At 45.4% G+C, this 276,093-nt stretch overlaps 76 protein-coding genes and 1 non-coding gene across 77 annotated transcripts in view; 37 read left to right on the top strand and 40 right to left on the bottom strand.

The window, feature by feature from the left end:
- The window catches only part of INS49_006249 (uncharacterized protein), a gene marked incomplete at both ends in the record, with an annotated part of 2,298 nt that extends 1,712 nt beyond the window's left edge, over nt 1-586 (bottom strand). Inside the window, one exon of the mRNA XM_043167022.1 lies at nt 1-586. This exon is cut by the window's left edge and continues 56 nt beyond it. Within this exon, the coding sequence (XP_043028166.1) occupies nt 1-586 (586 nt within the window).
- Nucleotides 587-1,927: 1,341 nt separating this feature from the next.
- Nucleotides 1,928-2,781, bottom strand: INS49_006248 (uncharacterized protein; the record flags this gene model as incomplete). Its single annotated transcript, XM_043167021.1, has 3 exons — nt 1,928-2,379; nt 2,477-2,513; nt 2,578-2,781. The coding sequence occupies 3 exons, from the start codon at nt 2,779-2,781 to the stop codon at nt 1,928-1,930; spliced, it is 693 nt and encodes a 230-aa protein (XP_043028165.1).
- Nucleotides 2,782-4,409: 1,628 nt separating this feature from the next.
- Nucleotides 4,410-6,038, top strand: INS49_006247 (uncharacterized protein; the record flags this gene model as incomplete). The annotated part of the gene is made up of 4 exons (XM_043167020.1): nt 4,410-4,536; nt 4,683-4,879; nt 4,928-5,932; nt 5,994-6,038. 4 exons carry the CDS (start codon nt 4,410-4,412, stop codon nt 6,036-6,038), a joined length of 1,374 nt encoding a protein of 457 aa, XP_043028164.1.
- A 1,591-nt stretch (nt 6,039-7,629) lies between these two features.
- INS49_006246 (uncharacterized protein) lies at nt 7,630-9,579 on the top strand (the record flags this gene model as incomplete). Its single annotated transcript, XM_043167019.1, has 5 exons — nt 7,630-7,781; nt 7,833-8,169; nt 8,222-8,449; nt 8,501-8,538; nt 8,592-9,579. The coding sequence occupies 5 exons, from the start codon at nt 7,630-7,632 to the stop codon at nt 9,577-9,579; spliced, it is 1,743 nt and encodes a 580-aa protein (XP_043028163.1).
- A 240-nt stretch (nt 9,580-9,819) lies between these two features.
- On the bottom strand, nt 9,820-10,466 carry INS49_006245 (uncharacterized protein; the record flags this gene model as incomplete). Its single annotated transcript, XM_043167018.1, has 3 exons — nt 9,820-9,970; nt 10,031-10,106; nt 10,172-10,466. 3 exons carry the CDS (start codon nt 10,464-10,466, stop codon nt 9,820-9,822), a joined length of 522 nt encoding a protein of 173 aa, XP_043028162.1.
- A 2,878-nt stretch (nt 10,467-13,344) lies between these two features.
- On the top strand, nt 13,345-14,904 carry INS49_006244 (uncharacterized protein; the record flags this gene model as incomplete). The annotated part of the gene is made up of 1 exon (XM_043167017.1): nt 13,345-14,904. One exon carries the CDS (start codon nt 13,345-13,347, stop codon nt 14,902-14,904), a length of 1,560 nt encoding a protein of 519 aa, XP_043028161.1.
- Nucleotides 14,905-15,432: 528 nt separating this feature from the next.
- INS49_006243 (uncharacterized protein) lies at nt 15,433-16,916 on the bottom strand (the record flags this gene model as incomplete). The annotated part of the gene is made up of 3 exons (XM_043167016.1): nt 15,433-16,138; nt 16,209-16,516; nt 16,902-16,916. The coding sequence occupies 3 exons, from the start codon at nt 16,914-16,916 to the stop codon at nt 15,433-15,435; spliced, it is 1,029 nt and encodes a 342-aa protein (XP_043028160.1).
- Nucleotides 16,917-19,960: 3,044 nt separating this feature from the next.
- Nucleotides 19,961-22,039, top strand: INS49_006242 (uncharacterized protein; the record flags this gene model as incomplete). Its single annotated transcript, XM_043167015.1, has 4 exons — nt 19,961-20,035; nt 20,115-20,686; nt 20,869-21,524; nt 22,008-22,039. 4 exons carry the CDS (start codon nt 19,961-19,963, stop codon nt 22,037-22,039), a joined length of 1,335 nt encoding a protein of 444 aa, XP_043028159.1.
- An 852-nt stretch (nt 22,040-22,891) lies between these two features.
- INS49_006241 (uncharacterized protein) lies at nt 22,892-23,926 on the top strand (the record flags this gene model as incomplete). The annotated part of the gene is made up of 1 exon (XM_043167014.1): nt 22,892-23,926. The coding sequence occupies one exon, from the start codon at nt 22,892-22,894 to the stop codon at nt 23,924-23,926; it is 1,035 nt and encodes a 344-aa protein (XP_043028158.1).
- A 776-nt stretch (nt 23,927-24,702) lies between these two features.
- Nucleotides 24,703-25,767, top strand: INS49_006240 (uncharacterized protein; the record flags this gene model as incomplete). Its single annotated transcript, XM_043167013.1, has 1 exon — nt 24,703-25,767. One exon carries the CDS (start codon nt 24,703-24,705, stop codon nt 25,765-25,767), a length of 1,065 nt encoding a protein of 354 aa, XP_043028157.1.
- Nucleotides 25,768-26,155: 388 nt separating this feature from the next.
- Nucleotides 26,156-27,649, bottom strand: INS49_006239 (uncharacterized protein; the record flags this gene model as incomplete). The annotated part of the gene is made up of 3 exons (XM_043167012.1): nt 26,156-26,385; nt 26,441-27,414; nt 27,483-27,649. 3 exons carry the CDS (start codon nt 27,647-27,649, stop codon nt 26,156-26,158), a joined length of 1,371 nt encoding a protein of 456 aa, XP_043028156.1.
- Nucleotides 27,650-30,382: 2,733 nt separating this feature from the next.
- On the top strand, nt 30,383-32,035 carry INS49_006238 (uncharacterized protein; the record flags this gene model as incomplete). Its single annotated transcript, XM_043167011.1, has 1 exon — nt 30,383-32,035. The coding sequence occupies one exon, from the start codon at nt 30,383-30,385 to the stop codon at nt 32,033-32,035; it is 1,653 nt and encodes a 550-aa protein (XP_043028155.1).
- Nucleotides 32,036-32,241: 206 nt separating this feature from the next.
- On the bottom strand, nt 32,242-34,394 carry INS49_006237 (uncharacterized protein; the record flags this gene model as incomplete). The annotated part of the gene is made up of 5 exons (XM_043167010.1): nt 32,242-32,449; nt 32,554-32,837; nt 33,046-33,494; nt 33,563-34,208; nt 34,281-34,394. The coding sequence occupies 5 exons, from the start codon at nt 34,392-34,394 to the stop codon at nt 32,242-32,244; spliced, it is 1,701 nt and encodes a 566-aa protein (XP_043028154.1).
- A 1,745-nt stretch (nt 34,395-36,139) lies between these two features.
- INS49_006236 (uncharacterized protein) lies at nt 36,140-36,925 on the bottom strand (the record flags this gene model as incomplete). Its single annotated transcript, XM_043167009.1, has 1 exon — nt 36,140-36,925. One exon carries the CDS (start codon nt 36,923-36,925, stop codon nt 36,140-36,142), a length of 786 nt encoding a protein of 261 aa, XP_043028153.1.
- Nucleotides 36,926-38,520: 1,595 nt separating this feature from the next.
- Nucleotides 38,521-38,892, top strand: INS49_006235 (uncharacterized protein; the record flags this gene model as incomplete). Its single annotated transcript, XM_043167008.1, has 1 exon — nt 38,521-38,892. The coding sequence occupies one exon, from the start codon at nt 38,521-38,523 to the stop codon at nt 38,890-38,892; it is 372 nt and encodes a 123-aa protein (XP_043028152.1).
- Nucleotides 38,893-55,148: 16,256 nt separating this feature from the next.
- Nucleotides 55,149-56,305, top strand: INS49_006234 (uncharacterized protein; the record flags this gene model as incomplete). The annotated part of the gene is made up of 5 exons (XM_043167007.1): nt 55,149-55,267; nt 55,342-55,448; nt 55,523-55,689; nt 55,817-55,846; nt 55,928-56,305. 5 exons carry the CDS (start codon nt 55,149-55,151, stop codon nt 56,303-56,305), a joined length of 801 nt encoding a protein of 266 aa, XP_043028151.1.
- Nucleotides 56,306-61,357: 5,052 nt separating this feature from the next.
- On the top strand, nt 61,358-62,900 carry INS49_006233 (uncharacterized protein; the record flags this gene model as incomplete). The annotated part of the gene is made up of 2 exons (XM_043167006.1): nt 61,358-61,469; nt 61,519-62,900. The coding sequence occupies 2 exons, from the start codon at nt 61,358-61,360 to the stop codon at nt 62,898-62,900; spliced, it is 1,494 nt and encodes a 497-aa protein (XP_043028150.1).
- A 4,866-nt stretch (nt 62,901-67,766) lies between these two features.
- INS49_006232 (uncharacterized protein) lies at nt 67,767-69,164 on the bottom strand (the record flags this gene model as incomplete). Its single annotated transcript, XM_043167005.1, has 3 exons — nt 67,767-68,895; nt 68,950-69,085; nt 69,143-69,164. The coding sequence occupies 3 exons, from the start codon at nt 69,162-69,164 to the stop codon at nt 67,767-67,769; spliced, it is 1,287 nt and encodes a 428-aa protein (XP_043028149.1).
- Nucleotides 69,165-70,458: 1,294 nt separating this feature from the next.
- Nucleotides 70,459-71,286, bottom strand: INS49_006231 (uncharacterized protein; the record flags this gene model as incomplete). Its single annotated transcript, XM_043167004.1, has 2 exons — nt 70,459-70,828; nt 70,943-71,286. The coding sequence occupies 2 exons, from the start codon at nt 71,284-71,286 to the stop codon at nt 70,459-70,461; spliced, it is 714 nt and encodes a 237-aa protein (XP_043028148.1).
- Nucleotides 71,287-72,876: 1,590 nt separating this feature from the next.
- INS49_006230 (uncharacterized protein) lies at nt 72,877-75,030 on the bottom strand (the record flags this gene model as incomplete). The annotated part of the gene is made up of 4 exons (XM_043167003.1): nt 72,877-73,773; nt 73,802-74,327; nt 74,386-74,632; nt 74,799-75,030. 4 exons carry the CDS (start codon nt 75,028-75,030, stop codon nt 72,877-72,879), a joined length of 1,902 nt encoding a protein of 633 aa, XP_043028147.1.
- Nucleotides 75,031-79,026: 3,996 nt separating this feature from the next.
- INS49_006229 (uncharacterized protein) lies at nt 79,027-80,756 on the top strand (the record flags this gene model as incomplete). The annotated part of the gene is made up of 2 exons (XM_043167002.1): nt 79,027-79,205; nt 79,286-80,756. The coding sequence occupies 2 exons, from the start codon at nt 79,027-79,029 to the stop codon at nt 80,754-80,756; spliced, it is 1,650 nt and encodes a 549-aa protein (XP_043028146.1).
- A 326-nt stretch (nt 80,757-81,082) lies between these two features.
- Nucleotides 81,083-81,961, top strand: INS49_006228 (uncharacterized protein; the record flags this gene model as incomplete). The annotated part of the gene is made up of 3 exons (XM_043167001.1): nt 81,083-81,399; nt 81,563-81,806; nt 81,854-81,961. The coding sequence occupies 3 exons, from the start codon at nt 81,083-81,085 to the stop codon at nt 81,959-81,961; spliced, it is 669 nt and encodes a 222-aa protein (XP_043028145.1).
- Nucleotides 81,962-82,112: 151 nt separating this feature from the next.
- Nucleotides 82,113-83,842, bottom strand: INS49_006227 (uncharacterized protein; the record flags this gene model as incomplete). Its single annotated transcript, XM_043167000.1, has 3 exons — nt 82,113-82,901; nt 82,954-83,599; nt 83,694-83,842. 3 exons carry the CDS (start codon nt 83,840-83,842, stop codon nt 82,113-82,115), a joined length of 1,584 nt encoding a protein of 527 aa, XP_043028144.1.
- Nucleotides 83,843-85,911: 2,069 nt separating this feature from the next.
- On the bottom strand, nt 85,912-87,879 carry INS49_006226 (uncharacterized protein; the record flags this gene model as incomplete). The annotated part of the gene is made up of 3 exons (XM_043166999.1): nt 85,912-87,352; nt 87,410-87,591; nt 87,661-87,879. 3 exons carry the CDS (start codon nt 87,877-87,879, stop codon nt 85,912-85,914), a joined length of 1,842 nt encoding a protein of 613 aa, XP_043028143.1.
- Nucleotides 87,880-89,204: 1,325 nt separating this feature from the next.
- Nucleotides 89,205-90,509, top strand: INS49_006225 (uncharacterized protein; the record flags this gene model as incomplete). The annotated part of the gene is made up of 1 exon (XM_043166998.1): nt 89,205-90,509. The coding sequence occupies one exon, from the start codon at nt 89,205-89,207 to the stop codon at nt 90,507-90,509; it is 1,305 nt and encodes a 434-aa protein (XP_043028142.1).
- Nucleotides 90,510-92,261: 1,752 nt separating this feature from the next.
- On the top strand, nt 92,262-94,288 carry INS49_006224 (uncharacterized protein; the record flags this gene model as incomplete). Its single annotated transcript, XM_043166997.1, has 5 exons — nt 92,262-92,276; nt 92,617-93,417; nt 93,497-93,811; nt 93,877-94,043; nt 94,126-94,288. The coding sequence occupies 5 exons, from the start codon at nt 92,262-92,264 to the stop codon at nt 94,286-94,288; spliced, it is 1,461 nt and encodes a 486-aa protein (XP_043028141.1).
- A 2,908-nt stretch (nt 94,289-97,196) lies between these two features.
- INS49_006223 (uncharacterized protein) lies at nt 97,197-98,432 on the top strand (the record flags this gene model as incomplete). Its single annotated transcript, XM_043166996.1, has 1 exon — nt 97,197-98,432. The coding sequence occupies one exon, from the start codon at nt 97,197-97,199 to the stop codon at nt 98,430-98,432; it is 1,236 nt and encodes a 411-aa protein (XP_043028140.1).
- Nucleotides 98,433-99,183: 751 nt separating this feature from the next.
- INS49_006222 (uncharacterized protein) lies at nt 99,184-100,806 on the bottom strand (the record flags this gene model as incomplete). Its single annotated transcript, XM_043166995.1, has 3 exons — nt 99,184-99,466; nt 99,585-100,291; nt 100,366-100,806. 3 exons carry the CDS (start codon nt 100,804-100,806, stop codon nt 99,184-99,186), a joined length of 1,431 nt encoding a protein of 476 aa, XP_043028139.1.
- A 1,400-nt stretch (nt 100,807-102,206) lies between these two features.
- Nucleotides 102,207-102,918, bottom strand: INS49_006221 (uncharacterized protein; the record flags this gene model as incomplete). Its single annotated transcript, XM_043166994.1, has 4 exons — nt 102,207-102,306; nt 102,372-102,380; nt 102,438-102,506; nt 102,578-102,918. 4 exons carry the CDS (start codon nt 102,916-102,918, stop codon nt 102,207-102,209), a joined length of 519 nt encoding a protein of 172 aa, XP_043028138.1.
- Nucleotides 102,919-140,328: 37,410 nt separating this feature from the next.
- Nucleotides 140,329-140,641, bottom strand: INS49_006220 (uncharacterized protein; the record flags this gene model as incomplete). Its single annotated transcript, XM_043166993.1, has 2 exons — nt 140,329-140,431; nt 140,496-140,641. The coding sequence occupies 2 exons, from the start codon at nt 140,639-140,641 to the stop codon at nt 140,329-140,331; spliced, it is 249 nt and encodes an 82-aa protein (XP_043028137.1).
- An 853-nt stretch (nt 140,642-141,494) lies between these two features.
- INS49_006219 (uncharacterized protein) lies at nt 141,495-142,232 on the bottom strand (the record flags this gene model as incomplete). The annotated part of the gene is made up of 1 exon (XM_043166992.1): nt 141,495-142,232. The coding sequence occupies one exon, from the start codon at nt 142,230-142,232 to the stop codon at nt 141,495-141,497; it is 738 nt and encodes a 245-aa protein (XP_043028136.1).
- A 927-nt stretch (nt 142,233-143,159) lies between these two features.
- INS49_006218 (uncharacterized protein) lies at nt 143,160-145,583 on the bottom strand (the record flags this gene model as incomplete). The annotated part of the gene is made up of 6 exons (XM_043166991.1): nt 143,160-143,205; nt 143,268-143,374; nt 143,446-143,762; nt 143,852-144,868; nt 144,951-145,095; nt 145,161-145,583. 6 exons carry the CDS (start codon nt 145,581-145,583, stop codon nt 143,160-143,162), a joined length of 2,055 nt encoding a protein of 684 aa, XP_043028135.1.
- A 2,332-nt stretch (nt 145,584-147,915) lies between these two features.
- INS49_006217 lies at nt 147,916-148,004 on the top strand. Its single transcript has one exon. It is a non-coding gene; the product is annotated as a tRNA-Pro (tRNA).
- A 442-nt stretch (nt 148,005-148,446) lies between these two features.
- On the bottom strand, nt 148,447-149,833 carry INS49_006216 (uncharacterized protein; the record flags this gene model as incomplete). The annotated part of the gene is made up of 3 exons (XM_043166990.1): nt 148,447-148,894; nt 148,947-149,073; nt 149,146-149,833. 3 exons carry the CDS (start codon nt 149,831-149,833, stop codon nt 148,447-148,449), a joined length of 1,263 nt encoding a protein of 420 aa, XP_043028134.1.
- Nucleotides 149,834-150,643: 810 nt separating this feature from the next.
- Nucleotides 150,644-150,930, top strand: INS49_006215 (uncharacterized protein; the record flags this gene model as incomplete). The annotated part of the gene is made up of 2 exons (XM_043166989.1): nt 150,644-150,718; nt 150,790-150,930. 2 exons carry the CDS (start codon nt 150,644-150,646, stop codon nt 150,928-150,930), a joined length of 216 nt encoding a protein of 71 aa, XP_043028133.1.
- A 1,729-nt stretch (nt 150,931-152,659) lies between these two features.
- On the top strand, nt 152,660-154,317 carry INS49_006214 (uncharacterized protein; the record flags this gene model as incomplete). The annotated part of the gene is made up of 3 exons (XM_043166988.1): nt 152,660-153,526; nt 153,585-154,139; nt 154,204-154,317. 3 exons carry the CDS (start codon nt 152,660-152,662, stop codon nt 154,315-154,317), a joined length of 1,536 nt encoding a protein of 511 aa, XP_043028132.1.
- Nucleotides 154,318-156,232: 1,915 nt separating this feature from the next.
- INS49_006213 (uncharacterized protein) lies at nt 156,233-157,891 on the top strand (the record flags this gene model as incomplete). Its single annotated transcript, XM_043166987.1, has 7 exons — nt 156,233-156,429; nt 156,486-156,648; nt 156,723-156,809; nt 156,887-157,062; nt 157,146-157,237; nt 157,384-157,568; nt 157,634-157,891. The coding sequence occupies 7 exons, from the start codon at nt 156,233-156,235 to the stop codon at nt 157,889-157,891; spliced, it is 1,158 nt and encodes a 385-aa protein (XP_043028131.1).
- A 6,624-nt stretch (nt 157,892-164,515) lies between these two features.
- Nucleotides 164,516-165,571, top strand: INS49_006212 (uncharacterized protein; the record flags this gene model as incomplete). Its single annotated transcript, XM_043166986.1, has 1 exon — nt 164,516-165,571. One exon carries the CDS (start codon nt 164,516-164,518, stop codon nt 165,569-165,571), a length of 1,056 nt encoding a protein of 351 aa, XP_043028130.1.
- A 278-nt stretch (nt 165,572-165,849) lies between these two features.
- On the bottom strand, nt 165,850-167,013 carry INS49_006211 (uncharacterized protein; the record flags this gene model as incomplete). Its single annotated transcript, XM_043166985.1, has 1 exon — nt 165,850-167,013. One exon carries the CDS (start codon nt 167,011-167,013, stop codon nt 165,850-165,852), a length of 1,164 nt encoding a protein of 387 aa, XP_043028129.1.
- Nucleotides 167,014-167,750: 737 nt separating this feature from the next.
- On the bottom strand, nt 167,751-169,441 carry INS49_006210 (uncharacterized protein; the record flags this gene model as incomplete). The annotated part of the gene is made up of 2 exons (XM_043166984.1): nt 167,751-168,950; nt 169,007-169,441. 2 exons carry the CDS (start codon nt 169,439-169,441, stop codon nt 167,751-167,753), a joined length of 1,635 nt encoding a protein of 544 aa, XP_043028128.1.
- Nucleotides 169,442-172,110: 2,669 nt separating this feature from the next.
- On the top strand, nt 172,111-172,685 carry INS49_006209 (uncharacterized protein; the record flags this gene model as incomplete). The annotated part of the gene is made up of 2 exons (XM_043166983.1): nt 172,111-172,144; nt 172,195-172,685. The coding sequence occupies 2 exons, from the start codon at nt 172,111-172,113 to the stop codon at nt 172,683-172,685; spliced, it is 525 nt and encodes a 174-aa protein (XP_043028127.1).
- A 799-nt stretch (nt 172,686-173,484) lies between these two features.
- Nucleotides 173,485-174,558, bottom strand: INS49_006208 (uncharacterized protein; the record flags this gene model as incomplete). Its single annotated transcript, XM_043166982.1, has 4 exons — nt 173,485-173,586; nt 173,656-173,678; nt 173,745-173,901; nt 174,001-174,558. 4 exons carry the CDS (start codon nt 174,556-174,558, stop codon nt 173,485-173,487), a joined length of 840 nt encoding a protein of 279 aa, XP_043028126.1.
- A 1,979-nt stretch (nt 174,559-176,537) lies between these two features.
- Nucleotides 176,538-178,616, top strand: INS49_006207 (uncharacterized protein; the record flags this gene model as incomplete). The annotated part of the gene is made up of 4 exons (XM_043166981.1): nt 176,538-176,634; nt 176,703-177,970; nt 178,118-178,242; nt 178,418-178,616. The coding sequence occupies 4 exons, from the start codon at nt 176,538-176,540 to the stop codon at nt 178,614-178,616; spliced, it is 1,689 nt and encodes a 562-aa protein (XP_043028125.1).
- A 2,718-nt stretch (nt 178,617-181,334) lies between these two features.
- On the top strand, nt 181,335-183,185 carry INS49_006206 (uncharacterized protein; the record flags this gene model as incomplete). Its single annotated transcript, XM_043166980.1, has 3 exons — nt 181,335-182,726; nt 182,803-182,976; nt 183,048-183,185. 3 exons carry the CDS (start codon nt 181,335-181,337, stop codon nt 183,183-183,185), a joined length of 1,704 nt encoding a protein of 567 aa, XP_043028124.1.
- Nucleotides 183,186-184,222: 1,037 nt separating this feature from the next.
- Nucleotides 184,223-185,768, top strand: INS49_006205 (uncharacterized protein; the record flags this gene model as incomplete). The annotated part of the gene is made up of 3 exons (XM_043166979.1): nt 184,223-184,793; nt 184,853-185,097; nt 185,163-185,768. 3 exons carry the CDS (start codon nt 184,223-184,225, stop codon nt 185,766-185,768), a joined length of 1,422 nt encoding a protein of 473 aa, XP_043028123.1.
- A 1,670-nt stretch (nt 185,769-187,438) lies between these two features.
- INS49_006204 (uncharacterized protein) lies at nt 187,439-189,679 on the top strand (the record flags this gene model as incomplete). Its single annotated transcript, XM_043166978.1, has 2 exons — nt 187,439-187,618; nt 187,685-189,679. 2 exons carry the CDS (start codon nt 187,439-187,441, stop codon nt 189,677-189,679), a joined length of 2,175 nt encoding a protein of 724 aa, XP_043028122.1.
- Nucleotides 189,680-189,945: 266 nt separating this feature from the next.
- On the bottom strand, nt 189,946-190,392 carry INS49_006203 (uncharacterized protein; the record flags this gene model as incomplete). The annotated part of the gene is made up of 1 exon (XM_043166977.1): nt 189,946-190,392. One exon carries the CDS (start codon nt 190,390-190,392, stop codon nt 189,946-189,948), a length of 447 nt encoding a protein of 148 aa, XP_043028121.1.
- A 497-nt stretch (nt 190,393-190,889) lies between these two features.
- On the bottom strand, nt 190,890-191,181 carry INS49_006202 (uncharacterized protein; the record flags this gene model as incomplete). Its single annotated transcript, XM_043166976.1, has 2 exons — nt 190,890-190,924; nt 190,998-191,181. The coding sequence occupies 2 exons, from the start codon at nt 191,179-191,181 to the stop codon at nt 190,890-190,892; spliced, it is 219 nt and encodes a 72-aa protein (XP_043028120.1).
- A 1,043-nt stretch (nt 191,182-192,224) lies between these two features.
- Nucleotides 192,225-193,275, bottom strand: INS49_006201 (uncharacterized protein; the record flags this gene model as incomplete). Its single annotated transcript, XM_043166975.1, has 3 exons — nt 192,225-192,890; nt 192,958-193,015; nt 193,073-193,275. 3 exons carry the CDS (start codon nt 193,273-193,275, stop codon nt 192,225-192,227), a joined length of 927 nt encoding a protein of 308 aa, XP_043028119.1.
- An 847-nt stretch (nt 193,276-194,122) lies between these two features.
- INS49_006200 (uncharacterized protein) lies at nt 194,123-194,947 on the bottom strand (the record flags this gene model as incomplete). The annotated part of the gene is made up of 1 exon (XM_043166974.1): nt 194,123-194,947. One exon carries the CDS (start codon nt 194,945-194,947, stop codon nt 194,123-194,125), a length of 825 nt encoding a protein of 274 aa, XP_043028118.1.
- A 2,850-nt stretch (nt 194,948-197,797) lies between these two features.
- On the top strand, nt 197,798-202,028 carry INS49_006199 (uncharacterized protein; the record flags this gene model as incomplete). Its single annotated transcript, XM_043166973.1, has 5 exons — nt 197,798-200,249; nt 200,354-200,450; nt 200,506-200,587; nt 200,681-201,063; nt 201,155-202,028. The coding sequence occupies 5 exons, from the start codon at nt 197,798-197,800 to the stop codon at nt 202,026-202,028; spliced, it is 3,888 nt and encodes a 1,295-aa protein (XP_043028117.1).
- Nucleotides 202,029-204,459: 2,431 nt separating this feature from the next.
- On the top strand, nt 204,460-205,693 carry INS49_006198 (uncharacterized protein; the record flags this gene model as incomplete). Its single annotated transcript, XM_043166972.1, has 2 exons — nt 204,460-205,055; nt 205,093-205,693. The coding sequence occupies 2 exons, from the start codon at nt 204,460-204,462 to the stop codon at nt 205,691-205,693; spliced, it is 1,197 nt and encodes a 398-aa protein (XP_043028116.1).
- A 1,068-nt stretch (nt 205,694-206,761) lies between these two features.
- INS49_006197 (uncharacterized protein) lies at nt 206,762-208,522 on the bottom strand (the record flags this gene model as incomplete). Its single annotated transcript, XM_043166971.1, has 1 exon — nt 206,762-208,522. One exon carries the CDS (start codon nt 208,520-208,522, stop codon nt 206,762-206,764), a length of 1,761 nt encoding a protein of 586 aa, XP_043028115.1.
- A 1,157-nt stretch (nt 208,523-209,679) lies between these two features.
- INS49_006196 (uncharacterized protein) lies at nt 209,680-211,087 on the top strand (the record flags this gene model as incomplete). Its single annotated transcript, XM_043166970.1, has 2 exons — nt 209,680-210,609; nt 210,668-211,087. The coding sequence occupies 2 exons, from the start codon at nt 209,680-209,682 to the stop codon at nt 211,085-211,087; spliced, it is 1,350 nt and encodes a 449-aa protein (XP_043028114.1).
- A 50-nt stretch (nt 211,088-211,137) lies between these two features.
- INS49_006195 (uncharacterized protein) lies at nt 211,138-212,018 on the bottom strand (the record flags this gene model as incomplete). Its single annotated transcript, XM_043166969.1, has 2 exons — nt 211,138-211,756; nt 211,843-212,018. The coding sequence occupies 2 exons, from the start codon at nt 212,016-212,018 to the stop codon at nt 211,138-211,140; spliced, it is 795 nt and encodes a 264-aa protein (XP_043028113.1).
- Nucleotides 212,019-212,913: 895 nt separating this feature from the next.
- INS49_006194 (uncharacterized protein) lies at nt 212,914-214,068 on the bottom strand (the record flags this gene model as incomplete). Its single annotated transcript, XM_043166968.1, has 3 exons — nt 212,914-213,503; nt 213,580-213,658; nt 214,048-214,068. 3 exons carry the CDS (start codon nt 214,066-214,068, stop codon nt 212,914-212,916), a joined length of 690 nt encoding a protein of 229 aa, XP_043028112.1.
- A 1,828-nt stretch (nt 214,069-215,896) lies between these two features.
- Nucleotides 215,897-216,733, top strand: INS49_006193 (uncharacterized protein; the record flags this gene model as incomplete). Its single annotated transcript, XM_043166967.1, has 1 exon — nt 215,897-216,733. One exon carries the CDS (start codon nt 215,897-215,899, stop codon nt 216,731-216,733), a length of 837 nt encoding a protein of 278 aa, XP_043028111.1.
- Nucleotides 216,734-216,776: 43 nt separating this feature from the next.
- On the bottom strand, nt 216,777-218,279 carry INS49_006192 (uncharacterized protein; the record flags this gene model as incomplete). Its single annotated transcript, XM_043166966.1, has 1 exon — nt 216,777-218,279. One exon carries the CDS (start codon nt 218,277-218,279, stop codon nt 216,777-216,779), a length of 1,503 nt encoding a protein of 500 aa, XP_043028110.1.
- Nucleotides 218,280-219,553: 1,274 nt separating this feature from the next.
- INS49_006191 (uncharacterized protein) lies at nt 219,554-220,817 on the bottom strand (the record flags this gene model as incomplete). Its single annotated transcript, XM_043166965.1, has 2 exons — nt 219,554-219,601; nt 219,675-220,817. The coding sequence occupies 2 exons, from the start codon at nt 220,815-220,817 to the stop codon at nt 219,554-219,556; spliced, it is 1,191 nt and encodes a 396-aa protein (XP_043028109.1).
- Nucleotides 220,818-223,429: 2,612 nt separating this feature from the next.
- On the bottom strand, nt 223,430-223,832 carry INS49_006190 (uncharacterized protein; the record flags this gene model as incomplete). Its single annotated transcript, XM_043166964.1, has 3 exons — nt 223,430-223,505; nt 223,567-223,624; nt 223,721-223,832. 3 exons carry the CDS (start codon nt 223,830-223,832, stop codon nt 223,430-223,432), a joined length of 246 nt encoding a protein of 81 aa, XP_043028108.1.
- Nucleotides 223,833-224,788: 956 nt separating this feature from the next.
- INS49_006189 (uncharacterized protein) lies at nt 224,789-226,528 on the bottom strand (the record flags this gene model as incomplete). The annotated part of the gene is made up of 3 exons (XM_043166963.1): nt 224,789-225,487; nt 225,559-225,614; nt 225,907-226,528. 3 exons carry the CDS (start codon nt 226,526-226,528, stop codon nt 224,789-224,791), a joined length of 1,377 nt encoding a protein of 458 aa, XP_043028107.1.
- A 1,251-nt stretch (nt 226,529-227,779) lies between these two features.
- On the bottom strand, nt 227,780-228,754 carry INS49_006188 (uncharacterized protein; the record flags this gene model as incomplete). The annotated part of the gene is made up of 1 exon (XM_043166962.1): nt 227,780-228,754. One exon carries the CDS (start codon nt 228,752-228,754, stop codon nt 227,780-227,782), a length of 975 nt encoding a protein of 324 aa, XP_043028106.1.
- Nucleotides 228,755-229,364: 610 nt separating this feature from the next.
- INS49_006187 (uncharacterized protein) lies at nt 229,365-230,681 on the top strand (the record flags this gene model as incomplete). Its single annotated transcript, XM_043166961.1, has 1 exon — nt 229,365-230,681. One exon carries the CDS (start codon nt 229,365-229,367, stop codon nt 230,679-230,681), a length of 1,317 nt encoding a protein of 438 aa, XP_043028105.1.
- A 228-nt stretch (nt 230,682-230,909) lies between these two features.
- Nucleotides 230,910-231,957, bottom strand: INS49_006186 (uncharacterized protein; the record flags this gene model as incomplete). Its single annotated transcript, XM_043166960.1, has 3 exons — nt 230,910-230,951; nt 231,009-231,493; nt 231,567-231,957. The coding sequence occupies 3 exons, from the start codon at nt 231,955-231,957 to the stop codon at nt 230,910-230,912; spliced, it is 918 nt and encodes a 305-aa protein (XP_043028104.1).
- Nucleotides 231,958-232,908: 951 nt separating this feature from the next.
- Nucleotides 232,909-234,596, top strand: INS49_006185 (uncharacterized protein; the record flags this gene model as incomplete). The annotated part of the gene is made up of 4 exons (XM_043166959.1): nt 232,909-233,285; nt 233,348-233,476; nt 233,530-233,764; nt 233,838-234,596. 4 exons carry the CDS (start codon nt 232,909-232,911, stop codon nt 234,594-234,596), a joined length of 1,500 nt encoding a protein of 499 aa, XP_043028103.1.
- A 292-nt stretch (nt 234,597-234,888) lies between these two features.
- INS49_006184 (uncharacterized protein) lies at nt 234,889-236,388 on the bottom strand (the record flags this gene model as incomplete). Its single annotated transcript, XM_043166958.1, has 6 exons — nt 234,889-235,249; nt 235,387-235,411; nt 235,472-235,548; nt 235,615-235,732; nt 235,787-236,138; nt 236,206-236,388. 6 exons carry the CDS (start codon nt 236,386-236,388, stop codon nt 234,889-234,891), a joined length of 1,116 nt encoding a protein of 371 aa, XP_043028102.1.
- Nucleotides 236,389-243,614: 7,226 nt separating this feature from the next.
- On the top strand, nt 243,615-243,992 carry INS49_006183 (uncharacterized protein; the record flags this gene model as incomplete). The annotated part of the gene is made up of 1 exon (XM_043166957.1): nt 243,615-243,992. The coding sequence occupies one exon, from the start codon at nt 243,615-243,617 to the stop codon at nt 243,990-243,992; it is 378 nt and encodes a 125-aa protein (XP_043028101.1).
- Nucleotides 243,993-244,746: 754 nt separating this feature from the next.
- On the bottom strand, nt 244,747-245,525 carry INS49_006182 (uncharacterized protein; the record flags this gene model as incomplete). Its single annotated transcript, XM_043166956.1, has 2 exons — nt 244,747-244,855; nt 244,924-245,525. 2 exons carry the CDS (start codon nt 245,523-245,525, stop codon nt 244,747-244,749), a joined length of 711 nt encoding a protein of 236 aa, XP_043028100.1.
- A 668-nt stretch (nt 245,526-246,193) lies between these two features.
- INS49_006181 (uncharacterized protein) lies at nt 246,194-247,356 on the top strand (the record flags this gene model as incomplete). Its single annotated transcript, XM_043166955.1, has 2 exons — nt 246,194-246,380; nt 246,452-247,356. The coding sequence occupies 2 exons, from the start codon at nt 246,194-246,196 to the stop codon at nt 247,354-247,356; spliced, it is 1,092 nt and encodes a 363-aa protein (XP_043028099.1).
- Nucleotides 247,357-248,515: 1,159 nt separating this feature from the next.
- Nucleotides 248,516-250,017, top strand: INS49_006180 (uncharacterized protein; the record flags this gene model as incomplete). The annotated part of the gene is made up of 2 exons (XM_043166954.1): nt 248,516-249,347; nt 249,404-250,017. 2 exons carry the CDS (start codon nt 248,516-248,518, stop codon nt 250,015-250,017), a joined length of 1,446 nt encoding a protein of 481 aa, XP_043028098.1.
- Nucleotides 250,018-250,314: 297 nt separating this feature from the next.
- INS49_006179 (uncharacterized protein) lies at nt 250,315-252,390 on the bottom strand (the record flags this gene model as incomplete). The annotated part of the gene is made up of 5 exons (XM_043166953.1): nt 250,315-250,674; nt 250,707-250,746; nt 250,823-251,438; nt 251,549-252,308; nt 252,388-252,390. 5 exons carry the CDS (start codon nt 252,388-252,390, stop codon nt 250,315-250,317), a joined length of 1,779 nt encoding a protein of 592 aa, XP_043028097.1.
- Nucleotides 252,391-254,511: 2,121 nt separating this feature from the next.
- Nucleotides 254,512-255,579, top strand: INS49_006178 (uncharacterized protein; the record flags this gene model as incomplete). Its single annotated transcript, XM_043166952.1, has 2 exons — nt 254,512-254,892; nt 255,025-255,579. The coding sequence occupies 2 exons, from the start codon at nt 254,512-254,514 to the stop codon at nt 255,577-255,579; spliced, it is 936 nt and encodes a 311-aa protein (XP_043028096.1).
- Nucleotides 255,580-258,712: 3,133 nt separating this feature from the next.
- On the top strand, nt 258,713-259,518 carry INS49_006177 (uncharacterized protein; the record flags this gene model as incomplete). The annotated part of the gene is made up of 2 exons (XM_043166951.1): nt 258,713-259,456; nt 259,513-259,518. 2 exons carry the CDS (start codon nt 258,713-258,715, stop codon nt 259,516-259,518), a joined length of 750 nt encoding a protein of 249 aa, XP_043028095.1.
- Nucleotides 259,519-260,939: 1,421 nt separating this feature from the next.
- Nucleotides 260,940-261,700, bottom strand: INS49_006176 (uncharacterized protein; the record flags this gene model as incomplete). Its single annotated transcript, XM_043166950.1, has 4 exons — nt 260,940-260,956; nt 261,066-261,172; nt 261,244-261,418; nt 261,481-261,700. The coding sequence occupies 4 exons, from the start codon at nt 261,698-261,700 to the stop codon at nt 260,940-260,942; spliced, it is 519 nt and encodes a 172-aa protein (XP_043028094.1).
- Nucleotides 261,701-267,508: 5,808 nt separating this feature from the next.
- INS49_006175 (uncharacterized protein) lies at nt 267,509-268,945 on the top strand (the record flags this gene model as incomplete). The annotated part of the gene is made up of 1 exon (XM_043166949.1): nt 267,509-268,945. One exon carries the CDS (start codon nt 267,509-267,511, stop codon nt 268,943-268,945), a length of 1,437 nt encoding a protein of 478 aa, XP_043028093.1.
- Nucleotides 268,946-270,087: 1,142 nt separating this feature from the next.
- Nucleotides 270,088-270,753, bottom strand: INS49_006174 (uncharacterized protein; the record flags this gene model as incomplete). The annotated part of the gene is made up of 1 exon (XM_043166948.1): nt 270,088-270,753. The coding sequence occupies one exon, from the start codon at nt 270,751-270,753 to the stop codon at nt 270,088-270,090; it is 666 nt and encodes a 221-aa protein (XP_043028092.1).
- An 866-nt stretch (nt 270,754-271,619) lies between these two features.
- INS49_006173 (uncharacterized protein) lies at nt 271,620-274,421 on the bottom strand (the record flags this gene model as incomplete). The annotated part of the gene is made up of 2 exons (XM_043166947.1): nt 271,620-273,941; nt 274,002-274,421. 2 exons carry the CDS (start codon nt 274,419-274,421, stop codon nt 271,620-271,622), a joined length of 2,742 nt encoding a protein of 913 aa, XP_043028091.1.
- Nucleotides 274,422-276,093: the final 1,672 nt, after the last annotated feature.

Raw genomic sequence — 276,093 nt, 5'->3', positions numbered from 1 at the left:
ATGCCACCAAAGCATTGTTCGAAGCCGGCGAGCGCCCCGAAGACACCGTCTCCTCACCCATGCCAAACGCCTCAAATGAAGTCGCAACAGATACGGCCGAACCGTTCGATGAGCCCGACGCAAACGCTGCAGCGAGATAGGCTGGGTTGTATGGGTTCTCTGCGCGGCCGTAGATGCCGCGCTGCATCCCGCCGTCTGCCATGGGCGGCATGTTTGTGCGGCCGAGGAGGACGCCACCTGCATCACGGATTGCGGCGACGGTAAAGGCGTCTTCGGAAGCTTTCGGGTTTCGAAAGGCCGGGGAGCCGGCGGCCGCGCTCATGGACTTGACTTTGTAGCTGTCTTTGACTGTATATGGAATACCTTCAAGGGGCCGTACATGCTGTCCTTGAGCGCGGCTGTCATCGCTAGCTGCCGCGTCTTCGAAGACGGTATGGTTCAGGATGGGGATAGAGTTGAGGGCTGGCCCGCGGCAGTCGTGTGCGCTGATGCGGTGCAGATACTTGGCGACGAGCTCGACGCTGGTTATAGCGCCGGATGAAAGTCCCTTCTGTAGGCCGTCGATGGACGCTTCGAATATGCTCATTTGTGATATGGTAGCTAGGCGTGCGTCTCCCATGGCTGCGGCTTTTCTTTTCCAATTTCTGCGCGGGAGTGGGAGGATCGGCGGGGGCGGGATGGAGCTGGGATGAACACTGCGTCTCAGACCGCTGGTTCAAGTCCGAGGACAATGTACGTAGAAAGGTTTCACTGGAATAATTCTGGAGTATTGGTACTCGTCTTCTAAGAAGATAATATGACCAGATGTGCTCTGTTCAACGCGACCGTGTTCGTCGTGTGGGATAGGGAGACCTGGTCCCCTTTAAATAACCGAATTAGCCACAAGCTATAGATAATTGTGTTCCAAACCTACTGTTATCGATATTGTATTGTTTTTTTTTTTTTTTTAAACGCTGGGTGTTTAAGCGTTTGTCACTGTATGAAGGGACTGGATGCATATTGCTTAAGAAGTATATGTGTACAGATTGAAAACGAGACCACTTAAATGACCGAAAACTGACATTGTCTGGTGCCGCCCCACTATCTATGGGCAAACAGTTGGCTAAGAAAATTTGCCTGTCTTGGCTTTGGTGGTGATGGTTTACAGGGTGTTTTCCCCTAAGTACAGGATGAGGCTATTCCTGCGCTTAAGGGAAAACATCCCTTGTGCATCCGGCCGAGGTCGGCGTGAGGCTTCCCAACGGACTCCTTAGTCTTCAGTCTATCTATTAAAAAACAAGATGACTTCTAGCATAAACGGGCCGGGATATCTTTCAGCCTCACATTTCTTCAAATACCATAAGATTTATACTACAAAATACAAGTATACTACCTATATACGCCAGGTAAGGATGTATTTCTAGGCTGCTTAATCAGCGTCGGGTTCAGTTAACCTCTCTGCGGGAATCCAGAATGGGCTTGGTTGTAATTTTCAAATCCTGCGTAGATTCGTCTGTCCCGTCCGAATGAATTCCATTTTCGGTGTCATCTTTCTTGCTGCTTTTTATCTTTGAGGACAGTTTGATGGTGTACCCAGTCATTGAAGGTACAATCTTTCTCTCAATGAGCTGCTTCACTGCCGGCAGGCATGATATGATGAAGCAGCTGACGAGCTCGGCACGGTAGGAGTAGTAGATGGCCCAAGCAATACTTTGGCTGGTGTAATTAGAGACATCTAGTGGATGAATTAGAATATTATATGCGTCAAGTGTGTGGCCTCATCATTTCAACTTTCGAGGGGGACATAGCCACTTGCCTGGGCTTGAAAGCTGATCTTCAAGACGCCGGATGACAAAGCGGAAGATTGCAGCGCAGCAAGTTCTAAACATGAGAATATTAGAATACGAAACGCGCCTGTTTGGTATTTTCGCTGCCGATTGAAAATGACTCACAGAAACCCGGTAGCAAATACAGAAATAACACTCAATTTTCTCGTGATCTTCATCTGAAGTCTCCACACTACAAATGCCGGTACGAGGATCAACCAGATATCAAACGCAGCGTTGATAGCCGAAGAAGCCCCGGATCCATCCCAGGCATCGTTTACAACGCAGCTACTGTCCATATCAACCTGCCAGTTACAGGACAGCGGCTGGAAGACAAAGAAAGTTGTGATGAAGAAGGTGAGAGAAAGGAGGATGTTGAAGACTTGTGTTCCCCTGAGGACCCATTGGATACGAGGTCCCTCGAAAATGCGTTGGTACAAAAAGATGATGGACATCTTGCAAGCACCCAAAGCCAAAGGATAGATCTCGGCTCGCGCGAAGTTGGCCTTTAGGAACTTTACCAACCTCTCGAAATCGAGATCCCAGGAATGAATGTAGAATCCATAATATCCACCTGCAGTTGGAGTCAATATCCCAATATGGGTTGGCCGGGAGGGGAAAGGCGCGGTGGAGGTTGTTGGGGAGAGGAAGGGGGGAGGGTTGAAGCTTACCCAACAGAGAAACAGCGGATTCGCCCAATAACAAGGTCTATCAGCTCATGTCAGCCACGACTTTTTTCCGTCTCTATCGACTAGATTAGAGTACCACCAACATATGCAATGACACAGGAGGTATCATCCCAACCCCATTTACTCAGCCCGCTCAGTCTTGACACAAGCCGTAGTATGAAAAACAGAGTCTCTATGATAATGACAATAATAGAAGTCGTGGTGAATTCCGGATCGTATGTATCGATTGGTCGTTTGAACCCACATTCGTCGAATAATAGGCGTCGACTGACTGTCGGATTCAACATAATGATTAGCCGGTGAGCCATCACTTTGTACACACATGTGCTCAAATATTAGGCCTCATGTGAATCCATGGAAACCAATGATCTGACGTACTTTGAAACTCTGAGAACGAGCAATAGTCAACGTAGCAATACAAGAGGTCATTTGAGCTTGCATTACCGCAACCGCATGGGAACTGCTCTGTGGTAGTGTTGCATAAGTCACGATAGCAGTTAGCCTGGATGCATTTGATCATCAGTAAAACGTACAGAAATAGTACACGTGGACGTGACTCAGCCGCACTTCACAACCAGGGCGAGTTACTTCGATAGTATTTTGAGAAAGAACACGCGAAACGAGCAGTAACAGAGCTGCTAGATGTGTGAAGTTGTTTGGCATCGCCACGTCTGGAATCGCGACCATTCTTGAATGACACAATTTTGCGTTGAGTTAATCTGGCGACCGGAGCGCATAATTTGACCGGAAGGGGAGGGGGAGCTTGGGCTTCACCTGAATGACTAGTGACATCAAGAATATATATGAAGCGCGGTTGAATACAAGGACATGGATATTGAGAACTATTTTCGCACAAGCTTAGCAAGCATTAACAGGAAGCCGTTGTGAGCAATGAGGTCCCCCGAGCTCATGCTCGACAATTTTAGCACCCGAAAAAGACCGAATGTGGGCTTTCCTGTAAGCGGCCATGTGTGTTTACCGCTTTCACAAAGAAACACAAAGCAGCAACTGCCGCCACGGGAGAGAAGTCGAGATAGGTGCGGATCTCCCTTCTAAAATGCATGGCCAACAGGTTCCAACCGAAGGGAGAGTTCTTTTATATGCCCGTTCTTCTAGTCGTCAAGCGCTCGAAGTCAGGACACGACTTTTCATGTTACTGGTGCAGCTACTGGGAGGTCCTTGCTGTTTAAATACTGTAAAGTACACAGATATGATATATCTGGCACCTTATGTGATATGCTACGTTGCACTATGTCAAAAAGAGACAAATACAGCCATAACGGATATATAATATGTTAAAAGCTCGACCGATTCGGAGGGAGGGAGGGGCGAGCCAAGATAGACCACAGGCAAGGCGAAGGAGCAGAGCAAACAAAGGAGTAACCAGGCAGACTTTTATTATTCCTCCCTCGTCATTTAATTTTATCTCACATCAGGCAGGCTGGACTATATGGCTAGCATTATCGCATGTGAGGTGTACATGTAGCCGTCGTAATTGGTGACGCAACGCAAATCAAAGCAGCGACGGCGCAACCCAAGCTGCTCGACACATAACTTGGACTGACATTTATTATTTGGGCGGGAGCAGGCCGAGCTCGAGTGGTTACCATAGGTAGACTATGTTTGGAGTCTTCACCAGCTACATGCAAAGCGTAAAACGCACGTCCGCTTATTTGGTGGGGTATTCACGTATTGTGGTTCGGGAGAGGGGAATATGTACATCCGGCTTATGAGTGCTTGGCTCTTCTTTTCTTTTTGCCATCCCCCTTCCACGTCGAATGCATCTGCATGTCATCTTATCTGACTCCACTGCCGATGTATCGATCCCCTCATCCCCGTGAACCTTCAAACTCCTTCGCTTGACAGGCTCGCGCTGAATTCAAAACAACTTGAAGCTCTGAAGGTGCAGACAGCAATGGGATTGAATCTGCCGGACTGCAGCTCGCCATGGCTGATTGGCCTCGTCTTTCTGATCATCCTAATTGGGCAGAAGACGTTGGCATACCGCCGCCTTCGACATTTCAGAGGGCCTCCTGGAACAGGTCTGACTGATTTCTTCCACTCCAAGGAGATGATAGGCCCCAGACTGCACGATTGGTATGAAAGCGTTAATGAAAAATATGGCAAGTCACCCCCAAAGATCACATCCTAGCTTACTATTCCTCCCTGTAACCTGACATTCGCAAAGGACCCATCGCTCGGGTCGCGCCGAATGTTCTCGTTACCTCTTCTCCTGAGCTCTGGACTCGTGTGAACAGAAAGGCCGGGTATACAAGGTCAGACTGGTATTATCAGGCCCTACGTTTTGAGCACCGTCGAGACAACGTCTTCACACAGACCGACGACGCCAAACATGAAAAGAGGAGGAAGCAAATGGCGCCAGGAGTAAGAGACCCCTTTGTCGTACATGGGCGCTGGCTGACCATCAAACAGTACTCGGGGCGAGAGAACCATGACCTCGAAGCCGCGGTCGATGCGCGAGTTCAAGAATTCGTGCAACTTATTAAATCCAAGTACCTATCCACAGAGCAGCGGGTTGTTCCAATGGAGTGCGCAAAGAAGGTGCAATACTTCACGCTGGACGTCATCAGCTCTGTGGGATTAGGTAGGTCGTTTGGCATGCTGGTGAGCGACAGAGACGTCTCAGACTATATCAAATCAAGCGAGGAAGGGCTCTACCTGGCCACTGTTTTCATGGCCCTGGGAATAAGTTGGCTTGCCCACGTGCCATGGTTTGGGAGAATTCTTGCCCCGTCCCCAAAGGACCCGACGGGGTTTGGGAAGATGATCGCGACATGCTTTCGTTACGTCGACCAGCGAGCTGCCGATCCCACCGATGAGCGATCAGACATGCTTGCATCGTTCATCCGCCACGGGCTGGTCGACGACGAATTGCGAACTGAGGCCGCTGAACAGGTGGTAGCCGGCTCTGACACAACGTCCTCTGCCATCAACGGAGTGTTCCTACACCTTATGGCCAACCCTCGTGTCCAACGGAAATTGCAAGAGGAGATCGACGAGGCGGTCCAATCCGGGCACTCCTCCCATTCATCAGCCTCGGGCATTATCCCCCACGAGCGGGCGAGACAACTCCCTTACCTGCAGGCCGTGATACGGGAAGCAATGAGGGTCAGGCCGCCCGTGGTCAACATCTTCAGCAAAAACGTTCCACCAGGAGGAGACACGGTAACGGTTGATGGAAAATCCGTCTTCATTCCCGGTGGTACCTGCATAGGCTACTCAGCCGGTGCAATGCATCACGACAAGGCACTATATGGGGATGATGCTCAGGGCTTCCGACCTGAACGGTGGTTCGAGAAAGATACCGAAAAGCTGACGGCAATGACCAGGACGAACGACTTGATATTTGGAGATGGGAAGTGGCAGTGCTTGGGTAAGCCGGTAGCCATGATAGAGCTTGGTAAAATCACATTTGAGGTGAGACGAGGAAGAGCCCACTCTGAAAGCAATGTTTCATTGACCTGCCTTGACCTCGCAGACTTTTCGTAACTTTGATATGGCCCTGTTGAAGCCAGAGAGGTGAGCGGATGATTTCCTCTGCTTCATATCATGCCACATATGGTTCCGTCCTCAGGACCTTTCCTGGTACATCCTTGCGGCCACGCTCCTCACCCTCAGCATTATTGACTTTTGGATGATTTACAGGCCATGGACAGCAAGATTGTACGGGCTATTTTCAATCTCCGACTTTTGGGTCCAAGTTACGGAAAGAACAAATGAAAAGAATTGAAGAAGTCGCCGCGAGCATGGAACACATACCCAAGATTCAGACCTTATTCAACATATGGACTGAATGGTAGCCAATTCATTCTAGGAACTTGCTTGTCTGTTAACAGCGCCCGCCGAAAGGGGGGGAGGGGGCAGACAGAATTTCAGTTTTTGTCATTTGGAATCGCGTTTCTATGTTTTGTGATTCTTTGCTAGCTGGCAATGATACCTCATAGTGAAGTACTTTAACGATACTGTTTGAGATAATTCTCACGGAAAACACTTCCGTTACTATATGTCTTTGTAAGATGTCTTCAAAGATCCTAGCTTTGCTGGTCCTATTATCTCTCACCCAATCATGGCAATGCTGCCAGGCTTGGTCCACATCTCGCTCTTATCCAAACGGCTTCTCTCCTTTTACCTAGGTTGGACGTCCATTTTAGGAAATGTCGGTCGATTTGAAATGTTCTCCTAATGACAGCATTCCTAGGCATTGACCTTGTTGTGGGGACCTACGCTCTAGCTTTCCACCTTGATACGCACATGTTGTATAGCCCCCTGGCCCAGAAACTTATTCTTTTCTGAATATGTTTCTTCACATAAGAAATCCTCCTTTTCTCACACAAGACTATGGATTCTCAAATGGGGCTAGATTCAAATGTAAGTTGTGTATTGTTCGAATGCGGAAACAAGATTACAATAAGCATCACACTCTTTGGGACTTAGCTCCCACGTGCCTGTCAATGCCCATGCCTTTTGTGTATCATCAGATGACGACTGCGTCATGTGACACGGCCTCCCCGTGGATGGATGCAATGAATAAATCCTTCTTCTCGTCATCCGACGTACCTCACGGCTTGCGGACCAGGCACACATCGGAATCCAACGGGACAAGCACAGCCATATGCTCCCACGAGGATAAAACGTGGCTTGCTGACGTGAACCTGAATTTTTGCATGTATGGGTTAAGCTGAGTACCGATACCACACGACTCTTGTTTCCTTGCTGTGAGTTAAGGTGCAGATTTCTAATCCCTCACCGTCATGACAGAACACCTTCCCGAAACCGCAGCGTTTTTCGAGTCTTCTGACAGAAGAATTGACGGCCAGGGCTTGCTTAGCCACAGAAGTGAGTCCTTTCAAAGGGTAATTCGTGGGCAGGTAGTTCTTTTGTCTCAGTCATCTGATATCAATCTTATTTTCGCCCCATTCCTACCCAGGTTCTGGGCGTCCACGTGTACAGCAAACTGATCGAATGCGCCTCGCTGAGTCAGTCTTGTGTCACACAATAAGAACTTGAATTTATCGCTCATTTTAGTGGAATATAAGATCACTGAAGATCCGGCTCAATGGAATATCAGATAGTTGAAGAATTTACAGCAGTTTACTCACCCAGGACAGCCCAACATGACAGCTCGTAATATGCGCATCGAAGCAGTTCTGGTAGCAGGTTTCGCCTTGCTCAGCCACGCCCATCCCAGACACCTCACCGTTGACCTCGGATACGAGAGATACACAGGTGTTTACGATAACAGCACGGATTTGAACACATGGAAAGGGTGGGTTTCGTTGATTCAGGTACATCTGGCTAGCTGCTAACCTCGGCGTAGCATTCGTTATGCTGCTCCTCCGATTGGAGACCTTCGCTTCAGCGCCCCTACTGAGCCAGAGTACACTGGCCAGACCGTGCTAGGGGACACCTTTGGGTCCGCCTGCCTTCAAACCTTGGCCGCTGGAGGCAACATTCCTGCATGGCCGCCCCTCGGAGCAGAAGAAGACCAGGACTGCCTGTTCCTGAACGTCTATGCTCCGAGCGGGGCCAGAAAGCTCCCTGTCTATGTCTGGATTCATGGCGGAGGCTACGGCCAGGCAGACGGGAGTTATGACCTTACGGAATTTATCAACGCCAACGGAAACGAGTTTGTTGCTGTCTCCATGAACTACAGAGTAAGTAAAACACTCAGGTGGTACGATATCCAAGATATCTAAAGCCTTGCAGCTCGGCGCTTTCGGGTTCTTGTCATCTGAAGATGTGAAGACGGATGGGGCTTTGAATGCTGGTTTACTGGATCAGAGGTTCTCTCTAGAATGGATACAAAAGAACATTCATCTATTTGGCGGAGACAAGTCACGGGTGACTATCCACGGCGTGTCTGCAGGTGGTGGATCAGTCATGATGCATTCTATCGCGAATGGTGGTACTGACGGGGACAAGCTTTTCGATAAGGTGAGGCCGTTCATATGTCTGTACAGCTGGCGTCGTCTAACCACTCTTTAGGGTATGGCTTCCTCGCCATATCTTCCTAGACATTACAAGTAAGTTAGATACTGAGACTCTTCTACTGCTCTTCGACTGATCAAAATCTCAGCTATGATGACGATTTCCCAACCTCCCTGTATGACCAGTTTGTCACATTGAGCGGGTGCGAAGGCGATCCCGACAAACTGTCTTGCCTTCGCAGCAAAGATGTCGAAGTTCTCCAGGAAGCGAATATCAATGTTACCAATGCTGCAGCATACGGCACGTGGGCATTCGCCCCCGTTACGGATGGATCTTTCATCCAGAAAGCCCCGTCTACCCAACTGCTGGACGACAGGGCAGTGAACGGAAACCACATGTGGGCCAGCCATAACGCAGACGAAGGCCCTATCTTCGTACCCAGAAATATCACCACTGAGAAGGCACTGGTCGAATTTCTGCGCGTCAGTTTTCCACGATTCGACGACAACGACATCGCATCTGTGCTCAAGACGTACCCTCTTTCCGAATATGGTATGGACACCACCAACCCTCGTTTCGCAACGGCAGGCGACAGCGGTCCGACGGCGGTCGACGTGTCACCCTTCGCCATTGGCAACCAACAGCGCGCCGACGCCATCTACGCTGAAGCCACATTCCAGTGCCCCTCCTACTGGGTAGCAACCGGCTACACTGGCGACTCAGCCAAGTCGTCATACCTCTTCACATACACCAGCCCGCCTGCTCCCCATGGAGCTGACATCTCGGGCTATCTTGGCCCGTCGACACCAAATCAAGGGGCTGCGTTTGTCCGGGCATGGCAGAGCATGTGGGGTGCTTACATCGCTACTGGATCGCCAAATATACCAAGCGATGTTGCCAATAACTCTGACTCTGACGTTTTGTCGAACTGGCCGAGATGGGGAAACAACTTGATGGTTAATTTCAACCAGACTGGCGGCACGCCGACAACAGCAGACGCCGGGCTCGGTCTTGGGGAGATTGCTGTCAATGTTGAGCCTGGACTGGAGAATGCATTCAGGGAAGTTGATGCCAGGACGTGGGAGGGAGGTAGAGGAAAGAGGTGTGATTTCTGGAGGCAGATGGCTCCCAAGTAATCTGGCTTTATCGGACAGACTTCACGTCACCTCCCTCCTGGAAAAGATTGCGGCGGCTGCATTCTGAACAGTGTCAAGTACATATGGTGGTACTACTGTCTCATCTTGATCAACAACACAAATTGCATGCGTTGATGGGCTATCTGCTTGTATAAGCTCTTCTTCACCGCTAATCAACAATCTCCGCACCACTGTTGAGTCCCTTTCCCACTGACCCACCACCGTTATAAGCATCTAGTATTACTTGGATGTGGCTGTGACTGTCGTTGTGACTGTGATATATGTAATCCCTGGGGAGGTCGGCGTGACGGTGACGGTCGTAATGATAGTGCTGGTGATGATGGGGTCAGGTGTCTTGGTGCTGCTTGCAACACACTGAGAATAGAACGGACTGTGGGACAAGATTAGCTGCCTGTTAACTTCTCTTAAATGTGACCAAGCCCGGGCTCACTTGTCATCCAGCAACCCATCCCGACAGTATGCTCCCTTTGGGCAATTCGTGGGACCACAGTAGTTCAGGCCACCACCTGCAGCGACCTCATTGTATCAGTAACGGACGGAACTGCCAGAAGTATAATCAGTTTATACTGACATTGGCCGTAGAGGCTCTGTGTCCCGGCCGGCGCTGTAGGGGCACACGAGGATTTCGTTGTGCTTAAAGTTGTGGTTGTAAGGGTTGTTTTGGTCCAGGATGTGGTCTTGCTAGTCTTAGTTTTTGAGGTTGTGGTCTTCGAAGTCGTGGTCTTGGTGCTTGTGGTCTTGCTAGGAGATGCAGTAGCAGTAACAGTCACTGTGACTGTCGTGGTTGTTGGATTTCTAGCTTTGATATCCACTCCATAGGATACCGCGAGCAGAAATGCAAAGGCATAATAGAGCGAAAGCTTCATCTTGGGAGCGTGTCTTCGGTTCTCTGGAGTTTTGGCATACAGGATGTGATCTGGGTGTCCCCACCTCTTCCTTATATATCAATACCCGGGCTTGTGCCTGATATGACAGTTCCCACGAGCTGTTACGAGGCGAATGCCAGCCTCAAACTCCATTGTCAAACACGCAAGCCGCATAAGGAACCCGGTCTAGGAAGGAAGCCTATGGTGCGCCATTCTGTGCACGATGTAATGCTCTAGCCCTCAATAGTCTGTTTCGTCAGCATGGTACCGCCATTCAGCCTATGCATGAGACGTGCACTCTTCGGCCTTGTCAGCCGGTCAAGCGGACCAACACCCCATCGGCCCCGAAACCATGGAGCGAAAGTTGGAGCGAACGATATTATCCAGTTGTTATGCATGGAAAGATCATGTGGTGCTGGCTCTAAATTTCTAGCCGTTGCATCCTTCGACGAACTATTGATGGTGGTGGGTTGTACGCATGCAGGACGAATCTTGTCGGTCCCTGAGCCTCGGTGGCCGGACGCACTCCGAACGCAGGTTCGAACACTTTGGATTTTACCAAGCCATGGACGTGTTCTCAGAAAATGCTACTCTGAAACGCACAATGACAGAGGCACTCAACTTCTCGCTTTCCAGTACCTAAATCTCTCAATGAGGGGCGAATGACAAGGAGACTTTTGGATTCTCCTTTCCAGCATTGCTAGCACAGAAATTGAACCTGGCCTAGTATTCCCATGGTGAAAACAGACTGAACTACTGGCCAAAACAGTGTCTACCACCCTCAGAAACCTGAGAGTGTGAGTGATCTACAGGTAGAGGAGGAGCACCACAGTTCGTAAGTAGTCGATAGGTAGGGCCGCTTACCTGCATTTGAGCCGACACCTGGAGCTCATCACGGATAATTCCCCCGAAGGGTTGAATATTTCCTATCACGCTACTGGAGGAGACTACGCTGGAATTCTTTCACTAGCCCAGCGTAGCTTGTGAGTCCATAGATTTGAATACCTCGTGCCGGGGCATCGCCGGAACCGGTAGAACAATGACCTATACCAACAATTGAATTAGCAAGCCTTTCAATGCCGTCTGTCGTGTTGGCGTTTGTGCTATTCGCTTTCCACTTAATCCACAAATCAATACTCCAAAATTTCTTCCGTGCAGTCTAAGCGATACACCGGGACCAAAAGCCCTCAATTACCGTATCAAGCGACAATCTCTCAGCATGGGTGGCTGTTTGTCTCTCGAGTGGAGGAAAAGAGTGGTTGAAGAAACAAGAGCTTTGTGCACCGGTCTTTTTGTCACAGCCGTGCTCGCAAGAGTGATTGCAAACTTGGGCTTCGACACAAGGCCAACCCCGGTTCTGTCAACCTCGTTCAATTCGGAAGTTCTGCCTTTCGTCTGTTTTGTGGTGCGTTCACAGAATCGAGTTCCGATTTGAATTTCTCTGAACATAGTTATGCAGTTCTCACTCCGTGTTATTCACATCTTGTCTACTCCTTTGAGAAGCAAAACCTGGGACTGGCTTGTGAACATGGATCGAAGGCTACGGAGCTTGTCATAATCAAGCGACATACGCAGCGACCGAAACAAATAGTAGAACGATATACAACTCGCCAAAGGCGCATAAAAAGCACCAGAATCCAATCCGCTATCTGCAAGGTAGCTTTGAGGATGCGGTTCGGGTATGGACGTCGTGGCCGTGCCCGCTGGAGTATTGCGAGCGTGAACGTCATGTCGTCACCAACGGAGTAAACAAAATGCGGACCAGATCATCTCGCCGGCTAGACCTGGACGAATCGGAGTGCTAAATCCGTAATGTGCGTGCTCAGGTAGGATCGGACCGTGGGAGGGCGTCATTGGGGTCCACCCAAGCCGCCGGGCGTCTGAGCGCAGGAAAGGTACGAAGGAGAAGGGAGCCTGAACGCTGAGTATCTGGCAGTTCTGGGCATGATTTTTCAGTTGCGCACAGGTGACAGGTGTGGAGTGAAGGTTTTGGGCGTGATTCCGCGCTCAAAGGGGCTAGTTGACGCAATGAAAATCCTATCGAGACCAATCGGTTTATGATCCTGCGAAACATACGAAAGTTTGAGGCGGAAATCAAGATGCCAACCTGACCGTGCGCCACCTCTACCCTGCAATGGTCAAACAAGAAACAGACGCGCAAGGAACCAATGCGGCCAAAGATATTTTTCTGCGACGCGATCGCGCATGGCGCAGTTGATACCTGACATTCATCAGTCGACCTGCCCCCTCCGGATCCAATGGGATAACCAGATCCACTTTCGTAATTGTCGTTGCCGACTTGGGCTCTTGTTGCCTCAAATCGTGCAGGGGGAGCCTCACCAGGACCGCTCGCTATCATCTCGACATTAATGCCTCCTTCTTCAGCTCGCACGGAAGGATTTTGAGTCAAAGCCAATAGAAAGACCAGGTAAGTGGTGCTGGATTGCGAGAGCAAGTTTTCTTCCAGTCTATTTGCGACCAGTTGTCGCGTAGCTGCCAATACTGTTTATTACTCGTGTTGTCCGGACGATCCGGGGAGGGAAGTCCTTCCCCCGCGGCGTCGATGTGAATCAAACGCCGCATCTCTTGCTCCAGAAACCTTGTCAGAAGCTCACCAAAGACTGGTCAAAATAAGCGACGGACAAGAGCTATTTGGAGCCCAACGGCGAAGGCTGCCTTCGTGACAAGACCTCCGAGGGCCCAACATCTTCATTTACATAGTACCTTGATACGCGGCATTGTTTCTTATCTTCGCGCGTTGGAACCTTGGAACGTCTGTTTTGCACACCTATTGCTTCCTGGTGGCTAATATGCGCGACTAGGTCAATGTCTATGTGTATTTTCTTTGGACAGCATGTTTCTCTTGGTCGGGCCAGAAATGGCTCTAGGGAAACCTAAGGATGTCAAAGGCGATGTTTTGTCCAACACTACACCACCACAGTTGCGAAGAACCATGGAAACCGACACACAACCCACCCAGAAGACACTAAGGTCATCCATGTCGACATTTTCACTCAAAGTGAAGGCGGCCAAGTCAGCAATCAGGCGCCCAACCAGCCTCCGTGGATCGAAACCAGCATTCCAGAGCGGTCCTATGATTGTGGACGGCGCTCCGTCTCTCGCGCCCATCCGCATCCACACTCCGATCAATCTCGACAAACCTTTGCCTGACCTGCCGGACGACGGCAGCTCAAGGTCCGGCGGTCGACATGGAGGCGTAAGCGCTGATATCGATACTAATGTCTCAGTATCTGATTTTGAGGGTTATCTTGACATGCTGGCCTACGTCAACAGACAATTGCCGATTGTTCCTAGCCCATCTCAACCAGCATTACGGGACGTGTCGTCCTCGCCATCACTGTCGATTGGCAGCCCGCCGAAAGAGGATGAGTGGATATCCTCTCGGCCTCCAAGCCGGACAAGCACAATATTCTCTCACAATGACGAGGTCCGCCGAGTGCGGACCCACAGTGGCCTACTGTCCCGGAACAGTCCTGCTGGCAGGACAGTCACGCCTATGTCGTCGCTTGGCTCAGAATCAGGGCTGCGGATCAGCACAAGGGCTTCTCTCCACACATCTGTGGTTACTTCCAGGATCGATGAGCTCAGCGAGCCTGAGACAACACCATGCCTGACACCAAAGAATGACGCTCCGCCGTCGCCGCCAAAGCAGTGCTGCCATTGTGGCCGGGATCCCGACAAACAAGATGCTACAGACGTCGACTCTGGTCCTCTGGCTGCCGTCAAGGCCCAAGACGTAGCGAACGTCAACTCCAGCCCCCTCACGGTTATCAACATGATGAAACACGAAAAGGACTGGGAGAACAAAACAACCGGCCCGACCATCACAGCTCAAGACACCCTCGGTCGACGTTTTGTGTTGTACCCAGAGACGTCTTACTTCGTCGCCCTCGATGGTTCCTGCAAAGTCCCCTCAGAGTCTTCCGCAGGACAGACGCCGCCGAGCGCCGAAATCTCGCCGTCAAGCCCGCATACGCCTTCCCCATACGCGCGACCACTGAATCCGGATCCATACGCCGACGAAAACTCGCCTTCGAAAAGAGTCATCTCCCCTTTCCAGCGGCCCTCGAACCCCGAGCCGTCCACAACCACAAGTTCCCCCTCGGACCAGACTGCCCGAGACGGAGACACGGACGGCGGCCAGGATGACTCCGAAAAGGGAGAGGAGCCCAGCTTCTGGAAGGACCCTGCCGGAACGATTGTGGTTTACGAAGGCATAGCCCGTGACGGGGACGAGGTCTTCTACGGCAATGATATCAACTACCTGGGTTCCTTCTATGACGCCGAAGAAGGGTCTTCCGGACTGGGGAGCGCAGTTGACCTCGTGGGTCTCTCCTCTGGCCTCCACGTGATCCATGAGGATCGCAGTTCAGAGGACCTGGCTATGTGGGATAATGATGTTCTCACCTTCTGTTAAGGTGGGACTGCAGGCATGGGCTGCAGAACTTATCAAGTGTGCTTGTTCTTTTGTGGTCTGGTTGAGGACAAGACTGCTTCTGCTTGGTTACTAATTTCGATGATTTGCTGAGGGGAGGGAAAAGTAAATGAGTGGGATCAGAAGAATTGTTTTTCCCATGAGTTACGATCTGATGTTCACGAAGGCAGATGCACCTAACACGATTATGCCCGACTCACTGGCTGTGAGACCAGGAATGGAGCCGTATATACCACAATACCCCTTCTCTAGGACAGCATCTATGCATTCCATATGTTCTACTCATCCAGATGTCGCGTCGTACTATGTATGATCTCTAAAGCGCTGGACATAATCATCACCCTGTGGGCTCGTGCCCTACTAATTTCGAAAGTGAGCAAGCTCGACCAAGGTTGGAAAATGTTCGAAGTATACAAATCCGCGAGGCTAATTTCCTATCGCCCAATTCTCAGCTGTGTGCAATGCACACTGGGGCGTAGAAGTACCTTAGGAACCAGGGTTATCATCGATTCAAGGCTTCACAACAACCATCTCGCCAGGCCCGTTATGTTCTGCAGCGGTTTCCAGTGCAGCCTGAAAGCTATCCAGCCCAAACTTGCCGACTATGTTTGGCCCAGCCTTTGGCCCCAGAGGTAGCACGCCCGCCTCAGCCATCTTGACCACCTGCAACGCCTCATCACGGGAGCACATCATCGTCCCCTTGACAGTCGCCGCCCGGTAGGTGATGTCAGAGATATCCAGCGATACACCCGCCACGGCGCACATCAGGCTGATGCGCCCACCAAACCTGAGCGCCTGGATGCAGCTCTTGAAGTGCGACGACCCGCTCGCCTCGGGCGGCGACAGGTCCATCCACACGTCCACCAGGCCCCCTGCCTTGTCCTTGATCGCGGCGGCGTCCGCGTCCGCGTCGCCCGTGATCCGAACCGTCGAGACCCGGCCGCCGCCCAGCTTGGCCAGCTTCGCGAGGCTCTTCTCCCTGCGCCCCATGGCCGCCACCCTCGCCCCGAGCGCCAGCGCGACGTGCACGGCGGCGCCTCCGTACTTGCCCGTCGCGGGCGAGACCAGGACCGTCTCGCCGGCCAGCAGGCCGAGGTCGCGCAGGCCGCCGTAGGGGACCATCGGCGGGATCAGGTGCGCCAGGTCGTCGATTGTGTACCCCAGGCCCCGGACGAGGCGGTCCTCGTCCAGCGGGAGGCAGCTCTCCAGGGGGATCCTCGCGTACTCCGCGTACGTCGAGTCGCGGAACTCGCCCTGCGCGAACTTGTGGGACGCCTCGATTATACCCGCGAGGGCCCCCGGACAGGTAGAACTCGTGGGGGATGTCGCGGGCGCGGATCATCGTGTCGAAGAGGACGAGCTGGCCCGGGGCGACGGATGTTGCGTCCGGGCCGACCTCCTCGACCCGGCAGATGGCGCCGGAGCCCGGGACGAACGGGGTGGGCAGGCCGTGAGGGCGTTTGAGCCCGTATATCTCGTTCGCGTAGGATATGACATATGCGGAGAGCACGCGGACGACGGCGCTGCCGGGGCCGGCCCGGGGCGTCTCTCTTGTGAACAGGGCCGTTCGGTTCTCCCTTTGCAGGGAGAAAGACTGCTTGGTGGGTTGGGGGCAATTTTGACGGCATTCTTAATGTCAGGGAGATACGGAAGAAATGATGATTAGAATTCGATAGTCTTTCTGGGCAGGAACTCAATTTCTATCGTCCTCGGGTGCCTGTTTAAATGCTTCCAACATATATACACGTGCATGAGGCCCCTCCAGATGTCGCCGACAAAGGTGGAACTGCCATGTCAAAGGACGTTGATTGACCCGCGACCTACGTGTCCGTGAAGCTGCATTTATCATGTACGGCCCAAGGATGGTCCGTCTCGTGCGTATTGCTTCCAGAATGTGTAAGAAGTCTCCGAACTGGAGCACAGCCTGAGTGCGGCCGTGGACAAGGACATGGACGGAAGCGAGAAATGGGGGGGCTTACCAAGCTGCGAAGCATGGTGGCCGAAAAGATCCCTCCTGAGGAGAGTGGGATGGAAAGCAACGCAGGCGTCAAAGTTGATAGATAGTCTGTCCGAGTCCTGAATAGAGAATTGCTGCTGTGGTCAAGGCCGGCATCTGCGGTCCGGTGATGCTCGGGAGTCGTCCTTGCTGAAGCAGAGGCACCGGCCGGGTGTAGATGTCAGCTTCGGCCAGCACACCGGATGACGTGCAGGCCTCCGGAGGTCATTCCCGAAAGATTCTTGGGTAATACTCGCGGTCGTGCTGTCATGATATTACAAGTTCTGTATGCTGATAGACACAAGATGCATGAGGATGCAGATACTGTACTGGATGGCGGTGCCTCAATCCTTCAGAATCCCTCCCCACACTGTGCCCAAGTGCCCGAGAACCCGACTGGGCGAATGAGAGAGGGTTTGCACCTGGGAGTTGGTGGTGCGCCGGATGCGTGCAGATCTTACTTTCCTGCGCAGGCGGACCAAGCGGATGGGCATGCTACCACTAGCACGATCGCGCATGGGCGCCTGCGTGTGCCTTGCGAGATTAGATTGGATGCTAACAGGGCTGCTTATCTGCATGGTATGAATTGAATTGAATGACAATCGCTGGATATCGAAGACAAAGCGTTCTGTTGCTGCTTGCCTCTCGACATTCGCCCACGCCTTTTCTACACGCTTGCATGGTCAGGGCCACAGGATTCAACTGCCGGGATGACGGGGTGGCGCTGGGAGTGTTGGTACCATCAGGACGGGCTTGTGTCTGGGTTGTTCCTACTGCGCTGTACGGAGTAGGCGCACCGGATTGTGTGCTGGGGGCGACGTATTCGGATAAATCGTATTGCCAAGATCGTCAGTGGCCCCCCACCATTCCCCCCCAGGCTGCCACTCTTCAGGCCTCTCAGCCTGTTCCCTCCTAGCGCTGCCGAGGTGACCCCAACTCCCAAGTGGTCGCGTGCCCGCTTTTATCCCTTGACCTTGGACGGACTCGACTCGACTCGGGTTTGCGTGATCGCGGCTCATCTCCGCCAAAGGAATTGTTGCCATGCAGCCATGGACCTGGGGGGAGCGGCCTCAACATCGGGACTGTGAAAATTTCTGTTGCCAAGGCGAACAACACAATATGGCCATAACTCGTTGACAGGCTTCTTCGAGACTACCAATGCCCATGATCGTCCGGGCGGGCACCTCCGACGATGTGCAACAATTAGACATGCCGTGGCAAATGAGCTTGATGAACCCTTGCGCAACCTTTTTCAGTGGGCATCTTTTGATTCTCGCTGTTGCACCCCGAATTGTTGAACACAGTGCCATGATCAACGCCCGACTGAAAGTGGACTGGATACCCACACCGAGCGTTCTCGAAACTCCCCCCTTCGATGGCTTCATCATCTAACGCATACAGCGCACGTGCTCTCGGTCTGCGAGCAGTCAAATCAGACAGATAGTAGACTGCACGGCAGTTCGGATCATACGTATACGTATACGTGTGGCACTCATTTTTGACAGCATTGTTGTCGACCGAGTCGTCGTGCCAGAGCCCTGGTCCGTTGTCTTGGCAGACAATGCCTTGGCTGGACTTGGGATGACGCCTGCGTCGTTGTGTTGTGTCGGCCCCCAACGCGGCCGGCAAAAATATTCGTACGAGGCATATACGTGTGTAGAATCTATGCTGCGGCCCTTGACTATAATCAATGGCCCTCATCTGAAAAGCTGCTTTGCAGTTCCTCGTTTAGCAGTCGCGAATGACAACAAATCTTCCGCTGTTCACGCCAGAACCAAGAGCATCCATTCATGGTCGCAGCTTGGGGCTGAACATCAAGAGGTATGCCAGGCTGTCAGGCTGGCGAGGAGGATCAACATGAAGCTGATGCCAATGCTGATGCCAACGATAATAATAGGGCTGGCTGCTGTGCACACACACAGAGCAGTGCAATTGCAGCTACGGCCCAGGGGCGGAGGGAATCCGTCAGCGCTTGTTGGCACGGCTGAGGTTGGGATGCCAAGGCACCCGGGCAATCTGGTTGGCTTCTCAAGTCGCGCTGGGCAGCTGGGCAGCTGGGCAATTCTGCTTATCACGGTGCCCTGTTGGGAGTCTGCTTGCTATCTAGGCACTTGGACATGACTGTTCCGTGCTGTCTAGTCATATCTGAAAGCAATCATCCAAACCTCCAGGTTTGGGTTACCATACTAGTACCCAGCAAAGTGCAGCCCCAACTCATCAGTCCTCCACACGTTGAACTGGACTGGACGGCGTAAGATGATTTGCACTGTCTGGCCTACGGAATCCGCGTCTTGGCAACGCCTAGTCGCCCAGAACGGCACGCTAACCAGCACATCACAGGGGGTTGCGCTTGCCCATGATTAGATCCGGCATGGGTGCTGGGGTCCTGGGGTCGGTCGAGGACGGAGAGAAGTACCTCTGTGTTTTCCGCACTGCACGGCACTGTCCCCAGCGTCCAGCGTTCCGTGCTCGCTCGTGTGCCCGCCCATGCCAATTTGTCTTGTCGTGCTTCCTTCCTCCTGTCTCGCCCTACACAACTTCTTCACTTCTTCACCCTCACCGACTTCCGCCTGGGACTCTCCGTTCCCACCTCTTCGCTTCAACCGCCCCCTCCCACGGCGTTGAGGAGCACTAATATTACCTCCTTTTGAGCATCCATCCACTGTCGAGGAACGGAGAAACGATCGGCATCAGGGACCCTCCGAAACTTCGTGGGATCTGCTGTGCTGTGCTGCGCCGGCATCTTCTGTCTCCCAAGTCGCAATCCTCACCAGTGATACCGGGTTTCTCCGTCCACTTCCACTTGGATTACATTGTATACTATTTTGGCAGTGTGTTGTACTTTGTGACGGCTATACAACGCCGGCTCCCAGCCGCGTCTTCGTCTTCGTCTCCGTCTCTACCTACGGACATCCGACCTCACTCGCCAGTCCCGGCCTGTTTCTGTACATGCCTGCGTCTCGGCCAGCTCAGTTTTGAATATCAGCCTCCCCCAGCTTGGATACCTTTACACGAGGCTTCGGCCGAATCGATCTTGCCAAAATGTCCACCACTGGAACCCCCGATGATGACTGGCATCCCCATGTCTTTCGCATGCCCGACTGGGTCGAGGCTTTCGTACGTGCCCGCTGTCAACACCCTACCCTCCTCCCTGTCCGATTCCTATGCATGTGCTGACCTGTCTCTTCCTCTACAGCTGATTGTGACTATCCTGTTCACCTCCATGTTCCTCACCCGAACAAAGAACTACTCCATCTTCGGGAGCAACCAGAGTTACAGCCCAATAATAGCCTCTCCAGCGTCCGGCTCCCCCAGGACCTCCATCGACAGCGACCCGATCGCTACATATCGAACAGACCATCCGACCAAGACCCGCCGTGTCTTTGGGATATGGACCGTTCGTACGCCCAACTCGTCGCGCTTCGCTCGACACTTCCACTCGCGCATCTTGCAAAAGTTCCCCTTTCTCGTCGAGATGTTCTACTGGGTCCTACAGTTCTTCTTCTACCGTATGACTGCACACCTGGCGTCGGTTTACTATGGTGGCAAGGACAACATGTGGGAAACCGCCCAGAATCACGGCATAGCATTGTTGGAGTTGGAATCTGCCATGTTCGGGAGGAGTTCCTTGACAGGGACCGCCAGGTGGATTGAGTGGAATGTTCAGCAATGGTTCCTCACCGGCGCAAGGGCCGGCGACTTCCGTGGCATATTCCTCACTATTCTGAACCGGTCGTACTCCCTTATCCATATCCCCGGGACTGTTGGGTAGGTTTCCATTCCGCATTTCTTTGGTTCTGTCTTTTTTCTCCGGATGAGCGCGTTTGCATGCATTACCGCGTTCAAAACTTTCGGGGAGTTACGATGCATTGACGCGCGGCCTCGAAGACCCCTCGGGCGCCGTTCCTTGTCGCAAACCAGCGCAAACCAGCGCTAACCATTGGCTCTAGTTTCATCGCATTCTACTACTACGTGTCGCCGACCTTCACCCGCTTCGCGACCGTGCGTCGAACCATGACCCTGCTGAACCTGTTCGCCTTCACCATCTTTATCCTCTACCCGTGCATGCCGCCGCGTCTGCTGCCGCCAGAGTACGGCTTCATCGACACGGTCAACGGCGAGGATGCCACGTCGGTGTGGCAGAGTGGAAACTTTGTCAACCGCCTGGCCGCCATGCCCAGTATGCACTTTGGCTATGCCTTCTGCATCGGACTCGTTTTCATCTATGAGAGTGCCGCGGTCAGCGGGGTCAAGGAGATATATAGGCGCTATGGCAAGACTCGCAACCCTAGCCAGACATGGCTTCCCGTTCCGGGATCGGATGAGGAGAGTCAGAGCAGCACGTCTGAGGTCGAGGTTGAACAGCAGTCCACCAGCGAGCGTTCCACCAAGTCACGTATCGCCTTCTTCGCGTTCGGTGTGTGGTATCCCTCATGGGTCTTGTTGACCATCGTCGCGACAGCGAACCACTACCTGTTGGACGCCATGGTTGCCACACTGGTCGTGCTGATGGGCTTCATGTGCAACCGGGTCTTGCTGAACTTCTTGGTGCTGGAAGATCTGCTGCTCTGGGCATGGAGACTGGAGAAGCCAGTTCCGACCACAGGTATGAGGAGGAGGAGGCGTTTGCGGGTGGATCCCACAGTATATTAGGAAGGACTGCAAGGCGATGAGATCGGCGTCGAGTTGGAATCACGCCTAGCTGAGTAATTATGGGACCAAACAAGGGTTTCTTGCATACAACAACAAGCTCATGGATAGCAATACCAATTTACACGATGTTGAATAGACCAAATTCTTGGGTGCCACGGGGTTGCTTGAGGCGCAAACAGAGACTACTAATAACTCGAAGTCAGGTAAATTCTCGTGATCCACTGGACTCCTGAACGGTATTATCTAACATGCATCTATGAGCGTCCAGATGTCCTATTCGTCTGCGCGCTTTGTCGCCATGAGTTCAAGCTGGGTAAGTTCATGTGCCTCCAGACGGGGTTCATGCGTCTTATGCGGGCGAGCTCAATGCTCCTTGGACGTTGCGTAAGTCTTGCGCACGCCCCTCGTGCCGTTGACACCACGTCTACAAATTCAGGGTCCGCGATGAGCCGTTGCGACGACGACTAGTTCCGTCCGCTGCCGGACCAAACATCAGCCTGAATGGTGCGCGGCTCGGCGCTTGTTGCCGAGTCGGCCTCGAGAACCGAAGCCATTATGTTTCGTTTCACTCTGCGGACCCGTCGTCGGGGGCGTCGGGCTTTCGGTCCTACCCATCCAGCCTGCCCAACCCGCGGAGCTGGGCGCCACAGCCACGGCCTCGTCAATGCGACAAGCTCGCCGGGCCAGGGGTTCACCTGGCTTTGTGCCCAATCAACCGTTTCACGCAGAGTTCGACTAGAAGGGATATTTCCTCCTGATAATGGTCCTCGGCGGGTCGCAGATGTCCCTGCGCATGAATCTGACGTAGACATCGTCAAGGACAGTCGTGCGCAAGCCACCTGCGCAGCAAAGAGGACACTGATGCTAATCCGGGAGGGCCACTCCACCCTGGAGTCGATCCACGTCTCAATGTCGCCGTCGGCACCTGGGCTGAGTCGATATGTCAACCGGTCGTCCATCAGTGGAGATCTTATATCCAATATCAACTCCTTCATCAAGGTTCGGTTAGCTTCCTGGGCGCACGCAGTTCCCGTATTCCTACTCGAATTCATGCTACTAGCCACTTAACATTGCCACCGCAAGATGACGTCCAAAGGTCGGGGAGAGGATTTGGAAGCCACGTTAAATCAAGGGCTGCATCGTCATTTCAGGCACAAGAACGCAAACCACTTTCCTCCTCCCAGGCAGTCTGAAGCATCGCCGACCTCGTCCCAGCCTCAGCCATCACCAGGCAGCAGCCCTGACTCAGACGACGACTGCATGCCTATACTCGACGGATTCATGGATGGAAGCACAGCAGCCTCGAGACATCGACGGCAAATGTCAGCAGCGTATCGAGGTGTGGAATATGCGCTCTCACCAGCACTGAAGAGCCCACCTATTATCTTCCCGCGGAACCCAAGCCCTCTCTCGCCTCAGTACTACCAACGACCACCATACCAACCGCAAACGCCGATACATGATGCGGTGCAGCTGCAGTCACCGTCTCCACTCTACAGCAGAACGCAGGCTTTCCGTCACTCGCAACAGAAACGCAAGCCCGCCCCGCTGCACCTCCAGGCCGACTCGCCAACCCTGGGCCACTGGACACACCTGCAACGGCCGCCCAGCCCCATCCCGACGCCTTATCTCCTCGACGGGAGCGACGACGGCGATGATGGCGACGACGAGTTCCCGATCAGGCCGTCGGCGGCGCTGCTGCCACACAAGACGCAGGACAGAGGCACGGCAGCAACGCCGCCGCGGCGCCGACTGCCAGACCTCCTGCAGGACGTCCTCGAGATCATGAACTCGATAACGAGCCAGCAGAGCCAGCTCGAGGAGGAGAGCCTCGCGCTGCAGGACATGGTCGAGCTCGTGGTGACGATGCAGGAGCAGGCCGACTCGCTGATCGAGTACTCGGACCTGGTGGAGGAGTACGTGGACGTGGTTAATGACGAGGTCGGCTTCGCTGCCAGCCCGTCGTCGACTTATTCCATCGACACTGCTGACATGCAGGAGGAGATGGACGATGAGGAGCATGAGGCTAGGGTGCATGCCGAGGCACGGGAGCTGGCGTCCAGGGCCGACTCTGGCGTGAGTGTTGGGGATGACTTCGTGACCGATGGCGAGGATGCTCGAGTGACGGATAGTCGACGACCTCAGGCCAGTGCGGGCGCCAGAACAAACGCGCCAGGGCAGGCAAAGCCAACGCCCAGGGAGCAACCGTTCAGGGACTCAGGACTGGGGTTGATGAGTCCAGATATGGCGGAGAAGCCGGGGAACATGGGCCGAGGGAAGCGAGTGTCTTCGAGGGGCCGGAGTAGTCGCTCCTCGGGGACAAGGGGAGTTGCTTCCAGGATGCGTGGCCGATGATGAGATGTTAAAAATGATCAACGTGTAATGAGTAAATGATTGGGATGAGTGGTTCGCCCCCAGGGGCATGTAATTCAGGTAGCTGGGTCAAGATCCCTAACATAATCAATCACCCGTATGATTCTTGAGCCACTTTTCCAACTCTACCACATTGAACAATAGCATATCCAAGAACACAAAAAAAATAATCAAGACAACGCACAACATGGCCAGGCATTGCATTTGCGGTCGGTGATGCTCCGACCCGGAGCAGAAGTGCATTTACGGAATCCACGCCCCTCACAAAGCTGAGAGTGCTTGAGTTCATTGGGAGGTGCTATCATGTCGGTGGTCAGAGATGACATGGAGATGGGATTCCTATTCTGGTGACTTGTTCCAATTGTGACCTCGTGATCAATTCACATTGCCGAACTTCAGGAGGTACGAGAAAGAACCACTGGGAGTTCCTCATGGGCTGGAGCTGCCCTAAAACGTGCATCGTCCAGTATTCATGCTGACAACCTGTCAGTGTCATCCCAACCTTAGAACAGCATCTATTGGGACGGAAACCTCGCGTGTGTCGCTATTCCGTAGCCGAGCCGGTGACTCCAGCCGGCGGTCGACTTCAGCCGAGCCCCGTTTACGTCATGACCCATGTCTCATTTGGCAACCCATCGAGGCCCAAACTCAATTTTGACGACGTTCTCGCCCATTTTCCCTGCATGAGTTTCCTGGCGGTAGCCAAAACATCAACATCCGCGAACACATAGAACAACCTCCTGCACCAACCAGACAGGATGGCAGCATCCACAGGAGACGCTTGGCCGCAAACCATGCGCGCCTGGACATACAGCAGCGCCAGCGGCGGCCTCGAAAAAGCCCTACAGCTGCAGACCGACACGACCCCGCCGCCCAAGGCCCTGCTGGGCAAGGACTCGGTCCTGGTGCGCGTCAGCCACATGACCCTCAACCCAGCTGACTACAAGCTGCCCGAGCTGGGCCTCCTGTCCAGGCTCGTGATCCCCGTGCCCGCCAGCCCGGGGATGGACTTCAGCGGGACCGTCGCGGCCGTGGGCAGCGACGTCAAGGCGTACCGGCCGGGGCAGAAGGTCTTCGGCAGGGTCGAGCCCATCAAGAACCGGTACGGCGCGCTGGCCGAGTACGTCGTCGCCAAGGACGGCGAGGCCGTCGCGGCGGCGCCCGAGGGGTGGGCGGACAGGACGGACCAGCTCGCGTGCGTCGGGACGTGCGGCCTCACGGCGCTGCAGAGCATCCAGCCCTACGCCGCGGAGGGCGACAAGGTCTTCATCAACGGCGGCAGCGGCGGCACCGGCACCTTTGGCATCCAGATCGCCAAGGCGCTGGGGCTGCACGTCACGGCCAGCTGCTCCGGGGCGAACGCGGAGCTGTGTCGGGGTCTGGGGGCCGACGAGGTCATTGACTACAAGGAGCAGAACGTGAGCGAGGTGCTCAAGGCCAAGGGGAAGGTGTTCAAGCTCGTGGTCGACAACGTCGGCTTCACGCCGCCGGGGCAGGAGGACCTGTATACCGCTGCGAACGCGTTCCTGGTGGACGACGGGCAGTTTGTTCAGGTTGGTGGAGGGGCCAGCGCTTCGCAGATCAAGTCTGTGGTGACGAGGTCATTTGTTCCTGGCTTCCTTGGAGGGGGGAAGAGCAAGTTCGCCATGGTCGTGACGAAGCAGAGCCACGAGGGGCTGGCGAGGATAGGGGAGTGGATGAAGGAGGGCAGGATCAAGGGTGTGATTGACGAGGTCTTCCAGTACGAGGACGCGCCCAAGGCTTATGCAAAACTGAAGACGGGTAGGGCGAAGGGGAAGATTGTGGTGGTGGTTGCGAAGTAGTGTTCACAGGGGTCGCGAGAAGGAGTGTGAGCAGAGGAAATTGGCTGGTCGTATAACTAAAATTGCTAATTGGAACGGTCAAAATCAAAGGGTTTAAGTCGCATCGCAGGTTGCAACATTAGTGTAATACATAGTTCTTGAGTCGTATCTGAAAACTGTCTTCTCATCCCACTCCTTCGACTATATCAGTCGGCACTGACAGGTCTGCATTCATATAGAAGAGGACCTGGTATGGGATCTTGGGGGCATAGCTTCACAAACAGTGCCAACAGTCTACCTACCGGCAAGTCATATCAACTTGGTTTACAATGCCACATGCTGATCTCACTCCGAAGCAGCCCGGCAATATCATATCGCGAACCATTTCATTGTTTCTCGAAACTCTAGACTAGATGGAGCTTTCTTTTCGCAGTCGTTCTTCTGTGGTCTCAAACAATCTGGGTACTTTCACCCCAGACTGGTCGAAAGGCACGTTGTCCAGTGTCATCTTGGCAACTGCCTTCGCAGAAAGAAACGACAAAGCCATTCCACCCCCATTGAAACCCGCCAGAATCCACTGAGACTGCTGTCCCGGGATCTTTCCGATATGAGGCAGGCCGTCCGGAGTAGCTCCTTGAACTGCAGACGAGCCCTGTCAGTATCAGTCTTTAAAAAAAATGGTAAACAAACTTACTCCCGGTCCAAATGCTCTCCACGCCTGTGCCACTGTCCTTCCAGCCCATAAAGTTTCTCTGCATGTAACCTCCGAAATAATTTGACTTGACAATGGGCTCAATCAGAGTTGAGTCGTCGACTGTGTCGTACCACAGCTCTCGCTGCTCCCGGAAAATCCAGTTCCCGCCGCCCACCACGATCCCACCGTCTGGCCTAGGGTTAAGATAGTCTACCGTCTCAGACCCAGGTACGAGGCCAAATTCTATGTTGTAGGTGTTGCTCAGATGTGGAAATACCGGCTCCCAGCCATCCTCCGCGGCCAGGTGCGTCGCCGTACCCTTGTAAGGCGTGATGACAGCACGATATTCTGGAAGCAAGGCCGCTGAGTACGCATTAGTAGCAAAGACGACTTTCTCGGCTCTGACGGACCCTCTAGGAGTTTGGATGACGGTCGATCCACCCTCTTGGGTCTCCACACTCAGGACTGGTGTTTCGGTCTGTAGATTTAGACCAGGGTTCTTCCCCATCGCCCTCTCGAGCAAGGCAGTGACGAACTTATACGGCCAAAGGGAACAAGCAGGTACACTGAAAGCCCCCCTGGCGCCCTTGATGCTCGTAAGTCTCTCTGCAAACTCGCTCCCTGTCCAATGCACGTTGCTAGTCCACTCGCATCCCTTGGAAAGGTATTCCTTCCACTTCGCCTCCAGTTTTGCCGCTTCGTTCTCCGACTTGAACACATCGTAGCTTCGGCGAAGTTCAAACTCGCAGTCGATTTCCTCTTTCTCAATCACCTCTTTGAGTGCTGGCCTTTGAGCCCACACAAATTGAGCGAACTCATCCGCAGCTGCCGCACCGAACTTGTCCGTATGTTTCATCAGAGTTGTGGTCTTGGATTTGATATGGCCTCCATTGCGGCCTGTAGCCCCTGAGCAGGTCTGACGGGCTTCGAGTACGAGAATAGACGGTGGATTTGGCGCGGTAGAAAGGTGGTAGCTAGGACGCGAGGTCGGTCAGGTCAGACGAAAGGACATTTTCACCGTCACTAAGAATTTGTGCCATACGCAACAGAAACACCGGCAATGCCAGCTCCAATGATAACAATCTGCCTTTCCTTAGGGAGGTCGGGCGTCGACCGATACGAGTCAAGATGATGAAGCTCGCTGCGCCAGTATGAGGATGTTGGATTTGCAACCGGAAGCAATTTGCGAGAATCCTGGTTGGCCGCCATCTTTTCAGTAGATCAATCGACGGTGGTGGAAGCGGAAGTGGAAATAATCTGATTCGATGGCTCCAGACCCTATGACTGTTTATAGACATTTGAAGCCCTCAAACAGTTTGTCGAGACATTTCTAGGACGATGTGTATTGCCGGAGAACTATTGAATATGGGCACGCGATACTCGCCTCTCGAATTGCGTGTGCCCTCCAATCGCTCAAGGAAATGCAGCTTACCATTCATGTCAGGGATTTCCCGAAAATGATGACGGCGTGCTAGAATCCATCGCACGCGCAAGCGCCCGAGAGGGGGATAGTGGCCACACAAGCGATGGCTCAACATTGGACCGTCTCACGCGTGACGTGGAGATGACCTGCGTTGGCAAGTTTTTGGTAATGTCGTAATCACTGCCTTCTGTCTTCACCAGATAGACGCTGAATGTCCCGCCCAACCACCTTGATAAATAAAGGTGGCACATTCGTTCCTGACTTTTCTCCGCCAATCGAATGCGGTGCCAGAAGCAACGCTCAATGTCCATGAGTACCTACCTCGTCCATAACTATGCTGTCCACTGGGCACAACTTCACTGTAGAGTCTTCGCACTTACATTACACATAATAATTGTATCAAATAGGTTTGACCCGACCCAAGAAAATACACCTAGAAACATGGAGTCATGCCTGACTGTCCTGGCCTAGTACTAGAGGCAAATTTGTCCGTCATTGATCAGCCAGGGACGGGCTGCAGTTGAAAGATCGAGTGTGCGAAACGTCGGGCAGAGAACCTGCAGCAGTGAAATACGTTTAGTAGATCGGTGTTCTCGCCCGAACATTAGTCAGTGTGGCCACCACGCATCGTGGTGTGTATTGAAGCTCCCATATCTGTCGTTGTCTACTTGGCCGTAGATATTTACGTCCTAAGAGTTTCAGAGTCTTGTCTTGGTGAGTATAATACAGCTCAGCCGTCCAGCTTCATCAGTGGGCCGTTGCTTAAGCATTTGGCCGCTCGCGCGTTCACTTCTAGTGCTAATCACGAAGCTACAGATGGAAAATTTCTGAATAACTGGGCATGGACATGGCAGATTTACCGCGGTTCGATTAGTAGCCCAACAAACTGTTTGAATTCTGCCCAACACTCCTCAGATGAGAGGATGACTCACAATTGAGGGTTTGGGCCTGTCTAAACCTTAAGATTTTCGGAAGCTCAGTGGTAGCGCGAATGATGACCATGTGAGGCCTCGATGCTGATTGCAGCCTTTGACAGGACGAAAGCAATGTGAATCGCGGGGGACAAGTCATACGAGCACGGAAGCGTTCCCGGGAATGACGTGGACTGGAAAACCAAGCCCTTGTTTTATTTGGCGAGACTGGGTTCGAAGTACTGTAGTTTTGTTGGGGCGACCTGAAGCTTCACCACGGCCAAGGTTAATGCTAGCTCGTCGTGGTGAACGCCGCGGCGCTTCAGAATCATAGGCTGCTTGGCAGCATGGCTCATCTGGACTGGCAAGGCTTAGCAGGCCATGATGATCCAAGCCGAGCCCTAGCAATACCGAGCAGAATACTAGTGGTTCAGGACCATGACGAATGTTTCCCTCTAAGCCTTGATATTGATGCCCGATAAATCGAGCCCGGTAGCATTAAGTCTACAGTATATAATGCAGCCGGAGACGCCAATCTCATATACCGTCTTCGATTCATCCACACTGCCAACTATCTACAGCCAAGTATCTGATTCTCGGCAAAGAGAAAATCACAACATTACTTGCCAAATCTGCATCGCGGCAATCTTTTTCTTGACTCCTTAGAGTCACAACCAAGGCAGGTTCACTTTCCCTGGTGCGAGTCTGACTGGCACGCTGCTGGAAAAGGGCCTTGGGAAGCTGATGGAACTGACAGGCCTGAAGTTCAGACGCGATTCGAGTAAGCACGACCACGCGGACAAGGTCCAGATCAACCCGATGTGTTTCGGTTTCAGGCACCATTTGCACTCCGACAGACACCATTGCCACCGGAACTGTGCATATTGCGCGCCTCCGGCTCGCCCAGTCCAACATGTGGTAGTGGAGAAGAGGCGGTACCAAAGTTCCGGATGTAGGCCATATTATGGAGGTGTCTACGGTGGAGGTATGAACGGGCGGAAGTGGTAGGGGTCGTTGGGGTCAGATGTGATGAGGGCGGACCTGCTTGTACATAGACATTTCCCGGACAGTTGGATCAACGTTGCTCCACCACATGCGAGACAATATTATGTTCCTTCTAGAAGCGGCGCTGCTGCAGTCGACATGACATACGTGTGTCTGGTTATATTCGTTGATAGCTGTGGCGGTTGTTTGTTCTCGAAGCTCAATTCTCACCCGTTCTTACTCACCCTCCTACCCTCAAATTCTCCAGAAAGAGAGTGAATACGTGCGAAATCTCAACTCCGGACAGGACAAGTCAGTGGCAATCTTATCTGGCCCAATGAAAGGATGAGCTGGTCAGAGATACTGTGGTACGGTGTGACTGCGGACGAAAACAAGTATTTGGGTTAGGGTGTGCTTGATCTACACTTTTAGATACCACCTCGCGCGGCCAGCCCTTGAACATTACCCCCGCATACCCAGGCCTAGAACAAGCCCGCGGCTTCCCGATCCCCGATGATTGACATGTGCTAGTAACAGTATGCAACGTTGGTCTGTTAACATCGACGCCAACTATCACCAAACAAGTCATTGTTCCTGTTCATATTCTCTGGGTTGGCATCGAATATGTCTCGGTCGCTACTCAACCGCTTCGACCGGCTGGCCTCAAATGTGTCGTCAGCCGCCGCCCAAGCCCTCGACAAGCGGCAACAAACACCATCGACCTCAGCGTCAACACACGGCACGATGGTACACCCATATTATGCCATTCGAGTGGTCGATGCTGTCACTAATCGGGGGATACCCCTGGCTTATCTCCGAACAACGTACAAGGCTGTTTATATGACTGACAGCGCGGGCTATGTTGCATTCCACGAACCCGGCTTGATGACTGGAGATCCAATCTGGGTCACCGTCAGCAGCTACGGCTTCGAGTCACCGACCGGTTTCCTTGGAATACCCGGAATGCAGATTCATCCCAAGGCCGCGGAATCCATAGAAATCAAGCTCAGCAGGACACAAGTCGCCGAGCGGCTCTATCGGCTCACAGGGTATGGTATCTACCGGGACAGTGTTCTGTTAGGAAAGCCGGTGCCGGTTGAGCATCCGGTCCTAAACGCAAAGGTCGCCGGGAGTGACACCATCCAGTGTGCGAAGTTCAAGGACAAACTCCTCTGGATGTGGCAGGACACAGACCAGATGGCATTTCAGCTTGGCAACTTCGCAATGACGGGCGCGTGGACTGACTTACCGCATGAGCTGGACGCCGACAGAGGCCTCAACTTCGACTATTTCACCAAGGACAACAAGCCAAACGAGTTTGCAAGGGGCATGGTGGACATACCTCTGCAGACCCCGGGAAGCTTCCCTCTGTGGATCGATGGTCTGACGGCAGTACGAGACGTCACGGGTCACGAGCGCCTTCTCGGCACTTACTGCGCCTCCGGGCAGGGGCTGACCTGTGTGGAGCGAGGCATGGTCATATGGAACAACAAAAAGCAGATGCTGGAGAGACTGGTCAAGTTCGATGGCGCCAACAACGGCATGGACGTGCTCGCTCCAGGAGGCCACACAATCTTCGTGAATGAGAACGGCACTCGTTACGCATTTTACGGCAAGAACATACGCGTCAAAGCGGACTTCGAGAGCGCCTCCCAGCAGTCAGAGTACGAGGCCTTCACCTGTCTGACTGCAGACGGGCAGCGAGCAAACAGGGGACCTAACGGTACCTTGATCTGGAGCTGGGTCAAAGGCGGGACGCCGGTCAACTACGAGAACGCAGATGCCCTGGTGCAGTCTGGCGTGATAAGCCAGGAGGAGTCGCCTTACAGGCTCAAGGACGTGGACACAGGACAAGCTATTACTGCGCACACAGCTGGAATCGCGTGGAACCCTTACCTCAAGCTTTGGGTTAATGTCTTTCAGCAGGCAGGAGGCGATACTACTGCTGGAGAAATATGGTTCTCCACGGCCCAGGCGCCAGAGGGCCCCTGGACGGCCTGTCGCAAGGTTGCCACGCACCACATGGACCGTGACGGGTTCAACAGCAACAGCAACGACTTGTACAACCCTGTTCAACACTATGAGTTGATGCGTCATGGCGGAAGATATATCTACTTCTCTGGAACACTTACGAATACCTTCTCCGGGAACACGTTTCCCACGCCTTACTACAACTACAACAATATCATGTATAGACTAGATCTGAACGACCCGAGGTTGAAACTGCCTCACCCGCCGGCGGGATACTGGGGCACGAGACCCGACGAAAGCTGCTGAGCGGCGATGGATTGATGGACTTCGTTTGGACTACGTCGTTACACTTTCTGGCAGGTTTGGCTCATAATACTTTTAAACAAGATGGTATACGGGTTCAGAGCTGACTACTGTCTTTAATCTCTTCCTTCGTTGCCATATGTAACCCTATGGATCGAACACATGTTCCTCAATGCTGAGATTCCGTTCTGGTGGTTCCCAACAGTAGCTTACATGACAACAGCAACCTTATCTGTCATGTACGCACTGATATCGCCCAAGAAAGCTGCGGCGAGGATCGAGATGGCCCCAAACGCGATGCTCGCGTAGTAAACGTAAGCATATGACTCGGCATAGGCTATTTGGCCAGCCTTGACGATGGCGTTGTACAAGACATCGTTGCCGGCAATGCCCGGGATCATCTTGATTTCTTCGAGCCTGCCATGTGTTAATTACCTGCCACGGGTCCCAAGGTGATACATTCTGAAACATTCTGAAGCACAACAATAGGGGAATCATAAAAGGAGAAGGATGGTGCTTACAAGGCCGCTCCGGTCAGAACGATAACTTCCCCAATGGTTTGCTTGTCTGTGATCCCTCCCAGATACATGGTCCCGCCGATGTAGTGGATAGCTGCGGGGGTGAACTTGTTGATGAAGATGTTGTAGTATATGCAGTAACCGATGCTGCCCCCGATGACACGAATACTGAGTGTTAATGCTGCGACGGTAGCGATGAGGTCGTCTGGACAGATGATCATGGTGATGATGGAGGCTGGCACCACGATCCCTCCGATACCGAGGCCTGCCAAGACGAGGATCCCCCACTGCAGCAAAAGGAGTCAGCTATCAAAAAACTAAGGAAGAAGTGTCATCTGGATCTAGGGAGGACCAGGCCACAGTATGGCCACGGCTTGTTTCGAAACCTGCAGCCTAAGAATACCTTTAAGAATACCTTTAAGGTACAGGCTACAGATAGGAAATTGATTTTCCAGAGAGGGTAAAGGAAAGAAATTGTATCCGGAAGCTGCTTACCAGCTGGTACATGTTGTCGACACGGCCCACAGCCATAGCGCCACATCCGGCTGTCATCAGCACCGATGAGATAACCATCAGCATCCTGTTGGCACCCCTGAAAACCGATAGCAGCACCAGGACAACGACGGCGCCGGTCATGATAGCGAAGCCAACGGGAATACCGCGGATACCGACATCAACTGGGTCGTGGCCGTAGACGTTGAATGACTGGGTTGGCCAGAACATGAGGATCGAGAAGAAGTTCGCGCCCGAGATAAAGGTGATGATTAACGTGAGCGTGAGGATCCTTGGGGCCTGGTTGATCCGTCTTGGGAACATAGGATATTTGGCGAACCAGCCCTCCCAGACAACAAAGGCGATGAGTAGAACCGCGCCAAGCAGAAGAGGGACGAGTACGTGGACGGACGTCCAAGGGTAGATATAACCGCCCCATTGCAGCCCAGCCACTGAAGAGAGTTCAGGTTAGAGACTCAAAGCCCTGCAATGGTGAATTGTGATTTGAGGCAGCACTTACTGAATAGGATCATTCCAGATATGCTCAAAAAGCCTCCAACGAGATCGGTCCGCTTCAAGATTTCTCGGCGAGTGATGGTGTTCAAGTTGGCAGGGGGAGGTGGGAAGTAGAAGACAACAGTCAGGACCAAGCCGATAAATGCCCACACGGCACAGAGCAGCCCGATATACCTCCACGACGAGTAGTAGGCGATAAGCTGGCCATACAAGACCGAAGGGCAGAACGGCACGATGGTGAAGACCAGGATGCCGACGTATTTGCCGCGCTTGGCCGTGGGCGCCAGCTCGGAGGTGGCAGCCAGGGCAGTGAGCTCGTTGATGCCAGCGCCAACCCCGGCAAAGACCATACCCGCGATGACGATATTCATCGTCTGGGCCGTGGATACGATGATCATCCCAAGCACGATGAACGCGGCTCCTGAGATTGCGACATACCGGCGGCCAAAGAGATCTGAGAGAGACCCGACGAAGGGGCACACGGCAGCTAGCGAGAGCAGGTTGGCGAGAACAAGCCAGATCCACCGGTCATGGCCGCCAATGTCTCGGTAAATGTAAGGCGGAACAGCACCGAGCAGGTAAACGGGGATCTGTGAGCCAGTCCAGAGGAAGGCTTGCGCGACGAGGGCCATGAGCTTCCTCTTGGTCATCTTGGTGCTCAGGGGCGTCAGCCAAAGTGATTTTTAAAAGAAATTATCGCGATGTCTTCAGGTCTGGCTTACGGGGAGCTCCTGATGGGATTCCTCATCGGTAGACGTTTGCCTGGCAAATTCGACATTTTCTTGAACGCGCTTGCTATCGACCTCGTCGACGCTCTTCTCGCTGGAAGGAGCCATGTTGAACAGCCGGGGTTCGAGGAAAGCCAAGGACGGGTAGCAAAGATGGAGTGGAACCCGGATGGCTCTGGAAAGCTTGGAGCGACGTCCGCGTTTATCTATACCAAATGGCTCTGAGAGCATTTCTCAAGCTCTACGAGTCCACAGGCCAGTCTGAGTTGCAGCACTAGGGAGAAAGCCGCGGCCCGTCCGGCCACGAAAGCTTGTCTGGGTAACCCTTGTCTGCGTCTAGTCCCCTTGGATAGCCAGTGACCCGAATTAATACCCGACCGACTCGCGATCGCTGCGAACGCGATAGTAATGGGGGTACACATGCACAGGACTAGAATGGATCCTTTGGTCGTGACTTCCAATGGAAATGCATAGGTGACAGACATGCAGAGCTGAGGCAGAGCTGAGGCAGAGCTGAGCCTCGGTCTGCAAGGCCTGGACAAGGAGGAATGAACGACCGGCGCGTCACTAAAACACAATAGAGGAACCATCCACGGGCCATCCATCGCTTGTGAATCCCACTGGAGTAGACTACCCCGCAAAGGGACCAGTCTCAAAGGAGGAAATACCGCGAATTCTGCACGCCGCTCCATGTCCTTGATAGGCTCGACATCAACAAGCGGTGCAACCTTGTTGCGTGGGACGTCAGGGTTCCCCGCGCCGTGGGGAGGTCTGGTGGTTCCTTCCCCTGGCGCCTTCCTTCCCGGCCGTCCGCCTGTATCCCAGCGGGGAGGAACATCACGAGCACTCAAACTTGGTAACTTTCGCCGGTCCCGGGACATCCGCTGCACTCTGATAGAACTCGCGTCCGGAGAGGAGAGCTTCTGGAAGTACGACCGAGGCATCTTTAGCTTCCACCGCCTTCTCAAATCTAGATTGGTCTCAAGGGATGTCTCTAGCTCAAGCTAGACTGGCGCCATCCCGAGCATCTCCCCAAGTCCTTGTGTTCGGATGGAGAGCTAGAGCTGCAACACCTGCCCGCCACTTCCCGCCTAATAGCAACGCATCTGCCATGGTGGAGGCGAACGCTTTCCTTCAACGGTCTACTGTGTATGCAGGAGAAGCTGGACGAGGAAGTACATCCATCATTGGAGGGCAAATTTACGGATCAGGAAGGCAGTGTGGCAATCTCCTGTCTACAGCCTATCCTCGATGCGTGAGCGAGTAAAGTCTATCATAATTGCCAGACTTTCCGAGGACCGATAAGCTTGCTCTTGCCAGAACACTCTTGAAAATTTAATTCATGGAGACCAGGACAGAACTCGTGGCCACGAAGGTGGGCGCGCCTATGGACTAAAGTTACTCCTATGTCACGGTCATGCCTGGCTTGGTTGTACTTACGAGCGCCTCCAGGGCTGGCGTATGTCGTCCATCCCAGCACTCATTTTATGCTTCTGCGAAAGTTCCTTCAATATTGCTACCAGGTGTTTAAAGAGATTGCTAGATAGACATTTATTACGCTTTTTTCAATCTGCCGAATGAGGGTAAAATTATGAAATCCATGGTTGAGTCACAATCTGCGCCACGACTGTGCAGTTTACTGCCTGAGAACTGTGATTCGCACGCGCTGCGCCGCAGTAACCCAAAACACCGTTCTGGTACACATGCAGTCGTCCTCCTCCTTGTTCCTTGGGATCCAAGTGTTGGCTTATTTCTGCCTGCATTGATACGCACAACGATGTGGAAGTGCGATCCTTCCCCATGACCACATCTCCCTACTGGTGGGACATTGTTAAGCTTGACGTTGATCAGCCTCAAGATGACGATTGTGTTGTCTGTTTTTCTAACGGTCTCGGACGGTCACCCTCTAGCGGTCCCTTTGACGAAATCATAAGGTTCGATCGTCCGAAGAGGTTGGAAATCGCGTGTTCGCCCCGCCGCAGTAATTCTGAAGCGGCTGATGTTGACATATGGACAAGGCTTTTTGTCCTCAATCTTTTTCTAGACGCGGTCCTGCGAGCCTCCTGACGAAACTGTTCTCTCGCCAGTGAGATGTCTTGTGAGAGCGAGGAATTGTACCATTCGACGTAGAAGGTCAGCTTTTCGAGTCCCATATCGGTGGCCCTTTCGAAGAGTTCAATGACTTTTCCAGCTTCGAGGATCTGCTTGCCATCCCAAATGGTTGCATCATCCATCAAAACCAAGATCTCGGCATTCTGAACGTCGACCGCGCGCTTGTTCAGAACCTCATCATTCCAGACCGATTCGTAAAGACCCATGTTTTCAGTAAATATCAAGAGCTTCTGCACTTCGGTGAAGAATGACTGCGTTCGCAACTCAGGCAATCCCACGGAAATATCATTGTTGATGAGCTCCCGGGCTTGGAATGTTCGAGTGACAGAGTGACCCAGCGGAGATGCAGCGCACGCTACTAGGTCAACTATCAGCCATCCCGTTTCGGGGCTGTAGGATGGGCACTCGAATAGCGGAATAGGAAATTCGAGGTCATATTCCTGGCTCATCTCATTCACCCTCATTCCAAGAGGACCGTCTAGTTCCTCTCTCTCCGTCTGGGAAGTCGGCGTTGGTTGCGTGGACATTGTGGATGTATGGCGGGTATCTCGTCTTGAGTTTAGTGGGAAACACTTCAAGACAAGTTTAACACAAGAGCGACTTCTCAGTGGCATATGATTATGAAGTCGATTGACCTGTCGGTGGTAAAACTCGGGTCTACCAGTTAAGCTAAATTTATCTTCTATGTGACAATAGCATTGTTGATGAGGTTGCGGAACAATGATCGAGCCAGCCGCTCAGCCACAAGCGTCCGTGTCCTTTGTTTAGCACCGACAAGCCATTCATCGCAAAAGCGGCGAGACTCAATCATTCATTCAACCACCCATCTCTTTCCCCCGTGCACCCCGGCGAATGGGCCGTTCTGCAAGTGAAGGACTCGTGCGGTCGCCCACAACATCTTATTCAAACCTTGCTTCATACTGTGCATACAAGGGGCCTGAAAAGATCTGACATGGTACCTGTTCTAGCCAGATGGCCACAACTCTTGAGGATTTGTTGGCCCGGTTCTCCGAACCACGTTGATTACGTGTTGAACCTGTTATCAATTGTCGGTGCGCAGAAACGGCAGTAGAAGGTCTCCACGTAAAGACTGAGGAGGACATGAAATTGATCATCTTCACGAGGCCGCAACTCACGATGGTTTCAAAGACGATGGGCTGTTGGGGTAAACTGTTGCTTTGAGTGACCACATCACAGCAGCTTCCACACCCAGGAGCATAATTCGACGACCTCGGCACAATGTCGTCCCGCAGATTTCTTTTGATCCGTGCATATCCCAAGTGATGTAGACTACAACTGTGAGGCTGTTTCCTCGGTCACCTCTGGCTGCAGATGAAGGCATCTATGCTTTATTTTGCAAAGTTTCTAAACTTTCAGCGAGCCAAGGGCCTTTTCCAGTCATGCGTTGTATTGACAAGGCGGTTTGGTTGGATAATTGAGCCAGTGCTTGCCACTTTGAACTATAATCGAGTATTTGAGGTGACGAAAGTGAATTGTGGGATTCTGTTCTTGTCGAGGTGCTGGAGGGTTGGAATGGTGTGACAAGGTAATGCACAGCTTCCACGCCGCCAAAGTTGTTATCACAATGACAATCTCATGGGACTTTTTACTCGACATGCTGAAAGCTACTAAGGTATTATGGCGAGCTTCTTGGCTGTTTTGAAAATTAGGACAGTGTGAGCTTTCTTGTGACATCTGGTCATGGGCATGCGTAACAGACTCAGACTCAATCTTGAATTTTCAGGCCAAAGCTCGTGAAAAGATGGGAGTATCTCAAGTCACAAACCCATGACGCCCGTCTGACCACCATCCCAACGCCAAGTCATCCTGGGGTCTTGGTCGAAGGCATTGAGCCTACTTGGGTTTGTGAGCTAGGTAAGTGCTCACACAACTTGGCACTAGTGGGTAACTAGCAATGTCGCTTTACGGCGCAGGGTGTGTATCCTGGCACTGCACGTTGGTGAAGAGAAGCATGTCCATTTACAGCACTTAGCTCCGAATTAATGTTGGTCACGTCCTCAGGATGCTTATCCTTGCTTGCATCACCGGAAATGCAGATTTCTTCCTCATTGGTGAAATTCCCACCTCAACAGCCAGAACTGTACAGATCCTGTAAGCTATCATGGCCGTCACAATCACCACGGCGCACCCGGACGACCTGCCGGCCCTAGCAGAAATCAACAGGCTGGCATACTGCCGTGAGACAACAGCGCAGTTTGCCTTCAAGGACTGGCCCGACGACGCGAGCATGCTCGAGTTCTTCAAGGCGCGACTTGCTGAGCGCTTTGAAAATTCGGGTACGCAGGTTTTCAAGGCCGTTGACCCAGCCACAAGCACGATTCTGGGATTTGTCTGCTTGACGCTTGAGCAGGACAAGGAGGCTGGAATCGAATCACAGGAACCAGCATTGAAAATCACGCCTACTGCCAAGATCATGCAGCAGCTACCACCATATCTGAACCACGAGTTCGTCCTGAGAGCGGGGCGGAAGTAGAAGAGATGAAAGGCCTTTTGGGAGGCAAAGAACATTATTGTAAGTGCTTACCTTACTGACTTTTAGATGGGTATTCTGACCCCTTTGCAGACGTGTCTGCCTTTGCGGTCGAGCCTCGTCGTCAAGGCAAGGGCATAGGTAGTCAGCTATTGAGGACCTGTCTGGACATTGCCGACCAGACATCTCTTCAAACTTGGCTTATCTCATTCCCTGGCTCACACAGCCTGTATCTACGCTTCGGATTCAAAGACGTCGATTACCGGGATACAGACCTAGGTGCATGGGACAAGGGCAAGCTGCGTGGATACGGCGTTTATCGTCAATACGCGATGGTGCGAGACTGATATTGGCTAGAAATGCAGACCCTTATGTCAACATTCTGTGGTCGAGCTGTTGTATCAGCCTGCATCCAAACAGTTCTTGCACTCTTGAATGTTCACAGAATAGAACTGGGAGTCAATGAGTGCGAAGTCACAATGTTGTGTAGAAAGTTAGCAGACCCTCTGAAACGTTGGAAATAGAACTCGGCTTTTTATGATTTCTTTTCCAAAGCAGTGACATGGATCAGATGGGGATTCGAACCTGCCACAAGACAACACTTCGCAATCATGTACGCTGAGTACGTGTACCTCAAAAGACGTCAAAATATTCGCCGAACCACTAATATTATTGGCTGGGTCACGTATTGCAATACGATGTTTAGTTGATGTAGTGGTTAATCGTTGTTAACTATAGAAGGAAGGAAGGTAAAAGGCTTAACTATGCTAGCTATTTTGTATGCAGCGCTAAGGCTACTACCTGCCAGGCATCCTAACGGGTTAAAGCTGCTTAATTCTAAATAATCCTCCATATAAATAATACCCATTATTCCTATATTAGCAGTCTTTATTTTATAAGTGCATACCTCTTTTAAAAAGTATAAAAGAAAGAAAGGTATTAAGTTAAATTAAATTTAAGGTTAAAAAGCAATTAATTAATTGCATATATAAGTTAAATTGCAAGTATAATGTTATTTTGCTATGTTATATTATTATAAAAGGCAAGCATATAAAAATGCCTAAGTTGTTATTAAGAGGTTAAAAGTTAGTTAATTTATTAAAGTATGCAATTAATAAGAAGAGGTTAATTAAGTATATATATATATTAAAATATTTTAATTATATAAAGTTAAAAAGCTTAAAAGGTTGCAATTATTATATAAATATTTTATTTATAATGCATTTTATAAACTTATGCTTTTATTGCTTATAGCGCTTAAATTAAACAAGGATTAAACTAAACCCTTAAACTATTAATATAATTATTTAATCTTTAAATAATTAAAATTTCTTGATTTAACTTAACTTAAGCTTCGCCATGCTTAATGCCGCTTATTAAATAAAGAAATTAAGAAGTATAATTAAAGGATAAATTAATAAAATAAAGATTAATAAGTTATAAGGATTAGCGAATAAGGTATTTAAATAAAGAAAAAGTAAGGTATAAAATAAAGAATATTAATTAAGTTAATAAATAATAATACTTTTAATTTTAATATGCAAGTATTAAACTATAAAATTTAACTAAGAATGCTTATTAAATATAAGCTAGCAACTTAAGTGCTTATAAGATAATAATAATCCTTATTACCTAAACCCTTAATATATAAGCACCATTATAAAAATCTTAAATATAAAGTTTGCCCTTAGGAGGGATGTAATTTAAAATTAGCCAACTGCATTACACTATAAGGTAATTCGCAAGTAATTAATAAATATAAACTAAACTTTTATACTTTTGCTATGCATTGCCTTTAATTAAAGAAATCATCTTATTATTCCTTATCTTATTATTCCTTATTAAAAACCTTTAGCAATCTTTTTATCTTTGCAATTATATAATATGCATACTTAAGTTAATTGCATTAATATTAACACAACAACCTTATAACATATAATATAATAATAACATTTAGGGTTATATTGGCATGGTTTGCTAATAAGTTATTAAACCATGCTTTAGTGATTTAGGTTTAAGCCTTAATGCATTATAATTTTCCTAACTTTTTATTATATTTAAATAATTGCCTTATCTTCTTAACCATAATCTATATAACCCTATATTATAATTATAATATTATTTATATTTACAAAGCGCTAAAGAGTGCTATTAAGAGTACTCTTTATAAAGGCGTTAGCTAAGTTGTAATTTCTAATAATTTAATAAATCTTAAAGATTTTATATTTCTTATATAACTATTGAAAAGCTATAATATTAATTATAAGGCGCTTTTTTTTTATTATGCTAAGCTTAACTAAGTACTTATATAAGGAGTATAAGTTAATATATATTATAAGAAGAATTATTGCAATATTTAAATATATAGTGATTTAGCGTAAAGTAGCCGTTAGCATTATAATTATATTAAAGCTATTAACCATGCTATAAATCTTTAAAGCCAAAATGCTTTAAATTACTTTTTAGTACTTTATTAAGGATTAATAAATAATATTACCTTTAATATTCTACTTAAAAGCCTATAAAGTTTATATTTTATTTATAAGTATAATAATAAAGCTAATTTATAAGCTAAAGTTCTTATTATTAATAAATAAGTTATTAATAAAGATTATTAATTTAGCTTAAGATAAATTTAAGGATATATATTAAAGTTTATATTTTAAATTATTAGCTTGCCATTATAACTAGCGATTTAGCTTATTATAATTTCTATAAAAAGGCTCTTAAATTTAAGCTATTACTAATAAATTAAACGCTACCTTAAGTTAATAAATAAAAGCAAGGTATGCTTCTTATATATATTGCTTTATATATTATTAAGCATAATTATTAGCCTTGCTATTAATAAGTATAATCTTTTTACCTTAGCCCTTTTAATAAAAATATAAAGTACCTTTATTAAAGATACTTATAGTTATGCCATTAAAGATAAGTAACTTATTAAGAGTAAGTATTTTTTTTAACTTATATTAAATATTTACCTTTTTAATCTTTTATTCTTTTAGCTTTAAAAATATTAAAGTATTAAGGAATAAGGTATTATTAATTTACATAATAATAATAGCAAAAATATCCTTTCCTTAATTCGTAATTAAAAGGCATAGGTTATATATTAAAATAATTATACTTAAATTATTATAATAAAACTTATAATAAATTGCTTATTAATATATATTAAATTTAATAATGCTATAAAGCGATTTAATAACTTATATAATAATCTTAAAAGGGTATTTATTTTAAATCTTAAGGGGTAAGTAATATAAAATAAGTTGCTTAAGCTTAAACTTTAACTAAGGGTATACTTAAGTAATATCTTAAAGCTTTAACTAAAAGCTTTATATTAAAAAGAATAAGGCTAAAGTAATTAAAAGCCTTTAGCTAGCTCTTTAAATAATTAAAAATTATATAAGGATATTATGCTTATTTTTATTATTATATTTAGCAATAATAAGCCATGATTTCTTATATAGCTTCTTAATCTTACCCTTAATTTTATAAATAATACATAACTTAAAAAGCTAAATACCTTTATATATCTTAAAATTAAAGCATTTAAAATAAAAAACGTTATTATTAATTAATTTTATAATTTCCTTATAATTAAACTCTTTAAACGGGTTATTTAAGGTATTAATTATATTATTATATTAAAGCTTTAAAGAGAAATTATAATTCTTAACCTTTTGCTAAGTAAAATATATTTCTTTTGGCTTATTTTTTAATTCCTTAGGTTGTTTATATTATTAAGGTTATAATGGTTTTAATATTATTAGAATTAAATTTAGTTTAAATTAAATGGGCTTATTAAGAGCATTATTTAGGTTAAAAACTAACTAAATATTATCTTTACCATTTTTATCTTAATAATATAGCTAAATTAATATTAATTAAAAGATTATTAAGCTATTTAAAAGGTTTAATATAAGGTTATATTTATTAATGCTAAGCAACTTATATAATCCTTATTAATTATGCTTTTCTTGCTATACTTATATATTACTTTATAATAAAAAACTTAATACTTTTATAATATTTAGGCTATTATAAATATTTAAAGCTATATTAACTTATTATTTAGCATAAACCTTGCATAGCTCCCTTATAGCTTTTTAAATAGCTATTGCTCTTTTAAGCATTAAGGGAGTTAATATAAAGTCTTTTATAAGTTTTAAATATATGCTAAAAATGAAAAGTATTAAAATAATGCCGTTAAGGCTAATTATATTATTTATTATCTTAATAACTATTTATAAAATAACTTCCTTAATATAAGTTCTTAAAAGTTTAGCATAAAGAATATTAAAAGCTTATTAAAGCAAAGCATAATATCTTTTAACCTTGCTAATAAATTAATATACCTTTATTAGCACTTATTTATAAGTAATGTTTATAATTTATATAATGCTTTAAAATTTTACTAAGGCAAAGTTAATTTTAGTATTATAAATAATATAGTTAAGAAGTCCTAAATAAGTATTTATTTAGCATTGCTAAATAACCTTTTATATATCCTTTATAAAAAGAGAAATTAAAAAACGTTTAGCTTAAAAAAAGGTTGTTAAATTAATAACTTATAAAATAAGTAAAGTAAGTAAATATATAATATTTATAATAATCTTATAATTAAAGTTAACGTTATTTTAAAGGTTAAATTTAAAACATTATAATACCGCAAAATAAAGTTAATAATAATAATAAAACTTAAAAATTACTTTTAAAATAAAAGAATTAATATTATTATAATTAGTATTAATAAAAAGGCATGAAAAATAATTAACTAAAGGGTATTTAAACTTATAATAAAGTCGCTAAAGCTTTATTTTTATTAGGAATATTATTAGCATATTATTATTTTCTATATTAAAGAAAATTTATAAGTATTTTTACTTTTAAATAATTAAAAAGGTTTTTTTTAGGTAATTATCTTTTTATTAAATTACCTTATTAATAATATTTTAAAGAAAAAAAGAGTTTTTATTTATATCTTAAATATAAAGAAGGAAAGGAATAGGCTTATTTATAATATAAAATATTAATAGCCTTACTAAAGTATTAACTTATATTATATTAAGTAACTTAATAAGTAAGCCTAAGCTAAATTATACTTATACTTTGCTAGTTTATATAATATTTAAGTATATAAAAGATACTTAATATTATAAAGCTTAAAATTGCTTATATTTAATTATTAAAAACATTGCTATACTTATATTTAGCATAATATCTTAATATTATTAATAAAAGTATTAATCTTAAATAATAAATATTTTTGCTATTAAGCAGTTTTTAAAATTAATGTAAATATTAAAGCCGCTTATATTATTAAAGAAGTTATAAAGAAAGGCTTTATTTATTAAAAAGGTATGATAAGTATACCCCTTTTTATCATTATTAATAGCTAAAGTTATTATAATATTAGCAGCTTTAAAGTTAAAACCTTTAAAGTTAATAAGAAATGTATTAAACTTATTATTATTAACTTATTATTTAATATCCTTATATATATAAATATATATAGCTTTAGCATATTATTAATCTTTAAGTAAATAATTTATTAATTAATATTCTTTTTTATAATATATAAAATACTTCTTCTTTCTATATTATATATTGCTATTATTACCTTTATTAAGCTAATATTCGCTATTATAGCTATCTTTATAAGGTCCTTTATTATAGCCGCCGCCGTTAAATTAATAAGGCTGGCTTAGGCGGAAGTTAAATTAAAAGCTATTACCCTTAAAAGAAGGTTAAAAATATTTTAAGCATTAATTATTATTATTATACCGCTTATTAAGATAATATTGCTTTTTAATGCTTATAATAGCTAAATCGTTATTATCTTAATTATTATAATTATTAATATAGCTTTATTTATAAGCTTATTAATTATTTTTTATAACTATATATTATAATATAAAGTTTTAAGCCTTTAATGCCTTAATATATTATTATAAAATAAAGTAAAGTTGCTTAATATTTATTAACGCTATTAAGATAGCATAATAAAATTTAAGAATACCCTATATTGCTTATAAAATTATATTTTATAAAGAGCTATTTTTATAAATAATATATTTAAGTACTTTATAGCAAAACTATATTTTATTAATAAGTATTTAAAGAATATTTATATAATTCTTATTTAAGTTCTTTTATTAAAGAGTAAAGAAAGTTAAAGTATTTTAATTTATAAAATAATTATGGTAATTATTATTTATATTAAAGTAATTTTTAAGTTTTTTATATGTTTAAGTAAATAAATCTTTTTAATTAATAACTTAAGTATAGTATATTTTTATTAATTCCTTAAGCATATATAAAAAAGTTGCCTTAAATTATTAAGGCTAAATTTATAAGTTATTGCAAGCTTTATAAAAAAGAAGGATTTTATTATTAAGAATATTATATAATTCTTTAGTAAATATTTTATCTTTATAATAATGTTTACTTAAGTTAGCTGCTATATTTAGGTTAAATAGGAAGTTTTCTATCTTTATTAAAGGTAAGAAGGCGTAATTATTATATGCTATATAAAAGTTATTAATTAAAGAAAGGTTGCTGCCTTTTTTTAATAAATTAGGAGGTCTTAAAGGGCCATTACTGCCTTCGCTGCCATCGCTAAATGGGCTGAGCAATTTAAGTAATCCAGGATTAGGAGAATTATCATTAATAAATAGTTCTTTATTATAATGGGCTTGGGCTATTGCTTAAGCTGTAATGCATGCCCATGTCGGGCTCATATTGCACCTAACCCTTTTATATAACGGGGTATATACTTAAAAGATAGATTTAAAGTTGGGCTCTTTTAAGGCCTAACTTACTTTTTAAATATTGCAATTTATAACTCCTTTTAAGTACTTTTTAGCAAACATTTAAGGCCAACTTATAATATTAAATTGCAATCTTTAAATTATATTAAAAAAAATACTTATATTATAAAGGCAAATAACTTTATATTTAAGATATTAACCTTTTTATAAAATATATAATTAAAAATTTCTTAATTTACTTTAATATTAAGCTATAAAAACGCTTAAAAAGCGCCTTAGCCCTTTTAACTATTTATGGTAGTGCCTATTAATATTAATAGTAATGCCGCTATATTTCTTTTTATAATAGTACTTTATTAATTTGCAGAGCTTAAAGTACATATAAACCTTTTTAACTTACCCTTAATTTAATATAAGCCGCTTTTAATTAAGCCCTTATTTAATAATAGCTAGGATAGCTTCTTAGCTTAAAAGATTATAATGCAGCATAAGTTATAAATTAATATAAATTTTATTAAGAGTTTTTAAAAGTATTAAATTTTTTTATAAAGTTAGCTATTTATTAAGGTATAATTATATATTATAATATTTTATAAGCAGGGCGGGCCTTAAAATGGCTTTAACATAAATAAGTTCTTTAAATACTTAAAATGTTATTATGGAAATTTATATTAATAAGTAGCTGCTTTAGCTAAGCTTAAGATATTTTAAATATAAAATTATAATGGCTTTATTTAATTTTATATTTAGTTTAAATAGCTAATAATATAAGTTAAGGGCCTTAAGTAATTAAGTAAAATAAAGCTAAATTACTTTTATAATTAGCTTTTTCTATAGCTTTATAATAAGGCTATTAGGGTATTAATTTTATATATAAATTATAATAAGGTAGTAAATATATATTATTAAATTGCTTATAAGCTAAAGGCATGGAACCTTAAGCATTAATAATATATAGGCTTAACTTTATGCTCCTTAAAGCCTTTAGCTTAAGGGCAATAGGTAATGAGTTGGGATATAGCAATAATAAATATAGCCATAATAAGTATAATAAGGGGCTAGGGCGTTAAGAATAAGGGGCTGTAAGGGCATTAAGGCGCCTTTTCCTTTTAATTAGTTAGCAGCTAGGCTAAGGCACCCTAAATTTCTAAATTTAAAAGGGAGGCTTAATAGGGGCGCAGAGCATATTTACATTATAGCTAATAAGGATACTTTATAGTGGATTGCAAATTCTTTCTTATAGCTATGTTAACTTAGGTTTAGGTTATAAAGTTAATTATACCTTATAAAAAGGATTTTATTAGCCTTAAAGAAAAAAATTAGCTTTTAAGTAAAGTTTTACTTAAAAACATAAGCCTTTTTTATAAGCCTAATTTATATAAAAATAATATTAATAAATATAAAATAAATTAAATAAGCTTTCTTTTTTAATTCTTATTATTATAAATTATAAGTATATTATTATTGCTTAAGTAAATAATAAGTATAGCTATTATATTGCTATAAATAAGTAATAAATGTAAAAGGTAAAATTAAAGCTAATAGCTTTGCTTATCTTAAGAAACTTAAGGATAGTTATTAACTTATTATAAAGTTAATATATTATATATATAGTATGGCTTTCTTTAAATATTAATATATAGCAAGCCTTTATTTTGGCCTATATAGTTTTAAGTATAGCTCATTCCTTTTTACTAAGCTTGTTTTAATTATGCTATTATAATATCTTGCTAAACTTAGCTTATAGCTATATAATAATTAGTATGGCTTAAGAAATAGTTATAAAGAAGGAAAGCTGGTAAGATGTAAGTAATTTAGCTTAATTAATCTTTAAAGTGGCTATAAAGGTATAAATAAATTGCTTATTTCGCAATAAAATAGCGGATATTACCTTAATAAGAATAAGCTTAAGTAAGGTTATATAAATTCTTTAAGCTATAGCTCTTTAAGAAAGAGATAATAATAATATAGAATGATGTAAAGCTAAGCCCCTATTAAAGAAAGTATAGAACTTTATTAGCCTCTTTAATAAGGAATAAGCTTTTGCCTTTTTATTGTATTAAAGTTAATTTAATTACTATATTTATTTATTATTAGCGGAGAATAGGTTTATATTAATATTGCTATAAGGCTTATTATATAATATGCCTTAAGATTAATTACTTAAGTTATGAAAATAAGTTATGGAATTTTGCAATAAGGGTTAAGTAAGGGTTAGCTTTTTGCTTATAGCAGCCTTAGTTCTCTTAGTATATAAGGTAAATAAGGGGTAGCGGTTTTATATGGATTATTATGCCCTTAATAAGATAACTTAATAGGATTATTACCCCCTTTTCCTTATTAAGAAAATATTATGTTTTCTTTTTAATACTTAATGGTTTATAAAGCTGGATATTTATGCAGCCTTTTATTAAATATGGATAGCAAAGGGGTAGGAGCACTTAATGGCATTTTGAATTTAATTTAAGTTGTTTAAATGGCTAGTTTGCTTCTTTAATTTATTTAGTGCGCTTATTATGTTTTAGCAATATATTAACTTAATCTTGGCTAATATCTTAAAAGACTATATAATAGTATATTTAAATAATATATTAATATTCTCTTTAAGTTTAAGGAGGGATTATATAAGAAAGGTGCAAAAGGTTTTGCATTATTTGCAAAATGCTGGGTTAAATTTAAATTAGGATAAGTATAAATTTATAATAAAAAAGGTAAAGTACCTAAGCTTTATTATTATAGCTAAAGTAGGCGTTTAAGTAAACTTAGAAAAGGTTAAGGCAATTTAAGAGTAAAAGGCATTATAAATGGTTTGCAGTATTTAAAGCTTTATAGGGTTTATAAACTTTTATTATAACTTTATTAAAAACTTTTTTAAAATTATTAATTCCCTTCTTTATCTTACTATTAAGGGGACTTTTTTTTAATAAGGGAGCAAAGAGGATATGGTTTTTCACTACTTTAAGGCAGCATTTATAAAGGTATTAATTTTAATTAAATGGGATTTGGATTTAGGTATGATAGTAAAAGCGGATTGCTTAAAGATAGCTTTTGGTATATACTTATTAGTTTAAAAAAGAGGGCCCTTTACTTAATTGCTTATTACTTTATAAAGCTTTTTTTAATGCAATAAAATTATACTATTTATAATAAGGAGCTATTAATGATAATTAAGGCTTTAAAGGTATAGTTACTTATGCTTTAAAGTATATTCCGCTTATTTATAATACTTATAAATTATAAGGGCTTTAAGTACTTTATTAGCCTTTAACTTCTTTTAAAAAGGTAAGCTTAATAAACTAAAACTTTATCTCTTTTTTACTATAATCTTTAATATTGCTTAGGAATATAAATATAGCATCTTAATGCATTATTATAATGAAAATAAAATAGGATAACCTTAAAGAAGGATTATATAATTAAGATGCTTTAATTAATCTTAATAATAATCTTTAATACCTATGCTATTATACTTATAAGGCTATAGCTATTTAATAAATCAGCATTAATTATGCTTTAAGATAAGAAAGTTTAATAAAACCTATGGTATAGAATTTGCTATAAGGCAATTGCATTTAGCTAGCGGTAATTCTTTAAAAAGGCTAAAATAACAACTTAAATTATTAATTATACTCTTAGCGCATATAGCGCGCTTTAATTTTAGGGTTGGCTATAACTTTTAAGTTAGGAATTACTTATTATATTAATATTGTAATAAGCTTATAACTTTCTTATAATAAGGCATTTAAAACAAAAAGGGACCTTTTAAGTCCTCTTATATAACTTTTATTAATAATATATTGCAAGCAATTTAACATTTCATTTAAAATTACAATATATGCCGCTAAACCCAACCTAATTAATAGCTGCGGCAAGGCCTGCTTTACCCTATTCTTCCTTTAAATTACTATTAATCCTAAATATTTATTAACTTTATAATAAATTTGCTAACTTATAAGGGCGACTTGCATTATTTAATAGTTATTATAAACCACCTTTTAAAATAAGTTCTTTTAAAAGCAATATACTTTATAATTATAAAGGATTATATATAATGCTTTATTACTTTATAATGGCATTATTATAAGTTCCCTATATTTATTATTAGCAATTAGGGCTTTAATTAAACAAAGGCGTTTTAAGCTTTTTTATGCACCTAGGTAGGCATAAAACGCCTTTTATTTATAATATATTATTTTAAAATGAATGGTAATATGAAGTGGATGAATTAAGAAGTATAAAAGTATTTACGCAATATTATTACCTTCTTATAAAATGATTAAGCTAATTACCTCTCAACTTACTAAATAGCACTAAATAATAAGGATTTAATAATAACTGGCTAAAGCTTAAATTAGCTGGTAAATAGGTTTAATATATAGGCGGTTTTAGGCCCCTTAAATATAATAGCATTTGCAGTTAGTCCTAAGGGCTAAGCGGCTGCGTTTTTAGATTATCTTTAAATTAAAATAGATATTACTTAGGCCATTATTATTTTTACTTAGCAATAATAGGAGTGAATAGTTAATAAACATTATTAAATGGCGGAAAGGTTTTATATTAGTAATTAAGTATAGCTATCCTTAAGGTACTTTTAAACTACTTAATTAATAAAGAAGCTTAATTAGCTATATTAAAAATATATTATAGTAAATATTTTTATGCCTTAAACAATTATTTTAAACATACTAGGCTGGGTTTATTCTACCTTTAATGTTAATTAAATTAAGCACATTGCAAAGAATTTACTACTTACTTAAATATTTATAAATACTTAGCTAAATGCTATGTTAATTTTAAATAAAGTAAATAAGGGTTAAGATAAGGAGTACCTTATAGAGGAAATCCTGGCGGTTAAAAACGCGCTAAGGTATTTATAAAATAGTTTCTTTAAAAGGTAGGTTTACATTAAATAAAAAGGCTAGGATATATTAATATAAGAACTCTTTAGGAACTTATAGGGATTAATAGCCCTTAATTTATTTAAGGCATGGTAGGGGGATGCTATTACTTATAAGGGATTGCTTATTTAAGGTAGTTGCGGGGTAAGCCTGTATTAGGCTTAATAGGCTTAATAAGGTGTAATGCGAGGCAATGAGGATTATAAATAGGGATAGGATGGAGATAAGTGGAATCCTATTATGCTATTATGAGCTATTTAAACGGGGCTGCAAGGTAAGCCCTAAGTATTTATTATGCCTAGGTAAGGCGCGGTGATGGTGGGATTTGAACCCATGACTTTATTTATATATAGATGCTCTTGATTAATTAAAACTTATTATGCACCTGCTTGGCAGATAAACTAAATCCTTTTTTTATAAAAAAATTGGGTGGTATATTGGCTAGAAGAAAACCAAGCTATATAATTAATCTTTCGCGAGGCAGAATTATACTAGGCATACTACCCTTTTAAAATTCCTTTATTATTATTTATTTAAGCAGGCATATTAAAAATATTTAATTATAAAATTAAAACTATAGGGGTTAGCAATAAGGCTATGGTAACTTAGTAATAGTAGGAGTTAAACTTATGAACTTTTTATTTAAAGATAAAGCTTTTAACTACTTAAACTTATTATGGCTATAATAATAGGTTAGGTTAGTTAGTGCTTGCAATAAGGGGCATTGCAATTAAAAGAGGGCAAGTCCTTAAAGTCTTCCTCCTTATCTTTTTGCTTTTCTTTCTTAAACTTATCGTAAATATAATGGCAACTTAAATTATAATTGCGCTGCTTGGTATTAAAAACTTAGCTGGCAAGGGCATTTAGGGCGTTAATTATTGCATTAAACTCCTTGCAATAGCGATCTTTAAATATATTAAAGCATGCTTAAGGTTGGGTTAATATAAATATAGGAAAAAAATGGGGGGGGGTACTTATATTAAGAGCGCATATATTATTAGCATAATGATTAGCTTTAGCTCTTTAATTATTATTAAGGGTTATAAAGGCGTTTATTACTTCTTAAGTAAAGCGGGTTAGCTGGTGGTTGCTAGTATTAATATTATTAATGTAATGCATAATTATATTAGCATTAGCAGGGGATGAAAATATATTAGCGAGCTGCGATAGGGTTAAGGGTATACCTTTAATAGGGTTGATAGGGGCATTAATTAGGATTATATTGCAAGAATAAGCATGGCTACTTAAGTAAATGGCAAGGGTAGTAGGGGGTAGCTTTGCTAGCGTAATGTTTATAGCCTTATGGAAATTAGTAATAATATGGTTAAAGGCTAGGGTAAATATAGCTGCATTATTATAAGTAAAGGTAGCAAACTTAACTTACTTAGGGATAAGAATATAATTATTATTAGTAGTAATTGCTTTTTTTAAATAATGCTATGCATTTTATAGCAGCGGTAAATTAATAAATGCATATATATGCTAAATGCATTTATATTTGCAATGGTAATAGCTAATATAAAATGTATTATAACCTTTAGGGATATAAATAGGCAGCTTATTAATTTTATAAAAAGTTATAATATATGGTTTGTAAGAAAAGGGTAATTGCTTAGTAGGCTGTTAATCTTTATTATTAAAATTGTTAAGCACTTAATATAATCTTATAACGCAATATCTTTATACTTAGTTAGTAATTATAGTAAATTTATGCTAAGGGAAAGATAGGGTAACCTTAGGGGTTATATTATTAAGGCAATAAGGCAGCTTATTATTGCTATTATTATTAGTAGTAGTTGTATTAAAGCTATTATGCTAATTATTAAAACTTATAATAAAAGCTATTTCTTATTTTTCTTTTTATATAGCGGAAAGAAAGCGGGTATTAAGGAGGATATTAAGGGATTAAGAGGGTATTAATGGGTTAAGAGAAGAGCGCTTAATGAATAGGATATAAATAAAGGGGGATATATTAAGGAATTGTTAAGGGATTAAAAGGGTATTAATGCATTAAGATAATGGCTTTTTAATGAAAAAAAGCGGCCATAGGGAGAGCATAATAAGCGTGAGGATAAATGGCTGGAGGATTAAATTGCAAGGAGGCTAAGGGATTATATAAATATTAATTAAGCTAGGAAAGGCTTTTTAATTAAGAGCAAGATAAAGCCAAGGGGTAATTAATATAAATAAAGAAATAATTATAAAGATAATGGGAAGATTATATAAAGGTAATAAAACAGCGCGCATAATGGATATATTATGGTAATGATATAGTATTAAAAAGAAGGAATTGCAAAGGGGAGTGTAATTATGGGGAAGTTGTTTTAAATAGTGATAATAAATATAGTATAGGGGTAATGGTTGCGGTAAGCAATGCTAATATATTAATAAGGGCGCGCTATGGCTTAAGGCTAATAATATATATAGCTTATGTATAATCATAATGTATTAATAAAGAATTATATATATAGCAGCAATATTATTATATTATAATAGTACTATATTATGCTAAGCATAACATATGAATATAGCTAATGCAAAAATAAAATAAATGATTATTGCTCTTAAGGTAGATAGATATGGCCTTGAAATAAGTATATAATAAGGTAAATATATAATTGGCATAAGATTGTAAGAGCCTTAGGTTTAATCCTTATTGTGCATAATATAAAAGTGGAAAGGGGGTTATATAATAGGCTTAGGTTATTGCCTAAGCTATAATGCATGCTTATGCTGGGCTTATATTGCATTTAACCCTTTTATATAATGAAGTATATATTTAAAAGATAGATTTAAAGTTAGGCCCTTTTAGGGCTTAACTTACTTTTTAAATATTGCAATTTATAACTTTTTTTGGGTATCTTTTAGCAAATGCTTAAGGCTAACTTATAATATTTATCTTTTATTAAGGCATAATTAAAATTAAGAATAATATAAGTACTTAAATTATAATTCTAAATTTAATTAATTTTAAATATAATGTAATATTTTTGCTTTTAATTTATTAGCTATTTAGGATAATTTAATGCTTTAAAAATATATATAAGTCCCCTTAAAGTATTTGCTTTTTAAGTATAAATGCCCTTAACTTAAAGAGTTTTCTTAATAATGCATAATAAGTCTTTATTAACTTATATAAATATTGGCTTAATTTAACTATAAAAGTTCTTAATAAATACTTTATATACCTTATTATTTAATATATATGCTATAGCTTAAATTTAGTCCTAAACATAAATATCTAAGTATTGTTTACTGTTAAAAGATTTTAAGGGATTTATTTATACCAAGGGATTAAGTATCTTAATAATACTTTTAAATATAAAAGTACGGTTTATTATAATTAATATTAATGGATTATTTTAATTAATAGTATTGCTTATTATGTTTGCTATCTTATTATTTTAATAAAGTAATAATAGGGGTATATTTAATTTAAGAAAAAAAGTAGTAAGAAGAGAAAATAAGTAGTATTAAGGGAAAATAAAAAAGTTAAGGGTTACTTTTATAATTTAGCCATTAAAAGGCAAATTAATTCCTTTCTTTATGTTTATTTATATAATAAGATATAAGTAAATATATTATTAATGAAAATAAATATTAATTTAGTTCTTTTAATTATGGCTATTAAATTTAAAAGTTGTTATTAAGGTTATTTAAGGTATAATAAATGCATATATATTAAGGGTAGGGGAGTTTGCTATAATTTCTTATTATAATAACTACCTTTTTATATATTAGGTATTATTATTATTATAAACTATATTATGTAAATTTATAATATTAATAATGCTAATTAGTATAACTAAAAGGTTATTTTTTTAAGCCTTGCTAATTTATGGTTGCCCTTGCAATTATTAATTAGTATTAGCTAAGTTATATATTGCAATATAATGTTTAGTTAATATAATAATTAATCGTTATTAATTATAAAAGGAAGAAAGGCAAAAGGCTTAATTATGCTAGCTATTTTATATATAGTGCCAAGGCTGCTGCCTATTAGGCATCCTAATGGATTAAAGCTGCCTAGTCCCAAATAGTCCTCCATATAAACAACACCCATTATTCCCACAAATATAAAAATAATAAGATATCAAACCGTTGCAAGAGGTTGAATCGGTACGTTGAAATATGAACACGTTCATAAAATAAAATATGATAACTTAATGGTGATTGCATGTTGGGTTTGTCCGGTCGAATCTCTACGTTAACACATCACGATGGCTTCTAGCCCCACAATTGGCGAGGTGTGCGGTGGCAAGTTGACCTTCGGTTCGGGATGGGCACCGGTTGGAAGGAGCCGAGGCACGCAGGAGGCCGAGCTGGCAAGGAGAGAGCGTTGCGACTTCCCCATCCCGAGACCGGCTGCCACGGCAGGTAGCTTCGTATCAGACATTAGATTCCCGCTTGCCGGGCTGGTCAGCAGCTTTCCCCGCAATGTGGGAGGCGGAGATCTTCCCGGCTCGGTGGGTCTAATATCTAACTTCCCAAGTCCGCGACACCCGGTACTGCTCCTGTACTTCTCCATCATCCCGATAACATTATTGTAAAACTTTTGTTAGAACAGAACTCAGTCGTCAACATGGCTCCTCACGCAGAGACTGGAAGCAGTGATGCTGGTGACAAGCCATCAACACTGGCACCCCTCGAGCCCGGCATTCCTGAAGTCGAGGCCAAAGTAAAGATGCCCGCTTTCCCAAAGTGAGTCCCTTCCTGAGTGAACACCTGGCCCCCCTCCTCGCCTAGATATGGGATGCTAAGGAATCTTGCACAAGGCCTCCTGCTTTCGATGACAAGTACAAGGAACGTGCGTACTGGAAAGGCCGTCTCGCAGCGGCGTTCCGCATATTTGGGAAGTATGGCTACGATGAAGGCGTTGCCGGTGAGTTTTGTCCTCGAGGACCAAGCGCACCAGTGTGTTCCCTGCACAGCTCAGGAGGCTGACTGATTCTGGAGGCCACATAACGTACCGCGACCCCGTTGAACCTGATACGTTCTGGGTGAACCCATTCGGAACTGCTTTTAGTCTCATCAAAGCCTCCGACCTCATCCGCGTTAGTGAGGAGGGCAAGGTTATTGAGGGTGGTGAGAATCGGCTGCTCAATGCCGCTGCGTTTGCAATTGTACGTGTCCCTTTCATCGATAAAACTGCTCCAGATTCTTGTATGAAACATACGGGTCATCGTCGAGCATATTTACCCGAGACCCTCGACTACCTGGCTCGAAATTTACTAACGCCGAACACTACAGCACTCCGCCATTCACCAGGCCCGCCCCGATGTGAATGCAGCATGTCATTCTCACACCATATATGGGCGAGCCTTCTGCTCTCTCGGCCGCAAGCTGGATACAATCACACAGGACGCCTGCGCCTTTCACAATGACCACGCCGTCTACGAGTCCTTCAACGGAATTGTGCTCGCTGCCGAGGAGGGCCGCAACATTGCGCGCTGTGTTGGAAACAAGAAGGCAGCACTACTCCAGAACCATGGACTCCTGACCGTAGGGAATACCATCGATGAGGCGGTCTTTTGGTTTGTGAGCATGGACAAGTGCTGCCAGGCGCAACTGCTGGCGGAGGCTGCCGCGGGGCCTCGGGGCGAGAAGCCTATCGTCATAGACGATGAGGATGCCGCCTTCACGTACAAGACGGTGGGAACTACATACGCGGGATACTTCAGTGCCAAGCCGCTTTTTGATGTGATTCACAAGGAGACTGGAGGTGACTACCTAGAATGAGGAAAAGTCTTGTAGCTGGGGGCGGGATGATGGAACATAACCATAGCCGTCGATTGGACTTTTGATCGAAGCCGACTGAAGTGTGTTTTCTTGACCCTAATACAGACTGCCCAAAGGTACCTTTCATGTTACGCTGCATCCAACGTTTGTTTCATAGTCGTATTTCTTTTGAACGTCTTAAATCGGGCATGTCTTTATGACCCCTGGCCTCTCCACTGATCTTACGAAAGGCCTAGGTACTATCCAGTGCGGGTCAGAGCCAGGAAGTCTCTCCATTACGTTTCAAGATGAGTTGTGCCCAAGACTCTGATGCATTATGATGTTATCGTGGAACGACAACATGGGCTTGCGAGTAGCCGACTCCATACCGATTCGGCAGGAATAGCCTACACGAAGTCAACGCACAGCATGCCATCTGTTGTGCTAGCCCAGGTGTTGTGCTTCTGTAGGCCTGACGGCAACTCTAAGCTTGACGGCGATGTACCAATAGGGCGAAGAGCCTCAAACCCAGTCGTGTGGCAATTTACGTCGCAATATCTCATTCAGATCTCATCGTGGCCTACCCCGGCGCTAACGAAGAGCTGCTGGTCACGGTGTATCAACTTAATGCTACGCCTTGACACAGCGTCTCTTAGGCGAGGTCCGGCGGGCACCTCGAGGCAACGTGAAACTACGTTCCGGTAGGCAAGGCCGGGCTTGCCCTTCCCAAGGAACCTTTCTGGGCTGTCCAAATTCGGTCTCGCTCGCCTTGAGGGACCATCGCACACCTCATCCCCAAGCCGCTTTGACTACAGGAGGCCTCGGCTTGGCTATCACTCTCCTGGATCCGTTCACATGATCTAGGCCATAATCTCTCAGGACCAGGTCTCTCTACGAGGTTGTCTCAGGGTGTCGGACGGTGTGTGCCAAGGCCATCAGACTCTAGTGCCTGATCTTGTGGCGAGAATGCTTATGCTTTCGTGGGCAGCTGTGTTTATGCCCTGTCGACTTCTCTGTCGACTACGCTTCCAAGTTGGACTGCCACTTGCATGTGAGATGTAGAGAAACGTTACTGGGTGACAACGTGGGCAATTCTCAGCCACATCAATAGAATCTACAGAGGATTAGGGTGTATATTTGACATGTGAAGGACATCTGGACTCAGCCAACAGAATAAATGACGGAGAAAATGAGCCCCAATCATAACACCCGGGCAGCGAAACAATAGGCTTGGATTGCCTGGAAAATTCCCTCCGTCGTTCAAAGGCTGCTTAGAAGACCCTCAAATCTTCGACTACGGCCGGAATCCACGGCTCTGCAAAGCCATGAAAGGCCATGTCATCTATTTTGCTCAAGCCCTTGCTGACGCTAAGCAGCATGTCCCAGTTTTGGCGGTCAATTGAGCACATCAACTGCCACCGGTGATACAACCCAGAATGGCTACACTCAGGTTCGATCGATCGCGTCGACGCCTTTCCCTGTCCTTCTCCTTCCTCTCGAAACCTTGATGCTTTGGACTCCGCCCTGACCTCGCTGGCCGAGGGGCCTCTGTTTCCTTTTCGTCGTGCTTGGACTAGGTTGAAGGTCAGCCCGAGGCAGCGATATGACTGTGGCGAAGGTCGAAAGAGACTCACTTTGAAACACATGATAGCCTGTCTTGGTGTGAGAGTGGGATGATTGCCCGGTATGACTTGGACGTGGATCGATACAAATGAGCCAACGAAACATCAGCTGAGATGTGTAATTAGAGGATTTTAGGCAGCGCCGTGGCCGGGAATACGAACGTCGGAGCATATACGTAAGCAGCGACAAATCCATCAGAAAGCTTCTGATGACGTACCCAACAGTGTGGTCGGTGGGCGCATTGCATCCTGCAGGCCTTTCGTGGCCGACAGGCTGACATGCCCCAGCCACGTGGCTTAGGTCTGAGACCTGTGCTGCAGGAGCAGTCCGAACGAGGTGCGGGTACCCACCCAGGTTTTACTCGGCCTAAAGTTCGACATGATATGACAATTCAAGTTCATTGGCATGGAGAGTCCATCACTTTCATAGTAAGTCCAAACATGCCTGGAATTCGGAAGGCGAGAAGTTTGAGTCCCAAGGTTCGAGGGCCCACCAAGGGAATTGTATTGCTCCAGACGACTTGAAGCTCCTCCCAAATCGCTTGTACGTAACATCATTGTGATACAGCAACGGTGCATGTCTTTGACATTGTGAACCGAATCAACAACCGCCTCCGCCGCCGCCGTCGCCGCCACCCCCTCCGCCTCCTCCGCCTCCACCGCCCCCGTCATTTCCCCCAGAACTCGTCGCGCCGCCGTCGTAATGGTGATGAGTTGTCCCACTATAACCGTGGTGTTGATGATGCCCTCCGTAGCTAAAAATCTCGGCACCAGCTTGCAAGCCATTCGCGGCGACTTCGGCGTTATTATTTACTCGACGCCGGTTGTTGTTTGCACCGGAGTTGGGTGCAGTGCCATAATTATATTTTGGTGGCTGCTTGGCAGGCCGAGCAGCCAACTTCTCTGACTCGGCGTGCCCTGACTACTCTGGATGTAAATTTCTGTACTTTCCGACGAACCTTGTGTACAGAGGGAAACACTTACCTTTCCGAAGCACATATTTGTGACAGGTTTGTTGTATGAGGTGATGCTGTGAGTAGTTTGGAAGTTTAAGGATGATGACGGCCCGGCGTCGAACCTCTTAAATAAAAGTCGAAGGGGCTGTAAAGCGCCGCATGTCTCATGCTTACTTCATACTGTAAAAACAGCTTGGTGAATCAAGCGTCAGCGCTGGAACAAGACGAGGCAGAATCCTTCGATTCACTAGAAGCATGATACAACAGTCGGGGTCTGCCGAATGGTTGGGCAGCCGAACCAAGTCAGTGCTTGGCTCAGCCCCCAAGCCAGATCGAGCATGTGATCAGATGCTGGTAGCACAGCCGTCTTAGGCTTACCCAAGTCCGCGTATCCCCGGCTCAGGGATCGACGACTGTGACGGCTGGAATGCTACTTCAATCGAGCCATTCAACCTGGGCGGTTGAAAGGCGGAACTACAGCTGGAGAGATGTTAAAGTTTCCGGATCGAGGACATCTAAGCCTCCACACAGGGCTGTCCAACCGATAGGCATAGCCGCTTCACGGACAAATGAAGTGTGTCACAGTCATTCTCAACTACCACATGAGTTGGTTTCGTCAAATTTCACCATATGAGCAAACAAGTGTCAGTTTCGCATCTGGTGTGCCTGATGCTTTGTATCACCACGACCAGTGTTTGGGCGCCTTACCTTCCCATAGACCATGCAGACTTTAGAATCGTTTGGAGGCTGCAGGAGGGTGGAGAGTGATGCGTGCAAGATAGAATATCCACCCTGCAAATTTCCCAATTAATTCGCTGTTGCTGCTCAGAACGAGCAGCTGGTAGTTGTGATGGCACTGCTTTATAAGACTGCACTGTATTGTCCAGGCGCTCTGGACAATTCTGACGTTTTGGTCTTTTTCTGTTGCCATGGTGTAGCGGCGTACGGCACTGTCTCAGGACTGTCCTTCATGATGACGTCCATTCAGCCGGACTGAATTCCGTGGGAGTACGTCATTTGAAAGGCGTGTTACGATGGTAGATGCCATTGGACTGTGCCGGTGTTGGCTCATCTTCATATCTTTTGCCGTGGCTAGTACGTATGCTTTCTCTGACTTTCTACCATGCATGTAATTACTGCGTCGTTTATTTGATGTCCTGTACATACGATACAAATCCGCCAATCTTGGTGTCATCCTAAGCGGTCTCACCAAACCGTTTGCTCTCACCGGTAGAAAGTGGCATCACAGTGCTGGACGTTACCACTATTTGAGTATAAGATATTTGAGACACAGCTTTCACTATACAAAAGTTTGGTGCGCTTTTTCCCCAGTAGGGAAACTGAATCCGAGAGGCAATGTCAGCCACAACTGCCGAAGATTGCTTCTTACAAATGCGATTCTGGTCCTGCCGAAGAGAAAGAGCATGCACCTTGAATTTATTGAACAGTGTACAATAGCATCTCCGCACAGCAGCCAGCCCCTTGTGCCCCTGTATCTGGTCCTTTTTTTTTCCGAGCTCAGCTCCGTTGTGGCCGCCCAGTTTCGGGGCCCGGCATCCCGCAAAGCTGCTCCGGCTACACTTTATTCTTGTTAGCTTGGTTTACAACACATTAAGAGTGGGTCATGGCGACTACGTGCCGCGGGTCGGCATGGCGTATAAATCATCCCACGATCCTAAAAGAACGTGGCCTGACAATATCAAGCCGAACAAGAAGCAGATTGAAATCGATCTCTTGAAAGAGAGTAAGTATGCATACGATTCAACGATAGTCTTGGAGTATCGACATGGAAATACCATCCCATGAATGCTGAAAAGTTTTTATCCGTCCCTGAGATCATGTGAGGTCTGTAAATGCTATGTTCCGCCAAAATCTGGGGCTTTGATCAATCGAAAACTGGAGACTCTGTATAATGCCAAGTGCGCGTGTGGGCGATTTTAGGTTTACTGCTTCATGCATGTCACCCAACTTAGATTCCCACCCGCTGCTAATAGATTATAGGTGTTCGTTCCATGACTTGCCGGGTGCCGATCAGATGGAGCAGGAAACACTTTCTCCTCGGAGAACAATGCCCAAACTACTATGTTTAGGTAACGTTACTAACGGAGATTTTCTTCATAGCCTCCTTATCCTAGAGACTAGTCTCCTGTATCCATCCTCAGCATTGACAGTTAAACTGGAGCTTATGTATAATGCCAACCCCAAGAGCGGATCTCAACTTGCAGTAGATCTGGAAGATTATGCCAGGAACGAGGCTTGACTTGATCGATGCCAAGGTAATTCTGAATTCTAATAAGGAGTAATGTCGATGTGCAGTAAAGAGGTCTCACCGACAATGGAGTGCGTTAGGCTGCACATCCTCGCGATCCAATGAATGAGGTAGCTCACCAATCAGCTATAAAGTCTTGCCTGCTGCTGTTCAAGCCTAGCAGTTTAACAGTGAAAGCATCTCTTTGCAATTTTTGAGGTTGATGTGAATTGGTCCTGCTCTCGACATGGTCTCCTTCCGCACCTATGGCATGGCCTTCTTGGCCTCTTTAGCCGAGGTCCTGTTACACAACACTTCTTCCTCGGATATCACGGGTCCTGGCATCCTCTCGCGCAGTTGTGGGTGGAATTCTGGCCGAGGCAACGCTTGTAGTAAATACAACCACAGGCAAGATTGTGTCGGTGTATGACTCTGTGCGGCCATCGTCTGAGTTCCCGCCCGGTACGACTTATACCGACTACTCGCCCAAGCTGCTCCTTCCCGGTCTTTTGGACGCTCACGTGCATATGAACGAGCCGGGACGTACCGAGTGGGAAGGGTTCTGGACTGGCACGAGAGCGGCTGCTTCTGGTGGCGTCACGACGCTGATCGATATGCCCCTGAATTCGCTTCCTCCCACGACGACGGTCGAGAATCTCATGACCAAAGTGAGGGCGGCTGACGGCCAATGCTGGGTCGATGTCGGTTTCCACGGAGGCCTCATCCCCAACAACACGGCGCATCTGAAACATCTGGTTGATGCTGGTGTGCGATCATTCAAGGGTTTCCTTATTGAGAGCGGCGTCGATGAGTTCCCAGCTATCGGCCCAGAGCATATCGAAGTGGCTCTGCTCGCTCTAGCCGACTCGCCAACGACAGTTATGTTCCACGCCGAGATGGTTCCGCCCAATTTCACTCTTGTCGGCTCCGGGGCGCCGCATACCGGACCTCTGACAAGCTACCAGACGTACCTGGACTCCCGGCCTCCAACGCTGGAGGCATACGCCATCAGCCAGATCCTGTCCAAGGCCCACCTCGCGCCCGACCTGGACGTGCACATCGTGCACCTCTCGGCCGCAGACGGCATCCCGATGCTGTGCGAAGCCCGCGACCAGGGCGTCCGCATCACCGCCGAGACGTGCTTCCATTACCTGAGCCTCGCGGCCGAGGAGGTGCCTGAGGGCGACACCCGGTACAAGTCGGCCCCTCCGTCCCGCGGCCAAGCCAACCAGGCCCTGCTGTGGGATGAGCTCTCGAACGTCGACGGCGAGGGTGTCATCAAGACGGTCGTCTCGGACCACTCGCCCTGCACGCCCGATCTGAAGCTGATCCCCGACTCGTTCCCCATCGCCCCACACAGCCACGCTGGCGAGGACGGCGACTTCTTCAAGGCATGGGGCGGTGTCAGCAGTCTTGGCCTGGGTCTGTCTATCCTGTGGACTGAGGCGGCGGACCACGGCGCGAGCATTGAGGACATTGTGCGCTGGACGAGCACCAACACTGCGCGTCAGGTCGGGCTGGAGCAGGAAAAGGGCGACATTGATGTCGGATTTGATGGCGACGTGGTTGTGTTCGACGACGAGGCTGAGTTCGATGTTAACAAGGAGACCATGTTCTTTCGCAATGAGGTTTCTCCGTTTGATGGCAAGACGCTCAAGGGCGTGGTCGAGGAGACGTGGATCCGGGGGCAGAAGATCTTCGATCGCAAGGTGGGATTCGACGAGGAGCAAGGACCGATCGGCAGGACTATTCTTCAGCCACGAAGAAGACAAGCTGTTAGAATGATTTAGAGTCAGATGTAAATGTACATTTACTTCAGTAGAACGTTGCAAATCCGAGTTGAATGCTATCATAATCGCCTCCTTTGCCACCCTCAAACATCACCATACAGAGCTTTTCCCGAATTGGAATCGTCTTTCCCACTTGCTACTTTTACTGGTCTGCCTTTGTCTCCATCATCTGAACTGTTAGCCTGGCTGCCTTTCTCAGTGTCGCCTGGTACCTTCGCAGCCCCAGTAACCTCTAGTGGCCAGATGTCTTCACGGTTGACTTCGGATGGAGACGCCGCGAACTGATGATCCAAAGCAGCCACGTTTTCTGGATGCTCTGCGGTCTGGATAGCTGATCAGCTATCTGCATGGAAGAATCGAGGTGCAACTTACGGCGATGCCTGTGACAGACATCCTATGGGAATAGATCGTCGACCTTGCGGTTTAGAGATTTAGGTGATTCTCGCCTCTTGCCTTCTGATCCGCTAGTTTTCTCGATTCTGGGATTCCTTGAAGATTGAAATTGGCATGAGAGAATCGTGTATTCGCGCATCAGCCTTTTTGATTCATGTTTGTGAACAACCAATGCTTAAAGTATCGTATGCTGACCGAGTGAGCTAGGAAAACCGCAATGCGACGAGGTACATGCGTGACGTATGTCGGCTTATCACCTGCATCTGCGATATGACGCTGTCTGTCCTAAACGAAACGCAGCCCCCCCCTGTCTCTTTAGTCAGCTATCCCCCCCCGCACCAAAAGTTTGCTATAAATGCGGAATACGCACCAAGATTACTAAGAATAACCTCCTTGCCATCACCACGCACTTAATTTGGCAAAAAAAAGGCCGTAATAATGTGGCTAACCTTTATATAATTATAAATATTATAATTCTATTTATGCTTAAACTTATTGCTATTAAATAAATAACTATAAGCTAAGTTTAATTATAATAAATTAATAATTTAGCAATATTAAAAGAAAATTAAAATAATAAATATTATAGCGTTAAGCATACCCTTATTATTATTATTAAATACCATTAAATTAAAGTAATAAGCTTTAAAGGTATATAATATTCTTTAATATAACAAGCCTTTTAAGCATTATTAATGCTTAATTATCGCTATATAAAAACTTAAAGATTTTTTTCTTAATAAGTTAAATATATACCTTAATAAAATATAATACTTTTTTATTAAAAAGTGCTAAATTAATTACTTAATAAAGATTATTTTAAGGGCCCTTAAGGAATATAATTAAATTAATAAGTAAGTATATATATTAGCTTAATAGCATAATAAGGATCTTTAAAGCTATTACTTTTTTAAAATTTTAAAGCCATAATATATTATTAAAATATTTATCTTTTATAATAAATTAAAACTTAATAAGTATAATAATATAAAAAAAATAAGCTAAGCATTATTAAGATATACTCCTTAAGTTAAAAGTTTTCTTAAGTAAGGTAATTATTTTTATATATTATTAATAATTATAATTAGCAATCTTCTTAATATTAAGATATATAAGGGGTATATAATAAAGGAGTTCTTTTTAATATAGCTTTTTAAAAGGGTTCTTCCTTAAATAAATACTTATTTAAGCCCTTAATTAATCCTTATAATAAATAATGCTTTATAATATTATAATTAAGCTATTTATAAGGTTATTTAAGCAAGGGGCATTAAGCTAATATATTTATTATTATATTCCCTTAATTTTAATTTAATTAAAGCATATTTTGAAGATTTAAAAAAATATATTTATTATTAATATTAATATAAGATAAATAACTATAATAATAATAATAAATTTATAAAGTTTTTATGCTTAAGCATTAAAGAAATTAGCTAGCATATAAAGGCAATTAAGGGATATTTTTATTATACGTATATATTAAAAAAAAGGTTTAAAGGTAATAATTATAATAAAAATTAATAAAAATGCTATATAATTAAAATAAAGATAAAAGAAGTAATATTAATAAAAAGAAAAGAGTATAGCAATAAAGTTATTTATAATAAGTTTTTTAATAATAAGTAAGTTAATAAAAAAGAGCGTTATTTAAATAATTAAGAAAAATAAATAATAATTTATTATAAAAAATATACTTAATTTTCTTAATTAACTTTTTAATTACTTAAATAAAGCCTCTTTTTTTATATATAATTACTTTAATTATCTTTTTATTAACTATACTATCCTTTTTTTATAAATAATAATAATTAAGCTCTTAAAACTTATTAAAAAATGCCTTAAACTTATTTTTTATTATTAATATATTATTAGCTAACGCTAAAAGGCTTTTCACTTGCTTAAAATTATAATTATTATTCTACGCCGATATTAATAGCAATAGCAGCTTCTCCTCCTTATTATCGCTTTTAAAAAACTTAAAGAAATCCTTCCTTTCTTTTAAGTATAGCTTTATAAGCCTTTTAATCAATTTAATACTATTTAAGCCCTTTTTATTAAACTAAATATCTTCCTTTAAATATAAGGCTTAGAAATTAATGCCCTTACGCTTTATTACCTTTTACAACTTTATTAATTACCTTTTTTTCATTAATATATAAAAATACTTTTATAAAGCCTTAAATATAAAGTCTTTATTAAGGGCTTTTTAATTACTAAGCACTTATAATAATAATAATAAAAGCATAAGTAATTAATAATAATATATAAGGCTGCTTAAATAAAAAGCTTTTATTATTAATAATGCTAATAATCCTTTAAAGCTTATTAATAAGTATATTAATAAAGGTATTAATAGCGGCGGCAACGGCATTATTAAATACTTATATATAAAGCTAGAGGCGTAAAGATTAATTAATAAGTTAATCATTATATTAATGCTACTCTCCCTTTACTTATTATCTTTCTTAAGCTTTTTTTACTTATATATAAGGTTAATACCATTTTTACTAAGTTCTTTATTACTTTTATTAGCTTTAGTAATATTTATTTACTTAATAAAAAGCTTTTTTAAAGGCGCTTAAATAATAGCCTTATTATTAATTATTATTTATGCTTATATTATTAAATTAATATTAATAATATTTATATATATGCTGTTTTTTTTAATATAATATTATTATTAAAAAAAGTTTCCCTTATTATAATAATAATAATTAATTTTATAATAAATACCCTTAAAGCATTACTATATTTATATTAGCTTTTTATAAGCCTTAAAGCTAAATAATTAATTATTATTTCTTGCCGTTATTATATAAATAATAATTAATCTTTTTTAAGAGCCTTTAAGTAATAATAACCCTTTTATTAAAGGAATACTTATTAAGCATTTAGCTATTAGCAAACTATTTATTAAGCTAAATATTAACCTTGTTAATAAGGGAGGCTTAAAACCCTTAATACTTAGTTATTACCTTAGCATTATAATGCTTTAAAGCATTATTTATATTATTAAGAGTATTACCTTATAGGTATATATAATTATAAAGTAATAAAAATCTTTGCTTAAAGAAAGCATTTTTATAATTTAATTATTAAGGAGTTTTTTCTTTAAATGCCTTTTAATTTTCATTGCCATACTTAACTAAATTAAGAATATTCTTATTTATAATTAATAACTTACCTTAAATAAAATTTATAATAGCTTAATTATTATATTTTTTATATTAATAAGCTTAATTTTAACTTAATTCTTTATTTTTAAGAAAAAAATATTTAGTAAAAAATTAATATTAAAAGCTTTATACTTATTATTATTAAACTTAAAGCTATATTACTTTATTAATAATATAAAAGTAGGCTATATGTTAATAACTTTTATATATAATATAAGAAATGGTTTTTTAACTTTTTAATATTATTATCTTTAATATTATTAATTAATAATAATAATTTAAATATACTTAATATTTCTTAGCTAGCATTATTGCTTTTAGTTTTATTTAAGTTAATTAAAGCATTATTTTTATTAAAAATAGTTTTAAGGATAACCTTCTTAATATTCTTAGTAATATGTTAAGTAATATATTAAATAGCTATTTATTTATTTTAAAAAGTTTTTAATTAAGTTATTAGCTTTTTTTTTATAATAATAATAGCCTTTATCTTTATTATTAGCTTTTTTATATATAATAATGCTATTAATTAATTAATATAGTGCTTATTAGTAAAGTAAATAATTTAATATTATAAATAAATATATAATTATAATAATTAAGCTTTTACTTTTTAAGGATTATTAAAATAAATTTATTGCTAATTTAAGTATGCTATAATTATCTTAAGCTAAGGTTAATAAAGCATATGCTTCTTTATATAATAAGCTTAAATTAATTACGCTACTTTTAATTATTTTAAAGATATATGTAAAATAAGGTTTTAATAACCTTTCTTTTATTAAATTAGGTATATAATAATGGTGAGAAGGTTATTCTTAAGAATATTAATGCATATTCTATGTTTATAGCAAACTTTTGGTGCGGGGGGGGATAGTTGACCAAAGAGACAGGGGGGGGGGCTGCGTTTCGTTTGGGACAGACAGCGGCACTGCGTCTCAAGATCGACCACTGTGAACATTGATGACCAGTCAGTTGCATGTGCCTAATTTGGATACTGTCTTACTGATCCGGCACATGCCGGCTCTTTGCAGATCGCCAAGCATGCCCGCATACAACACAACGTCCCATGTTTGGTGTTCGCCTTTGTTGTCAGACATGACGAGCGCTTCTTGAAACCTGAGAGGTTCTTTGTTTGTGAAATTATCCAACGGCTTCGTGAGACCAACGCTTGTGCAATGACATAGAGTCACTTATCCTAGAGATGCTCGAGGAGGCAGCTTCATATCTTGTCACACAGCACTGGCACGAACGAGTTGTTGTGATCTTGTTTAAAGTAGAATCCGGTTCACCATCAAGTTTCATCCACTTTCTGGCACTCCCAGCTTTCAGGATCTTTCGAATCACCACCCAGATAAGTGTTTCTCAATGGCCATCTGCAGTGCCTCCGCTGAAAGTCCACTCCTAATACAGCGGAATCATTCACGAACTTGGTGCCCGTCATGGTTTCTGGTGCAATCCCCTGCTCCACCCAGTCTACAAGCGCAGCCAAGACGTTGCTTTCCCTGTCGTACGATCCTTGCGCCGCAGAACCACCTTGCTGGCCTACGACCCAGGCCCCTGGGCCACTGTTGCAATGGAACATCCCGGAGATCCTGAAGAAGCGGATGAACTCATCCATCTGCTCCGGTGTGTAGCTCATGCCCTCAGCTAGGTGGTTGTAGAAGCGTGGGCTATTGAGACTCGTGATCTGGTTGTCCTGCAATCCATGAAACATGACAACCTTACCGCCCCGGTCTTGAAACTCGGACAGGCTGCTTGGCCACGTGCGAATGTTCCCCGGGTTGACGTTTTCAGCAAACTCAGCGTCCGCCAGTGTGTAGGCGGCAGGATCCCAATCCGGATCGTTATACACCGCATAGCGAAACCAGCTCTGAGATAATGCCCATGGTTGGCCGTTATATAGACCATCTGCAGACATTATCTCACCGCCGGGATTCATTCGTGGGTACAACAGTGTGCCATTCTCCCATGAATATGGCTCAAATACCTTGCGAACAATATCAACCTGTGAGGGAGACAGACAGGCGGAACTGTTGGACGACTCGCTACAGAGCAAAGGTGCAGGGTCGAAATGGCATAGCGTTGGGTCCTCGATTATTCCGTCCGAAACACCGTCGAGTGTGTCGCACTGGCGGAGCACTTCTTCGTGAATCGTCGTTTTCCAAAAGGCTGGAGTGATGAAATTGGGCGAGCCAACGGGCCCTGTTATCGGGTAGAAACGTGCTCTCCACGAGTAGAGATTATCAAAGTCCACAGCGGGTGACCCTGCAACCACGCCATCAAAGTCGTCGGGGAACATCTCAGCTGCTTTGATAGCTTGGCGACCGCCCAAGGAGCAGCCGAGAAAGTACGACTTGTTTGCAGTCTCCCCATAGAATGGCTGCATGAGGGTTTTGCCGGCTTCCACTCCGGTATGTACGCTTGGCAAGACATCAGTTACGTGTCGCATAACGCGTGGACAAAGGGGCACTCACGCTCTCCACGCGAAGTCAACCACGACCTCGGTGTTGTTCAGGAATTGAATACCAGACGTGCCATTATGCCCATTGTTCGTACCTACGCTTGCGAAGCCATTCTTGGCCGTGTACGCGATGCCGCTGTAGTCAATGCCTGTAAGTGTCACAAAGTCAGCCACGCCTGCTCACTTGACCAGCGAACAGGGCAGACCCACAACCGCCCAGCCCCCCATTTCCGGTTGTGACAAGACGTCCGTTCCAGCTCTCCGGCAGCCAAATCTCCGCCACAACGCCAGACCTTTCTGATGTTGCTATTTGGAGAGCCACGCGGCAGAGATCGACCGGCACGACCTGACTCTTTCCGCTGCAGGACGGGTCGTTGTCTGGGAGGCTGAGATTGGTTCCGGAGTTGATGAAGGCATGTTCCGTGACTGTCGCATTTGTAATGCCGACACTCGTAGGATCAAATGATTTGCATTGTTCCTGGAAGGTGGCCGGCGCCGGAGCGCAACCTGCGCCCAAGCTAAAAGTTGCCAGAACAAGCAGCGCGAAGAGGGCCATGACGGGGGCAACTGCGGTCTCCAAGCAATGGCACCCCAGGGGGGGTTGTCTCCCAAGGGGGACATGAGCCCTTTGATATAGTCCCCACCCCATTCGCGCCCGTCCATCTAGCCAGGGTCAACGATGACATGGTCTATTTCGTTGACAACCCTTTGTGAGAAATTCCCCAACGGCCCCCCTTTCGGGATTGACGGCCCCCCCTGGTAAGATTGGTGGCAGGGATGGGGGGAGGTGCTAAGGTTTAACTAGCAGGGCCTTGAAATGTTGCAGATCCGATAGGCCGGCGACGAAAGGCATTGATACCGACGAACTTGAAGTTTGGAGTAGCTGACTATTAGGAAGAAAATAGAAGCATCCTAGTGGTGGGATCAAGCAACTCGTGGCCATGGGGTTAGACGGGACTAAAGAGACAAAGCGGAGAACATACATAGACTATAGAAACCCCAAGGTGCCGGATGCCGAGATATCAAGCCACGATTTGTATACACTGGTGGCTGGCCTGGTTATCAACGACATAGGAGGGTAGACAAGGGTGGCGTCTGGGAACATTCTACGCCAAATCGCTGGTTAGATTTTCGCCCGAGCTGCCAGGGGGAGAGGGGATACAGTAAATTATTTAGGCTCGTTAGGGACAGAGGCAATGGCGCAAAGGCTGATCTTGATTGCTTCGTCGGAGCTTCCCCGTTCTCAAACGTGTGCTTGTGATCGATACCATGGCGCGCCTGTTCTGTATGTACCCTCAAAATGAGGTAAATGCAAGCCCTGACCTTGGTAGAACCACGTCTAGTTGAATATGACCTCTAGGACTTCGTGTCTTTCACGAATTGTACCGCATTTGGGGTTGCACAAGGCGAGCAAGCTACGTGTGAATTATCCTCGGACTGGATGGAACACAACAAGATCAAGAAGAATCTATCTATGTATTTTTTTTTCTAGAGCGGAAAGGGAGGCACGAACTCTTCTATCTTAAGCCTTGAAAGCATTATCGGCCATGTTACGGTACACGTTCGCCGGGTCCGCCAGCTCCTCCTCCACAGTCGGAAGCTTCTTGACAACGCGCGCGGGAATCCCAACCGCCACCGAGTAAGTGGGCACGTCTCGACTGACGATAGCTCCGGCGCCGATGGTGCTGCCCCTTCCGATGGTCACCCCCGGGAGGATGACCGCGTTGGCGCCGATCCAGCAGTCGTCCTCGATGCGGATCGGTTTCCCCCATTCCACGAACTTTATCCTCGAGAGCACGCTTGTCTCGTGGCCCGCGGTGATTATGCTGACGCCGGTGCCGATCTGGACACGGTCGCCGATGATTACCAGGCTGGTGTCGAGTATGGTGAGTCTTGAGAAGGCGGCATGTCAGTGGACCTTTTCGCCCAAACTGGGTACTCTTGCGGGCGGATGAAGTGTATCACGCGCTTCCGGGGAGCACATCACAGACACAGGGAGGACTCACCCCCAGTTTATGAAGCAATCATTCCCCATCACAATATTACATCCGTAATCCGGGCGGAAGGGTGGCTCAATGACACAGCCAGTCCCTACTCGGCCGAGAAGATCCGAGAGCAGCTTCGAGCGCAGGCTGGCCGCCTCCTGCTGTCTGAACTGGTTCGGGTCGACGTTGTTGTACTTGTATGCCTTGCAACGGGCCTGATGCCTAGCCTCGAGGAGCCGTGGGACGTTGGGGTTGTATAGCATTCCTGACACCATGTCCTGGAAGTCATCGCACCATGGCGCGTCGTGGAGAGTCTTGGCTATGGCCAGGATTTCTGGATCCCGTTCTGTCCTTGCTTGCGCCATGATGTAGATGCGACTGTGTCAGGAGCTCCGGTTCGTGTTACGCACGCGAGAGAACAAAAGAAAACAATAATGTCAAAGGGAGTCAATCCTGAGCGACTTGGCAGCTCTTGGAAGGTGTGACGTGGTGCTGATCAAGTAAAGTCAATACACAGTATCTACAAGCGAGCCAAACCGGCCAGTGTTGCATCCGATGGGCAGGTGGGGTGGGTGGGTACATAGCTCATGACAAGACGCATGCTTGGTAGCCGCACTATGCCCGAAACAGCAAAAGGTCCAACTGCCTCTTTAGGAGATTTGCGTGCTGAGACTGGCGGGAACAGGTGCGAAAATTACAGCAGGTACTGATGGGAGTCTGGATGAATATCCCTAATTCGGATGCCTGTAGACCCACTTCTGGGCATCTTTGAAGTGTCAGCAAAGTTACCGACGCTGTTCTGATGGCCATGACCATTACTTGATGTGCGCTATGAGACACCCCGGGGCAAAGTAGTGGATAAATATTCCACATCAAGTAGTGTCCAGCTCGACAGAATATGTAATAATTTCTGTATACGGACACATCATTTGCGTTACTGACGAGACCTCCAGTAGTTCCTGTGCATGGACGGAACAAAAATGGTGCCCATGCCCTGAAAAACAACTGCTACACGGGGGGAGGGGCGTGAACCCGCGGGAAGGGTGGCGTGGCTTTTGACAAATCGCAGGGAGCATGGTCCACACTTCGAACTTCAAACGAAAAGTACTTGCCTGTGTAGAGCCATTAGAATCCGTACTTTAGAGACTGGCCGAGTCAGATCCAATTTTCGAACAAATTTCGCATGGCTGCAAGGACTGGTTTTAGCAGCGGTTGCTTGTATGATATTGGGATGCAGAAGAGGAAAGTGAAGCCGCGCTGCAAATAACTGCGTTTATAAGTGACTAAGTCTACAAAGCGCACTCAAGCCCGACTCTAACCAACACACTGACTATTTGGAAACGGTAACTAAACCAAACTTACTTTTTTAAGTCTATAAATCTATCAATTCAAGCTTGAAAAAGTATGCGCTGATCACCTAATTAGTCACAGGCCGCGGCTGGCTACTTCTTCCATGGCGGCACGACGCATCTCATCAGAAGCCCATTTCTGCTTCTCACGCGTAAACATGAGTTTTCCAGCAAAATGTATTATTCAAGACTACTTCTTCGGCCTCGCACTATTAGCAAGGCCAGGGGCTCCCGAAGTTACCTATGGAGCTCATTCCATATTGAAGCAATCATCCTCAAGAATATCTGGAGCCATTGATCGCAGCTGACCAAGACCGAGTCAACGTGAAGCTTTAAATTAGGCAAATCAGTCATAGGAAAAGATATGTAACTAGACTGGGTTACTCTTGTGACAAAGAGAAACCCATGTAGTGAGCAACTACAACAATATCAAGAGCATCACTCAGTATCACGAACTTCGGCATAAAATGATGGCTCAACCTTATCAGTGGGTAATGACGTTCAAAGGTAGGCCCGCCTGGCCACTTATCTTTGCATGGAAGATGATAAGAGAGGATCACTTGTCGTGTAAAATGTATATTCATGAAATCAATTAAACCTAAAACATCACTTTCCACCTAGGATAGCCTCAGAAGCCTTCTCACTAAGAATAAACGTCGCAATGACCGGGAAAGCACCAGGGATCCTAGGGAAAGCACTAGCATCAACCACGCGGAGGCTGTCAACGCCTCGAACTTGGAAGTTCGAGTTCAGTACCGCAAGTTTGTGATCGTCAGGGCCGATCGGGCAGGTGCTTGTAACATGGTGCCCGAAAGTGTTATCCCGGATAAACTGCTCATCAGCCTGTGCGTCCGAGCAGGTTCCATCGGCGACATATCCAGTCGGGCATGGCGGGCTGGTAATATTGACGGGTCCGGTGGGCTCAGCAACGCGCTGCAGGACCCGGCGGCCCCATGCGACAAAATCTTTGATGCCTCCGATGTCCGTCTCAGCTCCCGTGGTGAAGTACCTGAAGTTGATCTCCGGCATCTCTGTCGGGTCTGACGAGCGGAGCTTGACGTAGCCGGCGCGGTTCTGCGGGTGCATGCGGACAGAGTGTATCCCCCAGGTGTTAGGCGGCTCGGTCCAGGTCTGGCCTGGTGTAGCTGGCCAGAATCCGCGGAAGGCAAATGATCCAGAGAATGCAATCTCATCGCGCTCCCCATCGGGTGAGTGTGGCGTCTTCAACACAGCAATGTTCGAGTTTGGACCGGCGTTCGTGTATGGGCCCTTCCCTTGGAGCCAGGCGTCGTAGCAAGGGTCCGGGAAAACCGCGCCGAAAGTACAGTTTGCACTGGTCAGGCCATCCCTAGGTGCGTAGGTGAAGTTCTCAGCAGCAAGCCCCGTGACTGCCATCTCCAGGTTGTCTTGCATGTTGGTACCAACGCCCGGAAGGTCCGCGACAACTGAGATGTTGTGCTCGGCGAGATGCGTCGCGTTTCCAATACCGCTCAGAAGCAGGAGCTGTGGCGTGTTGAACGAGCCAGCTGACAATGACCTCTTTTCGCGCGTAGACACTCTTGGGCGTGCCTTGGTTGGAAGCTGTCCATCTCGGGTCACCCTTATACACACTCTTCCCTTCAAGGAACTCGACACCAACAGCCTTAGGAGTGCCGGTGCTGTTCGACTTGTCAAAGAGGATGCGAGTAGCGTACGAATTCAGCTGAAGATGGAGAGGGAAGTTCTCGTTGACGGTCGCAACAATCCTGTCCCTGGCACTGGAACGACCGAATGTCTTGTTGGCGTGGAAAGGCAGAGCCCATAGGCCTTCAGTCGTGTCTCGGCTCGGATCCTCGTAGTTGGCGTCGGCCGTCACAAGTTCTTGCAGCTGAGCAGGATCTTTTCCAAGCTCCGAAATCGTGGCATTGAGAACAGCCACGGCCTGCTCGCCACTGGTGTACTGCGTTCCATCGCCGATAGCAGTCTGGAGATATCCATCAAACCCATGACCTTTCGTCCCCCGAGGCAGGTATGTGTTGTTCTCCAGCTTGACGAACAACTCACGCGTGTGTGTCGCGCTATAACCAGTAGTATTAGCTCTGTAGCATCTCTGGACAACAATCGGGGGTTTCTTACTTCCAAGTAGTATCGTTGGTGATCTCCGCGATGTAATTCCAATCACTGTCACTTGGAAGGAAGACCGCACCGGCGTTGATGATAGACGAGCCTCCAAGAACAGCTCCACGGGGATAGTTGACCCCCAAGACCACAGAACCGTTGGGCTCGCTGCCTCCGGGTCCTACCCAGAGGTCACCGTTTGGCTTCTTCCACACAAGATGCTCATATCTCAGGTCTTGCTGCAGGTCGTCGTAGTGCTTGACATCTGCCACCTGTTAGTCACCTGCTACGGATCCTGAAGCGATATATTCTGGATCATTCCAAAACATGACAGACGGGGATGCGTGAAAGGACAAGAGAATGGGGCTTACAAAAGTCCCAGTGAAGGTTATCGTGGATTCCAGTCGAAACAAAGTAATTGATGACATGACTTGAGGGATCGGCGAACTCATCATCGCCAGCCTCGATCAGCAATGTCTCAAAACCGGCGCGGGCGAGATTGCTCGCTAACGGACCGCCTCCTGGACCGCTGCCGATGACGATGTAATCGAACTCGGTTGTGTTAGTCTGGCGATACTGGAGTGCGTGGCCGCCGGTAACAAGCAAGGGTGCCAGCGCAAGAAGACGGCATACTGCCGGACAAAGTGAAGACACCGTGCGCATCTTGGGCCAATGCGTGCTGTGCAATTGTCACAGAATCGGGCGTGCCATGCTACGGGAAAGACTAAGCAAATTGCATTGGGTCCGTCATCATTTATCTACGAGGAAGAGACATCGGAGTCCGCCATTCAGCCAGGATTCATGTAAGCCCGATAATTGAAGGCTAGTTCTGTACGAGTAGGTAGTATGTCAGCCGAGCGAATACGTGCCTTGTTATTGACCAGGGACGAGGTCGAGACTATGTAACCTAAACAGGAGTAGGCTTCTGTATCCGGCGACGACTCCAAGATGGTGGGAGGGGCGACGATAGCTGACTGCTCCGGACTGCAATTTGGATTTGGGGAAAGATGCGTAGGCGACATCTGCCGCTGGCACTAATTCCCCAATGTCCGTTAATGTGCGACAGGCCTACACAGTAGTGTGTATTATAAATAGATTGCAAAGAAAACTAAGAGCGGAAGCAATGCGAGACCGTTATGTTTAGTCACCAATTGGGTAAACCTACCGCGTCTAATGCGAAGCTCAGGAGTCCGTCGGGGATGAAAGTCCCCGTGGTGTGGCACAGCCTGTTCTTAACATCATAAGCAGGGCTGCGACGCGCTGTGCCGGCGGCCCTCGGCTATGACGAAATATGACCGCGTATCCATTCGTAGTGTCTGCTCGCGAGGCTCAGTGTCGCATTCAGTTGTTGGTTGAAAGCCAGGAGAAGCTCTATTCCGAAGCACTATGACCAATAGTAGGACTCTACATTCTATACTGAACGGTTCTTGTAACTCAAATGTGATATTTGCAGAATTGCCCAACTTATGGACGCGCAGCAGGGAGCGCCCCTCACAGAGCTCGGGTTCCTCCCAGTTTCGCTAAATCAATCACTCGCGACGTGCAAGATGTCTGAATAGCTCGACAGACTCGCGCTCAGAGGAGTTGAGACAAGGAGGAAGCCGTATCAAGCAAGGCCGACCGCCGGAGTTGGGCATATAGGTGGGCAGAAATAGGTCTGGGACCAAATCAGCGTGGTAAGAGACCAAGTGCCCTGTAAATTTGCTATGAAATCGGCAGGCCACTGTGTTAATCCGCATTTTCCTAAAGGACTTTTTTCGTTGCTAGATCCTACCCACAGCGCTGGGCCAGCAATGTGCCAGGCACGGGTTGTTTGGGGCCATTCGAAGATTCTTGAAACATTTGGTCTCTTTCTTCAGAGGGCTCCGCTGCCCAAGGTCAGTTCAATGATTCCATCGGCACGTACGCCACAATGTCAAGAACGCAGGTCGAGAATGATTTATAAGTCTGGGAGAATAACCTCGAAGCGATCGAAATTGGCTATCTTGGTGTGCCAGAACTCTCATCACAGCTCATAGATGAGCAATGATGCTTCCCAATACGTGTTTTCTGCCCGAGCACCTCATCGTATTGGGTCTCTCGGGATGTACCGCGTAGTGGCCTAGCCGTGGACGACGCACGGCGACGGAGAAAACCCATGGGGCCCTGGAGTCCATCGCTCCATCCTTTCGTCTCATCGGAACATTCTGACGTGGCCCAGCAGAACACGGCTGGCTGGCCATCTAACAAGGTTTGAGCAGGAACGGCGAGGGTGATGAAAGGAGACGGAGTGTTGGAAGCCGGGTAGTTGTGGGCCACTGTGGGCCACGTCGATCGACAGAGGAAGCTCGCCCCGCCGAAGGTAACAGCAACAACGGGGAGCTCGGAACAGGATATGCTCATGGCCCATCCACTATCCGCGCCGACTGTGGAGACAGCTGCTGATCGAGTGAGTGGCCGACTTCCGGCCGAGGAGGACGCAGGAGACAGCCCGTTCTCGTCCTGGTGGCTTATCTCCTGCCTGCCTGCTCATCGGACGGAACTGGGCACTCGAAGCATCAATCGCTCCAGGAGTCGAGCGAGCTGTCAACTTGTGGAATTGACGGGTAAATGGCACTGACTCGTCGCATTTTGATTAATCAAATCCGAATATAGACACTCTGTTATCCCTGAGCGGATGCAAGTGACCGAAAGGAAGGTGTTTATGAGCTTCGTTACTTCCAACCATAGAAGCTTGTTTTTTGTTCTTCAGCATCCAGCCTTATTAGCTCCTGCAATTACAGTCTTTCTCTGAAGAGCATCTCTAGCCTCTCAACTTCATCCACATAAATATCAAATTGAAGGTTTTCACCGCCATTGTCAACTTGGCCCTTGCCTCCAGTGCCATTGCTGTTGCTGTCGACAGCCGTGCGACTCTCACAGGCTTTGCTGAGCGCGCTGGCGGCACTACTGCAGTAAGTTCACAACAGCTGCAGTTTCATCAATACGATTAATACGGAAGCCGCAAGCGAGACAGAGTTGCTGACCATATACTCTTTTCAACAATAGCTCCTTGCACTAGCGGTGACGACTGCTGCACCTACTGCGACCCTTACTCCGGATGGACTTGCACCGACCAGACCAGCGCGTGTGTTGAGACCGGCAGTAAGTTTGAAATTGTTTCATGATCTACATTCAGTTGGTTTGCTAGCAGTACTCTATGCTAATATAATTTCTTCGCAGCTGTCCCGACTTGGGCCAGAACGACTGCTGTAGCAAGGCTGTTGACTCGGCTGGCAAGTGCACTCAAAACACTTGCAAAGGTCATTCAATTTGTACATATTTAGGGCTAGGACAGATTTTAATTTGAGATTTCCTAAGCCTTTGAAAGCAGCAATCGACTCTGTGGTGCCTTTCCCTTAGCCTATGTCATTACAATTATCAGTTTAGGGTGACATGATCCTCTCGCCCGCAGGCATATGATGTGCTCAGCCAAAGTGTCTAAAATGAAAGCAATCCTTGCCACTGGATCTGAATCGGACTCTAGGGTAAGCCGCCGAGCTAGGGGCTTAAGAAGAAATTTCTTGGACCTGGTCATTCCGTCGTGGAGAAGAAGGCATTGCGTAAGCAAATACCAGTGGTTGCTAGGTTTCAAGGGGAGGGCTAGTTCCTTCGATACTAAGCAATGTATATGCTAAAAGGATATTCATGAACGCCAGTAATCATTACACAAAACGTGATATGCTCCATGTTGGCCGTCAACAACTCTGGTCGTCTACAGCACGTTAATTAGTGCATTTGAGTGCAGATATCGATTTGGAACTTAGCCACGGTACTGTAAAGTCGTGTACCAGCATTATAAATCAGAAACGAATCGCAAATTAGTCAAGAAAACATCTATACCGAGCAAAGAAAGCAGAGCATACATGCACTGCCCTGAAAGTTGATACTTAGGTAATGCACCCTTGGAAATTAGCGTGCGCTTGGCCGGCCAGCCTTGTGACACTCAAGAAGCCACTTCATTGCACGATATTTATGATGTTGACATCTTCAAAGGCGTACGCATCGCTGCTGTCTGCGGGCGCAGTCGTCCTTGGAAATGCTGACCGCATCAGAGGAATGGCGCGTCCAGACCCAGCCAAGAGAATCCCACGCGCACTTTGAACCAGGTTGCGGCTCCTGGGCTATTATAGACTCACATCAGCGGCCCAGGGCACTCGCCCCATTGGTGGATGCAACCGAGCGGTCCACACTGGGGGCCGCAGCCCTCTGCGGTCAGCATCGATCCCAGGATGGGACGAAAACTATCGCCTTGGCAAGCATGGCCACGATGGAGGATTTCACGTGCCTGGATATGTGGAAAGTAGAATGCAGTCAAATATCAGCTGATGTCTGTCCGTAGGCGCCGGCCCCTTCATTCATCCTCAAATCGCATTCTTGATATTGTCTGGCGCTTGTGTTTACACTCGCCAATATCGTCGTTCGTTTCCAAGAGCCACGGTTTTAAAGGCCTGCTGTCACAAGATGGCGTTGTCACGGTGGCCTACGAGGCTATCTGCCCTCGTTATATATCTGGCAGCAACACAGACGGCTTATGCTGCATTTATAAATTCATCCTCCACAGTAACGTCGAGGGCATCTTTGCCCACTGGAGAGTCTGGAGATCATGACAAACCCTGCCAGTTCGCGGCCGGATCTGTGATGATCTGGGACTGGAGTGCGGCGCACACGGCGGCCACCGTCACCCACACGATTGTTCCGCACATTACAGCATACCCTGATGGAAGCTCTGTCACGAACAACGAGACAGTCCTTGCAACAGCTACACTACCTAATAATGTCACCGCGAGCAGCACGATCGTAGTCAGCGGCTTCACCATGTACGATCAATACCTGATGCGCTGGTCCTGTTGATGAAGAAACATGCCCGATCCTATGCTAATATCAATCGGTTTTATAGGACTTACCCGTCGATATGGGCCCAGTACTCCAGCTTCTACTCTGGCGACTGCGCAGTGAGCACAAGCACAGACGTCATCCCGGAATTCACACAAACATTAACCCAGATCGGCGACGAACCATCCTGGACCAGCACCGAAGTATACCCTGAACGAACACAGTTATACACCATCCAGACCGGAAAGCATGTCACGATGCCAGCTACTGCTGACCCCGCACGGTTCTTCTACCGTGCCGAGGGCTGGAACTACGACGGCAACAGCCCTGCGACGGTCACGCCGCCGATGCTGGAGTACCTAGCAGGCCTGCAGACAGTGTGGGAACAGATGAGCGGACAGGACGTGAGGACGTGTATCTTCCCGACGTGTGCGCCGACGGCCGTCGGGCACAAGATGGTCTCGGCTACTGTGCTGGTGGAGTCAACCCAAGTCGCATCGGCCGTATACTACAATGCTCCCACCACCAGCGACGGAATTCCAGCACTGCCGAGTAGCACGCCGGAGACGACCTCGCCTACCACGCCGCCCCCACCGCCGCCGGTTTCGACACCCGAGAATACGCCGCCTACAGGGCAGCAGCCACCCTCGCAGGTGCCTGACACCCCCGAGGCGCCGGCTCCGACTCAGAGCTCGGTAGAGGTTGTGATTATCTCCACAGGTGGTTCTGACGAGGCAATCGCAACCATCACAACTGCAGTGGCAGGTGGGAATCAGGCAGTACCGGAGACGACATTTGTCCGTACGACGACTATCGACGGACAAGCGCAGGAACAGACTGTGGTCTCTCCAGTGCCAGTCGCCACTCCTCCGGGAGAAGTGACCTTGATACGGGAGGTCACCTCAAACGGGCAGGCACTTACAGAGACCATCGTCTCCGTGTCTGCAGCTCAGACCTCAAAGGCGTCAGAAGAGACCATTGTGACCACAATCACGGGATCCGACGGCGCCCTGGCAACCCAAAGCATCATCTCCATCCGCCCTGGCGTTGGTCCTCAACCGTCCGAGGCGACACTCGTCAGGACGGCAACACTAGACGGCACTCCGGTGGCCCAAACCATCGTCTCCATCTCCGCCGCAAACCAAGGCGGCAACGACTCAGGAGACAGGATCACAGGCGCGCCGGGTACCCCGGCCCAAGAGACAGTCACCAGGACGATCGTCTCCGACGGGCAGACATATGTGCAGACCCTTATCTCGCCGGTGGAGACCGGAAGCTTGCCTGGCGAGACTACTTCCGTCAGGACGACTACCTCGGATGGCACGACACTCGTGCAGACTGTCGTGTCGCAACTTCCTAGCGGCGGTGCAGGTGGCAACGCGGGTGGGCAGGGCTCGACGACATCGGCCACAAGTGGTTCGGCATATTCTGGACCCGCTGTTGTCAGCGAGGGACCTGCGCTGAATGCTTTTGCTGGGAAAGGTTTGGCAGTCATGGCTGTGGTCGTCGCGGCTGGGCTTCTTTTTGGATTGTAGATATGTCGGAAGGGTTATACCACACTGTACATGTACAGGCCGTGCATTTGGCGGTTGAAAAGACATAATTATAATTGCATCACTAAATTCTGAAAATAATCGCACGGATTCTCAGGAGACTTAAAAGGCTGTCCTGAATGGGTCAGGTCGGTGTTGTCGTGTAAGAAACGGGAAGCAATTCGGAGGACTGGTCATCGAAGTAAACAAAGGCAGGAGGGGTGGCCGGCTTAGGTAAGTCGGGCAAATCAGTCAACTGCACCGCATGCACAGTGCTTGTGTCCACCACCCTCCGAGTCTACACCTCTCAGCGAGCACAAACCGCAAACATGGCCTGTAATGAGCTGTATCAGTACTCCCTTGCCCTTGGTCTCATGGATGGCGTTGCCGACAAGGGCTTACCTATCTCGGACTATCTCCAGCATGGCGATCACGGACTGGGCACCTTCCGCTTCATGAACGGCGAGATGATTGTGGTTGATGGCACCGCATACCAGATGCTTGCTGATGGTTCAATAAAACGGCTTGACCCGAAAGGCGATGCCATTCATCCTTTCGCTCAGATCACGCGCTTCAAACCCGAGATTTCCGCAAGAGCTGCGGTGCCGAGCAAGGAGGAGTTGAATGGCATCGTCAGCGGCTTTGTGTAGGTAACTTCCTGCCTCTGTTTCTGCCAAAGCCCCTGTAGTCCCGCGCAACCTGGTCCAGCTCGATACAGTTGATGGACTCCGGAAGTACTTGTGGCATTAGCCCACTGCTGGAAAGGCGTGACGGTCTACGTGGATAACGGCTGACACCACACTCCTCAGGCCGGGCTCCAAGAACCATCACCTGGCCATGCGTCTCGATGGGCTCTTCAAGTCCATCACGGTCCGCACAGCAGCAGGTCAGACAGAGCCACGGCAACCTATGATGGAAGTTGGAAAGAACCAAGTGGCGTTCAGCTTCGAAAATGTACGCGGCACGCTCGTCGGGTTCAGGCAGCCTCACTACGTCCAGGGCATAGGAATTGCCGGCGATCACCTGCACTTCATCACAGAGGACCGGCACGTGGTGGGCATGTCCTTGCGCTCGAGAGCGATGGCGAGCTTGAGGTGAAGGCGGCGCAGATGTTCAAGATGACGCTGGAACTGCCCAAGGGTGACGAAGAGTTCAACGAGGCGCCTCTGTTGGGCAATCACAAGGACTTGGAGTTGGTGGAGGGTTGAAACGGTGTGGAACAAGGGTTGAGTCAGTCAAGCGGAATCATTGTGCATTATGAGCGCCATTCTAAAGATATTGGCCGGTCGATGGGCCAAATGCTGTCTTCTAAGGCTGAGGGCACCACCACGCCTTTCTTCCTCTGGCGGGTTGCGCAGTCTATTGTCTGATCAGATGGGCGAAGAAGTCCTTGACGAAATAAGCTGATCGCTTAGCATAGCGCGTCTTCTCCGGTGCCTCGAAATCCACCCACGTGACCCCAAAACGGTCGGAGAACCCAGCTGTCCATTCCCAGTTGTCCGTAAAGGTCCAGCCAAAGTAAGACTTGGTGATCACTCCCTCTTGGGACGCCTTGGTAGTGGCAGTCAGATACTTGTTGAAGAAGTCTATGCGGTGCGGGTCCTCGAGAATGTCATCAGGCCCCTTGGGGGCCCAGTCATGCTCGCCCTTGGCCGTGGTGCCGTTCTCAGTGATGTAGATTGGCGTCTGGTAGCGGCTCCATATCCAGCGTAGCAGCTTTGCCCACCCCCATTCGGCTGTCCTAAGCCAGGGAGTATCGCTTTCTATTCCGCGACTTTTGCCCGCCTTGTTGGTGTCATGGACTTCCACATTGCCCTTGTGGTCGTTGGTGTCAGGCGGCTGGTCGCCTCGGTTCTTGATGTAGAACGCACTGTATGAGTTCATGCCGTAGAACTGTGAGCTGCCCCGGATGAGCTTCTTCTCTTCCTCCGTGAACCTCGGCAGCCTCTCTCCCAGCTGCGCACGCATACACGCTGGGTAGTCCACCTCGCCCTTGCCGTAAAGAGGATCAGCGTACCAGCCGATCTCGAACTCGTTCTTGCGCTGCGCAGCTGCGACGTCCCTGGGGTCGTTCTCGTCCCATGGCTCGGACCAGTTGCCGTGCAGAGTGATCATGATCGTGCCCTTTTGAGCAGGCTGGAACTCCCTCTTGTACAGGTCGCACACGTATCCATGAGGAAACCAGTTCCGTGTGGCCAACGATGAAGGCTTCCGTGCTGCTGTCTCCCTCTGCATTTCTGTCACGGTAGCTAGAGCGCCCGGGCGCGTGGACGCCCGCTGCATAGCCCGCGAGCGTGTACACGCCCGGCTCATTATATGTGATCCAATTCTTGACGCGATCACCGAATCTTTCGAAGCAGACGCGCGCATACCGCACGAAGTCCGGCGTGTACTTGTCTTTGTCGAGCATGCCCCCGTAGCGGGTCTGAAGTTCCTGCGGTATATCCCAGTGGAACAGGGTAACGAAAGGCGTGATGCCGTTGGACAGTAGCCCGTCAATCAGGTTGTTGTAGTACTGGATGCCCTGTTCGTCTATGGGATCGTCTTTGCCGCCGAGAGGAACGATACGACTCCATGCCAGCGAGAATCTGTAGGCTGTGACTCCGTATTCTTTCATACGGGCCACGTCCTCTTTGTAGAAGTCGTAGGACCGAACAGCATCCTCATTGGTACTGGCGTCTTTGATACGCGAAGGTTTATCGTGGCACCAGATGTCCCAGATCGACAGCCCTTTGCCGTCCTTATTCCAAGCACCTTCCACTTGTGCTGCGGCGGTCGCGTAGCCCCATTGGAAGTCGGCGGGGAGGGCGCCCTTGAGGGAGGGGTCGAAGTCGGAGACTGAGTAGCTCGTCATGGTCAGTCGCTTGTCACACCGCGTCGTCGTCTCGCTCCAAACCAGGAAGGACAATGTCACCTTTTTAAACAAGGAACGGGGCTTACCGGAGGGGCTCCTGGACCATGGACATCACATTGCAGCCGTCGTCATGGCCTGACGAGCTGCACGAGAAGCTGGGAAACCGTCGGATCAGCGTCTCGTGAGCGGAAGCAGCAGCTGTCTGAAGGTCGCGCGCTGCGCAGGCTGCGTTCATTCGTGGAACAGGTCCATCGGTGAAGCTTTGTCCGAATGTCGTTGGGCCCCATGCCGTTATCCGTCGGGTCAATTGGGAAGAGGTCCGGCACCTAGGGCCGCTGTTGCCGACTGCTCACCTAGCTGCGACAAGCAGTGCAGAAGATCGTCGAAGAGGGTTAGGATTATTTGTGCTGTAACAACCTCCCCCCCCCCCAAACACACTCACCCTGGGCGGTTGGCGCATCAAACTTTACTGGGTATTTGGCAGATAATTTGTGATCATCTGTTGAATATGATGTTGTTTCAATTTTTTCTGTTGCTGAGCAGTAGTAAATCGGTCTAATGGAATCAACGTTGTGAGGAAAGCTTAAGTAACTTCTCTGACATCAAGGAGCATGCATGGTGTTGACTTTTTATGTCTTCCAAGTCAAACCAGCTGCGAACCTATCGTTGCAGTTGTCGACATTATAAAGAGTCCGGATCTCAAAATACACATTCATTTGCCGCCTGTGTTGTTCGATTCCTTAATGACACGAATATATTCACGTCACCCGATGCATCGTGCATTCTTGCTTGAGATTCCTCATTACTGTTGTAGCCAGGACAGTAAACGCGATAAACATCGATTGCCAAATATAATGTCGCAATACAAGAAAAGCGAATGAACATTTGTTGTCTTCCAAGGTTTGCCAAGCAATTGCCATTCTGTTTACAAGGCGTCGTGTTGGTCAAACTGTGGTTGTGCCGTCCTGGGCCTTCGGCTGGCCGGCCTGCGGGGTGGTCTGTTTGGGTTGAGCAGCCCAGGACCGGGCGGCCCAGACGCAGTCAAGAAATGTCCATCGCTATCTTGCTAATGCTGTGAGACATGAAACAAATGGACACGCACGGTGGCCACGGTCTTTTTCTGTTACAACGTTTGAGTGCAGCAGACTGCACAAGACCCTTGAGCCGAGACCACAGAAAACACCTTCTCTGTAAGAGAGGCTGAAGTGGGCGGTCCTCTGTCAGATTCAACTAAAAGCAGAGATTGAGGACAATTTCAAGGCCACTTGCAACCAGTAAAGCAACAATCGGGATCTTAAAAGCCGACTGTAGGGACTCAAAATTCGACGTGAGCTTCTTCCACTGGTCACCAGAGCTCCCCGTCCTGCACATGCGTCCTAACTCTAGGTTGAATTCATTTGTCCTTTCCATTTCGCAAGCCAGTTCTAAATAACATTTACAAGGAATAGGCACGGATAGAAAACATGGTATCATACGAGGAATTTGCAGGTCTGTAACACCTGTCGCTTGTCCCCCAGAGGCCCTCATCGTGTTCATTAGGCATCATACTGACCTTTATGTAACTACAGCTTTCAACGAGTAAGTTTCATTGCAACGTACCACAAGCAACTGGACGATATTGAGCATACATTGCCACAGATTTACACTCCAGTGTCCTGGGTACATCATCAAGGCGGCATTGGGCAGAATACGTAGCAGTCGTGTCGAGTTGCTGGAGACTTATGGAGCAAATGTAAGTATCTACGTGCGTCGCCTTTAACAAAATTTGCTCATGAAACTGTCTTCCAGGCCCGCAAAGAATCCTGGCTCGCGACTTTGAGCTCCTTTACGCATGAATTTTCCAGTCTCGATAGAACAAGGTCGGTCCCGCAACCTTGGATAGATGGCGAGGCATATCGCGTTATGGCAGCCGAAGCAGTAGGCAGAGTGGGGTACTCACTGACCCTATGGTCCTCTGAGGTACGTGCGTTCCTCCGCCTGATCTAATGAGCCACCGAGCACACTCTGCTCGTTTTGCGATTGGACTGACGACTGCGAACAGGAGCCACTCCAGGTTGTGTCTGTTTGTAGTACGGCAAATGGCTATATCATCTTTGGATTCGCAAACGGTCTTCAATCTCACGCGCCTGAATTCACGAAGAAGGCTGTACAGAGTTTGGCTACCAACCTGACCTCTGGAGCAACCGATACAGGGTTGGCATTATTGGAGCATGGTGGAAAGATGCGTGAACATCAGATACGATTCGCCTGACGCCGTTGTCATAAATCTTATAGTAGAAATCACAAGCATTTTTGTTTACTCGTCTAACTCGCCCCAGCCTCCATCTGCTCCCATGTGCCAGTCGCGTGCCAGGTTCCAGCTTTCGTATAATCGCCACTCTGTAAGCCATATGCAGCAGACAAGGCGTAGTAGGCGAATCTGAAATACTCTGGCAATGACTCGTCTCCACTAGATCTCTGCCAGGTCAGAGACTGCTCCCCTTGTGCGGACCGATAACGCTCCACATCGTTGACCAGAACACTTGCCCCAGTGTAGCCCTCGGGAACGCTAGGCCAGCTGAACGTGATACTTGACGCCGTTACATTGGAGGCCGTGATAGTAGGCAACACCGTCCCCATGATGGCATCACCCTGAAGCGCAGCAGCCGTCTGCAAGATCGAGTCAAAACCCCACTTGGCCACGCCATTGATGAAGAGGCCGACGAGTATTCCTTGGTACACGAGACTTGGTCTTGTTTGGATTGATGTCCCTGGAATCAAAAGGAGGCCAAGGATGTAGTGGTGTATACGGAGTGACTCGTTGGGTATTGCGGCCAACAGGCCAATGCATATACCGAGACAAACATACAGCCCGAGGTAGCGGAGGAGGCGGCCCTCCCTCCGAAACGCCCAGGCCTGACCGACAAACACCACAAATAAGACCACTACAATGATAACCAGGGAGGCGATTGCACCTGGTTGCTGGTTAATGTCGTGGCTTGTGAGTCTCGACAGAGGAATGAGCTCAAAGGTGTAATCTGCGAGAGCAGCGACCCAACATGGGCCAAGCCACAGGATGGTTTTCTCAACCTGAGCCGTTAGGCCCAGCAGAGTCCGGCGGATGTAGAGCGTGAACATGACCTGCGCGATGAATAACGCTGGGAGAAGATCGCCAAGAGCGATCGAAACCAGGGTGTATATGTCGGCGTACTGGGGGGTAGATGTGGCCAGGGCCGACTGAAGATAACACCCAACGAGGACGGAGTAGAAGAATATCGACGGAGACTTGGTGAACAAAGACAAGATTGTCGTGTAGACAACAGAGACAGCGAGCAGCTGCCATCTGAGATCCTTGCAGGCCACACCACTACCTTGCACGAAGGTGAAAGATGATGGGAAAGTCGAGTCAAATCCCACACTGCGAATTCCGCTGCGAGTCACACTAGGGTAGTTACTCTGCTGGCCGATGAGGGACACCAGCCCACAGCCACCTTGGGAGTTTGATATCACGCCAGCGTGGATGGCGGCAGAGCAAATAAAGGAGTCTGCCCTGTAAACAAAGCCAGATGCATCATCAGACCCAGCATTGGCATCTGAGGTTGGGCCGCCGACCACCAAGGTCTCATATATGACTTCTTGAGCGCCAACGTAGCGAGGGTTGAGTACTTGTTGGGTGCTGCAGCTTGCAGGGCACCGGAATGCGAACGAGCTGTTCGCGAATGGCTGGCAATCGATGCCATCTAGACCACACCCGTTGTTCTGCGACCTGTTCAGGAGTTAGCACAACTGAACACACGCGAGGGGCCTCGTCGGCGAGCCGTACCAGAAGGAAGCGCCGCATCCGACCAAGAACGGTGACCCTTGACCATCGACCTCATCCACAGCAGATGACTTGTGCATGACGGCACCGAACGTCGCGATCCAGCAGACGTAGAATACCAGGAGTGCGATTGCACGTTGCCACAGCCGCGGGAGAAGCTTATCGACCAGACGCAGAGGCAGGTGCTGCACACGAGGGAGCAGTGGCCGTATTTTCCATGTTCGCGTCGGCTCGGGTCCTCTAAGCCATCTCACAGTTGCCCCAGACCTGCGTCGAACTCCATTGGGAACGCGCTGCTTCAGTGCCTCGGCGAACGCGCGGCCCCGTGCCGGCAGGTGCTCGTCGCGTGGTCCAGCCGCGCCGTCGTCTGCCGGCGTCGCGCGGGCGTCGGCGCTTTTCCTGCCGCCGGGTTGGGCAGAGTCGGCCCTCTTGACGGCGCTCTCGAGATCCTGCGACGCGTCCGAGGAAGCCATCGTGGCCGGTGCTGGCGAGCTTCATTGAGAAGGGAGAGGAAAAGGAACGAGGCGCGTCCCAAACGTCATCGGAAACGCTCCTGCCGTTTGATATCGGCTTGTGAAGTGGACCTGAGTGGCGCCGATCCAACGCCGGACATAACGCGGCGCTAGAGCATTCCCAACGGGCGGCAGGTGCTGTGGCTAGCGTAACCCACAGACTCGGGACGAAACACCGTCTGTGATCACTGTCCACTGCGCCAAAAGCTTGGGAGCCCGGAGTGCCATTTCAACCAATTACTCGGCACAACACTTTCGAATTGACAGTGTTCAAACATCCAGGGTTGTAGCTATGGTGACTTATCTTATTGAGCGCCTCCCACATGTGCACATGTAGTACAATGTGCACTACACTGATGGGGAATGGCATGGAATGGTGTCGTCATTTTGGTCAGTGTGCCGCCGGGTCAACGTGCAGAGGGATTCGAAGGTTGGTTGGCAGGTTGGCACACTCCCGGGAACGATAACAAGACGTCGCTCACACACAATGCACAGGCTACAGAATGACCAATGTGGAGATAAGGTTCAAGAGTGAATCTCGACATGCAGCGGGAGGCTAATTATTCTCCGGCACGATGTGATGTCGCCGTGGAGCGGGCGTGCCTGTCTAGCATTGCCAAGAACAAACACACTCCAGAACTAAAAATCCGCAAGCTTCGAACACATCCTCGGCTCTCGATCCCGTCCGGCCACTCCCACCGCTAGACACTTGCCGAAGGGAGATCCGAGCCTAGTAACTCGTATTACAAATAGGGAGCCCCTTTTCGAACATTCTCTGGCGCTTTCCATTGGTGATGTCACGCCAGAAACCACATAATTCGTCCGCCGTTCGGCCGAATTTCCGTCTCCATCATTGGGGCAAGCGATCGCGAAAGAATTTCTCCCCACTCACGGCATTAACACCGACACGCTATATCAAGCACGGTATCTGTTAGTGCTTATAAACCTCGACTCTCCTTTTGGGAAACAGTGGTCAACGTCTCTTGGCTGCCGCCCGCATGTCGCCAAGTCTTCCTCGCCGGTGGAGGTTTTCTCCAATCATTACGAACGTCAACAATTACAAACAGGGGCCAAGGTTGGTAAGCGTCAGCCGTGATTTTGTTGATATAACTTCTGCGATAGACACGCCGGGTATTCGTTAGAAAAGTGGTGACGGATTCATCTAAGCCATAACCTCTAGCATCGATCCTGCTACAGTTTCACACGGAAGACCGACTTTCACCTGTCCGTCATCCACTTGGTCGGCGGTTCATCTTCGAGGCTAGTCTGATACCCTCGTTTCCAACATGTCAGGATACTACCCAATCACCAAGCCGGTTGTTCCTCCCAGCCAGGCCCCGAGCAAGCCATCACTCTACAACAAGCCAGCAGAGGGCGTTCCCTTTTTCACCCCGGAGCAGTCACCCATCTCAGGAACGGCTTTCGACCCCCAGCCCAACGGCAAGGCTATCCCGAAGGTCTTCACCCCCATCAAAATTCGAGGCGTAACCTTCCAGAACCGCATTTTCCTCTCCCCTCTCTGCCAATACTCTGCCCTCGACGGTTTCCAGCAGCCATGGCACACCGCTCACCTCGGCGGCATCATCTCCCGGGGGCCAGGCCTATCTATCGTTGAGGCCAGCGGGGTCCAGGCCAGGGGCCGGATCACCCCCGATGATCTGGGTATCTGGACCGACGCGCACATCCCAGGGCTGGCACAGATCGTCCAGTTCGCCCACTCCCAGGGCCAGAAGGTCGGCATCCAGCTCGCACACGCCGGCCGCAAAGCCAGCACCGTGCCCCCCTGGCTCAGCTTCGGGGCCGTGGCCGACAAGGACGTCAACGGCTGGCCGGACGACTGCGTCGCGCCGAGCGCCCTGGCCTACAACGACGACCACTGCCAGCCGCGGGAGATGTCGCTCAAGGAGATCGAGGAGCTCAGGGCCGACTTCGTCCGCGCCGCGGTGCGGGCCGTCGCCGCCGGCTTCGACGTGGTTGAGCTGCACAACGCGCACGGGTACCTGCTCCACCAGTTCCTGTCCCCGGTCTCCAACAAGCGGGCGGACAAGTACGGCGGCAGCTTCGAGAACCGGGTGCGGCTGACGCTGGAGATCGTGGAGGGGATCAGGGCCGCCATCCCCAAGGATATGCCTCTCTTCGTCCGCATTTCTGCCACCGACTGGCTCGAGGAGGTCCCCGAGTTCCCCGAGAGCTGGACGGTCAAGGATAGTGCCAAGCTGGCCGCTCTGCTGGCTGAGCGTGGCGTGGACCTTCTTGACGTTTCTTCTGGCGGTCTGCACCCAGCTGCCAAGGTCAAGGGTGGACCAGGATATCAGGTTCCGTTCAGTAAGGAGATCAAGGAGGCCGTTGGTGATAAGTTGCTGGTTTCCGCGGTCGGGAGTATCAGAGAGGGCAAGCAGGCAGAGCAGATCCTGACAGCGGACACTCCTCTAGACGTTGTATTTGTTGGAAGAATGTTCCAAAAGGACCCCGGGCTGGTCTGGACCTGGGCCGATGAGTTGGAGATCTCGATCAGCGTGGCCAACCAGATCGCCTGGGGCTTCGGTGGAAGGGCCTCACGGCCTTCGAGAAAGTTAGAAAACCTCCCATGATCCGGCCTGCGAGGATTTAGGGAGACCAGGGACTAACTTTCTTGCCTAGAACCAAACTGTAAATACAGAAGGGAGTAAAGACTGGAGATAGAAAGGGTTCCATGCTTTGGATCTTAGAAAGAACGGGCAGAAAGCTCACAATTACAATGGTCATTGCGGAAGCTTTTGGAAGCAGATGATGGGACAGTCTTTTTTGAAAAGGTTTCCCGGCCGTAAATCGTCATCGAGGACCCTACGTGATCAGATGATGCTGACGGCGAAAACGAAGGACTTGCGCGTCGAGGTCGACAACCTGCACTCCTTCTCTCTGTGGAGGAAACGGGAGTGGAAGTAGACGAATGGCAAGTCTGATTGAAGTCATTCTGATTCGCCTGTCAAGAAATCATGTTGGTTGCTCTACATACAAGAGCGCGGCACCTCGGGCTGTCCAGGGTCCAGGCAGCCAGGAACCTGGATGGATGGTCACCTCAACTAATCCTCCAAGGTCGGGGAAAGGGGTTCATTTCAAGATCACTGAGCTGCGAATATGATTTGCCAAAGGCCGACTGAAAAACGTTGACTTCTAAATTGGGCAGCCTTCAAGACGTGACCCAGTCATGTCTTCAAATATAATCAAATGGCACAGTGAGACAGGGGGATACTGTGGATCATTCCCGCCAAGAATCGGTGGGATTGCGGGTGACGTTGAGTACCGACACGACGAATTTCCACCATTTGCCACAAAAACCCGAGCAGCGTGTACTCCATTATGAGTGTATGTAGCTGCCACTTTGAAATTAAGTCGATGTACCCACTCGAGCACCACCCCCCTCCCGCACAGCCGTTTCCCACCAAAAAGCCCGATTTCAGCCTATTTATAAATAAATCTAGGAAAATGTAGAATAAATATAAATTATATGTAAATTTAAAGGATTTTATACTTATTATAAATATATTTTTAAAAGATTTATTATATATTTATAATAATATTAAATAAATAAAAGTATACTTAAAATTAAGAAGTTAAAAGTTTTATAATGGTTAAAATTTACATTGCAAAAGTGCTTAAGTTAAAGGTCTTGGCAGTAAAAATGGCAACTTTTTTTAAATAAAATTTTTATTTCTAATTATCTCTCCATATTAATTTTATATAAAAAATTTTATTAAACTTTATTTTTAATAAATAAAAAATTTACTAAATATATATATATATATATTATTTAATTTTCATATTTATATAGATTTAGTTATTAATAGGCTGAAATCGGGCTTTTTGGTGGGAAACGGCTGTGCGGGAGGGGGGTGGTGCTCGAGTGGGTACATCGAGATTTTACTAACGGCCCGCCCCGGTGTTAAGGTCGGCCTATTCGACCGTCACGTAGTCCACATTGCTCCGAACCTGCGGGGTCCCGGAACCAAGACAGCCCCGACAGGCCATCAGGCATGACACAGTGTACCGGCATCTCATGCCCAAGTAACAATATTGAACCAGTAGGATGGATTCTGATCCAGGTGATTCATGGCCATGTCTCATGTCTTTTCTTGAATCCTCTCCCTAATTGGCTTGATTCGGAGCCCTCCTGGCCTGCTACTGCACAATGTATGATTCGTTATGTCATGGTGAGGCCCGTCCGCTACTACCTCCATAGTTGCAGGAGAGATGTATGATGGACTAAGGCGAGTTATCCTTGGTGAAGAGACCACTCGGGATCCACTCGAGCTGGATGTGATACGCCTCCCACATGGTTGGACGTTGCTCTTCTCGGGCCACAAATGCTGTCCGTTACGGTGAGGGGTGTTTTGCTTCAAGAACTCATATAAGGCACAACACTTCCTCACACGAAGATATTGTGTTACACCTCGACCTCGATATCTGGGCTGCAGAATCTTAGCCTTCACCCAATCGAAAAACGACACGCGCCTTCGATCCTCTATCAGTGTATCCGGCTTCGAGAGCTCTCGCCGCTATTGCCAGGCCTATCAAAATGGCGGCCCTTGTTGAAAACATAACCGATCACCAAGCCTCGAAACTGTCCTGGTTACTCACAGTGATCTGTGTTTCGGTATGAAATCCAACCCAAGTAACAAAGACTATGATGGGATCACAGAAGGACTGACTGCCTTGCAGCTTGTCGGATATCCTGCCGCGAAGATCATCTACAACCTCTTCTTCCACCCACTACGTCGATACCCGGGTCCCAAGCTATGGGCAGCAACCTCTATCCCCCAAGGCCTGAACATATGGATGGGAAGACCGCACAAGAAGTTGCTCGCGATGCACAAGCGATACGGTAATATCGTCCGCATCGCGCCGGGCGAGCTCTCATTGACGCACCCGGACTCCTGGAAGGAAATCCAGGGGCACGTAAAGCAAGGCCAGCCCGAGAATGGAAAAGACCCGAAGCTCTTAAACCCCGCTTTTGACTCAAGCCTTGTCTCTGCCCCGCGACACAGACACGGGCCCATGCGCCGGACGCTGGCTGCGGCTTTCTCGGTGCGTGCTTTGGCTGCGCAACAGCCGTTGATCAATGGCTTCATCGACTTGCTCATACAGAGGCTTCGCGAGAAAGGCGAAAATGGCGCAAAATCACTCAACATGACCAAGTGGTACGAGTGGGCTACTTTTGACATCATTGGGAATTTGGCTTTGGGAGAATCTTTCCAGTGTCTGGAGAGATCCGGCTCTCATCCATACGTGGACAATATCTTGAACAGTCTCAAGGTCCTTCCTCTCAACCAGGCGTTGCATTACTTCCCGATCCCGGCCTTTCTAAGGGGCCCGTTGTTTGTTTTGCTCGCGCCGAAAGAGGTACTCAATGGCGACTCGTTGATCATCAACTACAGCCGGGAGACACTGAACAAACGAAGGTCGCTTGGTTCAGAACGACCAGACTTTGTGGACGCAATGCTGAAAAAGGGGGGCGAATACGTGAGTCACACTTCGACAATCCCACCATCTCGCGAGCTTCTGTATTTCCTTTTGGATAGTATTGTTGACAGTCATTCAGAAAATGACAGAGACTGAGTTGATCGACAACACGCGACTGCTCACCTCGGCGGGTGCGGAAACAACCGGAACTACCCTCGTGACAGCAACATACCTTCTGTGCACACATCCAGACGTCCTGACGAAGCTGAAAGCTGAGGTTCGCTCGACTTTCAAGAGCGACGCCGAGATCGACTTCAACAACGTGCAGAATCTGCCGTTCCTCGGCGCCGTCATCTCGGAGACGATGCGTGTACATCCGGCAGCTCCAGCGGCGTTCCAGCGCATAACGCCGCCGGGCGGATCGATGGTTTTTGGCGATCACTTGAGCGCGGGAGTAAGTCGAGCATGTGGGCAACAACCACGCACCTTGATCATCTCAGGCTGACGTCTTACTCGCAGACCACTCTCGGGATCTGGCAGTGGGTCGCCTACCACGACCCTTCCAACTTCCTCTACCCAGACGCCTTCATCCCTGACCGCTGGGTGAACGACCGTCGCTTCGACAACGATAACAAGGACATCTTCCAACCCTTCTCATACGGACCGCGGAACTGCATTGGAATGAAGTAAGTATTCCTTCCATTATGTTTCTGTTTCAGATAAAAACCCTGCCTGAGATCTAGATGTGGTGCTGACCTACCGGTTTAGTCTTGCATTCGTCGAGTTGCGCCTCATACTTGCCCGCATCGTCTTCAACTACGATATGGAGCTTGCCCCAGAGTCCCGAGGCTGGGCCGACGACCAAGAGCTTTTCAGCTTTTGGAATAAGCCTACATTGAACGTGCATTTCAAATCGCGCAAGGCGGAGTAGCAATGTAGTTCCTTTGCTTGATTGTTTTGGTATTCTTGATTTTGGTATTCTTGATTTTGGTATTCTTGATTTTGGTATTCTTGATTTTGGTATTCTTGATTCTTTTCAAAGAATGTGTGCTAAAGGATTGCGAGGAAGGGGAGATGAGTCACGAGCAGTTGTGCTTCTTGATAGCATCAACTACCAACTTGGCATTGGCAATGGTGGTGGTTCAATGAGGATACAAAATCATACAATGAAAGCCTGGCTGTCTGGTAGGTCCACCTCCGATGTAAGACTGGCAAACTTTGGTGGACATGCGGTCTGCAAAGCACGTCATTGTTGTACTTGCATCTGTCCCGGTCCCGTTATTCTGTCTCTGCACTAGACCAAAGCGAATTCTTACATGGCTGATGAATGATTCGTGAATTTTTACCTGTGAGAAATTTGCTGAATGATTTTCCAACACTCTCTTGCAAACGCTTGGTTGGCATACTACCAGATGTTGAGCTGTGATGGCGGACGATTATATTTTGATGTGTCAGGCGGAGTCCTTGGATTTCCAAAGAATCCAGGAGGATACTGGATTGGTGTTTGACCACGAGTCCTTTGTCCTGCTATAGCAGCTTGTGGTTGAGATGGTGCTTGGTCCCTTTGCCGTTCTGGAGGTTGAGGCGGAGCCATGCTGTGATAGTTCGCCTGATGTGTCCCAGCGTGGTACGCAAAGGTCGATTGGGCAGGACGAGAGGGCTCCCCGGGAATACTTCCCATGAGCTCGAAGCGCTGAGTAGTCCTCCGCGGTTGATCTTGTTGCATGGGCCTCTGCCGTGACTCCATGTTGGAGTTGAACTGCTGCGCACTGCGGGCTTCACAGACGGTCGGGTGGCGTGCTTGTTGGAAGAGGTCGCATCAAGCTCGACACGGTACTCGGGTCGAATAGACACCCCCCACCCGTGCTGAGCAGCTGATCTGTCTTGTTGCACTGGCAATACCCGAGGACCCGGTTGAAGTGGCCGCAGTCCCTCCCCTCCACCGTTGGTAGGCACAAGGAGGCTGAGAGCTCTTCCTTCCCTTTCTCGCTGGTCCCTCAATTGTCTCTCAAGATCGTCTCGTTTCTTCCGCTTCTTCCTTTCCGCAAACCACTTGTCCCAATACTCATTATCCTGCTGTATTATTTTCAGCCTCTCATTTTCTCTGGCCCGCCAGCCAGGTGCTCTATCTGCAAGCCTCGGTTCAGCCGCCAAATGAACTTCGCCATTCTTTTCGGCTTCTAAGAGGTGTGGATAAGCGGGCTTTCCTATGCGGCGCCACATGGCCCGATGAGACTTGGACTGCGATAGAATTTTGATACAGGTGTGTCGATGGAAATGAGGACGAGATTCTTGAGTTGCTAAATCAGTTTCTATAATCGTTCATTGCAACAAGCAAGCCTGAGGAAAGTAGGATTTTTATTCTGAGAGCGGGTCTGGACATATGTCTTTCCTAGGATGGCAGGATTTCTCACCCACCTAGATACTGGACGAAAGCCGCTGTTGTGATTGCTGCACAGAGTCTGCCTTGTCTTTTGATTGCCTCACACAGCTGTGACGACCAGTTTGACAGTTTGACCGACCCGCCAACTCATTCTCCGGCTCAGATGCTTCCACTACTCGCCACAAGGCAGCATTCGTTGACAGGATGTAACAGCAAGTCACTTGAGCAGCCCAGCACCCACTCATTTTTCAGTACCCACGCCGTGTACCTAACCAAGTGAGCACACATCGGAAGGGTTTTGACGGGGAGCCACGTGGACTGATACATGTTTCTGGAATGAGCATTGTGCCAGTGTACTACAGGTATGTATAACACTACCACAGGTTAGATCCGCCTGTCTAGCGTCCTCTTCTCCCGGTGGCTCGCGTGTGGTTGGATATCTCGGAGTTATGTAGCAACGGGGAGGTTTATCCGGCTGGCAATCATTCAACATTGTCACAATTTTAAACCCGATAACTTTTCAGGCCTGCTCAATGATCAGTCTTATAAGTTTGAGTCCGGACAAGCAGATATACCCCTGTTCCAGCCGAGTGCTCGAAGACACGAGCAACTGTCAAGTGCCGATTGGTACCCGAAGAGCCATACCGTATCGTTGATACTGTCGTTTCCAATGAGATCATTCTGCGGACCGTGAGCTACAGATCAGTCCATCGCTTTGCTACTTCTAACAGGTATTAAGCGTGATAAACATTCTCTGATGCGTGCTCCATGTCGCTCAGCGGAGACCGGAGGTGGATAACGATCTGGATCTGGATAAAACGGCAAGCCGGCCCTAGCTCTTCCCGCAAACATTGACTTTGGGCCGCTGCAAACTCTGACGGGAGCCCAGGTACCACAAATGATATCCGCTCAATGGGGCACCGCTGCGTCGTGGGGCAAAATGCAGGGGCCCATGGCTGCGCCACTATTTTGGTGGCCAGACGGCCATACGACCGCAGCTCGAGCGCAGGACGTGGCCATGTGTTACCACACCGTTCGTCCATAGCTACCAGAGGTCTGAGAATTTGTTAGTGCAGATCCCCCCAACAGACTCACCTCTGCAGGACGAGAGCGGCTCTCCCCTCGACCAACGTCCATCCTTCTGCCCTGCGTGCTGTCCTTTTTGAATAGTCAGGGTTAGGGCTCACGACATCCGGGGGGCCCCTCTGCGGATCAGAGGCGGTGGGACTGACCAGGGTTTGTTGACATCTCCACGAATGCGAGACTGACGCGACTCAAAATGGAGCTCGACGCCCTGGTCAAAGAGCTCGAGCCAGGCGGTGAGAAGAATTCTTAAATATTCGAGCGTCGACGTGGTGGAGTGAGGAGGGAGCAAATGTGAGAGCTGGGACATCTTTCTCCTCCTTCACCACCACCTTCTCCAGCTCTGTCTGCGCTTGTGGCCCCTCCCGCAAAGATGGCAGACCTTGATACCTTCTTCAACATCGCAGCCTTCCTCGCAGGCCTGTCGCTGCTTGAGCGCGGCGCCAAGCTCTTCGTGGGGAGCACCACCGAGTTGGCGAAGCGCCTGCGACTGCCCGAGGTCCTCGTGGCGATCCTCATCGCCGGAGCCGAGTGGGAAGAACTGGCCGTTGTGACCCTCAGCATTGCACAGGAACGTCCCGCTCTGGCTGTTGGAAACGTCATCGGCAGCTCTGTGGCCAACATCCTGGGCGCCTTTGCCCTGGGCCTTGTCTTCTCGACGGGATCATGGAGTGGCTTTGACAGGACCTCGAAGATTGCGACCCGGGGGCTTCTGGGCTTCACGACTTTCGTGTGGCTGTTTGCACTGGCACACCTCATGTGGAACCGTGTCGTGGCGTCTTTGCTCCTTGTTGCCTTCGTGGGATACCTCTTCGTTGTTCTGTGGACGATCTGGCAGGCAATGTTTTACACCGAGGACCACGAGAGAGACGACGTCGAGTCCCACGCTGCTGCCCATGACGATGCTGCCTCATCAAGCTCGTCCTCTTCTTCAGACTCCTCCAATGACGGCCACCGTCACCACTTCCTGGATCGTCACCGTCACTTCGTGGATCGCCACTTTCTGCGCCGGCGTTCCGACGAGCCCAGTGAGACCACCACTCTCCTTGGCATATCCCCGCCGGAGGGATACAACCCCAAGATGTTCCACCACACTCTTGCCCCAGCGCTTCAGGTCCTGGGTGGGTTCGCCGCTCTCACTCTCAGCGGTTTCATTCTGTCCCGCACGTCGATTCAGCTCGCGTCGGCCCTGAACATGTCCGACAGCGCATTCGGCGCCACTTTCCTCTCCCTGGCCACAACGCTCCCAGAGAAGTTCCTGGCGGTCATGAGCAGCTCCAAGGGCCACACAGGGCTCATGGTGGCAGACGCAGTCGGGAGCAACATGTTCCTGCTGACGCTGTGCCTCGGCATCACGGCGTGGACCATCGCCGCCCACGACTGGCACGACCACGACAGCGAGGAGGACGGGGGTTTCGCCTACGTGGGCATTGCCCGCATCGAGGCCTGGTGGCTCTGGACGGCCACTATCGCGCTGACCGTCATCGTCAACTTCGGCGGCAGGCTCTTCTGCAAGTTCGCCCCCGTGAGGCACGTGGTCGGCATCTTGATGCTGATGGGCTACGGGGGGTTTCTGGCGATCGAGTTCACCATCCTGCGGGAGGAGTAAGGCCGAGGGCTTAGGTTTCAAGGCATACGCATCGTCACGACCGTTCATGTCAGGGTAACGTGATCAGGTATGCGATCTAAGGATTCTGGCGTTAGCCGAAGGCGGCAGTGGCTCGTGGCGGTACAATGGTTTATCTTGACTAGCTAAGTCACGAGACACAGTGCAGGGTATAAGTCTCAGTGGCCGTGTGGGAACTCTGGTGCTGTCAGGGAGTAGACGGACTGGGAATCGCTATGTACTGCTTGTGTAAGCTTCAGGTGAGAGCACATTGCTCGGTTACACTGCGTTTTAACAGTAGTTGCTCGTAAGGGAAATTGGGGGTTATTTGGTCCAAGTGATTAAGAAAGTGCCCAATACCAAGGTTATCATTGCTTTCGTGAGACTGCATCTACCCTGCACCCTTAAATACTCCGGCCCATCCTCTTCCTGACTGTATTCATAACAATAACTGGGCCCCAACGATAAAAAGTAGCTGCTGGAGGCCACCTCCCTGTCTTCCAAAAAGGAGATGGATATTTTCTGCACCTAGCAAGTTCTGCCACTGAAACGAAAAGTTCAGTGAAAAATCGAAGGAAGCCTTAATCGTAATAGACCGCCTCGTCCAAAAATTAAGCCTTATTAGGCTGCCAAAAGTGAATAATTTCGTCGTTATCAGGCCGTGACCTAATAACGCATGGTTTGACCAAAACCTTGGGTCTGTCGGGTTTGCCTCATTGGGTGAAGATTATTACTTTGTCAGCAACGGACGCTTTCAACCAGATGATGCGGTCTTCAAGGCGGTTTCTAAGAGACCCAACGCGTCCTCCACCAAGAATGCGTCCTGTCCTTCACGAGCCTCGAATATCAAACACTCTATCTTTGATGTCCTGTCCTCTCGAAGGACCATCTGGTTGCTGTCTGGGATCGATTGCTCCATAGTGACTTTGATCGAAGTCTGCTTTAACAGTCCCTGTCCCGGTGGGAAGTCTTTGAACACCAGGCTGAAGGCGGCCAGAAATGCTGTGAGATCTGCCATGACTGCCTTGTAGCCCTTACTATTCGGAGTAGAGTACTGAGGATCACTCGCCCACTCCGCGCGCCAGGCAAGGAATTCCTGGGTGGTGTGTGGTCCCGTTGAGCTCCTTCGACGATATCATCTCCCAAGGATCATACCTCCCGTGGAAAGCTAGAGACCGAACACCGACAGCGGGGGACAGTTTAGCCAATCCCTGAACCGTCCACTCAAGCTTCTTTGTAGTATCTGTGGGGATCAGGGTAAACCTCCCGAGCTTGTCTTGATGCCGAAAGACGTACTCTGCCGCCTTAGTGTTAAGTGCAAAATTGTACGGATTTCCAAGGATATTGAGCTTCGAGTTGAAAGTTCCACCTTGCTGGAAGTACTGGACTTTCTTGCCCAGCGAAGGCTCCTTCTCGAGCAGTTCTTGTAGTACAGTCAGAGACGCACCTCCGAAGAATGTGGTCTTGTCGTGTTTCCGAATCTCACTGAAGAGGTGGCCGTAGTCGAGGGCTGAGAGAGGAGACTTGCCACCGAACTCCTCTACCTTCCTATCGAGTGCTTTAGTGTACCACTGTCGCAGGCTGGTTCTGCGGTCCTCGATCTGCGGCCCCTCGGACGTAGGCATTTCCATGATGGCACGGAATTCCTTGAGCTCCTCCGCAGAGCGAGCTACAAGCTCATCGTGATAATGAGTCTTCAGATTGATGGGACTTTCCAGCTTATCCAAACAGGGCACGTCGATGTACGCTTCAAAACGACTGCATCGCGTCCTCATGGTAGTCATATAGTCCAGTGCGACAAGCTCTGCGTGTTTGATGGAGTCTTCCCTACTTCCATTCGCTGGCTTGATACATCGCATGAGCTGGCTATATTGTTAGACACCTTCTTCGCTGATAAATGCCAGGCTTAACAAGCGCCTGATAAGATTTTGCTTACCAAGTCCCGCTCGTCGTCGTTCAGCGGCCTGCCGTCGACCTGTCTCCTCTTGATCATCTCCTCCGTCAAGCGACCAGCGAGTACGGTCGTCAGAGGGGGGTCACCGCCTTCCAGAGGAGGCTGCAGCTTGCTGACGAGTCCGATACATCGTCCAAAGTCCCTGCTTGTCATGTAGTAGCCGAGATTGACCCAGCGCGGCTCTGCGATGTAAATACCTTTGACTCCCGGGTTGAGCTTCAGGACCCACGCCCAGAGCTCAGCCGAGGCCTCATTATCGGAATCTGTGAAGTCGTTGAGAAATATGAACAGCTCGGACTCGCCGGGCTGCCCGTCAGGTGATTGAGTGGTCATTGCGCTCTCCAGAATGGCCTCTTTCTGCCTCTTGGACCTGGACCTCGTCTGTCGCGTCGAGCGCCAGTTGCGAAGCTTCTTCAGCGGCATGAGCGAGACCAGAGCCCGTTTTGGAGGCGGTGCTGCTATTTATGGGACACGTTTGTGGGGGGGGGGCCACCAGTTGGTCGACCAGGCTCCGTGACTGGGAGAAGAGGAAGAATGGGAAGCAAGGAGTGAGGTCAATCACAGGTTCAGCCCGCGGATGCGCCCAGCTGACGGCAGAGTGTTGGCCCCGCTTCAAATGGGCTTAAGGCAGCACCACCTGAATCCGCCAGACGCGCTAAACCTCTTCCGGGAACTAGTGGTATGCGGCGAGGGGCTGTGGCACAAGACTTAACCTGATTGCGACGATATAAATACACTTATCACCCAGTGATACTCATATGCATCTTTTCTGCCCTTTCGAAGACGCAGCCTGATTGCACGTAGTTTTTACCAGAGAATTCCCTTTGTCACAAGACAAAAAAAAAACACCTTTTCGAGCTGCAAACGTTTGAGCGTCAGAGGGTGCTCAGGATGATCACATTTGGCAGCACATTTGACATCCACCACCGAAGACGAGTCACTTAGAATCAGTATTGACTGCGAAAACGCCAATCTGATTGCACCGTAACGAATCTACCTATTTAGCGACACCACCGGTTGCATCATACGTGATCATATCAGCTGATGAACCTCTGTGCCCGAAAATAAGCACGGCGCAAAATCCATCCTGAGTGGAACTACGCTTGACCTTATAAAGGATTCAGACGCAGTAGTTGGGATATGAGTGGGCTGCCGAGAGAGGCAGTAGACATATTACTCATGGTTATGAAGATACAAATAGGGACTAATCCTACCTTCATGGCATGACTACTACCCATATCAAAGTATTGTTTCTCTAAACCGAAGGCCCCGTCTCGAAACATAATGAGGGCTTTGCTAGGAATATTTAAATCCACGCTCCGACCATTATCCCATGGGGTTTGAATGAAGTAAAACGAAGATTGCTGAATTGGTAATTAACTCCATTCAATGACTTGTGCTTTCTTTGAATTATGATTGGAAAAATTTCGTGTTCCCATGGCTATTCCAGGTCTCTTCATATACGGGTCTGTGTACAGTCTTGCGCTCTGCATCACCCTCTTGTGTTAAATGTTACATGCTTTTCTTCCTACTCGGCGTCCAAAAGTGCTCAGTTTCTACAAATCCATAGCCATACAATTCACTGAGAAAGTCTGAGCGGGGGCGCAGCCAAACATTACGAGCTTTGGTCGACCGTATTGGAGGAGGTTGGTAGGTCATGGTCGTAGAACGGATAGAAAAACATATCCACATTCCAATATCTTTTTTTAAAATTTGAGTATCGGATGCGGGGTGCCTCGGGTCAGGAGCACAGTATGTACAGTTTTCACTTTCCAAAGACCAGACCACCAAGCAATGAAGCACTTTGCGCCAGTTGGAATGGTCTAGATCGGCACAACGTAGACCCAGTACCGAACATCGTTCGTGAGGCCATTGGGCCGGGTAGTAAGCTGAGTCTGGATGTAATTGACGCGTTGCGGTAGTCTGATTTGCTGTCAGCTTCTTCCCGTCACTGTCACTGTAATCATTGTTGTGGTAGTACGACTTACTCTGGATGTCTTCAGTGTTGGGGTTAACAAGACCCGGTGGCACCATTGCGATGGCCAGCCACCCACCTGTCAAGGCCGTAGTAGTTCTGGCACTCAGGCTCTGTCAGGCATTGAACATCGGCATTAAGGTTAGAGCTATATCAGAAGTAAGCACTTGGCTCAGCGGGCCAGGAGATGAACAGAGCACGGAGGGGGGGCAAACGCACTTCAGAACGGCGCCGTTGTTCCAGTTGCTCTGCGGCTGGCCCTTGAAGCGCGGGCAACACTCGCGCAGCAGGCCCCAGTTCTGCTTGAAGATGCCGAAGTTGGCGCTGTCCTGCTGCTTGTTGTCGCCGTAGGCGTAGTCCGCTGTCATGTGCTCGCTCTCGAGCATGGCAATCGCAAGATCGAAAGTGTTGGCGCCGGCCGCGGTGATCTGCTTCTTGCGCGCTCCGAGTCCGGCGATAGTGTAGGAGCCGCTGTTCTGACGAGCTTCGAGCTCGGCGGTTGGTAATGCCAGGGCGGTGCCGCCGAGAGCCAGGGCGACGAGGGAAAAAGAGAATTTCATTGCGTTGGGCGGGGGGGAGGGGGTTTGCTCCTTTTGAAATTCGCTTGGGTTCAAGAAACGGGGTGGAATGAACTTTGTTGCTGTGTTCTGGCAATATGGTCTACTGGAAAATTGTGATAAACATGAACGGATCTTTTATACTTCGAAAATGCAGTCATGAAGGGCTATCAAGCAATGAGACCATTCCGGATCAAGGGGGCACGGAGCATGCCTGTACGTATTGCCAGTCATTTATTATTCTACACTGACGCCGCGACGCCTCGCCGGCATATCCACGTCGATGGGTGCTGTCAGATTCTACACATGTCTTATAGTGGAATCCTTGTAAATGTAATTAATTTTAATGGTTAACATAATAATTGCTTAATTATTGTTTTATTTTTAAGCTAATGAATAATAAGGGCTGGTTTTTATTTATGAATCTTGTTGCCTTAGGTATTTACCGTAAATTTATGGTAAATTACCAATGAATTACCATTTTCTAGTAAATTTACGGTAAATTTATTATAAGATCGTTTAATTATAATATATTTATTATTAATTAAATTTAATATACTCCCTTAAATTAATAAGAATTAATAGGTTAAATTCTTACTTATTTTTTATTACTAGCTGCTATTAAATTATTATATTTTTTATTAAAGTTTTTTTATATAAGCTGTTTTTAATGCTTTTTAATTTAAATTAATATAAAAACTTATTTTATTTTTTAGCGGGTAATGCTTTTATTAATTTATTTATTATTATTTATGCTAATAATATATATTTTATTATAATTTTATTATTTTAAACCTTTTATTTTAATTAATAATTATAAATATTTATATATTATAATTTAGTTTTAAGTATAATAATTTTAAAGGTTATTAAGTTAATTATTTAAATATTATTATATTTAATTTTAATGATTTTATTATTTAATTTTATAAATAGCTTAATAAAAAGTTAGTTTATAAAAAGTATTTTTTTTATGGCTTAAGTTAAAATTAATAGCTTTGCTTTTATAATAAAAGTTATAATTATATTTTATTTATTTACTTTTTATTTAATAAGTTTATTAAATAACTTTATAATAAATATTTATAAGCTTTTTTAATTTAAAGAGTTATTAATAAAAGATATATTATTAGTAATTATAAATCTTTTTAAATTTTAAAAGTATAAGGTAAAATGCTTAATATAAAGAAAATATAATAATACTTTATTAGCTATATTATAATGTTTTTAGCTTAAATTAATTAAGATTTAAGCAAGTTATAATATAATAAAGGCAATATTTAATTATATAAAGATTATAATAAATAAAAGTAACTTAATTTTTTTTTAATAAAAATAAACTTTAGCTTTTATAATAATAATAATATATAGTAATAATTCTTTAAAAGTTATAAAAACTTTATGGAAAATATTTATTTTATTAGCTAATTTAATAATTTTCTTAATATATATAATTTAAGTTAATTAAATTTATTAATTTATATAGTTTTAAATAATTTTTATTTTAAAGAATTATTAAATAAAGTATTTTTTAATAATTTTATACTATTTTTAAAGTTACTTTATTAGCTTATTTATTTAATTTTAATAATATTTTTAATATATAATAATAATATTATTTATATAAAAAAAGATTAAAATATTATTTTTAATATAATAGCATAGCTTATATAATATTTAGCTGTATTTATATTAAGCTAATATCTTTATAAATTCTTTTTATTATAATAATAATAAGATTTAAAAGCTATAAAGCGCTTTATTTAATAATAAAATAATTTCTTTTTATTAATATTTATATAGTATTTATATAAATATATTTTAATTAATAAAAGCATATATAAAGGCATTTATAATATTATATTATATAAGCTTTAAGTTAAACTTTATTATAATTATTATAAATATATAAAAGGATTATTTTATTAAAGTAATTATATAAATATTTTATATTTACTTTTTTATTTATTAATTTTTTTAAATAATTAATTAAGTTTTATATTTTTTAAATTATTTATATTTATTAAACTTATAAATATAAATTTATATATAATTAAGAATTTATTTTTTAATTACTTAAAAGTTTTTTTTTTTAATTTTAATTTATAATTTTATTTCTTTATAACTTTATAAGTAATTAGCTTTTGCTTATTTAAATAAATATTTAAAAGAATAGTTTTTAAAGTTTTTATATTATTATAATAATTTTAAAAGGTTGCTTTTTTATAATTTTACCTTTTAATATAAGTATTTTTTAATTTATACTTTATTTAACATTTTTTTATTAAATATTATTATTAAGGTAGCTTTAATATTAATTATAAATATAGCTTATTATAATAAATTTATAATAAATTTATTATAAAATAAGATTTTTTTTATTAATTTTAATTAAATAATATAAATTAAAAGCATTAATAAGGGAGTTTATAAAGGTATAAAGAGTAATTTAAATTTTATATTTATATAAGCGTTATTTTATTAATTTATTATAAATTGCCTTTTTTAAGCGTTTTTTATATTTTTTTTAAGGCCTTTATTTTTTTATTAATATATTTTTTATAATTTAATATAAATTAATTCTTTTTTAAAATATTTTTTAAGAAGTTATTTTTAAAAAAATCCTTTCCTTTAAGGTTTAATATTTTATTTTATTTATAAAGGACATAGTTTTTTATATATTTTATAAAATATTTAATATTTATAATAAAGAGTTTATTTTTAAATTTTTTTTTAATTTTTATTAAATTATTTATATTTATTAAAGATTATATTTCTTATATTAATAATTTTTTTAATAAAGGAAATTTATATTTAATAAATATTTAATAAGAAATAATTAATTAAGTAGCTTATTTATATTTATAATTTTAATTATTAATATTTATTCTTTTTTAGCTAAATATTAAATATTATAATATAAGCTTTATATTTAAAGATATATAAATAAGCTTAATTTAATTTTAAATTTAATTATAAAATCTTTATATAAGTTATAATTACTTTATAAAATTTAAAGTAAAGTATTTTTTATTATAAATTATATATTAATATTTAATAATTAAGATATATTATTACTTTTTTAATTTTTAATTATAATAAGTATAATAATCTTAAACTTATTTATATTATATATATTTTTTTTTAATTATATTCTTTAAATGCTTAATATTATTATTTTATATTTAAGTATTTAATGCTAAGGGTTTTAATTTAATATACTTAAATTTAAAAAAGTTTTTAATAGCTTATTTATAATTAAAAATTTCCTTATTTTATTTAATAATTTTAATTTTAATTTTATATTATTATTTTATTATTTTATAAAAAAACTTAAAAATATAAAATAATAATTTTATATATAATTAAAGACTTTATATATAAGCAAAAGTTATAATATATAGCTATAAATTTCTTTTTTATAATTATAAAAATTTAATATAATCTTTTTATTTTTTTATTTATAAATTTTCCTTAATTTTTAATAAATTTATTAAGTATTTAAGTACTTTTAATTTTAAATAATTAAGTTTTTTATATTAAAAAATAGCTTTACTTATAAATAATTTTCTTTAAATATAAGTTATATATTTTTTTCTTTATATATTAAAAGAGCTTAAAATTTTATTAAGATAATATTTAATAATATATTAATTATAAATATTTATAAATTAATAAAGAATTATTTTATTATATTATTAAAGGGTAGTTAATTTATGCTTATTATTTTAAAATATATTTTTTTAAAGTTATTTTAAAAAGATAAAAGTAATTAAAATTTATAAATATAAGGGAATATTTTTAAAATATAAAATAAAATTATTAATTTTTATTAATATTATTTTATATATAATAATTAATAATTAATAATTACTTATAAAAATATAATTATTATAAATAATTAATTATAAATTTATTAATTATTATTTATTATTAATAATTAAAATTATATTTATTAAGTTTAATATTATTAAATACTTTAAAAGATATTTTCTTATAATATTTATAATAAAAGCTTTCTTAATTTTAATATTAATTATATAATACTTTAATAATTAATTATTAACCTTTTATATTAGCTTTTTTTTAATTAACTTTAAAATTTAAAATTTAAATTTAAATTTTAATTTATAAAAAGCTTAAATTTTAGCTTAAAAATTAACTTTATTATTAAATATATATTATATTATTTATTATATTTTTTTATTTAACTTTTAATCTTTATAAACCTTTTTAAGAAATATATAAAAGCATTTAATAAAAGTATAAAGGTATTTATATATAATATATTATTTTATTTTTAAGGATTTTCTTTTCTAAAAAAGCTTATTTATACTTTTTTTTATAAAATTTATTTATATTTTACTATAAAGCTTTTAAATTTTTAATAATATAAATATTTTTATTTTTATTATTATAATTATTTAAATTATTATAAATAATTATAAAAGCTTTTTTTATAATTTTACCCTTTTATAAATTATAATAACTTTTTAACTTTTAATAAAAGTTTTATTTTATTTTATAATATTTAAAGCTTTTATTTATTTTTATTTATTTTTATGCTTATTTATAAGAAATTGCTTATATAAATATAATTTTTTTAATTATTTATAAGAAGTTTAAAAATTATATTATAATATCTTAAGTTTTTAAAAGGTTTTTTTTAATTCCTTTAAATATTATTTTTTTTTTATTAATTAATTTATATATAAATATTTTTAGCTAATTTTAATAAATAAAGAATTTTTTTATTTATTTAATAAAATTATTTTATTTTATTTTTTATAATTTAAATATATTATTTTTAAAGTTATTTATGCTATTTTTATAATAAATTCTTAAATTAATAATATATTATCTTATAAATTTTTAATATTATTTAAAATATTTATTAAATAAACTTATTTATTTTTTTTATTATTTTTTTTTAAATTATTTTAAATTATTTAAATTAAGCTAAGTTTTAATTAAAAAGTTTAACTTTATTTTTAATTAAATTGCTTATTATTTAAGCATTTTATTTTTTCTTTTAAATAATTTTTTTATTTTCTTTTTTATTTTATATTATTTATAATTAAATATTTTATTATATATATAATTTCTTTATATATTTCTTATAATATATATTTAATATTTTAAATATAAGAAAAAGCAATATTTTTTTATAAATATATAATTTAAGTTAATATATAATAATTTATAATTTAAATTTATAATTTTAATTATTTTAATTAATTATTTTTATTAAAAAAAATATAAAAGTTTTAATATTAAAATTATTAATTATAATTTTTAATTAATAAAAATAATAAAACTTTTAATTATTAAATTTTATATATATTTTACAATAAAATCCTTATAAATATAATTAACTTTAATAATTAATATAATAATCGCTTAATTATTATTTTATCTTTAAGCTAATGAATAATGGGGGCTGGTTTTTATTTATAAATCTTAATGCCTTAGGCATTTATTATAAATTTATAGTGAATTATTAATGAATTATCGTTCCCTGGTAAATTCACGGTGAATTCACCATGGGACCGTTCAACCACGGTACATTCACCGTTGGTTGGATCTGACAGGTGCAATTAACGGTGGCTGCACCTCCTAGCTCCCGCCTAGACGCTAAGCGCGGCTGGCCCCAGCATCATAAGCAGCATCGCACTGTAGTGTGATTGGCGCAGAAGCAACTGATGTAAATTGCAATGTTGTGCAAACAATGAGACCGGTTACAGATCATAAGGCTTTGTTGATAAGATATTGAAAACGAGCTACCTAAATAAATAGGGGATAGGTTCTGCTAAACCCTCTTAAGGATAACTTAAGGAGGAGCTTTAATGCAATAAAGAGGGAAGATAGGAATAAAAGGAAGCTAAAAAAGGGAAAAGGTAAATATTTTTAAAAGTTCTTAAAAATAAGAAAAGCTTAATTAAAACATTAAATATATAAGAAAAGAAAAGAATTAATTTCTTAAAAGAATATTTAAAATAAGAATAAAAGCTAGCTTTTTATAATTAGCTAAAATTTAACGCAATATTATTTCTTTATTATGGTTTAAGCTTATATCCATAGTAATTAGTTAGCGGGCTTTATCCTTATAAGAATAAGCTTTAATATAAATATAAACGAAGAGCAAATTTTCTCCTTTATACTTTAAATATAAATTTTATTTAAGCACTTTATAATAAATAACTTAAGGTTAGTTTATAATATATATTTAAAGTCTTTTTATATTATAAACTTATAATGCAATTATATAAAACTTAATATAATAAAACTTAAAAAGAATAATAATAACTTGCTAAGCCTTTTTTTATTTTAAAAAACTTTTATCTTAAGAATACTTAACAATTTAATTAATAAAGATAAGGGCTAAGTTTATAATAAATAAAAAGGTAATTAATATTAAAGGGGCTTAATTTTTTATATATTTAATTAATTAAGAACTTTTTATAATTAATTTTTATTTTATATTAATTTTATAAAGATAATTAAAAAATAATTAAAAAGCTTTTTAAAAAAGGTTTGCCTTGCATTTAAAAACCCTTTTAAGTAAAAATATATTAAGCTTAGCTTAATTATATTAGAATAATATTATAAAAAGAAAATAATAAAATTTCTTGCTTAATTTAATTAATTAATTTATATAGCAAAGGCTTAAAGTTAATTAAATAAATATAAAATATTATTAATAATTAATAACTTAATTTTTATAATAAAAGCTTAGCTTAATTATAAGGAGTAATTAAATATATTTAAGGCCTTTTATTTTATCTTATAATAATATAAAGGCGTTTTTAGCGTTATAATAAAGGAAAATAATACTTAACCTTAAAATAGCAAAGTAATAAATATTAATATTATAGCAATCTTAATAAGTAAAGTTAAGTATTTTATATATAGCTAGCTTAGCTATTATAAGCGTAATTACCTTAATTATTATAAAAAAATAAGGATGCAGCTTTTATTAATTAAGGCTGGTAAAAGGAAAGAGTTTATTTAAAGGAGCGTAAAAGTTTTTTTATAAGGTAAGGCTTAAAAATATTGCTAGCTTAATGCTAGCCCAGGCTTAAAGCAAGATAGCTATATATTAATTAATTTAATATTATAAAAATGCTTAAAATTTAGGAAATTCCCGCTAATAAAGCAAATTACTTATAATTAAGCATTAATTAATTATAAATTATATAATAAATTTATAATCTTAAAGTTTTAAGTAAAAAAGCTTATATAAAAGGCTTATATTAAAGGATTATAAGAATGCTATTAATTTAGCTATTAGCTTATACTTAAATAATTATTTCTTATTAACTTGCTTTAATTAATATATTAAATTATAAAGTATAAAAAAGATAAAATTATAAAAATATAAGCTAGCTTAATAATATAATTAAAGTATTATGGGATAATTAAATAGCTAGGTAAAAAGTAATGTTTAATTTATAATTAAAGCAATGCTTTCTTTATTTTTTATTATATAATTAATTCCTTAGGAAGCCCCCTTTGCGGCCTTAACTTAGGAAAAGGGGATATATTATGGTTTAGGCTTATGCTTATAGTGTTACGAGAGGGAATATAGAGACAAGGCAGCTGTCCTCAATACGTCAATTCAGATTAAGACGGCGCTACCTTTTATATAAGGAAGAAGTCTTACGGAAATTGCAAGGCAAGGGTTTTATGCCTAAGGGGTGTGGGGCCCAAAGCCTCAGTGAATGCCTGCAGTCAATGGGGTCCTTCACCCATACACCCACTCACATATAATAATTAATTAGCAAGCTTTATCTTTATAAAAATAAGCTTTAATATAAATATAAATAAGGAGCGAACCTTTTCCTTTGCACTTTAAATATAAACCTTATTTAAGCACCTTATAGCAAATAACCCAAGGCTAGCCCATAACATTCCTATATATTTCTTTACCTTTATTAATATATTTCTTTTTAAATACTTTATAATAAATATTATAAAAACCATTAAAATAAAATCTTGCTATTTTTAATTAAGCCTTTAAGTTTTAAAATTTATTTTATTATAATTTTAATTATTATTATTATCTTTAATTCTTTATTTATTTATCTTATTATAACTTTTATTTTTTTATAAAAGCTTTAAATATTTTTAAAACTTACTTAATAATATATTTATTAATTATATTTTCTTAGCTATTAAAATTTAATTTAATAATTAGCATTAATATAATTATTTAAAATTTAAATACCTTTATAAAATAAAAATTAAATTTATTTTTCCTTTTAATTATTATATTAAATATAATATATTAACTTTATTAACTTTTATTTTTATTTTTTATAAAGCTTTTATTTTTAAATTTTAAATTTTATATTTAATTATTTAGCTAGCTTATTTATAAGCTTTATAAATTATTTTTAAATAAACTTAATTATTATTTTTATTACTTAAAATTAATTAATATACTTTAAATTTTATTTATATTTATTATTAAAAAAGGTAAATAAAAAGAATCCCTATATATATTAAAATAAGCATTTTGTATTAATTTTAAAATATTTTATAATATAATATTTAAGTTAAAGGTTTATTTAATTAAAGTTTAATTTAATTAATTTTAAGTTATATAAAAGTTTATATTTTATTATATATTAAATATTTAAAATTAAATTATTAAATTAATTTATATTAAAAGTATTATTTTCTTTATGCCTTTTTTATAATTAATAATAATTTTAATATATTATAATTTAAATAATTATTATTAAATAATTTATCTTTATAATAAAAGCTTATTTTTTATTTTAATTACTTTTATATTATTAATCTTAATTAGGAAAATTAATATAAATATTTAAATAGCTTTATTAATTTTATTAAGTTTTAATTAAATAATAAATATTTAAATAATAATATTAATAATAACTTAAGGTATTTTAAGGTTTATAATTTTAATTAAAGCAGCCTTAGCTTAATTTTATATTTTTTAATTATTTTTTTCTTAATCTTCTTTAAAATAATTTTTAATAAACTTAATAATATATTATTTATAAAATATTTTATTAATTTACTTTAATTTTAATATAAACTTTTTATTAAATTTATATATTTTATTCTTTAAAGTAATTATTAAATATTTATAAATAAGCACTTTAATATTTTTATTTATCTTATTATTTTTATTTCTTAATATAAAATTATTTTATAATAAATAATAATTATTAATTTTATTAAAAATGATTATTATTTAATAATTAAATATATAAATAAATATAATAATAAATTTATAATCTTTTATTAATTTATATTATTAATATTTTATAAATAAAGTATAATTATAATATAAAAATTCTTTAAATAAAAATATAATATCTTAAAAGTTAAGAAGCTATTAAGTTATAAGAGTTATAATATATTAAACTTTTAATTTTTTATATTTATAAAGCATTTTTTTTATATTAAAGAAATTAAGAATAAGAAAGGCTTAATATTATTTTATTAAATTTATTAACTTAGCTAATTTTCTTAGCTTAAAATAAAAATTAATACTTAAAAAATATTCTTATATTATTTTTATAAGCTTATTATTAAATATTATTTATTTTATATTAAAGAATAATAAATAATTAAGAGTTTAAATTTATTAAATATTATTTAAATAAATTTTATTTATAATAATTCTTATTTTAAAAGAATTTTTAAAAAAGTTAATATTTATTTTTTAAATAAAGTTTTATTAATTTTATATATTTATAATATTTAAAAATTATAATATTTTATTAAGTAAATTTTTAAAATTATTAAAATAAGAAAGTTTTATAATTATTAATATAAGATTATTATTTTTTTAAAGTAATAAGCTTAATTATTAAAATTAAGGTATTAAAGTTTTAAGATACTTTATAATATAAGGATAATTAAAATTATTTTTTTGCTTTATCTTTTTAATTAAAAGATATATTAACTTTTAATTATAAAGAAAGAAAGTAAAAAAAATAAATAATAAAGTAAAGTGTGGGAATAGTATGTATGGGCATTACATGCAGCGTGCCCATGCAATAAGTGCGCTGCAAGCAATGCATAAATTTAAAGATGCAAGGTTTAGACTAGTCTTATTAATAGTAGCTGCTAGCTAGTGCTAGCCGGCTGCCAGCTAATGGTTATATACCCCATGCATAAACTACTATAGCTAGCCTATAATTAAACGGGGAAAGGCTGTAGCTTTGCTGCAACCTACCCTTTACATTATAGCCAAATTAATTATACACTTTATTTATTTATTATTAACTATATAAAAGCTAAATTAATATTAATTAATAATTGCTTATAGCAATTATAAATAGTTAGGTTTTTTAAAAATTATTTATAGGCATTTATAAGTAGCGTAACTTATAATCTTAAGAAAGCCATTTATAAGCATTTATAAATGCAAAAACCCTTACGGGAAAGCCATTTATAAGCATTTATAAATATAAAAGAATAACCTTTAATCCCTTTAATAAGCATGCTTAAAAACAATATATTAAAAAAGCCTTCCTTATAATATTCTTAATTCCTTATAACCTTTCTAAGTAAATATAACTATATATTATTAAAAACCTTCTTTCTAAGCTATTTATAAGCATTTATAAAACCTTAAGTTAATTAATAAAGCTATTTATAGGCATTTATAAGCACATAATAAAAAAAAATCGTTTGCAATTAATATATAGCCTTAAGAAACTTAAAAAGCCCTCCTTGCAATACCCTTAATTATTAATACCTTTATTTGCAATTAATATATTAAAAAGCCTTCCTTATAATACCCTTAAAAGCCCTTTATAAGGCATTTTTAAAAAGCCCTTGCTTATAATTATTATAAAAAGCTTTTAATTAGCATTTTTAAAAAGCCCTTGCTTAATACTTATAAGAAGCCCTTAAGTAGCAACCCTAAGAAGCCTTTACTTAATACTCTTAAGAAGCCCTTAAGTAGCAACCCTAAGAAGCCTTTACTTAATACTCTTAAGCCCTTTAACCCTTTAAAAAATCCTTAAATACTTAATAAAGCATAAGGCATTTAAATACTTTAAAGTATTAATAAATAATATTTCTTTTAAGCAATTTATATACTTAATTAATATGCTTAATTAAATACTTTAAAGTATTAATTAGCAAAAATAAGCAATTAATGCAATTATTTTATTTACTTAATTAACTTAAAATTATTAAGAGGAATAATTAAGATTTATTGCAAGTTTAATTATATAAATAACTTAATTAAACCTTTAAGATATTTACCTTTTAATAATAATTAATATTTAATTAATAAGCATAATCTTCCTTTTTTTTAATGCCTTTCTTATTAATGCCCTTTAATAAAATTTTAAATATAAATTGCCTTAAAATTAATATAAGTTAATTTATTAAGCAGTAATAACATTTAAGCATTACTACCTATAGGTAAATAATTTAAAAGCTAGTTATTAACCCATAAACATAGCAAAAGAATATTTTCTTTCCCCTTCCCTTTCTTTGCCTTATAATTAACCTTTATAAGATTTGCCCTAATAATGATGATAAACGCCTGCTATTAATTGCAAGAAAGCCTTTGCCTCTTAGCTATTTAACTCCTCTTTAAAACCCTTTAAAAGCAACTACCTTTAAACGCTATTTATAGGCATTTATAAATCCTTAAGTTATTATAATAATAAAGTTATCTATAGAAGCCATAGGCATGCAATATGAGAACGCTGTTTGCCAATAGTATGACTTAATATTTAAGTTAAAATGCAAGCTAAAGGCATATATTTTTAATGCTTATTGTAATAAGTTGGCAAGCAATGTTAATAATGCCAATAATCCTAACACTCCTTCTTAATTAATTTTTCCTTAATAGCCTTAAAGGTAATTATAGCCTTCTTTATAGCTGGCTTATTCTTAGCAAGTTACTTTTTATTAACCTTCTCCTTAGCCAACTCCTCCTTAATAGCCTCCTCCTTCATAAGGCCATTAAGCATATTAATGGGAATACCTCTTTATATTATTTAATTAGTTGCATTATGCATATAAAATATTAAAATTGCTAAAGCTTTAATGATATTAGCAGCTATTATTATTGCTATAACCTTAATTTATCCCTTAAGCACCTTAATTAACTTAGTAATAAAAAGAAAAAAGCTGCTAAAGTAATAATTAACTAATTAAAGCATGGTATTTAAATACTTTAAAGCTTTAAAATGTTGGTAATTAAATAATTTAATTAAGCAATTTAAGCACTTAAAATATTTAAGCATACTTATACTTAAACACTTATATTTAAATACTTGCACTTAACTTATTAAAGTGATGGCCATAGGGTATTTAGCTTTTTATAGCCCCTTAAAGGATAAAATATTTACATTAATTAAGCAATTTAATTAGCTAAGCAATAATTTAAAGGAAAAGTATAATTTTAAAGTGTTTATATGCATATATATAAAAGATTATTAATATGGGAATAGTATATATAGGCATTATATATAGCATGCTTATATAATAAGTGCGCTATAGGCAATATATAAATTTAAAAGTGCAAGGTTTAAACTAATTTTATTAATAATAGCTGCTAATTAGTGCTAACTGGCTGCTAGCTGGCAGTTATATGCCCCGTGCATAGATTATTATAGCTAGCTTATAGCCAGACAGGGGAAGGCTGCAGCTTTATTATAACTTACCCTTTATACCATAGCTAAATTAATTATATACTTTATTTGTTTATTACCAACCGTATGGAAGCCAAACCAACATAAAGAGTAAATAATAAAAATTAAGTAATAAAAAAAAGAGATATAATAATAAAAAAAGCCTTATACCTTTAAGAATTGCTATATAAATAATTAAGATAAAAAGGATTAAAAATAAAGAAGAAATATAATTAATATTTAATTATAGCTTAAGATAGCTTTTATAAATAATTATTATTTATTTTTAAATAAGAATTAAATAAGGGAAAAAATTAATATATTAAAAGTATACTTTTATTAAAATAATTAAGTAATAATTAACCTTTAATCTTTAATTAATAATTATATAAAGATAAAAAAAAAAAAAAAAGACTTAATTATAAATAAATAAATATAATAATATATATAAGTTTAAAGTAATAAAAGCTAATAACTTATTATCCTTAAGTTAAATAATTATATTAATTAAAAAAAGGAATAATAAGGAGGCTTATAAATTATTATTAAAAGTTATTAATTTATTAATTTATTAATAATTAAAGTAAAAAGGGTATATAATTTCTTATTTTTTTTAAATAATAATTAATTATAAAGTACTTTTCTTTTAATTTATAAATTTATTAAGTATAAATTAAAATAAATTACTTAATTAAAATTTCTTTATAATAAAAAAATAAATAACTTTTTTATAAGTAAGGAATTAAAAGTAAGTAATTCTTTTTAAGCAATAAATTAACCTTAATTAAAAGCAAGGTAATAAATTACTTTTTTTAATAATAAAATAGCTTATTATTAATATTGCTTGCCTTTTCTTATTATAATAACTTTATATATATAAATTTCCATTTCTTCCTTAAGTTTCGTTTTCTTTTTTTTTAAATTTATTTTAATTTTAATTAGCCTTTAAATTAAGTTAAAATTAAAATAAAATATTATAATTCTTTTATCTTTAAATATTTTTTTATAATAATATATCTTTATTAATAAATTTTTTTTAATTAAAATTAAAAAGTTTAATATAAAAGAATTTCCTTTTTTTTCCTTTTTAAGCTATTTATTATAACTTATAAGCTAAGTAAGTTTTAATTAAAAGCATTTATATCTTTTTTATATTAAAAGGTATTTATATATATAAAATTATTAATATAAAATAAAATTAATACTTTATTTAATAATTTATTAATTTTACTTTTTAAAAAAAATAATTAAGGAATTATTTAATAAATTTCTTAATAAGCTATAAAAAAAGTAATTTTTAAAAAACTTTAAAAATTTAATTAAAAGCTATATAAATATTATTATTATTAAAAAGAATAATAAAGCTTTTTATAAAAAATATATAATAATAATATATAATTACTTTAATTATTATTATTAAATAACTTTGCTTATAACCTTTTATAATTATTAAAATACTTTTCCTTATAAATATTACTTAAAATATATAAATTATAACTTTTTTTTAATTATAAATAAAAACGTTTTAATTATAATTCCCTTTTTTAATTATTATTTTTTATATAATTTTTATAATAATGCTTATATTAATTATATTTATTATATTAAAGGATTTAATTATATTTTTAATAAATATAATAATATAAAAAAGTATAAAAAGTAATAATAATTAAGTAAATAAAGTTTAAAAATATACTTAACTTAATAATTATTATTAATAAAATAGCATAGCTTAAAGAAATAATTAGCTTTAATATTAAAATAATACTAGAGCTAACCGCATAGAAATATGCCAGCGAGTAGGGATAATTAATCCTACCTTAGGGTATTATGCAATACTTCCTTGCATAGCACCTATTTACTCCCTTATTTCATAACTTAAATAAAATAATAAAAACAAAACCTAATTAAATAAATATTATATATATATATATATAAATATAGTTATATAGCAAAGGCTATTTAATATTAATTAATAATTACTTAATGTAATTATAAATTAGCAAAAGTAAAAAAATAAATGCTTATATAAATCCTTAAAGGCCTTACTTAATAAAGATTAAATAGCAAAGGCAATTAAATTTATATGCTTATATTAAAAGCCTAAAGGTCCTTTTTCCTAAGCCACAACATAATAAAAAATAAAGGATTATTTAAAAGATAAAGTTTATTTTATTTATATAAACTAAATTTATATTACTTAATAAAGATTAAAGAATAATTATAAATAAAGGCATATATAGTTAGAATAAATAAAGTATATATTATTATATAATAATTAATAATTAGCATAAAATAATATAAAGATTTTAAAAAATATTATTTAATATAAACCCCCTTAAAATACTTATTAAATAATAATAAGTTATAGTTATATATAAAGAAATAATATAAAGAAATATAATCTTAATAATTAAATAATAATAATTTATTAATTTTAAGTTTTAAGATAAAGAAAAAATTAATTTTATAATATTATTATTACTTATATAACTTATAATATACTTTATATAAATAATTATTAAGATAATTTAATTTTAATTTTAAAATAATACATTATTAATATTATTAATATTAAACTTTAATAAATAAATTATATATTAGCTAAAGTAAATTCCATATCCTTTTAAAAATAAATTATTAAATATAGTTAAGATTAAAGGGATATTAATTAAGAAAATAAGAATTAATAAATAAATATTCTTAATTTTAAAGTATATATAAATAATACTTATATAATTTACCCTTTAATAATTATAATAATAATCCTTAAATCCTTATATATAAAAAGAATAATAAGATATATAATAATTATAAGTTAAAGAAATAATTAAAGAGCCTTAAAAGTATTATTAAAGCTTAATATAAAAATATATATAATAATTTTAAGCATAAATAGCTAATTTTATTTTTATATAATAAGTATTATTAAAAATAAAATATATATAAAAAGTAAGTAGCTTTTTATAATAGCTAAATGCTATGCTTATAATATATTTAATTTATATAAATAGCGCTTTATATAACTTACCTTTAATATAAATAATTTATAATAAGTTAATTAATTTATAGTTAATTTTAAGCTTTTAAAAGGAATAAAGAAAGAATTAAAATTATATAAAGAAACTATATAATTTATTATATAATAAGGCATAAATATTTATTAATTATTACTAAAGGCTAAGAATTATAAAAGATTAATATTATATTATATTTTTAAATATTTTCTTAAGTTATATAAAAAACTTTTATTTATATTATATTAGCTTAAATAAGTATTAAAAGGAATTATATAACTTATTAAATATATATTTTAATATTAATATTAATTATAGTTAATATTAAGTAAATTAAATAATAATTTTATTTATATAAGTTAAAAAAGAGAATTTAAATAAGATATTGCTAAAGACCTTAAAAATACTTTTAAATAAGATATAACTTATATAATATATATTAAGAAAAAGATATTAAGGAGAAATTACCCTTTATATAATTATTTCTTAAGTTTATTAAGTTATATTAAAGCTAAAATACGTTTTAATAAATTAAAAATTAACTTATAAAGCATTATTTATAAATCTTTATATAATAATTTAAATTATTATAAAAAGGAATTTAACTTATTAATTCCTTATATATAATAAAGTAAATATTAACTTTATAAATAAATAATATATATTAAATTTAAATAATTATTAAAAAGGGATATATAGCTATCCTAAGCCTTATTAAACATTATATAATTATTTTTATTTTAATAAAAAAAATCTATATAATAAGAATTTATATAATTTATATTATTTATAAACTAAACTTTTAAATAATTATTTAAGTTATATTATATAAGTAATTAACTTAAGAAATGCTTTATATATAAAAAAAGGAATGTTAATTAACAAATTACTTTAAAAAAGAAAGAAATAATGTAAAATATTAATATTTATAAATATATAAAAACTTTTATTAAAAACTTATTTAAAATAAAAAGGGCTTTTACTTTTTTATATTAAAATATAAAGAAAAAAAGCTAAAAGATATTTATATAAAAAAATAAGTACAAAACTTATAATTATTAAATAATAAAAACATTTTATATTAAAATCTTATTAACTTTATATTTACTTATTATATAATAAAAAAAGAATATCTTTTTTACCTTAAAAATAGTTTTAATAAAAAGTTTTATATTATATAATTTATATAATATAATATATTAAGGAAAGCTTTAAAATATAAAAGTAATAAAAGTATTTATAGTTAAAAAGCTTTAAATTATAGTATATATTTATAAAAACCCTTATATAAAAATATTATAAAAAAAGATATAATAAAAATTAAGTTTAATGTTAGTTTGGCTTCCGTACGGTTGGTAATAAACAAATAGAGTGTGTAATCGATTCGGCTATATAGAAGGAAGGAGGGTTGCGGCCGTAGGCTGCAGAACCTCCTTCTGGCTATAGACTATCTAGGGGTGGTCACGTGCTGCCGCACGTAACCCTTGCCTGCTGGTGCTCTAGTGCCAATTGCCTATAGTGCCTATCGCCCATAGTGCTGCTATCCCCCTATGGCACGTCTATAACTACATTTAAATTAAATAAGGTAATTTCCTTTATAAAAATAATAAAAATAATTAATTAATTTAAAAAAACTATTTATTATATCTTAAAAATATTAATATTATTCCTTTTTTATTATATAATATTAATAAACTTAAGGTATATTTTAATAATATAATAAATATAATTATATAAAGTAAAATAAAAATCCTTATTATATAAAAATAAAGATATATATTTTTTAACTTAAGTTATATAAAAAATAAAATCTTTCTTATAAAGTTAAAGCTTAAGAAATTATATAAATGCTTTAGCCATTTTTATATAAAGAAATTTTATAAGCTTTTTAAAAATGCTAAATATAATAATATAAAAAAATTAATTTTAAAGAAGATTTAAAGATTTTATTATTATTATTAATTATATAACTTTACCTTAAGAAATTTTAAATTCTTAATTAAGAATAATAGCTACTTTAATTATAAAATAATAATTAATATTATATAATTAAGTAAAAAAAATGCCTTATATATAATTAACTTAAATATTAGCTTTTAAGTAGCTATATTTCTAACCTCTTTATTTATAAAAGATATTTAAATTATATTATATAAATACTAAATTTATATATATATTAATTCCTTAAATTATATTATATATAATTTAAATATAAACTTTATATTTAAAGAATTTAAAAATAATATAAGAATTATAAGCATTTTATATAAAGTAATGCTTATTAAAGCTTATTAAGCTATTAATAAGATTAAATAATTATATAAATCCTTAATATTCTTAAGGTTAAAATTAAATATTATATAAATAATAAAACTATCCTTTAAATAATTATTAAGGCTTTAAATAATATAATTAAATTAAATAATTTTATACTTATCTTTTTAATATTTAGCATAACGTAGTTTACCAAGAAGTAGCGGATATTAGGAAGTGGCGGATTTTTATAACTTTAGCCAACTTTAGCCAGCCGTAACACCCACTTAGTGTAAATAATTTAATTAAATTTAGTATTAATTAATGCTAATTATTTTAATAACCTTATTTTTAATTAATTTAATTAATTTAAAGGAATTAGTATAGTTGCATTTAAGTTTAAAATAATTAACTTTTAATAAGGGGAACTTATTTTAATGCAAATTACATCTTAGTTTTTCGCGTTAATCTTGCTCTAATCCGCTTAGTTAAATATTTAATATATTAGAAATTAATAATTATTAATATATCCTTTATTTAAAGAAAATAAAATCCTTTTAGCTATATAAGCAATTAAAAACTTAAAGAAAAACAATATGAAATTTATGCTTATAACTTAAGCTATTAATATCTTTAATATCCCTAAAATCATACTACGCTATAAAATAAACTAATAATGCTTATATAAAGAATTATGCATTAATAAGCATAAACTTAATTAAATTAAAAAGCAAATACTTATTTAATATATTATTAATTAAGATATTTAAGGATTTCCCTTATAACTTTTTAATATAAAGAATATAGCTAACCTTTTATTAGCATTGCAAAATGCTAAACTTATTAATAAGTATTAAGCTTAATGCTTTATAAATTAATAACTTAGCCTTAAAATTAAGTTTAATTATCTTTATAATTATTAAAGGGCCCTTTATAAAAATTTAAAAATTATTAGGAATTAATTTAAATTACTTTATAATATAATGGCTAAGTATTAAATTATTAATAATAATCTTTATAATTTTAATAAAATTAGCTTTATAATAAGCATAATTGCTATATTAATAGTTATTATATATATTAATAAATATAAAAAGGCTAAATTAATTTAATTTAGTAATTAAAAATAAGCAATTATTATTAAATGCATTAATATAAGTAGGTTATAAATTTTATTATTTATAATTATTTAAGGCGCTTATTACCTTATTAGCTAAGTAATAAAGTTAAGTTTTTTAAATAATTAAGTTATTAAGCCTACTTTTAATAAATAAATAAATAATAAGATTAATTTAAAATAAATTTAATACTTTAATAAGCATATTAAATTAAAGAAAGATATTAATTACTAAATATTAATTATAAATAATTATAAAAGCTATATATTAGTTAAGTTTAATTAATATTATAAGGATAATAAAATTATTATTATTAGCATATTGCTATATTTATCTTACTTACTTTAATTATTAAATATTGCATTATATTTATCTTTAAAGTATATATATAATAATTAAATTAACCTTTTTATTTAAGCCTTTATTAACTATATTATTAAGTTTAAGTTCTTTTTTATATTTAAGGCAGCTTATAATAAGACTTTTATAGCAAAAAACATTAAGTTTATATTTAAAGGAGCTGGAATTTCCCTTTAAAACCTTAATTTTATAATTTTTAAGCTTAATATTTACTTATAAACTCTTATATAATCCCTCCCTATTTCCCCTTAAAAATGAAAATTTTAAATATTATTAAATGCTTAATAAACTATTTAGTAATTAAGTTTTATTAAAAGCAGAATTTCTACCTATTAAGAAAACTTTCTTATATTAATTATAAACGCTATTAATTAATTAGCAAAGAATGCATAAGTAATAATATACTTATTTATTATAATAAGTAAGCAAATTTATATATTTTAAAAGGCTAATATAATGCTTATAAAATGCTAAAGGGCTAAAAGAACTTAAGTATAGCTTAAAGAAGCATTTATTATTAAGGAATCCTATGCTTTTATTTAAGAAAAATAAAAAGAGAAGTAGCTAGCTAATAAAATTAATAATAGTATTAAGGAGTTAATTTATAATAAATTAATTAAAAGATAATATAATAATTATAATAAAATTAAGCATAATATAAGAATTTATAAGAAAAATAAAGAAGGGTTTATTTAATTAAATTCTAACTATATTATAGTAAATCCAGCTTAATTAGCATTAATTAATATAAATATATAGGTATTAATAATTTGCAATAAATTAACTTTTTAAGAGTATAATTAGCATTAAATAATATTAAATGCATATTTCTTACCAAAAGTTAACTAATTTAAATTAGCATTGCAATTATGTTAACGCCTTTAAATTAATAAAATTAATTAAAAATAAGGGTTTAATTATAATTAGCATTAATTAATGCTAAATCTTATAAATCTTTTTGCATTAAGTAGATGCTATAGCTAGCTAAAGTTAGCTAAAGTTGCAAAAATCCGCCACTTCCTAATATCCGCCACTTCTTGGTAAACCACGTTATACCTTTAAATCTTATATAACTTATTATTATTATTAAAAATTATATAAAGAGCATTAATAATTTAAAAAGCAATAAAAATGCTTTATATAATTAAAGTAAAGATAAAAGTTAATTATGCATTAAATATAAGAAATAAGCTAAATATTAAAACCATATTATCCTTATCTTTTTAAAGCAAAGTTCTTATATAAAAAGAAAATAAGAAATAAAAAGAGTTATATAAGGTTAAGGCTATTAAGGGCTATATAATAATAATTAAGATAATAAATAAATTAACTTAATTTAAAGCAATTTATATTAAATTATACTTTTATATAATAAATTTAATGCTATGCAATAACTTAAATACCTTTATATTTAAAGCTATATAATAATAAAAATTACTTAAAAAATAAGGTAAACTAAGAAAAGCTATTATATAAGTATTACTTAAAAGATATAAATAATTATAAAAGGCAGCTATATAATATACTCCCTTTATTATTATTTAATATAGCATAAGCATTTTTTTAATATAAAAAGAAAAAAATATATATAACTTAATAATTAAGTTAAGGAAAAGTAATATAATTATAGCTTTTAAAAAATCATTTAAGGAATTTAATGCTCTTAAATTTAATATACTTATAATTAAAAAAGTATTTAAATATATATTATATAATAAAAACTTTTATAAATATCTTTATATTTTTAAAATAAAAATAATATAAAAAATAAAAAATAAGTTAATAAAGTTAATTAAGAAATTTAAAATAATAATTTAAGATTTTAATAATAAGGAAAAGTATATAATATAAATATAAACTTTAATAATTTAAAGAATAAGTTAATAAATCTTGCTTATATTAAAATTAATACTTATTTATTATTTTAAATGCTATATAAAATTATAAAATATTATTTAAGCTTATATTTAAATAAAAAATAAGCTTACTTATATAATTATTATATATTTATTGCTAAAGCTTAAAAATAAGTTTCTTTTAAATATAATTTTAATTATTTATAAGCTATTATATAAATTTATAAAATTAAGATTATATTAATATAAAATATATTATATATATTATATAAAGGTATTAAAAATAAAAATATTAATATATAATTTATGTTTTTTATATATAATAAGTAAATTATATAACTTTAAAATTATAAAAATATAAGTAAATAATACCTTCTTAATTATTATTAAAGCATTTTAAAAAAAAAAGCAAAAGCAATTATATAAAAAAAAGTTTTATATAAAATTAAAGTAAATTTTAAAAAAGGGCAAGCTATTAAAGTTTAATAAAGAAAAAATTAATTTCTTAAAGAAAAACTTTTTATTTATATAAAAGAAATAAGTAAGTAATTTTAATTTAATTAATAGCTATATAAAAAATGCATTATAATAATATATTTCTTAATAAGTATAAAAAGCATATATTATAGTTATTTATTAATTAAAAGTAATATATAACTTTTTATTTATTATATAAAGTTAAAACTTTAATATAAAAAATATTAATATACTTAATATATAAATTAAATAGTAAAAAGAAAACTTAAATAAAGGGATTATATTTATTTTATTAAAACTAAAATATATAAAGTTATATATTTTTATAAATAAATTATTTACTAATAATAAAAACCTTACCTTTTAGCTAGAATTTATTATTATATTAATAATTAAAATTAATTATATAAAGAATAATTTTTAAATTATTAAAAATATAATTTATTAAAGTTTTATTAAGTATAAGCCTATAACTTAAAGCATATTAACTAATAAGCTATATAAAATAGTAACTAGCTTTAATAATAATATAATACTTAATATAACTTTAAATTAAATTATAAATTACTTAAAAACATTAAAGATTTAAATAATAATATATATAAACTTAAATTTATTATATAAATACCTTATATAACTTAAAATAATTAATAAAAAGCAATTAATAATTAATATTATATCCCTATAAAAAATATATATAAAAAAGGAAATCTTAAAAATATAATAAATTAATAAAAAAATAACTTAATTAATACTTATATAAAAAAAGCTTTAAATAAAGCGCTAAAAAATCTAATTTCAATTAATATATTAAAAATTAAAATTAAGGCATATATAAAACGCTTAAAAAAAGCAAATATATACAAAATATAAAAGAAATAAAAGGATAAAATTAAGAAAAGGGCTAAGAAAAATAATAATAAATTTATATAAATTAAAAAGAATATAAATAAAGCTTAAATAAAGCTAAAATATATAATAATAAACTTAAAATAAAGTTTAAATATAGCTAAAATATATAATAATAAACTTAAGATAAAGCTTAAATATAAATAAAATATATAATAATAAACTTAAGATAAAATTTAAATATAATTAAAATATATAATAATAAACTTAAGATAAAGCTTAAATATAATTAAAATGCATAAAGAATATAGCTAAAACTAAGTTAAGATATTTAATAAATAAGCTAAGATATATAATAAGCTATTATAAAATAATATAAAGAATTTATTATATGGAAATTATTAAAATACTTAAAAAAAAAAGGAAAGTTAATTCTTAAATAATATATAAAAAATATAATATATAACTTAATCCTTAAAAAGATTAATATATAAAATTTAACTATATAAAATTCCACCCTTTTAAAAAAATATTATATAAATTTAAAATTATAATATAATTACTTTAAAACCTTATAAGCAAAAGCATATAAATTAATTATTAAGCTACCCTTTTCCTTCTCTTTAATTTCCTGCTTAATATTAGCAATAAACGCTGGATTATGCAAAGAGCCTATATCATCATTATCCAAATCATTACCACCATTATATCTTTTATAACTATTATAAGCATTGCATTAATAGGGCTAATAATTCTTATAATAAGGGTATTAATAACCTTATAACTATTAAACATAAGTTATATAAGCACCTTTTTAAAATCCAAGGATTTAATAATAGCCTTAAAATTAATAAGCCTTAAGCATGCTTTATAAGCATTATATATATAAATTGCTATTATTATTATATAATTAAATTAAAGTAATATAAAAATAACTTAAATGCTAAAGAATTTAAGTAATATAATTAGCTAAAGAAAGATTAATATTAATTAATATATAAATATTACTTAATAATAAAGTAATAATTATATGCTTAGCATTTTATATTATATATAAGGTTAAAAAATAAAAAGTATAAAAAGAAAAGGTTATATAAATATTAATGCAAAGAAAGGTAAAAAAGGCATAGTTTAAAAAGTAATTAATAAAAAGGGTTATAATTTAACTACTTAAAGTTAGGCTAGTTATTAATTAAAGAAAGTTAAAAATTAAACTTAAAGGGTTTTAATTAATAATAATGAAAGCTATTAACATAAGCGGCGGAGAAGTATAAATTATAAAGGCAGGAAATTTAAAAGCAAGCGTAATAAAAAAGCTATAAGAGCTAATTAAAAGAAAAAGGGAGTTATAAGGCCTAAATAAAGAAAAAGGAAAGCCATAAGGGCTAAATAAAGAAATATAATGGCTAAAAATGCTAAATAAAGAAAAGCTATAATTAAATATTATGCAATTAATTAATTAATTAATTAATTATATATTTTATAAAAAAGGGATTATATAATATAAGGAAGAATATTAAGTAAGAAGGAAAAGAAAATATTATATAATAAAGAGGAAAGAAAGAAAAAGAGGAAGCGAAATAAAGAAAGGGATGATTTAAGTATTAACGCTAAAAGGCGCTATATATAACTCTCTTCTTAAATAGCTAGTTAATTATAAAAGCTAATAACTTATTAAAAATAACTTTTTTTTATTCTTTCCTTATATTTATATAATTAAGTTTATAATTAAAAAGGACAGCAAAAGAATTAAATAAAAAAGTATGGTAAAATTTTAAGCATATAATATTAATTATTATTTAAAAAGTACTAGCTAAATAATTAGCTTTACTTATATTATATAAATAAAAAATAGTAATATAACTTATAAAGATAAAGGAAATACTTTCCTTAATAAGTAAAAGAAAATATATAAATAGCATAACTTACTTAATACTATTAAGGCATTATATAATTTAAAAATAAAAAACCCTTAATAGTAAAATAATAATAAAGCTAATTATATAAAAATATACTAACGAGTAGGGATAACTAATCTTACTTTAAGGTATTATGCAATACTTCCTTGTATAGCACCTATTTACATTCTTATTTTATAACTTAAATAAAATAATAAAAACAAAACCTAATTAAATAAATATTATATATACATATAAACATAGCTATATAGCAAAGGCTATTTAATATTTAATATTATTTAAAATAAAAAGATTAATATTATTTAAGGTTAATAATTATAACCTTATAATATAAAATTATTTTTATATTAATTATAAAAATAAGCTTTTAATAAAATATAAATAATAATTAAAATAAAAGGAAAAAAAAGGAAAAGATAAATTAAGTTATTAAAAAGAAAAAGAAAGTTTTTAATTTTAATAAAAGAATAATAAATAAATATATAATAAATTTTATAATGCATTTTTTAAAAATATAATATTTTTTATTTAAACTTAAGGCTAAATTTAATTAAGTAAATAAATATATATAAAAGAAATTTTATATTATAATAAATAATACATATATATATATATATAAAAGAAATAACTTCTTTCTTTAAATAAATATTTAAATTAAAATTTAAAAGTATTATTAAGTTAATTATATTAAGAATATTAAGGGTTATTTAATTAAAGCAAAGGAATATTAATAAATTATAAAGGCTTATTTTTTAAATTTCTTTATTTTATATATAAATATATTATAAATTTAATATTTTAAATCTTAAAATTTAAAGAATTTAATAGATTTAAGCTTATAAATAATTAATATATTTAAATAATAAATAAAGATATATTTAATTAATTTTAATAATAATTAAAATTAAGCTTATTTAAAATAAAATTAAATAAATTAAAATTTATTAAAATATTTAAAAAAAGGTTATTATTATTTATAATATTTATAAAGTTAATTTTTTAAAGTAAATAAGGTTTAAATCTTTATATTTTAAAATAATTAATAAATCTTTTTAATGATTTTAATAAAAATATACTTAAAAGGTAAATATTATTAAGTATTTAAAGTTTATATATATTATTATAATATATTTTATAAATAATAAAAAAATTAAATTAATAATAAATTAGTTTTTAAAATAAGAAATAATTAATCTTTTTTTATTTATTAATAAATAAAATTAAGTTATCCTTTTTTAAAAGAATAAGTTAAGGGAAATTATAATATATATCTTATTATATAATTTTTTTTTTATAATTAAAGATTAATTTAATTATTATTTTTATATTTTATAAAAAATTAAGAAATAATTAAAGCTAAGAATTAAAAGTATTTTAAATAAATATATTTAAAGTTTAAGCTTAAATATATTATATAAAAATAATAATTTTAATTAAAATAAATTAATTTAAAGTTATAAAAAAAATAAAAAAAACTTTTTTTATAAACTTTTTTAAATAAAGTTTAATTAATAAAAAAAGTATAAATTAAGATTTATATTTAGTTTTTAATACCTTTATTAAATATTTTCTTAATAATAATTATAATAATAAAGTAATTATATTTAATAATATTATTAATATAAAAGTTATATATTAAAATTATAATTTTTTTAACTTTAATTATTAAAAAATATTAAATAAATTAGCTTATATTTTTATATTTATTATTTATTATTATTTTTATTAAAAGCCTTTATTTAAAAATAATTTTTTAAATAAAGAATTTCTTAATGCCTTTTAAATTAATTACTTTAATAAATATAGCTTTAACTTATTATATTAAGTTATATTTATTTTTAAATTAATTTATTATGTTTTTAATTAAAAGGTAAATATTAAATATTAATATAAATTTTAATAAATAATTAATTTAATATAATTAAAATAATTTTATTATTATAAATTTAAATATCTTATTTATTATAATAAATATATTTAATAATAGTCTTTTTAATATTAATATATATTTCTTTTTAATAATATATTGCTTAAATTTAAAAATAAATAGCATTTTTTTTATTATACTTTAAAAAAGTATAATAATTTTAAATAATTTTATATTTTTAATTAAGATTATTTATAACTTATTATTATAATAAATTTTTTTAAGTTATTTTTAAAAAGCTTTTTTATAAATAAAAAAAATAATAAACCTTTTTATAAAAAGAATTATTATTATAATACTAAGTTTTTAAAATAAATTTTATAATAAAGATATTAAATAATTTTAAGTAATTTTTTTAATTAAAAATAATTATTAAGTAATAATAATTCTTAATTAAATAATTAAAATTAAAATAATTAATTAAAAAAAGCATTATATTAATTTTTAATATTATTTTTAAAATTTAAGATTTATTTTATTTAATAGCTTTTATAGCTTTTTAAAAAATATATTTATAATTATAATTTTAAAGCCTTTAATATAATAAATTATAAAATTATATATTTTAATTATTATTAACTATTTTATAATATAAATACTTAATATATTTAAGGTAAATCTCTTAAGTTATTAAATTAAAATATTTAAATTTATTTTTAAAGTAAAGTAAATATTATAAATATAAAAGTATAAATACTTAATTATATATAAAATAGCTTTATATTTTTATTTTATTATATTATATAGCTTTTTAATATTTATTTAAGTATTATTATTATATTAAATTAAGTATTATATTTTATTTTTTAAAACTTATATTTATTATAAAAATAATTTTATTATTTAAATAATTAATATTAATTAAATATAACTTTTTAATAATTTATAATTTATTAATAAAATATATTTATTTTTTATAAAAATTTATTAAATTTAAAAAGAATTTAAGCTTAATTATATTTTTATAAATAATTTATTTATTAATTTTAATAATTTCTTTATTTAATAAAACTTAATTAAGTATTTTATAAATATAATTAATAATATTAGCTTATTATTTATATTATTTTAATTTAATAATATTAATTATTCTTTTAATTAACTTAAAATTATAAAAAATATTATTAAAATTCTTAATATATTTAATTATATATTTTTAAATCCTTAATAAAATAAGTATTTCTTTATTTTTATAATTTATTTTTAAGCTTTTAATTATAATATTATTAAAAAAGGAATTATATATTATAAAAATTAAATAATAAAATTTATAGCTTTTATAAATAAGCTATATTATTAAAATAATTTAATTAAAATAAAAAAGATTATAATATTTTAACTTTTTTATTTAATTTAATTTAATTATATTTTAAAAAGAAATTAAAAAGAAATAATATTTTATATATTATAAATTCTTTAATAAACTTATTTATTAATAATAAAAGAAAGATATTTTTAATTATAACTTTATTAGCTTTTAAAATATTATTAATAAGTTAATAATTAAAATTCTTTTTTTTATAAGAAATTATTAATTTTTATAAGTAATATAAAATTCTTTAATAATTTTATTAATTTATTAATTTTTAAATATTTTAATAATTATCTTTTTTAAAGCTTTTAAAAGCTTAATTATTTTTACTTAATATATTTTATAAGAAATTATTTAAATAAATTATAATAATATTATATTAATATTAATTTAAGTAATATAAAATTAATTTTATATTAAAGATTTCTTTTAATTAAGAAATAAATAAATAAATATTTCTTTTTTTTGCTATAAAAACAAATTATAGTTTTTTTATAAAAAAGCATTTAATTAATTAAGTATTAATCTTAATTCCTTATTAATTAAAGAAAACTTAAAATAAATTTAAATATTATATTTATTTTTATAATTCTTATTTATAATTAATTTTAACGTAGTTTACTACTAAGTAGCGGATATTACTAAGTAACGTATTTTTTATAACTTAGCTAAGTTTAAATATTAATTATATTTTAATTAAATTTAAATATTAAAATAAAAATTATATTATTAAATAGCACCTCTTTTAAAAAAGGTTTTTATATAGTTTTAAGGTTAAGGTTATAGGGTTACAGCTATTTTAAATTAAATTAAAAACTAGGATTTAAGGTATAGCCATAGTAAAGCAAAAAAAATAAGCAAAATTAGCCCATGCACCTTACTTAATAATAACTTAAAAAGGATGTAAATTTTACTATATATACCTTATTATATATTTTAAAATATATATTATATTTTAAGTTAAAATTAAATCTTTTATAAAGATAATTATACTTAAAATTTAATAATAAATAGCTTAGATTTATTAGCATTTTTTAATAACTCTTTAAGTACCTTTTCCCCGCATTCCCCGTAAAAAGCTATAAAAATCTACTACTTAGTAATATCCGCTACTTAGTGGTAAACCACGTTATTCTTTTTTTATAAATAAGTTTTTAATTAATTATGCTTTTAAAAATAGTTTTATTAAAAAAATAATTATTTATAAAATAAATTTTAATACTTATTTATTTATAAAGAGTTTTAATTAAAGATTAAATTATTTTATTAATTAATTTAATAATAATTAAAGTAAAAAAAATCTTATTAATTTATTTTTTAATATATATAATTTATTTTTATAAATAAATATTATAAATATAAATTAATATTTATTAACTTCTTTTTTTATTTTAATAAAGTCTTTAAATTTTAACTTAAAAGTTTTTTATAAATATAAAAATTAAATCTTTTATATTTTTATTAAAAAAAATATTTAAAACCTTTTTATCTTTTTTTATAATTATATTAAAATATATTAATATAATTAATATATTAATTAATATTATACTTTAATTAAAATTTAAAGAAAATAAAAAAATATTTTTAAAAGTTAATAAGTATTTTTAAAAAACTTAAGCTTTTTTAAATAAATTTATTTTAAAAGGCTTTTAATTTTTTTATTTTAAATTATATATTATTTTAATATTATTAAAAGTAAAATAAGTATAAAAGTATTTTTTTAATTATTTAAATATTAAGTTTATATTTAAAAAAAATATAATATAAAGTATTAAAGGCTTTATTATTAATAATAAAAAATATAACTTTAATTTTATTTAAATTAATATAAATTTATTTTTTTATAACTTTAATTAAAAATAAAAAATTCTTATTATATATTATTAAGTTTATATTATTAAATAAAATATATAATAATTTATTATATTTATAATATAATAAAGGTAAAAAATTTATTTTAACTTTAATATTTAAAAAAAATAAATTATAAAAAGTAATTATTTATTTTTATATAAATTATTAAGTAAATTAAATTAAAATAATTTTAATTAATTATATTTATAATAAATATAATAATAAAGTTAATTTAATATTAAATAATTTATAATAAATTAATTAAAATATTAATCTTAATATTATTTATTAAAAATATAATTATATTAATTTTAAAAAATTAATTTATAATATAATTCTTAAAATATATTAATTTAAAAAGTATTTTTAATAAAATATATACTTTAAATTATATTATTAATAAATATTTAATTAAAATTAAATTAATATTATTAAGTATTATAATATTTATAATATTTATTTTAATAATTATAATTAAAATTACTTAATTTCTTTTTTAAAATATTAAGGATTATTAAGTATATTCTTTTAATTTTAAATTATTATATTAATTAAGCTTGCTTTTATTATAAGAAACTTAATATTTTCTTTTTAAGTTTAATTTAAATTAATAAATATACTTTTCTTTTTTTTTATTTTTATTTTATTTCTTAATTATAACTTATTATTAATAATTTAAAATTAATTATTTTTTATCTTTTTAAAATCTTTAAATTAAACTTAATTAATCTTTATAATTTTTATAACTTTATTTTAATTTTTAATATTCTTAATTATATACTTTTTTTTAATATAAATTATATAATTTATAAAATTTATAAATGTTAAGATTAAATTAACTTTTTTTTAATTATTAAGTTTTTATATTATTTTTAAAGCTTTTAATAAAGCTTTTTCTTAAAATATAGAATTTATTTTAATAAGCTTATAATATTTAATTATATAAAATAAATTAAACTTTTCTTTTTAAATAAAATCTTTAATTAATTATAAATATATTTTTTTAAATTATAATTACTTTTATTATAATATAATTAAATATAAATAAGATTTAAATATTTTAAAAAGCTAATTCAAATATTTTTAAATAAATTAAAAAATATTAATAATTTCTTTTATTTAAAAATTATTAATAAATCATTTTAAAAAAGTTATTTAAGCTTATTATATTAATATATATTATAATCTTAAAAAGTATAATTATAATAAACTTTAAATAATTTCTTTTTTTAAAAAGAAAAGTATAAAAATTATAATTTATACCTTATTATTATTAAAATTACTTTAATTAAATTTTATTAAAAAGTATTAAATAAAATTTATAATTCTTAACTTAAGTATTTTAAAATTATTTTATTATTTATTATAAAAAAGGCTTTAATATTTTATTAAAATAATTTAAATTTATTTTTAAACTTAATTAAATTAAGTTTTAATTTTATAAACTTTTTAATAAATTTATTTATATTTTATAAATATTAATTATATTTTTTAATAATATTAATATAATTAAATTTAAATAAAAATTATTAAGCTTATAAGTTTTTATTTTAAAAAATAATTTAAAATATTAAAATTATTTTAGCTTTTTTAAAGATAATTTATTTTTTTTAAATTAAGTTAATTTTAATTAAAATTATTTTATATAACTAAATATTTATTTTATTTAAAATATTTAAATTTTTAATTAATAAGTTTTAATAAAATATATTTAAAGTTTAATTAAAAAATATTTTTTATTAATTTATAAATAATTTCTTTTTTTATTAATTATTTTTTTTAAATATAATAAAAGTATTTTATAAAAAAGTTAAATTATAAAAAAAGAAATATTATTTATATTATTAAGTTTTTAATTATATTTTATAATTTTTTTTTTATTTTTTTAAGTTATTATAAGAATTATTATAAATAATATTTTTAATAATTATAATTAAATTTATATAATAAGTTTAATTATTAAATTTATAAAAAGTAAAAAGCTTTTTCTTTTAATTTTTTAAAATATATTATTTAATAATAATACTTTTAATTATTTTTATTAAGTTTACAATAATATAATATTATTTTTAAATAATTTTAAAATTTAATTATTTAAATAAAAAAATTAATAAATAATAATTTTAAATTTATTTAAAACCTTAATAATATTAATTTTATTAAATTTTAAAATATTTAAATTATAAATTATAAATAAAGCTATTTATAATAAAATTATTATATTAATAAAAAATAAAACTTTTTAAAATATTAATTTAAGTTTTTAAATTATTATTAATAATAAATTATAAAGTTTAATTAAAATAAAATTAATACTTTCATTAATAATAAATAAAATTAAGTTTTCTTTTTTTTTTTATAAATTTTTTAGATTTTTTTTTTAATTTTAAGAAAAGAAAAATAAATAGTTTTTTTAAAATTTAAAAATATTTTTAAAATAAAAATAAATTTAAAAAAACTTTAAGCTTAAAAATATAATATATATATTATAATAATTTTTAATAAAATAATAATAAAATAAAGAAATTTAAAAATAATAATATTTTTAATTAAAATAATTACTTTTAAGGAATTTATTTTTAATATTATTATAAAATATTTAAATTAAAGCTTAAAAAATAAAGATATTAATAAATATAATAAATAAAATAAATTTAATAAAAAAATATTTTATTAAAAAAATAAATATTATTAAATTATAATAAAAAAAGCTTTTTAAAGTTATATTTAATACCTTATTTATTAACATTATATTAAATTCTTTATAAATTAAACTTAAGTTTAATTAAAGCTTAAATAAAATTATATTTTAAATTTAAGCTTTTTATATAATTTAATTAATATAAAAATATATAATATAATGCTATTTATTAAACTTATAAATAAATAAAATAAATACTTTAATTTTATATTATAATTTTTTTTATTTTAAATTTAAGATTATAATAATAATAATAAATATTAATTAAAAATTTAAAGTATTTTTAATTAATATTAAATAATATTTATAAAGTTTAAATTTATTATTTTAATTTTAAATTTATATTATTATTATATTTAAATATAATTTTTAATAAAAAATATAAAATAAATTTAAAGCTTAATAATATATAAATATAAAATTAAAGTAATATTTTATTTAAATATTAAAAATATAAAATATATTTTAAAATTAAAAAATAATCTTAAATTATTTATAATATTATTATATGTTTAATTATATTTAATTCTTTTTTATAATAAAATAAAGATAAATATAAGCTTTAATTAAAACTTTAAATTAAAATATAAAATAATTTAATAATATTTAATATAAAAATAAAAAAAGAAATAAAATTAATAAATAATTAACTTATAATTAACTTTTTTTTTATTATTAATTAAAAATATATAAAATTAAAATTATATTTAAGTTAAATTATTAATAAAAATAAACTATTTAAATAAATAAAGAATAAGTTTTGCTAAATCCTTTTAAGAATAACTTAAGGAAGAGCTTTAATATAATAAAAAAGGAAGATAAAAATAAAAAGAAGCTAAAAAAGAAAAAAGGTAAATAGTTTTAAAAAATTTTAAAAAATAAGAAAAGCTTAATTAAAGCATTAAATATATAAGAAAAGAAAAAAGTTAATTTCTTAAAAGAATATTTAAAATAAGCATAAAAGCTAACTTTTTATAATTAATTAAAATTTAATATAATATTATTTTTTATATATTTTCTTGCCTTTATTAATAATATATAAATAATAAGCATTTATTATAAGTTAGCCTTATATTGCTTTAACTTAAGGTATTTAAAAAAAGTTAATATTTAAAGTATAAAGAAAAAGGTTCCCTTTTTTTATGCTTATATTAAAGTTTATTCTTATAAGGTTAAAGCTTATTAATTAATTATAATAAGCATAAGCTTAAATTATAATATATTTCTTTTTTTTAAGTTAAAACCGTTAAGGGCTTTTTTAAGGGGTTAATTATTAATTAAAATAAATAAATTAATGCTTTAATTATAAATTAAATATTGCTTTTTACTTAATTATTTAATTATTTATATATATTTTAATTATATTATAAAAATAATTTATTTTTATAAGTTTATTTTTTATATATATTATAATTTAATATATTAATTAAAGTAAATTAATAAAAAATAATTATTTAAATATAAGTTAATAATTAAATTTATAATACTTTTATAATCTTTTAACTTATATTTTTATTATAAGCTAGCCTTAGGTTATTTACTATAAAGTGCTTAAATAAAGTTTATATTTAAAGTATAAAGAAAGAGGTTTACTTTTTATTTATATTTACATTAAAGTTTATTTTTATAAGCTTAAAGCCTGCTAATTAATTATAATAAGTAAAGCTTAAATTATAATATATTCTTTTTAAGTTTTTTTAATAAGCCTTAAAAGGTAATTATATAATAAAAAGTAAAGGATATTATAATTTAATTATAAATTAAATATTACTTTTTACTTAATTATTTAATTATATCTTAATGCTTTTTAAGTATATTAAAGGCTTAGCTTATTTTTTATAATTAATACGCCTTTAACTCTTATAATTTAATATATTAATTAAAGTAAGCTAATAAAAAATAATTATTTAAGCATAAGTTAATGGCTAAATTAATAGCATTTTTATAATTTTTTAATTTAAGCTTTTTATATAAGCTTTTTTATTTAAAACCTTAAGGTTATAAACTTATTATATAATTTATAATTAATTTAATATTTAATTATAAATAATTTACTTTATTAATAAATATTCCTTAAGTTTTAAAAGTTTTATAATATTAAATTAATTAATATTAATTAGCTTATTTTAAACTTAAATTAACATTAAGCTAGCATTACTTTTAAGCCTTACCTTATAAATAAAATTTATATATTAAAAATAAACTTAATTAAATACCTTTTTCTTATTAATGATAAAGGATAAAAGCTGTATTTAAGTTTTTTTATAATAATTTAAATAGTTATTCTTATAATAATTAAGCTAGCTATAAGCATAATACTTAACTTTACTTATTAAAATTATTATAATATTAATATTTATAGCTTTTACTTTTTAAATATAAGTATTATTTTCCCTTATTATAATATTAAAAATGCCTTTATATTATTACAAGATAAAGTAAAAAGCCTTAAATATATTTAATTATTCCTTATAATTAAGTTAAGCTTTTATTATAAAGATTAAGTTAATAATTATTAATAATATTTTATATTTATTTAATTAATTTTAAGCTTTTATTATATAAATTAATTAATTAAATTAAGTAAGAAATTTCATTATTCCATTTTTATAATATTATTATAATGTAATTAAGTTAAGCTTAATATATCTTTATTTAAAAGAGTCCTTAAATATAAGGCAAAACTTTTATAAAAAGCTTTTTAATTATTTTTTAAAATTCTTTATAAAATTAATATAAAATAAAAATTAATTATAAAAAGTTCTTAATTAATTAAATATATAAAAAAATTAAGCTCTTTTAATATTAATTATTTTTTATTTATTATATACTTAATCCTTATTTTAATTAATTAAATTATTAAGTATTTTTAAAATAAAAGTTTCTTAAGATAAAAAAAAGCTTAATAAGTTATTATTATTTTTTTTAAGTTTTATTATATTAAATTTTATATAATTATATTATAAGTTTATAATATAAAAAGACTTTAAATATATATTATAAACTAGCTTTAAATTATTTATTATAAGGTATTTAAGTAAGGTTTATATTTAAAATATAAAGAAAAAAGTTTATTTTTTATTTATATTAATATTAAAGGTTATTTTTATAAGGCGAAAGCTTATTAATTAATTATAATAAGCAAAGCTTAAATTATAATACCTTTTTATATAAGCTTTTATTTAAAGCTTTAAGGTTATAAACTTATTACATAACTTATAATTAATTAATATTTAATTATAAATAATTTACTTTATTAATGGAAATATTTTAAGTTTTAAGTATTTTATAATATTAAATTAATTAATATATAATTAGCTTGCTTTACGCTTAAATTAATATTAAATTAATAATGCTTTAAGCTTTATTTTATAAAAAAGTTTATAAATTAAAAATAAGCTTAATTAAATGCTTTTTTCTTATTAATAATAAGTAATAAAAGTTATATTTAAGTTTTCTTATAATAATTTAAATAATTATGCATATAAGCTAACCTTATGCTACCTTAATTAAAGGTATTTAAAAAAAGTTAAGATTTTAAGTATAAAAAAAGAGGTTTGCCCTTTTATTTTGCTTGCGCTAAAGCTTATTTTTATAGGGTTAAAGCCCGCTAATTAATCATAATAAGCATGAAAGAATATGTAATTACTGCTTGCAAATTACACCTCCCGGCCAAAAGACCATAATAACCAATCTAAGATTGGTTATTCCCAGCAATATATAAAGCCATACCGTTATAAAGCACAAGCTTAAACCATAATAACACCATTAATATAAAAAGAGTATTTTTATTAAAAATATAAAAAGTATTATTTAAAATTATATTTTTTATATAAATTAAATTATGGTCCCGTGATGCATTTAGTTTATGCATTAAGCTTTTAATCTGTAGAAATGCAAAGGGCATAGGTTTAACTCTTGCCAGGACCTTTAAATTAACTATTTCCCTTATTATTTCTTTACAAGCCCTTAAGGGCAGCAATTTCTTACTTATATATATTGCGTAAAGTTTAAAGTTTATAATTATTTATATGCTTATTTCATAAGTTATTAATTATAAAATATTAATTAAATACTTTATTTATATATAAATATTTCTTTATACTTATTATTTTTTTAATTCTTATAATTAAAGGTTATAAGTTTAACCTTAAGATTAATAGTTTTATATTAAATAACTTAATAAAGCCCGTATAACGTAATTTATTTTTAAATAATTAAATATTTAAATTAAGTAAGAAAAAAAGTAATTAATAATTAAAAACTTTTTTTATTTTTTATATTAAGTTTAATTAAATTAAAGTTGTATTAAAATAATTATAATTAAAAGTATATTAATTTTCATTTTATTATTACTTAAAGTTATATTTTTAATATATATTACTTTATAATTAAATCTTTAAAATTAATATAAAAAGCATTAAATATTTAAAAATATTTTTTATTATTTAATATTAACTTTAATTAAATTAAAGAAGTATTTATTAAGAAATATATATATATATATATATTATTAAAATAATAATATATATGTAACTTTAGTTTATATTAATATAACGGCGTTAAAAACGTGGTTTTAACGGTGTGGAATGTAAATAAGTGTATTTAGTGGCACAACTAAAACCAAGAAATATATACAGATTTATTACCTTTGTATGATCAACAGCCCCTCCCTTAGTTTGGGTATCATCAACCGAATTTCATCGTCCAATCACGTGGAATGTGCAACAACTCCTTGCATGTTAGAAAAGTCTAGGGTAAGTTGTCTTGTATAGCGGCGGCGGCGTTTGACTTGGGCGCCAGTGAAGTGCTTACACGAGTATCTACCCAGTTAGCCCCATTTCTAAATCCACCCACCCTTGCTCACAGCAAGATGGATTGATTCCTTGCCTAGCCTTTGGTAATACGCTCCTCTTTGGATATAATAGATGGCTACTAGAAAGTCGCAAATTCGGACAGGTTCACATCTCAGGTTATTGTCATCACTCTACAATTCACTCAAGAGCTCAATGCAGATGTATTGGTTCTGTCTTGGTTTTATGCCCTCTTTCCCTCACCAGATTCATGCCGCCCACCAGCAATGAAAACCAAGACTCAACCCCTGACTCTCTTTGCACCACTCGTGGTGAGACTTAAACGGCCTTCAGATACTTCCCTTCAACATTGTCCTTCTGCTCCTTGGGACTCAGGGACTTCCACTCTGCCTTCTTCTGAAGACCAGACTTGATGGTATTGCTGCCAGGAATGAGTGCCTCTCCAAATACTTTTGCACATGTAAGCGCTTTGGTAGAAAACTTACATTGTAACTGTCTCGAGCTTCTGATCCAAGGTGATTGCGTACAGGTATTCGCCCTTGCCAAGATCGTGGACAAAGTCCACTTTGCCCTTCCTATCCCAGTCATGCCCGTAGAAAATCCCGTCCCCCTCCTTGAACTGGGGTGCCATGTTGTTGGTGTATGGGGTAGTGATTCGCTTATGTTTCTTGTGTGCAAGGTCGCTTGGTGATTTGTGTGTATCTTTGAAATTTGTTGCGATGAGGTAGCTCTTCCAGGTGCTTCGCTTCTGTTGATGGTTTTGGTATGAACTGTCCGGAGGTTAAACTGCTGGAAAAGACGGCTTATATATGATTTCTAAAAATAGTCACTCGACAGTCTACTGAAGAGTCGTCCTTGTGACGCCGCACATCGAAGTGATGAGCATTTTTTCCATGCACAGGCCGTTGTATGTCAGACTGTATCAGCAGTACAGTTCAACCGTCTTTCACAGACTCTCAGGCTCCAAGACCGAACTACACAGTCGTTACCGTAAAATATGGATGACGATGAGTTAACCCTGATTGTTGCTTGCTGTTTGTGATTCACCGTCCTATTCTGGTATAGCAATCACAGGTGGCTGACCACGCAATTGGGCATTGAAACTTTCTAAGTACAAGCTGGCACCGTTCTAATAGTTATGGTAGCTACCCGCGAGGTATGAACCGCTGCCGAGGCATGGGTAGGCTCTATTTTCTCGCCGTCGTCATTTAATTATCTGCAACCAACTGGGCTACCTTCGTCAACATCTGCCCTGCACACTCTGACAATAGGTCAAGAATAAATTGTAAAGGACCAGCGGGTATGGCTTGCTTGAGTTGTTGGATTTGCCGAGCTAGAGTTCTGTGACATCAAGTTTGATGGATACTCGAAGCTCAGATATTCGATGCAGTGGGAGGATCTCCATTCAACGGACTCATGTACATATAACTTCGATGTAACTTCATGGTACTGCTGCTGATTCCTTATCTAAGTCTCATTCTGCATTAGACCATGGCCGGAATATCGATCTCAGCAATAGTCCAGACCTGTCCTCCGTTGCTCGACGTCAAACCCTTATACGTCCCTCCCGCAGCAGTAGCGATAGTATTGCCGAAGGTGGTGTCCGCGCCGGCCAGCGTGATAACAGTGTTGAGGTACTTCTGCGCCGCAGTAGTGCCAGAGCAACCCCCGTCACACTCCGTGCCTGTGCCATACCCCCTCATATAAGGACCGGACGCGTGACTATAAGTACTCAGGGCCGCCCCGGTATCGGCGTTGGTCACAGTCTGCTTCCACGTCTGGCCATCGCTCTGGAGCTCATAGACGATCTTGACCTTGTCGGTGCCCGAGACGGCGGACGCCGGCCCATCGAGCTGGCCGAACGAGCCAAAGACCGACGCACGCACGCACCATTGCCCCTTTGAGGCCCCGCACCATGAATTATCCGGCCAGGACTCGAGTGTTGTCTGGACGAGGTCGCCTGTGCCGTTCGACATACCGGGCCAAAGGAACAGCTCGCCGTTTTGGGTCGAGGGTGCGGTACCAGGCACGATTGTCGTCACTGCCTTGGTGATTGTGCTCTTCGTGGGGCCCAATGATACCGATCCGCCCCAAGTGTCTACCCGGCGATCCTTGGTGCCTGTAGGGGCCATGGGTCCGAAGGTTGACGGTGCGAGGGGGCCGAAAGGCGAGGCGAGCGCACCAGCCGCAAGGGCGGCAACCGTGGTCAGGTAGAAGCGCATTTTGGGGCGGTGAAGGGCAAAGTAATAGCTCGAGGATTGAGTGAAGGTAAGCCGAGGCAGAGAATTGCTCAGCTTCGGACTATTTCACAAAGGTTGAGCTGACATTTGATCAACACGACGAGGAATCACATTGGTCGTACAGGGAACTTATATAGCATTAAGGCTGTTGGCCGTGCGCGTGGCCGGTTTCTCTCCCATGGTGGAAGAAAATATGTTTGGCGGAATTGTTTAGACAGCCTATGATTCTTCCGGCCACTTGAGCGGATCAAGTCCCTGAATTGGATTTCCATTCCTGCTCAAGTGACGAATGTCAATTAAAAGCTGTCTTCGAATTAGGTAAGTCCTGGGAGACTTCCGAGCTGGCTGCTATTCCGCGTTCAATGTGAATGGCAATCCGCCACGGAGCAGGGCAAGCCGGTCGTATTGGAAGTCACATTGGCATTATTTTCCACCTCTAGTTTACGTGCTGCGTGCCTGAACGGGCAGCCTGTCCTGTTTGGTCTTGGCGCCCGTGGTATATGATGGTATTGGGTGTCATCCGGTGCGGAGATTCTCATGTCTACGAACTGGGGTAACAGTCGAGGCTCAGTGGCCATACCTGTTCCTGAAATGAATGACCTTTCTGAACTACCCATCTCCAAGATCTTGCTCGAGATAAATCCATGACATGAACTGTTCTTTGTTGTTTCCTCAAGTCTGATCTACCAACTGTTAAGTTCCGCAACTGCCTGCCCATGCTGACTTCCCCTTCTTGCCTCTTTGTTATAGATCTTTCTACACTGTTTCCGGATTTCTTCCCTTGCTCTGATACAAGATCCACTTTAGCCGTATAGTTTATGTTGGCACACAAAAGTTACATGTCGAATCAGGAGCAACGGTCGTACAGCCGAAGTTTTAATGCTTCTACGAGCACAACAGTGCTTCAGCCTAGACGTTCAAGAGAAGGTCCAACAGCTTGGAGTAAACAGGCGAACTGCATTCAATACGTATCAGCACACGATGGTCAATGATTCAGGGAATCAGAACTTCACTCACCCTAGTCCGGTCACGGGATCCCAGCCGGGAGCAGCCAAAAAGCCCGTGGAAAAGCAGTTGGGGTTGGACCCATTAGTGACATCTGTAAAGACCTCGGGATGGGCATACTGCAAGTTGTTAGTCAACAGTCTACCGGGTGTTGACGTGCTGTACGGCAGTCTTTGGTACATAAACTCACCAGGGTTGGGTTCACGAAGCCAAGGGTGCTCTTCCCAGCCGCAATTCTTTCCTCGTTGACTCTGGTCAAGACGGCAGCCCAGATTGGTGCAGACAAAGACGTGCCGCCGATACGGCCCCAAGAGCCTTGCGCGCGGACAACAAAAGAGTCACCGATGGCAGACACATCGGGATATCCACGGCCACCTATCTTGTAGACGCCGTCGCCGACGGCCGAGAAGTTGGTGCCTGGGTCCGTGTAGCCAGTGAAGTTCAACGTGACTGAGTCGAAGTAAGTCGCGACTTGGTCTTTCTGGTAATCTGGAGCATCAAAGTAGTCTGTGCATAATCCCGTCAGTATAAAAAACGAATTCTGGTTGACGTGGCCCTTCAAGGATGAGGGTTTTCAAAAATAAAGGTAAACGTACTGCTGAAGCCGCCACCTGAAGGAAACCTGGCGGTGGCACTCTCGACATACTCTGGTGTTGACGAATTGCCAGACACCTTGTCCAACTGCGTCGATCCAACAGCTAGGACATACGGGCAGGTCGCATCACTATCTGGGTAGAAGACTTTTCCTTCGGGCCCGGCACAGCCATTCGCGCCCCCGTCGCCCTCGAAGGAGCCCACACCATCGTCACCGGAGCTGATCACAACGGTCGTCCCCTGCAGACCCAGCTTCATGATCTCGTCGCATTGCCTCTTGGTGTAGTAGCTTGGGACGTCAGACTCGCCGCCACCGTACGAAATGCTGATCACGTTCGTGGGCTCATAGACTCCGCATTGGAGCTGTCCTGTGTAGCCACCTGGGTTGGGGTCCGGGTACGCTGGGTCCAGACACTCGGGAAGAACGCAGTTGCCGGTCTCGCCATATGCGCTGTACGTGCAGTAGCTCCCGTCCAGGGCATCATAGAAAGTATTCCAGAAACCTTTGAAGGGAGTGTCAGAAGCAGTCTCGTTTAGCTGGTAGTACTCGTCGTCGGTCTGGAAGAGGATCGTCTTTTGGGGCCAGATGAGAGGCTGAGCAGCCTCGAAGTCTAGGTCTGACTCAACACCAGCCGCCGCCAGTGACTTGGCAGCACCATAAGCACCGTCGATGCCCTTTTCGATGGGATAAGTGCCGTTTGGAATTTCCGGATATAAAGTGGACCAGTATACATCAAGATCATCCTGAGCGTAGTGATCGCCCAGAGACTCGAAGACGCCGAGCTCGTTACCTTCGGCAGCCTTGTCGCCTTTGGGGATGCTGTACTGCGTTCGGATGCACTCCTGTGTGACGTACGAGTCGCATATGGAGCTGTTCAGGGGCGGGAGGCTAGAGGCGTCTGGGCCGATGACATCGACTCCGGTATTCATGGCCTTTACTGCGCGCTTGCCGAGTTGATCGACCTCAGCGCGACGCTTAAGACGGCGAACGCGACCTGGATCGGCACGAAGTCGGATACCTGGAGTAATGTCTGGAAGAACTAGTTAGTTCCCGAACACTTGCTTATTTTGGAAGTGGGCGGGGGTGACTCTGTCACTCACAGTCGATGTGGGTTTGCACGTGGGAGGGAATATGATACTCCTCAGCGGCGATGTTTTCGCTGCCAGTCGAGCTGTGCTCCCAGTAGAAGTAATCCGTGAACAGAATATCCTCGACCTCCGCAACCGTGGCGTCAAATTGAATCCACTAAAAAGTGTGAGTTTTCATTTGCCAAGCATGTGAGATAGTGAGTGTGCTCTTGGGTGTCATACCTGCTTGTTGGCTGATTGTGAAATCCGAGTTACATCGATCCCGCCGGCAACGAGCCAGTCTCTAACAACCTCTACACTCTCCTTCGGAGGCGCAAAGAAGTCAATGACCTCACGAGCAGTCATGCTCTGACCGTAATATGGGGACAAAGGGTTTGACCTTTCTGCCAGAAGGTCGCGGCCTTCCTGTAGCTTATCCTCAGGCTGTCGCAGTCCGATTCTCATTGGAAGGACGGTGGACTTCTTGACCTTCTGCTTCTTCTCCCAAGTCCAGGACCAGTGAGGCATCTGCCTCTCGTGACGGACATGCGTGCTAGGCACGTCCCTCCTGCTGAGGAGTCGTCCACCATCAAAAGGACTGGCCAGCGCCGAGTCAATGGCTGCCGCACCACAGAGGGCGGCAGCGACAAACTGCTTGTACAGCATCGTGGGACGCGTCGACTTGGCAAGCTGGACCAGCGACAGATAGCCAATTGGTGTGGGGCGAATGCACTGGTGGAGATGGGGACGGAGGAGGATGTGGCCAAGAGAGACCACCGCCTTCCAAGAGATAGCACCCGCCCCTTGGCAAAGCTTTTATATGTCTACCGTTACCATCGTCCCCACGGGATGGGACCCTGTCATGATGGCGAGATAGCATCGCGTAACTGGCAGGGGGGACTCAACTCTGAACCGACCATGAGGGGAAGGTGTTCGACCGTTCATTCCAACAGGGGTCGTCTTCCCCGAGTGGGGATCGCCTGTTATCTTCATGGAAGCTCGATGATGATTGAGCCGGGGGTTTGGAGCGGTGGGACAGGACCCGAGCGGAGCCAAAGGCCGGAGACAGACATCCTGACATCTGGACCACGGCGCCTGGTTACAGCTCTCAAGCCCGCACAGCCGATCGCCACTGCAGTGCAACGCGTCTCGCTTTCGCCTCTCCGCTCCGCGTTTGGGCCATTCTGCAGTGCAGTGTTGTGGATTGCATGACTTGGAACAAGCTCCGGAAGGCGGCAAAAGTCCATGGGTGTTCGTGTTAGCGGGTAAAGCCAGAGAAGCTGGAGCTTCCGGTCTGGGGCTAGAGGCAGGGAGCCGCTACATGCAAGGTGCGCGAATCATCTGCACTTGAAGTCTAGGGTGGGGACCAACAAAGCTTAAGACTTTATTGGGTTTGCTGCCCTGGCCCGCATGAATTCGAGAGAACGTATTTGACCCCGGTTTAATTTATTACTTGCACGGACCCCGACCATAAAGTGGCTTCGGCTCATGCTGCCTTGGTAAGTGGCTGGGTTGGGACCTTGGGTAGGGAGTGGTGGTCAGAGTTGTCCTGACCCCTCACTTCGCGGTTCACAGACTGCGATCGGCACGGTGCGAGAGGGAGGGGGTGAGAAAACACAACGGCGTAAGCCACATGCGGCGCCGGCGCGGGACAACCAGGGCATCTGATGGAGTTCGGTCGCCCATTTTTGAAGTGGCGCCGCCTCAATTCTTATTATCAGGCGGAATTACAGTCATGCTCCCCGTCTTGTCTTCCTAATCCAGCGGGTCACAGCCGGTTCGCAAGTGGGTAGGGGTACGGTTTGGCCAGCACAGACTGCACACCTTGTCGGATAATATTATATGGGATAATCTCATATGGGAGAACCTCACTGGCATATGGGATAATCTCGCACGTGATAACCTTACATGAGATAACGTTTCACAGTAACATTGAATAGGAGAGCCTCACCCCTATATGGGATAATCTGCTATGGGACACCCTCCTGTAGGATACCCTCCTGTGGGATAATCTGCTGTGGGATAATCTGTTGTGGAAGATCAAACGGTATCAAATCCAGCTATTGTAGGTGGCCTGGACGTGGTCCCGTGCCATATACACTTCCAGCAGTCAGAGACAGTCATCATCGCAAGCCCACGTCTGCAACTTCAAGATGACTGTTGCACTGTTGGGTCAAACTTTGGCAAGGCTACCCGGTAGAGCATTGTATGATCCCTGCAAGCCGTATTCGGTAGCTTGAGATAGTGGCGCTGTGCTCCTCAGATAGGAAGGTCGGAGACAGGGGGCGAACGACATAGTTCAATGGTATCACAACATAATCTATTGAAGTATATAGGTACCGCAATTGCCGTGCAACTGCGGCGTCGCTTTTGTTCCACAGTTATGAGCCCGGTTCGCACGGAACTATCTTTCCTTTCTACGAGCTGCAAATAAGCCGTGCAAAGCGCGTCTCAATCACATTCATTTTATACTATTCATTTCCTTCTGCTGTTGAACAAAAGCAACGCCGCTATTGCACGGCAAATGCGGTACCTATATACTTCAACATAATCCTTACTAGCAGAGGATGATTCCATCACCCAAACTCCCCTGATAATCAGCTAGCACATGACCCTGACCAAGATAAGAATGGAGTTGTAGACCCAGCAGCTTATGGTCAAAAAGATTCCAGCTTGACCTTGACAGGGTGTGCCCATTTCTCACGAGTCCCAAACATTTGCCTGTCACAAACTCGTGATCTGCTATTTCTATTCTCTCGTCTTTCCCAAAAGAAATTCAATCTTGGAAGAGAGTGACATGGTGACATCTGTCTCTAGAATCCAGACTTACAGGTTGACCTTTCACCAAGTGCAGAACCATCACATCCTTTTCCAAAGGGTAAATGTCCACTGACAAGGAAGTCTCCAAGAACACCCTGTGAGCTGTGGAGTCATGATAATATAAATTACCTTTCAGAACAAACTGTCATCCAATCAGGTGTCAGCTTGCCTTTAAACAGGTCTTGTGGTCTAGTGGTATGATTCGCGCTTAGGGAACACCCTAAACAAAAATGCGCGAGGCCCCGTGTTCAATCCACGGCAAGACCCTGTTGTTTTACATTTTTTTCTAGAATTTTTGAGTCTTGTTTTGGCTATCCTGAGCTCGGTGAAGTCGTTTGTCTTTGAGTGAGTAGACTATGTCGGCGTGGTGGCGTTGTGGTGCAGCCCGGTGGCTTATGTAAGCTGCTTAGCTAAGCCAGCACCACTCACACAGCCATTGACACCTCTACCTACAAACCCTTTAATTAATTACTTGTGATGGAATGCAGCCTTGAATTGAAATGGATTGATATATTTAAGAAACTTGATATATTTAAGAAACTGAATAGTGATGTTATTGGGTCTTTTTTGGGACAATTGCAGACTCCAACATGTATTTCATGACATGTTCCAGGGCCAATCCGGCAAACACATCACCAAATACCCCAGTCTGCTTCCCAGTCCTCTCAGTCCAAACGCTCCTGAGGCTCGCTCAACTCACAAATGGCCATTAATTATGGCCGTGGACGTTTGGTAAGCGAAATCTCCAGCTCCAGTGCTTTTGTGGATCCTGTAGCAAATCCCTCATGTTCCTCGCGAAGGGTGCCTCGGGCCCTCTCATCAGCTCTCCTCTATCCAGACACCGTCTCGCTGCCTCAAGCGCCAATACCGGATTCCCGGCACCATTCCACTCGATAGCGGCGCGGTAGTGTGCTTCGTGCATTCGAGTGTCCAGGTGCTCGAGCTGGTATAGTTCAACGAGTTGCTCCGCTTTATCGGTCGAGCCACTTGAAGCCGGAGAGTAATCATCAAGATCTCTCCATAGGGTGTGTATCTGCTCGATTCTGCTGTCTGAATCTGCGATCAAGCCTGGATCAGAAGTGCAGTGCTTGCAGGTGCATTCAAATCCCCAATGGGACTGTAATTGATTCTGTCGCATGGCGCGGGCTTGGACTGGACTGCCCAGAATCGTCAGCATGTGTGGCAAAGGTGGCATTCGTTGGACCGTACTCATAGTAGGCGATGCTGAGCTCTTCCCCATTATGTATATCTCGAGCTGCATAGACCTTTTGTGACAGCGTCGACGCGTCGAAATGGTACCCACTGTTGGGGCGACAGTCATGGTTTAGACGTGATACTGCGAGTGAGGGTGTAAGTAGCTCAAAACGCACAAACGAGGACTCGCAAATGTAAAAGGGGGAACCCGAACCTTCAGTAAATGTAGAATGAAAATCTTTCCCATTTTTGAATTTCGTCCTGAAGTTGTTTTTTGCGAAGATTTTATAAACTCTCTCTTCTTGGGTCGTAGCGTCGTCATGGGTTGACAGCTGGAGATACTCGTGCTGATGTTGCTGTGGCAGGGACTTGATGGCATGAGCGAGTGCTTGTGTGAGATGATTCGTGCTCAAGTTGTTGAACGCTGTACCGTCTACCACAACAGCTGGAGTTCGTGCCATAATCAGCTCTCCCTGGCTGATCTCTCGGGTGGCAATCAGACCGACTCCTTTTCCTGGTATCTCTTTGGCCTCGTAAGGCGGCACGGCAGCACGACTCCCAACTTCAGAATCCGGTGCCTGCGACGTAAACAAAGGTAAGACGTCTTCGAGTATTGCATCCGTGGTGATGAGTGCTATACCGAGGCCGCGGCTGAACTTCGGGTGCGTGAAAGTGCAGAACTGGTTCGGTCCCAGGCCATGGCAGGCATCTCCCTTGACCCAGCCGCTACCCAATGAATTTGATTCCCAGATCGGGGCAGTTGCATCGATGGGGCACACAGCATGGTCTTGCGAGTCAAAGTGTGGGAAAGGTGTGCACAATGACACTGCATCGGGTAAACACAAGCAGCCAATGATTGATAGCAGCCAGAGTGGTAACGTCGCTTTTTGCCAGCAGATCATGGTCGGCAACCTGATTGCATCGCATGCTCTTGCTCTTGTGAGGCTTGATAAGTAACTCGGAGGTCAGCACGGGACGTTGCTGGAATTTGACTTCGCGGTTATCAAGCCACGGTGACCGTGTTTCAGATGCTGCAGTGCTCCTGAAACCTTCCGTCAACTCCTTCTAATTAATTAGACGGGCCGCCGTGGGCCGAGCGGCGACCCAAGCGCTTGGAGCTCCACTAAGTTGGTTGTTCAGTATCCAAGCGACGCGACGAATGGACGACACCGCGCCCGCAATTGAGCATAATTTCTGCGTTCATGTCACGCGGTCACGCGGTCAACAATTGTCGGGCAGGCAAAGTATCAAATTGCTGACATCAACCGCCGGCTCATAGTACGACTGGAGCTTGGCCATTTTGTTGTTCGACGCCACCTCCTCTGGCGATGCAACACACAGATGCGGGCCTCACAAACATCATTGGACGTTGCACTCGTGCTCTCGCAACGGTCGATGCGGGGACGTTAGGCGATTTCTGTGGTGGTTGACAGCTGCGACCTCTTTGGTCGAGAACCCCTCCGTCTCACACAGGATGACGTTCGGATGGTCATCTTCCCCCGAACCAGACAGAGCATGACGACTGATGGTAACCTCGATGGCCTTTGCCAATGCTCGCAGTCTATTGACCCTGATATATATATTCAGGAGGTGAGCCCCTCACTGCCCTGGACTGGACACCGAACACATCCAAGACGATTGATCCTGCGCATTCCAAGACTTTCAGCACCAGACCAAATCACATTCTAATAATAACATAATCACAAGCGGCCATGAGCGGAATCACCGACACTGCAGCCACCCAAGCCCACGACGTCGTGGAGCAGGCCGAAGCCGAGGAGCAGAAGGTGAGTCGCTGCCCAATGTTTGCGCCACGCGTGCCGCCTGCGTCACACTATTGACACATCAACACGAAAAGGTGCAGGGAGACAAAGCCATTACTGGCGAGGGTGTGGGCGTCGAGGGTAGCAACACGGCTGGCACCGGTGACCAACATGCAGAGGGCGAGACCAAGTCCAAGCTAGACAAGGTCAAGGAGGCGCTGCACTTGAAGAAGTGATCGCGCTTCAATTTCCTATTTGAGTGTGGGCGCTTAGGTGGACGGCTGGTTCGGGATGGGTTGAGGTCCAAATTGTACCATGCAAGGTGGATGTCGCTATCGCAAACTGCAGCAAAAAAACAAACAGAGGGTTGTCTGTGCAGCCACCGCTACCGGAATGCCGGTAATAAGTCATCAGACTGAATGCTCCAGAAGATGCTACGCTGTGCGCTGTGCTGCCCAATTCGCAGGGGAAACGTGGCGCCGGTGCATGCAATAAGTAGTCTAAATCCTGTCGAGGAACCCCCCGGGAATTGATTCAGCCCTATCAGTCTTACGTCTTACTCGCAGGCAGCCACGGGCTTTTCTTCCTCTTGCTCGAAATAGGAACCCTCGTGATCACTCAAATCCATGGCTTCGCCGGAGCTTCCTTCTCTGATGTCAGCTCGCGGAGCGCAGTCGACCTCAGGATTCAGCCCTAAAGCCGCCAAGTCAGGCACCCATCCCCCGTTCGAGTCACTCGGGCCGTAAGACGACGTAGCTCGCGTGTATTTCGGCCTGTCGAATGGGAGCGGATACCCACCCACTCAGCCCGTAAGCCGCCCACCCTAGAGCCGAAACGGTGTACCGGGACTATTATTGAGACTGCGAGGCGCATTCCTTGAGTCGGGTGCGCCCGATCAATCTTTGCGCCCGCCCTAGTAAGCAAAGGAGTGGCGGCTGAGAAGGCAGGCCAAAAGCGGGAATAGAATTGTTCTTTTGCGGACGCCCTCCCATTTTTTCGACTTCCTCCCCCTCCACCCAGGCTGCCCTCCGCCGAGTTCGTGTTCTCCTGTCTTGGCTATTTAGAGATCAAGTCACACGGCCATCGACGTCGATGCCTCGGCTATCGACGTTCTACACCGAGCCAGCATTTCGGGGCTTGCAGGTCGACGGCGCACCCTCCTTCGTATATCAATCACACCGCAGACCGTGCCGAATGGGCCGTGGGCGTCCATCGGCTGCACGGAGGCGCACCCAACGCACCATACTTCTTATCTACGCCTCGGTGACGGGCGGGCTCATCGCCAATACAACTTAGCCATGTGCCCGGTGGAGCACCCGTGGGGCCGTTTGGGGGCGGCTTGTGCGCATAGATCCTGGGGAGGATCATGGAACCCTGCATCGTCGGACCACTCATCACCACGACACCGCGAGGTGTTGGCTGCAAGTGCACATCGTGGTGTCCTGAGGGAGGGCTCCGTGAAGTTATCGGGGGGTCGCACGTGGACGCCGTCCCACATCCGACTCGAGTATCATCTTCGGACCGCGCCCCAGCAAGGAGCGGCCGTCCTACCCGGCGGATACCTCGACCTACCCAGACCCAGGGGGGGGGGGGGTGATGACTGTTCGTGGGGCACTGCTGCTCAGGCACACCATCTTTCGATTTCCTGCCTGATTACACGGTCAGGAATGAGGCGATGCGATGAGGCAGCCTCGGAAGCATGACTCCTTTGTGAGGCTCACGTTGGCGATGGTGTGGGTGTATCGTCCATCCCAACGGTCACGGGCTCGTTCTTTAAATACGGGAGGGTGTTCATGGTCATGCCCAGCTTCCAGTGAAGTCAAACAGATCCCTCATCAGCAGTTTAAATCATATTGATAGTCTCAATATTGTTGTTCTTCGCGGCGAAGTAAACAATTATTTGTTAGTCAAGTGGCAACCTTCACCTCTATCTATATCGGGACTTAACTAGTCGTCTGTGTTACAATGGCGAACCTTCTAGTGCTCACTCGAAAGGTCGAGGCTCTTGATTTGCAATCGAGGCCTGCCGCCATAGGTGTCATTCTATCGCTCCTTATTGTTTTATACCTATCGATCACAAGGTTCATGACATGGCGTCGACTGTCAGCCTTCCCCGGCCCGTTCCTGGCCTCCATATCATATCTTCCCATGCTACGGATCCGTCGCTCCGGGAAATCTCACCTCGACTACTTTGCGCTTTCTAAACAATACGGCTCCCTGGTCAGAATTGGTCCCAATGACCTCCTCGCATCAAGCCCAGACCACCTTCGCCGGATGTCGGCAGCACGGTCGACCTACCAGCGAAGCAGCTGGTACAAGGCCACCAGACTCGACCCATACCATGACATGATGGGCAGCATCATGGACAAGCATGCCCACATGTCCCTCCGGGGCAAATTGGCTGCTGGGTACATGGGCAAAGACAACCCAGGCCTCGAGTCTGACATCGACTCTCAGGTCCAATCTTTGGTCGGTTTGATCAAGCGGGAGTATTTGTCTGACGAGTCAGCTAAGCCAGTCGACTTCGGAAGACTGGCAGACTTCTATGCTCATGACTCCAAGTCCAAGCTCGCGTTCGGCAAGCCACTGGGCCTCCTTGAGACAAACACGGACGTTCGTGGCATCATTGCCATCGTCAAGCTGGCTCTGGAATGGATCCAGGTGTTCACAGATATCCCGCCTCTCCAGAAGATCTTCCTCTCGAACACAATGCTCAAGCTTCTCGGCCCCAAGCCAACAGACAGCTGGGGTGTTGGATACCTTATGGGAATGGCCCGGGAATTGGTCTCCAGTCGTCTCGAGCCAGATGCCAAGGACCAACAAGACCTCCTGGTAAGTCGCCACTATGCACACCCCACTAATGAACCAAAAATACTGATTCTGCGTGCAGGGATCGTTCCTGAAGCATGGATTGGACCGGCGCTCGGCAGAATCCGAGGTCATGTTCCCGATCATCGCAGGCTCAGACACAACGGCCAACGCGATCAAGATGACGGTATCACACATCGCTTCCAACCCTAGGGTTGCCTCCAAGCTCAAGAACGAGATCGACCAGGCGATTGCCGACGGTACAATTTCCAAGCCCTCAACAAACGAGGAAGCGAAAAAGCTCCCATACCTTGAAGCTGTCATCTACGAGGGGCTCAGGGTCCACCCTCCCTTTGGCGGCCTCATCATGAAGCAGGTCGGCCCTGAAGGCGACACATTCAACGGCCAGTTCATCCCTCCGGGGACAAGGATCGGACACAGCACCTGGGCCGTGGCGCACGAGGTGTCCGTCTTCGGCGCCGACTCCAACGTCTTCAGGCCGGAGCGCTGGATCGAGGCCGACGAGAAGACCAGGGGCATTATGAAGAAGCAGACGGACCTCGTATTCGGCAGTGGAAGATGGGGTTGCCCCGGAAAGCATGTCGCCTTCATTGAGTTGAACAAAGTCCTTGTTGAGGTAAGCTTGAAACCAGTTATGGTGCATTGATGCATGAGCTTCAAGATGCTAACTTTGGTTGCAGCTGTTCCGAAACTTTGATTTCCAATTCACCAACGACCCTACCTCGATGAAGAACTACCAAAAGCTCTTCATGGGTGGCTCGCTACCAATGAGTGTAACGACTCGAACTGCTTAAAGATTTCCATTTCCATCTTATGTATAAAGAAGAGGTCGTGGACATTCATTTGGATATATTTCCTTTGCTTTTCGGCCACTAGTGTTTTCTTGTATTGTCCTGGCCACGTGAGGAGGCAGGACTGGGTTCATCATTTCATAGCATAGGCGTTTGGGCAGGCTTCTATTTTTGTGCCTTCGATACCCTTGAGGCTGGACCTTTACCAGAATGAAAAACAAATTGAGTCAATTCCAGAACCATTTGATCATCCCTGATTTTTGTTGTGTCTATTCTCCTGGTGTAACATACAGCATGACAATCCTCATTAGCACGATGTGATGTGCAAGAGGCACAGGTTTGCAAGCCTACAGACTCGCTGCATTGGAGACAAATTAAATATATCCCTGCGATCCCGTCACAAAAGTCTAAGAGGCGTGGAAGCAACTGGGCATTTTCAAGATGCTTGCCACAGGGGTAGCTCGCTTTCTCGGTGCAGTGACTGCCATTGGTCAAGGGCACCACCTTGTTATCAGCACAGTACCGAATTTGTAGGTGGTTTGGTTCCAGCCAAGATGCAAGTGGCCCTTTTCATTTAACCACGACACCACTTCTCACTAGAATATTTATATTGAAGTTCCGCTCTATATAACTTCCAGAGATCCTGGAGTTTTCTTTACAAATGGGAATGCCAATGCCTCCGAGGCTGCGGTGCCATCTCCAGCTGAACCTCATCATTTAGGTCTGTCACAACACGATCACTTGGGAATCCAGGAATCCAGTTGATGTCGTGTGCCAGTCCGACCCGTATCCGATCATTTCGCCAGTCCAACACCATGTCGCTTGTATCAAGTGCATTATTCAGCAGGACCCTGCTCAACGGGGACTCCCTTCTTTCGGCCTGCCAAAGGGAATTGGAGCCCTAGCTCATCTGGTACTTCCATTGACCGAGAGAAAATCGAGACAAGGCTCGCTGGGCCGTGCTTAGGCATAATAACGTCGACGAGACATTATGCCTCAGAAGGGGGAACTAACGCGACGATCCATCTGGGGTGCATATTACCATAACCCGTCTTCGCTGTCACATTGAGGATCAACAACTCCCATCCGAGTCTTAGGTGGGGAATCAGACACGTTACTGGCAGTGGCCTCCTCAAAGGTGGCCTGGGCGGCACGTTGCAGGCGCGAAAGCGACAAGGACACTCGGTTTACACGGTGCTAAGCTGCATGTCACGCAGCATTTGCGAGAGATCCGACCGATCAGGGCAGGAACTGAGAAGTGAGCGCGGGTGAGACGTCGGGATCGGCCATGCAGGGCACATATTTACCCGGCCTGTGATTGCCAGCACTCATAGTGCAGGCTCCGGTAGTCGAGATGACCTTTTAGTCAAGTTAAAACTCCAAAGACCAACCAGTGTCTTGCTGGATAGCACTTTGGAGCGAATTAATATGCAAGTGTAAAAACTGGCTCTTGATCTCCGAGTCGCACTGAGACCCTAAGCACGACACCACGGATCTACGTTATGCCGGTGTGTACATAATAATGGTGAATGTGCATCCAGCCGTGTTTGGTGTCTAATCTGGATGGCTTGGAATGTGCTCCTGACTTGAAACATAGTGAGCGAACCAGAATAAGACAGAAACCTTCCAGTTTAGGTACACACGCACCTGCCGGAAAGAATCACGATTGCCAAGACCTCCAAAGCTGTAATATGGGAACTCCCACTAGACTGCGAGAAGGCAGGCAATGTAATATGAAGATGGTAGGCCTGCAGGCTCTGTTGGAAGTCATTTTCGATGAGGGAATATAGTTCAGCCTGGCCAAGAAGCGAGCGTTCCTGCTGTGCTTGCAGTATAAAAAGCAGCCGTGAACATATCGGTCAAGACAATCGTTCCTCTGCTCGGTACGCTCAATCTCTCATTACGAAACAAGGTCAGAATGTATGTTCGAGGCTTCTTCCTGAGCGTCACATGGTCCCTGCTGTGGCTGGCTGCTCCTGTCTCGGCTGGGTTGTACCCTGAAGATGCTGTTGACCGTCTCGCCGCGATAGGCCTGGACAATCTTGAACATTATGTCAACAACCAATCATCCACCAGAAAGTGCACCCTCGAGACAGCTGTGAAGCGTCGTGAATGGTATACCGCATCACGAGATCGCCGTGATCATCCAGCCACTAATTCATCCTGTGCAGGAGCGATCTCAGCGTCCCCGAGCGAGAAGATTACACCAAGGCTGTCCTCTGCCTGCAGTCACTGCCATCCAGACATGACAGTGCTAAAGTCCCAGGAGCTAAGAGCAGGTTTGATGACTTTGTCGCAGTGCACATCGCATTGACCCCTTCGGTCCACGGAACTGTGCGTTCAAGTCCTTTCCTTTGTCCCAAATTCTTACAAGTGCAGCTGGTGTGTTTATGTGCTAAGACTTTTAGGCGAACTTCCTGGGGTGGCACCGGGTCTATATGTGGTTGTACGAGAATGCTTTACGAGACGAGTGTGGGTACAAGGGCTACCAACCTGTGAGTAATCATGACCACAACAAACCGTGGCTTGATCCCTGGCATGGCCCATCTTCCGACTTATGACTCCTTGCCAGTACAACAACTGGGCCCGGTACGCGGCCGACCCCGCTCACTCTCCCATATTCAATGGCAACGCATCGAGCATGTCTGGAAACGGGCTCAAATTTACATACGATGGTGTCTTTGCTGGCGCCGGCCGCATACCCCCAGATGAGGGTGGTGGCTGTGTGACTGAAGGGCCGTTTCGGAAGTGAGTACCGCAGCCACATCTCTATGATCTGGAATCATTATGATCCCTAGCTTAAACATTTGACTTACTTGCAATGTCAACAGTATGTCCGTGAATCTAGGACCTATTGCTCCTGGCTCACCTTCACTTAAAGTACCAGCCAATCCCCAACGTGACGGCCTCGGTCACAACCCCAGTGAGTTTCCTTCCCGCAGTCCACTGAAGCTAAATTATTCATTTTCTTTTTAAAAAAAAAGAGACTCAACATGCGTCTCATTCTACAAACCGTCTCTCCTTGTGCTAGCAAATACCATGGGCAGCCCAACTAACAGACTGTCCCAGGATGTCTCCGACGCGATATCAACAGATATAGTGCCGCACACACCTCGGCCAACTATACTGAAGCACTCATAACAAACAGCAGCGACGTAGGAACGTTTCAAGACAGAATGCAGGGCGCCGGCCTGAGGGATACATTGGGTATACACATAGGAGGTCACTACACTATTGGCGGAGACCCTGGAGGTGTACGTCTTCCCATCTATTCAGCCCGTGCATTCAAAACATCAACAAGCTGATGGTAGAGCAACAGGACTTCTTTGTGTCTCCTGGAGACCCAGCCTTCTACTTGCATCACAGCATGATCGATCGCGTCTGGTGGATCTGGCAGAACCAGAAACTACCATCGAGGCTGAGCGAAATCACGGGCGGCACTACAATGGGCGGCTTCCCACCTAGCAAGAACGGGACTCTGGAGGACGACATAGAGTACGGTGTGCTGGGTGACAAGCTTAAGCTTAAGGATGCACTCGATACCATGGCAGGACCTTTTTGTTATATCTATGTCTAGCGCTGCCCGCATTTAACAAGGTACCTATCAGTAACTCGGTTGAAGAAGGGGCGCGCTGGGGTGTTTTCCTCTCCTTTGTATATCTGATTCGTGAGCACAACGGAAGATTCAATTAATGGCGAGAAGTTGTGCGGAAATACTCGCTTAGGAATACATCGCGTATCAATTGTCGCCTTTTAGTACCCTAGATCCATACTGCGGAGCGATGCAAGACCTGAGTGTCTCAAGCCTAGAACTTTCATTGTGAAAACCTGATCAGCTCTTCTGTTTTACCCTTGCTGCATGTGGTATCTATGCTCATCACGCCGGAAGAGCCGGAACGAAGCACCGGGCCAGCAGAATTGGATCTTTTCCGACTGTTTGAGCTTTTTGCCTGACTATCTCGAGATATTCGCCCCCTCGACATTATTTCCGCGGGCGGCACTGTAGATAAGCGGTCATAGTGCTGATTCAGGTCGTCGAGCATTTCTGTCGACTGCTTCCGCGCGAAGCCCTGCGCGTTCCGTAGAACTCGGTAGCCTTGTTTGAAGCCTTGATAGTTATCCAAAGTCCCTGAAGCCACTAGGAACTGCTGGTAGACACTTTCTTTGTTTTTCTCATTTCCATCTTCGTAATGAACGTATGTGTGCCATGTAATGCCATCCGTAGCAACCGTCGCTACAGCAGCATGTCGAGGTGAGTCCGCCTTTCCTATGGATTTCATCTCAATGCTGCGGCCATGGACCACTACGAAGCCAAGTTAGAATATGGGGAAAATACCTCAAAGATGTGTCTTACGAAGAGCTAATACGGATTGTTTAGTTACTTACTAGCTGCCCCATCATATCCTGCCTGGACTCTGGCCAAATCCATGCTTGCGTTTCGTCCTTTGTATTCAGCAGCAAAGTGCGGTAAGGCAACGAACTCCCGAGCTTTGCTATCCCGTGTTACAGCACCTCCTAAATCATTAATACTTGGAGGAAACTTGGATCGTTTGTATCCTTCGATGTAGTCTGGCTTCGGGTTGGACAGACCATTGTTGAGGCCTTGATTCCTTGGGTAATCAAGCCACAGGCTGTCAAGCTTTGGTCTGTAGCCTTGGGCTATCATCTCAGCGTCCATGAATGTGTCTTTTAGCAGACACCTTTCCACAGCCCCGTTCATTGGATGCCTCCGCGGCGAACTGAGCAAATCTGCGAAACTTTCCTATAGAGGGCGCCGGCGAATCGACCCTCAGTCAATAAAATTCGTCTGTCAGATCGTCAAAATTCGACGGCGCGACCCAGTTCGACTGTTCCTGATGCAGAAGGCCATTCCGGCGGAGCCTATCTTCGAACCCAACAGCTGTTATGCACAGCGTCTCGGTGCTGTGCGTAGTGCTCGAGGTCTGGCCGGATCCCCTGGTCTTGGAACTGCTTTGACTTGCAGCTTGCTTTGAAATTTTTGAAAATTTTGAGCCATTAATCCTTTCTAGGTGATTCAGGTTCTCTCTGGTCAGGGGGGCTAAAGGGGGGCTACTGGAGTGTGAGTCGGGCTTCTCCTGTGTTATTTCGACAATACTGGCATATTTTAGCTGGTTTGGTCGCTGTGTAGCTCATGGTATGGCTTACTCAAATCTCTTTGTCTCGTTGATAAACTGTGGTTGGCCTGCTGCGATAGTATTGAAACTGCGTTGCCGCGTTGGATGTTCTGTTCCGTGTGCACCCGGCACAATTTCCACCCCGGGCCCCGTTGATTGTTTTGTTTGCTTGTGGTCTCCATTGTGGACTTCCGACAGCAGTGAAGAAGACATGACTTATAATCTCTATATTCTGTGATTGTATGCGCTCAGAAGGCTACCTGGGCATGTAAAACGGTGCATTCGATGTTGAGAGGCACGTCCAAGCAACTGAAGCAGTGCGGCCCCTCAGGACGACACAAGCGCTGTAAGCCAAAAGTCCACGGACAACCACGAACCATAGCTTCAAACAATGGTGTATAATTGCCATAAGGAAGGCCAATTTAATATTTGACTGAACGGAAATTTGCTTTTGTTGAGAGTGATGGCCAGAAATTGTGCCGGCACGTCTTAGGTTGCAGTGCGGTCGACTGGAGTGAAGCTGCCGCAGGTGGCCTTGTTGATTGGGACGGGGGCCTGGCCAGACACCCAAGCCTGAAATTAGTGTTAATCGAGTGCACTACGAAGTAGTAGTCTTCTAAAATGGAAGGGATGGGCGCTTTTCTGGCTAACAGAGGCTGTGCTTGTCGAGGTAGCATCGGGCGGGGGCGCAGCGTCGATGTTGGCTCATGCTAGCTTGGAAGCTTCGTGCATGTTGGCGTAGGCAGCGGAAAGAAGAAACCAAAGGTCTAGCAACCCGGACCCTGCATTCGTCCCCAGCCGTCAATCGCTAACATTAATGTCACCAGAAGCACTCGAGCATGGCACTCTACCTGCTGTCCATAAATTGTCCATGATACTAAATTGGATCTCTGCGATGTCATCCACTTCTAATAAACCCCTCCTGGTGCCAACCAACTGAAGCCAGATGTGACTTTCTGCCTGATTCAAGTCGACCTTTTTCGGTTGGCACTGATCGAGAACTGGAAATGTCAGGCAGAGGAGGACGGATTGTAGTAGCTGTTCATTGCGGTATCATATCTGAACTTTTGAGCAACATGATTCATAGAGTACCTGTTCCAACTGCAGACAGGACAGATTTCGTCTCGCTTGCCTTCTCCTGGTGGACAAAAAGGAAACAAGTCGAATAAAATTATGTCTACAGCAGCCTCGGCTGAGAAGGAAAGGCGGAAGGAAAATCAATAAATTTATAAGGGCAACTTTAAATTCTAAATGTCCATATGACCGCTTCTCCATATCTGCATTGAAAGTGATTAAAGTGAAACTGAGAAATCCAAATATAGTAAATGAGAGAGCCAGGGATAAGAAAGAAATGGAGGGGGGCTTGCTCGAACATGCACAGATGTTCTCCATCATAAAGCAGCATGTCCCCTCACACCATGGGTATCGGATGCAAGACGAGGGAAAAAGAAAAGTAAACTATGGTGAGAAAAGGATGGGGAACGCGGGAGGGCCAAGGAGAAGACAGCAAGAGAACAACGGCGCGGTCTAGAGAACATGAGTGGAAACGGAGTGAAATAGTTAAGGCACATACGGTCTTCAATACTGGAAAGCCTCTAGCCCTGCACTTCAGCACGATATCTCCCGTCCACAACCTCATGACCTGGTAATTCTTGTGCTGAATCAGTCGCCAGCAGCTCAAAAGGTTGCTGAGTCTCTTGCTGGGACTTAAGCGGTTGTGAGTGTTGTTGGCCTGGTGTAAGCTCTTGGTTTTGACCGTTCACGTCATTGCGCCGTGTCCTCTTTCTTCTTATGAACCAAAAGATCCCAAAAGCTATAGCAGAAAGCCCAACAATGGTGCCTATAACGATACCAGCGATGGCACCACTGGAGATACTCCCTCCCTGGTCGACATTTGTTGGGGTTGGTGTTGAGCTGCTGCTAGTTGGCGTTGGAGTAGCACTGGACAGGTCTTCAACACGCCAGTTGATTTGTATTCTGTGGCTTCATGGTGAGACATTCATTCGTAATGACAAAAGTTGGACATCCGTTTAGACAATAACGGGGTTACATCGAGAGTATTTTGTGGAGTCACGTACAAGGGAGCCAAGGCTTCTAAAGATTCGACAGTAGAGGTAGATGCCACCGATCCCGAAGTGATGGTTGTCGTATATGGTAACACTGCCGAGAATGACTGAGAGGCAACTCCGTCCGTGGTTATCGTACAGGGAGCTACGTCTATTGTTGTTGAGGTCGCCACCAGAAGACATGTCTGCGCAGGCCCGTATGTATTGCTCTCTCCGGCATTCGGATGCGAGTAGTGGCAGGTGTATCCGCCGCTGTGACAGAAAAATTGTCAGAAGGCTCATTATTTTTCCACTCATTTCACATCTCATGAAAACATTACCTCGGACAACATCCGGCAGCTGTTTCGCCTGTGGTCAATGGGAATTGTAATAGCCAGCCGGATACGGGCTGTCCGTATGTAGCAATACAAGCAGTTGTAAATCCAGAGGGACATAGTGTCCCGGGCGAATAGAAGCCCCAGCCGCTTAGAAAACCCGCACCCGTGGGATTGGGCGCATTGGCGGTTCTTGGAGGCCAACAGTCAGTCGCGTCGTAAAAGCCACCCGAAGCAGTACAGGTCACTCCTTGGTATCCGGTATTCCATGGTGGCGTCGTCGAATAAACCTCTACCGACAAGCAGCTGGCTGGCGGAGTCCATAATTCCGTGAGATAGCCAAGAACAGGGCGTGTTGACTGAGACATGCTGTGTTCTGAAAAAGTAGAGCCTCATAACATAACCCCTGAGACACGAGGAACGTAGAGGACTGGATCTTGGCTGAAAAGAACTGCTTCCGGGAGCGGGGCTTTTTGATCAGCAGTGGCAAGTCGCAGAAGGATTGCCGGCTGGGGTGACATGGCTTACACACCACAGATGAGCCAGCCAATGCCATTTGGAGAAGTGGTACTACAACCCACACCAGCATGCAAATGAGAACACACAGCCTGGGTCGGTCCAGAATTTGGGGGTCCAACGCGAGAAGCCCCTGAGATATCATTCAGATGCTGAGCTGACATTCTCAAGGCTGCCTGGTCACAGTGGTCTACAGATGCCGACCTGGACCCTGCACAAGTAGCCGCCTTGTCAGGCAGCCAACCATCCACCACCAACATCGACATCACCAGAGGCATTCGATTATGATCCACTCTTCCGGCCATTCATACATTGTCTGTTGATTCTTCATCGAATTGCTAGGAAAGGTTTAGATCTTGGCTTGCTTGCCTTCTCCTAGTGGAGGAAAGGAAACACATGGGGACTGGTCACAGGCAGCCTTGGCTTAGCAGGACAAGAGATGCAAGATAAAAGAAAAATTTGAATTAAACCGTTGAGAAATTTGAATTTCAGCTACCCTGAATTCCATAAAAGGGTTCGGAAAGGTATGGGTGGGAGCGAGAAAGGCGCTTCTGAGCACTCAGTTGACGAGTGATTCAGACATCAATCTTTCAGCCAGCGGTTAAATCAATCCTTTTCCGGGTATAAGGAACGATACGCCCCTCCACTGTTCAGTTGTGCATATTTTCTAGAGCCATAGTACCTGGACGGTGCATGGGTCCACCGTCTGCGAAGCTTTGATCCTGAGGTCTTCTTCGGAGTTGTGGATAGTATGGGTCGGGTGGCCTCTTTTGGATGAAGTAGACAAAGGTGTCTCATGATGCTACAAATCCAAGTGTGTTATATGGGTCCAGGCAAGCGAAAGTCATCCAAGTACGACTTTCGTGTCATACCATTCTTCCTTTCAGCCTGGCTTGTCACTTGGCACACAGTCATCAGCTGGACATAGTCTTTTCTACCTTGACTTTGTGAGGCCTGACGCCTGAAGTGGAGTGATTCATTTGGCTCACTTATTCACGGTCCAGCCGTTAAATTTTCAAAATAAATAGCCCCTCCCAAACTCCCATGAACCCTTTGCTTCTCTCCTACTCTACTGAGCCTCCTTTCAGAGACAAGCAACAGCCATCGTTGTTTATCGGACCGAAAAACTCAACATACTGATCAGAAAGATTCCACACATTAACAGGGGTGACTGTGTAATAGACGGCTTCTCTTCAACCACGAGAAATCCCATGTTGCATCCTGCGATGGATGTCGGTGATCGAGAGCTGCGGATGGCAGCATGGAACGTTATCATTGTCGATCACTTTCGGGTACCTTTTGCAGGGTTCTACCAAAACCCAAAGAAGCCCAGTATCCTCTTTCGAGATGCATTGGAACATCTGCTACGATCCACGACTCTGACCATGGACAATTGTATTGGCTCACCACACAAATCATCGGCCGGTCTCTCGTGGGGTTTGTGGCCGCTCGGTACTACGTGTTCTGAAGGAGTCACAGTAGAATCCTTAGATCAGTTTCACAGTAACATGATGAAGCCGATTTCTCCGGGTCGCTACTACCTTGTACGCCACTGCAACATCTGTTGCAACATCAAGGAACTTCTTAACAACCCGATGGAGACATTGTCCTGTGGCCATATCAAGAGTAAGTTATCCCTCCTGTTGATGCTTAAAATACAGTGCAAAAGCCTGTTGCATCACATTGTATCAAGTGTGCCATTCATATGATCGTGCGCTAGCTGACAACTTTGGGGTTCTCAGGATTATGTATCCACAGTCTGTATGGGTCCCAGCCTACTTCCTTTGCCGAATTTCGAGCCGATCCTTTGCTCCGTCCACCACAATTTTCCCCTGGTGTCTCAAAAGCCATGATCAAGCTAAATGCACGGAAATCCGAGTCAGCCCAATCAGTGCACGACAACATCTCCGTTGACACAAGACTAGTTGTTCCCTTATCACGTCCCGCTGACAGTGGTCCAGAACTAGCAATGTTGACCAGCCCTCCTGAGTGGCCCTCTTCTGCTTGTTGCGCAATTTCAGGACACAGAGTCTATTGGAAACACGGGTTCGCACCAGGGCTGGGCTGGTACCACATTCTTGGCCGAAGTACCAATACGACTGTTACACAAGGTCCAGGCTCCATCAATGGCGGAGAGGCATCGAACAACTCAATAAATGCCAAGATCATGATGCTTTCCCATGTACATGATTTTTGGAAGGCAGGCCTCCTCGCCATTCATCCCGAAACACTTCGGATTCGCTGCTTCGTGCCGTCGGATGTGATCAGCGATTATGACGATAGGGCGGCCAGCTTCCCAAAGTCAGAGATTCCAGACAAATCTTCTCTACGCATACATTACGAAGCATGCGTCTGGGTGAATATCACGGCGTGTCTTCCTCGGATTCCTCTTGAATTTCCGTCGGCAACTAACAATGAGAGCATATTTCATGGCACGTTAGAGGAATCTATCAAGAAGGCGCAAACGTTTGGGGCCGTGGACGCAACAATTCAGGAATACTACTGCACCCAAACATGCCTGTTAGGATTGAAGCATGGCGACAAATTGGACGAAAATTGTCCCAACTACCACATTCATCAAACGTTTCGGAGATTCAAGGGCTCATTACATCCACTAGATGGTCGGTCTTTCACTCTGCTCGTTCAGAGACAGCTGGAGGTCGACCAAAGCCTGTTCTGTCATCAGCCAACAGTTTCGGTCAAGGGACATCACGCGGAGTTCTTCAAAATCACCCTGGCAGGCTTCGGGTATACGTTTTGCGCCAAAGGGGTGGCTGTCAGCGACCAGCACAGGCTCGTGAATGAGTATATCATGTATCAGCACATGAAGGATCTCCAAGGTGTATGCGTGCCGGTGTGCCTGGGACTGTTCGCCTTGCAGCGACCCTTTGGGAGTCACAACATCAGTGGTCTGGAGATCACACATTTGCTTTTAATGTCTAACGCGGGAGCATCTGTTGAGGAGAACGGCCCTGGGGCTGAGACACACAACATGCCATCGGAGGACATCCTGGAGTTAGAATCTGGGCGTACAATGAATGAAATCAGGAGCACAGGGGTCGACCGTTATGACCGACGTACGAAGCATCTGTACTGGAACGCAGAGCGTAAGCGTGTCTTCTACATCGACTTCGAGAAGAACAATCTCATAGCCGAATCCGACGGTGATGCTGCCAGTGGCTCCATTTCAACAGGGAGTAAGTCACCTGCAGGGGCAGACGGATAACTCGCAGTAGACGTAGACAGGATTTGAGTGGAGCAGCAAAAGCAGTCGCACTCTCGGCAAAAAGTAATAAGATAGAATCAATCGAATTGTGTCTTTAACTTCGTAACGTGACGTATCCCTCATTCCTAACTGACAGAAGCATCTCAAAGCAGATCCTCGTTTCTTGCACATCCGAGTGGTTCCGTCATCTATGAAAGCAAAGTTCTACCTAATGTTTCTGCTTGAGAATCCACTCGTCCACCACTTGCTTGAAGTCCGGCTTATACAGCCACTCCAAATCAAAATCTTCTTTCTGAATCCCACTGCCCTCCCCGGGAGACAGCGTCGTCGGCAGGCATCCGCCTCAGATCAATTTGCTTGTTCAGCTCGAACACCTTGTCCACCCGTCCTTGTCGGTACGACTGCCAGAAGCTCAGCGCATCCTGCAGGTTGGGGATTTCACTCGATCGACCCAGGAGCAGTGCGAGAATGTAGACGTCCTCAAAGGCCTGATTTATTCCCTGGCCAGCCGAAGGCGGAATAGCGTGAGCAGCATCGCCCAGAATGATCACGCGGCGCTTCTCGGAGGCCCAACGATCGAGTTTGGGCACGACGAAGAACGGCCAAACATTAATATTTTCGGGGTCGATATGAGAGACGGCGTTCCGGACGACATCGGAGAAGTGCTCCTGGTCCTGCTGGAGGAAGCGCACGGCGTCGTCCTTGTCGGCCAAAGTCTTCTCCCAGGCTGCGCGGTCCTGCTCTGCCACCCGCCGCTGCTTTCCGATGAGAACCTCAGATCCGTCTAGTTGTTGGGGCGCGATTACGAAGGCTCCTTGGGGAGAGGAGATGGTGACTGGTAGGTGGTATCCTTCCGGTAGCTTCAGCTGGGCCGTCGGCACGGCCGCGGTAGTTGCTGCCATCCCGATGAATTTGGGCTCGAGATCTGGGTAAAGATATTTTCGGACTCTTGAGTGTATTCCGTCTGCACCCACGAGTATATCGGCCGTGCCAGTGGAACCATCTGCGAAGGCGAAAGAGACTGAATTCGAATCTTCCTCCGTAATGTGGGTGAACTTGGCGCCAAATTGTATGGGTATGTTCTTGCGTTTGAGCTCGGCCAAGAGTGTATCGATGAGGACATGTCTGTAAATGCGCAGGGCCTCATAGCTGTAGTCAGCCTTGTTACCAAATTCGTAAGTCTCGATGAGATTGCCGGAAACATCTCTGTAGTGAAGCTGGCTAAAGTTGAATCCTTGTGTCCTGAGATCGTCGTATAGGTGAAAGGCATCGAGAACTTTCAGGGCGTTAGGGGATAGCATCACTGCTCCTCCGATATTAAGGGGCCCGGGGCGAGACTCATAAACTGTACAGGTAATGCCCTGGTCGTGTAAGCCGAGAGCCAGGGTGAGGCCTGATAGGCCAGCACCGACAATGGCTACGTTCAGTTTCTCTCCCGGCATGACGAGGCAAGATGTGTCCGAACGAGTATTGAAAGTGATTATTATTGAGCAGCGAGCTTTGGTATAATGAATTTCTTAGGTACTACATCCAGATCTGAAGCGCGCTTCATGGCTTTTTAAAGTAGCCTTGGCCCCGGCGTTTTGATCCTGAAATGTTGCTTAGAAGTCAAAAGGCCGAATACACCGAAATACTCCGTCCTTAATGCGCTTGAGGCTAAAGGTGAGCCTGATTTGCACTCAAGTCGGCTCCGATCCTGCAGCACTTGTTTCCCGGCCGAATCAATCCTTCGCTCCTTTCAAGCCACTCGTAAGCAGTATATTGGCGCCGTTGAATTTGAAAGCAGTCCAGATTGGTTATTTGTCAGATTATTAACATCGATGGGGATGGAATTGCATACAAGGTGACATCGGCCAAAGGCAAAGACACGATCTCAAGGCAGCCAAATACGGTCTCTAGTGCTCGGACTCATCCCACGTCGCTGCTCAATCTCTCGTTGATGGTTGTGACCTGCGGCGAAAAGCCACCGATCTCCGAGTTTTGAAATCCTGGCTCAGTTTGCAAGTTTCGACATTATGTTGTGATCACGACAATGCAAGTCACATATTCGGGTTGTTTGAATCTCAGAGATGAGGAAAATTAACCAGCAATGACTTTACATCACTGCCATGATTCACTAGACATCATGTATCTAAGCTGTGAACTGTAACAAGCATATGAGAATCATCGGCCGTCACCATTACACTTCCCATTTTGCAGAAAACCACTCTAGGTCAGCCACAAGCCATGGGTGTGAATCCTGTTGCCTCCGACCATTTCTGACTTTCCTTCGTGTTGCTAAACACGCCATTTCTGTTGAGCTCAAGAGGCTTTCGGGGCCTGAAACATACACCCAGGCTTTATGGCGCATGTCTGGAATAGTTGTACTTCTGGAGCCAGTCGACAGCATGTCCCGCAGGTATCCTTCAGTGTCCATGCGACCGGATTCCGAGCTGACATGGACCCGAATGGCCATGTTTGGAACAGAGGTGACCGTGTCCCCTAGTTGCTTCCATTCACGAAGGTTAGTCATGTTGTTGTACCGCACAGTCCATACCAGCTGGAACTCGGCTTGCTGGTCCTGGGAACGATGTTTCAACCACCACATAGCGAGGCTGTACGCTCCCGTGAGTCCCGTGCCTCCAACGATGCAAATGACTCGTGAGGCAACTGCAAAGCCAACATCGCTTGGGTAGTAAGGGCCCTCAACCCTCATTTCAACTTCCCGTCGGCTCCCAACCTCAGCAACGACTGCACCAAGTTTCCAGGTCCACTCCTTCTCCAGCTTCTTTGTCACCTTTCCCTGCGCCCGTTGCAGCAGGAAAACTGGCCCCTCTGCCACGGAGCCAACCTTGGCGACTGTGAACGCGTGGTTCTGTGTTTTGCTGATTTCTGGGAGGACCAAATTATAAGACTGCACCGGATGCGTGATTGCAGCCTCCTTTTCCGCAGCACCTGGTTCATCAATGGATTTTGCCGACGCTGGGAGAGAGATTCTGTACCATCCTTCCCCGGCGTTTTCGATTGTGCCAACAACCTTTTTGCCCAAGCCGCCGCTTGTGCCTCGGAAAAACCTCCAACACCAATCCGCTATCCAAAGTATAAGTCCGGGAAGGAGGAAGTAGAAGTCGGTGCTGGCATGCACGCTTAACGCAACGAAGGCCCAGAAGCTGCATATCACATGCACATAGTAGAAAGTGTTGTAGCTTTTGCGTCGCAGGGCTGGGAGCGAGGTGATGATGATCGTGACCATTAGCAGGAACCCGATCATGCCAGCCGGCAGTGTGGCATAATACCATCCACTACCCTGTTCTGCTTCCTCAATTGTTTGGGTCGGGTTGTCGATGTTGAAAGCCATTTTCCGTTCTGGAAGGGCTGGGCGATATGCACCAACGAAAAACTGAAGAGAAAACCATCAGTGTCGGAAATCTGGGTGAGCTTGACCCCATCACCTACATAATATGCGGCTCCATGTGCAAGAGCCGCAGCAAAGAGAAGATAGGCGATCAGTTTGTGCGCGTACAGAAGCGTGCTCTGGTGCAGCTCAAATGCTTGCCCAAGAAGACTGTTCCTGGACACCGGTATGATCACCAGCCCGAGCAACAAATCTGCATGGTGCCCAATGATGCCTGTCACGGCGAGGCGTATCTTTGCAGTCGTCCAGTCCAGTGGCACTGTCCTTATCGCCCAGTATTCAAGGAGCGGCTGAGCCCAAAACCCTGTGGTCGCAAGAATTAAGCCGACAAGCCAGACCGAGAGAGTGGCGCCGCCAAGACTGATTCGCTTCCGGAGGACAGGAAGTTCATGCTGGATGAGGTAGAATTGGCTTGCCCGTCTGGCCTTGTTGGAGGTGGCGCGCAAGAACAGCAGGCAGCCGGTGCTGGCCAGCATGGAGTAGAATGTGATTACATGAATGCGTGTCTCATATGGCAGATAGGACTCGGAGCAGAGGGAGGCGTAGCACGGAGCATAGGTAAGTCCAAGGGTGAGGCCGGTACAGACGATTAGAGTAACTAAAAGGGCTAAGGTTTGATAGGGGCTCTTCATGGTTAACAAAACCACCTACAGGCACGAGTAGATTCGACCTAGGAGCAATGCAAGAAAGTATTTATGCCTGTCACGAATGATTTCTCCATGGGTGTCGAAACACTTCACGAGACCTTATCCACCTCTTTCTATATATTGACTGACTGTTTCTCGAATGTTTTGTCTCGGGCGCTGCATTACGTCAATGACTTCCCTTTCTCCTTGTGGTGGCTTCAGGTGCCCAGCCTCTAGGCCCTGGAGCTTCGCGCCAAACGCTCGAGATCGCCCGCTAAGGCGCGGCTCCAGACAGCCGGGTCGCACCCCTTTACGGCGGGAGGGTCATCGGCGATTTCTACGAAGCGAATCAGGTATCAAGGACCCGGACTGAAAAATTGTTGGCCGAGCTGTGGTGAGCAGTTGAAAGCACAAGCTCTGTATTAGGAGTAAGAAGCCACAGATGTCTGAATTACCTCGAGTAAGCTAATAAAGTAAGACGGAAAGACGTTGCCAAATCCACTACCTTTGGCTTTGATTACATTGACCTCGGGGCTACCTAGATGTCTACTTCAGGCATAAAAACACTCGACTTTCTGGCCTACTGCATAGCTATCTACTCAGATACTTCATCTTATACCATTAGCAACAGGATATTGGCTAGTTTCTCATCATCAGTGACTTTCAATGTTTGTTTTTGAGTCTTGGTTGCTACTGAGAACTTACCAGCCAATCATTAACCCCTTAATAAGTCCGCTGGGAATCCCATCCAAGCGATTTTCTTCTTGACTGCAGCTGATAGTCTCTAGGGTCGTCCAGAACTCCCTCGCGTAACACAAGTGCCTTTCACAAACGTGTTAGCAAAGCTCAGATCCACGTGCCAGATGTTGCTAGCCGAGACATGTAACGCAAAAGCACTCCCTATTCAGGCAAGGCTCGGCGATGATAACGATTGGAGCGCATCTTTCCTATTCGTTAAATGCGTGTGATTGGCCTAGCGGTATTGATTTTGACCCTCTAGTCCCGCTTTATATACAAATTCGGCCATCAAGTAGTCATGCAGTTGGTAGGGCTCTGGACGGCTGATTTGGACGAATTTGTCTTGGCGTCTGAGATAAATACGATCGGTGACAGAGTAGAATTCGAAATGCGCACGTCTCGAGTCTCTGAATCTTTCGGTGTGTTCTAAGCTGCCCATGAAGAGTCTTGGAGCTTGTGCTCTACAAGCCATCGTGCCGCAGTGACCAACACTATCTTGGCCCGAGATTGTACCCATCAATTAAAATTCGTTCGAGGTAACAGAAACGGTTGCGTGACGCGGTTATTTCATGTTCGCGAGGTGGACAGGGTTCGGTATTTGCGACGGTCGTATCGATGGTATCTACCCGACTTTCTTCTTCTTTGGGTATTGCTCTAGGATGTACCCGTCATGCGAGAAGGGCAAGATTGGTTCGAACATATAATTGTCGGAGGATTTGAGTCGGGCTTCCGGGTCATCTAGATTGGTACAATCGTTAGCCTTTTGCGAATCTCAAGCAGCGAGTCTCGGGCAACGAATCATCTGAAGTGAAGGCCAATTTCGTACACTTGCACCACACCTTGGGCACGATGGCCAGCGTTGGTTTGCTGTGTTCGTTGTGCTGCTTTGTCCTGGGCTGAAATTGGGAGGGTCGACAATAACCGGGGACAGGTTGGGGCGTGAGCTCTCTACACCGCCGGACCCAAACTGCTGATCGAAAGACTGAAGCAGAGCGGCAGCATCCGCGCGTCTTTGGGCCGCTGTCAAGGGTGGAGAATTCCACAGACGTTCTGGCAGCAAAGTGCCAGTGGTTTCTGGATCGGTTCCCCAGCGATCGACCCGATCCTGCCCAAGAGAATCGCTCGAGTCACGAGACTCAGTTTTCGGTGGATAGGAAGTTGATACTGCTTTTGGGGTGATTTTTTGGCTGCCGCCCTCAGCTTGGTCAGACATCCTGCATGTCCAAGGTCGTTCCGTGACGTGGGATTCGAGCGAGCTGCGTCGAGAACAACGTATAGCGCCATTGCTTTTGGGCACCAGGATACTTGGCTCGTCGGAAATACTCGGCGCCGTAGATAGCTCTGATTGGCAGCTGGCACCGGAAAGTGTGGTGACACTGCATATTTCCACGCTATTCTAGCCTCAGGCTGATGCCGCGAAGACATTGACGCTCACTTCAACTATCCTTTTACACAACTTCACAGAAATAATGAGTTCCGGCCGATCACAGACAGATCTGGAGTTAGGGCGCGTTGACTCTGAAGCTGGGGAGAGAACGGCGAAGCCTTGGAAACAACTCGGATACCCAGCGTTCTCGAAATGGATGTCATCATCCGACGACTTTCTCGTATTGAGAAGATTCAGCACTCTCAATGTCCGAGTTCTCCTTTTGCTACAGGATCGAATAGTTCGGCTCGAGCGAGATCTAGACCGGTATGACGAAGCTGCCCGACAGGCTCCGGATGAATTTGCAAATTCTGGCTCGTTCAGATTGGATGCGTGGGAGGACAGAAAAAGCATCATGGACCAGCTAGTTCCACTCCTCGACCAATACAGTATGATTGTAATCAGTGGTCCGCCTTACTATGGATGCTGATGAGTCTAGACAACCATTTAATGACTTTCTCCGAGATTCAACGATGGGACCCGGCGAAGACCCGCCACTGGACTAATCTGGACAACTGGTTGAACCATAACCACAAGAAGGCTATCTCTGAAGAAGAAGCGATGTTCAGCCAAGAAACTGGAGACTTGGTTGCGCTAGCATCTGATCAAAAGTCTCCGCTCGAGAGCCTGGTCGAGCGATTCCCGCTACTCCTGAGCGCCCAGGCCTTGAGGTCCAGGAGGCAATCCTCGCAAGTCCAATCCGAAACGACAGTTTATTATAGCAAGAGGAGGCTTCGAAATACTGTTTTTGGTGTCATAATAGGAACCGGGCTCCTACTGCTACTTGGCCCCATGTGGGCTCTGCAGTTTGTTGGTGACAATGTCAAGCGCTTGGTGATCATAACTGGCTTCATCATCCTTTTCACTGCGGTCCTCGCAAGTGCTACAGTAGCGAAGCCTTTTGAGGTTCTTGCTGCGACTGCTGCGTAAGCATTTTGGGTCTATCTCGTTTAATGAACCAGTTGAAAATTAACAGCATCATGCAAAACAGATACGCGGCTGTCTTGATGGTATTCCTCCAACTTGGTCAAACTTGAGATACCGGTTTGCGTGATCACGACGAAAGATTGAACTGTGGTTTTCGCAAGCACCAAAGCAAATTATCATTAATTTCTGAGCAGTGGTCATCAGCTCCCAGTCAAATAGGATATTTAAAGGTACCTACTAGTTAGAGTACTTCACGGTAAAGTCCTTTTTCGCTATGATACGAAAAGTTTTCAGGGTTGAGCGTCTGTAATCCGATTGATCGATATGTAGACTTTTCGTACAATCGAATACACACGAATTGAAATAGGTAGTAGTAGACAAAAGACTTTTCTTTGCTCAAAGATCGTAATAAGCACTGCAAGTTCTCTCCGTGACATTGCGGCTGCCATGGCACCCAAAATGCCATCCTTGGGATTCTGCACAAGGCCAATGAGCAAGACCATCCGACCCAAAAGTTCATCAGTTCTGCACGTCGATATGGTCTCGACCCTGCAGTTGCCTGGTACGATGTCTCCTTATCACACAAGATGGCCGTCCTCTGGAATTGGAATACTGACCCGTCAACAAGATGTTAAAGATACACCTTGGGAATTATGTTTCCACACAATCCAAGGCGATTCGTGTTCCCAAGCTTCGCTCCAACCACCCTGGCCATCCTCATCAAAATACCAAACATGAAAGCTCAAGTCATCTGAGTCGTTTTCGTAAAATGGACTGTCGAAAATGAAATCGTAAAGACACCTCAGCTCGGTAACGCGAACTCCCGTCGGTTTTTGCTTTTCCGGATTATGTAGCGCATAAACCGCCTGCTCCGACGGGCAACGGAATCTTCGACTTCCTCGAGCTTCATGTTCACACGTGATCAGCCATTTGCGCACTCTGTACGGTAAGGAGATAATTAGCATGAACTGACAGTCATCGATTTTTTGGGATTTTCTACAAAATTTGGCACAAGTTAGCATTATACTTTTAGGACGTGACCTGAATGGCGCGGGCACCTACCCTCGTCCCCGTTCAGCGAGCCTCCGGTACTGATGACTTGGGGTCTATCGTCACGCTCGAAGACGAAGAAAGGGATTTTCTCGTAGCCATGGAAGCTGCCCGTTAAATAGCGCCTCTCTTTGCGGGGCACTGATGCACGCAACTTGGCCCCGAGTCCCTGTGCACGGATGAAAAGGTCACACGGAATCATCGCGCGAGGACTCTTTTTGCGGAAAACAATGATTGGGTATGACTTTGTAGATGCCGATTCACTGACTGCTGGGTCAGGCTGTCGAAGAGATCGAGGAGGCTCGGGGTACGTCCAACGTCTGGAGCTCGAAGCTGAGACCAGTGAGGCAAAGCTCCAAGGCTGTGAAGCTGGGGCCAGTCGCGCGGAGCACAGGTAAAAGACCTGCGAGAGCCTGGGGAACCAATCAAGCAGCAACTCCGTGATGGCGGTAGCGCCAGCGTCGATTTGGATGTCGACTGCGACCCGCGTGATGTAGTCTCGGCCCATGAATATGGCCTTGCAAGGTGTGCGGAGCTCACGGTAGAAGTCCTGGTCGACGTAGAGGACATCCTTCTCGTGCCACCAGAATCCTCCGAGGCCGGTCACAGGGTTATCAGAAATGCGTGAGTAGAACCCCTTCGCCGCGACCGCCCGCGCGCCGTGGCAGAGCTGGGCCATGAAAGCTTGTGGTTGAGCGGCGTAGAACGCAGGGACGTGAAAGCGGCCCTCGTTGACCCATTTCGGTTGGAGGATGCGAGGCTCGAAGCCAAGCTTGCACCGCTCGAGCCAGATCTGATCTAAGATCTCGTTGGGAAGTAGAGGCATGGTTGAGAGCACTGGTTTCTGTGTTGTGTTCTTTTGAGGTGTTTCTGAGAAAGTCTATTTGGTAACGTCGGCAAGAAGTGATGTATTAACGACGGTGTGGCAGTCTTGGGAGAGATGCCTGAGGACAAGATGTAGCTTTTTGGGTTGGGAAGAAGCGCCAAATTGAGGTGGCATGGCCTAGGTACCTGTTTTGAAATCCGACCTGTTTGAGTGCCTATCTAGGTATCTAGGTGCTTCTAGGCACCTGGGCAGGCTTTTTGTTTCCACCGACAGAGGTACTAACAACCATAGCTCTTGTTTCTCAGGGCAGTGTTCCAGAAGCTTGCAGAATTTGACCGCTGGAGATTGAAGTTGCTTTGAGCTGACAGCTAATTGGCTGGACACGGTCACATACATCTCGTCGACCGTAACGACTTCTGTTTATCTTTGACCAAAGTCACAGTCTTGAGTCCCTGTTCACCCAGACCAAGGCCCCTCCCCTTTGGGATTCTCAATATTACATCAGATATGCTGATATGTAGTACACGATGTTCTTCACCTCAGCGGTTTTCCAAAAAAGAAATGCTGCTACAGTTGCAAAGAGAGTTTCGGAAAATCTGTCTTCAGGCCGGATACAATTCTGCGATTAGCCAGACTCCAGGGAGCTTCAACGGGGACATCTGGAAGCCGTCCAGCAACCATCGCACCACTCGGCCAGAGCAAGATTGCTCCGGCTAACTTCTTTTCTGTGACATTTCCGGTATTACATTCCTTAGTGAGATGCCTGAGAGTAACACAACAACAAAGGCGCCAGCGACAGCTTTCTTTGCGATGTGTTGAATTGCAAAAGAAGAGGTATCATAAATCAACTGGGGGCCCGGAGGCCTTGTTCCGCGTTTCGTTGTGGGATAAAGGCAGGTCAGGGTACACTGATGGGGAGGAACAAATCAAATCGCACCGATTCCTGTAGACAAGAGATTTCGCGGGCCTGTCGTCTTCCATGAGGAGGAGGATTGTGAAGATCGGCAACGGATGCCTCTGGTGGGCCTGAAAACCCCACGAGGTGAAGTCGGGCATCGGCTCAAATTCGGCACAGAAGATGACAGCTCCTGACGTGCACATCTGGGCAGCGATCATCATTCGCGAACGATTTCCACCCGTCTTCTTACACTCATCAATCCACGTCCCAACTACGCACGGCACGGAAAACCCGCTACTGCTCAACTCGACAGGAAATCGGGCCAGGTCACACCCATGCGCCTCCCCTCGTCGAAGGACCGGGGGGTGCAGGCGATCGTGTAACCATGGAACAAGCCGCCAACAACCCCCGTGCCTCGGTATCTCGACGGCGCCGCGCGCGCAACACTGCGGGGTCGGGGGCACTTCTGCACCGTCCGTCCCCCCTTCGACCCGAGCCAACACACTTGGGCTTGCCCGCGCACCCGCGGTGCGACAGATCATGACCAGCCAAACAAGATGCCGTGAACCCCACGCGCACCGCTGAAAAGACCTGGTCCGTCTGTCTGCCCAGCTTTGAGCAAGGGTGTTGGCCCCCCGTCATCCACACGTCAAAGCGTTGTTGGTCCGGGGTGGTGGGCCGTTGGTAGCAGCCCCCAGCAATCGAGCAGCGCCGGGTCTATGTAACCTCTCTGCGTGGACATACAACACAGATCGGGGTTGTATCTCCTCCCAAGGATTTCCAGTGATTGGCATCTCCTCTTTTCGATCTGGCGAGAGTCAGTTCGGGCGCTAGCTGCTTGTCCTGATCACTCGTGATCACTCATCCTCCCGGCCTCAAATTTTCCCGGACGATGTTCATGATTCATGCGGCCCCGGCTCCGGTTCTGAAATACGTTGCCATAGGCCTCATGGTTTTCTCCTACATCTTGCTGTTGCTACCAGTAATCGCTCTCTAGATCGGATATTCCGGACTCGATAAGTAAATCTACCGGGCAAACTACAACTTAGAAGGTGGATCTGCGAAACGCCGGCACGTCACGATGGCTACCACAGTTCAGCGTGGCCCGGGTGGCAGCATCATCAAGGCAGCCCAACACATAGACATACCGAGCCTAGACCTTCTCTCGGTGCTCTTCGGTAAACAAAACTTCCCCTGAAACCCCTGGCGCGATCTTGGAAACTGACCTGTGCTCCACCCATACCAGACTCGAAGATCTGCGAAGCCGATGACCAGACCATCATAACCGCCGACGCCGCCGATCCCCAGCACAAGCACCTGACGAGATCCCGCTTGCGGCACCTCACGACACAGCTCGCGCACGCCCTGCGCCACACCTACGGCATCGGGCGGGAGGGCCGCAACAAGGATGTCGTGCTCGTCAACACCCAAGGCCACTACATGCTGCCCACCCTCTTCTACTCGACCGTCGCCGCCGGCGGCATCTACAGCGCCGCGAGCCCCTCTTCCACATCAAGCGACCTGGCATACCTGGTGGGGCTGGTCGAGCCCAAGGTGATAATATGCGACGCACACACGCGGGCGGCGACGGAGGAGACGGTGCGCCAGCTGAAGTTCCCCGCGGAGCGGCTTCTGGTCCTGGGCGACGACCCGGCGCTTGAACTAAGGGTGCAAGGGGGCGGCAGGAGGGTGGAGCTTTCGCCGTCCAGGACGCTGCAGTGGGAGCGCATCACCGACCCGAGGGAGCTGGCGGATTCGGTCATCTGTATACTGTTCTCCAGCGGGACGACTGGCCTGCCCAAGGGCGTCAAGCTGAGCCATTTGAACCTGTTCGCCGAGGCTTATTGCAACATGGAGCCGAACAAGGAATGGGAGGCGCGCGAGCGGCCCGATCTCAAGTATCACACTTTGGCACACCTCCCCGCTGCGCACATCGCAGGCGTCCAGGGCTACCTCGTCAATGTGCTGTACCGCGGTGGCACGATCTACTGGATGCCAAAGTTCGACTTTGCAAAGTTCATCGAGTACACCAAGCGGTACAGGATCACGAATTTCTTCAGCGTCCCGCCCATCTACCTCGCCCTTGCGAAACACCCCGGCATCACGGATCAGTTCGACACGATCGACCACGCGTTCAGTGGGGCAGCGCCTCTGGGCTCACAAATCCAGGCTGAGGCGGAGAAGAAGATGGGCAAGGGACGGGCAAAGCTAACACAAGTCTGGGGGCTGACCGAGACGACTGGTGCGATCACTGCTATGCCGCCTGGTGAGACTGACTTGACTGGGAGCGTCGGCCCGCTCGTCGCAAACCACGAGGCCCGGATTGTGGACGACGAATCGAGAGATGTCGAACCTGGTGAGAGGGGCGAGATATGGGTCAGGGGACCGGTAGTAACAAAAGGCTATTGGAGGAATAGCAAGGCGGACGCTGAAAGCTTCGTGGATGGGTGGTTCTGCTCGGGCGACATTGGTTTGTACAAGGACGGCAGGTTCTACATTGTCGACCGGAAGAAGGTGAGCCTGCCATTTGTCCCTTCCCGTGGCTGCATCCCATGCTCCTCAGGGCATGATTGTGGTCGTGCAAAGAGTGACAGGAACGGGCCAGAGCTGGGCGGCGCCAGATCAAGGTGTTGACAAGAATCGCTAACGAAATCCCGGCAGGAGCTCATCAAGTATAAGGGGATGCAGGTCGCCCCGGCGGAGCTTGAGGCAACGCTCCTGTCTCATCCAAAGATTTCAGATGCAGCTGTGATCGGGGTTGAGAAAGACGGTACAGAGGTGCCAAGGTGAGTAAACCGAAACTACCCGTTGCAATTCGTCTTTCTGGAGGGTTGTTGTGCCGCTATCCAAGGTCGCAAGTTCTTTGTGCACCGAGGAGACCTGGTCATTTGGCTGTGAATGCTGAATATCGACAAATTCGTGTATTGCGGTTGCTAACAAGTCTCGTCTTTCGTTTTGTAGGGCATACGTTGTACCAGGCACCAAGGACCTTACAGGTGAGAAGATCGCAAGCTGGGTAGACGGGAAGGTCGCGAACCACAAGAAGCTGCGGGGCGGCGTCGTGCTGGTGGATGCGATACCCAAGAGCCCGGCGGGTAAGATCTTGCGGAAGGTTTTGCGTGATCAGGCGAAGGCGGAGAAGACGCTAGCTAAGTTGTGAGCACACACATGTTCTCGTGTGTCGGGAGACATAGGGCCCGGTAGCAGGCTGGTAGCTGAAGCATCTTCTTGTGTTCGGTGGTAGTGACTATCACATGTATCGAGCCTGTATCGAGCCTGTATCAAGACAGGGGTTATATCTGATCTATAATCGAGCCGCACAGCCAGCTTGCATTGAATCGATGCGCTCGAAGGTGAACGTAAGTGCCTGGGTATGGCGTGGCGGCGTGGTCGGGCAAGCCCGAGAAAGGTGCTTATTTAGGCGAGGCTGAACGCGTCTGCGCTGGCCGTGCGGCAGTGACGCGTCTCCGAGGTCGAAATTTTGATGTCCCTGGTCGGATGTCTTGGGATTGGGATTCAGCAATGGCTCGGAAATCGGTCCAGGCCGCGGAAGTCGGTGTTCTGCTGGTCCGGTTGACAATGACGATCCTTGTCCCTCTTGAATCAGACCGCCACCTGCGCAGCGAGCAGCTTTATCAGGAACCCATCCCAGATAACCGCACGTCGATGGTCATGCCGCTGACTGGAGCCACATGCTCAGCAGGTGCATGTTTGTGAGGCGGCAGCAAGAGGAACAACAACGACGGTTACACCCACAAACCACCGGCTCGAAGCTAGTTGTAGTTTCTCGGTTGTTTCCTTTGGGTGGTCAGCCCTGAGAGTGGGTCCAGTGCGAGTACGGGGGCAACAGGGGCCACGATGACAATGCCGCCGAGCCGCAGCGCTTGCCGGTGAGGTTTCGTCCCATGCTGCTGAGGCGTTCGCCTCTTGGGTTAGGCGGCTGCCTCTTCCACACCGGCGAGCAACTTCAATGCTGTTCTTAAGCAAGGGTGAGCTCGCGGATGACCTGCACTGCAGTAGACGTAGGCACAATACCTAAGATACAATGATACATCGACGTCGATCTATGCACGGCTGTGGGTGCCCTCATGTGACATGCCTTGCTCGAGTCGACGGGCCGTGGTCGTCGTAATCTGTGGTTCGTTTCATCCCCTTTCTGACGGTCAAGTCATCCGCATTTCTGCTGGTGCAAAAATTAGAACAGCTTGCATTGGATGTTGAAACCCGGTCGATCCAGGGGCTGGGTGGGTCCAGAGCGAGTCTTGAGGCCACCGGCCAGCCAGTGGTGGACGATAGAACCCCCATAGGCCTATGATGGGGAAATGGCCCGCCACACACGGGCTGAGTGCTGGCCAGTTCCTCATCAAACCTGGGATCTGGGCCGGCACTTGAGGAGGGATTTGGCGTGACATGACGACAAAGATGCGCAGCACAAAAGGAAAGGACTACGCCCAAGTCCCGATCCGACGCAGTGAATGAAGTCGTATTGATTTCAGTGCAGGTAGAGCCACCGGCACCCTCGGTCTTCACGAGCAAGCCTCGACCGTTGAAACCAAGACAGGTAGCAGATAGAGGCGATTGTTGCCGTTGGTCGATCTTCCGCTGCCCAGGTGCAGTGCATTGCTTGGGCCACGTTCAGGCCTGCCGTATCAGGTTAATGACCGACTTCCAGGCTTTGCAGTGACCTGTCCAATTGGAGGGGTTTGCAACGACCCCAGCTCTCCTTCCTTTCCCGCCCCGCCTGCCCGCCCACGCTGGCTGCCATTTCCATCTTTTCTCGAATGACGACACACCTTGTTAGAGTACCTTCCAGGGGCGCCCGTTTCTCGCACCTGCCACTCCACCCACAGGCCGCCAGATGGCGATTCGCATGTGGGAATGCTCCAGTTAAGGTAGAGCCGTCTAGGTAAAGCAGACTGCGGTACGTACAGTTTTGTACTGTAGGGTGGAGGGGGCCAGCCGTTCCCACCACGGCGGAAGGTTACGCGTCGCTGCAGGTCTGTCTTGTCCCTGACCTGTCTTCTCTGTGGGTCAGTCGGCACACTCCACAGGCTCTTCTTTCCTTCCGCTGCTTCTCGAAAAGGATTTCCGCCCACCAACAGGAGTAATTTCCAATGCAAAGCAGCATTGGCGGCACTGTATTTTCTTGCTTGGAATTTCAACTCTCCTCGCGCCTCCAACGTCTACGCTGCTTTGGGCCGAGTTTGTCTCTTCTTTCTCCCTCCGGTCTCTCTCACACTTTCCTTCTCAGGATTGCATACTATTCCTGTCCCCACCCCTTCCAATCGCTCCCTATAGGAATTCACTACCGTTCTTCTTTGCCCATCAACGACCAAACAACGGGTCCACAATCGAGGAGCAGAAGCAAACACTGGCTTGGTCGACACCGTTGCGCTCCCACCTCACATCTGTCATTCCCTCTCAGCTCATCTCCTGTCGATACTCGCATCCATATTCGCAGATCGATACGACGGGAGCCCCTTGAAATCTCCAGGAACATATCTTTGACCCTTCTAATCCGTCCCGGCTTCTCCACATCGGGTGGAGGGACCCCTCCATCATCTTGTCCCGGCATCCACTGACTGGATCGGCCCCGGTGGAGGAGCTCCCTTACGTTAATCGGCGCCGCACCCTGCTCACAAAATTTGCCAGCTTGTCAGCTTGGGCGCCCTCTGGACTATTAAGTCTTCGTGCCGTTGGCATTCCACACTTGTCGCATGCCGTCTTGCTCTTGCGATGAAAGCCTGAGCCGATCTGCATCCGTCCATATTGGTCCCAACCTCTTACCGGGTGAAGTCGTCTTTCCGGCCCAGCCAAGCCTGACCCACCCACCGGACCCTCACTCAGATCTAGAATCCCAAGGCTTCAGATCTAGACGATGCGGTTCTTCAACCACTTTCCCGCCGTTTATATCGGCAGCCTCGCCGTCGGAGCCGGCCTCGCGGCGGCCGATGAGGCCCAGCCATACGTCACGGATTACGAGAATTATAACGAGGGCTATTATGGCAAACATCCTAATCAAACGTACAAGACAACAAAAACGTACGGCCCGAAATTCCAGGTCAACCAGTGGTACCCTGAGAAGTCCGGGCTGAGCAGATATCTGTTTTTGTCATCGGTCGCTGGCGAGCAAGCAGCCACTCCGTTCATTATCGACACTACAGATTTCAGCTTGGTTTATGGCGAACCACAATGGCCAGCAGCCAACAACCCGAGGATACAAATGTACAACGGCAAGCCATATTTCACGTTTTGGGAGGGCAGCGACTACCGAGGACACGGCTTGGGCTATTGCTTGTTGTACGACGAGTCCTACCAACAAGTTTACAACATCTCGGCCAAGATGATCAACACCAAGGCTGATTCACACGAATGCCAACTGACCCATGACGGAACCGCTCTCATCACGGCCTACGAGAGGATTCCTTTCGACATGAGCAATGCACCAGGCGGCGGACCTGAGGATGGCCTGCTTCTGGACAGCATATTCGAGGAGATCGACATCGCCACAGGCGAACTCAAGTTTCTATGGCGGGCCAGCCATCATTTTGATCTCAACGAGACTGCGGTCAACTGGGGCACTGGCGACTACGGCGCTCCCACAGAGGAGGTTGGCTGGGACTTTTTCCATATCAACAGCATGCAGAAGACGCGGGAGGGCAACTTCTTAGTGTCTGGGCGTCGCATCAAGTCGCTGGTCTACATCGATGGCAAGGACGGATCAGTGATATGGCAGCTCGGTGGGGCGAACAACCAGTTTGAGGACTTGAGCGGCGGTAATGCCACCAATTTTGGCTTTCAGCATACCGCGCGATTCCTGGATGAAGAAATGACCGAGATTACCCTGTTCGACAACCACGACCTCGATCCAGGCAACCCGTCGCCCGGCTGTGTTGAGGGCACCTGTTCCAGAGGTCTTCACCTGCGCATCGACACCACGAAGATGACCGTCGAAGTTGTGCATGAGTATTACCACCCGATGGATATCGCATCTTGGGCAATGGGCGGTATTCAGAAGCTCGACAATGGAAACGTCCTCGTGAGCTGGGGCACGACACCAGTCATTACTGAATACACAGAAGATGGCGAGATTGTCCTTGACGCGATGCTGGGTCCCTGGTACGACCATCCTACCAACAGCCAACCAGTGTACCGCGCGTGGACAATGGATTGGACCGCCAGCCCACTCTGGAAGCCGAGCATTGCAGGTGATGAGAATTATGCGTATGTCAGCTGGAATGGAGCTACAGAGGTGCATTCTTGGGATCTCGTGAGTTCAAGTCACACTACACTCGACATATCGACGTAAGACGTTGTGATGCAGTTAACTGACCAAGAACCGACAGATGGAGGGAAATCTCAGAGAGAACATCACGTTTACACAAAACGTGAAGAAACGTGGGTACGAGACTGTCATACCACTGAAGTTCAACGGCGCCTTCCTTGTTGCGAACGCGTTGGCCGCAGATGGCACAGTTCTGGCAACCACAGACGTGTGGGATATGGCCCTCGGAGCAACTGTAAGCATTCGTTACCCTCTTCTATCCAATTTTCGGACTTGAGTACTGACGCGTGGACTTGCTCCTCAAAGCACGAGGCTGGAGCTGTAGGCTATTGCAAGATCGGTTGCGGCCATCTCGACGATTTCGATCACATGATTGTGCTTCTCGCAGGGTTTTCTGGGGTGCTTCTCGTGATCATGTGGGTAGCCAGGAAGAGGACTCTGTGAGACTGGCGTTCGCCATGTCATGGCTCATTGTGCCTGCTACTTCGCATAGCATTTGGGCGTTGCAGCGCCTCCATCTGTTTAAGGTCTCTGCGCAAGAGACTTTACTGATATTTTTCGATTTCCAACGGCGTTCAGGAAAGAGGACCGGCAAGGATCACCCGGAGATCTGCCAGAATATTATTGCATACCCGCCAAGCATCAAGCGGAGAGGAGTTCAGGATTTCTGGGAGGCGTTTGGAGAGATGTGCACAGCACTGAGTGAGGAATTACACCATTAACTACTGCGCGTGCTATCATACTATCCTATTCACGCGTTCATATTGCAATCAGACTCTTTCAACTCGACCTATTCCGTCCAGGGCACTATGTCTGGCTGCACGCATCAGAGGTTGGAACGCAGGCACGGTCCTGTCGTGGACGGCGTACCGATCTGCTTCCTGATAACGACTAATTTCGACAGCGCTAGAACAAACATAAATGGCCACAATCTCACTGCGAAACAGAGCTTCCGAGGCTGAGTAGGGAGATCGCTGGGCAAGAGACGCCAATATAAGAGAGGGACGGGTGGCGCATTGGAAAGGATTCTGAAATCCAACGCTAGCAGCCACGCTCACGTCGTATCCCAACACTCCTCCTGTGCCCGGCTCGGCAGCTAGGCCTAGCTTCGCCTATGCCAAGCAGGCACCCAGCCAAGAAGCTAGTCTAAATAATTCGGCGGGTAAATTCTGCTTTGCATATGTATGTAAGCAGGAGCTCATTTCACGAGAACGCGGCTTTGTGTTTTCTGGTCTCCCCTCAGCGGTTTCGTGGTCTGTCTCTTGATTTTCTTTGTTCCTTGGCCATTTTTGTTGCTTGGCTGATTGCGCAGTTTACGGGGAGTGAAGGGATTTGTCCAAGTAAATCGGAAGGCTCACTCGTCCCTAACTTTTTGTCACTCTTTTGGCCTTCTCCAAAGCCCCTGATTCGACCCTCGACCTCGAATTTCACGCCTTTTCGCGCTCAAGTTCCAGGCTTTTACCACAGTAGCCAGACACACAATGGCCTCTTCTTTCGTTACGTCCTTGTCTGGGGCGCTGCTGCTGCTAGGCACTCTGCCTGGCGCGACGGCCGAGTACAAGGTCGATTCTCACGATGCCATCGTCGAGTCCTCGCGGTCGCTAGCCCGGGACGTGATGACCTTTTACCACGGTGAAGAGCCGGGAGAGATCCCCGGTATCCTTCCCGGCCCCCCGCCCTCCGGCGACTACTACTGGTACACGGGCGCAAGCTTCTTCGCCACGTACCTCGACTACTGGCACCTGACCGGCGACGACTCTTACAAGGACGTCACCACCAGGGGCTTGCTCTTCCAGGTCGGCCCGATGGATAACTATATGCCACCGAACTGGACGGCCTCGATGGGGAATGAGGACCAGTGCTTCTGGGGCACGGCGGCGCTGCTGGCTGCCGAGTATCAGTTCCCGACCCCGGAGGGTGACCCGCGCTGGATCGACCTCGCAGTGAATGTCTGGCAGACTCAGGCGCACCCAGACAGGCACGATGATACTTGCGGGGGCGGCCTCCGCTGGCAAATCCCTCCGTCGAACGCGGGGTATGAGTATAAACAGAGTAAGTAGTTGCAAAACACCGACTTCTGAGAGGCTGTCTCACTTGCTTACACGCCCTAGCAATGTCCAATGCATGCTTCTTCAACATGGGGGCGCGCCTCGCCAGGTTCACCGGCAATGACACGTTCGCCGACTATTCTGGGGAGACCTGGGACTGGTTGACGGGTGTCGGCTTCATCGACACCGAGACCTGGGCTGTGTACGACGGTGCCCACGTTGATGACAACTGCACTGATATTTCCAAATTTCAATGGTCGTACAACGCCGCAACCCTTATACAGGGTGCTGCATTCATGTACAACTACGTAAGGCTCCCCCCCCCCCGTCACAAAAGTTGTGCTTGCAAAAATGACTGACACGCGCCCTTCAGACCAACGGCTCCGACGTCTGGCGCGAGCGCGCCGACAAGCTCTCCGACGCCCTGCTGGGGACCTTCTTCCCGGACGGCATCGCCTACGAGGCGGCCTGCGAGGAGTTCGAGTCGTGCCCGAGGGACGCGCTCTTCATGAAGGGCTACGCGCACCGCTGGCTCTCGTCGGCGACGCAGGTCGCGCCCTTCCTCGCCGACAAGCTGCTCCCCGTCCTGCGGACGTCGGCCGAGGCCGCCGCGAAGCAGTGCGTCGACAGCGATGACGGCGGGGCCGCCGGCCAGCGGTGCGGGTTCTACTGGCGCAATGACACTTTCGTCGACCCCGAAGAGACCGATGGCACCTCGGGCGCTGGAGAGGGCCTGAGTGTGTTTGCTGCGGTGACCAACCTGCTCATCGCTGATGCTGCGGCGCCGGCTACTGCGGCCACTTCGGGGGATGCTGGGAATTCGAGCGGGACAAGCCAGGACGGCTCGCCGAGTGGGACGGCAGATGGGAGTTCGCCAAGTGGCACGGCTGCTTCGGGCTCTGGGGCGGGACGGTTCCGTGTTGAGGTTACGACATCGCTGTTGCTTGGCGTCATGGCGGTTTTTGTCTGGGTTCTATAATGTATAATCGCATACTATGGTATGTGATTGTGAGATGGTCTAAGACAGCAATGAAAATTCAATTCAGTCTGCCCACTGCCTACTGAAGAATAAGTTCATCTGTAGCTGACGGGTCGACTCATTCCTTGGGGGCCCCTCTTGCTCCCACCACATCCTCTTCTTAGGTTCGACTTCGTAAGTTTGATACTGCCAGACCGCGGACACCATCTGAGTGATACGATACGGCCAACTCTCAGCCCTTGTGGCGGTGAAATGCTCTCAAAGGCAGTTTCTCAGGCCCTGAAAATAGTATGTAAAATCAGATATGGGCAATATTATGAATACTCACGCCATCTGCTCCACCACGGGGTATTTCCACCCAGCAAACCCACGAATTTTGGAGATGGATTTCTGATACAACACTACAGTTTTTTGTTTCATGTCCCTATAAGTACTGAGGCCAGGAGTTCCATCTCACGTTTCCCATCTACTTGAAAGGATCGTAAAACGTTGTCTTGACACAGATGAATTGGGCACATGTGCAATTACTTAGTGCCTGCACTATCGTCTTGAAGCATTACACTGAAACAATTGCCAAAGCAATTTGCTAATCAACTTCAACGAGAAAGTATCATGAGAAACTGCCAGTCCGTGGCCGCTTGGTTGAATGGCATTGTACATGTGTAGACTAGGTGCGTTCCTGACACGGCGTATGACTACTACGTACAGGTTACGCAGCACTGCGAGACTGCCGCACATTATTGGTGGCTCCACAGATCCGATGTGGCCCACCGTGGCAGTCTTTGTGTCCACCGTGCAGAACGGCTTGTACGGAGTACCTCGTGGTCAACATTCTGTCAGTACGTCAGTGCCCGTTGAACCAGTGAGGAGACATTGATTTCTGATCGCTTACCGAATGCCGAAGCCAAGCTCAAACTCAAGCTCAAGCCCACGTGCAACGAGTGGCAGCGGCTCTTTCCGTTGGCTAAAAGGTGGCAGCTCGCAGGATGACAGGGGCAGAGGAGACGAGAGCGGAACCATAGCTCCGGCGAGATTACATCAGACTTGCATGCGCACCACATCACCTCTGACACCTCCGGCGCCTCTGACGCTGCTCGCGGCACACGACAGCATCGGCCAATATCACAAATCCAGCCCACAGCATCGAACAATCGGGCGCACAACCTGCTCAGCATGGCGTTCTGGACATTCTGGACGTTTCCAGGCGTTGTTCCCGACCAGGACGGCCGCCCACTTCCAGGCTTTACCGCCCAAAGAGGCAATTCTACGTGATCGGCCTCCACTCCATCACAGTAGCCGGTCTGGCCCACGCCCACCTTCCCCCTCCAAAGGGCGTAATTGTGATCCCATCGAACATCACATCGTCGTGGCCCCTTCTCCTCGGACTTCCAGCTCGTCCAGTCTCACTGACGTCAACAATTAATTACTCCTTGTTGATCCAATGCCTACCTCTGAATTTCCAATGGCTGTTCCACTCCTCCCCCCCTCCATCCCACCTCCCTCAGGTCGCATATATCAAGCTGCGCCGTACACCACCTGATTTCCTAAAGTGCCTGCTCTGACCTATTGACTCCTTTTTGTTTCTCTACCAGTCAGCACCTTTGATTCTTTGCACTGGTTCTATGGCTTCGCTCATCCCAGAATCTGTAAAGTCCGCCAAAAACGCCATCATGGGTTCCGGAGGAGACAAGATCACCGACCTGTCAAAGGACACCAAAGAGCCTACCGATAAGACACACATCACCAGCGACTATGGCGTCAAGCTGCCTGACCCCGAACACTGGTTGAGCGTCTCCAGTGAGGACCGCCAGGGACCCAGTCTAATCGAGGACCCCTTTTCCCGTGAAAAGGTGAGACTACGTTCTTTCAGTCATCATGGGATGTCGCATGATTCTGAATGCTGATTGCACACTTAGATCACTCGTTTCGACCATGAGCGGATCCCCGAGAGGGTTGTCCACGCCCGTGGCACTGGCGCATTTGGAACGTTCCGCCTGCATGAGAGCCTCAGTGACCTGTCTTTCGCCCCCGTACTGAACGACACATCTCGGGAGACCCCTGTCTTCTTGCGTTTTTCAACCGTGCTTGGAAGCCGTGGCAGCGCCGACACGGTGCGAGACGTCCGTGGTTTCGCCGTCAAGTTCTACACCGACGAGGGCAACTGGGACATTGTGGGCAACAACATTCCAGTCTTCTTCATTCAGGACGCAATTAAGTTCCCCGATGTCATTCACGCCGGTAAACCGGAACCGCACAATGAGGTTCCTCAGGCCCAAAGCGCCCACAACAATTTCTGGGACTTCGTCTTCCACCACACCGAAGCCTCGCATATGTTTATGTGGACCATGTCAGACCGTGCAATCCCTCGGTCGTATCGCATGATGCAAGGTTTCGGCGTCAACACGTATACCCTCATTAATGCCCAAGGCAAGCGGTCTTTCGTCAAATTCCACTTCACACCGGAGCTTGGCGTTCACTCGTTGATTTGGGACGAGGCTCTGAAGCTCGCTGGCCAAGACCCTGATTTCCACCGCAAGGACCTTATAGAGGCAATCGACAACGGAGCTTATCCCAAGTGGAAATTCGGCGTTCAGGTCCTCGGCGAGGAGGACCAGGACAAATTCGATTTCGACATCCTCGACGCCACCAAAGTTTGGCCCGAAGACCTTGTTCCCGTTCGTTACGTGGGTGAACTTGAGCTGAACCGCAACGTCGACGAATTCTTCCCGCAGACGGAACAGGTTGCCTTCTGTACAAGCCATCTTGTTCCAGGCATCGGTCACTCCGACGACCCTCTTCTGCAGGGCCGTAACTTTTCTTACCACGACACACAGATCAGCCGATTGGGCGTTAACTGGCAGGAGCTACCCATCAACCGACCAGTTTGTCCCGTCATGAACTTCAACTCAGATGGTCAGATGCGCCACACCATTCGCAAGGGCACTGTCAACTACTGGCCTAACCGGTTCTCGAAGAATCCCCGGGCCAAGCCAAATGAGGGGTCCTATATCGAGTACCAGCAGAAGATCGAGGGCATCAAGCAACGTATCAAGAGCAAGAAGTTCAGTGAGCATTTCAAACAGGCGATGCTTTTCTACAACAGTTTGAACACGCAGGAAAAGACGCACTTGATGAGCGCATTTGGCTTCGAGCTGGATCACTGTGATGACCCTATCGTCTACGAGAATCTCGCCACGCGTCTTGCCGACATCGACATCGACCTGGCCAAGGACGTCGCCGAGCTGGTGGGCGCAAAGGTGCCTGAGCAAAAGGCCAACCCAAACCATGGCAAGAAGTCGAAGGGTCTATCTCAGTTCGACTTCCCGCCAGCGAAGACCACCGTCAGCAGCCGTCGAGTGGCAATAATTATCGCCGACGGATACGATTCTACGGCCTTCACTGCCGTCAAGACCGCTGTTGCTTCGTCGCAGGGCATTCCTATCATAATCGGCACCAAGCGGAGCGAGATCTTTGCTGCGGGTCAGAAGAGGGAACAGGGCAAGGGTATCCGGCCAGACCACCACCTGGAGGGCTACCGGTCGACTATGGTTGACGCGGTGTTCGTTCCTGGCGGCAGGGAATCCATCGACACGTTGAAGAAGAACGGCCGTGCTCTGCATTGGGTGCGCGAGGCGTTCGGCCACCTCAAGACGGTCGGTGGCACTGGCGAGGCGACCGAGCTGCTGCAGGCGGCATTCCAGCTGCCCGGCGTGCAGCTGGCCAGCGGCGTCGAGGCCGTGGAGAGCTACGGCGTGGTGACGCTGGGCAAGGTCGAGCCTGACAGCTTCGGCGAGTCTTTCAACATCGCGAAGGAGGGTGCCGGCTTTGTGGGCAAGTTCTTATACTCCATTTCACAGCACAGAAACTGGGATCGGGAGTTGGATGGTCTGAACACTCAGGTGGCGTATTAAAGCAAAACAGGGTTATCACTCAGTTGTAATTAGCACGGACGAGTTTAAGGTTAATGATTCACGAACTATTGAAAGTTTATTGCATTGCTGTTGGACTGAGGTGATGCCTGTAGATTTCTTGCGTGATACCACGGTGTTCTGCATCTCTCTCCGCGACCTTTTGAACTCCAGCTCGTCAGGCCGCGCCCATTTCCTCGCTCAGTTCCTTGTTTGTAGGCTTTGGCTCCCCTTTTCACATTAAACTTCGTGTGGGGAATCACCAGCTCTCAGTCTACTGTTGAAGCAGTCACCTCCACTGCTAGACGGGTCGTTTCTTTCTCACTGTGGCTTGACACGTCTACACTCTGGACTATGGGTGAGCCCTCGTGGAAGACATTAATCGTGTTGAGAGCCAGCTCTGCCACTTTCTCGTAATGGTTGTTGAGGTCTGTGGTGAACCGGCTGTTGAAGGCTATGAATGCGTGGCAAATGTCGCAGTCCTTATGGCGGTACTCGATCATTTGCCAACATGGCGGATCAAATGTGTCTCTGTGCGATGGGTCGTGTGATGAGCAGGAATGGGTAATGGTGCATCCTACGCTGGGTCTGGTTGCATTTCTTGATGGAGGGTCAGTGGTGGGCTCAGTAGTGTCGGTTTTGGTGGCCTCGCCGCCAGCATCGGCTGACGGAGGAGTGTCCGGGGTTTGTACGTTTCGTTCGCGGTAGGCATTCATACTGCGAGAATATTGTGGTGGCCTAGATGACAAGAAAAGGCCAGATTTTGCTGCTGGCTCGAAGACGAAGTGGATTTAATATGTGAGCAGTCAGTGGTCATGAGCATGACCGACTTGAGCTGCACTCTTCTTTAGTCACCCTCTTGGCCGGTGACACTCGAAAGCTAGGCTCAGACTCTAGACTCACAGCGACTTATGAAACAAATCCCCTTCACACTTCTTGTATTTACCTTCAAGAACTTCAAGCTCCTAGCATTCTACCTAGAAGTATCCTTGTTCTCGCACCTTACTAGCAAAACGGCACAATATTCTATCTGACAACCATGGTACAGAGAATATTCATTCAAGCCAACACGGTCCCAGACGCCGACGCAAACCCACAATTTGAACGCTAGACCTCTCTATGTACACGCCCTGGAAATCCCAAGCCAGCCGTCAGGCCTCCCAACATGCTCCTTGAACGCCAGCTATTGTTTCCTTTCGTTGGTAGGATTCTTCTAACGAAGTCCATCTTGAGATACCACGTCGTAATCTGAAGGGTCAGACGTAGTAGCGAGTTGTTGTGACTGTGTATCGAGTCGTGTGTCTTGGGCTGCGGTTCGAACGGTGTCGACGGTTGACCACCACGACCTCATGCCCTGAGTTGTTCACATTTCGGGCCGTGTTGTAGTTGCTGCCATAGTAGGAGTGGGTGCAGTAGTAGCCCGATGGGATGTAGTAGCCGCAATCGTAACAGTAGTAATAACTGTTGTTGTTGTACGAGCTGACGGTGGTTGCAGTGGGCGCCATGGCTTGTTGTGCTGATGTTGTATCTGCGTAGATTGTTTCGTGGTGGTACGTGTATGCCAGATTGTTTTTGGACTGATCTGATGAGAGGTTATGGATTCTGGGACAGGGAGAACGAAAACGATCATTCGGCCTTCGGAGGATCTCGTCGCCTTTTTATCATTTCTGTCTGCCACCCTCACCACCTAGTATAGCGGCCGACGCTTAAGAATACTTGGGAGTCATTCGGAGGATCTGGAAGCCGGATGCCTCCGAATTTGTGTAACTTAACAACCTTAATCACCGGACTGGAATGAGGGTCATGATACCGGAGGGGCTGAGCTGGCGCGGTCAAAAAAAGGTCGGCCTAGCTGCTCAAGCTCGTGGCTTGGCGGGTGGTGTTGGGTGGTGGTGGGAAGGGGCGCCTGCACAGCCGCACCGGGTGCATTCCTTTCGCGTTTTGCTGCTAGCTATCTACAGGCCATTGAGTCACCTTGGAGGCTCTGCTGCGGAGTGCAGTAGCTTGACGGCATGTGACTTGGGGGCTGTTTTTACACTTTCGGTGAGAGAGGGTGCACGCACCATTGACCATGTAAGCAATCTGCCTGTCGGGGTTACACGGCCAAGGCCCAACGCGTGTGCCTTCATGGTCCTTGTGCTGTATTAATAATGGGCAATTTGCCCTAAAAAAATATGGGATGGTGATAGCGGCCCGACACTCATCGTGACCAATTTGAGGGATCCGGGCTTTCAAACAAAGAAATGTTCGCCATCCCAGTCATCATTTGTTGAAGAATTACGTGTCAGTCTTAAGTGGTCGCCTATGCTAAGATTCTGCGCCCTTCATTTGCCCCCGGGTGCTGTCAGCTTCATCAGCAAATATTGCTACCCGTTCATCCCACCTCGACCTATGGGAACCTAACAACCGTTCAAGGTCACTTAAATCCACTTGTCATTGTGACTGCGGGCATATGGGTGTATTTTGTTAAATTTTTGCATTCCTGTACACGCAGCTAATCCTTGGCTTTCATTTATTCTTCATTCCTCACTCATGTATGACACAAATTCTAAGCCTTGTCATCGGCCGGAGACCCACGTGGAGTGAACATGAGGAAGCATTTGTCATAGCGTGACCGGAAACCATTGGCCTCGAAAGGGGTCATTGACTCCGGGGTAGTCTCAGGGGCAATAGAGACCTTGAACTCGCGTAGCACAGCCGCGATGATGAGACGCATCTGATAGGTCGCCATATAACCACCCGGGCACCGTCGGGCCCCCACGCCAAAGGGTGCTGTAAGACGGCGGCGCTCAGCTACTTGATCCTCATCCAACCACCGAGTGGGATCAAATATATCGTAGTTGGGGAACAAATCTGGCCGCTGTCGGCTCATTGATAGTGATTGTGTGGTCACGACGGTGCCTGCAGGGATATAGTAGCCAAGGATATCGATACCTCCGTTGGGCACAACTCGGCTGCCGGTCAGTGCGACGGGAGGCCGGAACCGCAGGCCCTCACTGACGCATGCACCAAGAAGCTTGAGGTTCTCCAGGTTGTCGTTGTCCGCGGCGTTGCTCAGCTCGTTGTAAACGCTCTCCTGGAGGCTGCTGTTCTTGGCCAGCTCGTAGAAGATGAAGGCCAAAGCAGATGAGGTGGTCTCCGTGGCAGCGAGGACCTGGCCGGCCATTTCGGCGTTGATCTCGTTGTGCGTCCATTGGATGCCTTTTTCTTGCTTCTCCATCAAGAGTTGGTAAACCGTCAGCGTCGCGGTCAACTGGGTCGGCTTTCTCTGCTTCATTGACAATGCTCTCGCCTAGCTTGAAAAGCAGCTCGCTGGACTTGACGCGGAACTTGGCATGACTAAACGGACTGAGCTTCAGCCACTCGAATATCCAGTCAGGAAGACACAGACGCTACACCACAAGAAAGTTGTATTCGCCGACAATGTGGGGGAAATCGCCTGGCTCAAGCTGTGCCTGTGACCCAGCCATGACGACTTGCGAGTTGAGCAAAGTGGCAACACGGAGGTGGTGGACAATGTCTTCTGACATTTCTCCCTTGGACGCGCCCAGGTTTCGGATCATGCTATTGATGTTGTCTTCAAACACGGGGTGGAGCATCATTTCCTAGAATACGTTCTGATCAATTAATGGCGTTTTGTTGACTTTATAAAAAAGACCTTATGTTAATACATAGAACATTATTTATTTTTTTAACTTAATTTAAACATAGCCTAAATAAAAAAAATTTCATACAACTATTAATAACTAAAATTTGAAATAAAGATTTTAAATAATAATATTAAATTAAAAACATATGTCTTTATAATAATGAAATAAACCGGGGAACCCTTAAAGCTTATTTTACCAAACTTTATATGAAAGTATCACAATGGAAGAATTTAATTCTTTTTTTAATAATTTTATCATAATCCTCTTTTGTTTGCCCAGGTTGTAAAGGATATAAATATTTTTTTTTTAAATATATTTAAATCAACATCCTTTTATTCCTTGGTACGCCTTATATAAGCTTGAGTTTTTATAGTTTTATCTTTAGGGTATATAAAAAACGGGTTGGGTCTTTACTAATAAAATTTTATATTAAGATAAATTTTAATTTATATAAGAACATTATAATATAAGTTTTTTAATATTTATTTAGGAATAGATAAACTTTCTATCTACTTGTTAGGCGATCCTCATCAACAGATATTCTTTAGTTAAAAAAAATCACCGTAAACATTTAATTGTTTTTAAAATTTTCTTTTACAAGTTTTGTTAGAACTGCTAGTATTATATTATCTCTTGTTTATATTATTAATCTGAGTTAAAGATTTAGTTTTTTTTTAAGTTAAAATAGCTTCTTAAATTATTTATGTATTTCAGCAATCAACTACATATCACCACATTTGGTCCAATATTTGTCTCTATCTCAAAAATGAAATCGCCCTCCGTTGGTGCGCCTCTTCTACCGCGCAAGACCATTCGCAGATATAATTTGCCTCAACTCGTCTTGGATCAGATCCTCCGCTCGATTGGTGTCGATAAGTACGAAGTTCATCTTCCTGTCCTCGAGGACCTGTAGAATGTGGGCCATATTGCTGTGGGAATCCTCGATGCGCTTCCTTGACACGTTTTGGTTCAGATCTTCGGGCCTTGCCTGCCCTCCAGCCAATTTTCCGCGCTTGGCAACCCGCTGGAGTGAGACGTCTTGTGGACATTCGAAAATCAGGGTGAGTGAGGGAGTTGGAATCAGGTTCAGGAATTCTTCAAGGTGTTTGACACATTTTGGAAAGCCGTCTACAAGCCAGCGGCGGCCGGGATTTGTGCGAATTTCCTTCCACATCAGCCAGGCGCCCAGGTCGTCCGGCACAGCGGGATTGTTCGACCCCGGCTTTGTATCAAGCCTGGAAACAATGGGATGTTTCTCCTGTTTAAGACGCCTACAAAAGTCTCCGTACGATAGATGGTGGAACCCAAATTGCTGAGCAAGGAAGGTACACTGAGTACTAGTACCTTTGCCGGCACCTGGAGCACCTAGGACGAAAACAACGGAGCCTGTTGGCTTCAAGTTTTGCCCACACTCATTGAATGTTCCCTGGCAATTCTGTCTGTCATCTGCTAGGTTGGCAGGCGCAAGCCCGGCCAATCTATCTTCACTTGGTGATACCTGTGGCCGAAGGCTGTCGTCCTGTAGGTTGCGCACACTGCATAGGTGGGACAGCATGGCTGCGTACGACCACTGCCGCAAGCTCGTGATGAAATTGCGAGCAAGTTCCATCATCCTTTCCATGTTTGGGGATTTTTTGGTTGCAGTAATTTGCAAACAGTGTTCGTGTCGGCGACTCTCTTGATGTGTTGATCTGCAGCGTTTGGTGCTTGATGACAGATGATTTTGGCTTCACAAAGCAACAAGAGCCATGGATTTATATACAATTCTCGAAGACAATTCTGCCTAGAAGTCAAGGCATGAAGACATGGGAAAGATCTCGTTCATGTACTGAAACATTTCTTGAATGCCTTTTACCTTTGTCGTTGCCCCTGGAAAGACGTTGCATTGTTTCGAAGCTAACACAATCTAATTGTTGTCGCCTGGCCTCGGTCCATTCTGCGAAACCTCCAGCGAACAATGATCATAGGATTTGCGAGCTCCATCATTTTGATTCAACATGCAGATATGCTGCAGCGCTTGCCATTTGAATACGCTAGTTTTCACTGTTCTTTCTGCCCCGCTGCTGCTGACAACTTCTCTAATGGGAGGCCAGTCCGCATTGTGGGCTGTAGATCGCACGCACCCATAGCGCAGCCTCCCGTTATCTCTCTCTCTCTGATGGCCGTGGTTCAAAATTTCCCCAGCTGGGAGCGTTTGACTTAAAGAGGTTCTTGTGGATAACCTGTTTGAATGTAAGCGCAATTGAGGTTCAAGTGGGACAGCTCAGAGAGGAAACTATGGAATGTCATACAGACCTTAGACAGCGTATAGTTTGCTCTTTAAAGTTTCCTAGGTATCTGGCCCGAAAACCCTCAGTGGAAAGACCGCTCCATATCGAGACACCCTGCTTGACTGCGTTAAACAAGTATATGTTCTTATCTAGTCATCGGAACTCCTGGTGACCACGTGACTGAAGACAATGCGGCGAAGTGAGTTATTACGTGGCCGTTCCCGGGCCTCATTTTAGTCGAGTCTACAACACTCGACTGGGCAAATCTACAAGCAGGCCGTCCAGTGCTGATTAATATCAGCAATGAATGGTAGAGGAAATCAACAGGAGTAGACTGCTCATGCATTAATAATGGCTAAGCACGCTACATTACTTCATCAACAAACGCCCCCCCCCCCCCCCCCCCAAAAAAAAAAAAAGATTAGGGCGGTGAACATGGGCTTGATTGTATGCTAGGAATAGTGGAGTTTAGTATGAGGATGAGCTGGCAAAAGTAATCATAGCAAGAAAGTTTCTTGGGGGTGGAGTGAAAGGACAGCAGCCAGGAACTGTCGCATCTATTGTGTTTGTTCTGCTGCTAGGCACGGACCATAGGTAAATACTGGGAACATATTTACCAGCCAAATGAATGAATGCTTTTACTCAGAGCTGACCAGATGGCTTCTTTTAACAAAACTTAGTTAGGACCCTCTATTCCTCATAAAATGGGTTGAGAACAAGATCAAGATTGCAGTACATAGTTAGATTGTCCGAGTTCAATCAATATGTTAAGAACTCAAGTAAGTACCTAGACATGTGCATACATTAGGACGGGAGATTCTATGCACATTTACTTTGTTGGACGGGCGAGGTTGTCGGACCCGATTGCTCGGCCGGCTTGCCTTGATGCGCCAAGGATGATTTGGGCTTCCGGAAAAACAAACAGCCTGGATAATGACTCCAGTGCGTGCTCACATCAACTCTACGGCTTGAAAAAAATTATCGATCTTTCGTCGTTGGGTGACACATGTTCAGAGTCATGCCTTTGTTTTCGGTGGTGATTTTCGTGTGTGACCAAGCTTGAAATGCCAGAAAATGCTTGAGCTCGGCCAGCCGCCCGTGTCTGCAAGTGGAGTCGCACAAGGACGGCCTAGTCTCAGTCTCACCGTCTATGTAGTGTTACATCAGGCTCGTTTCCTTGCTCGGACAAATCGTGTTCACGCACGGATGTAGGATGACTACATTTTTTTCTCATTCAACAAAGATCTGTCTCAGGGTTATTAATGATGACACCTGGTATTCTGTCAGAGCTTTCATCTATCACTAACGCAAGGTGAAGTACATCTAAGGATGGGCGACATCAGACTGATTCGACTTTCGCTTCTCTGCTCATGGGTATCTCGATGCGAGTTCCGCAGCTTACGGAGTAATCCGCATCCGGCTCGAAGGATTGAGCTTCGGGTTGGCATCTGAGACACGGCCGTTCGATGCAATATCCGGCTTCACTGCTCGATTAACTTCCCAGTATTTGTCTGGTTCAGTGTAGAGAAGCTGGAGATTTGCAAGAAAACCCAGACCCCCGCAGAGGAACCACAACAACGCGGAGACAAAACCGGGCCAAGACACGGAGGGGCAGTGCTCCATCGCCGAGCTGATCGGTCGGCTTAAGAGGCTAGTCTCCGTCTTCGCCTTCTAAATCAGCGGCCTTGTCGATTAGATAAACGGCGCTGGCTCGCTCTTCGGTATCTCCTCTTTTCCTCCTGAACCTTGATGACTCGTTTGCTGTGCTGCTACATTGTCTGATGCAACGAAGACGATTGTGGCCGAGGGTCAGGAAGGTGATGGACTGTGCCCGGTTTTGATGGCGGCTGGGGCAATATGCAGCAGGCATGTCTTGGCCGGCCTTGGCACCTTTTCCCAGCATGGAACAAAAGACTGCGCCCAGAGCCTCACCACGTCACTTGTACCGCTCTTTGTCTGGGCAGTGTGGCCAGATAGACCAGATGGATCCGTAGGGCGCTGCGCTGGCTGGCCCCAGCGGGTTCCCATGCAGAAGGACACACGATCAATGGTGAAGATCGCTACTTGGCAGCATCTCGGGCTGGCCGACCCTCTCTTGGGATTCTAGACTCTGTTGACCTACTTAGCTGTTGCTTGATCCACTCCCCAGCCGGCTGAGGGTCTCCGTCCTTGCTTGTGCCACGCGAGATGTCAGCACCAAGATGACTGACCACAAGACCTTGACATCACGCTCGCAGTCCAAGGATATCCAGCTTGAGCCACCCACAAGCCGGAAAGACGGCCCCAAGTTCGAGATTGACTTCGCCGCCAACAGCGATGACAATGTCCCCGACAACCCCTTCGCCTTCGCGCCAGGCCACCTGCACAAGCTCGCCGTCGCGCGGAGCGTCGCCGCGCTTCAGGCATTCGGCGGGCTGACGGGGCTCGCCCACGGGCTGCGCAGCGATTCCACGGCCGGGCTGAGCTTGGACGAGGACGTGCTGGAGGGTCTCATCTCGGCCCAGAGCGCCTGCAAGGAGAGCAGCAGCAGCATCCTCACGCCTGACCCCAAGCTACAGGTACATCACCACGACACACGCCGTCGGAGCCACAGTGAGGGCATCCACGGCCTCGCGGAGCAGCTGCGCCTCGAACATGCAGAAAGCAAGGGGTACTCGGACCGGCGCCGCGTCTTTGGGGAGAACCGGCTCCCGCCGCCGCGTCAGAGGTCCTTCCTGCAGCTCTGCTGGCTCGCCATGAACGACAAGCTTATTTTCCTGCTCATGGCGTCTGCCGTTGTGTCCCTGGCCCTTGGTATCTACCAGGCCGTGCAGATACAGCAAAAGGGCGGCGAGCAGGGCTCAAGCCTCGAGTGGGTCGAAAGCGTGACTATCGTTGCGGCTATTATTGTGATCATCCTCGTACAGGCGCTGAACGACTACCACAAGAACTACAAGTTCCAGAAGCTCAACCAGAAGAAGGAAGAGCGGATGGTCACGGTGATGAGATCTGGAAAGCACGTGACCATCAGCGTCTTTGACCTTCTCGTGGGCGACTTACTCCGTGTTGAGGCCGGCGATGTGACGCCCGTGGATGGCGTACTCGTGGACGGGTTCGGCGTGCAAGTTGATGAGAGCCCCATGACGGGTGAGTCAGATCTGGTCGACAAGACACCAGCGGCATTCATCCACGAGGCGAGCCGGAAAAGCAGCAGCAAGGATGTGGACCCCTTCATCTTCAGTGGCACACGCGTTGTCCACGGTGTCGGCGACTTCCTTGTCTTGGCCGTGGGACCCAACTCTACACATGGACGCATGCAACTCTCGCTCCGAGCTGAAGTCGAAGAGACGCCACTGCAGCACAAGCTTGGCCGACTTGCTAAGTACCTCATTTTCATCGGATTCGGTATCGGCATAATTTTCTTCCTGGTCTTGTTCATTCGCTGGCTCGTACAGATGGGCAGAGGTCAATTGGACCACCTCACCCCACAAGAAAAAGGCGAGCAGTTCCTGGATATTTTCATGCTGGCTGTCAACCTCGTGGTTATTGGTGTACCAGAGGGGCTGTCGCTTGCTGTCGCTGTGGCCCTTGCCTTTGCGACAACAAGGATGCTGAAGGATAACAACTTGGTGAGGCTTCTTCGGTCTTGCGAAATCATGGGAAACGCGACGACAGTCTGCTCCGACAAGACTGGAACACTGACGACGAACAACATGACTGTTGCCACCGGTGTTGTGGGAGAGTCTCGGTTCAGTGACGATGCTGCCGCGCCCCTGACAGAAGCCGACGAGTCTAAGGTCCAGAGCTCTGCCAAGCTGGCGGAGGGGCTATCGAAAAATGTGAAGACGCTCCTCAAGGATAGCGTTGTACTTAACTCGACAGCCTTTGAGGGCGACGGCGCTGGGACAGGAGACTTCGTCGGATCGAGCACGGAGACAGCCCTTCTCAAGTACGGTCGCGAGCACCTCGGCATGGAACCGGTAACAGAAGAACGGACCAATGCAAATGTGGTCGAGCTGTTCCCCTTCAACTCTACGCTGAAGTGGATGGCGTGCATGGTCAAGCTGGACGATGGCAGGTATCGAATGCTTGCGAAGGGTGCCGCCGAGGTTGTCCTAGGCAACTGTTCGACGACCCTCAAGGACCCGTACGAAGGTCTCACGACTACAGAAATGACCGCTGCGACGCGTGAACAGCTGTCGCAGTTGACAAGAACGTATGCCGCCGATCAGCTCCGGGTGATAGCACTCGCGTACCGAGACTTCGGTACGCCGCCGATGAGTGACAAGGGAGGCAGGACGGGCAAGACAGAGGCAGTGAACTTCGCCAATCTCTTCAGCCAGAATATGACATTCCTGGGTCTGTTTGCCATCCGTGACCCACTCAGGCCGGAAGTGGTTGAATCGGTGCGACAGTGTAAGGACGCCGGTGTCTTTGTACGTATGGTCACGGGCGATAACTTCCTCACCGCAAAGTCCATAGCCGTTGAGAGCGGTATTTACACAGCCGGGGGGATTGCGATGGACGGGCCGACGTTCAGGCAGCTCAGCGACGAACAGCTCGACCTCGTGATTCCGCGACTGCAAGTCCTGGCGAGATCGAGTCCCGAGGACAAGCAGGTCCTGGTACAGCACTTGAAACGCATGGGTGAGACGTGTGCGGTCACAGGAGATGGTCAGTATAACTCTTCTCCTACTACACTTCCCCGATCTTTGTGCTTTAGAATGTTGCAGAATGTACCACTTTAGGACCTGTAGCAGGTGATTAACAGATAGTAGGGACCAACGATGCCCCTGCACTGAAGGCAGCCGACGTCGGATTCGCTATGGGAGTCTCCGGGACAGAGATTGCGAAAGAAGCCAGCTCGATTATACTGTAAGACACTAGCCACAGTATTGTTGCATTTGCATTAGACTGACTTCCCGAATAGCCTGGATGACAACTTCCGGAGCATTGTCCGAGCGCTTGCTTGGGGCAGGATGGTGAACGATGCGTCAAAGAAATTCCTCCAGGTGCGTTGACTGCGCGAACTGAACCTGAAGTCTAACCTTTGGGGTCTCTTCACGTCTATGAGTGGCTGGCTGACTTCAGAACGAAAACATCAGTTCCAGCTGACCATCAACATTACTGCGGCTGTTCTAACCATAGTTTCCACCCTCGTCGACGGACCAGAGTCTGGAATTTTTGCCGTAATTCAACTGCTCTGGCTGAACCTCATCATGGACATTTTCGCCTCATTAGCCTTGTCAACCGGAAACCCGAGCCGAGACGCGTTGAAAAGGCGTCCCGAGCCTCGGAATGCGTCAATAATCTCAATACAGATGTGGAAGATGATTCTCGGGCAGACCATCTACCAGCTCACGGTCATTTTCGTGCTGCATTACGCCGGCGACAGGTTCTGGCCCACTTCTACCGATCATGAGAGAAATCAACTTCAAACATTTGTCTGGAATACGTATATGCTGATATGCCTATTCAACCAGTCAAAGTAAGTTCTCGCACCTGCCAGAGAAGTAGCATATGCGGCGTTTGTGTCTGCATAGTAGATGAGAAGACTCTACTAACAAGTCGATAACCAGCTGCCGCCGCATAGATAATCACTTGCATATCTACGAGGGCGTTTTCCGCAACCCTTGGTTTCTCGGGGTACAAGCGATCACCCTCGCTGGTCAAGTGACTATAGTACTCAAAGGTGGGGAGGCATTCCAAGTTGCGCCCATCACTCCCTCTCAGTGGGGGTTTTCGTTCTTATTCGGCTTTCTGGTGCTCCCTATTGGAGCGTTAATCAGGAAAATCCCTGACCAGATCGTGGTGGCTATAGCCCACAGGCTCTCACCCCTTGTGACCCCGATCCGGATCATGAGGGGGAGAAAGCAGGAAAAGAAGAGGTTGAAAGCAAAGGATGCGGAGCGAAGCGAGGAGGAAAGAGAACCCGGCGAGGAATATTACGACGAAAAGGACGAGGAACGCCGAGCACGGCGTATGCAGTGGCGTTGGGTCAAGGCCACGCTTGCGGGAGACCAGGAGTTTTTCGAGGACTTCTTGCATCTACATCACGAGGGCGAGCAGCGCACGAAAACCTTCACTAAAAAGAGCAGGACAAGCAGAACGCAGACGCTTAGCGCCAGGGCTGGCCTGGTATCGGCTGGGCTGGCGGCTGCTGGAGTAGACGTGAAGCACCACCGACTTACTCCGAGGACAGGCGTGTTTGATGGCCCTCCGCGTCCGGAGACCTCTGAAAAGCCTGCTGAAATCATCTCTGTCGATATTCATCAGGTCATCGATGCCGTGCGGCGGAATCCTGAAGACTGCCCGGCTGGCTTGCAGATTGAGGTGCACACCGGTACTTCCCAGGAAGATCCTGTGATACCGGCAAGAGAGGTGCTGGATAGCAGCACGCCCCCCAGCCAGAACCCGAAGTATATGAGGTTCGTAGAAGGCTGGTTGAGATAGCTCTCAGGGTGAATATGATACATGAAACGTTCCAAACTTCTAGGGTGATTGACATTCGACCCAAATATGATTGCTTGAATCTTTCAACATACAAGTAGGGCAGAGGAGATATATCGACGGCATCAGCTCACATTTACCAGAAACGGCTATACCTAGGAGACCGCCTGTCACGCGGTCCACAGTGCGGACTGGACTCTCGTGCATGAGCGAGCAAACTCTAGAACGACACTGGCAAAGTAAGCACTTGTCCCTTACTGACTCGAAAATGGTTAATTATTGACGTCATTTGAACAGAATTGCTTCTCCAATGACCTCCAACACTGCAGCTCTCATGGGTATCAGATGTCTAGGCCCGAATTAACCAGTGCTTGCACTTTCCTGTGAGAGTAAATACTGATAATACAACCTCCCATTGGATACTCTCCCACCTATAAGGATAACCTCCTATGGGATAAACTCCTATGGGATAACCTCCTTTGGATTACCTTCGTCGGAATACCTCTGATACATTTTGGGATACCCTTCCTTTGAGTCTGTGCTACATGCTGTCCTATAGGATCATGCTCTATGTGATATTTTCCTAGAGAATTATCCAGAGTCACAGTGCAGAGCCAGTCCTTTGTAATAGATCAGATGATGAATTACAGGGCCTTATGGGTTATCATTCTCTGCGGGACGTACATTGTCCCTACAGGGTCGTATACACGATTCCAAAACAGGTGTCTTCTCCAAGGGGTACACACAAAGGTTGTATAGGCAATTCTGAGTAATGTTACAATCTTCAATTTCATACAGGCCGGCTGAAGTGAGAATCAGAGGAGCAGGGCCGTATGATCTCTGCATCGTAATTGGGGGCGGTATTATTCGTCATTGGGCTCCAGAGAGGCCAAGAGCCCGGGCTTTCCCCGGCTTCGTAGCGTTTCCACCGCCCTGTGGATGTTTTCGGTCCAACCTTACCGGAAGTGTGCAGGCTTCACCCCACAAATCCCCAGGTGGATTGGAATGCTTGTCCGGACCTTGAAGGTTTTCCCTCGGCCGTGTCTTCAGGCTCGCCTTTCAGGCATTCGACGGCAAATTGCAGCGGACCCCGCCGAGCGCTGTGTCTCCTGCAGTGCACCACCTGCACCTGACTGCCAGTGATGACCAGGGCCGATTGTGGCAACTACTTCGCCGAGAGAATACCATGGGGCAAGGATAGTGAAGTACATATGTATGCAACCATTCATTCTCCCTGGATGACAGATGGTGTGATTCTCCTGCTTTGGAGCGACAAGAACTGGGTGAAGACGGGCTTCTCAAGGTGATTGCTCCTGGCACGCAAAAGCAAAACTCTGCTCGGTACTCCGTAAAAGTCCTCGTCACACCGTCGATAAGCGCCCAATACTAGGCCTGTAATCTCAGCACGCGACCGCCGGAGATTGGCATTCCATAGCAAATGCGTAGCAATGCCCTCCGGCATTCCCGGCAGCCTGAGTTTCGTAGGACGTCAGGAATGGTGAGGTTGTTCTTCAGCCCTGATTCCAATCCCGACTCAGATCATACGATTCCACCCGTGGGAAAAGCGCGGGAAAAGGCAAATCTTGCGACAGGGGTCCGCGCCCCCAGACCGTTTCCCCTTTGGAGTCAGTTGGGGGTAAGCCAGGGCTAGGGCTGTCCAGGGCTGTCACGTTCCGAGGTCCGTGGGAATTTCGGACCCTGAGTGCCTGAGCAGACCAGTGGGTTGGCTCGGTTAGAACCTTGCAGGCGGCTCGAAAGGAGCGTGGTCCCCAGCATTTGTGGATGCCCAAGTGAGCCGACGTCATGGCCTTTTGAGGTGCGGCACTTGCCAGAGAAGCTCTGAGCTAGATCAGAAACTTCGGTACCGGCCAAGATGGCACATGGCACGAGGATGTGACACTTGACACATCTCATTGCTCCGACGTCCGTTCCACCGCTGACTTCCGCCGCCTTAAATGCTACTTGCTCGATCTGGCCCAACAATGATCTTTCCTCAAGCCCGCTGCCCGGTGAGACATCGGTTTGGCCAAAAAGATCTGCAGACTCTGTCGACCCATCCAGACGCTAGAGTCCGTCGCCTGTCGCAAAAATTAGAGAATCGATTGTGACAGATCAGGTCCCCAGATCTATATCGCCTTTCTGGAAGCTAATAGCATGACCAGCTCCACAAGAAATCATACGATTCCTCCGGTGAGAGTTTTCCTAGTAGCTCCCTCAGCGTATCCAGAGGCACTAGCACGTCAACACGGAGAGCGAGAGAATCGCTGTACTTAAAAGTCAGAACGCCGTTGCAGGACTGCGTGAAGAGCTGCTTCTGCTCCGCGTATTGTAGTGAGCCGAAATACTGCTTCTGAAACACCTGTCTCCCCAAACCAGCATATACATACAAAATTATACTTGGTCCCGCTTACTTCATCCGTTCCAAACCTTGGTTATGTCTTTCACCTTGAGCTACCAGCAGATGAGGCTGGTCAAGGCTACGATCCCAACACTGAGGGAGAAGGGAGAGACCATCACGTCAATCTTTTATAAGGAAATGCTAAAAAACCACCCCGAGCTCAACAACTACTTCAACTCAGTAAATCAGGCCAACCATAGACAACCCCGAGCCCTAACATCAATCATTCTTGCGTTTGCGAGCGCCATCAACTACGACATGAGTGAACTGATTCCCAAACTTGAGCGCATGTGCAACAAGCACTGCTCCCTCGGTATCAAACCAGAGCATTACGAGGTCGTGGCCGTGTATCTCATTCGGGCATTCAAGGTGGTCCTCGGGCCAGCAATGACCCCCGACACAGAGGTGGCATGGAACAAAGCATATTGGATCCTGGCCAAGATGCTGATCGGGCGGGAGAAGCAGATATACACAGCCTTCGGGAGCTGGAAAGGATGGAAACCATTCAGGATTGAGCGCAAGGAGTCCGAGACCGACGACATCATCTCGTTCTACCTCACACCCCAGGACAAGAAACCCCCTGCCCGGCTTCCTCCCTGGGCAATACATATCTGTGCAAACGAGCCCACCACGTGTCGGGTATTTCCAATCGCGGCAGTTCTCACTTAGCGACGCACCGCACGAGAACTACTACCGCATCACCGTCAAGAAGGAGTCCGGCCATTCGGACTATCCCGCAGGCGTCATGACCAGCTTCCTCGTTGACTCCCTCAGCCCTGGTGACTTTGTGGACGTCACACACCCTGCGGGAGAGTTCTTCCTCGATACCAACAACTATTCCAGCGTCCCCATAGTGCTGATCAGCGCGGGTGTAGGTGTGGCACCGATGGTGAGCATGCTAAACACCGTGATGGACCTGCAGCCGATGCGCGAGGTCAGCTGGGTTCACGGGGCGCGGCGTATGATCCCGTTCTACAACCACATCAGGGCCGCAAAGAAGAAGATGCCGAACCTGAGGACCAACATCTTCAAGACGCACCTGGCCGAGCAGGACCTGGCCGGCGTGACATACGACTACGACTACCGCGTCGACCTCGCAAAGGTCGGTCGCGAAGACTTGTTCCTGCACCACGGGGGCACCGAGTACTTCATATGTGGGCCTGAGCAGTTCATGATCGAGATGGCAGACTACCTCAAGATGCAAGGGGTCGGCATACAACGGGTCAAGTTCGAGCTATTCAGCACTGGCGATATGGTTGAGATCAAGTGATGCTTTGGTGTGCATACATACACATGGGTTCAATCAGAGTCACGCGGGGCCGAAAGCTATCTCCCGGGGCAGGAAAACCACTGAGCCCCCGAACGGATACAAATAGACACGGTGATGGCGACAAGATCCGTCGAGGGACGCCGCTCACCTGGCAACAGAGGAAAAAGGGGCAGCTGGGAAAGATGTCACGCCAAGCACGGCCCAGGTATGACACATAACACAACGCGCTCGATTCAGCGATAAGGCATTGCTCTGGGTCGGTTAATCCCAAAAAGCTTCCGATTGGCATCAACGGTTCGAAATGGGCATTTAGGTTAATGGGGATGGGGGTCAGACGACAATCGAGCGACACTCTTACGATGTAGCTTGGAATCACGGCAATTTTTGGACTGGCCGTCGCCGGCGTCAAAAGGGTACAAAAGTGGAGTTCTCAACTGGGTAGACATTTGAGTCATTTGCTTCATTCCGTCATCCAGCAAAGTTGGCCGCATGGTGCCACTGTAAATCTACAACATCCAGAATTGAACACATGCTGTTCTAAATCATTTGGTTTAGTTGACGTGATGCACCACGCGCATGCCCACTGTCGTGCGAGATCGATTTGATCTCGGAGGAACCTGATGCTCGAGGTTAAGGCTATGATAGCATCAAGTAATGATTATCCGCCCATAAGAGAAATCGTGGACATATTTATATCAAGTAAAGATGGGAATCTGAGCTATTCTAAGATTCCTGGAGACTCTATGAGGTCAGGTCCTGATGACGTCCTTGTCTATTCAGAGGACGCACCCTTACAATAAGCGAATATCATCACGGTCCGTCAAGAGGATACGCATCCATCATTATATACTAGTATTGCCACAACGGAGTGAATCGCACTTGTGACTTCCGACAGCATGGTGTGTTGAGTCGATGGCGTAATTACTATTGAAAAGCAGACACATTTACAAAGATGGCGAACAGGTTTTGCAAATGAGGCAATAAAATAAAATGAGCGATCGGTGATCACCGCTTCAAAAACTCCCGGACTTCACGCGAACAAGGCTTCACTAGATACAACAAGACATTTCACGGGGGCGGAGGTCCCCTCCCGTCTCTCCCACCACCTGGGCGCCTGCCCGGTCCACCAGGCCGGCCGAAACCTCCCCAGTAATTCTCTCCGTCCCCTCTAACGCTCGATGAATTGGCACATCGTGGTGAGTCGTAATCCTCCTTCGTGCCGAAAGGCCACATTGGAATCATGCATACCTCGTCCACATCGCACTGTGAACAGCGCTTGAAGCGAGCCCACCCCAAGTATTCCACTAAGGAGCGGATAGTTTTCATAGCATCGGGCAGTGCGAGTGGCTCGAGACCCTCTCCATTCGTGGAGTTGTTGGTGAGGATTTCCCTTGCATCGAATAGCTTGGTGCAGATTTCTGACGTTACACTCATGATGGCAGCGTGTATGAATTTGTCGGCTTCGGTCTGGGGAGAGATGCCGTGGAGATAGACATTGGTACAACGGTTAATGGCAGACGGGATTTGGTCAGGACCCTTGTTAGAGTAGTCGATGTAGACGGTCAGGAGGTGGTTGATCTCGTCGAGCAGTTTGCTCGCCGAGCTGATCTTCTCGGTCATGTACTTGAACCTATCCGCATAACGGGCCACAATGAGATCTGTCACATCTTGCCAATCAACAATGCGGTTGTGGCTGTCGTGCTTTTCGTAAATGACGCGATTCAAGTCAGCCTTGATGGCAGCAAGTTCCGCATCAGTAACCCTGGCAAGTCGTGGCAAGTCAGGTCGCTTTGGGTCCGGGTTGGTCAGGTTCACGGGATAAAAGAACGCCGAGACCATAGACGAGAAGTCGATAGTTGTTCTGGATGATCCGATGCCATCGTAACGTTCGGAAAGGGCGCGCATGAACTCGAAGTTGCTGACGGAGCCACCTCTCCCACGGTCACCGTCCCTGGGACCCGGTCGTTGCAAAGCCGCGATCTGTTCGAGGCCATCTTTGAAATCACAGTGTATGATCTCAAAGCCGGCTTCCATGCGGATGATACCAGAGAGATCCCAGTAGTAGCACATTTCGCAGAGCTCATCAGCCCGTCTCCTTTCGTCCATTGGACCGCCAGCCCGCTTGCCCATGTGCGGTGGCTCGTGCATTGTATACGATGTGGTCCTGTCACTTCGGAGCAGGTAGTCTTGGGTGTCCAAAGTACCCATGGTATTCTTGCCGCCGCTCATTCCATCAACGTATAGGTATCGTAACGGTCGAGTCGTGCGATAGGTATGAAGCCATCCACCCTGTCCTTCCGCGTCGTCGATGGCGTCTGACGACCCGGAAGAGTGATCATCGACCATCGTGTGTTGCGATTTGCCTTCATCCCTAATTCGTACCAAGTCGAAGCGACTTGGTGCCATGAGCTTCCTAGACGGTAGCTCCTTGTCGTCATCCGCGGACGGATGATGACCGTCACCAGGAGGAGGCCGTCCGCGACCGGGAGGACCTCCCCCCGGGGGTCCCCATCTCCCGCGCGCGAAACCCTCGGCGTGCTCTATTTCGTATGCAAGCCACTCTGGGCCGTCTGGTGATCTTTCGTTATCGTTGCCGTGATGGAAAATCACGCCCTCGGGCACTGTGGCCAGATAAAAAGACATGCCGTTGTGGTGAAGAGACGAGCCCCATTGCCTCATAGCGTCGTTGATGGCGTTGAAAATCTGGGGTCCACGGCTTTTCGCAACATCCTGACTTGGACCGAAGCCCTTTGCCAGAGGAGGATCGTTTATCGCTGCGTGGGTGAAGCTCGAGGCGGCGAGCGCCGCGGCCAGAATCCGAGATGTCATGGTCCTACCAGAGCTCTCGACCACCTTGGGAGAAAAATACTCGCAGCGGAACAATATCAAGATGGCAACCACTTTAAAGGCATGAAAAAGGACGGGACACAACCGGAAGGACGGGGCACACGGATTTAATCTTCGGGAAAGTGTTTCAAGTGTTCAGCCCATGAATCACTGTCTGTCTCAAGCAAAGTCATGTCCTCCCCTTCTGTCGTTTTGACTTATGCTCCCCCGCTCCGCTCCAAAATCTTAAATCCTCTCCAAAATCTTAAATCCTCTTAACATGAGCTGTTAGATTCTAACCACTGCACTATATCAAAAGGAACATGCTTTAATTAAGCGAAAAGTACAAGGTACTTATAAATCTAACATACCCCCTTAGCTTAAGAAAACTTCTCAATAAAGAACTTTTAAGCTAGATAAATATATTTATAATTTATTTCCCGTTTTAATAACTTAATGTTATAATGCTAAAGGACTATGCTTGAGACAGACAGCAGAAGTCGCACGGGATCGCCCTGGGACGCGCGGCCACGCACGATTGGTCGCCAGCGGCGGTCGCCCGATTACACATCGCCGAAACCCACCGAGCCGAACGGAAGGGACAGGATCTAATCTTATCTTGTCGAATCCAGCGTAGCTGAACACCCCCGGTCTGCACGATGGCCGATGGGTATACATTGATCTCTTCCCGCTCGGGTAAGGCCCGACGGGATTAATCTTGTTCGGTGCGGTTCCGAGCATCATGTTTTAACACGGAATCTTGCGGCCAGACTCCAGTAATTTCTTAATTCAGTGGAAAGATAGGAGACGGCAGAGATCACTTTATGGAAGAATTCGGGCAAGGTTAGTCGGGGAGTCGCATGTCCCAAGGCATTCACGCAGTCTGTCTGGGGCCAGTTGTCACGCCTAGAGTGAAGCCAAGTGGACAATAATATGATCCGGAGATCGAGTCTTTGGTTGCTTCGATTGGAGGGTGGGTATCACAACCCAAAAACATTTAACCACATTAAGCATAGATCATGTGACGTGACGAGACGTCTCGACTCCAAATTCGTTTCCATCCTCGGGCATTCTGAATGTCTGCTCTCTATTACTCGTATTCACAAGACCGTTCGATTGAAACAAACCTAGAACAAAGTCCAGTCACTACCTCATCAGCAATGCCCGACTCAGAACCTTTCAAAGTCATCATAATCGGCGGTGGGCCAACCGGTCTGGCCCTGGCACACATGCTCCATCTCGCAAACATCGATTACAGACTCTACGATAAACGTGAGAATATCTGCGAGCGCCATGGAGCGGGACTTGCTATCCAGCCACAGAACTGCCGCATACTGGAGCAGCTTGGCATCCTTGATCAGGTGTTCGAACAGAGTCTGGCGCCAGAGATGCAGGTGCACCGCGAAGTCAGTGCTGATGGAGCAGTGCTGGCTGAGTATCCTTTTTTCCAGTGGCTCAAAGAGAACCATGGCTACCCTATGATGCTTTTTGAACGGTGGCAGTATATCAAACTCTTATACGACACGCTACCAGACTGTGAGAGCCGTGTGTTCACCGGAAAGACGCTGCAGTCGCTGTGGATGGTTGGAAATGGATCAGTTCGCGTGAGGTTCACGGATGGCTCGGAAGAAGAAGGCTCAATCGTGATTGGCGCTGATGGTGTATACAGCAAGGTCAGGGGTTGCATCATTCAGCACGCACCGAAGCATGTCTTCAAGCATAAGCCCTACAGGATCTCTTTCAGAGCGTTGTACGGCGTTGGCACTCTTCCTGCAGGGATGAATCCTGGTGTGGTGCGAGAGATTCCTCACCAAGGGTGGTGGTTTCAAATAATGACCCAGCCTCAACGGATATTCTGGATGCTTTATCAGTCCCTAGACCGACCATTAGAACGACCGCTTTTCTATGGCGAAGAAGAGGCAGAGGCTCTAGCTGCAGAACATGCAGACTGCCCTGTTGGAGAAGGCTTGAACTTGAGACAAATCCGGGCTTCAAAGACGTTTGAGAAGCTCGCCGTGCTGGAAGAGGGAGTTGCGGCAAAATGGTACTGGAAGAGAATTGTACTCGTTGGAGATGCCGTACACAAAGTGGTAATTATCTATCTCCTGGCATTTCATCTCCTACACACCGAGACTTACATTAAAGCAGACGCCAAATCAAGCCCATGGCGCTAATATTGGTCTCGAATCAGCTGCCTGCCTCGTTAATCGTCTGCGGTCTCTGTTGAACCTCAGCACAGATCCAACTGAGACTCAGCTCGAGCAGGTCTTTGACGCATATCAGCACGACCGAGCACCTATGGCATCAGCCTATCTCAAGCGGACCTCATTCCATCTGCGTGCATTGGCAGGAGTCGGACTGAGCCCGTGGCAAAAGTTCCAGTCACAATATCTCTTCCCAAGGTTGGGTGCGAGGTGGATACTTGATCATCATATTTCCCCGCTGCAAGCACAGGGAGTCAAACTGGATTTCGTCGAGTCCGAAAGTGCTCATGATGACATACTATTTCCATATCAGGACACAGAGCGAGCTAAAGAGACTGATCAACATGCCAGCCAGGCACGATAGGTGATCAATCGGCTCTGCTTCGATATCAGCACCGAGGTCTGCCGAAGCGCTCATCCCCCAAATGTGTCACCTCCGCCGTCCAGAAATGCTTGTTCATCCGGCGTCATTTGCCTTCCAAGCGGTCCGTTGCGGTGCGGATACCTCCCAAATTTGTCGATGATGTTCTTGTGCCTAACCTCGAATTGCAGCTGGCTCTCACATAGCTTGACTGCAGCGTCCCTGTTCGACGCCATAATGGCCTTGCACTTCACCAGCTCTTGATAGTGATCGCCTGCACCATCTTCAATGTCTTTCTGGAGGATGTCAGCATCCTTAGCGTCGTTCGCCATGCTCTCGATCAGCTCGACCGCCTCCTGGTGCATCGCACGGTCTTCAGAGTGCATAAAAGGCATGTTAAACCACAGTCTGTGCCCGATGCGATATCTCACGAGCGGGTGCCTGTGCACGCCAGCCGCAGTGGCAGCTTGAGCGATGTGTTGCGCGACGGGGTCGAACACGGTGAAGACAATCTTGGACTCGTCTCCTCTGAAAATGTTTCGCGACATTTGGTCAAGAAGGATGATAAGCTGGATCCACCCCAGCGGGCTGCTTGGCTGTACCGCATGGAGTATGGCTTCTCCAGTGACCTTGAGAGACTCGATCTGCTCAAGTGACCGGCGGAATTTGGCTCTGTGGGGTTTGTCAGGAGGTATTATTCAGGATGGCGCTGGGCGTTGGGCTTAGCCATGTGGTGGTGAGGCCCAGGTAGCACTCACGAGCATAACTGATCGAAAGCTTCATCTTTCCGGAACCATTGCATCATGGTGTCTTGAGAAGGTACCACCAGATCTTGCTCATTTGCGATGTGCTGGAACCAGATAGTGCTCAGTTCTTCGAGCAAGGTACGCGGCAGAAGAGCTTGTACTTGCTCCGACGGCGCGGTGTCAACCATTGTGGTCGATGATGCGGATCTTCTCTGTGTTGTTGACTGGAAATTCGTCCGAGTAAGCCCAGGGAGAACCTGGTACTTCGAATCCTTCGACACAGAGGGCTCGTGAGCCACCCAGCTACGAGTCAAGGGAGCGCGACTAACACCCGCGACAGATGAGTAATGGTGGCGGGGCTGGAAATGCTGGCGAAGTAGAGCAGTCCGGTTGAAATCGCGCAAACACAGACGTCGGCACGGCTCCATCAGCTTTTCGACCGACCGACTCAACGTGATGGCAGACATGAGAGCTGAGAATGGATGCAAGTGGCATTGTCAGCTCAGGTGACCCGAGAACTAAGAATTAAGGGATCTTGTCAGTGGTTCATGGGGGCGTGACGTTCTTGACTCAGGGGGCTTCAGCACTAAGAGCGATGCGGCGATGGCGCCGCCCGGCTGAGACGGAGCGCCTGATTGCTGACAAAGGCATCATGTTCTCGGACAGGAACGGAGGCCGTTCGCTGTGCCCAGGACTTGTCAGAATTTCTCGACGTTCATCGTGCCCCACAATGTCAGAAAATACCAAACACTATGATTCGACTGCGGTATCTGAACTGTCTGTAAGCCACCCATATTGCTAATCAGCCTCTTTCCCGAGATTCCTGAGACTTGAAAGTCAAGCAACACTTGGAGACGGGTCCCTCGTGGGTCCAACTCCAGAGCTGCCTGGTCTGTATCAGACGCAAAGGCTGCTTTGCGTCCTCCAAAAAAGCCTTGTGCAACAATGATCCGATGATTGTTATCCAGAGAATTCCCCCAATGAACGACTCCTGAAGAGATCCAGTCAGAGCGAGTGCCGCAACGAGTACCACGACTCGCCCTTGCATGATGATGCCGATCAGTTAGAGCAGTCGACAAAGTCCTAAAGACTGGGGCTCTTCTGGCTGTTCTCAGCCTTGATCTTGGCATCAGGTTCGACATCAACAGCCTTCTCAGCAGGGCTCTCCTCAGCAGTTTCCTCAGCAGGGCTTTCCTCAGCAGGGCTTTCCTCAGCAGGGCTTTCCTCAGCAGACTTCTCCACCAAAGGATTCTCCCTGCAAGGACCCTTGTCAGCAGCGCGCTTCTCATCAAGTCGCTGCTCCGGTAGGCCATGCTTTCGGTAGCCGCGTGGATTTTCCATCCACTTGTCCACCTCCTGAACGGCTCGTCGAGGCTCCACCCTGAACTCCTTGAAATACTGCTGAAGGAGGGCGGGGCTGAACTCCCGATCGTGAATCTTAGCTCCAAATTCGTCCGCCAAGCGCTTGATGTCGTCCTCGGTCCAGTCCTCGACATCGGGCTTGCCAGGCTCGTAGGGTATCCAGCGCTCTCCCGAGTAGATGTTGATGAACATGTCAACGGCTTGTTTCTTGGTCACATTGGTAAAGGTGACGATGACGTCGGCGCGGCCGGTCCGGATCAGTGCCTTATCGAGCGTCTCGATGTGGTTTGTGGTCATGATGAGAATTCGCCCTGGGAGAACAGCATGTCAGTAACTATTGCCTTTGTGCATCCAGTAAATGCTATCAAATTCAAATACCAAGCTTACCTTCCGCGGCTCCAACGCCGTCGATTGCATTTAACAGTCCAGAAAGTGTGACAGTGTTCTTCTTTTCCTTTTCTCCTTCCTCGCTATCATCATCAGTCGGAGTCTTAATTGGGACACCAGCTCTGGTGAGAGGTTTAGTACTAGTAGCGTCTACATCTTCCAGTAGTAAAACGAAGTGAAAAGGTATACAGGCAAACAGCTCTCCAACACCCTTATCTGTCAGATCAGGTAGCGAGAGACTGAGTACATAGCATGGGAGGCCGAAGTGTCCAGCAAGCGCAAAGGCGAGGGATGATTTCCCCGTGCCAGGTGGTCCGCTGAAGAGATACTCTAGTCGTCTGGAAGAAAGAATTTAGCGTGCTGACTTGGGCAGGCAGCCGTGTCTTTGGTATCATGTATAGAGGCTTACAGAGGAAGCCCCATTTGTCTGTACCAACGCACACCGGCAGAAGACAGAAAGAATCTGACCTGCGCCATGAGGGTTTCCATTTGATTGCGGTCTATGATCACCGTGCGAAGAGGCCGCTTGGGACGATACCGGTTCACATTCCAGAACCATGGATAGGGGTGACCATAGGGGGGCATTGGGAGACAAATTCTCGTGTGTTCTGAGAATTCGTCATTGTTCTGCTTGTCGATCATCTTCAGCAAACTCGTCATGGGTTCTGGAAGAGGAGCACGTCAGTCATCTGTCAGATTCCAGACAATGCACTGCATGGAGGACCAATTTCTTCTTTTCTAGCCATGTAGATTCTACACGGGGAGGAAGAGCAAGGCAATGAATGCTCCAGGGCCAAGAGTTTCGCCTGGTGGGGTTGAGGGCTGGGTTGAATGCATGCTCATGCTGAGATTCCAAGTGAAGCAGTAGATGTCCAAATAAATGTCAGGAACGTATTTCCCATCAGTGGAAAGCTTTGTTTCGTGGCGGGTCCTCAACCAAAAATATGCTCCTTCGTGCCAAAACTCAGTCGCATCAATCATTGGGTCGAGAGACAGACTGCAGGTAATTAGAATGAATTGTCAGTGTGGAATGAGTTCTTCGCATCGCCACGGAGCCGTGCTCAAACGTCTGTGACGGAGTAAAATTACTCACTATGTCGTCCCCCTTGATCTTCCGGATGTCATCAACTGAGTCCATCCCATCCTTATTGAAATCGATGCCATTGTCACCAAGGCCATTGAGAGAAGTGGTCTCAGATGCCTGAAAACGTATGCCGTCCCGGAGATTTGGGTTCTCCTTCACCCAGTTGTAAACTTGGCCGTAGGCCGCACATTCCCTTGGTATTGAACACATTGTATGCCAGTTTGAAAGAATTATAGCTCGTAGGGACTTCCAAACTGTAAATCCCAAGTAATATAGCACTGCAGCAAACATTGCAACCCCGAAGAGAATGCCATACCATGAAGACAGGAAGTTTCTGATGATGGCGTCCTTGACCCAGCGTTCATTCCGTAAAATGAAATGCTCAAGAGGGGGTACATAAGATACCATAGAGCGCCAGTTCATCAGGACTGGCCACAGAGCAACTGAGGACAGACCCAGGGCTCGTAGCGAAGTGATGATATCGATAGGAGACATGTTGCCACATAGGTCTTCTGTTTCCCGATCAAGCGTTAGAAGGTTTTGTGATTGTCGCTTCTCTTTTCCTTGTGCCGCGCAGGATAAGATGTTGGGAAAGAAAAGAAAGTGAAGAATTTCCACCGTCAGCGGTTGAAGCTTTTTGAACCCTGGTTGAGACCGGCACCTTCTCCTTGTCACTGATCCTTGGTGAGAAGGCCTTCTTACCCCGCCAAAGACAGGACAATTTCGACACAATCACTTGGCTGAGTCCGACATATTGTTCAATAGACTAGATAGCAACCGCCAAGTCAAGCTGCACTCCGTCACAGGGGCCTCTCATCACAGCACATTACTGATTTTATATGGGTGGAGCTTTTTAGGTCGGTCTCATTGTCACCTGGGCATGTGACCAGATATCTGCAAACAGACATCCAGGCTGGCTATCACTCGACTGAAGTTTGATTGACTGTGAGAATTCATGCGCTCCCCTTAATTTTTTTTTTTTTTTTTGGGGCTCACCTTTTCATATCGTTTACCGCGTTTCCCTTGCCACGAACTGTGAATACTTCCTCAGTGGTTTGGAAGGGCCCTGCCAAGATTAATGTGGGGGCGGGGCCAGTTCTTGACCACTGCAATGCATGCAGCTAGCTCACTGCCATTTCTGCACTTTCCTTTAACAACAACTCTCCCTCTCCTACCCTTATCTGATCTCTCGCACCAGAGTGCAACACACGAAAGCTAGTCAGAAGGATCACCATGGAGGGCATGCAAAAGCTCCCTCTGGAGCTTCGTGAGGCCGTATGGAAAGAATGTCTGCCAGACCCAGCCACCTCAGAGGTCTACTTCTATGACCGCAGCCACTTTGGACCGGACTCAACGACAGGCGGAGACGACAAAGCAGGGAGCCTTGCCAGGTTCAAGGTGGTTGTAGACTATCCTGTCATCCTGCATGTCAGCCACGAGTCTCGTTGCTTCGCTCTGAGAAGCGGCATCTCCTTCCAGTGGTTTCGGCGGCGGCTGCCCCGGCCGTCCACAGAGGCTGCGGCACAGTCGAATCACGTGCTACTCCCTTGTCGACAATACCGGCCGGAGACTGATATCTTCTTCCTTACTGAGGATGTCCTTGGCGACATGTTGGAAGTTGACGATCGACAGCGCAATGATCCTGCTGGCGTCTTCCAGAGCATTCGCCACCTGGCAATCGGGTCGTGGCACTTAACGGATGACGTGGCCATCGACTTCTGGCAGGCCGACTTCCTTTGCGCACTTCCCTCCCTGCGCCTTGTTTCGGTCGTGTTCGACCACTACTGGGGCCTTGATGCGTCAAAAGACGTGGAGGGGTTCAAAACCTTCCGCCATTTCAGGCTGGCCCCTTACACCTGCGATACGGCCATGATTTGTCCTGGTTCTGAGGAGGAGGGGCTTGACTTCATCCCGGAGCTGGGCCTGAGGATTGTGCCCGACTTCATAAGAGATCTCAACGACCGGCTATCTTCGGTCCAACCTCACGAGGACAACGCTCCATGGAACGCAAAGATGGATGGATGGTTATTCAGATTCTTTGCGAAGAAATTCGTTCTGGCTTATGGATAGATACTTGCAGTGGCTGCAATGGCCTATATACAGTGGTTCATCTCTACCCCGGGAATGGCAAAACAGCAGGGCTCTTCTTCCCATCTGCCCCCACTGCCCGAATGCCAAATTGGACAGCATCCTTCGGCAAGTTCACCGTCACAGTTCCCACATTGCCGACATCAAGGCTCCGCGACCACTGCAATGCACCGCTGGGCCTCCATACAAGCTCATAACTCGCCACCAACGGGTCGTTGCCCGTCGCCCAGTTGAACTGGCTATCATTGCCTACTACATCCAGCGGCGTCTGTTCGCTGGACGCCGGGAAGCCAACAACCTGCGAGACGGTCACGTTCTTGGGAAACGCCGGCGCATTCGCGGCACTCCACATACTTGCCAGGTTGACCCGAGCGACACGAGCCGTGTAGTCGAAATCTACATACTCGACCAGGTCACCGTACTGGACCCCGTCCTGGACTCGCACATTCTGGTGCTGGTGAGTGAAGTCCTCCACTGCCTCGGTGAAGCGGATGGCAGGGAACCCCTGGGCCAGGAAGGACTGGTGGTCGCCGCCTCGGAGGAAGCGATCCGGGCGGTAGATGAGGGCGACTTGCATGTCGACCTGCTCGGCAGCACCCGCTGCGACCTCGGCGATGAAACGGCCTAGGTTGCGCGCAGGACTGTCATTTTCATATCCGATTTGACCGATGCGCTGCGTGTATGCCGCGGTGCTCGCGTTGGGGTACAGGATGCTCGCGCCGAACAGCCGGACCGTGTAGTTGTTGATGGGCGAGAAGGGCGAGAAATGTCCCGTGCCGACGATGTCGTTGTTGAAGTTGGCCTCGACGTTGTAGCCCTGCGCCTTGAGCGTCTGGGCAAGGTGGGCGCTCCCGAAGAGGGACTGCTCCTCTCCCGCCACGGCGGCGAAGAGCAGGGTTGCCGCGGGCTTGAGCTTGGCTAGTACACGCGCCATTTCCATCACTACCGCCACCCCGCTGGCATTGTCGTCTGCACCGGGCGCGTCGTTCGTGTAGTCTGACACGTCGAGCCGACGGCTGTCGTAATGGCCAGTCACCACGTATACGCGGTTGGGGTCGACAGTGCCGTTGATGCGCGCCACGACGTTGGTGATATTGACGGGGAAGGGGACCCTGTTTGCGACGGGCTGGATGTAGCTGTTGAAGAAGACGTCCATGTTGCCATCAGACTCCGCGGCAACATCCTGCAGCTGGTTGAAGATCCAGTCGCGCGCGGCTCCGATCCCGCGCGTCGACGAATTCTGGATCGACAGGGTATGTCTGGTGCCGAAGTTGGCCAGCGTCGTCACGATGTCCTCGACGCGGGACTGGTCGATGGCTGCGATGGCTTCAACGAGCTGGGAGTCAGGCTTCTGAGGCGCGAGTGGCTCGCCGAGATCCGTGACCGGCCAGCTCGCGTCTGCGCACGACGCCCATTGTTGTTCTGGTGGGCCGTAGAGACTGCCGGGCAGATCTAGCCATGCTTGTGCCGAAATAGCAGGCAATGCTGCCAGCTGGAGCAGCCCTGTGACAAAGACGTGGGAAAGCATAGCGGCTACTCGAGTCCAGTTGAGCGCTTGGGTGTGTCAGGACCTGGCGCAGACTTCCAGGCCTCGAAGGCAGGGCTCTCTTATTTATCCATCATATAATCTCGCCATTTCCTTGCATGACGATATTGACCCGCTCATCCTTGTCGTCGATCCGCTCTACCGGTATCTAGCCATGGCTTTGGAAGCTCAAAACATAGAGGGCCAAGGTCGCCAACGCCCGTTGCATGCGGGGTCGATAAGTCTAGGGCAGTTCCGAAATAGGCAGGTACACAACACTGCAGAGGATCGTAACGTGCAACGGCAAAGAGTATGACGGCATGCAACTTTTCTAAGAAGGGTGTCTCCTGATACCCAAAGTGATCTTTGGATACAGCGAAGCAAGACGAGTCGTCATGATACAAACTCGCACATAAACGTGCAAGTAGCTTGATTGTGGACTGTCGCACAACCAGTAGCTTATCAAAGCCTGCTACGCCTGTATGTCTTTTTTTTTTTTTTTTTTTTTTTTTTTTTTGTTGTTGTATTACAATACGGAGACTCGCACCTGCAAAAACGGAGGTACACCGGTACATCGCCAGCACTAAACCACATGAGAATTTACACACCCAACATCCACACCCAATTCACCTACCCAATACTTACAAGTTAAACTAAAATTAGGAGTATAGATTAGCCCTGCGTATATTAATTAAGACTAAGTATGTGGATTAGGTGTGCGTGTTGGGTGTGTGCGTCGGTGTTGGCCCGGTGTGCGAATTTGGCCTCGGTGATGTGCTCTGGTTCGGCTGCAGCTACGGCACGAGTCGACGTACCGGTACACCCTCCGTTTTTGCAGGTGTGAATCTCCGTATTCTACATCTTGATCTTGTGTGTGCATTCTCCATTCACCAGCGTGTCACAAGTGCGACTGTCATCACGAGGGAATCGAGTAGGCACAAAGTACTGGCAAATGTTTGAGAAGCCTAACTGCAGTGTAGGTGTTGCCTTCAGGCAGCGACCAACCCGCCCACATAGTGCTATCCATGGATCCAAATGTATTCCAACTCCTTTACCACCTCGAAATGCCCGAGAGTGTCACACCTGGCGGACACAATAGCGGTCCTGCATCCCATGTGCGGCTTCGCCCTCAGCGAAGCCATGGACCCCGCGGGGTGCACTAAAGTATGTTACAAGAAATTCGCTCTTGTAATCAAGTCGTCGTATCGCTCAGATGCGGTAACAATCCTCTTCATAGTGCCAGTGTCTTCAGAGAGCCCTTTGTAATTGTTTGATGTCTACTCGTCCAACAGGAAGACGTTGTGCTCAAGGGCACGAGCATTGATCTATGAATGAGGGGGTCAGCCACCCATCAAAGCTCAAACGGAAGTGTCCAGAACAGAATGAAGAAGCACTTACCACCTTGCTGCTCACGTTGCGCAGATCAGTCACGCCGGCCTGGGCACCGTCATGGATAGTCTCGTTCTTGAGGATCTGGATCGCCTTCCTAACGCCGTCGACGCCGAAGACGTTGGCAAACATGAAGGGCCGTCCCATACCAATCATCTTGACGCCCAGGGCGAGCAGCTTCAGGACGTCGGTGCCGTACCGGATGCCCGAGTCGGCCATGACCTCGACGTCCGTGAACACCTGCGGCGCGTTGCGGTGGATCTCGTAGGCGATCTCGAGCGACGACGGGCTGTGGTCCAGCTGGCGGCCGCCGTGGTTGCTGATCCAGATGGCGGGCGCGCCCTTCTCGACGGCCAGCAGGGCGTCCTCGACTGTGGTGATGCCCTTGGGGATGACGGGCAGCGAGGTGTGGTTGCGGATCTCGTCGTACAGGTCCCAGGTGAGCGCCGACGTGACGCTGTTGGCGTTGGTGGTGTCGTAGCGGGCCGCGCGGTGGCGGGTCGAGTCGCCGGGCGCGTCGATGGTCCAGACGAAGGCCTTGACGCCGGCGGCCTCGGCGCGGGCCATGTTGTCCCAGGTCACGCTCAGGTTGACATTGGAGTATATCTGTTGGAAGACGACCTGCTGGCCGTTGAGGGTGCCGTTGTGCTTCTGCGCTTGGATCTCCTCGATCGTCTTGGAGGCGTAGAGAGCCGCGACATACAGGGTCTCCTCGGCCGCGCTGGCGTCGACGAAGTTGAGCTCCGCACGCTCTGGGTCACTGTAGCCCGCGCGGGCTGCGGGCGAGATAAAGAAGGGTGCTGAGAAGTTGTAGCCCAGGAAGGTAGTTGGGAGCGTCTCGTTGAGCTTGGAAACATCGTTCAGCTGGCGGGGCCTGAACTTGACCTGGCTCCAGATCTCCAGGTTGTTACGGTATGACCACTCTCCGCCGTTTCCGGTGCGGTAGAATGAGTACTTCTGGTTGTCAAGGTAGTGCTCGGCAGCCCAATCAAAGTCGGGAATGCCTCGCATGTCTTTGAGCTGTGGAAGCTCGCCATCGCTGTAGTTGGCGCTGTAAAGGTAGGTCTCGAGTCCCGTGTCTGGCTCTTCGAGGAACGGCCGCTCGGCCAGGACCGTTGCGACGAGGAGGCTGATTTGAAAGAGTGAACGCATTTTGTTAATGCTTGATGTATATACAAGCGAAAGAATGTAGTTTCGGGACGAGCCTGGAGCAGAGGATCTCGGGATAGCCTGCCTGAGAACCCGGCCTCCTAGGCTGCCTTATGAACCTTTTACAAAAAAAAAAATTTGTCCCTGATCGCAATCATGCTTATGGCCGTCGCGCACCGCCCGGCACTCGCTTGCTTGCAAAGCATTATCAATCTGGCCCACGTCATGAGTAATGCACGAATGGATCCCGTTATTTGCTCTCATCCATTCTCAGTCCCACGATGCTCTGTGAAGTGGCTTCCTCTGGGCCCCTTAATCGGTGCCTTGCATGACTTGCACGAGGCTTCACAGCAGCCCGATTGGGCAATCCGAGGCGTACGGCCCCGTCAGACTTGGATGCGGCAGGGTGGCGGTGGATTCCACAAGACCGGAAACGGCCTATGAGAACATTGTTGCGAAGGGCGAGGACGGAAAGGCTCATCTCGACGCCGAGTTAACTTCCTACATAAGCTTAATTGGGATCCACGACGATGCTACCCAATGATTGCGGCTTCCTTGGCACACCTGTCGCCAGGGTATGCCTGATCCTTCTCACCATGTGAGCGAGCTCGGATGCGGGAGACCTGCATGATTGGTTATATCTTACTGCTTGAGCGTGGGATGACCCAGTGCCACGATGCTCTTGGCAATTACCTGAGATATGCGTATTATATGCGGTGCAGAAACACAGGATAATCGATAGGAAGTGTGGTGAATTTTTGTTTCGAAACAGCCAGGGATCCTGGTCGATTATCTTTCGCGAGCCCCTGTATTTCTCGGCTGGACTCATCAACCCGGAACGGCGAGTATCTCGCCAAAGCTTGTAAAGGGCTCGCTGATCCCATGATGCCATCAGCCCTGCCCGGCCTTCGGATGATTGCCGGACACCCTTGAGACGATCCAGAACCAGGGAGCCTGCCCAGGGTCAATAACTCTACGCGATCGGGTAAGCACTATGAGGTGCATGCCGTCGGGTTGCATTACGCGGAAGCTAGAATCGTTCCGACGGAAGATGAAAAAAGTCGACTCGGTCACTCGGTGACTTACTCGTGAACATAACCACATCACAGTTTGTGACGCCAGAAAGAATGCGCTGCGAGCTTGAGCATCATGCACGTGTGATTAGATCTGATTAGATTGTGACCAGCATCGAGATATCTGCAGCTAACTATCCCCTGCCGGACAACCTTGCCTCTTCTGTCGGCGCCAGCCCCAGGTCGAGTCCCAAACCCCATTGTGTCAGGTGTGGGTGAAGGCATCATTCCCCGTTATACCCACCACTCTTTCCGGGCCACCAATCACAATTACAATTGGTTTCGCTACAGCTTGTCCGTTTACGTGATTGAATCCAATTTGACGACCTGTGTCTGACTCATTGGCCATTTCCACCGATATAGGGCCGGCCTTGCTCCAGAGGGTTGATGAGATTCCGGTGAAGGACATATGGATCATTACAGACGTTTGCATTAAATATGGCAGATTCTCTTTTTATGTTGATCTAATCATGTATAGACCACATACCTAAGTCTAACAAATCACAGAATAACTAATGGAGAACTTGCACATTCTGATACATTTGATACACTTGGCACAGTCAACATGAAGCAAAAGGTCCAAAACACCTGATTAATCCATTCCATGACTCCCTTGAATTTGGAGTGTGAGATGAAAACTGTTTCCAGAACACAATAAGTACTAAGGTCACAATTCGGACATAAGGTAAGCTCGAGACCCAAAAAGGGTGGAGATGGTAATGTAATCCGAAACATTTTTTGAAATACTCAGTCAGTACACACAAAGGAGGACGGCTGAAGGTAGTGAACATTGAATGAACTCAAGAATAGAAGAGGATTATCATCCGAAACAACCGTTCAAAGTTCTAAGGAGGAAGTGCGAAATAGTCCGTCCACCCTGCATCCATGGATCCTCGTTTGATAACTAAAAGCCTCTCCTGGAACTCTGGGTATGCAAGTATCTGATACATCGATGTCTTAAACCACCCCGGGTTGCGAATACAGCCAGCACTCATTGGAGTGTCTTGATGGGGATAGTACATATACGATGAAGCTGTCAACAATGAAAACAAGTTGCGGGTAAGTGTGTGGCTCTTCTATTTCAGTATTACAAGCTCAGTGTCAAGGTCTAGCCGTTCCGATCGCGCCGGAATCTGTTGGAGATTTGAAATGCGGTTCGTTTTTGAGATATTTCATGTGGAGAGGGACACAAATTTGAGGTACGTGGATTGAACAGATTATCGCACTGGTTTGGGATGAGCGAACACAAGACCATTCCCAGAGACGGATGAGAAGACAGCATACGCTCGGTAGTCATCCTTGACAACGAGATGTGACCTTGAGTCAAGTCTCTTTTTCAAATTGAACCATACATAAGTCCGAAAGTGGTATGTATCAATTTGGTTGATGTGAAATCACATTGGTATCACTGCCACTCAAGCAAGCACATCGCACCTTCGCCAGGTTCCCACAAAAGCAGAAGAACGTCCAAGAAAATTCGTCGGGTCCCATGACCTTCGCTCAATCATAAACCCCTGTCCACAGCTGACACCATCGGGTCATTTACTTCTTGATCTCACCCAGCTTCTCCGCAGCGGCGAACTGGGACTCGACGGGGAGGTTTTCGTTGTGCATGGCGCTGCGCCTCGTCAGTAAGATGGTTCTTGTGGTAGGGGCAGTTGGAAGGGCCGAAGACGTACCCCTTTAGGCCAGCCTCGACGTGATCGAGGTCCTTGGTCTTGTTGCCGTCCACGATGACTATGGATGGACAGGTCAGCATGCTGAGAAACACATCAGGGAGGGTGCAGCGGTCGGCTGTGGGCTTCAGTGAGCTAGATGGGTGTCGGTTCTTACTGTTGAAGTCCTCCTTGAGGACCTCCTTGGAGTGCTCCTTGGCCTCAGCAGAGGTGTTGGGGTTGTGCAGGTTGGCCTTGTGGCCGCCGATGACCTGAGCTTCAGAAGCCATGTTTGCGATGGAAATGATCTGGTGGAGATGTAGTGCCTTGTCTTGATTTCGCACTGGTTGGTTTGATGCTGAGAGCGTGTCAGAGACTTGACGGAGATGGTGGGAAATGGAAAGATGAGGAGCACGAAAAGTTGCAGTCTGGGCCTTTTTGAAGTGGACTGTCCTGACCTTTTTATCGAACAGTCATTTGCTCTGGTCACGGTTCCCTGTGCTCGCACCTTCCATTGTCTTTGATACTGAGCCCAACGTGCAGCGGTGCTGCCTTGGACTGACGTCACTTGTTTACATGCGAAACGGGCAGGAGCAGCAGACTGCTCTGCTGCTTCAGACAGCAGCTGCTTGGTGTGACATAACAAATGTGAAAATGACGTCCATCTGGGCGACACAAAGCTCTCCAGCGTCCCCAATCATGTCAGCGTTTCCACGGGCCTCAGAGGTCTCCCTTGACGGTTGTCCGAGTGAAGAAGCAGAAGTTGCCATTCTGACGTCCCTTGTGGTCTCGCAGCCTGGGATCGACACCCACAGTCACACAAGTGCGGCTTTTGATTGGCCGTCTGCCTGCTCGTAAACAAGAATGGGGTCGCGTTTGACGTGGCGTAAGAGGCGCCATCGACGGGATGACATCTGCACGTCAATGCGCTCCCCTGCCGCCCTTGTCCTCCAGTGTCGATCAGGGTCTCTTGACCAGGATCTGTATTCCATCCTGAAGTAGGCCACGTCGCGTTGTTTTATTACGGTGTACAATATACACATCGGGAAAGTCAGGACGCGATTGTGACGCGACATCACGTTAGCAGGCGATGCTTGTGTGGCGAGAAACAACTTCAACGAAGCCTCGTAATTTCAAAAGTCAGTGCAATCTCATTCCCATTCTGGAATCATACTGTACAATCTTCCTATCCCAGACGAGCACATTCTCTCCGCCAACCGCTCTTGATGAGCCGCCAAAATTACTTTCAAACATTAACAGGGTTCAGATGCACATGCAACGGCCCTTTGTGCCACAGGAAGTCGGCCCTCTGCTTCTCCATCCAGTCATGCTCAGGCTCTGCCAGCTCGATGTCGAAATTGAAGATCATGCGTGCCAGAACCAGGCGCATCTCTGAATATGCTAGGGCTCTTCCCAAGCAGTTTCGCGGGCCTATATTGAAGGGCTGCAGTAGATCGAGGCGGTCGTCCGAATGTGCACCATTCGAATTGTTGTATCTCATGTCTCCAGCAAAGCGAGGCCCTCCGGGAGTCTCCTGTAGGAATCGCACTGGTCGGTACTCCATGGGCTTCTCCCAGTGCTTCGAGTAATGGAACATGGGCCAGTGCCACACAGCCACGTCTGTCCCTCCGGGTACCATGTGGCCGGCGATCGTGACGCCGCCCGATCCCGCGGGAACGGTCCGAAGTGGCCCGATGGGAACAGGTGGGTAGAGGCGCAGGGCCTCGTCCAGGCAGGCGAGTAGGTACTTCAGCTCGAGGACTGAGGTGAGTGTGATTTCTGAGTCCGACATGAACTTCGATCGGACCTCCCGCTTCAGCTTGACCATTGCCTCAGGGTGCTTGCATAAGAGGTAGGTCAGACCGGTCAGTAGGGTCGCTGTGGTTTCAGAGCCGGCGATCAGTAGAGCGGCTGAGTTCCCGAGGATCTCATCGTCCGACAGGTTCTAGAAATAAAAGATCGGTCAACACAAATTTCCGAGACATTACAACGGTCAAAACATGAAAGAGTTCTCACCCAGGCATCCATCTTCTGCAATATCTTTTCTACAAGATCTGGCTCTGCCATATTCACTGCAGGTCTTCGGTCAAATTCGCGTTCAAATCTTAAGTGGCTTGCCGCTCTCAATCCAGTTGAATCGAAAGCAGCTCTTCTGTTCAGCATTTGGCAAGCCCTGTGGGCGAGCGAGTGTGACGAACCAAATCGGGGGTTTCGGAGCTACTTACAGCTTACCCTGCGGACAACCTTTTCAGTGCTCACTTTCAAGTCTGTACCGTCCAGCGAGAAATTCTTAGTCGTTTTCTAATGCTTCCACTAAGGAGGATGGAATTTCGCTAGATGGTAGAGTTCAGGGTGGGTACGTACGATGTTTGCGGTTGGTATTCATGAAGGCCCTCACGAGTCGGTTCAGGAATCCACCAAGCCCCAAGTAGGCCAAGATCTGAAGGGAGATGAAATCAAGAACAGTGCTATTCATGGCACCGACCCAGGGGTCTCGCTCAGCATGCTCCAGACATCCAGATGGCTCCCCAAAAGTCAGGTGGCTGATGATGTCGACCGTTACCCAGTTGTACCATGCTGTCATGTCCACAGAAGCCTTCTCTCCCGGAAATGAAATCTCATCATCCGATGGTGGCATTGAAAGCCTTCTCAGCTGTTTTATCAAAGTGTCGGCATAACCAGTGATCACAGACTCCCGCGCTCTTAGGTTCTGGTCGCTGAAGCCGTGACTCAGTACCCGTCTCACTGGACCATGGTGGGTGCGGTCTTCCTCGCTGATAATGTTGGGAAGGGTGCCTCGCGTCCGATAGAACCGTCCAGCCTTGGGCAGCTCGAGGAAGTTATGGTTCTTGCCGACGCGGTGGCCGTAGATGTCCTTCCACGCGTCGGGGTGGGTGAAGGAGAGCTCATCCGGGGCGATGCGGACCACTGGCCCATACTTCTCGTGCAACGGGAGCAGCTTGAAGGTCAGGTCGCCGCGGGCCATTTGGTAGAGATACGGTAGGCGGGAAGCCCGGTAGAGCAACGGGCCCGGAAATCTGGATAGCGGATGGAACAAGGTGTTGTAGAGTAGGCATAAGAGCGAGTAGACGGAGACCTACGTGGTTATTCTTTGGTCAGCTCATGGCTTCTGGGGGACTTCAGAATTCATCTACCAGAATAACACCCAGGCCGCCGACCGCGGCGTAGTCTATCGATATCATGTTTGCAGGCTTCACCTTTTTTGAAGGCGTGTTTCTGAAGACGTAATGGTTGTGCAAGACCTGAACTGATCCTTCTTAACTCTATGTATGTTCGTGTTATTTATCCAAGAATCTTCCGGCTCTAGGCAATACTCGATCGGGTTTGAAAATAGTGGCTTGTGCTCATCGAGCCCATCATCTTCCTTATGCAGATTCTCGCTCAAAAGCAGTAATCACGTTCTGAGTGAGCAGGAAATAAAAGCGCTTGTTAACATCCCACCATGCGAAGTTGCATTATGGATGTCGCGAGTCGCCTACATCCGATAGTGCCACGCCGGTGTGGTGGGCCGTCAGGCAGGAAAGAACATCAGATGATGACATCTAACAACAATACTTGACACCATGGTCTGGAGAATAACCTTGAAGTATTCCCGATTATTTCCAAACACCGGTATGATGCGCGGATATAAATAAGGAGTATGCACCTCGAGGGAATATGACTGGAGGTCCGGACACCCACAGCCCTGATAAAGTTCAAGCCTAGAAGGCCAATGTCACTTTACCATTCGGCAGCCCGACAATGAATCAAGGTGTTATTTTCCATCATCATGACCTCATGCCGCCATATTGTACTGGCGACGGGGTAAATGTCGGCATTTCGGCGTTTGCTGGCTATGCAAGAAAAAGGTGAAAACCGCCGACGAAGGCAACGATGTACTGAATGCCGTCAGCAAATGTCTAGGAACTAAACTCAGACCGAGCGCGGGGGACTACGACACAAGAGTGACAAAAAACCAGAATTGCCTGCGACAGCGTACATAGGACATCATTGGACCGGTCACTTGGTTTGCACAAGCGGGTTGGCATCCCGTGGCTGCTTTCTCGGCTGCCAACAAAGGTCTTTGCACCGAGTTGCCACTACCTTCATAAGGGAGTAGAATTGCACTAGCCAGGTGCCAGAGAAGAGTACTTTAAAGTAGAATACGCGTATATCTCTATTGCTGCCTCTCGGATGAAGTACATCGATTCCTTCAGGTTGCTGCCAGCCAAAACTTTCACCTCCGGCGGTCAAAACCCTTCAGTCCATGGACGCCAATCTTGAGGAATTCAACATCCTCAGCAATCGTCTTCCTGATCTCGTCAGACTTCAACTCATCGACATCCCACGACGCCCAGACGAAGCGCCCGTGCAGGAACCGAGCCTCGGGAGAAGCGAGCCAGACCGCCTCAGAGCCGGCGAGCGAGACGTCGTCGAAGGGCAGGAGAGTGTCCGGGACCCCAGCCTCTTCCCACCCGCCGGCGTAGACGACACCAGGGTGGTAGTTGATGACCTGCAGCTTCTCGGGGTCTGACTGTGCGGCGATCTGCTGGACCAGGAGCGCGCCGGAGTTCTTGGTGAGGCCGTAAGCCGCGACCTTTGATGCGAGGACGAGGATAGATTCCTCGAAGATGTGGATGGCCTGGCTGGCGACGTTGATGATGACCTTTTGGTCGTCGCCGCCCTGCTTCACGAAAGCCTCGGACAGCATCAGCGGGCCGTAGACGTTGGCCTCGAACATGGACCAGACCTCGTCGGACCCAAGGTCCAAGAGCGGCTTCAGTGGCGAGAACTTTGCGGCGTTGAGCACCAAGACATCGACAACAATCCCCTTGTCCTTCAGACCGGACCACAGCGCCGCGATTCCAGCTTTGTCTGTGACGTCCAGGGTCTGGTGGATGACTTCGGTCTCCTTCCCGGCTTGCTTGGCGACACTCTCGATCGCTCTGGCCGCATCGGCGAGGACATTGGCCCTGCGGCCGACAATGATAACGCGCTTAGCACCAGCCAGAGCGAAGGATTTCCCAATCGAGAGACCGATACCAGTACCACCTCCTGTGATGAGGACAGTACGGCCGGCCTGGCTAAGCTCAGGGCGCGTGGGATCGATCGAAGGGTATGAAGTGCGATGGACCGTCTTTGTGAAATTTGTCTTGAGACCGGCACCCTGCTCAAGGGTCTTTTTGACAAGAAATTCCATTTCGTCGGCCATGGTAACTAATTAGATAGGAGAAGTATTGAGTTTTTCCAGGAAGGAATACAGACAGTCCGCTCGAAGGTGATTTCCAAATCTCGTTGATGAGAGTGTAGGCCAATGATCTGGTAATCTATTGTCGTCTGGGGCAGCACTGGCATGGCTTCAGGGCTGTGGTCTTATATATCCTTCCTGACCAGGGTTCCTTCCGCCGTAACCACTCGGACACTTACTGAAACTCGGTTCATTGGTTTGCCCATGTTGGAATGGCATCCTGACAAATTGCTCCGCCGTCTTGGTGTTGGTTTGCCAGAGTGCGGGCTGTTGGCTCAAAACTCAACGCCTGCCCGGCATATCCATGAAGTTTGTTCTAAGTACTGCGCATAGACGTGCCAAAACCCCTGCCCGCGCATTACTGCTGACATAGACTTTGATTGTAAAGGCAAGCGGGCACTAATTTGAAAGAGGTTTGGCGTCCGCTCCGTTGTTGGCGTTCAGTTGGTCCGTTCGGTAACAGTAGCGCTGACAAACGACCGCCGCTGCTTACGACGGCCTCGTCCATCCGCATCCGCAACTGTTTGACTCTCCCCAAGAGATTTTGATCCCCACAGCTGTGAATAGCGTCGCAATGGGCCCGATCGATATGACGGTTGAAAGCAAAGCCTGCTGTGCGTGCGCCCGCGCCAAGCGAAAATGCGAGCGGCAGATCCCAGCCTGCAGCCGGTGTCAGGCCAGGGGCATGCGCTGCGAATATCCGTCGGCCTCTTACGAGCCATTCGACCAGCCTCAGGTCCGCCATCACCAGGTCGCCGTCTCGGAGGAACCATTATCCCACCTTCTATTTGGCCTTTCCGAAGACATGATGTCTGTTGATGACTTTACGTCCCGTGGCTTAGATACCATCGTTGGGAACCCCGGCAGCATTGAGCCGAACCCAAAACCACAATCTCCTCCATTGCCATGGTATCTGGAAAAGGATTCATGGGATATTGACCACCTGACATCACATAGCACTCCACCTTTCTGTAGTGTTGTTCTGAATAGCTACACCGACAACATCAAAGAATGGCTAACATGCTGGGTCGAAACCGGAGCCTGTCCATTTATCCATCTTCGGACTTATAACCACCATATCCCACGATGTGTTCAAGATGCATACACAGCATTGACAACCTACCAAAATATGAAAGAATCGAACAGGTCAATCGTCATGACTCTTCTCGAACAGAGGATTAAACAGCTGTTGGCTGACCAGCCACATCTGCCACCAGGGGCCAGCAGCGACGAGGACGCAGGGGCGGCGGCACTCAACACCTTCGAGCACCTGGCCCGCGTCCACGCCCTCCTCATATACCAGATTATCTGCCTGTACGACGGAGACATTCGCCTCCGACACGTCGCGGAGACACAAATACCAACGCTGAACTTATGGCTGCGGCAGCTCATCTCGTCCGCCCAGCACACATCCGCCCAGGGGCCGGAGTCCTTCATCTCCCCCCTGGTCACGCCGCCAGACCAGCAGGACCCGCTCATGCAGGTGCGGATAGGCGGGCACGACGGCAACATGGAGACAGTGGCCATGGGGGGGTCCTTCCTCTCCCGGGAGGACGTGGACTGGTACGCGTGGCTGTTCGCCGAGACCATCCGCCGGACGTGGCTCGTCGCGTCCAGCGTGCAGACCATATACCTGACGCTGCAGGTCCTCTGGGCGCCGTGCCCCGGTGGCTTGCCTTTTACGACCCGCAAGGGTGCCTTCGAGGCGATGTCGTCGTTTGCCTGGGCGGCGTGCTGCGAGGGCCACAAGCAGGGGATAGACTTCGCCCGGAGGCATAAGCATCGGCTGTTTGAAGAATGTAGACCGGAGCATATAGATGAGTTCACGGTGCGCTTGTTGGAAATTAGTTATGGCCTTGAGAGGATAGAGCGGTGGAGGTACGGGAAATGAGGATCTAGAGGTATAGAACTGGGGGCCGGAGCATTCGTGATCAGTGATGTATCATTGTGTGATGAGCTCTGGCATGTACAGAGTTGTAAATCTAATCAATTATGGCAATTACTAGAATTAAATTTTGTGTCTTCTATCCCACTCAACCATGACACTTCCAGGTCTCAACTAGGACCCTGGTAGATGTTGGCTTCTTGTATCTTGTCGTATGTCGTGTTCGTAAGGGAATTAAGTGCAGTGGACGGCGCCGTCAGAGTGCGTGTGGCAGTTCTGTATAGTGTTAGGAACGACATCATAGTCAACAACGGACGGCACAAGAACACCTACATCTGGCAGCGCAGTTTCCGAGGCAGCTGATTCCGCACTGGTTGCTGTTGCGGTACTTGTCGCACTGGGGGTGGCCGAAGAAGCATCCGTCGACGAGGTCGCCGGAGCCGAGCTCGTCTCTGTGCTCGGGGGACCGCTTGGGCCGGGACAGCCCTCGCCGGGGAGGATGATGTCGTACGCGTAGACGTCCAGGGCAAAGTACTGCAGCCCGTCGGAGTCGTGCGTGCTGTTTGGGCTGTTGTTGGCGGCAGACTCGATGATGCCTTCATATCCCTCGGAATAATGGTCGATGTATTCCTGGCCAAACGCGGGTACGTGGAAAAGACGGTGCAGCAGATCAGAACCCCAGTAGACCAAGCGAGAGTGTTCCCTGACGTTGTAGCCTCGCGCACAAAGTGTTGAAAGTGGGCGGCGCTCAAAGAAGGAGGTAGGGCAAATGACTGTCTCATCAGTTGCGTTGTCTCCACGCCAGTGACCGGCCCAAGCTGTATTAATAAGTCAGTCATATACAAACAATATTATCAGGCAACGTTATCAGGAGCCATGGCTTATACTTACTGGGCATATTTTGGCAGTTCCCGTCAGGATCGTCACAGCGGAAGAGGGCGTTTGCCTTGTTGCCGTTCACAATCGTGTCGAAAGCACCAATGACCTCAGGCGTAGGAGCGTTTCCGAAGTACTTGCGGTAGAACTCGCTGCTGCTTCCCCAGCGGTTGACGTGATCTTTGGCATGCTGAGCGAGCTCCACCGCATCGTTGAGACCCTGACGAAGCTGGTGTGCTTGTGAGGCGTTGCAGCTGGGGTGGATTCGGAACTCAGTGACAGCTCCAGCATTCCATGGCTGCTGTTCGGTGACCTCAAAGGCAGCCTGTCTTCCCTCTACGAGAGATGTAGGAGCTGCTGACACTGCTGTCAGAGCGGACAAGACGAGGACCGACGGAGAAAGCATATTCGGTTATGTGTGACCAAGCTTTAGGATATCGACTGAGGTTGGCTCCTAACTCTACTGCTCGTATCATCAAAGGACCGAGGGTATTTTATACAAGGCTGCATTGTGCACGTCGGAGTGCATCTTCAGCTCACCGTGAGGGGATCACCGCCGCCCACATTCTTCCAAGATCATGACTATGCCAAAAGCAAGAGACGTTGTTATCCGACAACCTTGGCGAGAACCTTGATGGCTCTGCCAAAGGTGAAGAGATTTCCTAGGCCAGCCTGATGAGGAGACCGGAGAGGGGAGTGCTCGGAAAAACCGCGCCTTTCAACATGTGCCACACGGAGATGTTGGCACGAAGGCGTCACTTTTTCCTGGGCGGCAGACCACGACCCCGCGTAGTCCCCACTAAGAGGATCACCCGATGACGGAGTGGCATAATTTGGGCAGGAAGCAGTGTGCTCATTCCTTCGAACAAGCCACACTGGTCCGGGGCTGCGCGATAATGACGCGGGAAAAAAGAGAGGTGGGCAAGGGCGATGCTTACCTAGGTAGGTCAGACCCGAAGACAGAAAAGTACCAGCCCCCACTTTGAGAGGGCCTGCGTGGGAGGATATTGATTCCAATTCCCGCATTCGAGCAAACCAATACGTTATGAATGATATCCAATGTTGGTGTTCAGGTCTGCTGCCAAGCAAGAACCGCCGAGAGACGACCCCCGTTCTTTACTTGGCGATGCGGCGCAACATAGAGCTAGCGAAAGATCATCCCACCGCCTGTCCATCAAGGTTCTCGGACGTGCTTTCCACAAGGCTGGGCAAACTGTGTGAGGAGATTTCTCATGGACCCCTCCTCCAGCAGCAGAGCACGGGCGAGAGAATCCAGCGTGTATTTTATAGGACCGTGCCATCGGTCGTCGACACTCACAATGAAGCCGATGGGTGCAACTCATCCGCCAACGACAAGATGTTGTCTCTTAAACACTTATCCACAATTTCTTTGCTGTGGGCTATCTCGACACCCCTCGTGAGCGGCCAAAGGACAACATACACGGGCTGCCACAACCACACGGAAGCCAGTGCCACCGTCGAGTACTGCTACGGGCCGGACGGTGCGGAGACGGCGCGTGCGACTCATGCCATCACCGGATCTGCGAGCCTCCCGGAGAGCGTGAGCGCGTCAGCCACCGCAGAGGCTCAAACCACTGCTGTGACAGGATGCCATAGCCACGAAACAGCCGTGTTTTGCATCAACGGGGCGGGCGAGGAGGTGCACGTCGAGGCCACCCCGACAGGAGAGGTCCCTCCAGCGTACACCGGCTGCCATGCGCACGATGCTGAGATGTGAGACGGCCTTTCACGAATGTTTCTTTCCCACGCGGTGGAGTACTGACGATCATTTTCAGGTTCTGCATGGACCCTGACGGCAACGACGTCGCGGTTCATGCTGAGGGCGAGGCTGCTGGAGAAGAAGGCCATGGGGAAACACATGGAGAATCGGAGGAACAGAACTGCCATTTCCATGCCGGCGTTGAGTATGATCCACTTGATTTTATGCTTAAATTTCTATTGCTCACAACAGTCACAGGCACTGTGTTGGTGGTAGTGGTGAGAGTGAAGGCGTCTCTTGCGGCCTTCGCGAGCGCGAGTACAACGTCGGGCTGCGAGTTGGTTCGCTCTTCATAGTTCTCGTCACCAGCGCCATCGGTGTCCTCGCTCCCTTGCTCCTGCACAAGCTCGTGATTGGGAGCATTGGTGCGAATATCCTGATGGCCGTCAAGCAATTCGGCACTGGTATCATCATCTCCACCGCCTTCATCCATGTGGGTTTATGTCCACCAATTCCTTCTGACATTCGTCCGTCCGTCCGGCCGAAGTGCTCATTGCATGATGCAGCTGTATACACACGCAAATTTGATGTTCACCAATGAGTGCATCGGCGAGCTCTCGTACGAGGGAACTACCAGCGCCATAGCAATGGCCGGAATTTTCCTGTCGTTCCTGGTTGAGTACGTCGGCCTCCGTATTGTTGCTGCGCATGCGGCCCGAAACCCCAAGACGCCCACGGCACAGACGCTCGGAGACCAAGGGAAGGGCGAATCGAGCAGTCCACCCCCTGAACCGAGCCGGACAGCCTTCGAGTCGCTCGACCACCACCACGTCGGGCCAAACAGCCACCTCTCCGTCCTGGTCATGGAGGCTGGTATCCTCTTCCACAGCATTTTGATCGGCCTAACGCTCGTCGTTGCCGGGGACTCGTTCTACCAGACACTGCTCATAGTGATAGTCTTTCACCAGTTCTTCGAAGGTCTTGCCCTTGGTGCCCGGATCTCTCTGCTGCCTGGTTCGATCTTCCCGTGGAAGTTCGCCATGGCCATCGCATTTGCGCTGATCACGCCCATCGGGATGGCGATCGGTATTGGCGTGCTGAACACGTTTAATGGAAACAACCCCAGCACGGTCATTACTTTCGGAACTCTCGATGCGTTGTCTGCGGGCATCCTCGTCTGGGTTGGAGTGGTGGACATGTGGGCGAGAGACTGGGTCATCGAAGGTGGCGAGCTCCTCTCGAGCGGTGCCTTGAAGACGCTTGGTGCTGGGGCCTCGCTTTGCGCTGGAATGGTCCTGATGGGCGTGCTTGGGAAGTGGGCTTAGCTCGGGTATGCCCAATACCGTCCTTGTCGACTTTCCTGTTCAGATCTGGACCCAGGCGTCGCCGAAACTCGGAGAACCTGTAGAGCTGCGATGGATTTCAAACCTCTAGATCTCATCAGTGGCGCCGTGCCTTGATCAATAATATCTCATCATATTATGAATACACGCTGAGTAATGTACAAATAGGTATTGTTCGGCGGGATCAACCACCCGCCGACTGTGAGCAACTCCCGAGTCCTGGCTCTGGGTGCACACCCTTTTTCGCTATGCTGGCTCAAATGGTTGACATCCTTCATTTTCGCGAATTCACAGGGCTCCACCCTGAATTCGTGTTCTGGATGGGGAGTTCGAACTCTTCCGACGGACCTCGTGATGAAGGTCGTGGTTGGTACTCCTGGGAAACCCGGCCGCGAGTCCCAAACGTGTCGACGTTTGAGCCCTTCTGTGCAGCCTTCTCGGCAGCGATGGTTGTTACGGTTACCGAGTATGTCCCGGCACTGGGGTCAAATTTGTTTTGTGAGACGGTCGTCTTCGCGTTGCTTGTTGAGTGCCCGAATGTCCTCGACGATATCGCAGCATGTACCTCCTGCAGGAATGGCCGCAAGACAGGAATGCACTGGACGATGATGGTTCCAGTAATTTCGGCCGAGAACCTAATTGCGCTGTCAGTATATCAAATCTTCGATGCTGAAGCCCCACGGGAGGCGGCGTGGTGCTCAAGTGTGGACACATCGCGAGCTGTGTATTGGAAGGTCGAAAAACTTTCCGAATGTCAAGGGGTAATTCTTACCATATCATAGATACCGCTCTTCGCCCTGAAACAACAACTATATTAGCAAACTGAGGCAAGAGACAGCACGTTGAGGGAAACATACAGAAGTAGAGCTCATCTTTGTCCCCGTACACATCCCGTCCCACCCACCATGTTCTGACGGCAGACATGATGGCAACGCTAGATTAGATGATGTGTCAGCATCGCTGCCAACGAGTAGTGGTCTCCTCATGGCTGGTAACTTACAACATCCCCAGGCTCATGGTCAGAGCAAGACCAATCTTCTCATACTTTCGCATGCGCAGCTTCATCGTGATAGCCCAAGGGAATAATGCCAAGACAAAGTCCATCAAGATGTTGTAGACTGATGAAACACGTCAGTAAACATCCTCTGCTCCGTTTCAATGATGAAGCTCACTATTTCCACCTTCCTTGAAACGGTCAAGGAACGTCGAGTCGACACAATAGTTCGGTCGGTACCACACGTCGTAGTCGGTGTCGTCGCACTGCCTGGCCCATTGGAAGAGGACCTTGGTGAACATGTACGCGTTCATCGTGACGATGATGAACCATAGGATGTATTGCTGCCATCGTTCGGTCATCCGGAGCAGAGACACCGCGAATGCTGTCTTGGATATCGCCTGGCCGACGAGGGTCCCGCATGATGAGATGTTGATTAATATGTGCATGCGGTCATCCCACTCCCCCTTGGTGACATATCCGGTGGCGAACTCGACGCTGATCAGGATGTCGTTGAAAAGAACGATCAGCTGTAGAGAATGTTAGACTTTTTCTTCCTTCATGGGTGACAGAGATTCCTAGTAGTGAGTGGCATACCCAGGAGAAAATGAGAATGTGATCATCCCACCACAGTCCGTGCCTTCGGGTGATCTTGCACCACAGGCGGGCGGCTAGGAAGACTGTTGTCGTTGCGAAGAGGCTCCATAGCCCCGCATTGACCTCTTTCGTGGGATCGACCAAGACGATGTCGTCCTTAAAACTACCACGCGGCGAAATCATTGTGACCAACAGACGGGTGCAGTACGTTGCAGCCGGCTAAAGGACGAACATCGATCGAGCTGGGCTGGACTGGAACTGGAAATGAAGGCTCTTGGGGGCTCTAGACTATGTACGAGACATGGGGCCTGGAGATGACTTATCCAGGAGCCACCCACGTGAAGTGACAAACCGGCCTGCGCCCCCCCGTGGATTTCATCGAAGTTTTGTGTCTTGCTTCAGCCCGCCCGGGGCCGTAACTCGTACCCACAAGTATCGTCAGCTCATCCCGGAGGCGTCAGTCTCGGAATAAAACACCTTGCGAGACATGACTCGGAGCCAGGGTTCCGCCAGGCCAAGCCGTTGGATTGGGTACCAAGTTGATTGCGAGTTCGTTGGCCGTCTTCTTTACCTGGTAGACCGCACATCGCGGAGCAGTTTCCGGTTTCGTCGAGCCTGCCTTCTGGGGCCGGTGTGTCGCCAACCGGCGTGCCACTCACGCAGTAGCGTGCAGGCGGCCGTGCACGCACGCCCCGAAGAGGGGCCAAATCTGCGCCTTGCTTGCGCAGAGCACATGCATCCCGGCCAGCAGCCCCCTTTCTTGCAGTAGCGGCAGTGACATGCACGCACGCAACGCAGGCACACGCAGGCTGGCCGACGCCGCTAAGGACCGTAGCGCCTGTCATCGAAAAGCATCTCTCACACATCACTCTCACACGTGGGTGCGTGAAAAGGTGTGCTCGACCGTGCCGTCGGCGCAGAGCCTCGGCCGGGCTAACGTGCGTGTGGCGTGGCGCTGCAGCCATCAGGGTGGCTGCCACTGGTTTGCAAACCGGGTTCTGGTTCCATGCTGCAGATCCAGCTGTTTTCTGAGGAATCCCAGGTGCCCCTTGAAACGCCCTTGGGGCGGCACCACGTGCTTGGATGTCACCTCGTCACATTGCGCTGCGGAGCTGGTACGACTCAAGGGCTACCAGAGCGAGTCGCTGTATTATTTATGGAAATTGTTTCGGTTAATTGACGGCGACATTTGGTTCTAGGGGGGGGGGGAAACCTCCGGTCCGCCACCTCGTTTTTCCCGCGGCCCTGGGATTCCCCAGAGTCCCGTAATGTCCTCTCTCGGCTTGGCGAGGGCTGCGTACGTCAAAATCGAACGCCGCGGTGGGGTTCGTCCCTAATAGAATCCAATGTCGAGGGCCTGGATTCCGACATTGTGGAATGACCGCCACGAGCTTGCAACCCCATGACGGCAGACATAAAGTTCAGCCCCGCTTAAAACCACACTTAAGTAGCCAGGGCTCCTCCCACGGCAACGGTCTAGATTGGTTAGGAAGTCAAAGTGTGATAGAAGCGTGAGGGCATGGTTGCATGTGGTTCGGACGGGAAGTCTCTTCCCTGAGGCACACGTGTACAGCCACAAGGGTGAAAGGAGAGGCCAACCATACCAACAGATATCGCGCAAAGACAAATCACTGAGCCCCCGATTTCATTTACACGGCCGGCCATGCGAGTAGTGTCAAAATACTCTGTACAATGTCCTCTTTCTCAGCACATGCAGTACTCGGAGATCAGGGAAATGCCGTAGAATGTTCCATACGGGCAGGTCCATACGGGCAGGCCTGTGCACTATGACATCCTTGTGCAGATGACCCGATGAGTGGAGGCTATCGTGCCTAATGTTACGGTATATATGGTAAAAGATTCTTCAGCACAGCATAGCTCCACTTGAGCATTTCACGCTAGCATCGCTCACTGTACAGTGCGTTCCTTCTCGTGAGCCCCGCCGGAAGGGGGGGCCGCAGAATGATTTACATGTACGACACCGCGCCGTCAAACTTAGAACGACTTCGACTGCCCTCAAGGGACACAGCCAATATTATACGCTTCGCCCAATTATCTACTATCTCTGCAGCGGCTTATGCATGGCATTCGGAAAAGTGTCAGCAATCTAGGGAAAAATCGATACCTGAATGCTCATCATCATGATGGTGCCTATCCCCTTTCTTCATGCTTGTTGTGGGTGTGTAGGACCGTAACATTATCCACCCGGCTAGAAACCCTCAACTACGTAATGTATTCCGGGCTGTGGGCAGAAGACTTGGCTTGCTTGAGTAGTATGACCTAATTGAAGCAGCACATACGATGAACTAGCCTTGATCATAAGTATAGAACTGCAGGTGCACACTAGGTACGGTAAAGTCGGAATATGAAAGTTTGTGCTCTTGGACAGCGGCGCTACTGAAGTATATTCTCAGTTAGAACACATGAGCCTATGTGCGAATGTTCAAGTAATGGCTGCTGCTATGTATGAGCACGAATTCGAGGTGAACACATAGCAACCCTAGGTCATGTAGTGAAGCCTCCGATGGACTTGACGCTCTGGTGCTAAGCAAGCATATCCTCTAAAGCGAGTTGTACGCAAGTGCGCGTAATGGGAATGAACGGCAAGCCACTCTGATTGCTTGTGAAGCAACTCGTAGAAGAAAGAAGTAGTAGTTGAGGGACGATCTCAGTGTTGCAATGCTTTTGAAATACGACTGCCGATGCGAGTCTCGGAGCAGCGCGATACCCGACTCCGATGATACGTCAAATCATACAGTGAGCGTGGTAGATAGGCTTGATCTCCTTCTGACGGCCTGTCAACGTTTCAAGCCGCCAGCGTCGGGCTGCTTTCTGATTCTGAACAATGTCGAGATTGCAAGCAAATCAATGGGAAATGAGCAGCAAATCTCGATCACCATCCTGGTCTCTCAGCGGCCTTCTTTCCGAACGGAGATACCTTGTCCATTCCGAGTCCACCCCACTTCCGATCCGTCTTAATATGTGGCTGCCTCACTATTCTTTGATCTAGAACCATCGCGCCATTTCTCAACTCAGCCGTGTTACTGCAGTTGCAGGCATTGCCCAGTTGCTAACACAGGAACTCGAAAGGCAGAATATGTAGCTTCCATCATCTCAGGACAGGCCCACAGGGATGCCCTCTCGGGACATTTCCCTGTCCCGAGACGGACCGCGCAAACACTTTCCCTTTAGCGTACCAGAAAGTCGTCTGGTTGGGTTCTCGACTCGCGTCGTGCAGATCGGAGACTTTGTTCTACACACCAGGTGGCCGATCCGGGGAAGAGGAATAAACGGAAACAGTAGAAGCTCCCCAGGGGCTCGGCGTCAATCCTGACACACATGTGCCAAGGTCTGCAGCCCCCTGTTCGCCATTGGAACCAACCCCATCCAGGACTAGTTTTGCATTTCGTGCATCGAAAACTCTTGGGGGCCGCGGGCCAAGGTGCCCAAGCTGGCAGCCCCTTAAGACCTCCATTTCCTTTGCATGCGAGGTGGGAAGCACAATGGATGACGATGCAAGTTATCACCCAACTGCTGCTTCCTACAGGCCACAGATATTCAATCTCTAATTACAGAGTAATTACAGGAACTTGACATGCATCCCCCAACGCCGTCTACTACAGTAGCCACATGGAATCCATGTGAAGGATGGAATCATAACCGCGCATAGAGATGCCCTGTGTCATTGCTTGGAGATAAACAACGCTCCTTCCCAGTATCTATCTCACGGAAGAAACCTTCTCAAGACAAGATGCTGATGACATGGGCCAGTGATTCGCTCCAGCTCAAGCGATTGCAAGGGTATTGTCGAGTCAGGAAGGGGAGCTCGATGCCAAGTTGCTTGGAAATGTTGTCACGGGCGTGGAGTGCAGCCAGTGACTCACTTGCTCATGCATTCCGCCATGTTGACACTTCCAGTCCCTCATTGCCTTGCAGGCGCAACCTGAACCAGGTTCAAAGCTGTCCAGGACAGTTAGCCGCGTAACGCGCGTTCTCCCCGTGCCCAAGTCTCGGTCTTATACTTGCCTTTGCCTATGTCTTATTCCACATGATCTTAGGCCTCGTGTATTTTCGGTAAAAAACAGCTATTCTATTGTTTTTCAGGGCCCGCTTGCGATGTGCAATTCATTGTTTTTGAGTCCATTAGTACAGCTCATCCTGGGGTTGGGTCTCGCGTGGAGAGTTGCTTCTTGATCATTGATCCATTCGCGGCGCCCTATAGACCACAGCCTTTCTAGCCTTCAACTCAGGTAGGATGGTCTCTCTTTTGGTACAATTAGCTGTGATATAACTCAGCTTGTCGCCTCCTGCTTCTGCGCTGTAGATTGGCTGTGCTACAGCCTCTTGATGGCTGATGATCAGCATCCGTCAAGTAGTAATTCGCTACATGACCATTTTTGTGAGCATATTGGTGTCTCCGAAACTAGATGGGACAGCATTCCAAATGTAAGTGTCAATGACCAGCCAGACATACATATCAAGGCCGAGGGAAACTTTTGTAAAGAGCATGTATCGAGGGACTCAGAAATTGTGCAAAATGTATCCTAGATGCTTCCAGGACGGAAAAAAGTCCATCTTAGATACATTACCGCATCTCTCCCCTCACAGAAAGCTCTCGTTCGGACCATGGCCTCGATGCAATTGGGACAACTTCCCATTGAGAATAATCACATCACGAATTGATAGCAGTAATCATAATGTGCCTGCTTCAGTCCTGCCAGTGCGCTCTACTTGAGATTATGCACGGATCGCACATACGGGAGCCTAAGATCCAGCTCCTTTAAGAGGAAGTATTACAAATTAACACGCTTGTATTATCAATTTCCAATCTGATATCAATAAGCTGCCGAATTATTTACGAGTCCAGGCCCCATCCTAAATTACTCGCTGTGCCCCTGTGAAGTGATAGAGCTGAATAAGTTAGTAAGCTTCGATTGCGTCAATTGCGTTATGAGGCTCAATACTTGAAGGCTCCCAGGCAAAATTCACCTATATTACACAAGGAGGCTTTCATCTTAGAGAAGCTTCATCCGTAGTCACCTTCATGTAGAACAGATCTAACATGCCGCGAAGTTCCATATGTCCGCTCACCTAGCCATACGTCCACCGTACATGTACAGGTCGTCCTGCGGGCATAAAAGCATATTACACTTGGCCCTAAATATGAGGAGAAAGTTAGCCGCATGCTGATTTTGATTTGCTAGTATTCCCAGGACCGAGTCGGTACCTATGGCTCTAAGATGGAACAGCTGAAAATGAGCCTGGCCACGAAGTTCGAACCAGCTACTTGATAAACCCTTCCAGTATTGTCCTCAACGGTTCTTGTATTCTTGTACCAGAGTGTATTACATTTAGGTGCAAAAACTTTCTTACAGGGAGAATCACCTCAGACTTAGTCGCCATATGAAATGGTCATTTACTATCTCTAGACTGACCAGTTGCAACCAATGCTCATGTGCGAGATTATACAGCCAATAGTACACCTTAAGGAATTATTCCATAGTGACAATCATCTAGGGGATTCCGAGATGCTTCAAATTCTGTGGCAGGCCCAGGTTCTAGCCAGTATTCGAAGTACACAGTGTCCGATTTCCAAATGCAAATGTCATCAACCTAAAGTACTGTATGAAATCTGAGGCTTAAACTCCCATAGTATTACTCCTATTACTAATGAGCCATTCGCATTCGCAGCATGTTCAAACTTTGTCTTCATTTGCGGTGTAGTATTAGGCCTTCTTGATGGAACCTCGACGGAACCACCGCAAAGATTAAGAGAGGGCAGAGCAGGCTCAACTTACATCTTACTCAGGGCTTGTCACGAAACAGGTAAATGCTGTGCATCTTCATCGTTTTGCGGCCACCGTAACGAGCGGCATAAAATTTTGAAGACAGCAACTTGTACCTCCCTGTCGCCGTACGGCAATGGTCTTGCTGTTATCTTCTCGCATGACCAACTATTGTTAGGAGAGCAGATCTAAGCTGTGGTCTGTCGTTTTACGGACAACCGCTTGTAATCCGTTCCAAGGTTGTTTCCTCGTTATGACAACAGTTCGAATGATTTGGTGACGTAATGAACATAACCGCTCTCGGTTTCCGAAGATTGGTACGGTACAGCACTATCTTCAAAAAGTCTATGTGCCCAGGTGCCAAGTGCATAATCTGAAGGGCAGTCTGAATGCGGGCGGCATGTCCATCTGCTGCACACTGGCTAAATGCTTGGAATGCCAGGACTTGGTGGAAGGTACATTCTGTGGGTACCACAGACTGGCGATTCTGGCATCTGGGCCGCCTTTGCCCAACGTGTTCCATGATACCTGCTAGGGACGTTATGTTACGTTGCGTTCTCTTTCGAAGGTACAAGAACATGTTCCCATCCCAATCGCAAATGCCGACTGTTCTTGGCTGTGGCTTCCAGCGAGATTCGCGCGTATAAGTGAGTCTGGTTGGCAACCATTGCTGCTGTAATTTTGACCACATATTGAGTTCAGTTCTTACCCACTTTACTGGAGGAGAAGCCCCAAGAGAGCAGCAAATAATAGCGCAGCCATTGCGTGATGATCCAAGGCGCCAGGAAACCCTCGGACTCAGCTTGTTTGTTGTCACATGCTGCGTTGTTTCGATGCCCAGCTCGAAAGCCTAGACAACGATTGCGTAAACATGCAGGCCCAGTCATGTCTAAAGCCTCGATGGCAAGCGAGGACAGCGTCTATCTCGGGGCGTGATTGGGCGCGATGGAGACAATGTTGTTTGGCGCATTGAGGGCTCAACGTCGTTCAAGAGTTCGCCAAGGCGGCTGTGTGGTCTTGGTCACGACCTGCGGTCGGCTGTTTCAGCCACCCGCCGGCGCCTTAGGCGGCGGCTGTTATATGGCAATTACGGCAGCAATGATGTAGCTCTTACGCAGGCGCGAAGAGCCTTTGGCCGTTGCCGCGACAATAAGGTATTGAGGTTCGAGGACGTGCCAGCTTCCAAGCCGTTGATATAGTAGTGAGCACGGCCTGCTTGTGCTGAAGACTTGGACCTTCATCGCAATGTGGCGATCGGCGGACTAACCTACGTCAATTCGCCAGCTTAGCACTGAATGATGTATATTGCCCAGATGAGCTGTACGAACTCTATACAGAGTTGGGCGTCGCCGCATGCGCTTCACCGGCGGCTGTTCAGTCTTGGTAGCAAGGCTGAGCGTACCAGAATATCCAGCTTCTCTTGACTATCATGAAGTTACCAAAATAGAAACTGACCAGCACGATTATCAAGTATAAAGACTCGAGGACGTCGTCAGGCTTCCGGTGAGAAACAAAGCATCATCATCATCAAACAATCAACACACACTATTACCAGAAATCTCTGAAACACTTACCTCATCTTCCTCCTAAACTTTTCAGCAACCTGAAGCAAACACCAGCAAAATGAAGTCTACTCTTATCCTAGTTTCACTTGTGGCAACTGCCATCGCCTCTCCAGTACAGCTGCGCGAACTTCGGAACGGTGAGACCCGCTCTCTGCGAAGGAGCTCACCGGAGTCTGCCGTCGCTGGCCGCCAGGTCATTGAGGACATCGATAACGAGACCGGCGCTGTGGATTTTGCCAACGACGAGGACAACGATGGACAGGCCGATGATGCGGACCAGGACGATGATAACGATGGTATTCTGGACAACGTAGACCCTGATGATGACAACGATGGGGAGTTGGACGTGACTGACAACCTGGATCGGCGGGACGATGACTTGGATTTCCCCGATATTCCCGACAACATCGATCTGAACCCCTTCGACAAGCACTAGTTTGCTCTGGCTCGTGGACATCGGATTGGAGGAATTGGCAGGGTGATGGGGCTGCGCTGTAGGGGAGAGTCGAATGATGGGCTCATGATTCTGCTTATTTGACATTTCGGTTTCCTTAGCTGGCAGGGTGGTTGCTGTGGCAAGATGTTTAGATTTAACCTTCTCGCAGTTGTTTTTAACCTTGGTGGTGTGATGCTTTCAACGAGGCACATGCAGTTACCTCCCGTCGCTCGCTTGGGGAATATTTAGATGAACATCATCAATGACAATTGGAATCAGTCATTACCTAGGTACCGCCCATTTCCAGCGACATGATGCGATATAGACAGTATGCACAGATGGTAGGTTTTGAAGAACTGTACGTCCTGGGGATTTTCCGCACAGTCGCGGTATGCGTGAATTGATATCGAGGTTAACAACGGAGGCTGAACAGATTTGTAGAGTATTGTTCTTGCAGTCATGCCGCTCGCAGAAAAGAACCGTAACGTGGGCCGTGGGAATTAATTGAAGGCAGGCCTCGATGGATGTTTATCGAAGTTCGCCTCTATAAATGGGCATAGCTGGTTCAGCTTGGGATATATCAAAAAGAGAAAACCACTAATTCACGCCCAGCGCATCAAGCTCTTCATATCACTTGTACAGTCGAATTCAACATCTCTCGTAGCTCATCTCTCGTCCGTGTCACCAAATGACTCAGTGTCACATGGTTTGTTATACATTCCTGTTCCATTCCCGGCCCGACATTTTTCTCGGCTCAATCATATTTAGTCGAGCCCGTAGCTCGCGACGCAATGTTAACAGCATCGAAGAGTTCGGAACCAAGTTGGTAGATCATGTAGGAGGGGACGATGAGCCAGGCACCGCTATAAATAAACATCGCATCAGTCCTTGTTCTTTTCAAGAACCGGGGGATGGGGCCGTTGCGACTCACTTTGGAATGATCCACAGGACGAGAAGGTCCCACGGCTTGTTGTGGCCAATATTATCGAAGCCAGAGAAGTATTCGTTCAGCCAGTAAAGCACGGTCTTGCTGACTGTCATCACACTAGCGGAGAACCCAAGCAGGACAGCCAGCCCAGCCTGACTTCCAGCAATCCTCCTCCTCTCCTTAGCGTCCCTCAGCCCAAGACTGCCCGCGGCGCGATACCAGATGACGAAGTAGGCAATGTACATGATGGTCTCGATAACATTAAGCGTACCCTGGGCCGCGGTGAACCCGTTGCCCAGGTTGAACTGCTTGGAGCCGTACATATGGTCGACCTCGCCGTAGAGGGCATACGGCGTCCAGAGTGGCGCGTGTGCCCATCCTCCGGGCATGGTGGCGGGGCGCCCGAGGACGTAGCCGGTGTCCCATATCACGAGCGGCAGGGAGATGAAGAGCCAGACGAGGGTTGTGGTTGTTGGCGCGTGGGACCAGCCGGAGGGAGTAGCGGGTCTCGGGGTTCGTTGCTTGCGAGGGGAGACCCTCAGGTCTGGGGCATCCATGTCGAGGCCCGGGGTGAGGGCACGCGAGGCGGAGCGTGTTGCTACCATGTTGGCTGGAGTTGCTTGTTGTTGCTGGCTACCGGGCTTTGGCAACTGTCGTTTGGATCGTACGCACGCGGCTGTTGACTGCCTGAGGACACCCTCGCAGAGGAAGAGGATGTTGTGTAACTCGAGAGTCGGAGGGAGAGACGCGTGGGATCAGGATCAACAACACAGACAGAGATGGGTTGAAACGGAGGGGCGGGAACTGGAGCTCCCCGCGACTGGTGCTGCTGAGTAACGAAAATTAAGCTTCATGATTGGCCATTGGCCAGCTCCCCTCCCCCCCACCGACAAGGGTCCTATGCCTCCTCACGTCGATGCAACATTGGGACTGCTGTGCGGGACTGTGACGAGACGTGAAGATGCTCTCGTTGTTCGATGTGATGTGGAGCAGCCAACTGTTACGGAATTCGTGTAACTAAGTGCAAGACAGTGACAGATATTCACGGATTTTTCTTGCTCTCTAAGAATTGTCCGTTCTGTGACCCCTGTGGTTTGACGTCATACCGCAAGCGCAGCTAGCCACGAGAGCGAGCTTGTGTGGATGCGTCGCTCCTGCACTCACTGACACGGGTGTATCGGATTGACAGGCGAAATGGACGGGAGGAGGGGTAGGGATGGCGACATCGCGAGAACCTTTGGACACTCGACTCGACCCCGCTTACACACATCCAATGCTGCAATTGCCCATGTCCGCCCGCATTCGACTGCAAGCAATCAACCAGCACATCATGACATCTGCCCGTCCAGCTCCAAGCACAGTCGCCGGGCATCTGGCCGGCAGCAGCCAGTCGTGGCACGGCAAGGTCGTCCCTGACGGGCCTTTCAAGCCAGAGAAAGGCCGATATCGACTCTATATTGGTAACTCATCCTCAGACAGCACAGCAGGCACACCCTGCCTGTAAAGAGCATCCGTCTAAGCATCGTCACAGGTCTCTTTTGCCCCTTCGCGCATCGTGCCAACATCGTTCGCCATCTCAAGGGGCTGCAGGACACTATTCCCGTCACGGTCGTCAAGCCATATCCCAAAGGCGATGAGAAAGGCTGGCCGGGATGGCAGTTTCCCTCCTCCGACTCCGAGTACCCCGGAGCAAATCCTGATCCCCTCTTTGGCGCAAAGTACCTGCACGAGCTCTATTTCAAGGATGATCCAGAGTACAAGGGCCGCTACTCGGTGCCTCTGCTGTGGGACACCCAGACTAACACCGTTGTCAATAACGAGTCCGCTGAGCTCCTCCGCGACCTGCAGACTGGCTTTAATTCCATCCTGCCTGAAGAATACTCCAAAGTGACGCTCTACCCAGACCACTTGCGGGGCGAGATCGACACCATCTCAACCTGGATGCAGCGCGACCTTAACACAGGTGTCTACAAGGCCGGCTTCGCTACCACTCAGGAGGATTACGACAAGAACGTCCCAGTGGTCTTTGCCGCGCTGAACAAGCTCGAGAAGATCATCGCACAGCACGGCGGCCCATTCGTCCTCGGAAAGGACCTTACCGAGCTGGATGTGAGGGCCTTCGCTACAGTCATTAGGTTCGATACAGTCTATGTGCAGCACTTCAAGTGCAACTTGGGCACTATCCGGCATGACTATCCCCAGATAAACAACTGGCTGAAGAACCTATATTGGAACGTGCCGGCGTTCAAGGACACAACCGATTTCAAGCACATCAAGGAGAACTACACCAAGAGCCATGGCGACATCAATCCGCGTGCAATCACGCCTCTGGGTCCGTGGCCCGAGGTTGAGGAGAATTACGAGAAGGATTTGAGCAAGGTGCCGACTGGGGGCGTCAAGATGCCCCTGGTGCTTGATCTGGAGGAGAGACTCTGAGAGACAACAGAAAGGCCGTAAGGAGCGGTGCCTTCGCACCTATTCCAAACCCGATGCTCACGAAGTGCGAGCCTTTCCAGTGACTGTCGGCCTACCGGCCGGCGCTGAATTTGAACATGATCTCCATCCTCGCTGATGAATCGATGACTAGCTTCGAGTGTACAGTAGCCTGCATCTTGTCAAAATCCCGCGCCAGTGCCGAGGACCCATAGCTTGCCGCTGCAGGCACCAGCTTAAAGTCGTCCGTCATTGGTGGCCAGCCCTGCCGTCCAGCCGTCCCGGTGTGGTGGTGCGCCACGAATGTCAAGCATCTGACTCCTCAGGGGGCCATTTTCGCTGTAGCCTATTGACTTGCAAGGATCAGCAGGCCATCGCTCAGACGGGCTCGCCCCAAGCCGGGGGAGGGCCCTGTTGCGGCTCCAGGAGACAAGGGACTCGACCGCATGTCTCGCTTCCCGTCGCCTGCATTTGCATAGATCTATCTCCTTTTCCCCCTACCAGGCCAGCGAGGCCACGAGATTTGATTTTCAGAAGGATTCCGACCCAAGACGCCGGGATTCCCAACGCGGCCACAAGCATACGTTAGAGCCCGTCTAGCCCGTCTATTTTTGCTGCAGAAGCATCAATTGACTTCATCTCTTCGGGGCCATCCCGGGACAGACCCTGCCCTGCAGCCATAGGCTCTGGGGAATGAGACCGAGATGCAAATGGTAACTCCCTCTTCTCCCCAAACTCGTGTGCACATTTCATTGGTCGTCTCGTGTAATCCTCACCCCTTTGTTAATGTTGTGGCTTTACTTGGAGGGCACCCCAGGCCGTGGAAAGCTGGCCTCGAAGATCAGCTCCCTTACTGTGTAGGTAGTGGCTGGGCCGGCCGGTCATCCAGAGACCAGACGAACCGGGCAGTGCTCGCAGTGTGCTAATTTTCGGGCAGCGGTAGTGGCGTTACATTAGATCCACGCATCTCAGTAATCACCTAGGCCGACATTACACAGGTCTAAGGCCGAAGTCATAGCATAGCTGTGACTTTCGGGATGGCTATATTACTTGCCTAGTCCGTCCATTTTGATAACTGGTCGTCATGTCGTTCATACCTTAATTCGAAGCCGTCGAGAGCCAGTGCAACGAATTGGCTGAACGGAATTATTGTTCTGTCACCATGATTTCCTCACTTCTTCTCGTCGCTGCTGGTGTCGCAACTGTCTCTGCGGCACCAAACCTGAAGCCAAGGGCGGACCCATCAGCATTCTGCTCCTCGTCAGACAGCACTTACAAGCTTTCCTCGTTCGACGCGCCAGTTCCAGGATCCGGTAATGCCAATGGCATGTCAACATGGGACCTCACCATTGACGACACATCCGCCGGCCACAAGCAGAAGATCACAGGCTTCGGTGCTGCTGTCACGGACGCCACCGTCTCGGTCTTCAACAGCCTCAGCGACTCGGACCGATCCCGTCTGCTGGACGAACTGATGACCAGCAGCGGTGCCGACTTCAGTCTGATGAGGCACACAATCGCCTCGTCAGACCTGAGTGGCGACCCGGCTTATAGCTACGACGACAACGGCGGCAACGTGGACACAAGCCTGGGCGGGTTCAACCTCGGCGACAGGGGCAACGCGATGGCTTCTCTGCTCGCCAAGATGCGCAGCTTGAAGTCTGGCCTGACTATCCTCGGATCGCCGTGGTCTGCGCCCGGCTGGATGAAGCTGAACGGGGTCTTGTCCGGCACCACCGTCAACAACAACCTCAACCCCAGTTACCGCGATAGCCTCGCCAAGTACTTCGTCAAGTACCTCCAGGCTTATGCCGCCAAGGGAGCCTCCGTCGACGCCATCACCATCCAGAACGAGCCGCTGAACAGCCAGTCCGGTTACCCGACCATGTATGTGTACGAGGATGAGAGCGGAGATATTATCAGCCAAAATGTTGGGCCGGCACTCTCTGCCGCTGGGCTTGACACGAAAGTTTGGGCCTATGATCACAACACAGGTGAGGATATTCCTTCTTTATCTGACTAACACACCAACCATACTGACATGACCTAGACGTTACATCCTATCCCCAGACGGTCCTGGACAAAGCATCACAGTACGTGCCAGCCGTAGCGTGGCACTGCTACGCCTCCAACACAGACTGGGCCACCCTCACCGACTTCCACAACAAGAACCCAAACACTCTCCAATACATGACCGAGTGCTGGACCTCCCCCCAGACCGGCTGGTCAGCCGCCGCAGACTTCACCATGGGCCCTCTCCAAAACTGGGCATCTGGCTCGCTGGCATGGACGCTGGGGTCCGACACCACGTACGGCCCGCACCTGTCCTCGGGCGGATGCGACGCCTGCCGCGGGCTGGTCGTCGTCGACACCTCGGCCCGGACGTACTCCTTTGCGATCGACTACTACATGATGGCGCAGTTCAGCAAGTTCATGCCCAAGGGCGCGACGGTGCTGAGCGGCACGGGCAGCTACTCGTACGGCGACGGCACGGGCATCCAGAGCGTGGCCACGCTCAACCCGGACGGCACCCGGACGGTCGTCATCACCAACAAGTTCGGCAACGACGTCTACGTCACCGTGTCGGCCAAGAGCGGGGACAAGTGGAGCGGCCGGGTGTACCAGAACTCGGTGGTCACTTGGGTGCTGCCGGCCTCGGGCTAGGGATCCGGGGGCGTGGGGCGTCGTTGGTCGGGTCTCTGGGTCGTGGAGGCTGTTGCTGTGATGATAATTATTTTTTATTCGATGTAAATAGATACTCAAAAAGAGACTTCATGTCAATCTATCTTTTGACATATGACGAGTCAGCTCAAAAGGCTTCGGCTCCCAACTGTTCTCCCCAAGCAGCCACCACAGACTTGAGACACAACCCGTCACAGTAGTGGTACTGATAACAGCCCTGCACATGAAGATTCCAAGTGCTTTGTGTGCCATTATAGGCTTGTGCCAAACACTAAAGGCTCAGTATGGCTGTGGACGCTGCTGGCCCGCGCCACTGTAGTGGTTGACAAAGTCGAATATCTCCTTGTGCCACACCAATTGGTTGGCTGGGTTTTCTATGATGTGGCCCTCGTCGGGGAAGTTGAGCAGCTTGCTGGGCACACCATTCTGCTGGAGCAGGTTGAAGAGCATGGTCCCTTCGCTCTCAGCCAGCCTGTAGTCCCGCGAGTTGTGGACAATGATGTGCGGCGTCGCCCAGTTCTCAACGTAGAGGAGCGGGTTGAAGTCGTAGTAGGGGTTGCCCGGCCTGAAGGCCGTCGAGTTGATGGGCCCCAGGAAGTCGTGGAAGGGGAAGCCGACGAAGTCCGTCGCGCCTTGCGCCTTTGGGTCAGGGTGAGCCCTTCAACTGTGACCAGGGCTTTGAACTTGCGGCCGAAGTCTTGCCCTTGGATCCTGTTCCGAGGGAATTGCTAGTCTTACCATGACATGGCGCGGGATAATTCATTTCATGCCACGTGGAATCACTGACCAGTTGGGCATGTAGCCCCCAAAGCTGGCACCAGCGTGGATACCGTTCTCTACGTCGACGAATGGCAGATTGTCCTTGACGTGCTTCCAGCAGTTCACGATATCACAGAATATGTACGATCCCCAGGTCCCGTAAGCGGCGTCGGTCAGGTTCTGGCCCCAACCCCAGCTCCCAGTCGGGTTGGGCGAGACAACGACGTAGCCCTGGTCTGCCCAGACCTTGAAGTTGAACTGCCCTTGAAAACCCCACATGTTGAAGCTGGCAGCCTCTGGGCCGCCATGGGTGATGAGAGCCAGTGGGTATTTCTTGGAGGGGTCAAAGTTCTCTGGATAGACCACCCAGGCCTGCTGTTCGATTTCGATTTCTGATGTGTTCGTGGTGTAGTAGAACTCCGAGGCGATGGACGAGTCCAGGCCCGCGGCCGAGAGGACGGGGTCCGCCTTGTTCGCTTCGAAATAGGTCCGTATGATTCCGCCGCCGTCAAAGTCCACGCTGTAGATATCGCACGGCGTCCAAAATTTGGAATCGGTTACAAGCAGAGTGTTGTTGGGTAGAGCGTAGGCCCCAAGCACCGTGCCGCCGTAAGTAATATTGAAGGGCTCATATGAGTCTCCGGCTGTGATGGGGATAGCAAAGAGGACTCCGGCCCTCGGTCGGGCGCTGCGGTGTAGATCCACTCCGAGTCTGAGGCCCAACCTATCTGGAGCGGAGACCGGTCCCAGTCACTGGCAAGTCGGGTGATGTTAAAGTCGGCACCCGAGCCATGTATCGATGTTGTGTTGGAGATATCGGCAACATATATCTGGTTCTTATCGTTTCCATTGGTGATGCTTTTTGACTGGGTGTACAGAAGCTTGGAGCCATCAGGGGAGAACTTGGGCGACGACGACAAGCCCTGCGCTTCGGGGTATTTTGATCCATCGCGTGGATTTACTGGGACTGCGTCAGCCGCTACATCCTCAAAAGGGACTACATAGATCTGAGAGCTGGAATAATTGGCCAGAGGGAGGTGAATGTCCTGGGTGTTAAATGTCACTAGACTACCGTCTGGCGCAAGGTCGTAGTCGTTGGGGTCAGCCGAGCCAGAATCGCGTGGGCTTTCAGCGCAGGTGACGTCGCAGATGCCCGTCACGTAGTTGCTCAGCTCACCGTCGAAGGTATAACTTCCATTCCCCAATTTCAAAGTACCACCAAAGACGGCATTTCGTTGAGGGCTGAGCCAGTAGTCCCAGACGCGGACGTAGGTGCTGTCATAGACCCTGGCACTGCTCCCGCCCAATGACACGGGGTCCACAGCCTGCGTTGGGTTATAAGCTGATCCGTCTGGGTTGGCCTTGGTGTAGAGCAGGAACCTTATGCTCCCGTCTGCTACCTGTGCCGCTTTGAGCCCGGCGTAAGGCGCAGATAGCGTCGCGACCAAGGTCGAGGAGGTCTCGAGGGACGCGGCATCTGCCGTGTACAAGCCCACACTACCGTCGATGTCTGTCTGTGAGCTATTGATTTAGAGAATGCTGGTACATCTCGGGCCGACGAAGACAACCTCTGAGATCTCATTGCCAAGATACCATGTCCTGATGTCTCGTGTCAAATCTAGAAAATTCCAGAAGGGTATGACACCAGTGATAAAGCCACTGTTCTCGTCAAAAGTGTAGTTCACGCCATTAATTAATGCAAATCTCTTTTAGAAGTTAGCTATTTGGTCTCTGGCTGCATATCACTTCTAGAATAACTGGAGAAAATCATACGGGGGGAGTCTTACACCTGTCGGGTTAGGAATAGCAGGCGCGTACTGGTTTGCGGAAAGCGACTCAAGTGGTGTCAGGGCAAGGACATGCAGACATAGACCAAGAACTGTCGTCCCTATCCTCGATATGGTTTACATGGCTAATCTCTACCCGCTCAGGTCTAGCCTTTGGAATTTGCGTGCGAGATCCAGCTGCAGGTTACAAGCCCGAATCCACGGTGACGGATGTGGCGATGTGAATTATATACCCGGTACAAACTCTCGAAGGCTGAGACTTAATCACAGCGAATGGTCTCGGCGCTGTATTGCGTTCCAACTGAAAGCCATCTAACTATCACTTGCAGTCAAGGCTGGGTGGCGGCAGCCAAAACCAAGTGCACCGGGCTAGGGAGGAATGGCAAGTGGAACATCTCCTTTCGAGGAAGTACCAAAGACGGAAGAACCGAAATGCATACCCCTCTCTGCAGGTGCACATTTAATTGTACTGCCTCCTTGCTTGGCTTAGACACGGCAGGCGCGTGCTCTGTTCAGATCAAAAATGAAAAATACCACACAGTTGACACCACAACTTAACCAGCCACAAGGTCACGCCGAGCACCCAGGGCGACGCAAGCAATAAACATTAGATTGACAATAAATCTCAAAAGCATTTCATTCCAAATCCCTCTCGAGCGGGGTTGGGGATCTGACTCACCGCACTACCGGTGCTTCGTGACATTCTGCTGCACCATCGACCTCCGCTGCTCTTCACTAATAGCAAAATTTGAGAGACTAAACACAGATTCTACATCAAGCTCGTTCTTACATTTGAAGTTCAACAGCAGCACTTATATGAAGCCATCTTCTGCAGAACTGTTCTCGTCTCACATCTCATAATGATAAGCTTGCTCTCTCAGTCGGAACGAGCAGTGATAAGACTTTCAATGCTCACCAATCTAGCAGCTCTATGTTATTTGTGCGGCCTGTCTCAGTATGAAAGCGCAGTACCAACAGAGGATATTACTTCAGCATCAAGGTTCTACTAGTATTTCTGGCTCGGCCTCAAACAAAACAGGTCTCTTCGCTCCTCGACAGGGCAAATACAATCTTCTATTGATGTCCGGATCCCTGAAACCTATCAGCATCTCCATGTGATGTAACTCATTTCGATAAAGTTGCGCGTCAAACACCAAGAGGATGAGTTTCTTATGGGCGTTTACCAAGGCAATAAATGGACCCCAGATAGATGACTGGCAGCTGAGAAGACCGTGAAGTAGGGGAAGACAGATACAGTCCCTATCGAGAGCACTTGACCAGGAAAGAAGGCCTTGCGGCCTTTGGCCTGATTTCGGAGGTTGATCTCACATCACTCTCGGTCTGAAAATTCACTTGAAGGCTGGATATACCAGATGCAGTGCAATCTGATTCAACCAGAGGCAGCCATCCGACAACTGGCATATTTCACACAATACTTCCCCAAGCCGGCTGAATAACACAGAGCACGAGGTGGCCTCAGATTCGATATTAGACGCATCACAATTTCTATGGGAACCATTACGACAGCGATGTTGGGGCTTCCTCTTGGGAAGCCTTCATGCACCATTTGACTTGCATTTGGCGCACCAAATTGATTACTTTGGCAGGTCCTTCTGATTGCCAATCAAACCTTAATGCACTCAAGCTTAGACTTTGATGAGTAGCGCATGCGGTGTCAGTGTGGGATAGCGCAGCCCACGTCACTGCCTCGAGCCCACTGCATTAGGTAGTATTGTTGGAAAGAGCTTGCAGCCAACCATGGCGAAGGTGGCCGCCAAGACGGCCGAACTCTTGGTTCTTAAGGACCCTCGTGTCCAAGGCCCGTGACCCATAAAGCGCACTTGAGCAGCAGCTGAAATATACTCCACAAAAGGGCTGGACTCGACCGTCTGGCCCGAGTCGCTCCATAGCTTCACATTTACCTAGAAACATGAGGATTTACACGCTATCATTGTTCGTCGCGGCTGCCGCTGCCCAAGCAGCTCCTGCAAACCCCCTCCCCTTCAACGGATGGTACGCTGATCCCGAGATCCGCGAGTACGACTCTGTCTTCTGGATCTTCCCCACCACGTCAATCGTCTTCGAGGACCAGAAGTGGTTCGATGCCTTCTCGTCTCCAGATCTTATCAACTGGACCAAGCACCCCAATGTCTTGACGACTGCGGCCATCAGCTGGGCTCAAGACAGCCTGTGGGCTCCGGCTTCCATCCGCGGGACTGATGGAAGGTACTATTTCTATTTTAGCGCGAACGGTCTTCGGAGTCAAGACACCACAGCCGGGCTGGGCGTTGCGGTCGCTGATGTCCCCGAGGTGAGTTGAACCCTGTTTCGTGTGTGCCTTTGTTGAAGCGGGAGATTTGGAACAACGGGGGCGGGATCTGGATGTCAGTGCAGGCGTCTTTTTCTTTGACGACGCCATGGACTGACGACCACCAACACGTAGGGTCCTTACAAGGACGCACTGGGCCGCCGGCTCTTGGATAGCGTCATAAATGGGGCCAACCCGATGGATCCGGATGTGTTTGTGGACGACGATGGTGTGACATACTTCTACTTCGGCGGCAGCGCCGTCAATGTCGGGCTTCTCAACGAGGACATGGTCAGCTTCCGGCCGTTCCCAGACTCCAACTCGACCTTCAAGGACATCACCCCGTCCCCCAGCTTCGTAGAAGGCACCAAGGTATTTAAGCGCAACGATATCTATTACATGTCATGGTCTGAGAATGGCTATGGCGATCCCACATATCAGGTTGCGTACGGTACGTCTTCTTCACCTCTGGGCCCGTTCACGCCCCGGGGTGTTATACTCGCGCAGAATGCGAGCGTGGCAGTGGCAACTGGTCACAATGGCATTTTGAATCTGCCGGGGACGGACGAGTGGTACATAGTCTACCATCGCCGACCACTAAATGAGACGGATCCGAATCATAGGGTAGTTGCCATCGATAGGTTGTATTTTGGTGAGGACGGGGAGGTTCAGTCTGTTGTGATCACATAGACTTAGCGAGGACGCATATTTTCAGGCCGCACATGCAAACAGGAGACGGTGACGCGTGTGACGCACCATTGAACAGTGTTATTAAAGTCTCAATCAAATCTCTACCTTGGTTTGCTTAATCTGGGCTATCACCCAGTGCCAACACGGGGCGTATACTCTCGACTTGTTATTACCCTTCCACATCAGATTTTATTGGATCCCACTGGGATCAATCCACTAGCAGACTCGTCGCTCTGCAGAAATGCTTGTCTGGCTGCTTGTGGATTTGCCCGCGCCCAAAAGCAAGCTCTAAATGTTGATTTGGCGATAGTACTTACAAAAGTCCATGTGGCGCTTGAAACATTCACCCGCCCCCAAACAAAAGGGAGAAAGAAAACGGGATTAAAAATGCTGGGAAATATCCTTCAACTTGGGCTCAATATTTCGACCGGATTTGGCAGGGCTTTGACAACAAAGGCATCAATCCGCGCAGTTCGATTAGAACGCGATCGCGGGTTCCTTCGCCACGGTCATTCGCTTTTCTTTGCTCGAGTTCACGTAGTGCAGGTTTCTGGACAGTGAACTGGAATTACGGTACAGAAACTTTCCAATAATTCAATTATGGCCGCACAACAGCGCGGAGTTACTCTGGCGCCGGGAACAATCAAAGATGATGAAGAATACTACATGAGATACGTTCCACTATGGTCAACACCAGGGAGAATGTCCCAGGAACGACGCCCGGCTATCGAGCCGGGTGACCAATTTAAAAATCCGAGCAAATACGCACTGTCTGTCCAGCTCATCAAGTTTTCAACAAACAGGATTGCTAATGTGCAATTGAATACACAGCCGATTCGGAATTGATTCACATGCCCCATTTGATAAAGGCGTCTCCATGTTGACACCTCCTCTGCTCCCTGGCATCGAGGATTGGACCTCAGACTGGCAAAGCGCCATCTTTTCTGGATACACATCTCAGCAAGTAATGCTCACCAGTTCTAGGATCTCAGGTTGCAAAACCCTAACTGACAGTACTCTTCGGGTTCTAGCTGAAAGACCAGGGTGTTTTTGATCCAGATTGTGAGTATCTTTCCAGAAGCATCCACAAAGCCGGCTTCCGTACTTGTCTCACTCATAATAATTTCTTCGTGCCGCCAAAACTCTGATACTTAGCGAGTAAATGGCTCTTGGGCTAAAATTTTGACCTGGGTCCACTGGGGAACTTCTCACCATTCTGCCTTGCTGACCTTGAATATCCAGTGACAAATGATGGGTTGAGCGGCTGGCAGAACGAAGACCTGAGTGTAGAGTTGCATCCGTGAGTAGTTGATCGACCGGTATCTAATCCATGAATCTTACTAAGGCTGTCAATAGCGTTCTGAGGCGTGAAAGATGGGTCGATCAAACAAGGGAAGGATGGAACCCGCAGATGCCGGAGCTTCGTTACCGGGACGACAATACTTTTACAGATATACGATGGACCATGGAAGAGGTATGGATACTAGCTACTTGAACTGGACGATGTGCAGCCTTCACTACCAATCATTTGCCTTTGACCTGTAGTATTCACCTAAAATAATTTTGGTGTTTAGGATTTGATATGGACGGCGATGCAACCGGCACTAAAGCTTGTGACCAACGTTATAAGGTCAAGGCATCCATTCTGGTGTGCTTTGTTGAGTATCTACCATATGCGACCAGTTGACCTTGGCCGCCTACCTTTTGCAAGAGACGAGTATCCGCATCATGGTATGTAGGACTTGCAGCACACTTACAGACCAGTGGGATACAGACCTTGCTAAGTTCCCTTAACATGACTAGATCAGTGGACGGATATCGCGACGGTTTGGCCGGAAGTAGATGAAAGTCAAATGTTTCCCGAGGCCCGTTAGTACATGTCTCCTGCCATTGCAGTTGCCCGGCTGTTGTTTTCTGCAATCTCTCCAAGGACTTCTGCGTTAACTCAGGGTCTGTAGGGTTTTACTAACGCACAGTAGGGTCCTTGAAGGCGCTTGGATTTGATGCCGCCAGTGTCGTGGAATACATGCTAGAGACATACGTGCAATTCAACTTTTGGGACCAGACAGCGGCAGTTCCTCCAATCGCGAACGTTGCTGAAGGCTACATACGCTGGGGCAGAGGCGCCCGGGCTCCTGAGTTTTCGTACCGGATCAGAATATCAGCACATCTTGTGTGGCCGTTACTCACAGATCGGTATACGGTACCTGAGAAGACTGCTTGCTCGTTCTATGTTGCGAGCGTTATATTCCATGAGCTTGCTGTAGGTATATCTCCCTCACTGTTCCTCCGAAGGTCACTGACAGCTTGTTGTATACTGCTATAGCATGCTGCCAACAAGATAACTTGGCATATGTTGTCTTCTCAGGGATGGAACCATGACACAGCGCTGGCTGGATTCCATTCGGACCTAACGCAGCTGCCACAAAACATACTAGACCTTCTGCTAGCATTGGGTAGAAGATTTTTCAAACCCGAGGACTTCGCATCGCTCGATGTTCCTTATCTCTCATCAGTCTTGTGAGTAATACGGCATCCCTGCCTTTGCTTGTCATCAAGTTGCCCGGGAACAAGTTCGGAAGGGCATTCGAAGATATAAGAGAGCAATTCGACCCACCAGTTCTTGGCATTTAGGGGTGCGTCAACGTACTATGGCTGATAGTTATCTCAACAGCTCTGGTGATGAAAGTCTTGCAGAGGAAGGGTTTGCATTGGAAAACGAGGTATTTAAGAAAGTTGCTGCAGATATGGACGCTTTCCTCCGACCAAAGCAAGCCTTCTTTGATGTTGTCTGACTGTGTTGAGCAGCTGTGGGGTGGTCCCGTCTGGACGATGATCGAATTTGGTACCGAACACCCTTTTCAAACTGGATTTCCGAGCATAGTCTTGGCACTCAGAGGCTGGCCCTTTTCAGAATTTACTGCATCTCGCCCCCAGGATGTGTCGGGTGCAGTCGATTCGAGTAATTTCCCATGGGTAAGTCTTGTTTTATTCCCCTTTTACTTTTGAAAAGCAGGTGTCTCCTCATGTAATCAAGTTTTTGCACCAACAATACTGGTGTCTCTTGACAAACGTGTTTCACCATTTGCAAAAGGTGGAATCGACAGGCTGAGCTGTGTGATTCAAGCTTCTTATGTATCCGCCTCCGAGCGCCATCGGCAAAGCCACAGCCATACCGCTCGCTATAGTCAGCCAACTTTTCACTCAGACATTCTGGGCGTACGGTACAGCCACAAAGTACGGCCATCAGGCTCTGAAGATCTCAAATCACATGTACCTGCACCGGTTGAAAACTATTTTCTCTACTAGTCGCAGGCGCCGGCCGGAATACGACGAGGTGTTTGCCATCCTCGGCAACGTATTTAATGCGATGGAAACGGGCCGTTCAGCCCTCCAAAGGCACGCAGATTTGCGCTGGGCAGTTGTAGCAGACTACTTGACAAACTTGACGGATCGCTTTGTTGAGTCGCGCATGATGCTTCGGGGTCTGCGACAACAGAGGCGAACATGGACAGCTACCGATCGTGAGATCCAGGGGCGCGTGGCCGATATGCAGAATATCAGTGGGGAGGCGATGGCTCACCTGGATGATTATAGAAACACGGGGGCGGCCCGCGAGTTCGACGCGTACCTCGGTCAGGTGGAGTCGTTGTTCAATACAGCCAGCGAAGTGCAGTCAAGGCTGGGGCGAGAATGTCGGTCCCTGCAGCACCTCGTTGTGGAATTTGTGAAGCAGGATGACGAGGCGCGGGCAGAGTTGTCCAACGAGCACATGGGCCACTTGGCAGTCCGTATCAGAGACATTTTCTGTCAGAGCCTGGAGCAGGCAAGCGCCATCATTTCACACCACGATGAACAGATACGGCAGGCGGAATCGGTAAGCAATCTTCCGGATTATGTTTTCACTTTTATGTAAGCACGTCTCACCTATAGTCGTGAGCTGTCTCCTTTCTGGCCCTAGAGGTCTTGTGGCTCCTAAGATTTGAGGCAGGCAATCAGCAGACGCCATCCTGCTCTGCCTCTTTGCGGTGCAGGGATTGGTCTTCAGTACTCTGGTGACTGACTCTGAGTGCCACAGAACCTTCCGCGCGAAGCAAATGCTCTCCTACTCAACCGTTGCACTAGTTTGACCACTATGAACAGCTCCATCATGCCAAAGTTCATAGCGACGCAGAAGCTTCTACTTGATGTAGAGGAAATATTCAGAGATTCCTCTACGAACTTCCAGGCCGCGTTACCCAGGCTCAATAGCGTAGCTGATTCAGCCGGTTTGGGCGAAATCAGAAAGGACCGAAAACGCCTTAAATCCTTAGCAATGCGGCAAATGAGAAACATGAGCTCAGATGATACGGTTCACGGCGTAGTTACTGATTGGCTTGGTACAATCAAGGCGCTCCATGACGTGAGGCATGTAGATATAGACCTTGCGCTTATGGCAGCAAATAGAGGGGCCCGGTGAATAAGAGGGGTTCCGTACGTCTTTACAACGAGTGCCTTCTGGCTCTTCTGCGCTGAGAACTTAGACGCACGCCCACTTCGAATACAAATCATCGCACTGTTGTCAAACCCCTAGTTGCCCTGCCACATCGCCATAGAGAACAGATTTCTGAGCACATGTAAACACTTTCCGAGACTAGCTCCATTATCTATACTATAACACAGTATCCAGTATCTACAGAGACCCTCAGCAGTGTTGATTCATTCGTCGCATACAAAAATTATATTGGTATATTATCTTGCCTGTCAAATCGTCAAATTTGGAGACCCAAGGTATCAGGAGTGTTTGGCGCACGGTGAAGGCCTATTCTGGAAAGGCATTCCGCACACATGCATGCTAAGTCTCAGGGAAATGTCGCTGCGCCGCCGCCCTGTCTATAAAAGAATAGGGAACCCTGGAGTTCTGGAGTTCTGGAGAAGATTTTCAGCTGTCTTTTACTGTTCCGATATACTGCTCCCACGCTGCTTCTGCGCTGCTCACCTGCTGCGTATACCTATTCACTCTGGTTGTGTTCGGCCACTCTTGCACAAGGCTTGAGAACGCTGCCTAGGTATAAAGATCTAGACACGATCACTGACTTAATGTGGAGCAGATATCACCGTATCAGTGGATGGTAGTGTCGTAGACGGATGAATTTGGAGGCCGATGTGTTATCAAATAGATACACAGCATTCTTTCCCCACAGACGTATCTAATGTGTCGTCTCGGGGATCATACATGTACCCAGGCACACTCAGGTCCCCGGCGGTCTATACTCTGTCTAATATACAATTTTTCCCAATGCGCCACGGCCCTATAACACAAACTTTGAAGAAAAGGACTTTCCTGACACAAAAACTTGAAACTCTCAACCAATGTCTCTCTAGCAAGCGAGGGATTCTATCGGAACTTGTCAGCTTCTCAAATCTGTGGATTGGCAAGTGGAGAACCATGAAGCGCAACGACGGCACCATCAATGAGTCCTAGAAGGTGGGGCAGAGAAACTTACCAGCAGTGTGGGTGCAAGAGCCGTCGCTATTGTAGCTGTAGTTGATGAAGCCGCCGTCACCTTGAGGGAAAAAGGTATTGCCCTTTTGCATAAACATGCAGTCGTAGCTGTTTTCACATTAGCAAGATTGACAGGCAAACTTTGGGTTGTCAGTAGAGGCCGAGGAATGGTTACGCACTCGGTATGAAGGCTGCCAGACTTCAACTCGACCTTGGTGGCTTCGGAGTGGTCGGCATTCGCAAAGGTATAATCCATGTTGTAGCAAATGGCGGCGACGTATGTCCCCGGAGAAGGATTCTTGGACCACATCTCAGCCGTAACCTTTTGCGTGAAGGACTCGCGAGCCTCGGTCCCTGTTTCTTCGTTAGCCAAGTTCTGTCTTTCTCGGGCTCAATGAGCACAAGGAGTATCTTACAGTCGCTCAGGTCTTTGACCAGGCCGATGGCTGCATCTACAGCCTTGACGGCTACTTGCCCGACTGCGGCTGTGGCTGCTGCCATGACGAGAGCCTCCACAACGACCCGCTTCTCCAGAGCGGCCTCATTGGTCTCGATTTGGTCCTTCACGATGCGTGGAGAGGGGATCATCAGGGCCGAAACGCCGGTCAAGGTGGTAGCGACAATCGAGAAACGCATGTTGAATATTTTTTCAAGGATGACTTTGAGATTGAGTTGGTGTGAGAGGAAGTGTTTCCGAAGCTGGGGGAGGCTAACAGAAGAGCGGTAGTAGTTGGATTGGAGGAATTGAACGTTGTGATAGATTGTTGGTCTTGGGAAACTGTTTGAGGCTTCAGATGAGGAGTGAGTGGATTGATGAGGAACAAGACGTGGTTGTATGAGCCGGAATCGATTGCTTATATACGAAATTTCTTGATTGTCCGTAGGTCACGATTGTCTTCTCAAATTCTCAAAGGAGGTAATCCAAAGTTGAGTCTGTCTATTCCTGGGCCAACTGCATTCCAGCATGGCCAGGATTCAAAGACCAGGGAGCCGCCGTGGCACCCCCGATAATAGAAGTGGGACTTATCATGGCTTTTAGTTTTGTTTACTTTCCCAATTTACCCGTTGATGCAGTTCAGACTGTTTTGAATGCTGCTGATGAGTGTCACGCATCAAGGCACGGTTCCTATCCAGCCCGCAATCCAGCCTTCGTCCAAGTGCTCAGCCGCAATGCTTGGCGGTGGTGCAGAACGGAATCTAGATTCTTACAATGCGTTAAAAATAAAACCGTGCGTTAATTCAGGCCATTCTTCCACTTTCGGTTGTATGTTCACTTTGCAAAGACTGCATGAATCGTTCAAGCCATATTCTACAATTATCCGCCGGCTAAACGACTTGAGTCAACATACTTTCGATCTCAACATTGTTTAACAAACATCTGGAGGTACTCGGAAAATTAATTTATATGCTACTTCACAAGCATAACTCAAAAACGGAGGATTGGGTGAGAGGTTCTAGACCACTCGAACTCATTGCCCCCGGCAAACACGCGTATCCATGGATTGCCTGGGTAGCTACGAATGGCGAAGACTTATAGAATTGACTGTGAGAGAAGCCCGTTGGATTCTGCATGCAAAGCAGGGCATCAACCTTGTCTCTTCGGAGTATCCTGTACAATCACCCAAGTATTCATTCGGACCCAGGATATCGGAGCATCACACGCATCAATTCGCCATCGCGTTCAGTCACATGACTGCTCGTCTTCTTGCCGGGAGATCTTCACTAACGCATGGGGACGGGCCGCTGAGCTTAGTTCGTTAGGTGCCTGCAGCTATAAATAAGCTTGGCCTCTTCCCAATGCCACCAGAGCGGGCATTGCCGGAGACACCGCGTGGCATGATCATTTCCTTCCCTCGTACATATGGCATGTGCGGAAGCCCCAAACTTTTTTTTTGGCATGGAAACGGTTCGTACCCACAGTAATAGGTCTAATATACGGCGTAAAGCAGCACCTCTAAGTTCTGCTTCCCTCTAGTAACTAAGCTATTCTCGTTGCCGGCATGAACGTGATCCCAGCCATGATTGTTCGCTGGAGGCAGATAGGACGTCGAAACTGAGGCCAGTCATCTGTAGCAGCAGAAAGAGGATATCACTTCAGTTATGCTCTACGTTGACATCGTTCGTCTCCCAAGCGCTAAGGCACAAAATTTGACCTTGAACCAGCCCACAAAGCTTTTCCAAGCACGCAGCCTGGGAAAGAACGAGAAGAACTCTTTGAGAGTAGCGACAAATGTCCTGGGCAATCAACTCATCGGCGTGCTTGGTCTGATGGAGACTAAAATCAGGTCATAAACAAGACTTGTGCTGCACCCTCCTGGCTCCTGTGGTGCCCGCTCTTCAACCTAGTGTACTTGACGTGATATATGTGCTCATAACTGCGCCTTTCTCGGTCAATTTTAATCTTTGGAAGGCGCTATCCTTTCTGGAACAGTTGAGCGACCACTGACAGTCGCCACTGTAGCGAGGCGGTCTCACACACAAAATGAACACGGCGGAGATGCGGTGTTTTATGGCATGGTTTGTTGGCATTCGTTTATCTGTGATCTCAGCGAGTAAGAAACCTTGTTTCTCTAGGATGTCTTCGTATGAGTCGCCTGGTCAAGACCATCACAGGCTCAGAGAGCATTGAGACTGGCTGTCCAAATGCAGCTCTTCGGTCAGTAATCTCAAGCTTTGAAAAGGGTGGTTCAACAGAGGGTACAGTCGATCGGGGGCACACATTTGGAAGACGTTTAATTTGAGGCAACGTGGCTTTCTACAGGCCGAGATGGGAAAGAGTCGAAACACCGCTTCACTGCCTTCGAGGATCGATGGCCGATCTTGGAACCCAAGACGATGCGCATGCCTGCTCATAAATTTTGAGACATGGGTCCTAAATTCTCATCATCTCACCTGGGAGGACGGCCTGTCCTCCTGTTCTTGTTGCTTGGGCTACGAGACACTGAATTTGAGGTTGGGGGGGGGGGGGGAGGCAATTGACAGTACTTCAACTAAACGATTTACCCGGCATAACCCACGGCTGCAAGTTTCGACAAAGAAACTCCGTAAGGGGGCAATAAGCAGAGTCGTCACGCCTTGGGACATCAGCAGGGACCACTCCATGGGACGTATCTATTGTAAACAGAGACTCGCAAAATCTAGGCGTGCTCGAAATGGGTGGTGCGATGGCACCTGTGCAGTGCTTGCTTCGTTCAAGGAAATAGATGTTGTACAAGTCTCAACCCTGGAGTCACAGCTGCGGCGAAGTCCTGCCTTCACCCCTTGTTGTCTCAACTACCTACCTAGGTACCTTAGGTACCTTAGGTAGCTAGGTAGCTTGCCGAGCCTGCTCATCTGGGAAGTCGAGTACAGTACGATGCAGCTGCTCGGGTGGTCGCGACTTCCACGTGTGACCTACCGTGGCTTCTTCACCGCCTTCGCGCCATGCTCTTCCCCCCGCCCGCACTTTGATGGATCTTGAAGACTGACTCAATTTTGTCTGAGCAGGACGGTACAGCTCGGCACTGGCATGCTTTATACACTCGCCAACTCCGTGGGTGACGCCTTCCTGGCCGGTGGTCATCAAGAAGTCTACCCGCAAGTCCGAATAGTGGGAACCCCACGGTCTGGCGAAAACACAGCATGCTTCGTTGAGCGCTGATGTTCTGGATCATCCCACTTGTGACACACATCGAGCGAGACAGCGCCTAGGCAGACAGGCCGTTGCATCCACCAAGACACCAGCCCAAACCAGAGTGGCGTGTCTCCAGAGCAGCATTGTTCGACCTGTGAGGTCACTGATCTCCAGTCTTCCCCGTACTCCCTGGCGCGGTATCGCCCATATCGCTCGAATCCCTCCGCGACTGCCTCCAAGCCGCCGACGTCCGCCCGTCTTGATGCACTTGCCATCCACGAAACATTGGCACCGAGTTCAAACGCCTCTTAGACAGAAGTGACGACCGAGCATCACGACGGGACGAAAATCTGGGGACGATACAGCAGCTCTGGGGCTCTAGACTGCGGGCTGTCATCGCGAACTGCTACGCTTCACCCGAGAACGCTGGTCAAATGAGTGCCCGAGGAAAACACCGGTGCCTAGACCAGGGGAGCGCAACACACTTGTGTCTGTCTTCATTGCGCGGCTTTAAGTCGGTCCGAGGTCTGCAAGAGACATTTGACGGATTTCAGAACGACTCTGCGAGGAAGTCGATGGATATTACAACAAGTCGAGTTTGCTTCGCCAAATACATTGGCTGGTGGACCCGATTCGTTGGGAGCCGTCGGCTCGGCAGCAACCGATCGACGGGAATTTGGTTCGGCCCCTTGCCAGAGTTAATAGTCTAATAGCAGCAATATACGGACGGCGCGTCGGTGAATTCCCCTAGCAGGCGCATCGGGGTCATCCACGGCCTGTCGGCGCGCAGATGGCTCCTCCGACCTCACCTCAAGGCCTGGTCATCGGCTGCATTCCGGGGCGGTCACACTTGGAGGCTCACCTCATCAAGACGGCAGCATGGTCGTTCAGGATCACATTGAAAAGGAGAAGGTACCACAGTAGAGAAACACGCGCCCAACGGATGACGAGCACTCCGGCTTGGTGTCAGTGGGACTGTTGGATCAAATGTGGAGAGCCAAGACTCGAAATGCGCTACTCCCATTGCTCATGTCTGATGTCCGGTGTGCCGTGTCGCAAGGGCTTAGAATAGGCCCTGGCTAAACTGGTTTCGGTCCTGGCACGTTGGTGCTGCCGCTGCACAGGGCTGCCTGCGCGTTTCACAACTGACCACCGCTGCATAGCGTCCGCCGTGCTGGTGTGGCGTCCCAGCAAGCCAACAGCCGCAAGTCGACCCCATTGTCACATTTCGCCAAATCCAAGAATGCAGGAGCTCAATCTACTACGCACCAAGGCGACGCCAGGTCGCCGGGGAAGCAGAGCAGTCGTGGATTGACAGCTGTGCACGTCAAGGCGGCAGCGAGGTGCTGCAGGTGAGATGGAAGGTCCGAAAAGCAAAAGCTGGTGGGCTCAGAAGCCGCGCACTCAGCCCCCCCCCCCCGCCTTGGTCAAATCAATTCTCGAGGGCCGCGCGTACTTACGCCCACGAACATGACAGTCTGCTGTATTCCGCCATTCCCCCACCCTCGCCCTTGAGGCCGACGGGCTTTGGCCGTCTTCACGGGACCAACGTCAACTCCGCCAGCCACCCAAGGGCTGCGCAGCGGCTGCCTGGGTTGCAACTCACTCATCTCAGGACCAAGCGCTTGCTGCCCTGTGGTTCGCTACGCGAGACCCATGGGCGGCCGAGCTGAGCAGTGAGGCGAGGTCCCTCGCAGCGGGAGTCCGTTGCTCGATTGGAGTCCCGGGGAGGTGATGATGGATCTGCGCTGCGCGTCTTGCTCAGCTGTCCTGTCACCCTCACCGTCCGAAGCCGAGGACAGGCAGGATAAGGCCTACCTACCGGTGAGTGTCCGGACCCTCTCTTTTGTGCTGCCGACTGCCAGGCGTGCAAGGATGGTCCGGTACTTGTCGAGGACCTGCACGACCACCCATGCTTCCCTTCGTCTCAAGTCCCCGGACTGCATGGTCGGAGTATTCCTTTTAAGCATCCCTAAACATCTCATGTCCTGGTTTCCGAACTACCCTCATCCCCGATACAGCCAAGACGATCCTGGATCTGCAACTCGAAGCGTGCCGCTTACCCACGTATCCGTACATGTGGTGTACTCTGTTAGCCTTACGGTCAAGCGACGTAATCCCCTGACAGCGTCCCCATCCCCATGCCCCCCCCCCCAGGTCACCACCCGGTCTGTGAGACTCCCCAAGACACTTGGCACCAGTTCGGCCTCGTGCACTGTGGCTTGGCTGTTGCCATGCGTCTTGCATCGCACTCTTGGTCCGGACCTGATTCATGCTCCTGGGGGCCGGGAACCAGACTGTGTCTCCTCTTGTGCGCTGGTCTCGCGCTTGGGTCGCTGCGACAATTCGCTTGTCGTTGATACTTGACTCTCTCGGCACCCCTTCCCCCAATATCCAAACCTTGATCCCCTCCTACTCAACTTCATCTCGAACTGCTGCCTTCTACAATATTCTCCGGGGCGACGTTAGAATCAGCAGAGCTGTAATCTGGAACCTCAGGTCAGGTTGGCAGGTCAAACAGGGAAAAACGATAATCGCCACGTACTGGGGAATTTGTCTGGGCGCAGTCACCGGATCCAACGAATATCACAGGCCTTACGTACGAAGCCCACGAATATTCTCCACTCAGCCCTGCGCCGCCACTTTCCGTCTTTCTTGGTACTTCCCAGGTAATACAATACAGCAACACCACCCCAGATGATATAGCAACTTCTCTCCTATCTTTTCCCTTTCCCAGCCGCCCCATCGGGACCTCGCTCGGCTGTGGTCGCTACTCCTCAGTTCCCTACAAAATATCTTGGGTGGAGATATCGCCCACGACGACGACCATAATGAAGTGCACGACAATACTGGCCCTCTCGGCCTCAATAATATCATCAGTGGAGGGTATCAGCTTGCGGAAAAGAACAGACGGAGCGACACCAAGGGTATTGGGTCTGCCCACACAAAGGAAGACAGTAGCAAATCCACATAAGCGAGACCAATTACGGAGACGAGCGTCAGTAACGGCCAACCTCGACAATGAGGAAACATTATATTTCATCAATGCCACCCTGGGGACCCCGGCACAGTCCCTCCGACTTCATCTCGACACCGGCAGCAGTGATCTGTGGGTAAACACGCCGAGCTCAGCACTATGTACGCAAACATCAACACCATGTGCGTTTGCGGGCACATATGACGCCAATTCATCGTCGACATACGAGTACGTTGGCTCGTGGTTCAACATATCTTACGTCGATGGCTCTGGGGCAAGTGGTGACTACGTGACGGACACGATGTCAATAGGCGGGACGACACTGAGCGACTTCCAATTCGGCATCGGCTACACCAGCAGCAGTGCCCAGGGCATCTTGGGGGTGGGATATACGGCAAACGAGGTGCAGGTCGGTAGGGCGGGGATGTCGCCCTACGACAACCTCCCGGCGAAGATGAAGTCCGACGGCAAGATCGCGTCCAACGCCTACAGCCTGTGGCTGAACGACCTCGATGCCAACACCGGCCAGATCCTGTTTGGCGGCGTGGACACGGACCAGTTCACGGGGGAGCTGCAGACGCTGCCGATCCAGGCCGAGGGTAGCGTCTACGCCGAGTTCTTGATCACCATGACGGGCGTGTCCTTCAATGGGGAGACGATTGCGCAGGACCAGGCGTTGGCGGTGCTCCTGGACAGCGGCAGCAGCCTGACATATCTGCCCAACGACATGGTGGAGACCATCTACGACAAGGTATCGGCGCAGTACGACAGCAACGAGGGCGCGGCCTACATCGCGTGCAGCATGGCCAACAGCAACTCCACGCTCGACTTCACCTTCAGCTCCCCCGTCATCTCGGTCGAGATGAACGAGCTGGTGCTGGACCTGGTCACGGCCTCGGGCAAGCGGCCGCGCTTCTCGGACGGCACCGAGGCGTGCCTTTTCGGCGTCGCCCCGGCCGGTTCCAGCAGCATGGTCCTGGGCGACACGTTCCTGCGCAGCGCCTACGTCGTCTACGACCTCGAGAACAACGAGATCTCCATCGCGCAGACGAACTTCAACGCCACCACCAGCAACGTGCTCGAGATCGGCACCGGCGCTGACGCCGTGCCCAGCGCCACCGACGTTACCAATGCTGTGGCCGCCACGGGCCTCTCGGACTCGACGACCATTGCCGGAGGATTCGGACTCGAGAACGCCGCACCGCGCCGGATGGACGACGGTGCTGCCCTCGCCGCGGTCGTCGGCGCCGCCATGGCGATTGCATTCGGGACTGGTGCGGCTATTTTCTAAGCTGGAAGACGATACCAGCACCCCAAATGCCCTTGTACCTTACCATTGTACACTGGACCTTAATTTTCGAGCGGGACCTTGCAATTGGGTCGTTGGAAGATGGATAGAGGCATGGGCGAGTGTTTTCATGAAGCGAAGCTTGATGGGATGATTTACTTTTCTTTTTACATGTTTACGCATTTTGCATATCCTGTGGACATATACAGAACTATAAAGAACCCCATGGTGGGGGATCATCATGGCATTGCATGGCGTTTATGGTCGGTGGAACGAGTCGTCTCGCGCACGAGAAGGGGAGGGAAGATGGAAGAGGTGGAACAGACGTCTAAAAAAGAAAGTTAGTTAGTCACGCATGTGGCCCAATCTACAGAACAATTTCCAAATCGAAGTTCCCAATGTTTACTTGTTCGCGTAAATGTGTCTTGGTGATATGTATGACATGCTCTCGCTGCCATTACCTCATTCTCCTCCGCCGCTGAGCAGACAGCTCGGTTGTCGCACATGTGGCCAGGGGCGATTGCGGCTCGTTGGTTACACAGTCACAATCTCGGGGTCGTATTCGGGAGATAGCCAACGAACCCGGACTGCCGGCTCCGGGTTCCTGGAGGCGACTGGGGTTCGTCGAGGGGCTCGTCACCCTTTGTGAAACCACCAACGGGATGTGGCCTGGCCTGGGGTAGAGTTCAGACCTAACCTTCTAATGCATGCGAACTGGCGCAACCCGCCATCGAGACACGCGTTGCTTCTGTTGGGTTTGATTTAAGGGGCGCCACGGTCCTTCTACTAGGAGTAAAATTCCTCCTAATCGTACGTTCTATTCCCGTTTGCCTCTCCTTGCAGAGAGGATGGCGACTGGTAGAGATGTGAGAGCAAGACAGAATCATCTTCGGCCGTGGCATCATATCTCCGAGTACACCCGAGCTCATCATCGGTCGACACTCCCGCGCCCGGCCACGCAACAACAACCAGCAGTATCCATCCCATCGCACCCCGTCCTCGCCGCGCACCTCATCTGAAGATCCAGAACGTCTCGCCCCAAAGTCCCAAACTCAAGCCATCTCCCCCGCCCCCGGCGAACCCTCCCCGCCCAGCCAGCAAACCTGACCGACCAGACTAACCCCCTCTTTCCCCTCTCCACCAATTCATCCCAACCCCCCAGCTGTCTCGCCGCCGTCGCCGTCGGCAGCGGCGTCATCATCAGCAGGTATGTACCGCCTCATCACGTCCCGCACGTAACCCGCACGCAGCCCCCACTCGGCCCCGGCCTCCCGGATGCCCGCGTTCATGCGCACGACGTACTCGGCCCGCGGCGCCGAGGGGCTCACCCGCGCCCGGTCGACGTACACGAGCGCCTGAACCATCACCGTGCTGCTGCTCTCGCCCGTGGCTTCGTGGGCTGGCACGCCGCCCCCGCTCAGCTGCTGCACGTCCAGGACGAGGTCCTCGTACGCCCAGGGGACGCCCTCGCACCTGTCGAGGCGCCGCTTCTCCTCGGGCGAGGAGAGGCGGTAGAGGACGCCGTACACACCGCTCCCTCCGCCGGGCGCCGTCGCTGACGTGCTGCTGGCTGCGCTGGTGATTTTGCTTGGTACGACGTTCGCAAAGCCGCGCTCGTTGATGATGAAGTCGAACCCCGGCAGGAACGCCAGCCCCACGGCCGCGGCGCCGGGGCAGCGGGAGCGCATCTGGGTGCTGCTGAGGTTGGAGCCGAAGGCGAAGTAGAGGAGCGTCTCTGGCTGCTGCTGGTTTTGTTGTTGTTGTGGCGGCGCCGCGGCCGTTGCGGCGGGTTTGTCGGTGTTGGAGGCCATGTTGGCTCAGATTAAGGTCAGTCACGTCGCATAAGAAAGCGGTGATGTTGTCAATGGCATGAGCTCGTCCTCCGTCCCGGGTTGCGCGTTGGCCGGTTGATGACGGAGAAGTATCCTTCCACTCGTGATCAGAGCTTCGTTGGGGGTGTGCCCAAGCTTCTTGTGTATGTTGACGGCGGTGTGGTGTGGCGACGGAGGTGAAGATGAGGACGAGGCCAAGATTGTGCTTGCAGCCTGGGTGGCAGAGGTGACAGAGACGGTTGCACCAGTTGCCTGCCAGTCTGTCTGCCTGCCCGCCCGTCCGGGATGCGTTGCTGTTCGCTTGACGAGTGGACTCTGAGTACACTCATACTACAATGCGAGGTAGCCCATATGGCGGCCGTGGTCACCTCGCAGGTTTGCTGCCTGAGAAACGATGGCCTCGGCTTGTCATTGACGAAGCGCATGCCGCCAAACAAATATTCTAACTAAGCTTTCATGTCACATCAAAGTCCACAGGTAAATCTCGTGCAAATGAGTGGCAGCAAGGTATGTCAAGATGAGAATCTCCTCTCAATTTCCAAATCGTACAGATTCCCAGAAGATGAAATAGTACGAGTACACGGCCAACATTCGCTTTTTGTCGCGCCCACCGGGGCAAGCCTCGCCACCGCCGGAGTATTATTACCCTGTCCTCAAAATATGCCTCCTAGTCGTCGTCCTACTCCTCCACATGCAATACGTATCCAGTAGGTATTCAGTAGGTCGTCCGTCCGTCTGTCTTGTGATCGTGTCTCGTGATACCGGAACACGTAGTAAGTCTTGGTCTATCTATATACACATAAAAGAAGGAAAAGAAGTAAAAGTGTTTGCCGAGCACCCACTGTTTAGGTGATGGACGCCAGGAAAGAATGGGCCATCAGCTCATCGGCGCTGGGTCGCTTGTTATGATCCAGCTCAAAGGTCTGGGCCAGGAAGCCCTGAGCCTCCTCGCTGGCGTGCTCGGGGATCGTGGGCGCCGCCTTGGAGCCGCCGATCTTGAAGATGGCCTGCAGCTGCGTGCAGTCTGGGAAGGGGTGTGTTCCGGTCATCATCTCGACAACCAGGCACCCCAGGGACCAGATGTCAGCCTTGCGCGTGTAGCTGGTCTGCTTGACGACCTCAGGCGCCATCCAGTAGACAGAGCCTTGCAGCGACGGCCGGTGCTTGTTGTTGTTTGCACCGCTGAGGATGTTGGTGGCCTCGAGCTTCTTGGAGATACCGAAGTCGGAGATCTTGATGGTTCCCTTGTTGTCGACTAGAATGTTGGCTCCCTTGATGTCACGGTGGATGATCTCCTTGCCGTGCAGGTAAGACAGACCCGTCAGGATCTGCCGCACGAAGCTGCGGACTAGCGGCTCAGGCAAGGCACCATACGAGTTCAGCATCGTCTGGACTGAGCCACCCGGAACATACTCGAGAAAAATGTTGAGGAAATCGGAGGACGAGCTGCAGCCGAGGTATTGCACAATGTTTGGGTGTCGGAGGTCTCGGAGCAGACTGATTTCCCGCTTCAGCGCCTCAATCATGCTCTTCTTGCGGGAATCATTCTGCGAGTTGGCACCGGGCGACGGCGACTCGACTTGCTTCACAGCAAGAAGCTCGCCAGTGACGGCGTGCAGAGCGAGGTAAACACAGCCGAAGGATCCCTGGCCGATGAGGGCACCCTTCATCCACTTGTTGTCGTCCCAAGACTCGCCCGACAGGAAGCTCTGCAGCTCCTCATCGGCATCTTCGCCGTCTTCGTTCAAAGCCTGATTGACATCTCTTAGAGAGCTCGACCCCGAGCCACCGGTGCTGCTTTCGCCGTCGAAGTAGCTGTGCCGGACCACGTTGCCTTCAGGGTCCGTCACGCTGACGGCAGCGGTATCAGACCCGCTGTCGGCGAAAGACACATACGACTTCCTGTTGGGCTCAACGGGGCTCGATTCCTCTTGTAGGGTATCAAGAACAGACGATGACACAGAGTCCCTGAACATTGGCGTCATCCGCCCATGTATATTTCTGGGTTGAACCTTGGCGAGCTGGGTATTAGCGTGGAGCCAGCTGTCGGCGATGGTAGGGATAGGAGGCGCATCCTGCACGCTCGAGGCAAAGCTGAGATTGCTGGCAACGCTGAGACGGCTGTTGTACTTGCTGAGGCGTTGAGACCTCCTCATTGACAGCCGAGCAGTGCGGTCGATGTCCTCGCGGGGGTGGTCCGGGAAGTAGGACGTGAGGTCGGATGCAATGAGCTCACTGGGCGGCCGCAGTCCACCAAACTGTCGCAGGACCTTGCGACTCCTGGGATTTGGTGACTTGGCATCATTGGAGGCGGGTCTCTCCAGCTCCCGTGCGGCATTCTGTACATTCCTTTCGCGGTCCTGGTACGTCACAGGCGACAGTGGTGGCTGGATGGAATCCCAGTTTTCGCCGAGTACCTTCTGAACCTTGGCCTGGCTTGAATGGCTGATGCTTCCAATCGCGCGATGATGGCTCTGCTGGTTCTCCTCCATAGCAATGGCCGCGGCCCGTTCGAGCTCGCCGCGGCCAGGCTCGCCAGCCGGCACCCGCCTGAGGATGAGACGGTTTCGCTCCGGCCTCTTTTCGTCCTTGATAATCTTCCATAGTTCGGTGTCACCAAGGCGGCGACACATCTTGGGGTTGGCCTCGACGCCAACTAGTATCCAGAAACAATAGTTTCTCTCGTGGTCTTCCCGGAGCGCGAATTTCCGCAACGTCAAGCGCATTACCTCGGCACAGTTTCTACAATCGGCGATCTTAACCACCTTCGTGACCCCGCCAGTGGAGATAACACGAATGACATCCTGGTTGTGAGGCAAGGCGGCCATGAGAGATCCATCGGCGCTGGAGCCATTCCTGTGATGGGCTGTTGGACCAGATCGCACCTGGGGAGGGGACGTGGGCGGGCGAGGCCCGGCAGGTAGGCCATGGCCCACTGTTCCCTGTGCGTATGCCTGGCGAGAGGTCTTGTAGTCCGCGCTTGGCAGGGGAGAGGTGGGCCTGGAGGATGGTTTTGCTACGTCGAGGGGAATGGCCATATCATATTGCCGAGAGTATCTCTTGTTCAGTAAGGGTGTAGGCTGGGAACGAGATGCTGAGTTTGGGGGACGAGGGGAGCCGGAGGATGACGGTGTGTATTGCTGCAGATCCAGACCACCGAAAGAATCCTAGAGTTCTCAGTCAGTGCCATGTCAAGACATCACTGCATGAAGTCGGAATTGACTTACCCTATTGCGCTTCTTTTGGTTGGCATAGGCCTGGGTCCTCAGCTTTTTGATGCCCAGAAACAGGCGGACCCTATCGCCAACCTTATCGATGCCCATCTCCTTCAGGACCTCCTTGTCCATTTCCAGCAGGTTCTCACCATTGATGTGGTTCTTCCTGAACAGGTTCTCATAGTCACCACACTTGACGGTCCTCAGGTAGTCGCAAACCCTATCTTCATCCCAGTACTTGACCGAATCTGGCCCATCGCCCTCGGAGAATTCGGATTCAGTGGGGCTCGCAAACGATTGATTTGTCGCGGGGATAGTCGCTGCTCTCCTTGGGGGCGGGTAGGAAGACTGCGTCGAGCTCGAGGGTACAAGTGTCGACTGGTTGGAGCTAAGGGACGCCTGGTAAGGGGACTTTGAGGCCAACATGGCCATGACGAACGAATTTCCGGGATTGAAGAGGTCGTGTGCAATATGTGTAGCCGTATGACCAAGTCTGGGTTGACTGGTTCGGGTGTTGAATAGTACGTTGGCCTGGACTAGCCACGCCGCAGTCTCGCCGCGATGGCCGTGTGGGTCGGATGGTCTTGCAAGAATTCAGTATCTAATGATGTATATGTGATGCTCGACGAGGCGTGGTAAAGTAGTCGTGTCTTGTCGCGTCGCAGTGTATCGAGCCGGCCAGATGCACCACGGTGGGGAAAGCAAGACCTTTAGGCGAAGCAGGCCGGAGTGGTCAAGTACTCAAGGCACAAAGAGTCCACACAAGTCCCAGCCGTCAAGGATTGGGATGGCCAAGCGAGGAAAGGAGGCGGAGGTGGAGGTGGCAGGCTTTATCTGCTGACCAGGCCGCGGCCGTATCTTGTCGTCGTAATGGTCGGGGTCAGCGATGGGTCGATGATTTAAAGGCTGGCAAATAAGATATGGCCCGAGCCTGAGTGGAGGCCCATCAGAGGTCTCTTAACACGGTCACCTGGCACAGCAAGGCGTTCTGCGTGATAAGTGATGGATTCCGACAAGATTCGATGTGTGTTCGATTAGGCTCCTGGGGAGAGATGCCCAGGCGGCGTGCAAGTCCAAAAGGGGGACAAGTGGGTATATTCGAGGCGTCTGCCGTGTCACGTTCGACCTGTCATTGCGTTCGGGGCGGGATCATTCTGGTCAAAGAAGAGCCGGGCGGGATATCTTTTGAAGAATGAGCAATGCAAGAGTGGCGGGGCGCGAAGGAGGGAGAGGGAAAAAAGGAGAAACAAAGGCGGGAGAAACGTGTGGTCTGGTCAAGGTCCAGGGCAGCAAAAGGCGGATGAAGTGGAGGAGGATGATGGAGAGGCAGTGGCAGCAGGCAGGAGTAGCAGTCGAGCAACACGCTGGGCGAGGGCGAGGACGAGAGCGAGCGAGGATGAGGGTGAGGGTGAGACAGGGGGGGTGATGGGGCCAAGAAGCGCCCTCTGTGCAGCAGCGGCAGCAACTGATAGGCAGGACGATTTGACTGCAGGAGTTGGTGGTGAGGCCCTGCCCTGGGGCAGACTGGGGGGTTGCCGGCGATTGCTACCGCTGGACGATGGGTTTGGGGGCCAGTCCACCCAGTCCACACCTTACAGAAGCGGGCAGCTGGCGGGGCGCGATTGGATTGGCGTTGGCAGGGCCGGGTTCGGTTTGGGCTTGGGCTTGGGCTTGGGTCTGATGGATGCAGCTCAGGGGAGGAGGAGGACTCAACCAGACAGCAGAGCAGCTGCTTGCCAGGGAGCCACGGACTGCGAGCACGATCAGTGGGCAGAGTGCCCAGGTTGGGCAGGTGGGCAGGTGGGCAGGTGGGCACTGGGCAGGAAGCCCCTGCTGCAACGGGCGGTAGCTCGTCCAGTGGCGTCCAGCTTGAAACGTGGGCTAGGGGGGGGGGAGGGCGGCCGTCTGGGCCGTCAACTTGGGGGCCTTGCGGAGGGGTGCACGAGCCCCCCCCCCTTTTTTGCCCTCTTTCCAGAATACGACCGCAGAAACTCTATCCTCCCTCAGACGAAAAGAGCCTGCCAAACAAAGCAGACAGAAGCCATCACGAACCTTGGCGCACATGGCAAACACGGTCAACAAAGGCCCAGCATACGTATATTTG

The sequence above is a fragment of the Diaporthe citri genome (assembly GCF_014595645.1).
Source record: "Diaporthe citri strain NFHF-8-4 chromosome Unknown scaffold_2, whole genome shotgun sequence".
NCBI classification, from domain to species: domain Eukaryota; kingdom Fungi; phylum Ascomycota; class Sordariomycetes; order Diaporthales; family Diaporthaceae; genus Diaporthe; species Diaporthe citri.
This window is presented reverse-complemented; position numbering and strand designations above follow the sequence as displayed.